At 45.1% G+C, this 286,615-nt stretch overlaps 9 protein-coding genes, 4 long non-coding RNA genes, 1 other non-coding gene and 2 pseudogenes across 28 annotated transcripts; 6 read left to right on the forward strand and 10 right to left on the reverse strand.

Annotated features, from left to right (window-relative positions):
• The first annotated feature begins 3,112 nt into the window (after positions 1-3,112).
• LOC100452609 (putative inactive cathepsin L-like protein CTSL3P) lies at positions 3,113-22,604 on the forward strand. 3 transcript variants are annotated; one of them, XM_024252575.3, is made up of 5 exons: positions 3,113-3,230; positions 3,331-3,477; positions 3,683-3,876; positions 14,980-15,072; positions 20,624-22,604. In XM_024252575.3, exons 1-5 carry the CDS (start codon positions 3,147-3,149, stop codon positions 20,763-20,765), a joined length of 660 nt encoding a protein of 219 aa, XP_024108343.3. In that variant the 5' UTR covers positions 3,113-3,146; the 3' UTR covers positions 20,766-22,604. The 3 variants fall into 3 exon arrangements, 1 of the variants encoding a protein (XP_024108343.3); XR_008510104.2 differs by lacking the exons at positions 3,113-3,230; positions 3,331-3,477; positions 3,683-3,876 and adding exons at positions 11,559-11,833; positions 15,928-17,011 and having other exon boundaries at positions 14,980-15,119; positions 19,810-22,604; XR_008510105.2 differs by lacking the exons at positions 3,113-3,230; positions 3,331-3,477; positions 3,683-3,876 and adding exons at positions 11,559-11,833; positions 15,928-17,011 and having other exon boundaries at positions 14,980-15,119; positions 19,813-22,604.
• LOC129048076 (uncharacterized) lies at positions 3,135-11,563 on the reverse strand. The gene is made up of 2 exons (XR_008510108.2): positions 11,200-11,563; positions 3,135-3,430 (listed from the first exon to the last, which is right to left on the reverse strand). It is a non-coding gene; the product is annotated as an uncharacterized LOC129048076 (long non-coding RNA).
• An 8,787-nt stretch (positions 22,605-31,391) lies between the features above and the next one.
• Positions 31,392-59,054, reverse strand: LOC129048077 (uncharacterized). Its single transcript, XR_010136473.1, has 4 exons — positions 58,962-59,054; positions 55,957-56,108; positions 44,883-44,975; positions 31,392-31,956 (listed from the first exon to the last, which is right to left on the reverse strand). It is a non-coding gene; the product is annotated as an uncharacterized LOC129048077 (long non-coding RNA).
• LOC100453352 (ETS-related transcription factor Elf-2-like) lies at positions 50,749-52,223 on the forward strand (annotated as a pseudogene).
• A 4-nt stretch (positions 59,055-59,058) lies between the features above and the next one.
• Positions 59,059-69,440, forward strand: LOC134759756 (nuclear pore-associated protein 1-like). Its single transcript, XM_063714122.1, has 3 exons — positions 59,059-59,713; positions 66,329-66,470; positions 68,816-69,440. Exons 1-3 carry the CDS (start codon positions 59,258-59,260, stop codon positions 68,899-68,901), a joined length of 684 nt encoding a protein of 227 aa, XP_063570192.1. The 5' UTR covers positions 59,059-59,257; the 3' UTR covers positions 68,902-69,440.
• Positions 69,441-78,234: 8,794 nt separating this feature from the next.
• Positions 78,235-81,379, forward strand: LOC100452982 (procathepsin L-like; annotated as a pseudogene).
• Positions 81,380-91,072: 9,693 nt separating this feature from the next.
• LOC112134996 (uncharacterized) lies at positions 91,073-94,250 on the reverse strand. The gene is made up of 4 exons (XM_054519634.2): positions 94,025-94,250; positions 93,393-93,572; positions 93,107-93,189; positions 91,073-92,654 (listed from the first exon to the last, which is right to left on the reverse strand). Exons 1-4 carry the CDS (start codon positions 94,248-94,250, stop codon positions 92,565-92,567), a joined length of 579 nt encoding a protein of 192 aa, XP_054375609.1. The 3' UTR covers positions 91,073-92,564.
• Positions 94,251-99,468: 5,218 nt separating this feature from the next.
• LOC134759783 (putative UPF0607 protein) lies at positions 99,469-100,517 on the reverse strand. The gene is made up of 2 exons (XM_063714273.1): positions 100,127-100,517; positions 99,469-99,674 (listed from the first exon to the last, which is right to left on the reverse strand). The coding sequence occupies exons 1-2, from the start codon at positions 100,283-100,285 to the stop codon at positions 99,585-99,587; spliced, it is 249 nt and encodes an 82-aa protein (XP_063570343.1). The 5' UTR covers positions 100,286-100,517; the 3' UTR covers positions 99,469-99,584.
• A 25,665-nt stretch (positions 100,518-126,182) lies between these two features.
• LOC100454453 (putative UPF0607 protein ENSP00000382826) lies at positions 126,183-155,601 on the reverse strand. 7 transcript variants are annotated; one of them, XM_054521060.2, is made up of 12 exons: positions 155,063-155,601; positions 154,713-154,859; positions 152,536-152,744; positions 150,085-150,174; positions 149,793-149,862; positions 149,289-149,380; positions 138,547-138,634; positions 137,253-137,375; positions 136,934-137,038; positions 135,527-135,775; positions 134,875-134,967; positions 126,183-128,682 (listed from the first exon to the last, which is right to left on the reverse strand). In XM_054521060.2, exons 11-12 carry the CDS (start codon positions 134,916-134,918, stop codon positions 127,476-127,478), a joined length of 1,251 nt encoding a protein of 416 aa, XP_054377035.2. In that variant the 5' UTR covers positions 134,919-134,967; positions 135,527-135,775; positions 136,934-137,038; positions 137,253-137,375; positions 138,547-138,634; positions 149,289-149,380; positions 149,793-149,862; positions 150,085-150,174; positions 152,536-152,744; positions 154,713-154,859; positions 155,063-155,601; the 3' UTR covers positions 126,183-127,475. The 7 variants fall into 7 exon arrangements, with proteins under 7 accessions (XP_054377035.2, XP_054377037.2, XP_054377034.2 ...); XM_054521062.2 differs by lacking the exon at positions 155,063-155,601 and having other exon boundaries at positions 135,527-135,745; positions 154,713-154,855; XM_054521059.2 differs by lacking the exons at positions 154,713-154,859; positions 155,063-155,601 and adding an exon at positions 153,809-154,493 and having other exon boundaries at positions 135,527-135,745.
• Positions 150,751-157,865, forward strand: LOC100454818 (spermatogenesis-associated protein 31E1). The gene is given in 7 exon segments (XM_024251941.3): positions 150,751-152,124; positions 152,923-152,977; positions 153,522-153,582; positions 153,844-155,522; positions 155,525-156,242; positions 156,244-157,691; positions 157,694-157,865. Coding segments are annotated over 7 exon segments (4,392 nt in total). The 5' UTR covers positions 150,751-151,815; the 3' UTR covers positions 157,816-157,865.
• A 25,178-nt stretch (positions 157,866-183,043) lies between these two features.
• LOC100435406 (putative spermatogenesis-associated protein 31C1) lies at positions 183,044-194,748 on the forward strand. 5 transcript variants are annotated; one of them, XR_010136437.1, is made up of 6 exons: positions 188,818-189,100; positions 190,205-190,316; positions 190,882-190,942; positions 191,199-191,260; positions 191,581-191,756; positions 191,954-192,378. XR_010136437.1 is itself a non-coding variant. In XM_054521058.2 (5 exons), the coding sequence occupies exons 1-5, from the start codon at positions 183,228-183,230 to the stop codon at positions 194,314-194,316; spliced, it is 2,442 nt and encodes an 813-aa protein (XP_054377033.2). In that variant the 5' UTR covers positions 183,044-183,227; the 3' UTR covers positions 194,317-194,748. The 5 variants fall into 5 exon arrangements, 4 of the variants coding, with proteins under 4 accessions (XP_054377033.2, XP_063570077.1, XP_063570076.1 ...); XM_054521058.2 differs by lacking the exon at positions 188,818-189,100 and adding exons at positions 183,044-183,458; positions 193,511-194,748 and having other exon boundaries at positions 191,199-192,430; XM_063714007.1 differs by lacking the exon at positions 188,818-189,100 and adding an exon at positions 183,044-183,458 and having other exon boundaries at positions 191,581-192,043.
• Positions 183,395-201,819, reverse strand: LOC134759736 (uncharacterized). Of its 2 annotated transcripts, none has more exons than XR_010136438.1 (4): positions 200,040-201,819; positions 199,004-199,127; positions 184,747-184,813; positions 183,395-183,668 (listed from the first exon to the last, which is right to left on the reverse strand). It is a non-coding gene; the product is annotated as an uncharacterized LOC134759736 (long non-coding RNA). The 2 variants fall into 2 exon arrangements; XR_010136439.1 differs by having other exon boundaries at positions 199,550-201,819.
• Positions 201,820-206,801: 4,982 nt separating this feature from the next.
• On the reverse strand, positions 206,802-228,006 carry LOC134759735 (ankyrin repeat domain-containing protein 18B-like). The gene is made up of 5 exons (XM_063714010.1): positions 227,275-228,006; positions 217,742-218,023; positions 217,020-217,148; positions 209,181-209,403; positions 206,802-206,835 (listed from the first exon to the last, which is right to left on the reverse strand). The coding sequence occupies exons 1-4, from the start codon at positions 228,004-228,006 to the stop codon at positions 209,395-209,397; spliced, it is 1,152 nt and encodes a 383-aa protein (XP_063570080.1). The 3' UTR covers positions 206,802-206,835; positions 209,181-209,394.
• On the reverse strand, positions 227,336-252,401 carry LOC100446971 (putative ankyrin repeat domain-containing protein 19). Of its 2 annotated transcripts, none has more exons than XM_054519638.2 (9): positions 251,735-252,401; positions 247,865-247,979; positions 247,528-247,701; positions 243,161-243,267; positions 242,228-242,365; positions 239,331-239,398; positions 235,029-235,082; positions 232,994-233,064; positions 227,336-228,204 (listed from the first exon to the last, which is right to left on the reverse strand). In XM_054519638.2, the coding sequence occupies exons 1-9, from the start codon at positions 251,938-251,940 to the stop codon at positions 228,076-228,078; spliced, it is 1,062 nt and encodes a 353-aa protein (XP_054375613.2). In that variant the 5' UTR covers positions 251,941-252,401; the 3' UTR covers positions 227,336-228,075. The 2 variants fall into 2 exon arrangements, with proteins under 2 accessions (XP_054375613.2, XP_063570081.1); XM_063714011.1 differs by having other exon boundaries at positions 232,994-233,067.
• Positions 240,529-240,631, reverse strand: LOC112135005 (U6 spliceosomal RNA). The gene has a single exon (XR_002916327.1). It is a non-coding gene; the product is annotated as a U6 spliceosomal RNA (small nuclear RNA).
• Positions 252,402-265,329: 12,928 nt separating the features above from the next.
• On the reverse strand, positions 265,330-269,974 carry LOC129048075 (uncharacterized). The gene is made up of 3 exons (XR_008510106.2): positions 269,861-269,974; positions 268,720-268,807; positions 265,330-268,555 (listed from the first exon to the last, which is right to left on the reverse strand). It is a non-coding gene; the product is annotated as an uncharacterized LOC129048075 (long non-coding RNA).
• Between the last annotated feature and the right edge of the window lie 16,641 nt (positions 269,975-286,615).

The raw sequence follows: 286,615 nt of genomic DNA on the forward strand, positions 1-286,615 counted from the left end.
CTCTGGAGGTTTATACTTGTTTTTCTTATGCCCTGTTTTTCTCCCCCCTCCCACGCCCAGCCTGCAGCAGCGGCTGCCTCTCTGTCTTGGTCTCTGTCTTGTCTCATTGTCTTCAAATCAGACCTGCAGCTATGGTCCCAAGCAATTCCAATTTCCCCCTCAAATCCACAGGATACCTCAAGGACCCAACTTCTACTGTTGAGAACTAACTCACCCTCTGAATAAGGGGTCTGATCTTTATTTGGGATCATTGCTAAGATAGAAAAAGAAAATAGCATGTAAGAATTCTGTGTAGAACTCAGTTCTGATTGGAGGAGGCAACAACTGCTTCTCTTAATCACTTCATTTTACGTTCACAGTATCCACAGATGTGGATACTCCTATTGTAGGAGGAGAAATCAGGCAGATGGCAGAAGGAACAGGTCAGATATTGAGAAGAGATCCTCTGGCCTTCAAAGAAAAGTTTGTGGATTACAGATTCAGGAGTGAAGATTAGGAATCTGGGGAGACATTCTACAAGATCAGCAGCCTCTGCCTCCCAGGTTTATGTGATTCTCTTGCCTCAGCCTCTCGAGTAGCTCGGATTACAGGCACCCGCCCCAAAGCCAGGCTAGTCTTTGTATTTTTAGTAGGGATGGGGTTTCACCATGTTGCTCAGGCTGGTCTCCAGCTCCTGGCCTCAAGTGATCTGCCCACCTCGGCTTCCCAAAGTGCTGGGATTACAGGCGTGAGCCACCGCGCCCGGCCAGCTACCTTCTTACCTAATGCATCAGGAGGCTTGGCCATAATTTTTAAAAAATATCTGTCAAACTCTGTGCCCATTTGCCATAAAAGCAAGATTACTGAGTTAATCTTAGATTTTAAAATGGAAAGGCTGGACCTCAGAAAAGCAGTTAGGAAGGCTACTTGGACATTTCTAAGTTTCTAAGGCAATGCTCCAACTGTCCCAAGCAAAGGACAATGAGCACAAAGTTAGAGGAGCTTCATTAATTATTGACGACTGATTCATTCACTTACTTAATGAAAGACTTGAAGGAAGGAAGAATCCCCGAATGGAGGAGACTGGAAAGGACGCATGACAAAACGCCCGCGGTCTCTGGAGACCCAGCCAGTCCCCTCCCTGGTCCCCAGGGTCTGGCCTTGACCATTGCATGGCTTTTTTGGGGGGTGGGGGGTGCCTTTCCCTACCAGATTCTTCTAAAGCTCAGCTGCACCCACCCTTAAATGGGAGAGAAGGCTTCTGCTCGCGGGCTCTGCATTCTTCCACCCGGACCCACCTTTCTGTGGACTAAACAGGAACCACTGGACTAGAGTAAATCTCAGCCCTGCAGGAGATTTTAGTCAAAAACTAGGACTAAAGAAAAGCAGGGTTGGGCTGGTAATTCACACAGGGCTAGCTTTAAACTTCTTTCCATGAATCACTCGCCCAGCGCATTAACTCGGGTACTTTGTTGATCCAGACCCTAGAGGGAGAATTCCCACCCTCCACTCGGCAGCCCCTGGATGGCGCAGCTCCACCTCCCCCGACCCGACTCCTGCCTCGGGTCCTCTAGGCAGGCGCGCCGCGTCCTGCGACAGGTTGGGACTGAGCTGCATCGTGCTGCGCTGCGTCCCAGTGCCCTGAGACTATGCCCAGAGGCGGCGCAGCCAATCGCAGTGCGGCAGGCGGTGGGGACAGAGCCGCCTGGGTGGCATTCTGGTGGGGGACTTCAGAGGTCAAACTGGCAACCTTGAGGCGACCGCAGAGGACTGAAGACCCCTGGACCCTGCACTTGCCAACTGTGCCTGTACAGATGGGACAGGGGCCACCCCGGTGCCCGGCGAGTACCTCCGCTCTGTGAGTGGGGGTATTTCTGTGGTGCTGAGCTATGGTATTCCTAGGGCTGGTAGGGCAGGACAGGGAAGCTCGACCCCTGCAAGTCAGGTGGAGATGCCCCTTGCTCCTTGCACCACCGCACAGGCCCCGTGGCCACAGTGAGCCTGAGCAGAGGGTGGGGGCAAGCAGCATGGGACCTGGCCTGGGACCCGAGCCAGGAGCCCTGGTTTTGGAGAGGCAAATGAGGTGTTGGCAGCACTGGCGACATGTAGGGCTGCGGGAGCAGTGTGTGCTCTCCTTCCCACTGTCTCCTGGGAAGGCATTCCAGAAAGGCTTCCTGCAAGAAGGGGAGATTGGAAAACATAGCTCACCTCCTGCTGTGTATTAGCCAAAAACAAGATGTGAAGTGACCCCCCAATTATTGGGGATCACTTTGTCCCTACTTGGGATTAGAAGTTTCCATTGGTGAGGTTTTGCCTGAATGGCCTCAGTACAATTGGTACAAAACCTAGATCAGTTGGTTTCCTAGCTGTTGCCTTAACCTTCTCACACACGAGGTACTTTCATATTTTTCTCATAACCTAAATTATCATCGCATAAACTGTTTCAGCTCCTACAGCTCTGGACAGGCCGCTTTTCATTTTGGTGAGTCCATCCAGTACCTCCACTTGCCCTGTTTTTCTCCAACCAGATCCTTGGCCTCTTCCACAGTCCTTGGGTAAAAGCTTGGGAGAATAATTTAAATATTTTTATTCTACCGTGGTGGCCAAAGTTTCTCAGGGAGCAGTAAGATGGCTTTTTAGGACTGGTCTAATCAGATCCTCATTTTTGTTCCCTTCCTAGGTTTTGAAACATGAATCCTTCACTCCTCCTTGCTGCCTTTTGCCTGAGATTAGCCTCAGCTAGTCTAACACTTGATCACAGTTTAGATGCACAGTGGAACCAGTGGAAGGCAAAGCACAAGAGATTATGTGGCATGGTTGGTAGCACCTGAAACCGTCCAGAGGGATTCCTGGGAGAATGGTCCTTGGTGTTTGGAGATTATAGCCAAAGAGTAGCTACTAGAGGCCAGCTCTTACCAATAACCTAATGCAATAACCTAATGGCACCGATTATGAGTACGATATGGGCATACGCTCCTGTTGTTTCTTGGCTTGGAGAACATCTCCCAGAGGTGTCAAGCCTTCTCTGGCCATGGTTTCTTTTTCACTTTTGTCTGCAGATTCACTCGGTGAGCATGGGTTGGGTTTTAGTTAGAAATAAAGAGCATCAATTACATATTTGCCTCTAGAATGAAGAAGGATGGAGGAGAGCAGTGTGGGAGAAGAACATGAAGATGATTGAACTGCACAATCAGGAATACAGGGAAGGGAAACACAGCTTCGCAATGGCCATGAACGCCTTTGGAGACATGGTGAGTGTGCTGTGGACTGCTGAACTCTGTGCTTCCTCTCCTCGGTTCTTTACTAAAGTAATCTCTTGCTTTTCAACATTTTATTTCCTTTTCCTTGAAGACCAGTGAAGAATTCAGGCAGGTGGTGAATGGCTTTCAATACCAGAATCACAGGAAGGGGAAAGTGTTCCAGGAACCTCTGCTTCATGACATCCCCAAATCTGTGGATTGGAGAGAGAAAGGCTACGTGACTCCTGTGAAGGATCAGGTAAGACAGTGTCAGATTCAGACCTCCCATCTCCCCAGGAAAGCCAAGAGGTGATCGACCTCTTTGCTTTAGTGGCGTGTAGAACAACTTGCAGTTCATAGTATTCAGATATATGAGCTGTTGTCAAAGTTTTGCTGTTTGCTTTGTGAATGACAGCTTTTTTATTCTTTTATCAGGGTAAGTGTGCATCTTCTTATGCTTTTAGTGCAGCTGGGGCTCTGGAAGGACAGATGGTAGGAAAACTGAGAAACTAGTTTCACTGACTGTGCAGACCTGGTGGACTGCTCTAGGCTTCAAGGCAATGTTGGCTGCATTTTTGGAGAACCGTTATTTTGCTTCCAGTATGTTGCCGACAATGGAGGCCTGGACTCTGAGGAATCCTTTCCATATGAAGAAAAGGTAAGTGGAGCTCTTTACCTTGCTGTCATTCCAGCTCTGCTTTTGGAAAGTGGAACGCTTTCAGAGGTAACACACAGTTTTTTCAGAACTCACATTTTAGATGGTAGAATCTATATCTGCAAACTGTCAGTGCTGTCATTATAAATTATTAGCCTTTGCACAGTTTTATAATTATGTGGTTAATATATAGCTGTTCTTGCTATATTGTAGCAAGAACATATAACATAGAGAATATCCAAACATAGTAACATTGAGAATATACAAACTATTTTACATATAATACACATTTCTCCACTGTGAAAAATTTCTTGTGGATAGTAAGCCTAAGGGTCTCATTCAAGAGACTTGAGCTAATGTTTAGTTTCAAGTCAACTAATAGCATTTCATTTCCTGGGAAATCCTAAGTTACAAACTGCTGAGCGTTGTGGTTCTAACTCATGTTTTCCAGGAGGAGGATGGTGGTAATCAAGTCTCTTCCCCCTTTACTTTTAAAAAGAAAAAGCCTGTAGGTACAATCCCAGGTGTTCTGCTACTAATGACACCGGGTAAATGCAAATACTCCCTGTGGAAGAGAAGGCCCTAATGAAGGCTGTGGCAACTGTGGGGCGCATCTCTGCTATTGTTTACGGACTTCTTGATTCCTTCTGGTCCTATAAAAAAAGAAGGTAGGAGTTTTTCTTTGTAGACATTGAGGAAGAAAAATTGAAAACGACCATGACACACAAGCCAAAAAATTCAATGTTAATATTTGGGTTCGTAGATTTCACATAGTTTATTTTATACATGTAATCTTTGTTTCTTCCTTCTTTCTTTTTTTCTTTCTTTCTTTTTCTTTCTTATTTGAGATGAAGTCTCGCTCTTGTCTCCCAGGCTGGAGTGCAATGGCACAATCTCAGCTCACTGCAACCTCCGCCTCCTGGGTTCAAGCAATTCTCCTGCCTCAGCCTCCTGAGTAGCTGGGATTACAGGCACCTGCCACCACGCCCGGCTAATTTTTGTGTTTTTAGTAGAGATGGGGTTTCACCATATTAGCCAGGCTGGTCTTGAACTCCTGACCTCAGGTGATCTGCCCGCCTCGACCTCCCAAAGTGCTGGGATTATATGCATAAGCCACCACACCTGGCCTACATGCAATATTTCTACCTGGTGTTTCCATACAGTATATAACAATTTATTTATTTATTTATTTATTTATTTATTATTTTTTGAGATGGAATCTTGCTCTGTCGCCCAGGCTGGAGTGCAGCGGCACGATCTCAGCTCACTGCAACCTCCACCTCCTGGGTTCAAGTGATTCTCCTCTCTCAGCCTCCCAAGTAGCTGAAATCACAGGTGCGCACCACCACACCTGGCTAATTTTTGTATTTTTAGTAGAGATGGGATTTTGCCATGTTGGCCAGGCTGGTCTCGAACTCCTGACCTCAGGTGATCCTCTTGCCTCGGCCTCCCAAAGTGCTTGGATTGCAGGTGTGAGCCACTGCGCCAAGCCATAAATAACAATTCATAAAGCGTTATGAAGTATTTACATTCATGGGCACATAACCCCATGAATGCAAGTAATTCATAACGCTTTATGAATTGTTATTTATTATATAGCTTAATTTACTTAAGTTCTCTCCAATTGTTGGATATTTCAAATTGTTCCAAAGATTTTTTTACCTCTGTTATTAAATCTGAAAAGAGCCCTTGATTCAAAGATTTCAGTGTTCTGTACCTTAGACATACTAGAGTGAAGTAACAAGCTTTCCAAGAGTGGTCTTTTATGCCTCTGGGCAAGTTTTTACAAAAGGATTTATGCTCATTTGTATTTCTACTAGCTTTAGATGGGAGCCTAAATCCCTAGCCTTGATAACAATAGGTCTTCTTGTTAGGCCTGATCTGGAATGTGTGTCACTTCATTGAATTTAGAGCTGCCTCCCTCCCTGTGGGTGACAGGGTGGGTTACTCTCGCGTGTCCCGTAGCGCTTCTCACCCCAGCATTCCTTTCACTCTCACAGGCATTTATTATGATCCAACCTGCAAAGGAGGATATGTGAGTCAGGGTGCTCTTGTGGTCAGCTATGGCTTTGAAGAAGAGGAATATTACAGCAAGAGATATTGGCTGGTGAAGAACAGGTATAAATTGTCAAAAAAAAAAAAAAAAACCACCTACATTTGAAACACAAAAGGGAATTCTTGTTTGCAGTCAGCATTTGGATACAGTTCCACAAACCCTTAAGCACATTTCTGAAATCCCAGAAGACTTTATCCTACTTAGGTTAAACACAGGATATGAATGTTTGAGTATAACATCAAGATGCTGTCACAAGTTGCGTTAGTGTAATATTTGTACCACCACATTTCTAAATTCTGAACATTTGCTTAATTCCGAAGCAAATCTAGCTGGAAAGACATCCTATCCTTTCCTGCTTCTGATTTTGCAGCTCTTTGAAAGGTCTGGGATGGAAGTTATGTGCAGTTTAGACTCAATAATTCATAAAGGATGAACAGAAACACCTGACTTTCTTGATTCTCTCCATTAAGCCTATGGCCTCCAGCACAGTGTTTAAGTTGAGTGATCCTGTTAATAAACCAATGTTGGCCCAGTGCGGTGGCTCATGCCTGTAATCCCAGCACTTCGGGACGCCGAGGCAGGCAGATCACCTGAGGTCAGGAGTTCGAGGCCAGCCTGGCCAACATGGCAAAACCCCGTCTCTACTAAAAATACAAAACTTAGCCAGGCATGGTGGCATGCACCTGTAATCCCAGCTACTCAGGAGTCTGAGACAGGAGAATCACTTGAACCTGGGAGGTGGAGGTTGCAGTGAGCCGAGATCACGCCACTGTACTCCAGCTTGGGTGACAGAGTGAGACTCCATCTCAAAACAAAAAAAATCATAATTAATATATTTAAAGACTTTTTTCATGTTTATCCTTAAGTCTTTATTGGGCATCTCCTATGAGATGGTGCTGTGCTGGCCTTGAGGACATACAAATGAAGCATATACTCACGGCTCCTTCCTCTGGCGCTCCTATTCCCACGTAAACAAGCAAATCAAAGCCTGGCACAAATTCACAGGCAAGTGCAGCACTGTGGAGGCTCTAAAGGGAGCCGGGGACAGTCAGGGCACACACTAGGAAGGTGCTTCCCTCTAGGGGCCAGGGCCGGCCTAAGCAAGTAGCATCTGATCTCGATTTCAATTGTTCATAGCTGTCATATCTTGGATAGGGCATGAGGGGGCAGTTTCTCTTTGCGCTGTATTATTTCAATTTTTAAGTAATGAGCGTTCATTATTTTCATGAGATAACAGATTCAGAAAGTATGCAGTTCAAGAAAAAAGTTAAAGAATTGATAAAGGAGAAGAAGCAGGAGGAAGAGAGGGAGAAACAGAGGGTCCTCAGATAACTTGATAAAGGCGAGTCTCCCATTTGGGGACTGATGTTCCTGAGATCTATGAGGACGCTGCTCAGCGTGTCCATCACATAGCACAGGCGTGATGGACACAGCACCACTGCCCGGTTGGACTCCAGCATGCTCCACGCTCGTCTCAGTCACACAGAACCTCTCTGAGGATGGTGGCTGTTGCCTCCAACTTACCGTTCCCAGCTAAGAAAAACAGGGAGGGGTCTTTGCTAAGGGCTAAAGGAGGGATGGACAATGAGGAGATAAACCAGGGACATTGTTCTAATGAGACTGCTTTAGTAAGGATGCAGAGTGACTCTGCTCAGAACTCCACTCTCTTCAGCTGCCCCACTCCCCACAACCACGCCCAATCCCCTCATCCCAACCCGGGGCAGTATGTTGAGCTCTTAACAGAAATGCGCTTTCCCTGGCGCTTTATAGTCTTTCCTCTTCAGTCACATTCAAGAACAGTACAAATTGCGAATCACCCAGCACTCGGGGGAGTCCAATATAGGTAAAAAATAAGAGCAAATTCTTGGCTTTGGGTCCATAATTCTGAAAAAAAATTCTAGCAGCGACTTCCTGTTTCCATTACAGCATGAAAGGAGTTTGGAAGTTGTAACCATCTACTAACAAATAAAAACCTGAATAAATTTTAAAATCAACAACTCTTCTTAGATCCCTAAGACAAGCGAAGTCATGAAGCAAACCACTGCCCTAATAACTGCAGAGAGAAAGGAATAACGAGAATCACAACTCACTGGAGCACAGACCATGGCCAGAGGCCTCTGCAGAGACAAGTGCCTAGTAAGGAAAACCAAGCTGTAACTGACAAATTGCCAGAGGCAGGGTGTGGACAAGTCTGAGCATTAAAACTCAGCCCTGGGTTCGGTCCTGGCTTCGGTCCTGGCTTTGGTCCTGGGGGTGCCCTCAGATTGCATAGCTTAAGTAGCTCCACAAGGCTCTCAAAGTGAAAATCTGAGAATTCCCTTATGATTCATGCAGGGGAAGGAAAAAGTAACAATTTTGGAACCCACCAGAGCATTCTGTTCTTCTTAACAAGGCCTACACTCAAGAGACACTGTTTTACCAAACTCTAACCTATTTGGGTTTTATCAAAGCTTAACCGACCTGAGGGATGGAAATACCCAACTCCAGCCTGCTTTAGCTTTCCAGGTGGAGAAGAGCAGGACCCAACATCAGCCCACTTTGGCCACCCTGTTCTATCAAAGCAGGGAAAAATGAGAGGCACTTGTGAATTCCATAGCGCAGGGAGACAGACTTGTTAGAAAACTGCAACTCACAGGACTAAGGAGTGCTTCTCCTCCCTCTAAACCACACCACCGCTTTCCTGAAGGGTCATTTATCAGAGCTTCTTTCACTGTACGTCAAGTTCCTCTTTCAAAAGAAAATTAGAAGGCATTCTAAAAGGCCAAAAGTGAGGCAGGAAAATAGGGTCTGGAGGCAGAAAACGTAAGGCCGATTCACACTTCAGCTATGACAGGAAATATCCTCTCCATAGGGTATAGGCCAAGTAAATGACTTTGTAACTTTACTTCATCCTCTCCATTTACATAGGGCATATGCCAAGTAACCAAAGGAATCCTCTAGAGGGTATTTAAACTCCCCAAAATCTGTAATGGGGCCTTTGAGCCCCTATGCCGAGGCCTGCTCCCACACTGTGGAGTGTACTATCATTTTCAATAAAACCCTTCATTCCTTCCTTGCTTCATTTGTGTGTTTTGTCCAATTCTTTGTTGAAGACACCAAGAACCTGGACACCCTCCACCATTAAAAAAAGGACAACTTGAAGAGACAGAACAAGCCTAAGAACAAGAATCAGATATGTCATGGGTGTCAGAACGATCAGACCAGGAACTTAAAATAGCTATGATTACTATGCTAAGGGTTAATGGAAAAAAATAACAACTTGAGAACACATGGAGAATGTAAAAAGAGAGATGAAAATTCTAAGAAAGAATGAAAAAGAAATGACCTCCCAAATTGTAGGGTAAAGTTGTTCTCTGAAGCTGCCTTATCTGCCTAAATTCCGGACCTCATTAACTGAGCTCACATAAGAGGAAAGAAACTGAAGTCTGTCGACAAACCTGGACGGAGTTTTGTCACAAATCACTGTCTGCCCTGCGGGCCCAATAGATTTTGTCCCAGACCACTGTATGTTCTTCAATCCCATTGAACTCTCCCTAGCCATCATTTATTGCCCCTCAGCCGAATTCCTCTTCTGCCGCCTCCCATAACCTGTTTTTCCAGGATCCAAGCCCTGACTTTGTCTGTAACCTGGAGAGAGTATATAAGCTTCTGCATCCCACTGGGGAGTTGGATCTTCATTCTGAAGTCTCCATGTGTACATGTTTAACAAATTTGAATGCCTTTTCTCTAATTAATCTGCCTTGTTTGAGTTGACTTTTTAGTGAAGCTTTGGAGGGTGAAGGAAAAGCCTTCCCTTTACTCCTACACTGGTATTATTCATCTTAAAGATGTTTTGGAAGATTAGTGTGCCCCGGTATCACTGAAACATCCTTGTTGGGATAATATTGTAAGATATGTCACTGAAGATTTTAGATAGAATGGTCAGAAAACACAAGAAAGTAACAGGGCATGTGACAAGTGGGGGTGGGGTGGGGCAGGGCTAGTCACCTGAAGTCTTAAAGCAGAGATGGACAGATTAGGGACACAGGGCCATAAACATGACCTGGAGCCATGTCAACACGCTGCCTGTGGTGATCACTCTTCTATGCTTTGATGTAGGATTAAGGAACTTCTATACTTCTATGCTCTTCTCAGCCAAACCAGTTCCCATGATCATTGCTTACTCCCTTGTTTCTGTGTGTTGAGCTCTATATATGTGGGGACACACTGAAATAGGTCAATGGTGGGCATAATTTCTGGTTAAAATGTAAGCTTGCCAACCAGTGACCTATCTGGGAAACTTTTGTTCTTCCCCTTCTTCTCTTGCATATTCTCAGAAACATAATAACATGTCAAAAATCACTTTCTTGGACTGACCATTGTTGTGATGTCCTGGTAAACTGTGCGTAGAACAGACATGAGTGAACATTTGCCCTCAAACTCCAGTCTGTATGTCCTCACCTGTTCATAATTTGATGAAAAAGCCATTGATTTGTTATACAAATGCAGACTCTGTAAATGTTTACCAGATAGAACAATTAACCCACCAGCTCTCTGGTTTATAACCAATAATGTCTCCCATTCCCTCCACCTTGTCCAAGAGCACTAAGCCTGCCATTGAGGTGGCTTGGTTTCCTCCATTAGTGCTTCCAATGAGTAACTTGCTCGTGGCCGTTTTCAAAGATTCTCAGAGGACCTTACCCTTCATCCTTCCAGCAGTTTTATCTGTTGCTTCTCAATAATTTTTTAGGTAAAAAAACAAATACAAGTAATCATTATTCAAAACAAAAATATAGATAAACAAGAAAAACGAGGAGAAAATCCCCAAAGACTCACCCAAAATCTCACTGTACCTGTTTTTGGCCTCCTGAAACCAGTGGTCAACTGGGAACACACTGCTCACTTACATGTCAAGCATCGCATTTGCCTTGTCGTGTGTTATGGCATTTGATCATCAGAATAACCCTCATCCCCATTTTACAGATAAGTACAGTGAGGTTAGAGAGGTTACGGAGTTTGCCCAAAGGCACAGGGCTAGTCAGTGAGGAAGCCAGGATTTGATCTCAGGAGGTGGAACTCCAACAAACGGGAATGCAGTGCTGCAGGGGTGTATGGGACCCTGGTACTGAGGGCTGACAGTCATTAGAAGAATTGCAGGAGGACCACAGGGAACAGTTTATGCTAAACCTGAACTTCTCCACAGTTCACAGGAGCAGCAACCAAGACACCACACCCCTCCCAAGGGCCCCAGTCAGGAGGTCATTCCCCAACACACAGTTCCCAGCTCTCACCTCCTGCTTCCATTCAAAACGTCCTCAAAAGCACTTTCTGTTTTCTGTGACTCTCCATTGAGTTTTACCCGATGAATGAGAGCCCCTTTAAATGATTAGGCCCGGAAAGGCATTTAAAATGTAATAGCAGTCATGTCCCACTCCCCTTGAGCCAAATAATTATCTCTGGAAGACACTTGCTCTGCAGGCTCTAGATTAACTGATGCCAAGTAGCCATAAAATGCCACACGCTCTATAGTTCCACAATGTGTAGCCAGTCACTAACCAACATTACTTCTGTAAACCAGTGAGAATTCCTGACGAACAACTTTTGTAATTGCTCCCTCTCCTGATTAAACCTTTTGTTTTTCTTTAAAAACTTAGACTTCTCTTTTGTTCCCTTGAGCACTCCCCAAAGAAGCTTGGAAGTGTGTCCCTGGCTGGAGTCCTCAACCTTTCTTTAACTAGATTCTGGCTTTTTGATTATTTCAGATTGGTAGGAGCCACCACCCGCCCCTTTCTCTAGCAGATTTCCCCACGTCTGAGTTATTTCACCTGGAGCAGGTGCTGGAGCAGGTGGGGTGGAAGGGAGAGGAGAGTATCAGATTCTGACCCCTGCCCTATGCCTGCAGACCTGTGGTGTATATAATGCAAGGTGAGTGATGTATTTTTTAAAATATTTTTTGTGTTCTCTTTACAGGGATGTTTCCCCTCTATAGCCAGGGGTATTGTTGTCTCACAGACTATGGATTTTAACAACAGGAATGCAAAGAAAAAAAAAGAATCAGTGTTCAGCTTTAGACCTCCCAAACAGAATTTCTGACTTAACAATGGTCCAGAAAGTGAAGATTGAAAAGAGAGGAAAAGGTTTTCTAAATTGCAGGACCCAATCTAAAAAGCTACTGTATGAACCTAGAGCAGTGGTCCCCAACCTTTTTGGCACCAGAGACTGGTTTTGTGGAAGATATTTTTTCCACAGACTGGGGGGATGGTTTCAGGATGAAACTGTTCCACCTGAGATCATCAGGCATTATTGAGATTCTCCTAAGGAGCACAAAACCTAGATCCCTCCAATGCGCAGTTCACAGTAGGGTTCATGCTCCTATGAGAATCTAATGCTGCAGCTGCTATGACAGGAGGCGGAGCTCAGGTGGTCATGCTCGCTTGCCTGCCACTCTCCTCCTGCTGCGTGGCCCAGTTCCTAACAGACCATGGACCAGTACGGGTCCATGGCCCAGGGGTTGGGGACCTTTGACCTAGAGGACAATGTCGTCAAGGAATTAATTGTCAATGGCTTGCTGGAGTTGGAGGAAGAAAGAAGTGTCTTCCACCATCACCTGTAAAATGGGACATGGAAGAGCCCTCATCTCCTAGGGCAGTGGTTCTCAAAGGTGGTTCTCTGACCAGTAGCACCTGCACTATTTGGGAATTTGTTAGAAAAGCAAATTATGGAACCCTGTCTCAGACCTACCGAGTGAAAAACTCACAGAATGGGCCCTGCAATCTGAGTCTTCAGGAGCCTCTGGGTGATTCTAATGCATCCTGAAGTTTGAGAACCACTGCCATAGGTTTGTTGTAAAGATGACATGAAGAGCACACGTGAAATGCTCAAAACAGTGCCTGTACCTAGGAGTTATTTAGCTATTCCTATCATTACCATCATCACCATCATGGCAGAGAACTTTTCTAGTAATGCTTTAATTTCCAGGAGTTGCAGGAACTCACAAAGGGAGACACCCTTCCTCTGCAGCAACCCCCAGAGCAGGTGCATCTGCAAGCTGAGCCTCTCACAGCACAAAAGCTTCTGTCTTCACCACTCACCAAACTGACACAGAGACTGATTTTCACCTAATGAGTATTTTTTTAAAAAATACAGTCATTTGTCACTTAACAACAGGGATATGTTCTGAGAAATGCATCATTAGGCCATCTCACTGTTGTGTGACTATCATAGAGTGAACTTACACAAATCTAGATGGTAGAGCCTTCTACACATCCACACTACTTGGTAGAGCCTTCTACACATTCAGGCTAGATGGTAGGCCATAAGCCTGTACAGCATGTGACTGTACTGAAAACTGTAGGCAATTGTAACACAATACTGTGTATTTATGTTTTTAGACATATGTAGACATAGAAAAAGTACAATAAAACACAGTCTAAAAGATAAACAATGATGTACCTGTAGTGGGCACTTGCCATGAATGGAACTTGCAGGACTGGAAGTTGCCTTGGGTGAGTCAGTGAGTGAGTGACTTTGAAGTAAACATGCAGGCCTAGGACATTACTGTACATTACTGTAGACTATATACTGTACACTTAGGTGCCATGACCAGCTCGGCTGGGGAGACCTTAACCCAGTGGCGCTAGAGGAATTAAAGACACACACACACAAATAGAGAGGTGTGAAGTGGGAAATCAGGGGTTTCACAGCCTTCAGAGCTGAGAGCCCCGAACAGAGATTGACCCACGTATTTATTAACAGTAAGCCAGTCATTAGCATTGTTTCTACAGATATTAAATTAACTAAAAGTATCCCTTATGGGAAACGAAGGGATGGGCCAAATTAAAGGAATAGATTGGGCTAGTTAACTGCCGCAGTTAATGCACAGATCGCTCATGCTATTGTTTGTGGCTTAAGAATGCCTTTAAGCATGCCTGTAATCCCAGCTACTCGGGAGGCTGAGGCAGGAGAATTGCTTGAACCCAGGAGGCAGAGGTTGCAGTGAGCTGAGATTGCACCACTGCACTTCAGCCTGGGTGACAGAGTGAGACCCCATCTCAAAAAAAAAAAATTTTTTTTTCTTTAATAATAAATTAATCTTAACTTTCTGTCACTTTTTTCTATTATCTACTTCTAAATTTTTAAGTTTTTGACTCTTGTAATAACATTTAACTTAATATGCAAAGACATTGCACAGATGTACAAAAATTGTTCTCTTTATATTCTTATTCTATTATAGTTTTTCTATTGTTACAATTTTTAATTTTTATTTCTACTTTTTAAATTTTTGTTAAAAGCTGAGACATAAATGCACATTAGCCTGGGCCTATACAGGGTTAGGGTCATCACTATTACCATCTTCTACCTGCACATCTTACTGAACTGGAAGGGCTTCAAGGGCAGTAACACGCAGGGAGCTGTCATCTCCTGTGATAATAATGCCTTCTTCTGGAATCCCTCCTGAAGGAACAGCCTCAGGTGGTTTTATATCTAAAATTTTCTTTTCACAGGCAGGAGTACACCCTAAAGTAAGAATAAAAAGTCTAGTATAGTAAATACATAAACCAACAGCATAGTTGTGCATTATCATTATCAAGTATTATATAGTGTACACAATTGTATGGGCTAGACTTTTATATGACTGGCAGCACAGTAGGTTTGTTACACCAGCATCACCACAAATACGTAAGCAGCACTAAACGTTTCCACAGGTATGATGCCAGTAGGTGATAGGCAGTTTTTAGCTTCATTATAATCTTATGTGACCACCATTGGCCATGACATATGTGGTCTGTCCTTGACTGACATGTAATTATGCAGTGCAGGCCTGTATATAGCATTATTTTGTTGAGATATACTTTGCGTGACATAAAACTCATCATCTTAAAGTATTTGGTGGTTTTTAATGTATTCATTATCTTATGCAACTATTACCACTGTCTAACACCAGAACATTTTCATCACCCCAAAAATAAGTCCTGTATTTATTAATCAGTGTCTTAGTCTGTTTTCTGTTGCTTACAGCAGAATGTCTAACACTGGGTCATTCCTAATGAAACAAAATTTATTTCTTACAGCTCTGGGGACTGGGAAGTCCAAGGTCACAGAGGTGCATCTGGTGAGAGCCTTCTTGCTGGTGGGGACTCTCTGCAGAGTCCTGAGGTGGCACAAGTCATCACATGGTGAAGGGGCTGAGTGTGCTAAGATGCTAGCTCAGGTCTGTCTTTCTCTTCTTATTAAAATACTAGTTTCATTCCCATGATAACCCATTAATTTATTAACCCAAGAATGAATTAATCCATTCTGGAGGACAGAGCCCTCATGATTCTATCATCCCTTATATGGCCCATCTCTCAATGCTGCCATATGGGGGATTACGTTTCAACATGAATTTAGGAGAAAAAATTCAAACTATAGCCCACAGTTAGTTCCAATTCCCTCTACCTTCATTTGCATAATCCACTCTGCTTCTATAGATTTCTCTATTCTGGGCCTTTCATGTGAATGGAATCATAAAATATGTGATCTTTTGTGTCTGGCTGCTTTTATTTAGCATAATGTTTTCAGGGCTTGTTCATATTATAGCATGCATCAGTACTTCATTCCTTTTTATGACTGAAAATACTGCACAGCATGAATACACTGTATATATTCCATTGCATGAATATTAATCCGTTCATCAACTGATGAACATTTGATTGCTTTCACTTTTCTGGCTATTATGAATAATGTGCTAGGAACACCTGTACACACATTTTTGCATTAACATATGCTTATCAATTTCTTGGGTATAATCGTAGGAGGGGAATTGGTATGTCTGAACATTCATTTCCATCTTACTTCTTTGGTTTTTCTTTTGGATTGTAGAAGAAGTGAAAATTATTTTTGCTTTGTTTCTAATTTGTTATTTTGATTGAGATGGATGAGATAGTGGAAAATAATATTTTACTGGAAATACTAAGCTTTGATAACCAAAATTACAGAATATTTGAAAGCTTCTATTTTAAAACCTTTCTACATTACAGTCCTGTCTGCATTAAAAGAGTCAGTGGAAAAATGAGAAACCAATAGAAGCAACATCAGTATACTTTGATCCAATATACTACCCAACTTATATTGACTTTGGAATGTAGGTAATTTCATCCTCATCTTGGTAAGCATAAAATTTGGCTAATGACATACCCTCTCCAAGCCTTGGTTTTATCTACTATAAAATGTAAATAATTCCAGTGGCCTCATAAGGTTGTGTTAAGAATTAATTGAGATAATGTGAGTATTAATATACCAGCCATATCCATAAATCCTCTCTCAGAAATGGACATATCCTTGAGAAATGATATTAAATCCAAAGGCACACAAATACTGCAACAAATGCTGTTGACGTTGAGATACTGTATATTGACCATGTTTATTGTTTGACCATTTCTTCTCATCTAGAATCCTACTTTAATGCACTAGAGAAGTGTTTAACTTGATTCAGAGAACCACCCTCAAACATCATAAACCAAAAGAGCTGATTCCTTCCCATCTGGGAAGGTCCATTTCTTAAACTCATTGTCCTCAAAATTTCTTCCATTTCTTAAATTCATTGTCCTTGAAAGCTTTCTCGTCTGGGAATTCCACATGGAACCATGAATGGATTTGAAGTCTTGCAAGAAGGGTAATAGAATTGTCAAATATTCTCCCAATTCCACTAGAGAAGGGAGGGTAGAGATGAGGCAGAGGGGATTGATCAGTTTAGGCCTGATTCATTTGACACTGGCCTAGGAGACCAGGCTTTGAATGATTAAGCCTTGCCCTAACCTCTAGCCCTCAGCCAGAGCTGTGGAACTGGGTATTGACCCCATTTCCTTCTTTGCAGTCTCCACTCTGTTCCACCCAGGAATGGGGGATGAAATCTTGGGATGAAAAGGGCAGGGAATTTGCGATCATGGTAGCACCATGGCTGGATTCAGGCAACAGTGTTTTTTCATTCATTCATTCTGAAACATTTTATTGAGTCTCTTTAAGTCAGGTCTTGTGCTGAGGAGTCAATGATGAACCAACACTGAGACATACCCTGTGCTGGAGAAGCCTGAATGTGTAGAAGGCTCTACCATCTAGATTTGTGTAAGTTCACTCTATGATAGTCACACAACAGTGAGATGGCCTAATGATGCATTTCTCAAATTGGGCAATAAGTGGGAATCAATTTCCCCTTTGAATGATGTATAAACTTTGCACCTCCTTTCCTCCACATTGAACTAATGTTCTGGGCAGCTTTTTCATTTGTGGGTCCCTGAGTGGTGAGGTTTCCCTGTAGCCATTCCATCCCCATAATAGATGGAATCTGAGAAAGTGTGGCTACCTCCTCTTCTCCAGATTTCATAAGAAAAAAGAAGTCTTGAAAGACTTTACATAAAAGTTCACACATTGTGTCAAAAGACATTTGACCAGGGCTACCTGGTTCCCTTTCATCATCGATGGAACGTGCCCCACTGACTCAGGGGTTTCTGTCCTAATCAGGAGGGCCCACCATCTGTCACCTGGCTCTGCTCTAGCTCATCCTGTGGTAACCTGGTATCTGGTCTCCATTTCCAAGGAGTCACATCACTGCACTGTGGAACTGCAGGCCCCAGCACAATGAGTCCTGATGGAGATCTCCAAATCAAGGGCTGATGTTCCCACTCAGGGAGAACAGGTCACCACAAGAATGGTGCAGCTCTTAGAAGTCTGTAGCTTTTGAAGTGTCAACTCAAACACTATCACAACTCTAGTGTTCTTTCTCAGGAAGCACAACATCCATGTTAACAGAATGAGTGAAGTCCATCTTCTGTCTGCCATCAAAAGTTATAGCAAAATGTCTAGGATCATAAGTGGCATCAAGGAATATAAACTCTTCTATTTTATTTATTTACTTGTATTTTTTGAGCTATGGTTTTGCTCTTTCATTCAAGCTGGAATGCAGTGGTGAAACCATGCCTCACCGCAGCCTCAAACTCCTGGCCTCATGTGATCTTCCCGCCTTGGCCTCCCAAAGTGCTAGGATTACAGGAGTGAGCTACCACAAAACTCTTCTATTTTAGATCTAATACTATACCATGGACTTCTTTCTTTGTCAATACATTTAGAATTTTCCATTGTTGACCCTATCATAATTCATTTAACAATCTCCTTTTCTCTTATTGATGAGTATTTCAACTTTTTTATGTTTCATTTACAAATAATACTGTACTTTATATCTTTGCATGTGTATCTTTATAGAGATGTGCAAATAGCACTATAAAACTAATTTTTTGAAATACATCTACTTGCTGAAAAAATGTGATTTCATTGTGTGCTCCTACCTGTAGTGAATTAGCATGTGCATTTCTTCACAACTTACTAATTAACTCATTTTATAGGCAAAATGTGATGTAATTTGTTGCTGTAATTTCCATGTCCTTTGCAGGGAGAGTTCTAATTTCAACTTTATTATTATCATTAATTCAAGATATTATTTATCAAAAATGTTAATCATCATCGTGGTCATTACCACAAATAATAGATGCTAACAATAATCAACCTGCATTAAGAACCCACATCCCATGCACTTTCCACACAGACTTTATTTGATTCCATTCACTCCTTACAACAACCACGTGAAGAAAGAATCACAAAGCAATTGTATAATTGAAACACAAAAGGAAAGTTACTTGTGTGCCCTTGGTCAAGTAATTTGAACAGTCTGTGCTTCTGATCTTCCCGTAGAAAAATATAAATAATAATATATTCATCATCTACTGCATGGGGGTGTGTCAGAAATTAAAGTACTGTATATCTGCAAGGCATTTTATGCCACGTATGCATTGTTCATTGATTATATAGTGTGTCTGATGTTTCAGCATGCTGGGAAGGATGGATTATAAGACAAAGACTGAGAAAATGCAGAATTTGGTGCAGGGTTTGATGGCAGCCAGCCCCTCCACACCTGTGGGTGTTTCTCGTCAGTGGGATGAGAGACTGAGAAAATAAATAAGACACAGAGACAAAGTATAGAGAAAGAAAATTGGGCCCAGGGGACCAGCGCTCAGCATATGGAGGACCCACGCCGGCACTGTTCTCTGAGTTCCCTCAGTATTTATTGATCACTGTCTCTACCATCTCGGAGAGGGGGATGTGGCAGGACTATAGGGTAATGGTGGGGACAGAGTCAGCAGGAAAACATGTGAGCAAAGATCTCTGTATCATAAACAAGTTTAAGAAAAGGTGCTATGCCTTGATGTGCACGTAGGCCAGATTTATGTTTGACTTTACACAAACATCTCGGTGCATTAAGGAGCAGTATTGCCGCCAGCATGTCTCACCTCCAGCCATAAGGCGGTTTTCTCCTATCTCAGTAAATAGAACGTATGATTGGGTTTTACACTGAGACATTCCATTCCCAGGGATGAGCAGGACAGAGATGCCTTCCTCTTATCTCAACCGCAAAGAGGCCTTCCTCTTTCACTAATCCTCCTCAGCACAGACCCTTTACGGGTGTCAGGCTGGGGGACGGTCAGGTCTTTCCCTTCCCACAAGGCCATATCTCAGGCTATCTTATGAGGAGAAACCTTGGACAATACCTGGCTTTCCTAGGCAGAGGTCCCTGTGGCCTTCCGCAGTGTATTGTGTCCCTGGGTACTCAAGATTAGAGAATGGCGATAACTTTTACCAAGCATACTGCCTTCAAACACATTTTTAACAAAGCACATCCTGCACAGCCCTAAATCCATTAAACCTTGAGTCAACACAGCACATGTCTCTGCAAGCACAGGGTTGGGGCTAGGGTTACAGATTAACAGCATCTCAAGGCAGAAGAATTTCTCTTAGCACAGAACGAAATGGAGTTTCTTATATCTACTTCTTTCTACATAGACACAGTAACAGTCTGATCTCTCTTTCCCCAGCAGGGTTTCCAGTGGAAAAGACATCTTGTTTCCTAAACAACAATTGGCCACACACTGAAGACACATAACCTGCCTATGAACTGGAGAACCCTATTGAAATCTTACAAGAAGCTTGAGATTTTCCTCAGACAGGTGTTTAATATTCAAGTTGGCACGAATGGGTTTTGTTAAAACCCATTTTCTTTCTATTCTGCCTCTATCTGGTACAATATAGAACTGAAGAGGATATAAAGCAGCAAGGTGCAATTTGAAATCAAATGGCAACAATGGAAGAAAATGGTCTTGGTTCAACCCAATGCCCACCTGAAATCACTTTTATTAAGGACAACCAACTGGAACAAAATTGTATATTAGTCTTCTCATGATAATTTCAAGTGTGCTTTGATTTGAGAATTTCTTTATGAAAGTCTTCAAAAATCCCACCTCTTAATCCATGGAATTTTCCCTGGAGTCTGAAAATTCCCCAAATCTCTGGAGACTTGACGGTTATTCACTGGTCAAGGGCTCTATAAAAGTGTTCTGGGGAGCTTGACTCAGTGGTCAACAGAGGCCCTTCCAAATCTTCAGTCTGATTCTGGGATCCCCAGGGAGACCTGGAGCCTTTCTCAACATCTTTTGATTGGAAAGAGCATGTGCTTCATCCTCTGTTGCAACAGAAATAGCCATTGTGAAGCTCTTTGGTGAGGTGCAATGAGTTTATTCAACCATGTGTGGGCTGGATAGGCTCAGATTTACAGGTATGTTTGAGCTCTGTTTCATACTCAAATGTACAGATCCAGCAGATGACTGGATCAGTTTACTCTTCATCTTCCTGGTATTCTGGGAAGCATCAAGGGCAGTGTCATCCTATCGAGGATGCTCTGCAGATGCTAAGTGGTGGGGATGAGGATCACAATGAAGACAAATGGCCCCATCATGACATGAGGAGTCATCTGGCTGGAAAGGCCCAGGTGTAGCAGTTATGGGATGTCACTTCACCAAACAGGTGATGTTTCACACCTCAGAGCAACACAGAACGTTTTGACTGTCAGTGCCTAGTCACTATTTACAATCAGAGCCAAAAGGCTTCTCTGAAGAGGAAGAAACTTTTGGAAAACATTGCCCCTGCAGTCAGACACTTCATGTAAGAAACACAGCTGCTTGCCTTGGTTGAGGCTGCTACCAAAACTGCTACCAAAACTCCCACCCAGTTGTTAATCAAAGCAACAGAGAGATGGAGCCAAAGCCTGAATCAGATCATAAAACAACCAAACTAATTCACAAGAGTCTTAGCACTTCAATGGTATTGTTCCCACCTCCTGCGGAAAGGTCTGGATATTTTAACATAAATTGGCTGTGGAGTAACAAGAATGCAGGTTAGCTTTTCCTTGATTAATATGACATTGCTGACATTTGACTACTTTTGACCTTCGAAATAGCCATTTCAAGTCATTCAATGTAATACTAGGTTTAAGTTTCATTTTACTCCAAGTGTGTCTATATGCACATAGATAAATACTAAAATAAAGATAAGCAAATTCCTAATATTTGCTTCCTGGAAAACTCATCATTACTCTTTTATTACCTTCATTTTCAGTCTAGGTGAGGAGAAAATAAGCACTTTATGAGCTTTCTAAAAATTAATATTTATTTTGAAATTTTAAAATTAACATAACAAGGAACAAGAAAAAATTTATTTAAAAATTAGAATTTTGTACATAAGGGATTTTCTTTCTATAGAAGCCAAAATCTGACACCTACATATATTTCTCTGGGCAACCAGACTCTACTGTTTCAGATCAGCGTGTAGCTGGTGGCCGAATCTGCTCCATGGATAGGTGTACCATTGTGACCACTTTTTGGAATGTGATTTTTTTTTTTTCAGTAAGGAGTGTACCTTTCAGTTAGCAAGGGTACACTCACTGCCTCTCCAGACTCCCGTCGGCATTCATAGGCACTTTCTTGCAGGACCCCCTGCCCCAGCATTTCCATTTTCCACCTCTGTCTTAGATGACACTGATGTCTCATGGCTCCTCCCGTGATGTGATGAAATCTTCTAAGTCAAGGACTGAGGAGGGGAAGCCACGCCCCCACCATGGAGTCCAGCTATGGCCCCTCTTTGTTCTCAGATGTGAGCATCAAGAGAGGCACACCAGGAGCAGAAGCTGAGCCCTCTTAGGGCCCATGAGATGCAAGGCAAATCAAAATCTCTTTCTATCTCAAATCATTGACTTTTTCAAAAGTGTCGAAGTTGCTGATATTTAGAGTTGGTGAGAGTGTGCAGGAATGGGTCCTCTTGTTTACTGTTACAAAGAGATGTGATATTCTTGTCTTTGGACTTGGAATTGTTCATTATTTTTAAGGGAAATGCTCCCAGACCCAGCAAATCCATTTCCATCTCATAAAAATAGTCATAGAAGTATAAATATTAAATGTCACATATTCACAGATTTTTAAATAAATCCAAGTGTTTATCAATAGGGAAAATTTAATTATGATCCATCGGTATAAACATGGAAATGTATCCTTCATATGCCACTGAGAGCAAAAAGCAAATTCCAGAACAGTGTGCATAGCATGATCCCATTAAAAGCCAAAATAGAATAAAATAACTATGTCTATGTATTTTAATAGGTGAACACAGGTTTATACACAGAAAAAGCCTAGAGGCATATGTATTAAAATAGTAACCATTATCTTTGCAATGGGAAGGAATGGGAACAGCATTGGAAACACTGATTTTTACTTTATGTTTTATTTTGTGAATCATTTTTTTTATTTGGGCAAAAATTTTTTATAATAGAAAATAAAGTCACATAATTTAAACCCCTATCTCCAAAATACAGGAAGGTGGACAGTAAAAACTTTTTATCCACTTCAGTCCCCAGCCCACCCATACAACATGTATTGTTAGTTTCTTTTTATTATTTGTGTGTGTGTGTGTGTGTGAGATGGAGTCTCGCTCTTGCTGCCCAGGTTGGAGTGCAATGGAGTGATCTCAGCTCACTGCAACCTCTGCCTTCAGGGCTCAAGTGATTCTCCTGCCTCAGCCTCTTGAGTAGCTGGGTTTATAGGTACCTGCCATCACGCCTGGCTAAGTTTTTGTATTTTTAGTACGGACGTGGTTTTACCATGTTGGCCAGGTTGGTCTCAAACTCCTGACCTCAGATGCTCCGCCTGCCTTGGCCTCCCAAATTGCTGGGATCTATTGTTAGCTTCTTAGTGTCCTTCTAGAATTTATTTATGCAACTGAGAACAAATACATATATGCCTTCTTATTCTCTCTTTTTCTTTTCCACAAAAAGTAAAACATTATTTGCCGGTTGACATTTTATTTTTTCCTTCATATATGTTACTTTTTTATTGTTTGGAAAATTTTTTTTACAATGCTCTATATTTCTTTAAAATTAAAATAAATGAGAAGTTTTGGATCTTAGGTGGGAAAGAGTTGCAACTATATAGGGAGAGGCTACTCCACTTTCACAAAGATGATGGGGCCACATCCAGCAGTTGGGAAGCTAAGCAATGTTTCAAAAGTTGAAACAAAAATAGTTATTCAAGCTGAGAAGGGCATATCAGTGGATAATGAATTTGCCCTCTGTGTATTGATTTTGCTTTACTTAGAAACATCATTCCCCACCTCTAGGCAGCTGGTCCTGCCTCCTCTTCCTGAAACACCTCTGTCAAAGCCCTCCTGTGCTCCCTCTTCACATCTGCCCTTAATCACTGCAGGCACCCAGAGCACAGGGACAGGGTAGGGGAGGATGTGGCAGAGGCAGCACTGGGAGGGACCAGCCATTCCATGGTTTCCAGCTTTGGGGTCTTGGGCAGGTTGCACACCTCCCCTTAGCCTGTTTCATTACTCAGGAAATGGGGATAACAATTCTGCTTTCCTCACAGGATCGTTGTGAAGATTAAATGAGATATGTAAACATTTGCATGTAGTAGGGCTAACCTATTTTTTTTGAGATGGAGTCTCGCTCTGTCACCCAGGCTGGAGTGCAGTGGTGCGATCTCGGCTCACTGCAACCTCCACTTCCCAGGTTCAAGTGATTCTCCTGCCTCAGCCTCCCGAGTAGCTGGGACAACAGGCACGCACCACCACACCCAGCTAATTTTTGTATTTTTAGTAGAGATGGGTTTCACCATGTTGCCCAGGATGGTCTTGATCTCCTGACCTCATGATCCACCTGCCTCGGTCTCCCAAAGTGCTGGGATTACAGTCGTGAGCCACCGTGCCCAGCCAGTAGGGCTAATCTTATACCCCTTTATTATGGGGTCAAAGACAGAATCTTTCCAGAGGTCTTGGTTATTTAAGAAAATATTTATTCAAGGATTTGATGCACAGGTAACCTCACTTATTTCTTTCTTCCCATGAGCCAGGTTACCAAATTGGTGAAATTAATTACAATGTTATTGTGGTGGGTAAGCATATATGTTAAAAGCAAAGATACAGTTCCTTATATTATTGAATTATGCTCCCAAACTTATCAAATTAGGTATACATGTCTTGAGACTGTTTCAATAGGACCTAAAATATAACCCATTGTATTTTGTGTTTGACCTATAATAATAGGGATATAGGGAATGCAAATTACTACACATATAATGGAAAAATAGTGTGGAGGTTCCTCAAAAAATAGAACTACTGAATAATGCAGAGGTCCCAGAACGGGGTCTATCTCCAAAGGAATGAAAACCAGTACGTGGAAGAGCTATCTTCACTCCCAGGTTCACTGCAGCCCTCTTCACAATAGCCAGGATACAGAGTCAACCTAAGTGTTCATGAACAGACGAACGGATTAAGAAAAGGTGACATGTATGCACCATGGAATACTATTAAGACTTAAAAAAGAAGAAAATCCTGTCATTTGTGTGAAATGGATGGACCTGGAGGAGATTGTGTTAAGTGAAACATGTCAGGCACAGAGAGACAAATAGTGCATGATCTACCTTATATGTGAAATCTAAAAAAGCTGAACTCATAGAAGTAGAGAGTAGGATGGTGTTTGCATGGGACTTGTGAGTGGGTCGTTAAGAAGGTATTGGTCAAAAGATGTGAAATTTAAGATAGACAGGAGGAATTTAAAAAACAAATAAGAGTGGCCACACAGTCATCATTCAGTAAAGAATGTTGAGGTCATTTTGTAAAAAGGTCACACCTCATTGGAGGTATTGATAGGACTCTGTCTGGGAAAAGCAGTCCTCCACAGGAACAGTAACATGGTATTTGTAAGGTTTGACCTTCTCATGCCAGTGGTGCTTTGGGAGCTGCAATACCCTCTCAGGATCCTGGGTGGTGGTTGGTGCCATTCAGTATCCTGAAGAAATGATTTTCTCAAAGGGAAATGAGCTCGTGTTTTCCAGAGTGAAATTTCCTCCCTGGACACTGGGATCTGCAGCAGCTTTGAATGACTAAATGTCTTTCTAGAAGCCTTTGACTCACGGGGTAACGTGAAGTAGGGAGTGCCTGCAGGAGGTAGGCCCTCTCCAACATCATCCCAGAATCAGCCTGTGTTTCCTGGGCTTATTCCCAAGTAGGTGAGGGAGGCCAGGTGGGGATGGGTGCAGGTTCTCTGGGCTTCCTTCCAGTGTGAGAATCAGGGCACAACTTCTTGAGCTCTCTAAGCTCCAGTTTTCTTATTCTGTGAAGAGGAATGAGAAGAAACTGGTTGGCTTATAAAACCTGCTGATGCTACACTCACAGGGTCTCAGCAAATAGACAAAGATGTAAAGATGTGTGGTGCCTGATGCTCCCTTGAGGTGGATAAAGAGCAGGGAACCACATGGTGCTGATGTCTGCCTATAACTGAGCCATGCTTCCCTCATGGATGCAAATCTCTGCGGGGCTGGGAGGACAAACAACATTTTCTTATGAGTGTTATTTTTAAGGCCCAAAGAGAAGGCTGATTCAGCCTCAAGAGTAAGGTTGGCTGCCCTCCTCCATCTGACCGGATACAAGTTGAGGGCAGTTGAAATGATTCTGAATAACAGTGGGGTGAGTCTCCTTCACTATTTGCTTCCCTCCTCTGAAAAATTTCTTCCTAACATGCTCAGTACTCACTTCCTGACAACTGGTACCTACATTTGCCTTGGTCCTAGCTTTTCAGATTGCAGAATCCAGATATGTTCCTTGGAACAGTTCGTATTTTCTACAGTTTTGAGGCCTCGTTGAGTCCTAGACAATTTCCTTAAAGGAAACTGTGAGAAAAACTACTGAGATGGCTCTTCCTTCCCAAACATAAAGACAGAGAGAGAGAGAGAGAGAGAGAAAGAGTTGCTGCTTTGCTCAACAGCATCTGCTTGGTGAAGAGCCTCAAGATCTGACTCGGGCCTCCCAGCTCTCAGGAACCCATTCTCCACTGGCAGGGGTGGCGTGTTTACCCTGTTTTTCATGGAGGAATTGGACCACAAACATTTGGGGATGTTAGGTTGAGAGCTGGAAAACCCCAAGCCTCTGGCTCGAAAACCCAGGGCTTGCTAGGAGCACTTGCAGGATACGCCCATGTCCTGTCATCTGCCTAAAGAAGCCTTTGGGGCCAGGCACAGTGGCTCACGCCTGTTATCTCAGCACTTTGGGAGGCTGAGGCAGGTGGATCACCTGAGGTCAGGAGTTTGAGACCAGCCTGGCCAACCTGGTGAAACCCCATCTCTGCTAAAAATACCAAAATTAGCTGGTATGGTGGTGGGCACCTCTAATACCAGCTACTTGGGAGGCTGAGGCAGGAGAATCGCTTGAACCCAGGAGGCAGAGGTTGCAGTGAGCCAAGATCACACCATTGCACTCCAGCCTGGGCAACAGAGTGAGACTGTGTCTCAAAAAAAAAAAAAAGAAGCCTTTGGGTGCTTGTCAGCTTCTTGGAAGTGAAGCCAGACCATTTCCTTGCTCAAGCCAAAGAGCTCATTGACTCAAGGAGCATCATAGCAACTGGGCTGCATCTAAAAGGGAAGAATCAAGGGCGTGATCCACAACCAAGACCTGAGGAAGCAGGGCCCATAGTTGACCTGCACAGTATGAGTCATGACCCATGTGCTGGGGCTCTAGCCATGGGCGGTGCCTCTTTCCATTTCCAGCTTCCTCCCGCAGAGAGTGGGTGTTAATGGTCTTCATTGCTCGTAACCTTCTCAAAGGCATGAGTTTCGGTTTTTGCCTTCCCTGAATCAAGTCTTCTACATTGCAGTTGCTGTAACAAAAACTATTAGCAACAACACAGCACTACAGAAGCAAGCTCCTTGCTAACAGTGATTGCTGATGACATTGTCTTCTAGAGACCACTATAGTGGCTCAGCAGCCTTGGTGTAGAGCTGATGATAAAACCTTTTCCTGCTTTTGCCAGTCATGAGGAGCATTTCTTTGTCTAGATAAGGGAACTGAAACCCACTGGCCAGCCAGAATATACTCAAAGCAGTCATTGGGATATGAATCCCACCATCATCTCCCATGTTATCCCTTTTGTTATCTTCAAATATGGTCCCATTTACTCAGGACCAATATTCCCTTATGTGGAGAGCAGGACTAGTGCCCTTGAGTTACTTATAGTGACTAATCTTTGAGTGGGGAATGTGTTAGTATTTTCAGCAAATGTTGAATGTGATGAAACATTTGCTGAACTGTCTCTCCGTTTCGAAATAAGCTAACAGCACTCAGGAGCTCTATTTACAGCAATTGGGTGGAGTCAGGAGTGGGAATGCTGTCAGGAGTGGGAATCACTGTCACCTTGATTAACAATAGCTCTGACCTGTGGAGGACGGTCAAGTCCTGTCTCCTATAACGTGGGGCAGTGATGGGTCAGGGTCATGGCTCTTGCATTTGGGTGAGGCCTTCTCGTCATTTTTAGACAAGCAAGTGCAGGGTGACCGCAGGCCTCCCCACTTCCATCAGTATCCTCCCAACTCCCCCTGACCTCTCTCAGGAAGCTCCCCACTGATTCAGAGATCCCGTCCTGAGGGGCTAAAAGAAACGTTCATTAACCTGTCTAGAAAGTCATGAATAATTCATGAATTACATTGAATTCATCCCTAGTATAACTATCTTCAGAAATTCAGACTTGGTAACCCGGTAACCTCCTTCCTCAATGTCTTTCCAAGGCCCCAGGTGATCTCTATGTTCCATACATAACGCTTTACACAGCAAAGTGCTTCTGGGGGTTGGAGCCCACTGACCTTCCCTGGAATCCTGACTGCAGGTTCTGTTTAGAACATGGGGTCTCATTTTGAGAAGCTCTTGGTATTTATCATTCACAGGAAGTTCAGAGGCTCCAGAAAACACAGGACAGCATTCAGGGAAAGAGAAGTGGCAGAGATGGAGACACCTGGTCAGTGTGGCCAGAGCATCCTGGGGGAAATGCACTGAGGGACAGCAGGGCAAATGCACGTGGGTGGTTGGGGAGAGGAGCAATGCAGATAGCAAAGACACTGTCCAGACAACCTCCCAACTCAAGAGAAGGGACTGAATCTAAGAGGAGAAGAGGAGGGATGAGACAAGATGCTGAGGGTGCCACAAAGTCAGAAATTATTTGAAGTCAATGAAAGTCAGACACCTATAGATGTGACTGTGGTTTGCTGATAGAAGAAACAATGCTGGCCATATTTATTAAATACATGGATATTATGGGAAAGAAAACATCTTTTGAGGCTAGACTTAATTTTCATTCTATCTGAACAAGGGTTTGCTTATGATTTATACTTTACTTACATTTTTCAGCTTTGTAATAAGTTGAGCTGGTTGATATAGTGTGCAAGATATTTACAAAAACAACAGAAAAAGAATAAAGTCCTTAAAAAGTCTCAACATGAATTGTTTCTGCAGGGCAACTAGGAATTTCCACTCCTGTGCCAGAGAGCCACAGATTTGTCTGGACTCCTTAGGGGCCACAAGGACACTGGCCCCGATAATTCAATGGACTACGAAACAAAACAGTGGCTTGCAGAGCCACCATTATGCTTCCAGTCCTTAGGTTTTCAGGAGAGATAGTAATCATTTATTCTACAAATATTTATTTAGGATGTACGTGATGTCAGGTAAGTTATAAGCACCATGGTTGACAGGCAGAGACAGACAATAATCAAATGAACAAATAAAGAGTAATTAAGACCGCTGATTTTGGAATTAAATAGTTCAGATTCTTCACAGGCATGTAACTTTGAGCAAGTCTCTAAAACTTATGGAGCCAACATTTCCTCACTTGTAAAAGGGGACTTAAACTGTCTACCTCTGTGGGTATTTTGAAGATTAAAGAGATAAGTGTGGTTACCAAAAAAAACCCCAGAATAGAGCTACTATTATTCTTCTTAAAGGTGTTTTGGAATCTAATAGGGCCCCTAGCTCATGGAAACACCACTGTTGGGTCTTACCTTAAGACATACCACTGAAGATTTTAGGCAGAATTTTCAGAAAACACAGGAAAGTAACAGGGCGTGTGATAAGCTCTTGAGACCTGGGAGGTCTTAGAACAGAGATGGACAGATAGGGACACGAGGCTGTAAACATGACCTGGAGCCATGTCAACAGGTTGCCTCTGCTGAGCTCTCTTCTGTGGTTCGATGTAGGGTTAAGAAGTTCCTGTGCCCTTGGGATTTCCTAGCCAAACCAGCTCCCATCCTCATTGCTTTCTCCCCTGTTGTTTCTGCTTTTTGTTTCCCCAAATATGTACGATGCACTGAAAGAGGTCAAAGGATTTTTTAAATCAACTGATTTTTAAAATGCTGACTTAAGACAAGGATTTTTAACAACAGACATGCAAATAAAAAAATCAATATTCAGCCATAGACTTCCCAAATAGACTTCTGTGTCCACAATAGTCCTGAAAGTCAAGCTCTGAGGACGGTAAAACATTCTCCAAAAGCAGGAGCCAATTTGAAAATCTCCCCTATAAGCTGAGAGGTCAACGTTATCAAGAAATTTATTGTTCCTGGCCTAGTGCAGTTGGAGGAAGAGAGGAGAACAGTTGTCCCCAAGGCTGGGAGAGGGGCAGGGGTTTCTGCAGGAGGCCGAGGACTGTAGCCTGCTTGCACTCATGCCTTGGTGGCTGGGCTTAGAGCACATAGGATCTGGATTATTTCCACAACCAGGCTTGGCATGGAGGGTGGGGAGGCAGGTCAGACATCTTGAAGTGACCAAAGGCAGCAAAACACAGACTGCTCAGAAGACCCCAGGACGCCTCACAACCATGGGGAGGAGGAGTGGCTCCTTGAAGAATAAAAGAGACTGGATTTTTTTGGGTGGCATTTAAGCCAAATTTGTTTTAAGAAGATAAAGGAATGTGGTAGTTCTGGGAAGTTGTGGTGGAGTAACTGAGCTCAAGGGCAGCATGGGTGAAACAGAAAGGAGCTAATTAGTTCCTTTCTAATGAAATGACCAGGAAATGAAAGGAAATGACAGATGATTGATGAGGCCTGGAGAATTTAAGTTTACAATTTCTCCTTAGGCTTGTGCTGTAATTCCCAATGGCCATACTTTAATGTCCAGTTCTATTCAGGCACTAGCAAGGATAAAGGTTAACAAACATAGAAAAGAAAGTGTCAGAGTGTCTTTGACGGGTTAGGGCATTTTCACTTATCGGCCACGAGCACTCAGTCATGGGGTGATGCTTCCTGGCTGGTGACCTTCTTTCCCACACCCCATCCTCCTCCCCCATGAGTTCTCTACATTGCTGTTACAGAGGGAGGTGTTCTTGGCTGATGCCTTACAATTTGCATGGTGGAATGGTCAATGAACTCAGAGGGATCTGCATAATCTAGGTACAAATCCCACCAAGGCTGAGACAGACAGTATTCCTAGAATAATCAGGACCTAGTGCCCAGGATCACCCATCCAGAGGCCTTGCATAGGGTGGACAGACCAGCCCTGAGGGCCCACAGCTTGAAGAGTTGAGTGCCGGCTAAAATTTGGGCCCTGCAGGATCTCCCTCCAGGCACCACTCTGCAGCCTACAAAGTTTGCAAGGACTGACAGATAATTGGCTGCAGCATGCAAGACCCAGAGCTCACCCCTGCTTTCTCAGAGCTCACCTTCTAGAACACTCTGGGAAGGCAGAAGTCAAGGCTGGCTTGCCACATTCACATGCTAGAACCAGGTACCTGGATGCACCCTTGTTATGCTCACCAGTCTCCCAGGCTATCACCACTGTTCTTGGGAAAGCTCACACTATTGGTGGGCCCAACTTTTGCTTGTACTCTGTTTGTTGTTGTTGTTGTTGTTGTTGTTTTGAGACGCAGTTTCGCTCTTGTTGCCCAGGCTGGAGTGCAATGGCATGGTCTTGGCTCACTGCAACCTCCACCTCCTGGGTTCAAGCGATTCTCCTACCTCAGCCTCTTGAGTAGCTGGGATTACAGGCACATGCCACCATGCCCAGCTAATTTTGAAATTTTTGTAGAGATGGGGTTTCTCCATGTTGGTCAGGTTGGTCTTGAACTCCCAACTTCAGGTGATCTGCCCTCCTTGGCCTCCCAAAGTGCTGGGATTACAGGCGTGAGCCACTGCACCAGCCTCTTGTACTCTCCCCAAGGGGGTGGCAAGAGTTTTTCTTACTCACCTGCTTATTGGGAACCAACTTAATATTTTTATTGTGGTAAAATAGACATAACATAAAGTTGACCATTTTAAACATTTTTGAGAGTACAATTCAGTGGCATGAAGCTCATTCCCATTGCTGTGCCACCATCACCACCATCCATCTCCAGAACTTTCCCTTCAACCAAAACTGAAACTCCTAACCCATTCAGCACTAACTCCCCACTCTCCTCTCCCTAGCCCCTTAATTGTAACTGGAATGAGGATAATAATAATGTTCATTTCTTGTTGACTTTCTTATTGGTAACCTGTCCTTGATTCAGCCAGAAGTAGCCTTCATCTTGGGAACTGTTAGGATTATTAAAGGATAGATGGAAAGTAAAAGAGTCAAACTTCAGAGTTTAACTTCCAAAACACAAGTTTTGAGCCCCTGGCTTTCAACCAAAAACCAGGCTCTATAAAGACAGGTGAAATGTCCTTCCAAATTCCAACAGGCTCCTGGGAAGCTGGGTGGACACTCAGGATGGCCTGGCTCCAGGTCACCTTGCCTTGCACCACTGTCTTTAGGAGTGAAAACAATCCGTGAGCAGCATCATAGCTGTGCTATCAAATAGTGGAGCGGGTATCGTGGAGGAGGATTCAAGGCTTCTTTATAACCTGGAAGACAGAACAAGGGACGAGAAATACAGGTAGCAAATGTCAGCTCATGTAGGAATTAAAATCTGCTTTTCCAATCCTCCACCCCTGGGACTGCTTGAGCAGACTGCCTGGCCCCTGTGTTTCATGGTGGGTGGTGCTCTGGATGAACTGAGAAACCTCCCATTTCCTCTTGACTCTTAGATCCTGTGCCCTTATTTTAAGAGCAACCAGAATGACTGTGCTTCCTAAAGTGTGGCCCTCCCACGAAGGCCTTAGGTAAGTTTTAGTGTTCAGGGGATGGAATAAACGTGGCCATGAAATATGTCATGAGATGGGCCTGAGGGCTTTCCCTGCACTTCTATGCATAGCAAAGAGCAAAGGCTCCTGAGCAAACAAGAACAAAAAACCAAACACCGCATATTCTCACTCATAGGTGGGAATTGAACAATGAGAACACATGGACACAGGAAGGGGAACATCACACTTCGGGGACTGTTGTGGGTTGGGGGGAGGGGGGAGGGATAGCATTGGGAGATATACCTAATGCTAGATGACGAGTTGGTGGGTGCAGCGCACCAGCATGGCACATGTATACATATGTAACTTACCTGCACATTGGGCACATGTACCATAAAACCTAAAGTATAATAATAATAATAATAATAATAATAATAAAAGAAAAAAAATGGAAAAAAAAAAAAACACAGCCGTAAACTTTTAGAGTCACGCAGCCCATGGTGAACTTATCACTAGTCCAGGGAAATGGAGGAAAAAGAGGAACACTGGGTGGTTATTTTTCCTAACATTAAATTATTCCATTGAAGGAAATTACCATTGTTCTACCACTATAACTTTCCTAGTTTTCTTAGTTCCCTTCCTCTCCCCTCCCCTCTAGTCCCCTCCCCTCCTCTCCCCTTCCCTTCCTTCTTTCTCTCCTCTCAGGGTACTATAATTGGTGACAGCATTGGATAGTTGTTGCTTTCAACTGTTCCGTTAGCCTTATGGAAGGGTAACTTAAAATGTCACTGGGAAAAGATAGATAAATCCACAAGTAGGAACATTCTACAAGATAACTAGTTTTGCATTTTTGCTCCATGGCTGGGTTCTTAAACCACACCCCAGTGCTGAATGTCACACAACCAGAGCAAAGCCTCCTATTTTGGGTCATTTCTTCCAGGAATCACTTGCTGGGGGGTTGAATATGTTCCTTGAATTATGATTACCCTCTGTGTCTGCACACACATTCTCTGCCTCAGGTCCCCCAAAAATTGTCTCCACGAGGACACCTCACTGCCTTTTCTCAATGGTTTTTGCACCCAGGAGGCCTGTTTGGAGCTGGTAACTCCACACCGCATGGAAAGCAGCCATCCTGAAGGCTGCCAGTAATAGCAGGTTAGTACCAGGTGCCCAGGGGGAGCAAAGAGAGACCCTGTCACCCAGGAGAGTGGGCACTGCACTCCAAAACTATCAGGCTCTGGAAACAAAAGCAACACACAAGACAAAATGACAGCTCGTAAGGTGAGCTGAGAACTGCAGTTCAGAGCGTCACTTGAGGCTGTACGTGATTGTCACACGTCTGGAAATATTATCAGTAGTTGGCCCATTTCCACACTGCCTCCCAAGGCTCATACCACCTCCAAGAACTGGAATTTGGGACAGGTGTGAGTTCCTGGTGCTCCTCACAGCCTCCTGCCTGGACTGCTAGGGGCTCACCTCGCCTGCACTGTGGAGCTGCTGAGCAATGCACCTGGGGTACCCCCGGATGACCAGAGGGTTCAGCTGGTCCTGCACTTCATACACAAACTGCTGCAGTGACATCAGCTGGTTGGGTCCATTGAGCTTCCACCAGGAAGGCAGCATGGAGATGATTTTCTCACACAGGTGAGTCATGGGAGGGCAGACCTAGAAGAGGCAGGGCTGGACGGGTTAACTCATCTGCAGCTGTGGGTGCTCTGAGCAGAGCTGCGGTGGAGAGGACATCTTTCATTCAGGTGCCTTGCAGGTGATTTGGTGAACAAATAAGCACGTTTATGCTTGAGTACTGGGACAGTTATTATTTTAGTTACCATCAAGTGGAATCAATTTATCAAATATAAAGTTTTATAGAGGCTCTTCAGTTCTACTGGAAATCTATTAAACAGATTTTGAGTCTTCCAAGAATGTTTTTGGAATTGTGGACTCAGTCACTCAATCAACTAATGTTCACCAACTCCTAATGTTTCACTCCCTCACTTCTTCCTCCCTCCCTCCTTTTTTCCCTCGCTGTCTCTCCCTATTGTGACTGTTTCACTCATGTAATGATCACTTTATGAACAAAAAGAGAGGAAAAGAGCATGAGTATCATCATCAATGTCAGAGTGGGTTTTGACCAGTAAGTCAGCATTCATGGGGACTGTTGTTGAAATATTGTTTCAAATTAGACCAATTCTTGGTAATTAGCTTGAAATGATTTTCTAACCTTTTAAGTTGGTTAAATAAATCAGCCTATGTTACAGATTCATATAATTGACACACCTCCTGATTAGAAACCATACATGCCATGCGCTGCACTGCACCGTTAATTCCGCACTCCCCTCTCAAATCCTTTTATATCAACTAAATTCCACTCCCTATTCCCAAAACAGAATTCTCAGGGGTGAGTGCAGTTGACGTGGTGGGCTCCACCTGCCTGAACTCAGGAGTTTAGGGGTTGGGTGGGGGGTATCTGAGAAGCAGCAGACCATGCCACAGCCCAGCTCAAAAATCTCCAGGGACACTCCCTCCTGCCTCGGGAATGCAGCCGCAATCCAGACCTGGTGGGGAAGCACTGGGGCCCTCACAGACCACTGTTAGTTCCTAGATCACCGCCCCTGGTTTCTGTGACAGATTCCTCCCAGGCCTCACCGGACTACTCCCTTTGTGTTTCCTGAGAATTCCAAAAGCATGCCTGGATCCAGCACCTGCTGTCGGGAGAGCGGGGTTTTGGAAGGGGGGCCCATAACAGGAGGTGGCCCCTGCTGGACAGGAGAGGGGCCCAGAGCTGACACTCAGGCTTGGGCAGTAGGAACCTTCTGAGAACACGTTACCACTTTCCACTGGGATGTCTGCCCTTTTCTTACTAATTTTGGAGAGTTTTTGAGTATTATGGGTGGTAGTAACCCTCTATCTGTGAAATGCATTGAGAATATTTTTTTCCAGGTCTATTTCACTTTGTAACTTTGTGGAATCTATTTGCCAGAAAGTCTTTTTTTAAAAGTGTGTCAAATATGTACATTTTCTTTAAACGTATCTAGGGTTTTAAAAGGTTTCTAAACTTCCAAGTTGTTTTAAAAACAAGTTTTCCCAAATTTCCATTCAAGAGATTGTTGTATCATTTCACGGTGAAAAGCTCTAATCCATTTATCTTTATGCTCTGTAGTGAGCGGGAGTTCAACGTTGTTTACCTTTAGGCAAACAGCCAGCTGTGTCAAGATCGCTTATTAAACAAACATTTTCCCCATTAAATTGAAATAACATCTTTTGCTTTCTATTAGATTTCTGTAGATATTGTGATTGACTTCTATACTCTCTAGGCTGTTCCTATAACTTATTTGATCGTATTGATTATAGAGCCTTTATAATGTTTTATTTATTCTTCTATTAAAGTTATAAGATAGGAAACTCAATCTCCTTAGTCCCATTCAGATGCTAACTGGAACTCTATTAAATTTATATAACTCAGAGAAATAGAAACATCCAGTCCTATCTTGCTATCAGGGATAGAAATCTCCTTCCATTTGTTCATCTACTATTTTATGTCCTTCAATAATTTTGTTAGTGACTGTTTTTCTACTTCTCTGAATTTTCTAAATATTCCACGATGTCACTTTGGAATTACTTTTGTAATTCGAGGGCAAGATCTGGGGGCCCAGGACAAGCTTCTCCTCTCTCTGTGCTGCCACAGCCAGTTCTGCTCCAGGGAGCTCAGGGGACACCAACTTTCCAGAGAACAAAATGCACATGGACTCTGATTCTATTCATTAGAGACAGAAAGTCATAGTTGATGCTGAGATACAGATGTAGGGAATGTTTTCTTTCAATGTTTCAGTGTGTTCTTTGCTCTCAAATATTTCTGAAGGGTGAAGCTTTACATCTTCCCAGGACTACTTCATCCAGCAACCATGGCATGCTCTGTGCAGGACCCCAGCTGGTCTCATGCCACTTGAACAGGAGTGCCCTGCCTGTGGGGTGTGGTCTGGTGCTGATGCACAGGCTCTAAGAGCATCAAGTGACTGTTGACCTGCCTGGCCCAGGGCTGGTGGCATCTTCTCTGGTGGCATCTTCCCATCCACCTCTGGGTCCAGCTGCTGAGCTATGCCTCCTACCCAGGGCTCCCTCGGACTCGAGGCTGCAGGTGCACACTCCAGGTCAAGCTTACCCCACACCAGGCAGGAGGAAAAAGTGCTATGGGGCCTGTGGGCACGGCCTCCTGCCTCTTTACAGCCTCAGGCAGATGCTGGTTTAACTGTAGGTGAAGCTCCTTACTTTCAGGTACTGGATAACACTCTGCCTACCCCTCTGGAGCCAATGGACCACCTGGGCATTAAGCAATGGGGGCCTCCATGGGGTTGCACACATCTCTTGTTCTTGCCAGGTCCTCCCAGAGGCTGCACGGCTTTGGCCAGAGAGCTCTGAGACTGAATGTTGCCTCTGACATTGACTAGGCATGACCTTACCAGGGCCCACACACTCCAGTGCATTCCTGTGTGGGGTACTGTCCTTCTCCCCTGGTTGGGAATGTCATCACAGAGCAGAATTTCCCACCAGGGGCAGGACCTGCTTCTGAGGTCTCTCTCCTGTTCTAAGGGACTCTTGACTCTTGGAGTTGGAGTGCAGGTGGAGAACATCATGAAATCAGAGCCTGTGTCCCTCTAAGTGGAGCAGCTGCCGCCTCCCCGCTACCCAGCACCACGCAGGAAGGTGCATCCAGTGTGAAACAGGCTTCCCACAAGAAGCCAAATATCCACATTTTTAGGTGTGATCTCCTGATTTTTAAAAGACGGTCAATGTCCCCCCTCCCCTCCTCATACTCAACAGAGCACTGCAGCTTGTAGGGGAGGCCCCCGTCTGCTGTATTCCCCTCGCCTGGGAAGACCCACCTCGAACTTCTGAGCCTCAGGTTACTTTCCTCTGAAATGGGCTCAAGAGAGGACTGCACAGATCCTGGCAGTCAAATGACAGGCTGTGTGGACAGCATCTGGAACCCGGGTGAGCACCAGCTACAGGACTCCCCAGGTCCTTCCCACTGGGCCTGGCTCCTATGGAGGGTCCCACATGTATTCTTGCCCAAGGCTCACTAAGTAATAGAGCCTGGACAGCCCCAGTCCAAGCACCATCACATCTCCCCTGGTTGCCAAGATCATCTCCTATCAGGTCCCTCTGCTCCCCCTTCTGACCCTGACGCTCCAGTCTGAGCAGCCAGGGGAATTCCTAAACCGAAGGCAAATCTCACACCAGCCAGCTTAACACACTTGGCCCAAACCCAGTATCCTCACCCCCTGGGTAAGGTCTATAAAGCCGTGCCACCTCTCGGGTCATGTCATTGGGGTCACATAGTCGGGGTCACATCGCTCGCGCATCATTCTCTGCCTGCACCCCCAGGCCCATCCTCTGGCCCTAGCCCAGTTACTCTCCTTCTTCATTGTTTTATGCTTGAGCTCACCCAACTCCACTGCCCGGCCCCTTGCACTCCCTATTCCTCTGCCTTCCTCCAGCCCTTCCTTGGGCTGCTTCCTTCTTCTTGCCCTTCAGGTCTTGGTTTCAGTGTCACATCAGAGAGGTCCTCATCAGCCAGGTGAAGGTAGACTCCACCATCCTCTCATCTCACTTCATCCTGTTTCAATTCCCTGCATGGCACCTACCCCAGGAGGCAGCAACCCTTTCTGTAGAGGGCCAGATGGTCTCTGTGGCAACTCAACTCTGCCATGTATGAACACCAGCCGTAGACAAGAGTGTGTGGCTGTGTCTCAATAAAACTTTATTTACAGAAGCAGGTGGTGAGTTGTAAGCTGTTATTTATCACCCATTGATTCAACTTATGCTATCTGGCATTTTTCTTATCTGTTTCCTGGCTGGGTTCTGCCGATTTTGTTCACCGTGGTCTCTGCAGTGCCCAGAACAGCTCTTGGCATACAGTAGACACTGGGAATATCTTTTCAGTGCATGAGTGAATCAATGTTATTTGGTAACAGCATTGCTCTTTGAAGCCCTGGTGGATCTCCTAGTTTCTAGTTTCCTTTATTCCAGCACCAACTATGGCAATTTATTTTCATTTTTCTCATCAGAAAAGAGGACTAAACATCTGCAAACTAATGAGGAGACCATCCACGGTCTGGGAAGGCCAGATAAGAGCACTGAGAGGCAATGTGGCCCCTCTCACGTGGCAGGGTGTAGTGAGAGCCCATGGATGGAGCAGCAACTCTTAATTATGCAAATGCAGCTTGCAGGTGGTGAATTTTTCATTCTGGGCAAACTCACCCTTTTTTTTTTTTCACTTTTCAAAATATTCCTGGGCACCTTTCTTCACTGTCTGATGAAGTAAAGGCACACTACTTTTAATATCAGCTCATGGAAAATCTGATTAGAAGGAGAATCAAACAGAATAAAAATACGCCAACTCCTGAAACTCTTATTTTAAAATCAGATAAGAATGAGACTTGCAGCGATTGTAGTAAAAATGGATGCTGATATAAAATCAAGATGCATCCCCCATCACTATCTGTCATAGAAGGAGTCCCTCTTTTCTTTTAGAAGGAGAATTGGGTTTGGCTAAGCAACACCAGCATCCTCAGGCAGATTTGGATGGCTGTGTTGATGGCCAATGTGACATCTCGGTTCTTGTCTTCTTGGTTTAAAAGAATTTAAACAAAAGGCACACAGCAAAGGAGATGCAGCATAGAGTGATTTTATTGCAAAGGAGAAAGAATATTTTGAAAGTTAGGTGCAGAAGAGACAGTACACCCTTAGAGAGAGGGAGTTCGGGGCGGCTGCTCCTTAGGGTGAGACGGTGAGACAGCATTGATTGTTGTTGGAGAAACCCCCTTTATGGGAGTCTTACATGATTATTAATAAGGAGGTGGGAAGAGGTTTTGCTAATAAGCATGTTCTGGGTGGTCTTCTGGGTGCACATGTGTAGTAACTGTACATGCTTGTTGCTTGTTCATATGTCTCATGTCTCATTAACATCTTAAATCTCTACCCAGTGGTGGGTTTTTTTTTCTTTTTTCTTTTTTTTGGAGATGGAGTCTTGCTCTGTCGCCCAGGCTGGAGTGCAGTGGCACAATCTAGGCTCACTGCAACCTCCACCTCTGAGGTTCAAGCAATTCCCCTGCCTCAACCTCCTGAGTAGGTGGGATTACAGGTGCATGCCACCACACTTGGCTAATTTTTTGTCGTTTTAGTAGAGACAGGGTTTCACCATGTTGCCCGGGCTGGTCTTGAACTTCTGAGCTCAGGCAATCCACTCGACTTGGCCTCACAAAGTGCTAGGATTTCAGGTGTAAGCCACCACACCTGGCCATGTTTTTTACAATTATGAGCAAAGGGTCATTTTGAGGAGAGGTAAAATCAAAATGTGCATGCTGTCTAGAAGGGAAAGTCCCTACTGAAGATCGCTTTGCTTGCGTGAGCTCAATTACAATGCAAATGCTAAGACTTACTGTGTTAGCTGTACGGTAACTGGTAACCATGGTTGCTGCATTCCGAAAACAGGGCCATTTCCTTGACTACCTATCCTGCCTCAGCTGCACTGGGCTTTGTTTTATTGGTAGCAGTGAGCACAGAGGAGTAGAAGGTGCAACCTCCTTCTGTAATAAGGTGGTACCTACAGCTAGGGTGGAGGTGTGGGGGCTATTACAGACCCCTAAAACAATGGTGAACTGGTCAGCTACCTCTGGTGGGCAGGCAGGCACCGATCTGTAGCATTTGCTGATTCTTGTGGTATAAATGCTCCCACCCTGGCTGATTTCAAGTCCCCCATGTGACGTCACTGAGCTGGGAAGACATGCACGGCTCTCAGGGACATCACTGGAGGCTCCCGCACACCACTGCCCTAGTTCACTTCCTGTGAACTTTCAGAGTAGATCCCACACAGATCAGCCCTGGCCCATGTTCTTTCTTTCCCCAGGAACTCCAACCTTGGTCTCAGTCACCTTCAATCCTGTCCTGCCCCACCCAGTTGAGGAGCTCACTTGGGCCCCTGGAATGCCCTGTCTGCAAGGTCCTATTTCCTGTGGGGCAGCCCCCTGCACTGTCTAATAATGAAAACAGCCAGTCCCTCTCCCCTGCGCATCCTCCATTGGTCCAGGGAAACAAGAGGACTTTGGTTTTCTCTCCAGATGCCCAGTCCCGTTGATTCTCTAGCAAATGTAGTTTAAAAACACATTCCTAGGCAATGTCAACTGATGAGAGCCGGGAACACAGAAAGTATTTCTTTTGCTCATTTGGCCCATTTGGAAACCAAATAACGTGGCCACCTCCCTCAGCTGTTCCAGATACAGACCTCTCCCCACCACTATGTGGCTCCACAGTGGCTCCACAGTGCCTTGCTCCACAGTGGCTCTTGCAGAGTATGGCAGCAACCCAGGGGGCATCAGACAATGTGTGTAGGTATTGTTTTGGTTTTCACAATATGGGGCTGTAGGGGATGCTAGCATGTTAGATGCTTGGCAGCCACAGACAAGAAATATCCTGCAAGGACAGGAGTTCCCACTCACCCAAATCCCCAAAGGCACCCAGTGAGAAACACTGGGAAATATCAAGAGAAAGGACATGGAAAGGAAGAAAATGGTCCTAAGATGCTCTGAAGGGTGAATGACCTCTTCTTCCCCTTCCCTCTCCCACATCACATGCCCCATTGTCTCCTGCTCAAGGTGACCCGAGTCAGAACTGCAGGTCAGCCCCTTCCTGGCTTCCTCCGCAGGCACTGCCTGCTCCTGAACTCCCACCACAATCCTCAGTGATGCATTCTCCAAAGAAGCCACTGTGACAGCTGTCATTTTCAAAAACCAAATTCCAGTACCTGGTGTGCCCAGGTGCCAAGCAGTTATTTGTGTGGGGATTTATGTTCACCCACAAGGAAGACAGACTGTGATTAGCAATGCTTGGCAAACAACTCATCCCATTCTGGCTAATCCAGAAGCTAAAGTCAAGAGCCCACTGAGGGATGACGAAGGTAAACAACCTCGAGGGGCTCCTTGAACATGGAGTCTAGAAGATTCTGCTGAAGGTAACGGGGATACCAAGTCCTCACAGCTCCACAGATGCTGGAAGCATTCATATGCACTTCACGTGTCCATCAGTGGATGAATGAGTTTTTATATGTGGCATATATTCACAGTGGAATACTGTTCAGCCTTAAAAAAGAAGGAAATGCTGTGATTTTCCACAAGACAGCTAAGCCTGGAGGGCAACGCATTGAGTGAAATAGGCCAGACACAGAAAGAGAAATATTAATACTAAATGTCTCCCTTCTACGTGGAATCTAGTAGAGTTGAACTCATAGAAGTAGAGAGTAGAATGGTGCTTACCCTGAGATTGGGGTATGGTTAGGGAGATGTTGATCACAAGATACAAAATTTGTTAGACACGAGGGAAAAAAAAAAGGAAGAAGGATGGCCAAAGACCCACCATTCTCCTCTACTAAAATAATCTCCAGAAATTCAGACTTAGTAACTCCCTTCCTGAATGTCTTTCCAATGCCACAAGTGACCTCGATGCTCCATAGACCTCGATGCTCCTTCAACAGCAAAGTGCTTCTAGGGGTGGGAGCCAGCTGACCTTTCCTAGAATCCTGACTATAGATTCTGTTTAGAATGTGGGGTCTCATTTTGAGAAGCTCTTAGTATTTAACATTCACAAGAAGTTCACAGGTTCAAGAAAACATAGAACAATATTCAGGGTAAAGAGAAGCAGCAGAGATTGGCTGGGTGTGATGGCTCACACCTGTAATCCCAGCACTTTGGGAAGCTGAGGCGGGCAGATCTCCTAAGGTCAGGAGTTCGAGAACAGCCTGGCCAACATGGTGAAACCCCGTCTCTACTAATAATATAAAAGATGGTGGCAGGTGCCTGTAATCCCAGTTACTTGGGAGGCTGAGGAAGGAGAATCTCTTGAACCTAGGAGGTGCAATTTGCAGTGAGCCAAGATTGTGCCACTGCACTCCAGCCTGGGGGACAAGAATGAGACTCCATCTCAAAACAAAACAAAACAAAACAAACAAACAAAACAAACAAATAAAACAAAAGAGAAGCAGCAGAAACCAGATGCTCTGGTCAGTGTGGCCAGAGCATCCTGGGAGAAAATGCACTGAGCGACAGAGGGGGCAAATGCAAGTGGGTGGTGAGGAAAGGATCAAGGCATACAGAAAGGACACTGCTCAGATAAGCCTGCTAACTTGGGAGAAAATAATAGAGACAGGAGACAGCAAAATGCCACCCACGTCATTGTGCACAGGGGGCTTGCCTAAACATGCCCACGATGAAAAATTCCTTCCTTAACACATGCGCAGTAAGGGAAATAAAGCAATGTGGAGTGGCTCAGACTAAGGGCCGGCCTCTGCACTGGGGGAATGGGGGGTGGAGATACCAGGAATTCACGCCTTATGCAGCGGGGAGAAGCCTGTACTCTTCATCTCGTGTGTGGTGGCCTGGTATTCAGTCTATGAGGTGGGAGCCTGTTGGCAGGATCCCTTTTTTTTTTTTCACTGAGGCTTTCTTTTAATAAATTCTGCTCTCCTTACCTTTCAATGTGTCCACGTGCCTAATTTTTCCTGGTCATGAGACAAGTACCTGGGTTTTAGCTGAACTAAGGAGCACAAAATTCTGCATCTGAAGGACTGAATCGAAGAGGAGAAGAGGAGAAAGAAAGCTGAACACTGAGGAATGCCACTACGTCCGAAATCATTCGAAGTCAATGAAAATCAGTCACCTGTAGATGTGATTTTGGTTGTTGATAGGAGGAACAGTATTTGCCATAGTGTTTAGAGTATTGATATTTTGAGGAAAATTTCTCATTTGTGGCTTGATTGGTTAGCTCCCTCTGAAAAACATTTTGTTCATGAATTCTATTTAAATTTATGAGCTTTGTAACAACTTGAGGAGGTTGATCTAGCATGTAGGATTTTTTTTTTTTTTTTAATGAGTTCTTGCTCTGTTGTCCAGGCTGGAGTGCAGTGGCATGATCACAGCTCACTGCAGTGTCAACCTCTCCAGATTCAGGCGATCTTCCCACCTTAGCCTCCCCAGTAGCTGGGACTACAGTTGCGGGCCACCACGCCCAGCTAGTTTTTGTATTTTTTGTAGACATGTGGTATTGTCACATTGCCCAGGCTGGTCTCAAACTCAAGAGATCTGCCCACCCTTCCAAAGTGCTGGGATTACAGGAGCAAGCCACTGCATCCATCCAGCTATTCTTATTCTTCTTTTTTTTTTTTTTTTTGAGACAGGTCTCCCTCTGTCACCCAGGCTGGAGTGCATTGGCATGATCTCAGCTCACTGCATCCTCCAACTCCCAGGTTCAAGTGATTCTCCTGCCTCAGCCTCCCAAGTAGCTGGGACCACAGGCATGCTGATTGGTTTCAGGAGGTGACTAATCAGAGGCTGAAGTGAAACCAATCAGATATTTGCATAGGATGTAACTTTGTAACTTCACTTCAGCCTCTGATTGGTTGCCTTCCACAACCAATCAGACTGGTTGCAGGCCACTCTTTCATTTACATAGGGTGTAAACCAAGTAACCAACAGGAAACCTCTATAGAGTACTTAAACCCCAGAAAATTCTGCAATCAGCGCTGTTGAGCTGCTTGCTCAAGCCCACTCCCACTCTGTGGAGCGTACTTTGGTTTCAATAAATTCGTGCTTTTGTTGCTTCATTCTTTCATTGCTTTGTTTGCCAGGGTTTCTGGGTAGGCAGAATGGCCCCAAAGATACCCCAATCCCCAAATTCTGTGAATACCAAGCATTAAATGGCAACGAGGAATTTTCAGATGTAATCAGGGTACGGATTTCAAATAGGAAGATCACCCTGGGTCATCCTGGTTAGATTAGTCCAATCTAATAAAATCAGCTTTTACAAGCAGAGAACTTCCTGTGGCTAGGGACAAGGGAGATGGGGCAAGATGGGGAGGTGGTGTCAGAGATTCAAAACTTTGACTAACTACTGCTGCTTTTGAAAATGAAGGGCTACCAAGCCAAAGAACACGGGCAGCATTCAGCAGCCAAGAAGGACCCTGGCCATCAGCTAGCAATGAAACGAGGACCTTGATCCCACCACAGAAAGGAACTGAATTCCGCCCAAACCTAAATGAGCCTGGAGACAAATTATCCCCTGGAGCCTCTTGATAAGGAGCCAGACTGGCTGTCATCTCAGTTTTGTACTCAGGAGACCCTAAGCAGAAAACCCAGCCAAGCCGACTGGACTTCTGACCTACAGAAGTGGGAGGAAATCAACAAGTGTTGTTTGCTGCCTCTAAGTGTGTGGTGATTTGTTCTGGCAGCAAAAGAAAATGAATACCGTTAAGAGGTGAGATGCAGAAAGAAGAAACAGAGTGGATCTTCGGATGCCCCCTGGAACCTAATAAGGCAGAAAGAAGAAACAGAGTGGGTCTTCGAATGCCGCCTGGAACCTAATACTATGTTTGACATTGGTGTTGCATCCAGATTTCAAAACAAGATCCCGGCTGTCCTTCTACATTACCGCCCCAGGAACAACAGAAAGTAGTCACAGGGAGAATCACCAATTCAGTTCTTCTAATGAGGAGCTTAGGAAGAGAGAAGTTTGTGGTTTGCCTGCAGTGGCTTTTCTAGTTAGCAGGGGGACAGAGATTAGGACTCCAAACTCGTGACTCTCAGCCTAGGAACCTTCCAGAGACCACTCCAGGAAGGACGCATGAAATGTCAGCCCTCCTCACATTTTGCCTGTCTACTCACCTTTCTGTAGATGGCAAAGATGGTTCCAATGGAGGCCAGGCAGTCGATGCTGGAAGATCCATCCAGTGGGTCAAAGCAGACCACGTATTTCCTCTAAATCAGAGAGGGAAGCACCACCCAGTCAACACATCTTCCCATTAGCACAATTGCGCTGTCAGGGCTGTGTGCAGCAGAGAATACCACATGGAAAAAAGATAAGAGAACCACGGCATATCCTTATCAAAAAACACCATGACTTACAGAGGGCAGGGTGTGTCAGCTTACATAAAAATATTCCTTTGGGTTTTGTATTGGACAACTCGCCTGTCCAATGTGAAGACGAGAAGATAAAGCGGGTGGGGTCTTGAAAGACCCATTTCCCTACACCCAGCCAGTCTGCCGTCACAGGCAGCTCCAGCCATGGAGGGAAGTCCCTGGGTCCTTTGTACAGCCGCCTGTGTGCAAGGTCCTAAGAGAGTCCTTAGTGATGGGGACTGGAGCCCCTGGCTCATTAGACACCGGTGACAAAACTTCAAGTGAGATGAGGGTCATTTCTCCCTCTACTCAAATTAGTTTTCCCTGACTTTCCAACAAGTATTAGCCTAGTTTCATTTGAGCTTTGTTTCTGTTTTTTTGTTTTACTTTGTTTTGTTTTTTCCATGCTCAGAGGCAGACAAAAAAAGTTTGATAATCTATAAACTTAGAAATTCTCCAACATCTCTACAGTAATCTAATGTATCCCATAGTGACCCGATTTAGCCCACTCATACATGCTTTCATTCAGCAGATACTTGTTGAGCTTCCAGCATATGCTGGGAACTGTTCAGGGCACTGGGATTTCAGGGAGGTGGCAATACTGGCAGCAAGGCTGATTTCTTGGAACTGAGATTCTAGTGTGAGAAAAGTCAGCACACACACAAATAGGTTGTGGTGTGTGCCCTAAAGAAAACCTACGCAGGCTGGAGGGGCTGGAGACCCATGAAGAGGGTCACATTTGATGACAGCCTTGACTAGCATTAAGGAATGAAGACACACAGAGAGACCCAGAGAACAGATTTTTTTTTTTTTGAAGACAGAGTCTCATTCTGTTGCCCAGGATGGAGTGCAGTGGTGTGGTTACAGCTCACTGCAGCCTAGAACTTCTGGGCTCAAGCAATCCTCCCACCTCAGCCTCCTGAATAGCTGGGACTATAGGAGCACACCACCATGACCACCTAATTTTTCAATTTTTTGTATTTTGATTTATGTTGCCCAGGTGGGTCTCAAATTCCTGAGCTCAAGTGATCCTCCTACTTCAGCTTCCCAAAGTGCTGGGATTGCAGGCGTTAGCCACCATGCTCATCTTAGAGAGGAGAGTTTTAGGCAGAGAGATTAGCAGGTGTAGAGTATTCAAGAGCTGGCATGAAAACCTGTGTAATTCAGACCAATGGTAGAAGACAATGGTAGATTAGACAGGAGAGAGAAACAAGGCTCATGTCAACTGAAGTTGAAAGTTTAAAATAATAGGGGTGATGTGGCTTAAATTATGTGAGACAAGTGTAAAAGTGCCTTGCACAGTACCTGGCATATAGCAGAGGTTAAATAAATTTGGCTTTACTTTACCTTTTCCATTCTTCCAGCTAATCACAAAGAAATAGCCTCTTGTCCCCAATTTCCAATGTGTAAAAGAAGGGCAAATAGCCCAATAGATGCTATTCTATTTGAGAGAGAGGCAGTTCAGTGCTTTGTTTCATAGTTCATTGAAATATCAGGGCCAGTGTGCTTGTGACTCCTAAGGAGTTCAGCCAACTTTTTGGGTCAAATAGAATAGCATCTATTCTGCGTTACTATATTGCTGCTGAACATTGGTTGAACCTTTTGACCGCCAGCAAACCTCTCTATAAAAAGCTATTCATGGACCCATAGTGAATACGGTCCCTCCCTAGCCATGCCCTGCACTAATCAACTTTACCATCGTGTTGAACAAGAGCACAGGATCCTCGTGATTTCCTTTCTAGAGTAGTCTAACAGCTCATCAGGCATGAAGAAATCTCTGCTGGAACCATAACCCCCTTGCAAAATGTGGGGTGAGGGTGGGGGTGGAAACAAGAAGAGGGGTGAGAGTACGAGGCTTTAATTTTCAGCTCTTCCCAGGAACTCTGGTTTTTACTGGACTCCACAAGTTCAAGCCCCAAAAGATGCGTCACTTGTCACTGACAGATAAAGTGAACAGCCGTGAACAGCCGTGAACAACCGCCCACTGAGGTGGTTCCATTCATCACTCTGAACTATTTCCTGAATGAATCACTGTCCTACTGTAGAGTCTTCTTTCACTAGACAGCTCAAGATTTCCAACTAGAAAAGTGGCAATCCATTGTTTCTAGAAAACAAATAAATGTTAAGAAATAGAGGAAAATCCCAGAAATTAAAGAAAAACAGATTGTTCCTGGCTCAGTAGCATCATCTAATGGCGAGCAGGGGCACTGCAGCCCCTGGACGCACCTTCCTGGCGATGATGATCATGTCCTTTTTCTTTTGTATGAGATGGGGATCATGGGCTGAGCAGATGCCCCAAAGATGTCTGCCATGCTGTATGCAGGAATGCTGAGGTTTCATGCAAAAGCGTATGTTGGGATCACTTGACAGGGTGCATGGAAAGTATCCTAGCAGAGTTTTGCTAACAGAGAATGTGCCCTCCTCTAGTACTCTAGAGTCACAGCCCAGATCCTAGCCTTCGGGTGGAGGTCCCGCCCTATGAACTGCCATCAGACTGTCCTATTGTTCAGAGACTCCTTTTGTCCTTACTACTTCGTCTCAGGCCTGCGAGGATCTCTACCAAGCAGAGCAAGCCCATAAATAAGTAGCTTTGTGCTCACCGATGCATCAGTGTCGCTGAAATAACTGTGAAGTGGACACCACTCTCCCTCCCTCTGGGCCTTTCAGCTGCTCTGTGTGTCCACGCTGTTGTGTGCCCTGAAAGAATTTTGAGATTTGCTGAAAGGTCTCCAGCTGCAATATCAGACCTTGTGGGTAACTCAAATGTCTAACATTTAAATATGGCTGAAAGGGGTCAACAGCTGGGCTGGATGGTGGCAGAAGTAGCAGGCCTTCCCTTGGATCTCTTTACAGGGAAGAGATGACTCCTTACAAATGGCACTAGTAATCCCTCTCCCTCCTGATACCCATCTAACAGGAAAGTGCATCCTGCTCATAAGAAAACCCCAGGCCACATTTGTCTTATGTGACCCTGGTCTCTGGCTACAGCTGACTTGACACAAACTAAGACAATCAGATTTTTCTCTTCTGGAACTTGCTGTGAGACACAGAGACACAGTGGATTGGATGACAATGCTGGGACGTGAAGGATGTGTCCTCGAGGCTAGGAACGCAGTAGGTGCTGGATTTCATGAGAGTCCCCTGAAATATTCCAACAAATTCCCTTTCTGCTTCAGCCAAAATGAATGGGTTTCTGTTACCTACAGCAAAATTGGCCTTGAGTACAACAACAGATATTACTATTAACATTTTGCAAATGAAGAAAGGGAGACTCAGAGAGGTTAAAAATGTTGCCAAGCTCAGTCTACCCTAGTCAGGATAGCATAGGTTATGCTGCAGCAATAAATAAGCCGGAAACCCCAGTGGCTTAGTACAGCAAAGGTTTATTTCTCCTTCTCATGCCAGGCTGATAGCAACAGGGTAAGTGGCTCAAGCCTCCAGGCTCCTGCTGAGCTGTGACCCTGTCTCTGAAATGCATGACTTCAGAGGTGGCTCAGAAGGGAAGAGAGAGGATAAGGGATTGAGCATTGGGTGTCAACCTAGATGTAATTCTACCTCCACCCCATTTGACAAAACCCCTGGCCCTCAACTAAAAGCAAGAGAGGCTAGGAAATGTATTCTTCCTATGGGCCCAGGAAGAGAAATGAGTGTGGGGAGACTGATCTCCACCAGCCTCTCACACAGCTGGGATGGGCAGAGGCAGAACCTGGCCTAAGGCCACCCTGACCCCAGCATAAGGCATCTCGCCAGCACTGGTGCCAGCGGCCTTCTCTGCAGCTCACCAGGACTCCACTCTCCATCACCAGCATCTCCATCCACCTCACTCCAGCTGTGGCTGCCATAAGGAGTCCTTGCACCTTATAGCAGCACCTCAGTGCTTCAGGGACCAAAGGATGCATCTCTTTTTATTTTTCTCTTATTTTTAGTTTTTTAATTTTTGTGGGTACATAATAGGTGTATATATTTATGGGGTACATGAGATGTTTTGATACAGGCATGCAATGCATAATAATCACATCAAGAGAAGAATGTGGTATCCATTCCCTCAAGCATTTATCCTTTCTGTTACAAAAATCCAATTATACTTCTTAAGTTATTTTTAAATGTACAATTACTTTATTTTCGACTATAGTCACTCTACTGTGCTATCAAATAGTAGATCTTATTAATTCTTTGTAACTATTTTTTTATACCCATTAACTATCCCCACCCACCCCTGCCAATGCCATCCCACTACTTTTCCCAGCCTCTGGCAACCATTCTTCTGCTCTCTATGCCCATCAGCTCAATTGTTTTGATTTTTGGATCCCATGAATAAGTGAGAAAATGCCACGTTTGTCTTTCTGTGCCTGGCTTGTTGCACTTAACATAATGACCTCCAGTTCCATCCATATTGTTGCAAATGACAGAATCTCATTCCTTTTTATGGCTGAATAGTACTCCATTGTGTATATGCACCACATTTTCTTTACCCTTTCATCTACTGATGGACACTTAGGTTTCCTCCAAATCTTAGTTATTGTGAACAGTGCTGCAGTAAACTGGGGAGTGCAGATTTCTCTTCAATATACTGATTTCCTTTCTTTTGTGTATATACCCAGCAGTGGGATCACTGATTTGTACAGTAGCTCTATTTGTAGTTTTATGGGGAACCTCCTAACTGTTCTCCATAGTGGCTTTATTAATTTATATTTCCACCAACGGTGTATAAGAGTTTACTTTTCTCTAGATTTATACTCGTATATACATAAAATGCCGAAGATTCCACCAAAAAAAACCTGTTAAGATAAATGAATTCAGTAAAGTTGCAGGATACAAAGACAAAATACAAAAATCGGCAGCACTTGTATACACTAATAATGGACTATCTGAAAAGAAAATGTAGAAAAAGATTCCATAGAAAATAGCCACAAAAAAAGAGACTCCTAAAAATAAATTTAACCAGGAGCTGAAAGACCTCTGATTTGAAAAGTATAAAATATTGATGAAAGAAATTAAGCGGATGCAAATAAATGGAAAGATATCCTGTGTTCTTGCATTAGAAAAACTAATATTTTTAAGATGCCAGTCCTAACCAAAGCTATCTATAGATAATGAAATCTCTATCAAAATACCAGTGACACTCTTCACAGAGATAGGAAAAGCAATCCTAAAACTCATATGGAACCAAAAAAGACCCCAAATAGACAAAGCAATCTGGAGAAGAAGAAAAAGAAAGTAAGCTCCAAACATCATACTGCCTGACTTCAAAATACACAATATACTACAAAGTTATAATAACCTAAACAGGATGACATTAGCATAAAGAAAGACAAATAGACCAAAGGGACAGAACAGAAAGCCCGGAAATAACTCCATGCATCTAAGCCAACTGATTTTTGACAAAGTGCCAAGAGCACACGTTGCAAACAGGACAGACTCTTCAACAAATGGTGCTTGGAAAACGGGATGTGCACACACCGAATGAAACTGTATCTCTATCCTTCACCAGATAGAAAAATAAACTCAAATGGATTAAAGACATAAATATAAGACCCCAAAATATGAAACTACTAGAGGAAAACAGCAGAAATGCTTTAAGACATTGGCCTGAGCAAGATTATTTTGAACATGACTCCAAAAGAGAATTGAAGCTGCTGAAGCCCTGCTTCCTATGAAATCTCCCACTTACTTGAGGGATTCAAGAAGTCCTGAATTTATCCATGTTGCTATGAGGCCAGATGTCATTACAGAAACTGTAGTGGAGGTGTCAACTGAGGGGTCTGAACCCATGAATACCTCTCCTATTCCTACATCATCAGATAGCCATGAACCAATGAAAAGGAAAAAAATTGGCTGTAAACCAAAGACCCAACAATCACCAATTTCCAGTGGGTCTCCTGAGTTAGGTATAAAAAAAAAAAAGAGAAAAGGAAAAGGAAACATAATATATTTGTGGGAGTTTCTTTTAGATCTACTTAAAGATAAAAATATTTGTCTCCAGTATATTAAATGGATTCAGAGAGAAAAAGGCATATTCAGGCTGGTGGATTCAAAGGCTGTCTCCAAGCTTTGGGGAAAGCATAAGAACAAACCAAACATGAACTATGAAACTATGGAATGAGCTTTGAGATTCTATTACCAAAGGGGAATTATTGCAAAGCTACCAAAAGGGAAGTCTCGCAAAGGTTGAAGGACAGAGGCATGTGTATCAGTTTAAGGATATGCCCAAAAACATAGTGGTCAGAGATGATGACAGAAGTGAACTCTGTAATGAAAATTTAGCAGGAGCTACTGATAAAAAATCATTGGAACGAGTGTCACTGTCGGCAGAAAGTCTCCTGAAAGCAGCATCCTCTGTTTGTGGTAGAAAAAATTCAACCCCCATAAACTTCTCCAGAGCAGAGAAGGGTGTAGCTAGAGTTGTGAATATCACTTCCCCCCGTCACGATGCTTCATGCAGGTTTCCAACCACCACTGCATCTGTATCAGCAACAGCAGCTCCAAGGACAGTTTGTGTGGCAATGCAAGTACCTGTTGTAATGACATCATTAGGTCAGAACATTTCAACTGTGGCAGTTCAGTCAGTTAATGCAGGTGCACCATTAATAACCAGCACTAATCCAACAACAGCGACCTCTCCAAAGGTAGTCATTCAGATAATCCCTACTATGATGACAGTTTCTACTGAAAACCAAGAAAAAATCACCATGCAGCCTGTCAAAATTATTACTCTCCCAGCTACACAGCTTGCACAGTGTCAACTGCAGACAAAGTCAAATTTAACTGGATCAGGAAGCATTAACATTGTTGGAACACCATTGGCTGTGAGAGCACTTACCCTTGTTTGTTTCAACAGCCCATGGTACACCTGTGATGAGACTCTCAGTACCTACTCAGCAGGCATCTGGCCAGACTCCTCCTCGAGTTATCAGTGTGGTCATAAAGGGGCCAGAGGTTAAATCAGAAGCAGTGGCAAGAATGCAAGAACATGATGTGAAAACTTTGCAGCTGAAAGAAGAAAAGCTGGCAGATGCAAATAAGACAGTTACCCACGTAGTGGTTGTCAGTGTAGCTTCAGCTATTGCCCCTTCCTGTAACTATGAAAATGATGGACTAGTGACGTGAGAAATAAAATAGCAGCTCCACCATGTGCTTCAGGCTGTTAGTGGTAGTAGTGACATAAACATTTGCAAGGGAAGTCATCAAGAAAAAGTCAAAGAAGACTTTAAGACATTTTTAATGCTTATAGGAAAACAATTGGCCAGGCGCGGTGGCTCACAATCCCAGCACTTTGGGAGGCTGAGGCAGGTGGTTCACCTGAGGTCAGGAGTTTGAGACCAGCTTGGCCAACATGGTGAAACCCTGTCTCTACTAAAAATACAAAAAATAGCCAGGCATGGTGGTGGGCGCCTGTAATTCCAGCTACTTGGGAGGCTAAGACATGAGAATCACTTGAACCCAGGAGGAGGAGGTTGCAGTGAGCCAAGATCGCGCCATCGCACTCCAGCCTGGGCAACCAGAGCGAAACTCCAACTCAAAAAAAAAGAAAAAGAAAAAAAGAGAACAGGAAAACAATCAAACTTACTGGAAATAAATTACCTATCTCATGTTTCAGTGGGAAATGAACTACATATTAAGATGCTGACAGAAAACTACCTCTTACAGAAACAACTGAACCCGTCAATCAAAAGAATTGAAAGGGACCAAGCAGCTCACTATGAGATCAAGTTACACTAAGACTTGGAACACTAACATTCTGTAAGAGGTTATGTAGTTTTCAGTGGGGAGGGGTTGGGATGACTGATCTCATTGTTACATATAGCAATTTTTGATGCATTTTATATGCATCCCAGCAATTATTACTGTGTTTGCACAATAATCACCTAACTGGTGCTAAGTGAAGACCCTGCTAATAGAGGTATTTTAGAATGTGAATTGAAGAATGGATCCAAAAACTTCAGAAAAAGGATAGCAAAAGAAGATCTAGTGATATATATATACATATATACATATATGTGTATATACATATATGTGTATATATGTATATATGTATATATACACATATATGCACATATGTGTATATACACATATATGTATATACATATAAGTGTATATGTGTGTATATATACATGTGTATATATACACATGTATATATACACATATATACATATATACATATATACATATATAGTGATATATATATCACTATATATACACACACATATACACATATATATACATATATATGTATATACATATATATCACTATATATATCACTATATATGTATCACTATATATACACACACACATATATATACATATATATATATCTTATAGCTTAAGCTAATTTAAAACAAAGCCCTCAGACTAACTTTTTTTTTCTTTCTTAAAATAAGCTAATGGCTTGTTTGTGTAAAGCTTTTTTATTAAAAGAAAAAATGTAAAAATCTTGTACCTAGCACAGTATTGTTATAGAATTTACGTGTAACATTTTATATGGTAGTTTAAGTCTGTCAGTTTCTTAACTGTGGACAAATTAACAAATGGCTTTGGCCTTTTGCTGTAACATGCCTGTGTCACTCATTCAGCCCTGGCATTTGTGCAGATATATCAGTTTCAGTTCTACTGTCTCTAGGAAGTTCAGGCTCAGCATGAATTTTTGTCAGGTAGCTCTAATACCTGGAGCTTTTTCTTTCTTTCTTTCTTTCTTACTTTCTTACTTTCTTTCTTTCTTTCCTTCCTTCCTTTCTTTTCCTTCTTTCTTTCTCTCTCTCCTTCCTTCCTCCCTTCCTTCCTTCCTTCCTTCTTTCCTTTCTTCTTACAAACAGAAATACTAGATATAGCAATCCCACTATTGGGTGTATATTCAGATAAAATTAAATCAGTATGCTGAAGAAATACTTGCACTCCCATGATTATTGTAGTACTATTCACAATAGCCAAGAAATGGAATCAACCTAAGTGTCTATCAATGCATACATAGATTGTTACAAATGCGGTACATACACAGAATGGAATCCTATTCAGCCACTAAAAAAACTGAAACCCTTTAATTTCCAACAACATGGGTGACCCTGGAAGACATTATATTAAATGAAATAAGCCGGACACAGAAAGACAAATATCACACGATCTTACTTATATGTGGAATCTAAAAGGTTGATCTCATAGAAGTAGAAAATAAAACAGTGGGTGCCAGAGACTGGGGAGGGAGTGGTTAACAGGTACAAAAGTATAATTAGATAGCAGGAATAAGCTCTGGTGGCTTATTGTACAGCAGAGTGGCTATAGTTTTCAATAATGTATATTTCAAAATAACTGAAAGAGAGGCGTTTACATGTTATCACTATAAAGAAATGATAAATGTTTCAGGTGATGGTATGCTAATTACCCTGAACTGATTATCACACTATGTATACATGTTTTGATATATCACTTCGTATCGCATAAATATCTATAAATATTATGTATCAATTAAAATTTTAAAAAGAGCTGGACATGACCTCCTAAATGAAATTAATGATCCAGTAGTGGGTTGCAACTTATATTTTGAGAAATACTGATTAGTGTTATCACAATAATCATGAAAAGCAGTGAAAGCTAAAAGAATTAAAGAAGTCACCACTAAGCCATGGTGCTGGGAGGTGAAAAAGAAGAGGGAGAACAGCTGCTTTTCATCACATGCTCTTCACTTATTTAACTTGTTCTTATGTGAATTCATTGATTTGATAAAAATGAAAAGTACAACAAAAAAGCTAAGCAAGCAAGAAAGGCCTTTAATTCTTTTCCTGGTTCAAGTTGTTCCTGTTGTGGTTTCCACAGCCCTGATTCAGTTCCCTGGGATAAGAGCCTGCCCCTGGGTTAGAGACCCAGCACCTGACCCTCACCTACTCCTGATCTCTTTCAGCAATGATGTATCTCTGTCATATCCAAACTCGCCTCCAGCTGGTTCAGGAACATTCATGATGTCAGCATGGAAGCCAGCAGGACAACTTGGAGTGGGTTCTTCAGATTGTCACCAAAGGCTGGGAGCAGAGAATGAATTATTTCAGGAGGCGGATCCTGCTACCTGGCTGACTTTACTATCCAGGTGAGGAGGGCATGCCGGCCTCATGCCCAGGCCATCTCTCCAGTTGGAGGACAGGGCCACAAACACCTCCAGCATGGCTTTGGGGAGGCCCAGCTCCAACATGATGCTGCAGTTCCTCACACTATGTTCTCACAGTCTGGGTATAGGTTTTTTATGCTTATGGAGGCTGCAGGCCAGAAAGAACTCAAGGGAGCCCTTGCACAGGGCATCGTGTACCTCCCAGCCTTGGCCTTCTGTCTCCAGCCTTTCCACTGCATTTTCCTTTTCTGCAACACCCTGCAGCACTCCAGGAAGAAGGTATAAGAGGTGAGGATTCCTCCTGATGCCAGCATTTGATCTGTGCTATGCTTGGACCTGTGTGAGTCCAAGCTTTGTTTTTAAGGGCAGAGCCTGAGTAGAACATGAGGCAATTCTGCAACAGGCACAGTGACGATGATGGACCATTGTGTCTATGGCTGTGATTTCAGTGGAGCCCTTCTTTTACTATTGCTGGGGCAGCTTGCCATTGCTGGAAAACAAGGGGTGCACACAGGGTCACCAGCCAGCCTAGACCACAGTTGAAAGCCACCAAAACCACTGTGTCAGCCATAGGCCAAGGACTAATGCAAAACCCTTCCTCTTCCTAGACCTTGATGGGAGAGAGCGTAGAAGCCAAGACATCCTGGAGAGACAGGGGCCAGCATCCGGGCTCCACCTGCAAGCTTAGAGCCAGGTACAAAGATGGGAATCTGCTGTAGTTGGGAGAGAGAGGAGAGTCAGGACCTCACCTTTTGAGAAAGATCCTCAGCAACCCACACTTGAGAGAGTCCATAAGGCTGCTTTTCTTGGAACCTGAGTGGCCAAAAAGCCTGAGCTTGATTCTTGGGTGCAGGTTCTGCGTGAGTCAGGGCTATTAGATGAAGAGTCCTCAATGCATATCCTGAGCATGGATGAGAAAAAGCCAGTTAGTGACAACAACAACAAAAACAAAAAGTTTCAAATGACTATTCCCATGGTCCGTAAGCCCTGGTCTGCAATTATTACTAATGTTGTAGATATGTTTATTTCTGTCTCTAATAAATTGTTTTAAAACTTCAGATAAAATTGACATAACAAGAAGTCCAAGCCAGAACAATCAGGCAAGAGAAAGAAATAATAGGCATCCAAGTAAGAAAAGAAGAAGTCAAACTATATGATTCTACACCTAGAAAATCCTAAGGACTCCACCAAAAGAATCCTGAACTAATAAATGCTTTTGATATAGTTTAAGGATATAATACAAATGTATAAAATAAGTAGCATTTCTATATAACAATAACAAGCTGAAAACCCAATAAAGCAAGCAATCCCATTTACAATAGTCAAAAACGAATAAATAAATATGTAAGAATACGTCTAACCATGGAGATAAAAGATCTCTACGAGAACTACAAAACACTGCTGAAAGAAATCAGAGATGACACAAACAAATAGAAAAACTTTCCATGCTCATTAATTTGAAGAATCAATATTGATAAAATGGCCATACTGCCCAAAGCAATCTATGGATTCAATACTATTCCTATCAAGCTATCAACATCATTTTTCACAGAACTAGGAAAAACTATTCTAAAATTTATATGGAACTAATAAAGGGCCCGAATAACTAAAGCAATCCTGAGCAAAGAGAACAAAGCCAGGGGCATCATGCTACCAGACTTCAAATTATACTATAAGGCTACAGTAACCAAAACAGCATGGTACTGGTACAAAAACAGACATGCAGACCAATGGAACAGAATAGAGAAACCAAGAATAAAGCCGAACACCTACAGCCTTATGATCTTCAACAAAGTTGAAGCAAAGAGGAAATAAGCAAAGAGGAAAGGACTCCCTAGTCAATAAATGTTCCTGAGATATCTGGCTAGCCATATACTGAAGACTGAAACTGGACCCCTACCTTTCACCATATACAAAAAGTAACCACTATGGATTAAAGATTCACATGTAAGACCTCAGAATATAAGAACCCTAGAAGAAAACCTAGAAAACAGCGTTCTGGACATCAGCATTGGCAAAGAATTTATGACTATATCCTCAAAAGCAATTGCAACAAATACAAAAATTGACAAGTGGGACCTAATTAAACAAAAGTGCTTATGGACAGTAAAAGAACTATCAACAGAGCAAACAGACAACCTACAGAATGGGAGAAAATATTTGCAAACTAAGCATCTGACAAAGCTCTAATATCCAGAATCTATAAGGAATGTAAACAATTGAACAAGACAAAATTAAAAACCAAATAGCCTCATCAAGAAATGGGCAAAAGACATTAACAGACACTTCTCAAAAGAAGACATACAAGTGGCCAGCAAAAATGAAAAAATTACTAACCACCAGAGTAATGCAACATTACTAATCATTAGAGAAATGCAATTTTTCACACCTTTTCACTTTCAGAACCCAGTAGAGCTATTGAAGCTTTACAGCTCATGGGGCCTCTCTATGACTGGGAACTCTTAAGAGTTTTAACTCTCAGCCTTGCTCACACTGGGCCTCCAGCAATTTGTCAGTTGCACTTTGCTTTCCCTACCCAGTTGCTTGTTCCTGTGGAGGTCTCTACCTGTGGGTTTCTGAGGCTGTAAGTTGTGATTTTTAGTATTACTCTGTCTCTCCAATTATGGGGTCATGGTTTGCTCCATGACTTCACGTGCCTGAGGGGTCTAAGAAGAATCGTTGATTTTTCACGCGTGTTTTCCTTGTCCAGACACCCAACAGTATGTCCTTCTCTTGGGCATAAGATCTGAAATTATAGTGTTAATGTGTGGTGAAGAGTGGATCCAGCTGGCATGCTCACAATGACCAAATTGTGTTGATCATATTTTAATCCAATACATTGCTCCACTATTAACTTGCAAATAAATGACACATTTGCTTTCTAGACATATTCCAGGAAGGCCAAAGAAACTGGTTCTTATCAATATGGAATAATTCCCCTGGTGAATTTCTTTTAGGATAGACCAAAGCTGATCTAGAACATAATCTTTAGATACTTGGATCCTTCCCACTAGACAAGAAAGAACATCTGAGCTGAAAGGCTCCATTAGAAGAGCAATGTGGGATGGTGTTGTGCTGACAACTGGTAGTCCCTGCCCTACATCTTTGTAGAGGACTGGAGCCCAGAGTGGGCCATGGTCAACTTACATGTTGAAGTGAAGACCTACTTCTAGGTGTGAATGTGCTTATTACAGATATGCCAGGTGCTAAGTACCCCAGGACTACAGTAAAAATAAGAATACATGCTGTATCCACGATCAGGAGGCACACAAGCCAGAGCGCCAGCTGTGGAATCGCACAGCCCGGGTTCAAAGCCTGGCTGGTCCATGACTACCTGAATGACCTGCAGAAAGGTCTTAGGTACATTTGTCAAAAGAAGTGGAGATCCCGCCTGCCAGGAAGGGATGTGGTAAGGGGCAGCATCCAGTCAGGTCAGGGCACCGCGTCCTCTCCTTGGAAACCTTCCTAGCGGGGCTGGTGGCCCTAGCAGCCAGGGTGGCCATGTAGAAGGTGGACCTGGCTCCAGGCGGCATAGAGGCACTGGAGCAGCCCTGGGGGAGCCTGGCAGGATCCGGGTGGCCCCGTGCTTGGCTTCCAGCAGGTTCTGGCCCTGTAACCCAGGGGACAGGCCGGCCAATACAGGGCCACTGGGTGCCAAGGCAGCGCCCAGGCCAGGCGCCAGGCGGGAAGGGCTCTGACATGTCAGCCCGCATACCCCACAGCCCCACAGAGGGACCCATCCGAGGCCACACACCTGCCCGCAGCAGCAGGATGTCCCCAGGTGTTAGAGAGTCCTGCTGGGCCCGGCGGAGGCGGGCGCGGTGGGGGTGGGGCTCTCTCTTTTGCCCTTTGACCTCTCTGGTAGGCGCCCTACGGCGGGGGTGCTGCCGCGCGCTTCGGCGCGTCCTGGTTCTGTCACTAGCCCCACTGGGACCTCACAAGCGCTCAGCTGCCCAGTGCGCGCCTGGCGAAAGAGAAGTGGGAGACTACGGAGCAGCGTCTCCATTACTGACCGTTCTCTCGCCATTGTACCCACACAACTTGCTCTAAATGGGCAATTTATTAAGTATATTTTGTCCCTGGTCCCGCCGCAGGCCCCTGCCGGGCCGTCGCCCACAAGCTCCCATAGCCCGTGAGTCCTCTCAGCCGGGCGCGGTTCACCCTGCGGCGCCCACGTCTACCCCGGGCCCTTTCCGATTCCTCTTTAACCCTCAGCAGAGTCGTGGGCCTTCTCCAGTCAGCTTCTACAGCGCGCCTAGGAGACTGTGTCGTCTCCCACCAGACACGGGCGCCTCCCTGAGGGTCCTGCCTGCTGTGGGCTGCGGGCTCCCCTCAAGGAAGAAACCCGTGCTGTCTGCTGGCAACTCCATGATGTTGGGACACCCCAGCTCGGTGAGGATCCCTCCTCCCAGCAGCAAGTTCACTCTCCAACTGCCTTCACCATGTGAGCTGGCTGGGGCTAGGAAGCTGCTTCCGATTCCAGCCAGGCCACCGAATAAGACCAAGGTGAGGACCCAAGAAAAGCCCAGAGCAGTGATAGAGGAGGAGAGTCAGGTAGAGACCCAGGAGCAGGAGGACAAGAAAAGCCCCCTCTCTCCGCAAGACATCTGCATCCAGGGCCCTGGAGACCCAGAGAGACCTCAGTTCCTTCAGGTGCAGTCCGGGGCCCCTAGAGGGAAATGTTTATCCCAATTGCTTGACAGAAAATAACTTGACTGACAAGGCCCAGGTGTCTCCAGTGAGTTCCTGCTGGGAGGACCATGTTGTCCTCAGCTCACACAGGCCAGCTGGAGGGGTCCTTCCCCTTAAGAAGCCTGACCCATCTCCAACAGTGCTCCTTGATCCCGCCCGGGGCTGTTTCCTGCTGCCAGAGAAGGTGGCCCAGGAAGTGCAGGATAAAGACCACCTGCTCAGCTCCCCAGGCTTGCTGATGTTGGGGAAGAGCCTTCAGCTCTTGCATCAAGGAAATCTTTTCCACCCAGAGCTGCCAGCCACAGGTCCCGCAAAAGAAAATTGTCAGTTACAACTTCTGCCGCTGGCCTCTGCCTTGCAATTAATTGGTATGGGATAGAGCTGAGTTGCAGTTAGACCTTCCAGGAACAACTTTTACAGTCATATTTGATGAGTTCTGAGCAGAAGTTCTTATTCTGGAGTTTGGGAATTCTCTGGGGGATTCTTGGGTAGACTTCAGGGCATCTGTAAACCCTCTAAACATGTAATGTGTATGTAACATGTATGTTTATCTGCATTTTTCTGGGAAATGTGTTGATAAATTTCATTAGATTCCTTATGGGGTCTATGATCCCTAATCAGATGCTGAAGCTAAAAGTCAGACGCAGCCTGTGGCAAATAAAATACACAGCTGGCTCATGGTGAATGATGGGTGTGAGGCCGGAGGGGAAGGACAGTAAGAAACACCAGTCACATAATTTCGGCCTTCTCCTTCAAATCTACCACAGCCTGGAGGCTCACTCAAGGGAAATAGAGCTGGTTTCTCTTCTCCTGCCTACCACACAGACTTGCCAAGGAGCGGCAGTGCAGTAGCCAAACAGCAGGCGTGAGAGGAGAGAGCTCCTCCTGCTCCGTGACTGGATGCACAGCCAGTGGACAAAGGAGAATTCCCTTGCCCTGAGGGCTCTTCTGGTTGCCTGGGTACATGAAGATTTCTCTGTAGACTAAGATGTGGTGCATATCCACCACCATAGAGCTCACATACCTGACCCCATAGGGAGCACTGCTGTCCTAGAAGGCAGAAGGAGAAGAGACAAAATTCAGTGGCCTTCATGATTAGTCAGTACCTGCTCTGGGGTCACACATCCAGTTGGGGTGACCTCTACATTCCAGACCCCCTATCCTCCACCCACTAGTGTAGAAATTGAAAAGATTATACAATTGTGCATTTCATTCATTATGAGCCCCTCAAATGTCAACATGTGATTGGACTTATTAAATGTAGGACTACTTAAAGTAAGAGACAATATCCTGTAGCAATCTTAAGAGAGCAGCTAAACAAATAAAGAGAAAGAAAGAAAGGGAAAGGAAGAAAGAAAGAGAAAGAGAAAGAAAGAAAAAGAAAAGAAAGAGAGAAAGAAAAGAAAGAAAGAGAAAGAAAGAAAGAAAGTCTATATGAACAACCATTGTTTGGTAGCTCCTTGAAGCTCCTGCTTGAATCACTATGGTTCACAATAGTTTTAGCTTTCTGAGAAGCAGACTTCCTTAAATAATGACTACTCTTCTCTTACTGCATGCGGTGTTTATACGTGGCAAAATCTTAAACACCTTTAGCAATTATTTAAAGAAATAAAACAATTCATTTGTAAACCTCGATTTCACTACTCACACATGTAATAAAAAGGATTTGACCAGAGAGAAATAAGTTAAAGGTCATGATGTTCCTTAGAGTAGGTACAAAAGGTAAGTCATGACAATATGATTACATTGCTCCCTGAGGCAGATTTGGTTTTCCCCATTCAGTGATCCATCTATGATTTCTTTCTCTAATCTGATAATTCTCTGACAGCGCACAGGGAGACGGCAAATTCCTTAGGACAGCCATCAAGTGTTTTGTGTTCCAAAAATATCTGGGGTTAACCCAGCATGGTATCAGTCATGAGTAATGACAAGCAAAGTAAGCTTCAAAACTAGTACTTTAGCAAAATAACCTTTCCAGGCTTTAAAGACCTGAACACAAGCTAGACTGAGTAATGGATCAAGAACTGAGTAAATGCCAGTAAGATCAAATGTGAACTGATGTCCTCTCAAGGTGTTTTGGTTAGAAACTGTGTGTGTGTGTGTGTGTGTGTGTGTGTGTGTTTGTTACCAACAAATCATTAAAATAAGTTAAGATGGAAACCAAGCCTGGGAAATCTCTGAACAAAGCCAATGAGGCCTCCTAAGGGACCTCAACCTTCCTTGATTTGCAGACATAAGTGAAACCTAACTTGAAGTATTTCTTGTAAATGCCTACACAATACTACAGCACTTGGTCCCTGTAGGCTTATCGCACACTGAGTTATTCTTTTTTTGTTGTAATGTCTTGCCACTTCAACCAGACTGCAGCTTCCTGGAGATGGGACCATGTTCCTTATTTGCCAGTCACAGGTGTTGAGTAAATATCCTGCCTTTCCTCCTGTTATGATGGAAGTGGTGTCCAACTCCTACCTAAAGCCCATCCTCTTCTTGTCTTCTGATTCCTCCCCCTTCTGCCTCTCACAGACTCAGTGACATCCATCATCCCCCATCTCTTCTTTTCATGTACTTCAACTGAAGGGGTGGCCTGCCCCTCCACAACTTGTGGGTGTTTCTCGTCAAGTGGGATGAGAAACTGAGAAAAGAAATAAGACACAGAGACAAGTATAGAGAAAGAAAAGTGGGCCCAGCGGACCGGTGCTCAGCATACAGAGGACCCGCACCAGCACTGTTCTCTGAGTTCCCTCAGTATTTATTGATCACAGTCTCTACCATCTTGGAGAGGGGGATGTGGCAGGACTATAGGGTAATGGTGGGGAGAGGGTCAGCAGGAAAACATGTGAGCAAAGATCTCTGTATCATAAATAAGTCTAAGGAAAGGTGCCGTGCCTTGATGTGCATGTAGGCCAGATTTATGTTTGACTTTACACAAACATCTCGGTGCGTTAAGGAGCAGTATTGCCACCAGCATGTCTCACCTCCAGCCATAAGGCGGTTTTCTCCTATCTCAGTAAATAAACGTATGATCGGGTTTTACACCGAGACATTCCATTCCCAGGGACGAGCAGGAGACAGATGCCTTCCTCTTATCTCAACTGCAAAGAAGCCTTCCTCTTTTACTAATCCTCCTCAGCACAGACCTTTTACGGGTGTCGGGCTGGGGGACGGTCAGGTCTTTCCCTTCCCACAAGGCCATATCTCAGGCTATCTTATGGGGAGAAACCTTGGACAATACCTGGCTTTCCTAGGCAGAGGTCCCTGTGGCCTTCCGCAGTGTATTGTGTCCCTGGGTACTCGAGATTAGAGAATGGTGATGACTTTTACCAAGCATACTGCCTTTAAGCACTGTTTTTTAACAAAGCACATCCTGCACAGCTCTAAATCCATTAAACCTTGAGTCAACATAGCACATGTCTCTGCAAGCACAGGGTTGGGGCTAGGGTTACAGATTAACAGCATCTCAAGGGAGAAGAATTTCTCTTAGTATAGAACAAAATGGAGTCTCTTATGTCTACTTCTTTCTACGTAGACACAGTAACAGTCTGATCTCTCTTTCTTTTCCCCACATCAACTTCTCTTTCAGCCTCAGCCCATCAGCTCAACGATCTCCCATTTGATTAGCAATTCATCCAAAGTCCCCATATCAGACTCTAGTTCCATCCTGGGATCCCCCACTGTCACATTTCATAGAGGCGTGGAGGTGTACACATTCACCACCTCCACATCACCACCTCCCCCCATTCTTCTGCCCACTGCTCCCTGACTACCATCCCATCACTCCAGTGGAACACACTTCCCCCAAGGTCACCAATGCCCCCAAGTCACCATAGCCTATGGATACTATACTTAACTTCTAAGCAGCACTATCTACTATTGACTATGAGCTCCTTCTTGAAACACCATCTCTGGTTCCTGGAGAAGGGGTGAGTTGAACTGGCAAGCAGCATCCCAATCTTGCTACGGACATCTGGAACCCTGGCAGAAGGAGGCCCCTCAACCACCGCGGACACTTGAGTTGGCAGGGAAAGCTGCTTAGAGAAGGGGTAGGGGCAGAACTCCAGCCAGTGTGGAGCTCAGAGAGTTTGTTGCAGGAGCTTCTCTAGTGGAGCATGGCCAGGGACACCCATCCCCTGAGGTTCAACTTGCTCCTATAAGAGACTTAAGCCCTAGGAGAACTGTGGGACTTGAACTCTGCAAGGTGGTCCATGAGACAGGGCCAGCCCGACCTGAGCACCCCTCAGTCTCCTGGTCTCTCCTGGGGCCCCAGCCTGGCCACGCCTGTTTGCAATGCAGCCTTGGGTGCCCACAGAGGGTACCTCCTAGGGCCCCACATCATAGCTCCTGTGCTGGCAGACCATACCTGACCAGCAGAGAGCTCCAGCAGAGTAGCCTCACAGACATACCCCAGCCTGCTAATGCCCTCCCCTCATTGCAGCCTCCCCTGTGCTGCTTTGCCTGCACACACTTGCCCACAGCCACCCCCCATATGGCCTTGCCAGAGCATGTGTGTATGGGTAGACCTTGCCCCCACTAATGCCCCACCCCTGTGCCAAGCTACCACCAGCCTGAAACTAGGCATGGAGAATAATGAACACACATCCACCCTGAGTGGTCACTGCCACCCAGAGGAACACACACAGAGGACACACACGCTTCTGTACCTACCAGCACCCCACCCACATGCTAACACCATCACCAGTGCAAACACAGGTAAGACGCCAGCTGGGGTGCCCTTCCTCCTGACACCATGCTGCCTCTGCCACTGCTGTGAACACCTGCACAGAGGCCGGCAACCTAGCACCCACTAGCACCCCACCACAGTGGACAAGCATGCACCCCGCCACAGACCCACTGCCACTGCTGCTGGCACATGCAAACGAGGACAGATTCCACTGCCACCACCCTATGAAGCGCTTTGGCTGGCACCACCCATACAAGTGTTGTGACCAGCTATCTGGGAGAACCACCGTACCCCCAGCACAGTGGATTCCTAACCTCAAGGAGACAGGGAACAAAGTCAGCCCAGTAGAGGTCCAGAATTAGAGCATGCAGTCCAGAAGTTGGGAGCTGAGCTTTGATCCCCTAAAATCTTCCAGAAACAAAGCCAGTCTACTGAACCCACCTTGTACCACAATCAAACCCCCAAGGTTATCAAATAGGATAAAAGAAAAAAAAAAACCCATCCAAAGGACAGAACTTCAAAGACTGAAGGAACATCAGCCCACACAGATGAGAATGAATGCAAGAAAGCTGACAACTCAGAAAGCCTGTGTGCCTTCTTTCCGCCAGACGACTGCATTACCTCTCCAGCAAGGGTTCTGAACTGGGCTGAGATGACTGAAATGACAGAAATAGAATTCAGAATACAAACAGGAGTGAAGATCATCGAGATTAAGGACAATGTTGAAACCTAATCCAAGGATGCTAAGAATCACAATAAAACAATACAGGAGCTGACAGACTAAATAGCCAGTATGAAAAAGAACGTAATCAACCTGATAGAGCTGAAAAACAACTACGGGAATTTCATAATGCAATCGCAAGTATTAATAGCACAATAGATGAAGCTGAGGAAAGAATCTTAGAGCTTGAAGACTGGCTTTCTGAAATAACAGAGTCAGACAAGAATAAAGAAAAAAAGAATAAAAAGGAATGAAAAAAAACCTCTGAGAAATATGAGATTATGTAAAAAGACCCAATCTATGACTCATTAGTGTCTCTGAAAGAGATGGAGAGAATGGAAACAACTTGGAAAACATATTTCGGGTTATCACCCATGAGAACTTCACTAACTCAGCTAGAGAGGCCAATAGAAAATTCAGGAAATGCAGGGAACCCTAGTAAGATACTTCACAGGAAGATCATCCACAAGACACATAATCATCAGATTCTCCAAGCTTGAAATGAAAGAAAAAATGTTAAAAGCAGCTAGAGAGAAGGGTCAAGTCACCTACAAAGGGAAGCCCATCAAACTAACAATGGACCTCTCAGCAGAGGTCCATTTCCCATGAGTCACAGGGAATGATCAACATTCTTAAAAGAAACTCCAACTTTCATATGTAGCCAAAGACTTTCATATGTAGCCAAACTAAGTTTCGTCGGCAAAGGAGAATAAGATCCTTTGCAGAAAAGCAAATACTGAGGGAATTCATTACCACTAGACCTGTCATCTCTAGGAACTCTGATTTTATAGATCACATCTGGCATTGCACCAGGTGGAATTTGTGAAAAATGTAAGGAACTATTACTGCTAATAAGGCAAGCCTAATGCTCTAACAATTGTCAAAAACAAAAATGAGAACACAAAAAACAAAAATGAGAACACAAAATACCAAACCCCTGAAGAAGTGTTTTCTCATTCATTTCCTCCCTCCATCCCCCTTCCAGCAGATTCCTGAAAACAGCCTGATACATATTCCTCTTCCCTTCCAGATACAGAATTGTGTGTTCTTCATCTGGGCTTTTGTCCTGCCCATACCCAGCAGGCACACAGCCCATAAAGCAGGAAAAGGAACCAAGGTGAAGGAGGCAGAAACTCCGCAGCCAGCAAGGAGGAGGCGCTATCTCCCTGCAGGTTAGGCAGCTCTGAGCCCTGCAACCCCAGTGTGTGGGAGGTGAGGGTTCTTCCCCATTTGATTGTTTCCAAGCAGGGTCATGTTGTAGTTAACGGTATGGGTTGGCATCCAGAATGCTTGGGTTTGAATCCTGGCTCAGCCACTTACCTTGGATAAGTAATTGAACCCCTCTGTGCCTTATCTTCCCCATCTGTACCTGCCTCCAAGAGTTGTTATGAGAATAAAGGAGTTAATACTTGTAAAACACTTAAAACAGGGCTTACCACATATTAATCACCCAGTAAATGTTAACTATTATTATTATTAAATCCAACTCATAGTTACAATGAAGATCATTATATTATACTGTCCTCTAGTTGCATCCCTTGAAACCACACTACAGGCAAGAAATTACCAAGTCTTCGGGTATTTTAGTTAATTAGCACTTTATTGGATCCAAGATGAAACACCTTGGCCTGACTTAACAGTGAAGACTAAGGTGAGGATCCACAATTCTATTTTACCAGAAATCCTACTTCTAGGAATACCTTCTAAGGGAATTTTCAGATCAGCAAAGACGAGGTACAAAGGGGCTCACTGCAATATTTTTTTATGGAGTGAAAAGCTGGACACAGACTAAGTGTAGAACAACCTGAGAATGATTAAATATGTTATGGTACAGCAATGTGCTTTTGAAGAATTTTTAATAACTAGGAAATACTCATGAAGTAGATGTAAGTAGAAATGCAGGTTAAAAACTGTATTTATAAGTGGATTACATTTGATAACTATGTAAGCACATTTGCAAGAAAACAAAACCAGAGAGATGTATGATGATGTTCACAGTGGGGTTACTGAGAGTGAAGAAACTTACACATGGTTTTTGTTTACATTTTATTTTTTGGTGCCTTCCACGTGTTACACATGAACAAACACAATTCTTATATTTGGAGAAAATGTTAAGTCATGAAACCAAAACATTTAAATACAGAAAGAATCTTTCAGAAGACACACAGTGAACTACCAGGAACTAGAGATAGAACTTATATCCCTAAATTCCTAGTTTTTAAGCCCAGAATGACTCCACATAACAGACGGAGGTGTTGCTACTCTTCAACTTACCTTTGCTCTGGAAGGGAAAGCTGTGAGAAATCTCTCAGTTAAGGATAGATAGATAGATAGATAGATAGATAGATAGATAGATAGATAGATAGATAGGAAGGAGGATGGATAGATAGATAGACAGGAGGGAGGGAGGGATGAAGGGATATAAGAATGGGTGGATGGATGGACAGATGGATAACTATAGATGGGCATAACTTGAGGGAGGAGAGCAAGAGCCTCTGAAGGTGCAAGATACAATTTGGCCTTGACTAATCACGGCCATTCATTTTCACAACACTGGGGAGATGTTGGCTCCTTGGCCCACATATGCTTATTAAGAGAGTGTTCTGAGAAAGCCACAGTTTTAGCAGACAAAGCCCAGGAAAGTTTCACCAGAGAGTTCTTCACCACAGCAATGCTCTGCTCATTCCTCTCATTAATTTAATAAACAAGGGAATTTTGCAAGAGTTTTAATGGAATATAATTACAGCCCTGATTTGGCTCCTTCTGGCTTCTTTTTGTTTTCTAATATTAAAAAACCTTTAAAGGGCATCCATTTTTCTTGAGCAAATAACATACAAAAGACTGCCTTGGCAGGGTTAAATTCCCAGGACCTTGGGTTTAGGGTTGGACTAAATGGCTGGTATAAACCCTTACAAAAGTGTCTTGAGCTCAATGGAGCTTATGTTGAGAAATAAATTTTGTATTTTTTATTTTTATCTTTTAATTTCATTTTTTTCCATGAACTTTTTGAAGTTCTCTTGTGTAATTATTCCTTCGAAAAGCAAATGCAACTGAGTGAGTGAATCTGTAGGTTGGAGCTTAGATTAAACAAATGACTTAAGAAAGGTTCTGGCCTGAGCTCTGAATTTTGCAAGTGTGATCCCTAACTTTTGTTACAAACAATTTCTCCTGGAACAACTTAAATGTAAAGGGAAGTATTATCTTTAGAACGTAAATTTTAGCTATAAAAGATACTGATTGCTTATGAAGAAAAGCAGAGTCTGCCATTCTCATACTGACCAGAGCTATGAACAGTGGCTCCAACCTCTTTCAGCAAGGCCTCCTGAAGCCACCACCCAAACAGGACCCCATGGAGACAACACTCTCCCTCCGACCCACCTGGGCTTTCTTCACTCACCTCAGGGAATTTCTTTTTCTGCATAAATTCGGTGGCGGCCCTGTCAAAATACTTATCATTGCCCTCATTCAGGCTGTAAATCTTTCCTTTCTTACTAATCTTGACATCTTTTTCCACCAGTACAAATTCACCAAGAGCCTAGAGAGATGAAGAGAGATGCCAGGAAGAAGAGAGACACCAGGAAACAGAAGCCCACAGAATCATGAGAAGATGGGGGCCTGCTGGCAGACCTGGGGCCTAGCTGTGGTCACTCTGGAGCCTGCCCCGTGGTGTTTTTATGAGTGGTGGAAAGAACAGTGACAATGTGGAGCCCACAAAGGAAGCTCAAGCAGTAACATAGCAAGAGGGAAGACAATTCAAAGGGAAGAGGCCCATGGTCTTCTTTCTTTTTCTTTGTGATTTCTACTGTCAGGGAGGCTCCTTATTTATAAAGAACATGACTGTGTTTATCTCCCAAGTTCTCAGCCCCAGATTAATGTTTTCAGAAAGACTTGGGCCATCAACAGTTAGAGGAGAAGTTGCACTGATGTGTGAGGGATGCATTTTGACAATTTGTGGTCCAGTTATTTTGTTTATGTTAATGATTCAATCTCAGAAACCATTAAAAGTTTCTGGTATCCCAACTACTCTTACCTGGGGAAAAGAGGAGGTTCTTTCAATTGGAAACTGTGTTCACCTAGCATAAAGAAAAAGTTGGCAAAATCTAAAGGAATTCTCAGACTTATTAATAAAATTGTGCCCAGTCCCTCTTATAGCCACCATGGTCAATACCTGCAGGGCATCCCTCAGACACCCCTTTATCTAGTTCTGGGGACATCAGTCACTAAAACTGTGATCAGCTCACACACAGACAACACCTTAAATGCTGATGTCTCTCTAAGTCACTAGGGGTAAAGTCAGGGCCTGAAACCAGATTCATTTTGATTAATGTTCAAGATTTTGAGAAAGTGAGAAACTCCAAAATGACAGCTTACAGCTAACAGCTAGCCCAGAGGTTCCCAAGGAACATCAGAGATATTCCCAGAATATAAAGAAGGAAGGCCATGCTGTCCATGTCTGAAATAAGATGGTGACTAGGAGACTCAACAACTACACATTCCTCTCTTCTGCTAACAAGACTGACAACTGCTTCTTTACCAACGACTTCACTTTAATCTCCCTGGCTCCTAACTAAAAATTATTAAGATAACTAATCATTAATTGCATCCACTTCCAGGCAATATCCAATCCAGACTGACCCTCTGTTCCTCAAACCCTCTTTAGAATCACCAAGCAAAACCCCATGGTTCCTCTGCAGTGCACTCCCCCGCCCAGTAAATCAAACTTCTTTTTATTACAGGCATGCATGTGATGGTTTTTGTCTCATGAGCTTTAACTCTCTGTGGGCATCTGTTGCTTTGGAGCAGACTAGCCTTCAGTTCCACTTCTGAAAAGTGCCCTGACATCCCTTAAAGAGTGGGATGTCAGTCTAGAAAGATCCGTATCTGGGCCTCTTCTAGACCAAGGCCAGGCACGTGCCTTAGCTTAAAAATTATATACCCCTCCATGGGATTTCAAACCTGAGAGAGAGGCACAGCACTGGAGTTGGTGTCCAGGACAGAGTGGCCGTGTTGTAGGACTACTGCCGTGCTTTCTGCTTCCTGGTCTTCTAGCCCTGCCCGTTCCTAGCCAAGGTCCTCTGCTTTCCCAATGAAAGGAGAAAAGTTCCCTTATCCCCATCACAGGGCATGTGATGGGGGTGTGGCTTGCTGTTTCCGAGCCTCGCCGCTCAAACCTCTAGGGGGAGCATGCAGACAGGCAGGCTGTGGGGCTCCGACCCCATGACAGCATCTAGGTGTGCATGTTTACAGCTGAAGCGCCAGCGGGCGCGTGTTACAGAGTGCTCTTTCAGTTTAGCCATCCGTCCATAGGCGGCTTGCATTAGTCAGCTCAATTATACGCCCTGCCTTATCTTCTGCTATCCACAGGTCAATGGCCTGATGGCAGATGCCAGTGTGTTCTTCCACCGGCGTGTTCCTCTTGAAGTCCAGCCGCTTGTGTGCGTGCCTGCCAGGGTCTCGGGGTTTTTATAGGCACAGGATGGGGGCAGGCCAGGGTGGTCTTGGGAAATACAACATTTGGGCACTGAAACAGAAATGCCTGTCCTAACCTAGGTCCGTGGGCACAGGCCTGGGGGTGGAGCCCTCACCAAGGACCCTGCCCTTTTCCTCCCAGCACTTCCCTGCCCCCTTCTCGTATCACCATCAATGCAGTAACTCCTTTCACTTAATTGAGCTGGGATCGATTTTGCTCTTGCTTTTCAGCAAAGAGCATGGAGATGCACAGCTGTCATTTAAACAGCGGCACTCACTCTTCACCTGAACAGAGGAGCTCATTCTGCATCAGGGTGGGTGAAAACGCCTTGGGTTGATCCACTCCTGGGTCTGGGGCAGGGACTCTCAGGCCCCTGGAATGTTGTTTCCACAATTTTATTAACCTGGAAAATATGCCCCTTTGTTCTGATTGTGTGGTCACCAACAACCGCTGATTTTTAATATGAGCTCTCATACACTCGGATAAGAGGGTCCCTGATGATCAGGCACCAGATCCTTGTCACTGAGAAACAAAGGATCTGTAAATGAATGCTTTGACATTGAGCTTTATCCCACAATGGGGAGTTGGTTAACAGGAGGTGGTCTCTCTGTGCCTGAACAATATGTGTGTTCTGACAAAATCAAATCATCAGGTCTGCAAACCCACAGACCTCACAGGCTGAGTTTGACCCACTGGGGAATGCTGCCTCCATCACTGCTGACTGCCCTCCACAGCATTTCTATCTGTGACAACTGCCACAAGCTATCTCCACTGGACATCAACATCCCAAACAGGCACTAAGCTTTGTGCACTGGGTCTTTGCTCAAATATCCTTTATAGTAGAGTGATGTGATCCAAAGGAGTTTCAGGATAATACACAGAAATCAGGAAGGATTATGCTATGGTTCATCTCTTCCTTCTGTCATGCTGACAAGCTCTCGTGCCCACCTGTGTCCAGACTGGGCCCTGCTGTCGTGACTGAGGGCAGAAAGCAGAGGCTCTGTCTGTGCCTCGGAATCCTTGAGTTGAGTACCTGAGTCAAAGCACCTCCTGTTGCCTTTAGAACTGCTCAGAATGTTCTTGGAGATATTTTACTTGTACTCAAGAGCAGTTGTTTTTGAAATTCGGTCTGGTTTAGTAGTTAAAGCACAGATTGCTGGAGTGTGACTCCTGACACTACCAGTCACTAGCTTGACCTCAGGCAAGTTACTCACCCTCTATGTGCCTCATTTTCCCCATCTGAAAATGGGAATAATAGTAGGACCTACCTCACAGGGCTGCTGTGATGTTTAAATGCATTAATAGATGTAAATTCCCTAGGACAGGTACCTACATTCCTACAACTTATTAACAATTATGTTAGCTGTTACTCTACAGCAACTGTAGAAAGGGCAATTTATTGTCTGAGAGTAACATGTGTAAGCCATAGAGTTTCTGAGGGTTTGCCAGCTTCTTTGAAAATAAAGGGAAACTGTGGCATTAGCAAACTGACACAGCAGTGGGCCTTGGTCTAATGGGTTTATAGGTGAAAAGATTCTATTTGAAAAGTTTCTGGATTTCCATACTGCAAACACTGTTTTGTTAACTCTGTTTCATTTTGAAATTTGCAATCCCCCTCTCTCCACATACAAACTGACATGTGAACTCCACAAGGGCTGGCATGTGTGTTTGATCAATGTTGTATCTCCACCGCCTGAAATGGTGCTTTGGGATATAGTAGATGCTCAATAACATCTGTAAATCTAAATGAAATTTAAATACTGACCTTTCATCTAAGTGAACACAAGGGGTTTTGAAGTCATCATTGGTCAACATTATCTGAGTTTTCACAAGACCTCAGTGTAGTTGGCAAAGCATTTCACAAGTGATAAACAAGGCATCCAGCATTTAAAAGCAAAACTCACAGAGCATTCTACAGGATGATGCTGCTCTAAAGAATTCATGCTTCTGTCTGGAAATTCGCAGCATTATGATTCTTAAATCATGGAGTTCTCATAAACCAAAGAGATCGAGTGCATTTTTGAAAAATGAACTCCTTAAGGACAGGCTTGAGTTGATGCAACTGATTCTGCAGGGCACGCCTACCCCAGGTTCCCTCACTGGGACAGAGGCCCTTCATGGTTTCTGATGATGGTGTTGGCTCCTGAAACTAGGTTTTCAGGCTCTCTGGCCCCAAAAACAAGTGTTAGGAATGACCAGGAAATTATCCCAGGGGACTAGCATTAAAGCACAGAGGCCCATCAAGTCCCCAAGCCCAGAAGCTGCCATATTCTGTACCTACCAAGTCAAGCATGAAGAGGTCCACCCCTTGCCCTGTGGAGAGAGCCACCAGGGTTGTGCTACTGTACAGTGTATAATCTATGGTCACAATGTTGCGGCGAGGCTGCAGGGCATCCCTTTCAGAAGGCTTGTCCTCCGAGGTCTGTGGAAGAAAGGAGAGAAACACGGTGTGCTATTGTCTCTGGAAAGAACCCTTTGTCAGAGGCCTGGGATTCAGATCTCCTTGAACCACTGAAGAAAGTGCAGTTCTTAGAATTTTAAGCTGCCACAAATCTATCCAGAGGAAATGAGTTGCCACATTACCGACAATTCTAGCTGAGCCATGGCAAAGGCCATTTTTGGATTTCTTCCTATTTTCCAAACGCATGTGTCTGCAGCCTGCCAAGAAAAGCACTCCCAGATGCTAAAACCATAAGCTGCGCTCCTGAGCCAGGATAGTCACAACTCAGATCACTGAGCGGAGTGTGCAGCGTCTCACTCTGCACACTCAACAGCCCTCTGAGGCACATAGCACTGTCACCTTCATGGCTCAGTTGGAGAACTCTGAGAAAAAAACAACCTGAGATGAACAATCTACTGCAGTTGGAGCAGCTGCACAACTCACTCAATAGCAGGAAGCCCTGACTCTGCTTTCTCTCTGACTCTGTGGATGCTCCTTCTCATTTGCTTCTCTTCCCCACAGCTCCTCTTCCTCTGGTTCTTTAAATCTTGGTCTTCTTTCTAGTTTTTCTCTAGCCTTTGGTGCATCCAGCCAGTGCAAATGGTTCTTCCTCACCCCCTTATCCAAAATTAGAACTCTTAGCTGCTACGTTTATATTGAGTCATGCCTCCCACCACACACACACACATACACACACACACACACACACACACACACACACACTCTTGATGGGGTAGGAGAGAGAGTCCTGACCTAGAATGGCCCAATCAGCCTCTCTCCTCCAGATATCTAGAATTAGAGGACATTCTGGTGATGTAGAGTTAGAAGCCTTGTAAATCTGAATGGTCTCACCCCTATGCTCTGACCTCATGATTTGGTCTTCCAGGTGCTTGATGCCATGAGCATTCAGGGCTAATTCTTTGAAGCTCCCAACACATTTTCATTCTTGAGTTTAGTGTCTGACTTTCAAGCTACATTGTAAGCAACCTGAAGGGAGGTACCCACTCCGTCTTGTTCATGTCTGTTTTCCCACCATGTAACACAATCTGGGCCATGATCGTTGCATTTAATTAATACAGACAAACACACAGATACATATATATGCAAGTTTATACACACACATAAATATATGCATGCATACATGTAGTGGTTTTCAGCATAAGAATCCTACACACGTTTTTTAGATTTATATAATACTATTTCATTTTTTAAGTGATTAAAGTACATATTTTAAATTTAATTATTATTATGAATTAGTTTATTGCTAATATATAGAAATCCAGTTGGTTTTGTATGTTGATCTTGTGTCCTGTGACTTTGCTGAACTCACTCATTCTAGGGAGTGTTTTGGTTTTTTGTAAGTTCCTTGGGATTTCCTACACAGGTCATCATGGCATCTTCAAAGAACGACAATGTTATTACCTGCTTTCCAATCTGTTTCCCTTTCATTATTTTCTTTGCCTTAGTGTGCTGACTACGACTTCCAGGGTTACATATGTTGAGTAACAGTAGTGAGGGAGGACATCCTTGCCTTGCTCCTGATCTTAGAGGATAAGCATTCACTCTTTCATCATTAAATAATAATGCTAGCTATAAATTTTTGTAGATGTACTTGATAGGGTTGAGGTAAGCTCCTCCTCTATTTCTTGTTTTCTAAGACTTTCTTTTTTTCAGAGACAGGGTCTTACTCTGTTGCTTTGCCTGGAGTGCAGGGGTGTGATCATGGCTCGCTGCAGCCTCCAACTCCCAGGCTCAAGCGATCCTCCCATCTCAGCCTCCCAAGTAGCTGGGACCATAGGCATGCACCACTACCCACCTCTCCAACTAATTTTTTTTGGGGGGGTGGGGATGGAGTCTTGCTCTGTCACCCAGGCTGGAGTGCAGTCACGCGATCTCGACTCACTGCAACCTCTGCCTCCTGGGTTCAAGTGATTCTCCTGCCTCAGCCTCCCAAGTAGCTGGGACGATAGGCGTGTGCCACCACACCCAGCTAATTTTTTGTATTTTTAGTACAGACGGGGTTTCCCTGTGTTAGCCAGGATAGTCTCAATCTTCTGATCTCGTGATCCACCCGCCTCAGTCTCCCAAAGTGCTGGGATTACAGGTGTGAGCCACTGCACCCAGCTAATTTTATTTTTTTTTTAGATAGGGTCTTTTTACGTTGCACAGGCTGGTCCCAAACTTCTGGCCTCGAGTGATCCTCCCACTTCAGTGAGTTTCTTTTTTAAGTCATGAATGAGTTTTGAATTTGTTCAAGTGGTTTTTCTCCATCAATTGATATAATTATATGATTTTTCTTCTTTAGCCTGTTGATATGGTGGATTACACTGACTGATTTTGAATACCGGACCAGCCTTCTATTACCAGAATAAATCCCACTCAGTCATGGTGTATAATTTGTTTTGTGTGTTGTTGAATTCTACTTGTCAATACTTTGTTAAGGGTTTTTTCATTTATTGATGAGGGATATTGGTCTCTGGTATTCTTTTTTTTTTTTTTTTTTTGAGATGGAGTCTTGCTCTGTTGTCGGGTTGGTGTGCAGTGGCACGGTCTCGACTCACTGCAACCTCCACCTCCTGGGTTCAAGCGATTTTCCTGCCTCAGCCTCCCAAGTAGCTAGGATTACAGGCACTCACCACCACGCCCAGCTAATTTTTGCATTGTTAGTAGAGATGGTTTCACCATATTGGCCAGGCTGGTCTTGAATTCCTGCTCTTGTGATCCACCCGCCTCGGCCTCCCAAGGTGCTGGGAATACAGGCGTGAGCCACCGCACCCGGCCGGTCTGTAGTATTCTTTTGTTTTTGTTTTTTTGGAACTATTGTTACCAAAACACCAGGGGTTTGGTCTAGGCCTTGCTGCTTACCACACAAAAAGCCAATCACTAAGACAATAAGTATTGCAAAGGAAGAAGGCTTTAATTGGGTGCTGCAGCCAAGAAGATGGGGGAGCTCAGTTTCAAATCCATCTCCCTGACAGACTAAAACTATAGGTTTATATAACAGAGAAGAAATGTGACAGTGTGCAAGAATACAGGAACTAGAGAGGGGAAAGGAAGCAATCATGAGGAATGAGGGCTCCAGGCTTCTCATTGTCAGGATGTGGTGATCTGGTGACTTTCAGTTCTCTAATACTTTTTGAGAGGTCTGAAGTTCCTTTCCTGAGGAAGGAATTCATATAAAACAAATGTAAGCTTCAAGCTTTAAGAACAGAAAGGTCAATTTCTATGTTTATCCAAAAGAACAGTCTATGAGATTATTAGGTCAGTTTTACTATCATTGTCTGGTTTTTGTATCAGAGTAATGCTGACTTTATAAAATGAATTGAAAAATATCCCTTCCTCTTCTCTTTTGTGGAAGAGATTGAATAACCTTTGAACATTTTGTATAATTTTCTAGTGAAACCATCCGGGCCTGGAGATTTCTTTTTTGAATTCTATTTTCTAATAGTTCAGCCCTGAAATTAGCCTTTCAAATTATCTATTTTATATTGGGTGAGTTAGAGTACTGTGCTTTTTGAGAAGTTAGTCCATTTCATCTAAGTTATCAAGTTTATGTGTGTAGAGTTGTTTATAATATTCCCTTACTATCCTTTTGATGGCTCCTAACTTTTTGAAAAACAAAACAACCTGAGATTAACAATCTAGGTCATAAATACATGATTCTCTGATTGTTTTCCCAACAGAAATTCCAAATAATTAAATTACTGGGTAAAAAAATCTTTTTATACATATTGAAGTTTTCTTCCAGAAAGGTTGCATAAATTTATACTTTTACCTTCAGTGATAAGAGGGTTCTTTTTAATTTATTCTGGCAAACACAAGACAGTATTGTCTTTTCAACTTCATCAATTTGGTGGGAAAAAAAGACCTCTTTTTTGTTTTAATTTCTATTTTTATAAGTGAGGTAAACTTTTTATGAGTTTATTGATGATTTTTATTTTGTAGGTTGTATATTTCATGTCTTTTATTTTTCTATCAACATATCCATCTTCTTGTTTACTTATTTATTTATTTTGTTTGTTTGTTTTGAGATGGAGTTTTGATCTTGTTGCCCAGGCTGGAGTGCAGTGGTGTGATCTTGGTTCACTGCAACTTCTGCCTCCCAGGTTTGAGCAGTTGTTCCTGCCTCAGCCTTCTGAGTAGCTGGGATTACAGGCGCCCATCACCATGCCTGGCTAATTTTTGTAATTTTTTTTTTCTTTTTGAGACAGAGTCTCACTCTGTTGCCCAGGCTGGAGTGCAATGCTGCCGTCTCACTCACTGCAACTTCCGCCTCCCAGGGTTCAAGCAATTCTCATACTTCAGCCTCCTGAGTAGCTGGGATTACAGGCGTCCTCCACCACACCTGGCTAATTTTTGTATTTTTAGTAGAGACAGGGTTTCGCCATGTTGGCCAGGCTGGTCTCGAACTCCTGAACTCAGGTGATCCGCCCACCTTGACCTCCCAAAGTGCTGAGATTACAGATATGAGCCACCACACCCGGCCTATATTCATATTTCTATTCACAATATCTCCTACACAGTGTTTTCCTATTCTAAGGGGAGAAATCAGGCAGATGGCAGAAGACACAGGTCAGATCTCGGGAAGAGTTTCTATGGCCTCCAAACAAGCATTTATTGATTATAGACTTAGGGGTGGATATTACGAATGTGGGGAGATGTCCCACAAGGTTAGCTCCTGTGCTATCTAATACACCAAGCAGCTTGTCCATAACTTAGTTTAAATATATCCGTCAGGCTCCATGCCCACTTGCTGTAAAAGCAAGATTACTGAGTTAATCTTAGATTTTAAAATGGAAAACTGGGCCTCACAAAAGCAGTTGGAAAAGTTACCTGGAGATTGTTTCTAAGGCAGTCCCCAACTGTACCAAGCAAAGGACAATATGTACAAAGTCAGAGCTTCATTAACTCTTGATGATTGATTCATTCACTTACTTAATGCAAGACTTCAGGGGGCAGTAAGATGACTTTTTTGGATTGGTCTAATCAGATCCTCATTTCTTTTCCCTTCCCAGATTTTTGAAACATGAACCCTTCACTCTTCCTGGCTGCCTATTGCCTCAGCTGCTGTAACACGTGACCACAGTTTAGATGAACAATGGACCAAGTGGAAGGCAAAGCACAAGAGATTATATGGCATGGTTGGTGGCATCTGAAACTGTCCAGGGGAACCCCAGAGAGATGGACCTTGCTATTGGGATCATACGGCCAGAAAGTAGCTTCTAGAGGCCAGCTCTTACCAATAACCTAATGCAATAACTTAATAGCACCGATTATGAGCATGATATGGGCATACACCCTTGTTGTGTCTCAGCTTGGAGAACATCTCCCAGAGGTGTCAAGCCTTCCCCTGCCATGGTTACTCTTACATCTCTGTCTGAAGATTCACTTGGTTAGCATAGGCTGGGTTTTAATTAGAAATAAAGAGCATCAGTTACATGTTTGCCTTTAGAATGGAGAAGGATGGAGGAGAGCAATGTGGGAGAAGAACATGAAGATGATTGAGCAGCACAATCAGGAATACAGCCAAGGGAAACACAGCTTCACAGCAGCCATGAATGCCTTTGGAGATATGGTGATGTGGACTACTGAACTCTGTGCTTCCTCTCCTCAGTTTTTACCAAATCAATCTCTTGCTTTTTAACATTTTATTTACTTTTCCTTGAAGACTAATTAAGAATTCAGGCAGGTGATGAATGGTTTTCAATACCAGAAGCACAGGAAGGGGAAAGAGTTCCAGGAACGTCTGCTTCTTGAGATCCCCACATCTGTGGAATGGAGAAAGAAAGGCTATGTGAGTCCTGTGAAGGATTAGGTGAGACTGTGTTAGGTTCAGACCTCCCATCACCCCAGGAAAGCCAAGAAGCAATTGACATTTCTGCTATGCTAGACTGTGCTGCAACATGCAGTTCACTTTTTAAAGGAGTATTTAGATATATGAGCTGTTGTTAAAAGTCTTGCTGTGTGTGTGTGTGTGTGTGTATCAGCTTTTTTATTCTCTTTTCAGGGTCAGTGTAGCTCCTGTTGGGCTTTTAGTACAACTGGTATGCTGGAAGGGCAGATGTTCTGGAAAACAGGAAAATTTATCTCACTGAGTGAGCAGAATCTGGTAGCTCTGGGCCTCAAGGCAATGAGGGCTGCAATGGTGGCTTCATGGATACTTCCTTCCGGTATGTTCAGGAGAACAGAGGCCTGGACTCTGAGGCCTCCTATCCATATGAAGGAAAGGTAAATGGAGCTCCTTTTCTTGCTGCCATTCCTGCTTTGTTTTACTAGGACACTTTCAGAGATAACAGACACTTTTCAGAATTCCCATTTTAGATGGTGAAATCTCTATCTGCAAACTGTCAGTATTGTCATTATAAATTATAGCCTTTGCACAGTTCTGTGATTACATGGTTAACATGCAACTATTCTTGTTTCTATGTAACATGGAGAATATACAAACCATCCTACATATAATACATGTCTCCATTGTGAAAAATGTCTTATGGAAAGTAAACCTAGGGGTCTCACTGAAGAGAACTGAGCTAATTTTCAGTTTCAAATTAACTATTAATAATTACATTTCACTTCCTTGGATGATTTGTAAGAGTGTTGACTTGGAAATTCTATGCGTCCAAACTGCTGAGTGTTGTGGTTCTGACTCATGTTCCCCAGGAGAAGGATGGTAGTAATCAAGTCTCCTCCCTCTTTACCTTTAAAAGGTTAAAACCTGTAGGTACAATCCCAAGTATTCTATTGCTAATGACACTGGCTTTGTGGACATCCCTTCATGGGAGAAGGACCTGGAGAAGGCAGTGGCAACTGTGGGGCCCATCTCTGTTGCTGTTGATGCAAGCCATGTCTCCTTCCAGTTCTATAAAAAAGGTAAGCATCTTTCTTCATAGAAATTATTGCAGAAAAAAAGTAAACCACCATGACATACCAGCATGATGGACTGTATACACACAATAATCATACCTAATGCTTCCATTTGATATTACATTGAACGTATCTCCATGAATACATGTACTTCATAACTTTTTATAAATAGCTATGTTATGTATAGTATAGTTTAATTTACTTAAATATTCTCTAATTGTTGTATTCTTAGAATTTTTCCAAAGTTTTTTTTGTGATTAAATCTGAAAAGAGCTTTTTGATTCAAGGATTTTGGTGTTCTGTGCTATTTTTAAGATTGGTATTCTAGAGTAGAATTACAAGCTTAAAATGAGTGGTCTTTTATGCCTGTAAGAAAGATTTTTTATGAACGACTTATGCTAATTTCTATTTCTGCTAGTTGTGGACGAGAGCCTAATTCCCTAGCCTTGATAACAATAGATCTTGTTAAGCCCGATCTGGACTGTGTGCCATTTCACTGATTTTAGAGTTGCCTCCCTCCCTGTGGGTGACAGGGTGGGTTACTGTCAGGTGTCCTCGGGAACTTCTCACCCAGCCTTCATTTTATTCTCTCAGGAATTTATTTTGAGCCACGCTGTGACTCTGAAGGCCTGGATCATGCTATGCTGGTGGTTGGCTACGGCTATGAAGGAGCAGACTCGGATAACAAATATTGGCTGGTGAAGAACAGGTATAAATTGCCAGAAAGACTTATAGTTGAAATTCAAAAGGGAATCCTTTTTTGCAATCAATGTTTACATACCACAAGCCCTTAATCACATTTCTGAAATCCCAGAAGTCTTCATCCCCCTTAGGCAGAACACAGAATATTAATGATTGATTGTAACATCTAGATACTGTCACAAGCATGCTGGGGATATTAATATAGTATTTGTCCCATTGCATGTCTAAATTCTGAACGTTTTCTTAATTCTGAAGCATATCTGGCTGGAAAGACATCCTATCCTTTTTCTGTTTCTGATTTTGCAGTTCTGTGAAAAGTCACAGTTTTGGGTCTGGGATCGAAGTGATATGCAGGTTTTGACTCAAGAATTTATAAGGGATGAACAGGAACATCAGCATCTCCTGTTTCTTTATGTTAAGCCTGTGGCTTCTGGCACACTGTTTAAGTTAATAACCCAACGTGCTTTATCCTGCCTCTGAAATGGAAAACCTGCTCTCCTTTCAGCTGGGGTAAAAACTGGGGCATGGATGGCTACGTAAAGATGGCCAAAGACCGGAGGAACAACTGTGGAATCACCACAGCAGCCAGCTACCCAACTGTGTGAGCTGTTGGATGGTGATGAGGAAGGACTCGACTGAGGATGGCACATCCAGAGGAAGACTTGATCTTCAATCTACCAGCCCCTGCTGTGTGAAATGCACACTTCAATCATTGAAGATCCAGGTGTGATTGGAATTCTGTGATATTTTCACACTAGTAAATATTACCTCTATTTTAATTACTGCTATAAACATGTTTGTATTATTGATTTACTTACTTTGTATTTTCATTTTAAAAGGATATATACATTTTTACCTGTTTAAATAAAATGTAATTTCAAATGCACTGGTGGGGCTTCTTTGTTTTGATGCACTGACTTTTTTGTGTAGTTGTATTAGTCTGTTTTCGCGCTGCTGATAAAGACATACTCAAGACTGGGCAATTTACAAAAGAAAGAGGTTTAATGGACTCACAGTTCCACACGGCAGGGGAGGCCTCACAATCATGGTGGAAGGTGAAAGGCACATCTCACATGGCAGCAGAAAAGAAAAGAAAATGAGAGTCAAGCGAAAGGGGTTTCCCCTTATAAAACCATCAGATCTCATGAGACTTATTCACTATCATGAGAACAGCATGGGAATGACCTGCCCCCATGATTCAATTACCTCCCATCAGGTCCCTCTCACAACATGTGGGAATTGTGGGAGCTAAAATTCAAGATGAGATTTGGCTGGAACACAGCCAAACCATATCAGTAGTCAAGCATGAAACTGGGCTCTAAGCCATACCGGCTCTGCCAGTGGTTCACCAGGAGGAACAGTGGGTGGCCTTCTGGCTCTTCTAGTAACAAATGTGCAGATCTCATGTCAGCTGCACAGTGGTTGTGTCTGACCCAACTCTTGATTGAAGCAAAACATGACAAATGATCTATAAGGACAAAGGAAAATTGTTTTAATAAAGAAAAAATTCACATTTTTCTTTAAAGTGATCAGACATACATGTAATTTCAATGCTGAAAAAGAGCCTTAGAGATCATGTTTATCTCACCCATGGTGGTTGCAACCCAGTCAAGTTACAGGGCAAAGCTATCAGGGCCAGTTTCTGGAGCATCTTCCCCAGCTGCTGGTGAAGACCCCATGGCCACTTTGCAGTTGAGGTGAGACAAAGCACTAGTGCGTTGACAAGGCTGTTTGTCTTCGGGTCCTCAAGGGATGAGGGATAAAGCCCATGGTGTGAAGCTGGGCTTCAGGAATGGTGTGCTGGCCTTGGAAGGTGGAGGACCAGATGAGAGGACTCAAACTGAGAGTCTGTGGCCACATTTACACCAAGCTACCCTGTAAGAACCTGAATTATTTTAACAAACAGAAAAACTTCCCACATTGTATTGGCTAAAAGAGCACATAGTTTCATCATCTGTGTTTTTTCAAAAGTCTCGTGTTCCCACTGAAAAAAATATAAAAGATAGTTAGAAGTGTTTAGTGAATAGACTGCATAATCTTGCAGGAAGAAAACTAGGTGGACAATGGGGTCTCATCCCACAAAGCCTCCAGCAGGCTCCATTTAAGTTCATCTGAATTGGATCATGTGCCATGCTGGACTCTTACGTACCCTTCCCTAGTCATTGCTAAAACCATCTTTTTGACATAAAATGACAGAAGTGGCAACTGTGAAATTCTTTGGATTTTATAATAAAAGTAGCCCATGTTAGCAAGAAGATTGGGAAGATTCCCAAGGTAAATCCCTTAACTGTGCAGGTTGGGTCCTAGATTTGATACAGTTAGAATTCATGCAGCACCCAACATATGCAGGTTATCACCATGGTGGAAGAGACAGGTCCTGACCTCAAAGAGCTGGAATTGTTAGGGAAAGGGAGGTAATGAGGGAGGGCTTCCAGGAGGAAAGGAAAGCCAACATCAACCAGAGCAGCCAGTCACTAAGGGAAAGTGAAGAGGTGAGCATCTTAGCAGAGACTAGCACGTCAGTAACCCTGAGAAATGACTCTGCAGTGAGAGACCCTGCGGAGAGATTAGGTCCAATTGTTGGGTGATGAAGCTTGCTAAGTGGAGTGTTTGAACATAGGAGGACCACTGGAGACTGCAGGAACAGACTGTTCTGGTTCTCTATTACTGTTCTGGTTTTCTATTACTCTATTACTGTAAAACAAACCACCCAGAAACTCAGTGGCTTGGTAGAAACATCTTTCACATTTTCCGCCTGGACTTGGCTGTGTGGTTTCATAGGGAGACATCTGTAGGCTCTATCTGTGCTGGAGACATCTGTAGGACTTGACGGGACTAGACATCTGCAAAGGCTCACTCACACGGCTGGCCACAGATGCCGGTGTTGGCTGGGCACTTAGCTTGGGCTGTTGACCAGAGCACCTGCCTAGGGCCTCTCCATGGCTTGGGCTTCTCACAGCATCAGTTCTGGGAAAAATACATACATATACCTTGGCAAACTTTAAACACTGAATTGCACAAATGCTTATGTTCATCTTTATCATTAAATAAAATGATAAAGAAAAGTATTATGAGGAGATTTGGTCTCTTTTCTCCAGTAATACAGTTAAAAATCTCATAACATAATTAAAGTTTTTTTATACTTATACTTTCAATAAGTATTAGGCATTTTTATTTATTTATTTACTTTTTTTGAGATGGAGTTTGGCTCTTGATGCCCAGGCTGGTGTGCAATGGCGTGATCTTGGCTCACTGCAACTTCTGCCTTCTGGGTTCAAACAATTCTCCTACCTCAGCCTCCCGAGTAGCTGGGATTACAGGTATGCACCACCATGCCTGGCTAATTCTGTATTTTTAGTAGAGATGGGGTTTCTCCACGTTGGTCAGGCTGGTCTCGAACTCCCAACCTCAGGTGATCCGCCTGCCTTGGTTATAATCTAACCTAATTAAAATCTTTTTAAAAGCAGGACAAAAAATTCAACATTTTGTATGATTACAGCTACATTAAAATATGTCTAGAAAATGCAGCCAGAGGAAATAAAAACTTTCATTGCCTCAAATTGCTGCAAAGCCAAGGGGCACTGCCCATGGCCAGGGAGGGTAAGCCCTGGAAGGACAGAGGTTGCTGACTCCCAGCCCAGCAGCAGCTGGACCCTCAGCCCCTCAGTGCCTGGTTTCTCCTTGCACATGAATCCAGGTCCCAGCATCTTGTCATTGACGGGAGCAGCCCTGGCTCACCCTCTTGGAAAACAGAAAGATGCAATGGATGCCAGCTGTGAGGCAACCTGAGGGCTCTGAAGACCTCCTGTGGGGCTCACACGGGGGCCAGAGCCTCAGCCTCTGACACCCGAGAATGGAATGGGCAGGATGGTTGGGGCAGAGAAGAAGAAAATTCTCCGGATGTCCTGGTTAGTCACCCTGATCCTTGGAAATACACACTCAAGGCTGAATCAGGGAGAATCAAGTCTCTTGGCCAGAAAAACAAGCCATTATGGCCAGCGAAGCGCTCACTAAGCACACACAAATACACATATATGTGCACCCACAAACACATAGAATTACACACATGCCCAATACACACACGTACATGCACACGAACTCATTACACAAATGAGCATGTATGAACAAGACACACCTATACACGTACACTTATGTACAGATACCCAAATGCACACATATTCACACCCTTACACAATACACATGTATATACATGTACTCCTGACACACATTCACACATGTGCTCACACATGCATACACACCACAGTATAATACACTTAGTAGAGTAGCATCAGGGGACCTCAGTTGTGGTCAGAGGGCCTTACACTTAGTCTGAATTGTTAATAATTGAACTGTGTAATTTTATCTAAATCTTTTCATTTCTGCTTCCAGCCCCCAAAAGAGTGCAGTTGACTCAAACCATCTGAAAGTTCTCTTTAGTTGTAAAATTCTGTGATTTCAATGGGAAAAGACAGTATCAGCCCCACCCAGAGCTCTCCTGAGCTCCTTCTCTGTACCCTGAGGAGGATCCTGGGGGCTGGAGTCACAGCATAGGGTGCTTGTGAGGCCATCCTCACCCAGTGCCCGCCCCAAGAGTGTTGCCACCAGGGATAACCCAGCGTCCCCGCAGACCTCTGCTGTGGGCATTCCTGTGACTTCCTCCCTGCCCCTCCTCCCCATGCCCATGCACTTCTTCCTTCCTTTCTGATCAAGAATATGCCTTGGGAGCAAGTAGGCAGGAACCAGCAACCTTCTGAGGCCCAGAGCTTCCAGAAAGAGGTCAGCAGCTGTCTGTCCTGGGGACGTTTCCTGGTGGAGGTGGAAGGGGGCTCACTGCTCCTTAACACCCTCTTTCAAGAGTGCCTCCCTGGTTTACTTTTTCTGGCCAGGGCATTCATTTGGAGCAGACAAGCCCATCCCCTGTCCCAACTCAACATCTGGAAGTTGCTGGGTCACGGGCTCCAGGTGTTGTTTGGAGCCTCTCATCATCATGTAACTTTTGGTTGTGATGATAAAGTCTGACTGCATCTCAGGTTGCCACCCAAACCTCAGCTACAATCTCTACAAATTGCCCCTGAAAGCAAATTTCTCAGGCAGCTGTGGAGCTGAGCCCATGGCCTGGTAGATGAGCCAGGATGTGTTCCTCACTAGGCATTTCATCCCTGTTGCCAGCACGGGGCTGGCACCATACTGGTACCCAACAGTCCCTTGTTGGAAGGATGAATTTGAGCACCCTACTACTCATGAACAGCTTGGCCTGATTAAGTTCTCAAGAATCCAAAGGCCTGCAAAGTCTATGACATCCTCCCACATATGAATTCAAACTGAACAAAAACCCTGCAAACAAACAAACAAAAAAAGCCAAGGAACAATCACTTCCACTAGGAAGACCACCTTATAGGTGGTTATTTTGGAAATAACCATCTTTCACTTTTCTTATCCCCTGTTTCTCTGGGGGTTCTGCTTTGCTGGGCTGCTCTAAATACAATAGTAACAATAGGTAGTCCTATACGTTACTCTGCCAGCTTTATTGTTACCTGGACATTTTTAGGTTCCAGCTTTATCTTTTTATTCTTATTTTCAAAATGTGGTAAAACATAAATAACATAAAATTGATAATTTTAACCATCTTGAACTGCACAGATTGGTGGCATTAAATACGTTCACATTTTTATGCAACCGACACCACTATCCATCCATGAATACTTTCATCCTGCAAAGCAGAAACCATCTTTTTACTCCCCTAGCAATCATGCCTTGCTCTCTCACTTATATTTATTTCATAGTACATAGAATATCCTAGAAGCAGAGAATCTGAGCAGTGGAGGGCACCTGGTAAGGCTATCTCTTCCAAACACTGGCCCTTCAGCAAAACCACATTTGGAGTAGACTGAGCCAGACAGAATCAACCTTGTTTTTAAACGTACAAAGCTATGCTTTCTTTGGAAGTCACATATTTGAAATATCAAGTCAGAAAATTCTTCTTCTAAAGTAAAAGTTTTCTTTGTCATTTCCTCAGTTACTATTTTTCTTTTCCAGATTGAAAATAACCAGTTACTATCCTCAGGGAACTCAACTATTTCATGAGCAATGACTTCCTGGGAGGCCATGGTTCTCAAACGTTAGCCCGCCTCAGTGTCAGCTGGAGGGGTTATGAAAGCCCAGAATGCTGCACCTACCTACAGAGTTTTAGATCCCAGAGGTCCAAGGAGGGTTCCAGAAGTTGCATTTCTAGCAAATTCCCGTGTGATGCTGATGCTGTTGGACTGGGGACCCCATTTTAAGAAATGCTGTTACAAGGCCCAGTGCTAGGAAATCTGAAGGACAGAAATATGCAGGTACCTAAGAGATGGGAGCAAATGGAATTAACAAGTTAAATGGGTCCACCTCCATGTGGAAAGTGCCAAACGCCCTTCACATAAGCCCTTTGCTGTCACAGAGCTCACAAGCTCAGGGTGCAGTGTGGGAGGCTGATGTGAACGGGATGTCAGCCATTCACACCGAGAACTGTGTGGGCACTGCAGGGGAGCACAGCACTCAGGCTGGGTGAGGAAGGGGCTGGGGATGGCTTTCTGCAGACCTGGAAGCATCCGGAGCCATTCCTGTGTGGATTCTTAAAGAAAAGAAGGTGTCCAGACAAAGAGGCTGGGCGAGGCACGTGCTCTTCCAGCAGAGGAACAACCTGGAACTGAAAAGGGTTCCAGCATTCACGGGAAAATGTCCCGTGAAAATGTCCCGAGCATTCACGGGGCAGCAAGCTGTGCAAGTGTCCCCAAGAGGAGCATGGAAGTGAGGCAATGAGGACAGAGTGCAGAGGCAGGCAGGGCAAGACTCAGAGGGCATGGCAACACAGGAGGAGGAGCCCAGGCAATATTCTGAAATCTCCTTTGACATCGACGACAGAGGAAGCTTTGCTAAGACTCCATATAAGGGAGCATTAGGGAGGAAAGGAGAAGCGGGAACACAGCTCTCCCCAGTCCTCTAGATCCTCCACTATAGGATAGCCTAGGTGCAGACAAAATTCCCTTTCCTTTTCGTTTTGTTGAAAGATTTTGGAATTGCAGGGAGGGAAACTTGTAAAGACACTGGGCAAGCCTAGAACCAAAATGAACACAAAGAGAATATGGAAGTTGGGTCTGGAGGTGAAGAGAGGAGGCTTCCAGCTCCCTTGTGCAGGCTGTGCAGCCTTGAGCATGTTACTTCTTGTGCCGCAGTCTCTGTACTTAATAGAGACCTAATCCCCTCACAAGACCCACAGGACTTCACCTAGCCTCCCTGCTGTTTTCAGCCTGAGCTCACAGGCACTGGCCCTCATTCTTCCTGCTCCCGCTCCATAAGCCTCTTTCAAGCTGGGTTTGCCAGGCTGTCTTCTGCCCCAACCATTTCCCCAGGTGGTTTCCTCCATCTGGAGTAGTCTTGCCCTCGCCTGACTAATTAACTACATTAAATCTAAGACTCACTCCCTCAGGGCAATCTGATCTCCCTGCATAGGTTAAATCTCTATTCTTAGAGAGTTTTAAGCATTGGGAACTTTTACTTGATAGCACTTACTGGTTGTTATTTCTGTAATTAGTTGTTCAATGTCTCTTGTACTAGAACACGGGTCAGAAAATCATAGCCAGCTTTGACCTGAAGCCTGATTTTGTAAATAAAATGTTAATGGAGGAGATGAGGTGCCTACAGGGTCATGTTGCTGGAGATGTGGAATAACCGATCAAGATCAACATATTTTGGCTCATTTGGATGATTGATGTAACAGAGAGCTTCCATATCCTCTCAAGGCCTGTATTTTTATCTATTTAACATTTTTTTTGGTGCCAGGGAATGGCATTTTCTTTGTTATAGAGAAATATTTTTTTAAAAAAACAATGCACGGGCAGTTAATATGGAATATTGTGTTCTCACCAAGTGAAGGCCAAAAGACTTCATTACAGGATGTACAAAGGAAGCCTCTGTGTAACTTACATAGGGACAAGGGGTGGAAGCATCCAGTTACTGCAAAGCACACCGCGAAAAGGCAGATCTCAGGAGAGTCTCCACGTGGGCAGGGAGCGCCACTTTCTCACGGCGGAGGGGAGTGACTGTTCTGCCTTTGTTCCATTACATTAAAATGGTCATTTGAATTTTATGAGGCCCTTACATTTGTTGATCTGCAAGTTTCTTTAGGTTTTATTGCTACAAGATATCTATATGCATACATTCTTTACATCTAGTTTTAAGGTTACATATAATTTATAAATAATATTTAATAAAAATTAAAATATATAAGATATCATAAAATATATACACACATGAGCAGAGGCAGAGCAACAAGAATAAGCTTTTAAGACACACAATCAGGAGAGAGAAGGGCCCATCAAAGTAAATGGACAAGGGGAAGGGGGCACCTGTAAATAGCGGGCATCCTGCCAGTTCAAAGAATAGAAACCTGCCTGGGGGCTTGGGTCAGCCAGATGAACAGTCAAGCCAGGGAGGGCACAGCTGATGATGACACATGCTGGCTGCTGCTTCTGTCCAGAGGGAAATGTCTCAAATACATTGTGGTTCTGATTGGGCTCATCACCCTCACACCCTCCAACACACACACACATACTTTGAGGTTTTGGGCCTCTGGCTTCCATAAGGAGAGAGCAGCTTAAATTTAACTTTGAGGGGCTGAGCCCTTTCCTCCAGGAGCAATGTCCATTCATGGGGACCACATGTAGAGGGAGACTTGCTGCTTATTTGTTGCCCATCGTACCACCTGTGTGTACCAGTGGGTCTCAGGTGCTCTTTCTGAATGGGGACCCTAACTGTGTTCAGTCGCAGCAGTTGTGGTGCCGTCCCCCATCGCACCATCTGTTCTGGAGGAGGATGTTGCAGAGGCGCTGCTCCCTAAACTGGAGGTGCCTTGAGAAGCCCTGATGGGAAGGCTCGGAAAAACAGGGCACTGGGCACAGAGGCTTTTCATTGCTGCCCATCAGGGGGCCCCAAGTGTGGGCTGAGGGGCGGGGCTGGACAATATGAATGTAGCCGGGCAGATGTAGGCCGACGTCTTTCCAGGGTGCCTCTACTGTGCACTGAATTTGGGAAATTAAGAGTGCTCACTCTGGAGCTTGGTGAAGATCTGAAAATCACAGCATTAGTAGCAGGAGTCATGTCTATAGCAAAGAGCTGAGGGCCTAAAGGAGGCTGCAAGGTCAGGTGGTCAGATGCCCTTGCTGTGATGGTGGAAATGGCTGCTGTGGAATTCATCTGCTGATGGGTGATAGCAGCGATCCGGGGGGAAGGGGCTGGGAGAGGAGTCAGGGAGGAAAGAGGAGGAGACAACGCACACATACGGGTGTAGGAGGCTCCCTTCTGAAGGGAGGCTGGAAGGAGAAAGATGTGGGGCTAGGAGGTGCGCGGCAGGGGTGAGAGGTCAGAGGTGCTAAAGCTGCAAACGAGTGAGGGCAGCCTCCTTTCTCATTAGGTGGAACCCCCAAAATGGGGGCAAGGTCAGTGGGAAGAGCCAGGGAAGAGTTTGGAATTATGGATATCAAATTTCACTCAATTCTTGGTGTGGGAGAAGGTGGAGGGACAGGCAGGGTGAGGGGCCCAGCAGCCACGTGGGCCAAGTCAGAGGGAGGAGGAGGAGCTGGGATCTATGAAGTGTAGGTGGCCGGGGGCAGGGAGTCTCAGCAGGTGTGGAGACAGCAGGGGCAGGCTGAGTGGCACTGCAGTTTGCCATGTCTTACTTTTTTTTTTTTTTTGAGACGGAGTCTCGCTCTGTGGCCAAGCTGGAGTGCACTGGCACGATCTTGGCTCATTGCAACGTCCACCTCCCAGGTTCAAGCCATTCTCCTGCCTCAGCCTCCTGAGTACCTGGGACTACAGGTGGGAGCCACCACGCCCAGCTAAGTTTTGTATTTTCAGTAGAGACGGTGTTTCACCATGTTGGCCAGGATGGTCTCCATCTCTCGTTTTTTTTTTTTTTTTTTTTTTTAAATTAAAAAGTAAACTTTAGCCGGGTATGGTGGCTCAAGCCTGTAATCCCAGCACTTTGGGAGGCCGAGGCGGGTGGATCACGAGATCAGGAGATTGAGACCAGCCTGACCAACATGGTGAAACCCCGTATCTACTGAAGGAACAACAAAAAAAATTATCCTGTCATGGTGGCGCGGGCCTGCAATCCCAGCTACTCAGGAGGCTGAGGCAGGAGAATCGCTTGAACCCCGAGGGCGGAGGTTGCAGTGAGCCCAGATCACGCCATTGCACTCCAGCCTGGGCGACAGAGCGAGACTCCGTCTAAAAATAAATGAATGAATGAATGAATGAATAAATAAATAAATAAATGTAAACTTTAATGTCGAAAATGCAAACTTGGGGAGGGCAGAAAGATCACACACAAGGCTGTCACGTCACACTTGGAGGGTTGCACAGCCGCCGGGCAGAGGCGCCCCTCACTTCTCAGATGGTGGGGCAGCCGGGCACAGGCGCTTCTGACCTCCCAGACATGGCTGCTGCTGGGCAGAGGCGCTCCTCACTTCCCAGACAAAGTGGCTGCTGGGCAGAGGTGCTCCTCACTTCCCAGTGGGGCGGTGGCAGGGCAGAGGCGCTCCTCACTTCGCAGACGGTGCGGGGGCAGCGCAGAGGCGCTCCTCACTTCCCATATGGTGGGATTGCCGGACAGAGGCGCTCCTCACTTCCCAGATGGTGGGATTGCGGGGCAGCGGCGCTCCTCACTTCCCAGACGGTAGGGGGGCAGGGCAGAGACGCTCCTCACTTACCAGACTGTGCGGGAGCAGGGCAGAGGCGCTCCTCACTTCCCAGATGGTCGGATTGGGCAAAGGCGCTCCTTGCTGCGCAGACGGTGCAGGGGCAGGGCAGAGGCGCTCCTCACTTCGCAGAGGGTGGGATTGGGCAGAGGCGCTCCTCACTTCACAGACCTTGCGGGGGCAGGGCAGAGGCGCTCCTCACTTCCCAGATGGTGCGCGAGCAAGGCAGAGGTGCTCCTCACTTCCCAGACGACGGTGGGACTGGGCAGAGGCGCTCCTCAATTCCCAGATGGCGGGATTGCCAGGCAGAGGTGTTCCTCACTTCCCAGATGATACGCGGGCAGGGCAGAGGCATTCCTCGTTTCCCAGATGGTGGGGTGGCCAGGCAGAGGCCCTTCTCACTTACCAGACAGTTGGGTTCCGGGCAGAGGCGCTCCTCGCTTCCCAGACGGTGGGCCTGCCCGACAGAGGCGCTCCTGACCTCACAGATGCTGCGGCTGCTGGGCTGGGGCCTCCTTACTTCCCAGACGGTGCAGTGGCTGGGCAGAGGTGCTCTTCACTTCCCAGACTGTGAGGCGGCCGGGTAGAGACGTTCCTCACTTCCCAGGCGAGGCCTAGCGAGGCAGAGGCGCTCCTCACTTCTCAGGCGGTGGGGTGGGAGTGCTGGGCAGAGGTGCTCCTCACCTCCCGGATGGGGCGGTGGCCAGGCAGAGGCGCTCCTCCCTTCCCAGACAGTGGGGTGGCTGGGCAGAGGCGCTCCTCACTTCCCAGATGGTGCAGGGACCAGGCAGAGATGCTCCTCAGGTCTCGATCTCTTGACCTCCTGATCCGCCCGCCTGGGCCTCCCAAAGTGCTGGATTACAGGCGTGAGCCACCACGCCTGCCCTGCCATGTCTTCTTTCTCCTCCCAAGCAGCTGTTTGCATCTCCTGGACATCCCCATGTTCTTATCCATGTTGCCCTGCTGGAGGCGTCCTTCCCCTTGAGAAGCCTGACCCAGCTCCAACAGTGCCTCAGGAGATAGGCAGGGAAGCTTAGCGGATGAGGGAAACTCGTCTCTATCCCACCTCAGTTGCAGGGGAGGGGTCGGTGGCAGCGGCAGCAGTGGTCCTGACAGCTTTCTTTCGCCGGACCCGTGGCCGGCAGCTCTGGGTGGAGAAGAGCTCCTTGATGCAAGAGCTGCGGGATACTTGGGCTGCATGTCCTCCCCCACCATCAGCAAGCCTGGAGAGCTGGGCAGGTGGTCTTTACCCAGCACCTTCAAGGCCGCCTTCTCTGGCCACAGGGAGCAGCCCAGAACTGGGGCAGGGAGCACTGTTGGAACTGGCTCAGGCTTCCCAAAGGGAAGGATGCCTCCAGCAGGGCTGTGTGAACTGGCGACTCCTTGTCCCTTGGAGTAGAAACTCACTGCATGCACCTGGGCCTTGTCAGTCTGGTTCTTTTCTGTCAAGCTCTTGAGGTGGACATTTCCCTCCAAGGGCCTGGGATTGTACCAGGAGGAAGTGAGGTTTCCCTGAGTCTCCAGGGGCCTAGAGGCGGAGGCTGCTTCCCCATTGCTACAGGGGCCCCTTTTCTTGTCCTCCTGCCCCTGGGTCTCTACCTGATCCACCTCCATTTGTTCTTCAGGCTCTTGTTCTGCCCTCACCTCCGTCTTTGGGAGCCTGGCTGGGATCACCCGCTCATCTAATGAAGGAAGCCGGAGGTTAAACTTGCCTCTCATACGAGGGATCCTCACGGGGCTGAGGTGTCCAAACATCATGGTGTTGCAAGCAGACAGCACGGGTTTCTTCCTTGAGGGGGGGCTCCAGCCCAAAGGAGGCAGGACCCTCAGTGGGGTGCCCGTGTTCCCAGGGAGAAAACACAGCCTCCTAGGGGCGACATCCCACCTGGCTGGAAAAGAAGGCCCAAGATGTCGCCGAGGGTTGAAGAGGAATCGGAAACAGCCCAAGATTCCCGGGGCAGGCACAGGTGCAGGAGGCACAGGTGCAGGAGCCACGGGGTGAGCCCGGCCAGCTGGGAGGGCCTCACGGACAAGACGAGCAGGTTGCCGATGGCATGGCGGGGACCTGTGGTGGAACCAGGAACAAAATACGCTTAGAAGAGCACGTTGCCAATCGCGTGGCCAGGACCTGCGGCGGAACCAGGAACAAAATATGCTTAGTGAGTTGCCCATTTTGAGCGAGTTGTGCACAGACGAAACTAAGGGTCAGAAGCGGAGAGGATACTCCTAAGTCACCCACTTCTCTGTGGCCGGGTGCGCACTGGGCACCTGGGAGTTTATGACATCACTATGGGGCTGGTGACAGAACCAGGGTGTGGAGGAGTGAGCAGGAGCCCAGCGAGGGTGCCTACAAGAGGAGTCAAAGGGCAAAAGGCAAGGCCCCTCCACCGGTCCAGCTGGACTCTCTAGCCTCAGGGACGTCCCACTCCTGGGGGCAGGTGTGTGGCCCTGGATGTCCCCCCCCCCTCCTGTGGTGCTGTGGAGGGTGCGGGGCTGATCCGCCAGAGCCCTTCCCACCTGGCATCTGGCCCAGGTGCTGGCTGACACCCAGTGGCCCTGTCTTGGCCGGCCCTGTCCCCCGGGTTACAGGGCCAGAACCTGGAAGCAGAGCGCAGGACCAGCCAGATCCCGCCAGGCTCCCCCGGGGCCTCTCCAGTGCCTCTATGCCGCCTGGAGCCAGGCCCGCCTTCTCCATGGCTGCCGTGGCCTCAAGGGCCACCAGGCTCGCTGCGCAGGCTTCCATGGAGAGGACGCGGTGCCCTGACCTGACTGGATGCTGCCCCTTACCACATCCCTTCCTGGCAGGCAGGGTCTCCACTTCTTTTTACAAATTTGCCTGAGACCCTTCCTTAGGTCATCCAGGTGGTCATGGTCCAGCCAGGCTTTGAACCCAGGTTGTGCGATTCCGCAGCTGGTGCTCTGGCCTGTGTACCTCCTGATCATGGATACAGCATGTATTCTTATTTTTTCCTGTAGTCCGGGGGTACTTAGCATGGCGGCATATCTGTAATAAGCACATGCACACCTAGAAGGAGGTCTTCACTTCAACATATAAGTTGACCATGGCCCACTCTGGGCTCCAGTCCTCTGCAAAGATGTAGGGCAGGGACTACCAGTTGCCAGCACAGCACCATTCCACATTGTTCTTCTGATGGAGGCTTTCAGCCCAGATATTCTTTCTCGTCTGGTGGGTTCTCTCTCGTCTCGTCCAAGTATGTAACGATTATGTTCTAGATCAGCTTTGGTCTATCCTAAAAGAAACTCGCCAGTGGATTATACCATATAGATAAAAGTCAGTTTCTCTTGTCTTCCTAGAATGTGTCTAGAAAGCAAGTACATTATTTACAAGTTAATAGTGGATCAATGTATTGGATTAAAATATGACCAATGTAATTTGGTCATTGTGAGCATGCCAGCTTGGTCCACTCTTCACCACAATTTATGGAACCCTAAATATAACTCTAGATTTTCTTATGCCCAAGAGAAGGACATACTCTTGGGTGTCTGGACTAGGGAACTCCTGACCTCTAGTGATCTGCCCACTTCGCCCTCCCAAAGTGCTAGGATTACAGGCGTGAGCCACTGTGCCCAGCCAAATCATGTGAACTTTCTACATCCCAAGGGCACACAGCCTTCTGGGCCAGCATATAGACATCTGGCAGGGATCCAGGGTCCAGGAGTTAGATGCAATCCTTGAGCTCTAGTACCTTTATATTACCTGATCACAGAAGCTCAGGCCATGTGTGGGCAGGTACTAGGACCAGCACTGTGATGGGTAGGGCCCAGGCCCAGCCTTTCTCCATCAAATGAGCACTCAAGGTGAGGGGAGCACCAGCCTTTCATCTGCTGTGGTCAGGGCTGAAGTTCATGCTTCTGGTTGTAGGGGCTGAGTCACCCAGCAGCACTCACTCAGCTTTGGCCTGAAGCCTGATTTTGTAAATAAAATGATAATGGAGGAGACCAGATGCCTACAGTGTCATATTGCTGGAGATGTAACCGATCAAGATCAACATGTTTTGGTTCATTTGGATGATCGACTTAACAGAGAGCTTCCATACCCTCTCAAGGCCTGCATTTTTAATCTATTTAACATTTTTTTTATGCCAGGGTGTGACGTTTTCTTTTTTATAGGGAAATTAAAAAAAAAAAAAGAATGCACAGGGAGTTAATATGAAATATCGTGTTCTCACCAAGTGAAGGCCAAAAGATTTCATTACAGGATATACAAAGGACGCCTCTGTATAACTTACATAGGGACAAGGGGTGGAAGCATCCAGTTACTGCAAAACACACAGCCAACAGGCGGATCTCAGGAGAGTCTGCACGTGGGCAGGGAGCGCCACTTTCTCACGGCGGAGGGGAGTGACTGTTCTGCCTTTGTTCCATTACATTAAAATGGTCATTTGAATTTTATGAGGCCCCTACATTTGTTGATCTGCAAGTTTCTTTAGGTTTTATTGCTACAAGATATCTATATGCATACATTCTTTACATCTAGTTTTAAGGTTACATATAATTTATATATAATATTTAATAAAAATTAAAATATATAAGATATAATAAAATACATACACACATGAGCAGAGGCAGAGCAACAAGAATAAGCTTTTAAGACACACAATCAGGAGAGAGAAGGGCCCATCAAAGTAAATGGACAAGGGGAAGGGGGCACCTGTAAATAGCGGGCATCCTGCCAGTTCAAAGAATAGAAACCTGCCTGGGGGCTTGGGTCAGCCAGATGAACAGTCAAGCCAGGGAGGGCACAGCTGATGATGACACATGCTGGCTGCTGCTTCTGTCCAGAGGGAAATGTCTCAAATACATTGTGGTTCTGATTGGGCTCATCACCCTCACACCCTCCAACACACACACACATACTTTGAGGTTTTGGGCCTCTGGCTTCCATAAGGAGAGAGCAGCTTAAATTTAACTTTGAGGGGCTGAGCCCTTTCCTCCAGGAGCAATGTCCATTCATGGGGACCACATGTAGAGGGAGACTTGCTGCTTATTTGTTGCCCATCGTACCACCTGTGTGTACCAGTGGGACTCAGGTGCTCTTTCTGAATGGGGACCCTAATTGTGTTCAGTCGCAGCAGTTGTGGTGCCGTCCCCCATCGCACCATCTGTTCTGGAGGAGGATGTTGCAGAGGCGCTGCTCCCTAAACTGGAGGTGCCTTGAGAAGCCCTGATGGGAAGGCTCGGAAAAACAGGGCACTGGGCACAGAGGCTTTTCATTGCTGCCCATCAGGGGGCCCCAAGTGTGGGCTGAGGGGCGGGGCTGGACAATATGAATGTAGCCGGGCAGATGTAGGCCGACGTCTTTCCAGGGTGCCTCTACTGTGCACTGAATTTGGGAAATTAAGAGTGCTCACTCTGGAGCTTGGTGAAGATCTGAAAATCACAGCATTAGTAGCAGGAGTCATGTCCATAGCAAAGAGCTGAGGGCCTAAAGGAGGCTGCAAGGTCAGGTGGTCAGATGCCCTTGCTGTGATGGTGGAAATGGCTGCTGTGGAATTCATCTGCTGATGGGTGATAGCAGCGATCCGGGGGGAAGGGGCTGGGAGAGGAGTCAGGGAGGAAAGAGGAGGAAACAACGCACACATACGGGTGTAGGAGGCTCCCTTCTGAAGGGAGGCTGGAAGGAGAAAGATGTGGGGCCAGGAGGTGTGCGGCAGGGGTGAGAGGTCAGAGGTGCTAAAGCTGCAAACGAGTGAGGGCAGCCTCCTTTCTCATTAGGTGGAACCCCCAAAATGGGGGCAAGGTCAGTGGGAAGAGCCAGGGAAGAGTTTGGAATTATGGATATCAAATTTCACTCAATTCTTGGTGTGGGAGAAGGTGGAGGGACAGGCAGGGTGAGGGGCCCAGCAGCCACGTGGGCCAAGTCAGAGGGAGGAGGAGGAGCTGGGATCTATGAAGTGTAGGTGGCCGGGGGCAGGGAGTCTCAGCAGGTGTGGAGACAGCAGGGGCAGGCTGAGTGGCACTGCAGTTTGCCATGTCTTACTTTTTTTTTTTTTTTGAGACGGAGTCTCGCTCTGTGGCCAAGCTGGAGTGCACTGGCACGATCTTGGCTCATTGCAACGTCCACCTCCCAGGTTCAAGCCATTATCCTGCCTCAGCCTCCTGAGTACCTGGGACTACAGGTGGGAGCCACCACGCCCAGCTAAGTTTTGTATTTTCAGTAGAGACGGTGTTTCACCATGTTGGCCAGGATGGTCTCTAACTCTCGTTTTTTTTTTTTTTTTTTTTTAAATTAAAAAGTAAACTTTAGCCGGGTATGGTGGCTCAAGCCTGTAATCCCAGCACTTTGGGAGGCCGAGGCGGGTGGATCACGAGATCAGGAGATTGAGACCAGCCTGACCAACATGGTGAAACCCCGTATCTACTGAAGGAACAACAAAAAAAAATTATCCTGTCATGGTGGCGCGGGCCTGCAATCCCAGCTACTCAGGAGGCTGAGGCAGGAGAATCGCTTGAACCCCGAGGGCGGAGGTTGCAGTGAGCCCAGATCACGCCATTGCACTCCAGCCTGGGCGACAGAGCGAGACTCCGTCTAAAAATAAATGAATGAATGAATGAATGAATAAATAAATAAATAAATGTAAACTTTAATGTCGAAAATGCAAACTTGGGGAGGGCAGAAAGATCACACACAAGGCTGTCACGTCACACTTGGAGGGTTGCACAGCCGCCGGGCAGAGGCGCCCCTCACTTCTCAGATGGTGGGGCAGCCGGGCACAGGCGCTTCTGACCTCCCAGACATGGCTGCTGCTGGGCAGAGGCGCTCCTCACTTCCCAGACAAAGTGGCTGCTGGGCAGAGGTGCTCCTCACTTCCCAGTGGGGCGGTGGCAGGGCAGAGGCGCTCCTCACTTCGCAGACGGTGCGGGGGCAGCGCAGAGGCGCTCCTCACTTCCCATATGGTGGGATTGCCGGACAGAGGCGCTCCTCACTTCCCAGATGGTGGGATTGCGGGGCAGCGGCGCTCCTCACTTCCCAGACGGTAGGGGGGCAGGGCAGAGACGCTCCTCACTTACCAGACTGTGCGGGAGCAGGGCAGAGGCGCTCCTCACTTCCCAGATGGTCGGATTGGGCAAAGGCGCTCCTTGCTGCGCAGACGGTGCAGGGGCAGGGCAGAGGCGCTCCTCACTTCGCAGAGGGTGGGATTGGGCAGAGGCGCTCCTCACTTCACAGACCTTGCGGGGGCAGGGCAGAGGCGCTCCTCACTTCCCAGATGGTGCGCGAGCAAGGCAGAGGTGCTCCTCACTTCCCAGACGACGGTGGGACTGGGCAGAGGCGCTCCTCAATTCCCAGATGGTGGGATTGCCAGGCAGAGGTGTTCCTCACTTCCCAGATGATACGCGGGCAGGGCAGAGGCATTCCTCGTTTCCCAGATGGTGGGGTGGCCAGGCAGAGGCCCTTCTCACTTACCAGACAGTTGGGTTCCGGGCAGAGGCGCTCCTCGCTTCCCAGACGGTGGGCCTGCCCGACAGAGGCGCTCCTGACCTCACAGATGCTGCGGCTGCTGGGCTGGGGCCTCCTTACTTCCCAGACGGTGCAGTGGCTGGGCAGAGGTGCTCTTCACTTCCCAGACTGTGAGGCGGCCGGGTAGAGACGTTCCTCACTTCCCAGGCGAGGCCTAGCGAGGCAGAGGCGCTCCTCACTTCTCAGGCGGTGGGGTGGGAGTGCTGGGCAGAGGTGCTCCTCACCTCCCGGATGGGGCGGTGGCCAGGCAGAGGCGCTCCTCCCTTCCCAGACAGTGGGGTGGCTGGGCAGAGGCGCTCCTCACTTCCCAGATGGTGCAGGGACCAGGCAGAGATGCTCCTCAGGTCTCGATCTCTTGACCTCCTGATCCGCCCGCCTGGGCCTCCCAAAGTGCTGGATTACAGGCGTGAGCCACCACGCCTGCCCTGCCATGTCTTCTTTCTCCTCCCAAGCAGCTGTTTGCATCTCCTGGACATCCCCATGTTCTTATCCATGTTGCCCTGCTGGAGGCGTCCTTCCCCTTGAGAAGCCTGACCCAGCTCCAACAGTGCCTCAGGAGATAGGCAGGGAAGCTTAGCGGATGAGGGAAACTCGTCTCTATCCCACCTCAGTTGCAGGGGAGGGGTCGGTGGCAGCGGCAGCAGTGGTCCTGACAGCTTTCTTTCGCCGGACCCGTGGCCGGCAGCTCTGGGTGGAGAAGAGCTCCTTGATGCAAGAGCTGCGGGATACTTGGGCTGCATGTCCTCCCCCACCATCAGCAAGCCTGGAGAGCTGGGCAGGTGGTCTTTACCCAGCACCTTCAAGGCCGCCTTCTCTGGCCACAGGGAGCAGCCCAGAACTGGGGCAGGGAGCACTGTTGGAACTGGCTCAGGCTTCCCAAAGGGAAGGATGCCTCCAGCAGGGCTGTGTGAACTGGCGACTCCTTGTCCCTTGGAGTAGAAACTCACTGCATGCACCTGGGCCTTGTCAGTCTGGTTCTTTTCTGTCAAGCTCTTGAGGTGGACATTTCCCTCCAAGGGCCTGGGATTGTACCAGGAGGAAGTGAGGTTTCCCTGAGTCTCCAGGGGCCTAGAGGCGGAGGCTGCTTCCCCATTGCTACAGGGGCCCCTTTTCTTGTCCTCCTGCCCCTGGGTCTCTACCTGATCCACCTCCATTTGTTCTTCAGGCTCTTGTTCTGCCCTCACCTCCGTCTTTGGGAGCCTGGCTGGGATCACCCGCTCATCTAATGAAGGAAGCCGGAGGTTAAACTTGCCTCTCATACGAGGGATCCTCACGGGGCTGAGGTGTCCAAACATCATGGTGTTGCAAGCAGACAGCACGGGTTTCTTCCTTGAGGGGGGGCTCCAGCCCAAAGGAGGCAGGACCCTCAGTGGGGTGCCCGTGTTCCCAGGGAGAAAACACAGCCTCCTAGGGGCGACATCCCACCTGGCTGGAAAAGAAGGCCCAAGATGTCGCCGAGGGTTGAAGAGGAATCGGAAACAGCCCAAGATTCCCGGGGCAGGCACAGGTGCAGGAGGCACAGGTGCAGGAGCCACGGGGTGAGCCCGGCCAGCTGGGAGGGCCTCACGGACAAGACGAGCAGGTTGCCGATGGCATGGCGGGGACCTGTGGTGGAACCAGGAACAAAATACGCTTAGAAGAGCACGTTGCCAATCGCGTGGCCAGGACCTGCGGCGGAACCAGGAACAAAATATGCTTAGTGAGTTGCCCATTTTGAGCGAGTTGTGCACAGACGAAACTAAGGGTCAGAAGCGGAGAGGATACTCCTAAGTCACCCACTTCTCTGTGGCCGGGTGCGCACTGGGCACCTGGGAGTTTATGACATCACTATGGGGCTGGTGACAGAACCAGGGTGTGGAGGAGTGAGCAGGAGCCCAGCGAGGGTGCCTACAAGAGGAGTCAAAGGGCAAAAGGCAAGGCCCCTCCACCGGTCCAGCTGGACTCTCTAGCCTCAGGGACGTCCCACTCCTGGGGGCAGGTGTGTGGCCCTGGATGTCCCCCCCCCCTCCTGTGGTGCTGTGGAGGGTGCGGGGCTGATCCGCCAGAGCCCTTCCCACCTGGCATCTGGCCCAGGTGCTGGCTGACACCCAGTGGCCCTGTCTTGGCCGGCCCTGTCCCCCGGGTTACAGGGCCAGAACCTGGAAGCAGAGCGCAGGACCAGCCAGATCCCGCCAGGCTCCCCCGGGGCCTCTCCAGTGCCTCTATGCCGCCTGGAGCCAGGCCCGCCTTCTCCATGGCTGCCGTGGCCTCAAGGGCCACCAGGCTCGCTGCGCAGGCTTCCATGGAGAGGACGCGGTGCCCTGACCTGACTGGATGCTGCCCCTTACCACATCCCTTCCTGGCAGGCAGGGTCTCCACTTCTTTTTACAAATTTGCCTGAGACCCTTCCTTAGGTCATCCAGGTGGTCATGGTCCAGCCAGGCTTTGAACCCAGGTTGTGCGATTCCGCAGCTGGTGCTCTGGCCTGTGTACCTCCTGATCATGGATACAGCATGTATTCTTATTTTTTCCTGTAGTCCGGGGGTACTTAGCATGGCGGCATATCTGTAATAAGCACATGCACACCTAGAAGGAGGTCTTCACTTCAACATATAAGTTGACCATGGCCCACTCTGGGCTCCAGTCCTCTGCAAAGATGTAGGGCAGGGACTACCAGTTGCCAGCACAGCACCATTCCACATTGTTCTTCTGATGGAGGCTTTCAGCCCAGATATTCTTTCTCGTCTGGTGGGTTCTCTCTCGTCTCGTCCAAGTATGTAACGATTATGTTCTAGATCAGCTTTGGTCTATCCTAAAAGAAACTCGCCAGTGGATTATACCATATAGATAAAAGTCAGTTTCTCTTGTCTTCCTAGAATGTGTCTAGAAAGCAAGTACATTATTTACAAGTTAATAGTGGATCAATGTATTGGATTAAAATATGACCAATGTAATTTGGTCATTGTGAGCATGCCAGCTTGGTCCACTCTTCACCACAATTTATGGAACCCTAAATATAACTCTAGATTTTCTTATGCCCAAGAGAAGGACATACTCTTGGGTGTCTGGACTAGGGAACTCCTGACCTCTAGTGATCTGCCCACTTCGCCCTCCCAAAGTGCTAGGATTACAGGCGTGAGCCACTGTGCCCAGCCAAATCATGTGAACTTTCTACATCCCAAGGGCACACAGCCTTCTGGGCCAGCATATAGACATCTGGCAGGGATCCAGGGTCCAGGAGTTAGATGCAATCCTTGAGCTCTAGTACCTTTATATTACCTGATCACAGAAGCTCAGGCCATGCGTGGGCAGGTACTAGGACCAGCACTGTGATGGGTAGGGCCCAGGCCCAGCCTTTCATCATCAAATGAGCACTCAAGGTGAGGGGAGCACCAGCCTTTCATCTGCTGTGGTCAGGGCTGAAGTTCATGCTTCTGGTTGTAGGGGCTGAGTCACCCAGCAGCACTCACTCAGCTTTGGCCTGAAGCCTGATTTTGTAAATAAAATGATAATGGAGGAGACCAGATGCCTACAGTGTCATATTGCTGGAGATGTAACCGATCAAGATCAACATGTTTTGGTTCATTTGGATGATCGACTTAACAGAGAGCTTCCATACCCTCTCAAGGCCTGCATTTTTAATCTATTTAACATTTTTTTTATGCCAGGGTGTGACGTTTTCTTTTTTATAGGGAAATTAAAAAAAAAAAAAAGAATGCACAGGGAGTTAATATGAAATATCGTGTTCTCACCAAGTGAAGGCCAAAAGATTTCATTACAGGATATACAAAGGACGCCTCTGTATAACTTACATAGGGACAAGGGGTGGAAGCATCCAGTTACTGCAAAACACACAGCCAACAGGCGGATCTCAGGAGAGTCTGCACGTGGGCAGGGAGCGCCACTTTCTCACGGCGGAGGGGAGTGACTGTTCTGCCTTTGTTCCATTACATTAAAATGGTCATTTGAATTTTATGAGGCCCCTACATTTGTTGATCTGCAAGTTTCTTTAGGTTTTATTGCTACAAGATATCTATATGCATACATTCTTTACATCTAGTTTTAAGGTTACATATAATTTATATATAATATTTAATAAAAATTAAAATATATAAGATATAATAAAATACATACACACATGAGCAGAGGCAGAGCAACAAGAATAAGCTTTTAAGACACACAATCAGGAGAGAGAAGGGCCCATCAAAGTAAATGGACAAGGGGAAGGGGGCACCTGTAAATAGCGGGCATCCTGCCAGTTCAAAGAATAGAAACCTGCCTGGGGGCTTGGGTCAGCCAGATGAACAGTCAAGCCAGGGAGGGCACAGCTGATGATGACACATGCTGGCTGCTGCTTCTGTCCAGAGGGAAATGTCTCAAATACATTGTGGTTCTGATTGGGCTCATCACCCTCACACCCTCCAACACACACACACATACTTTGAGGTTTTGGGCCTCTGGCTTCCATAAGGAGAGAGCAGCTTAAATTTAACTTTGAGGGGCTGAGCCCTTTCCTCCAGGAGCAATGTCCATTCATGGGGACCACATGTAGAGGGAGACTTGCTGCTTATTTGTTGCCCATCGTACCACCTGTGTGTACCAGTGGGTCTCAGGTGCTCTTTCTGAATGGGGACCCTAATTGTGTTCAGTCGCAGCAGTTGTGGTGCCGTCCCCCATCACACCATCTGTTCTGGAGGAGGATGTTGCAGAGGCGCTGCTCCCTAAACTGGAGGTGCCTTGAGAAGCCCTGATGGGAAGGCTCGGAAAAACAGGGCACTGGGCACAGAGGCTTTTCATTGCTGGCCATCGGGGGCCCCAAGTGTGGGCTGGGGGGGGGGGGGGCTGGAGAATATGAATGTAGCCGGGCAGATGTAGGCCGACGTCTTTCCAGGGTGCCTCTGCTGTGCACTGAATTCGGGAAATTAAGAGTGCTCACTCTGGAGCTTGGTGAAGATCTGAAAATCACAGCATTAGTAGCAGGAGTCATGTCCATAGCAAAGAGCTGAGGGCCTAAAGGAGGCTGCAAGGTCAGGTGGTCAGATGCCTTTGCTGTGATGGTGGAAATGGCTGCTGTGGAATTCATCTGCTGATGGGTGATAGCAGCGATCCGGGGGGAAGGGGCTGGGAGAGGAGTCAGGGAGGAAAGAGGAGGAGACAACGCACACATACGGGTGTAGGAGGCTCCCTTCTGAAGGGAGGCTGGAAGGAGAAAGATGTGGGGCTAGGAGGTGTGCGGCAGGGGTGAGAGGTCAGAGGTGCTAAAGCTGCAAACGAGTGAGGGCAGCCTCCTTTCTCATTAGGTGGAACCCCCAAAATGGGGGCAAGGTCAGTGGGAAGAGCCAGGGAAGAGTTTGGAATTATGGATATCAAATTTCACTCAATTCTTGGTGTGGGAGAAGGTGGAGGGACAGGCAGGGTGAGGGGCCCAGCAGCCACGTGGGCCAAGTCAGAGGGAGGAGGAGGAGCTGGGATCTATGAAGTGTAGGTGGCCGGGGGCAGGGAGTCTCAGCAGGTGTGGAGACAGCAGGGGCAGGCTGAGTGGCACTGCAGTTTGCCATGTCTTACTTTTTTTTTTTTTTTTTGAGACGGAGTCTCGCTCTGTGGCCAAGCTGGAGTGCACTGGCACGATCTTGGCTCATTGCAACGTCCACCTCCCAGGTTCAAGCCATTCTCCTGCCTCAGCCTCCTGAGTACCTGGGACTACAGGTGGGAGCCACCACGCCCAGCTAAGTTTTGTATTTTCAGTAGAGACGGTGTTTCACCATGTTGGCCAGGATGGTCTCCATCTCTCGTTTTTTTTTTTTTTTTTTTAAATTAAAAAGTAAACTTTAGCCGGGTATGGTGGCTCAAGCCTGTAATCCCAGCACTTTGGGAGGCCGAGGCGGGTGGATCACGAGATCAGGAGATTGAGACCAGCCTGACCAACATGGTGAAACCCCGTATCTACTGAAGGAACAACAAAAAAAAATTATCCTGTCATGGTGGCGCGGGCCTGCAATCCCAGCTACTCAGGAGGCTGAGGCAGGAGAATCGCTTGAACCCCGAGGGCGGAGGTTGCAGTGAGCCCAGATCACGCCATTGCACTCCAGCCTGGGCGACAGAGCGAGACTCCGTCTAAAAATAAATGAATGAATGAATGAATGAATAAATAAATAAATAAATGTAAACTTTAATGTCGAAAATGCAAACTTGGGGAGGGCAGAAAGATCACACACAAGGCTGTCACGTCACACTTGGAGGGTTGCACAGCCACCGGGCAGAGGCGCCCCTCACTTCTCAGATGGTGGGGCAGCCGGGCACAGGCGCTTCTGACCTCCCAGACATGGCTGCTGCTGGGCAGAGGCGCTCCTCACTTCCCAGACAAAGTGGCTGCTGGGCAGAGGTGCTCCTCACTTCCCAGTGGGGCGGTGGCAGGGCAGAGGCGCTCCTCACTTCGCAGACGGTGCGGGGGCAGCGCAGAGGCGCTCCTCACTTCCCATATGGTGGGATTGCCGGACAGAGGCGCTCCTCACTTCCCAGATGGTGGGATTGCGGGGCAGCGGCGCTCCTCACTTCCCAGACGGTAGGGGGGCAGGGCAGAGACGCTCCTCACTTACCAGACTGTGCGGGAGCAGGGCAGAGGCGCTCCTCACTTCCCAGATGGTCGGATTGGGCAAAGGCGCTCCTTGCTGCGCAGACGGTGCAGGGGCAGGGCAGAGGCGCTCCTCACTTCGCAGAGGGTGGGATTGGGCAGAGGCGCTCCTCACTTCACAGACCTTGCGGGGGCAGGGCAGAGGCGCTCCTCACTTCCCAGATGGTGCGCGAGCAAGGCAGAGGTGCTCCTCACTTCCCAGACGACGGTGGGACTGGGCAGAGGCGCTCCTCAATTCCCAGGTGGCGGGATTGCCAGGCAGAGGTGTTCCTCACTTCCCAGATGATACGCGGGCAGGGCAGAGGCATTCCTCGTTTCCCAGATGGTGGGGTGGCCAGGCAGAGGCCCTTCTCACTTACCAGACAGTTGGGTTCCGGGCAGAGGCGCTCCTCGCTTCCCAGACGGTGGGCCTGCCCGACAGAGGCGCTCCTGACCTCACAGATGCTGCGGCTGCTGGGCTGGGGCCTCCTTACTTCCCAGACGGTGCAGTGGCTGGGCAGAGGTGCTCTTCACTTCCCAGACTGTGAGGCGGCCGGGTAGAGACGTTCCTCACTTCCCAGGCGAGGCCTAGCGAGGCAGAGGCGCTCCTCACTTCTCAGGCGGTGGGGTGGGAGTGCTGGGCAGAGGTGCTCCTCACCTCCCGGATGGGGCGGTGGCCAGGCAGAGGCGCTCCTCCCTTCCCAGACAGTGGGGTGGCTGGGCAGAGGCGCTCCTCACTTCCCAGATGGTGCAGGGACCAGGCAGAGATGCTCCTCAGGTCTCGATCTCTTGACCTCCTGATCCGCCCGCCTGGGCCTCCCAAAGTGCTGGATTACAGGCGTGAGCCACCACGCCTGCCCTGCCATGTCTTCTTTCTCCTCCCAAGCAGCTGTTTGCATCTCCTGGACATCCCCATGTTCTTATCCATGTTGCCCTGCTGGAGGCGTCCTTCCCCTTGAGAAGCCTGACCCAGCTCCAACAGTGCCTCAGGAGATAGGCAGGGAAGCTTAGCGGATGAGGGAAACTCGTCTCTATCCCACCTCAGTTGCAGGGGAGGGGTCGGTGGCAGCGGCAGCAGTGGTCCTGACAGCTTTCTTTCGCCGGACCCGTGGCCGGCAGCTCTGGGTGGAGAAGAGCTCCTTGATGCAAGAGCTGCGGGATACTTGGGCTGCATGTCCTCCCCCACCATCAGCAAGCCTGGAGAGCTGGGCAGGTGGTCTTTACCCAGCACCTTCAAGGCCGCCTTCTCTGGCCACAGGGAGCAGCCCAGAACTGGGGCAGGGAGCACTGTTGGAACTGGCTCAGGCTTCCCAAAGGGAAGGATGCCTCCAGCAGGGCTGTGTGAACTGGCGACTCCTTGTCCCTTGGAGTAGAAACTCACTGCATGCACCTGGGCCTTGTCAGTCTGGTTCTTTTCTGTCAAGCTCTTGAGGTGGACATTTCCCTCCAAGGGCCTGGGATTGTACCAGGAGGAAGTGAGGTTTCCCTGAGTCTCCAGGGGCCTAGAGGTGGAGGCTGCTTCCCCATTGCTACAGGGGCCCCTTTTCTTGTCCTCCTGCCCCTGGGTCTCTACCTGATCCACCTCCATTTGTTCTTCAGGCTCTTGTTCTGCCCTCACCTCCGTCTTTGGGAGCCTGGCTGGGATCACCCGCTCATCTAATGAAGGAAGCCGGAGGTTAAACTTGCCTCTCATACGAGGGATCCTCACGGGGCTGAGGTGTCCAAACATCATGGTGTTGCAAGCAGACAGCATGGGTTTCTTCCTTGAGGGGGGGCTCCAGCCCAAAGGAGGCAGGACCCTCAGTGGGGTGCCCGTGTTCCCAGGGAGAAAACACAGCCTCCTAGGGGCGACATCCCACCTGGCTGGAAAAGAAGGCCCAAGATGTCGCCGAGGGTTGAAGAGGAATCGGAAACAGCCCAAGATTCCCGGGGCAGGCACAGGTGCAGGAGGCACAGGTGCAGGAGCCACGGGGTGAGCCCGGCCAGCTGGGAGGGCCTCACGGACAAGACGAGCAGGTTGCCGATGGCATGGCGGGGACCTGTGGTGGAACCAGGAACAAAATACGCTTAGAAGAGCACGTTGCCAATCGCGTGGCCAGGACCTGCGGCGGAACCAGGAACAAAATATGTTTAGTGAGTTGCCCATTTTGAGCGAGTTGTGCACAGACGAAACTAAGGGTCAGAAGCGGAGAGGATACTCCTAAGTCACCCACTTCTCTGTGGCCGGGTGCGCACTGGGCACCTGGGAGTTTATGACATCACTATGGGCCTGGTGACAGAACCAGGGTGTGGAGAAGTGAGCAGGAGCCCAGCGAGGGTGCCTACAAGAGGAGTCAAAGGGCAAAAGGCAAGGCCCCTCCACCGGTCCAGCTGGACTCTCTAGCCTCAGGGACGTCCCACTCCTGGGGGCAGGTGTGTGGCCCTGGATGTCCCCCCCCACCTCCTGTGGTGCTGTGGAGGGTGCGGGGCTGATCCGCCAGAGCCCTTCCCACCTGGCATCTGGCCCAGGTGCTGGCTGACACCTAGTGGCCCTGTCTTGGCCGGCCCTGTCCCCCGGGTTACAGGGCCAGAACCTGGAAGCAGAGCGCAGGACCAGCCAGATCCCGCCAGGCTCCCCCGGGGCCTCTCCAGTGCCTCTATGCCGCCTGGAGCCAGGCCCGCCTTCTCCATGGCTGCCGTGGCCTCAAGGGCCACCAGGCTCGCTGCGCAGGCTTCCATGGAAAGGACGCGGTGCCCTGACCTGACTGGATGCTGCCCCTTACCACATCCCTTCCTGGCAGGCAGGGTCTCCACTTCTTTTTACAAATTTGCCTGAGACCCTTCCTTAGGTCATCCAGGTGGTCATGGTCCAGCCAGGCTTTGAACCCAGGTTGTGCGATTCCGCAGCTGGTGCTCTGGCCTGTGTACCTCCTGATCATGGATACAGCATGTATTCTTATTTTTTCCTGTAGTCCGGGGGTACTTAGCATGGCGGCATATCTGTAATAAGCACATGCACACCTAGAAGGAGGTCTTCACTTCAACATATAAGTTGACCATGGCCCACTCTGGGCTCCAGTCCTCTGCAAAGATGTAGGGCAGGGACTACCAGTTGCCAGCACAGCACCATTCCACATTGTTCTTCTGATGGAGGCTTTCAGCCCAGATATTCTTTCTCGTCTGGTGGGTTCTCTCTCGTCTCGTCCAAGTATGTAACGATTATGTTCTAGATCAGCTTTGGTCTATCCTAAAAGAAACTCGCCAGTGGATTATACCATATAGATAAAAGTCAGTTTCTCTTGTCTTCCTAGAATGTGTCTAGAAAGCAAGTACATTATTTACAAGTTAATAGTGGATCAATGTATTGGATTAAAATATGACCAATGTAATTTGGTCATTGTGAGCATGCCAGCTTGGTCCACTCTTCACCACAATTTATGGAACCCTAAATATAACTCTAGATTTTCTTATGCCCAAGAGAAGGACATACTCTTGGGTGTCTGGACTAGGGAACTCCTGACCTCTAGTGATCTGCCCACTTCGCCCTCCCAAAGTGCTAGGATTACAGGCGTGAGCCACTGTGCCCAGCCAAATCATGTGAACTTTCTACATCCCAAGGGCACACAGCCTTCTGGGCCAGCATATAGACATCTGGCAGGGATCCAGGGTCCAGGAGTTAGATGCAATCCTTGAGCTCTAGTACCTTTATATTACCTGATCACAGAAGCTCAGGCCATGCGTGGGCAGGTACTAGGACCAGCACTGTGATGGGTAGGGCCCAGGCCCAGCCTTTCATCATCAAATGAGCACTCAAGGTGAGGGGAGCACCAGCCTTTCATCTGCTGTGGTCAGGGCTGAAGTTCATGCTTCTGGTTGTAGGGGCTGAGTCACCCAGCAGCACTCACTCAGCTTTGGCCTGAAGCCTGATTTTGTAAATAAAATGATAATGGAGGAGACCAGATGCCTACAGTGTCATATTGCTGGAGATGTAACCGATCAAGATCAACATGTTTTGGTTCATTTGGATGATCGACTTAACAGAGAGCTTCCATACCCTCTCAAGGCCTGCATTTTTAATCTATTTAACATTTTTTTTATGCCAGGGTGTGACGTTTTCTTTTTTATAGGGAAATTAAAAAAAAAAAAAAGAATGCACAGGGAGTTAATATGAAATATCGTGTTCTCACCAAGTGAAGGCCAAAAGATTTCATTACAGGATATACAAAGGACGCCTCTGTATAACTTACATAGGGACAAGGGGTGGAAGCATCCAGTTACTGCAAAACACACAGCCAACAGGCGGATCTCAGGAGAGTCTGCACGTGGGCAGGGAGCGCCACTTTCTCACGGCGGAGGGGAGTGACTGTTCTGCCTTTGTTCCATTACATTAAAATGGTCATTTGAATTTTATGAGGCCCCTACATTTGTTGATCTGCAAGTTTCTTTAGGTTTTATTGCTACAAGATATCTATATGCATACATTCTTTACATCTAGTTTTAAGGTTACATATAATTTATATATAATATTTAATAAAAATTAAAATATATAAGATATAATAAAATACATACACACATGAGCAGAGGCAGAGCAACAAGAATAAGCTTTTAAGACACACAATCAGGAGAGAGAAGGGCCCATCAAAGTAAATGGACAAGGGGAAGGGGGCACCTGTAAATAGCGGGCATCCTGCCAGTTCAAAGAATAGAAACCTGCCTGGGGGCTTGGGTCAGCCAGATGAACAGTCAAGCCAGGGAGGGCACAGCTGATGATGACACATGCTGGCTGCTGCTTCTGTCCAGAGGGAAATGTCTCAAATACATTGTGGTTCTGATTGGGCTCATCACCCTCACACCCTCCAACACACACACACATACTTTGAGGTTTTGGGCCTCTGGCTTCCATAAGGAGAGAGCAGCTTAAATTTAACTTTGAGGGGCTGAGCCCTTTCCTCCAGGAGCAATGTCCATTCATGGGGACCACATGTAGAGGGAGACTTGCTGCTTATTTGTTGCCCATCGTACCACCTGTGTGTACCAGTGGGTCTCAGGTGCTCTTTCTGAATGGGGACCCTAATTGTGTTCAGTCGCAGCAGTTGTGGTGCCGTCCCCCATCACACCATCTGTTCTGGAGGAGGATGTTGCAGAGGCGCTGCTCCCTAAACTGGAGGTGCCTTGAGAAGCCCTGATGGGAAGGCTCGGAAAAACAGGGCACTGGGCACAGAGGCTTTTCATTGCTGGCCATCGGGGGCCCCAAGTGTGGGCTGGGGGGGGGGGGGCTGGAGAATATGAATGTAGCCGGGCAGACGTAGGCCGACGTCTTTCCAGGGTGCCTCTGCTGTGCACTGAATTCGGGAAATTAAGAGTGCTCACTCTGGAGCTTGGTGAAGATCTGAAAATCACAGCATTAGTAGCAGGAGTCATGTCCATAGCAAAGAGCTGAGGGCCTAAAGGAGGCTGCAAGGTCAGGTGGTCAGATGCCTTTGCTGTGATGGTGGAAATGGCTGCTGTGGAATTCATCTGCTGATGGGTGATAGCAGCGATCCGGGGGGAAGGGGCTGGGAGAGGAGTCAGGGAGGAAAGAGGAGGAGACAACGCACACATACGGGTGTAGGAGGCTCCCTTCTGAAGGGAGGCTGGAAGGAGAAAGATGTGGGGCTAGGAGGTGTGCGGCAGGGGTGAGAGGTCAGAGGTGCTAAAGCTGCAAACGAGTGAGGGCAGCCTCCTTTCTCATTAGGTGGAACCCCCAAAATGGGGGCAAGGTCAGTGGGAAGAGCCAGGGAAGAGTTTGGAATTATGGATATCAAATTTCACTCAATTCTTGGTGTGGGAGAAGGTGGAGGGACAGGCAGGGTGAGGGGCCCAGCAGCCACGTGGGCCAAGTCAGAGGGAGGAGGAGGAGCTGGGATCTATGAAGTGTAGGTGGCCGGGGGCAGGGAGTCTCAGCAGGTGTGGAGACAGCAGGGGCAGGCTGAGTGGCACTGCAGTTTGCCATGTCTTACTTTTTTTTTTTTTTTTTGAGACGGAGTCTCGCTCTGTGGCCAAGCTGGAGTGCACTGGCACGATCTTGGCTCATTGCAACGTCCACCTCCCAGGTTCAAGCCATTCTCCTGCCTCAGCCTCCTGAGTACCTGGGACTACAGGTGGGAGCCACCACGCCCAGCTAAGTTTTGTATTTTCAGTAGAGACGGTGTTTCACCATGTTGGCCAGGATGGTCTCCATCTCTCGTTTTTTTTTTTTTTTTTTTAAATTAAAAAGTAAACTTTAGCCGGGTATGGTGGCTCAAGCCTGTAATCCCAGCACTTTGGGAGGCCGAGGCGGGTGGATCACGAGATCAGGAGATTGAGACCAGCCTGACCAACATGGTGAAACCCCGTATCTACTGAAGGAACAACAAAAAAAAATTATCCTGTCATGGTGGCGCGGGCCTGCAATCCCAGCTACTCAGGAGGCTGAGGCAGGAGAATCGCTTGAACCCCGAGGGCGGAGGTTGCAGTGAGCCCAGATCACGCCATTGCACTCCAGCCTGGGCGACAGAGCGAGACTCCGTCTAAAAATAAATGAATGAATGAATGAATGAATAAATAAATAAATAAATGTAAACTTTAATGTCGAAAATGCAAACTTGGGGAGGGCAGAAAGATCACACACAAGGCTGTCACGTCACACTTGGAGGGTTGCACAGCCACCGGGCAGAGGCGCCCCTCACTTCTCAGATGGTGGGGCAGCCGGGCACAGGCGCTTCTGACCTCCCAGACATGGCTGCTGCTGGGCAGAGGCGCTCCTCACTTCCCAGACAAAGTGGCTGCTGGGCAGAGGTGCTCCTCACTTCCCAGTGGGGCGGTGGCAGGGCAGAGGCGCTCCTCACTTCGCAGACGGTGCGGGGGCAGCGCAGAGGCGCTCCTCACTTCCCATATGGTGGGATTGCCGGACAGAGGCGCTCCTCACTTCCCAGATGGTGGGATTGCGGGGCAGCGGCGCTCCTCACTTCCCAGACGGTAGGGGGGCAGGGCAGAGACGCTCCTCACTTACCAGACTGTGCGGGAGCAGGGCAGAGGCGCTCCTCACTTCCCAGATGGTCGGATTGGGCAAAGGCGCTCCTTGCTGCGCAGACGGTGCAGGGGCAGGGCAGAGGCGCTCCTCACTTCGCAGAGGGTGGGATTGGGCAGAGGCGCTCCTCACTTCACAGACCTTGCGGGGGCAGGGCAGAGGCGCTCCTCACTTCCCAGATGGTGCGCGAGCAAGGCAGAGGTGCTCCTCACTTCCCAGACGACGGTGGGACTGGGCAGAGGCGCTCCTCAATTCCCAGATGGTGGGATTGCCAGGCAGAGGTGTTCCTCACTTCCCAGATGATACGCGGGCAGGGCAGAGGCATTCCTCGTTTCCCAGATGGTGGGGTGGCCAGGCAGAGGCCCTTCTCACTTACCAGACAGTTGGGTTCCGGGCAGAGGCGCTCCTCGCTTCCCAGACGGTGGGCCTGCCCGACAGAGGCGCTCCTGACCTCACAGATGCTGCGGCTGCTGGGCTGGGGCCTCCTTACTTCCCAGACGGTGCAGTGGCTGGGCAGAGGTGCTCTTCACTTCCCAGACTGTGAGGCGGCCGGGTAGAGACGTTCCTCACTTCCCAGGCGAGGCCTAGCGAGGCAGAGGCGCTCCTCACTTCTCAGGCGGTGGGGTGGGAGTGCTGGGCAGAGGTGCTCCTCACCTCCCGGATGGGGCGGTGGCCAGGCAGAGGCGCTCCTCCCTTCCCAGACAGTGGGGTGGCTGGGCAGAGGCGCTCCTCACTTCCCAGATGGTGCAGGGACCAGGCAGAGATGCTCCTCAGGTCTCGATCTCTTGACCTCCTGATCCGCCCGCCTGGGCCTCCCAAAGTGCTGGATTACAGGCGTGAGCCACCACGCCTGCCCTGCCATGTCTTCTTTCTCCTCCCAAGCAGCTGTTTGCATCTCCTGGACATCCCCATGTTCTTATCCATGTTGCCCTGCTGGAGGCGTCCTTCCCCTTGAGAAGCCTGACCCAGCTCCAACAGTGCCTCAGGAGATAGGCAGGGAAGCTTAGCGGATGAGGGAAACTCGTCTCTATCCCACCTCAGTTGCAGGGGAGGGGTCGGTGGCAGCGGCAGCAGTGGTCCTGACAGCTTTCTTTCGCCGGACCCGTGGCCGGCAGCTCTGGGTGGAGAAGAGCTCCTTGATGCAAGAGCTGCGGGATACTTGGGCTGCATGTCCTCCCCCACCATCAGCAAGCCTGGAGAGCTGGGCAGGTGGTCTTTACCCAGCACCTTCAAGGCCGCCTTCTCTGGCCACAGGGAGCAGCCCAGAACTGGGGCAGGGAGCACTGTTGGAACTGGCTCAGGCTTCCCAAAGGGAAGGATGCCTCCAGCAGGGCTGTGTGAACTGGCGACTCCTTGTCCCTTGGAGTAGAAACTCACTGCATGCACCTGGGCCTTGTCAGTCTGGTTCTTTTCTGTCAAGCTCTTGAGGTGGACATTTCCCTCCAAGGGCCTGGGATTGTACCAGGAGGAAGTGAGGTTTCCCTGAGTCTCCAGGGGCCTAGAGGCGGAGGCTGCTTCCCCATTGCTACAGGGGCCCCTTTTCTTGTCCTCCTGCCCCTGGGTCTCTACCTGATCCACCTCCATTTGTTCTTCAGGCTCTTGTTCTGCCCTCACCTCCGTCTTTGGGAGCCTGGCTGGGATCACCCGCTCATCTAATGAAGGAAGCCGGAGGTTAAACTTGCCTCTCATACGAGGGATCCTCACGGGGCTGAGGTGTCCAAACATCATGGTGTTGCAAGCAGACAGCATGGGTTTCTTCCTTGAGGGGGGGCTCCAGCCCAAAGGAGGCAGGACCCTCAGTGGGGTGCCCGTGTTCCCAGGGAGAAAACACAGCCTCCTAGGGGCGACATCCCACCTGGCTGGAAAAGAAGGCCCAAGATGTCGCCGAGGGTTGAAGAGGAATCGGAAACAGCCCAAGATTCCCGGGGCAGGCACAGGTGCAGGAGGCACAGGTGCAGGAGCCACGGGGTGAGCCCGGCCAGCTGGGAAGGCCTCACGGACAAGACGAGCAGGTTGCCGATGGCATGGCGGGGACCTGTGGTGGAACCAGGAACAAAATACGCTTAGAAGAGCACGTTGCCAATCGCGTGGCCAGGACCTGCGGCGGAACCAGGAACAAAATATGTTTAGTGAGTTGCCCATTTTGAGCGAGTTGTGCACAGACGAAACTAAGGGTCAGAAGCGGAGAGGATACTCCTAAGTCACCCACTTCTCTGTGGCCGGGTGCGCACTGGGCACCTGGGAGTTTATGACATCACTATGGGCCTGGTGACAGAACCAGGGTGTGGAGAAGTGAGCAGGAGCCCAGCGAGGGTGCCTACAAGAGGAGTCAAAGGGCAAAAGGCAAGGCCCCTCCACCGGTCCAGCTGGACTCTCTAGCCTCAGGGACGTCCCACTCCTGGGGGCAGGTGTGTGGCCCTGGATGTCCCCCCCCACCTCCTGTGGTGCTGTGGAGGGTGCGGGGCTGATCCGCCAGAGCCCTTCCCACCTGGCATCTGGCCCAGGTGCTGGCTGACACCTAGTGGCCCTGTCTTGGCCGGCCCTGTCCCCCGGGTTACAGGGCCAGAACCTGGAAGCAGAGCGCAGGACCAGCCAGATCCCGCCAGGCTCCCCCGGGGCCTCTCCAGTGCCTCTATGCCGCCTGGAGCCAGGCCCGCCTTCTCCATGGCTGCCGTGGCCTCAAGGGCCACCAGGCTCGCTGCGCAGGCTTCCATGGAGAGGACGCGGTGCCCTGACCTGACTGGATGCTGCCCCTTACCACATCCCTTCCTGGCAGGCAGGGTCTCCACTTCTTTTTACAAATTTGCCTGAGACCCTTCCTTAGGTCATCCAGGTGGTCATGGTCCAGCCAGGCTTTGAACCCAGGTTGTGCGATTCCGCAGCTGGTGCTCTGGCCTGTGTACCTCCTGATCATGGATACAGCATGTATTCTTATTTTTTCCTGTAGTCCGGGGGTACTTAGCATGGCGGCATATCTGTAATAAGCACATGCACACCTAGAAGGAGGTCTTCACTTCAACATATAAGTTGACCATGGCCCACTCTGGGCTCCAGTCCTCTGCAAAGATGTAGGGCAGGGACTACCAGTTGCCAGCACAGCACCATTCCACATTGTTCTTCTGATGGAGGCTTTCAGCCCAGATATTCTTTCTCGTCTGGTGGGTTCTCTCTCGTCTCGTCCAAGTATGTAACGATTATGTTCTAGATCAGCTTTGGTCTATCCTAAAAGAAACTCGCCAGTGGATTATACCATATAGATAAAAGTCAGTTTCTCTTGTCTTCCTAGAATGTGTCTAGAAAGCAAGTACATTATTTACAAGTTAATAGTGGATCAATGTATTGGATTAAAATATGACCAATGTAATTTGGTCATTGTGAGCATGCCAGCTTGGTCCACTCTTCACCACAATTTATGGAACCCTAAATATAACTCTAGATTTTCTTATGCCCAAGAGAAGGACATACTCTTGGGTGTCTGGACTAGGGAACTCCTGACCTCTAGTGATCTGCCCACTTCGCCCTCCCAAAGTGCTAGGATTACAGGCGTGAGCCACTGTGCCCAGCCAAATCATGTGAACTTTCTACATCCCAAGGGCACACAGCCTTCTGGGCCAGCATATAGACATCTGGCAGGGATCCAGGGTCCAGGAGTTAGATGCAATCCTTGAGCTCTAGTACCTTTATATTACCTGATCACAGAAGCTCAGGCCATGCGTGGGCAGGTACTAGGACCAGCACTGTGATGGGTAGGGCCCAGGCCCAGCCTTTCTCCATCAAATGAGCACTCAAGGTGAGGGGAGCACCAGCCTTTCATCTGCTGTGGTCAGGGCTGAAGTTCATGCTTCTGGTTGTAGGGGCTGAGTCACCCAGCAGCACTCACTCAGCTTTGGCCTGAAGCCTGATTTTGTAAATAAAATGATAATGGAGGAGACCAGATGCCTACAGTGTCATATTGCTGGAGATGTAACCGATCAAGATCAACATGTTTTGGTTCATTTGGATGATCGACTTAACAGAGAGCTTCCATACCCTCTCAAGGCCTGCATTTTTAATCTATTTAACATTTTTTTTATGCCAGGGTGTGACGTTTTCTTTTTTATAGGGAAATTAAAAAAAAAAAAAAGAATGCACAGGGAGTTAATATGAAATATCGTGTTCTCACCAAGTGAAGGCCAAAAGATTTCATTACAGGATATACAAAGGACGCCTCTGTATAACTTACATAGGGACAAGGGGTGGAAGCATCCAGTTACTGCAAAACACACAGCCAACAGGCGGATCTCAGGAGAGTCTGCGCGTGGGCAGGGAGCGCCACTTTCTCACGGCGGAGGGGAGTGACTGTTCTGCCTTTGTTCCATTACATTAAAATGGTCATTTGAATTTTATGAGGCCCCTACATTTGTTGATCTGCAAGTTTCTTTAGGTTTTATTGCTACAAGATATCTATATGCATACATTCTTTACATCTAGTTTTAAGGTTACATATAATTTATATATAATATTTAATAAAAATTAAAATATATAAGATATAATAAAATACATACACACATGAGCAGAGGCAGAGCAACAAGAATAAGCTTTTAAGACACACAATCAGGAGAGAGAAGGGCCCATCAAAGTAAATGGACAAGGGGAAGGGGGCACCTGTAAATAGCGGGCATCCTGCCAGTTCAAAGAATAGAAACCTGCCTGGGGGCTTGGGTCAGCCAGATGAACAGTCAAGCCAGGGAGGGCACAGCTGATGATGACACATGCTGGCTGCTGCTTCTGTCCAGAGGGAAATGTCTCAAATACATTGTGGTTCTGATTGGGCTCATCACCCTCACACCCTCCAACACACACACACATACTTTGAGGTTTTGGGCCTCTGGCTTCCATAAGGAGAGAGCAGCTTAAATTTAACTTTGAGGGGCTGAGCCCTTTCCTCCAGGAGCAATGTCCATTCATGGGGACCACATGTAGAGGGAGACTTGCTGCTTATTTGTTGCCCATCGTACCACCTGTGTGTACCAGTGGGTCTCAGGTGCTCTTTCTGAATGGGGACCCTAATTGTGTTCAGTCGCAGCAGTTGTGGTGCCGTCCCCCATCACACCATCTGTTCTGGAGGAGGATGTTGCAGAGGCGCTGCTCCCTAAACTGGAGGTGCCTTGAGAAGCCCTGATGGGAAGGCTCGGAAAAACAGGGCACTGGGCACAGAGGCTTTTCATTGCTGCCCATCAGGGGGCCCCAAGTGTGGGCTGAGGGGCGGGGCTGGACAATATGAATGTAGCCGGGCAGATGTAGGCCGACGTCTTTCCAGGGTGCCTCTGCTGTGCACTGAATTTGGGAAATTAAGAGTGCTCACTCTGGAGCTTGGTGAAGATCTGAAAATCACAGCATTAGTAGCAGGAGTCATGTCCATAGCAAAGAGCTGAGGGCCTAAAGGAGGCTGCAAGGTCAGGTGGTCAGATGCCCTTGCTGTGATGGTGGAAATGGCTGCTGTGGAATTCATCTGCTGATGGGTGATAGCAGCGATCCGGGGGGAAGGGGCTGGGAGAGGAGTCAGGGAGGAAAGAGGAGGAGACAACGCACACATACGGGTGTAGGAGGCTCCCTTCTGAAGGGAGGCTGGAAGGAGAAAGATGTGGGGCTAGGAGGTGTGCGGCAGGGGTGAGAGGTCAGAGGTGCTAAAGCTGCAAACGAGTGAGGGCAGCCTCCTTTCTCATTAGGTGGAACCCCCAAAATGGGGGCAAGGTCAGTGGGAAGAGCCAGGGAAGAGTTTGGAATTATGGATATCAAATTTCACTCAATTCTTGGTGTGGGAGAAGGTGGAGGGACAGGCAGGGTGAGGGGCCCAGCAGCCACGTGGGCCAAGTCAGAGGGAGGAGGAGGAGCTGGGATCTATGAAGTGTAGGTGGCCGGGGGCAGGGAGTCTCAGCAGGTGTGGAGACAGCAGGGGCAGGCTGAGTGGCACTGCAGTTTGCCATGTCTTACTTTTTTTTTTTTTTTTTGAGACGGAGTCTCGCTCTGTGGCCAAGCTGGAGTGCACTGGCACGATCTTGGCTCATTGCAACGTCCACCTCCCAGGTTCAAGCCATTCTCCTGCCTCAGCCTCCTGAGTACCTGGGACTACAGGTGGGAGCCACCACGCCCAGCTAAGTTTTGTATTTTCAGTAGAGACGGTGTTTCACCATGTTGGCCAGGATGGTCTCCATCTCTCGTTTTTTTTTTTTTTTTTTTAAATTAAAAAGTAAACTTTAGCCGGGTATGGTGGCTCAAGCCTGTAATCCCAGCACTTTGGGAGGCCGAGGCGGGTGGATCACGAGATCAGGAGATTGAGACCAGCCTGACCAACATGGTGAAACCCCGTATCTACTAAAGGAACAACAAAAAAAAATTATCCTGTCATGGTGGCGCGGGCCTGCAATCCCAGCTACTCAGGAGGCTGAGGCAGGAGAATCGCTTGAACCCCGAGGGCGGAGGTTGCAGTGAGCCCAGATCACGCCATTGCACTCCAGCCTGGGCGACAGAGCGAGACTCCGTCTAAAAATAAATGAATGAATGAATGAATGAATAAATAAATAAATAAATGTAAACTTTAATGTCGAAAATGCAAACTTGGGGAGGGCAGAAAGATCACACACAAGGCTGTCACGTCACACTTGGAGGGTTGCACAGCCGCCGGGCAGAGGCGCCCCTCACTTCTCAGATGGTGGGGCAGCCGGGCACAGGCGCTTCTGACCTCCCAGACATGGCTGCTGCTGGGCAGAGGCGCTCCTCACTTCCCAGACAAAGTGGCTGCTGGGCAGAGGTGCTCCTCACTTCCCAGTGGGGCGGTGGCAGGGCAGAGGCGCTCCTCACTTCGCAGACGGTGCGGGGGCAGCGCAGAGGCGCTCCTCACTTCCCATATGGTGGGATTGCCGGACAGAGGCGCTCCTCACTTCCCAGATGGTGGGATTGTGGGGCAGCGGCGCTCCTCACTTCCCAGACGGTAGGGGGGCAGGGCAGAGACGCTCCTCACTTACCAGACTGTGCGGGAGCAGGGCAGAGGCGCTCCTCACTTCCCAGATGGTCGGATTGGGCAAAGGCGCTCCTTGCTGCGCAGACGGTGCAGGGGCAGGGCAGAGGCGCTCCTCACTTCGCAGAGGGTGGGATTGGGCAGAGGCGCTCCTCACTTCACAGACCTTGCGGGGGCAGGGCAGAGGCGCTCCTCACTTCCCAGATGGTGCGCGAGCAAGGCAGAGGTGCTCCTCACTTCCCAGACGACGGTGGGACTGGGCAGAGGCGCTCCTCAATTCCCAGGTGGCGGGATTGCCAGGCAGAGGTGTTCCTCACTTCCCAGATGATACGCGGGCAGGGCAGAGGCATTCCTCGTTTCCCAGATGGTGGGGTGGCCAGGCAGAGGCCCTTCTCACTTACCAGACAGTTGGGTTCCGGGCAGAGGCGCTCCTCGCTTCCCAGACGGTGGGCCTGCCCGACAGAGGCGCTCCTGACCTCACAGATGCTGCGGCTGCTGGGCTGGGGCCTCCTTACTTCCCAGACGGTGCAGTGGCTGGGCAGAGGTGCTCTTCACTTCCCAGACTGTGAGGCGGCCGGGTAGAGACGTTCCTCACTTCCCAGGCGAGGCCTAGCGAGGCAGAGGCGCTCCTCACTTCTCAGGCGGTGGGGTGGGAGTGCTGGGCAGAGGTGCTCCTCACCTCCCGGATGGGGCGGTGGCCAGGCAGAGGCGCTCCTCCCTTCCCAGACAGTGGGGTGGCTGGGCAGAGGCGCTCCTCACTTCCCAGATGGTGCAGGGACCAGGCAGAGATGCTCCTCAGGTCTCGATCTCTTGACCTCCTGATCCGCCCGCCTGGGCCTCCCAAAGTGCTGGATTACAGGCGTGAGCCACCACGCCTGCCCTGCCATGTCTTCTTTCTCCTCCCAAGCAGCTGTTTGCATCTCCTGGACATCCCCATGTTCTTATCCATGTTGCCCTGCTGGAGGCGTCCTTCCCCTTGAGAAGCCTGACCCAGCTCCAACAGTGCCTCAGGAGATAGGCAGGGAAGCTTAGCGGATGAGGGAAACTCGTCTCTATCCCACCTCAGTTGCAGGGGAGGGGTCGGTGGCAGCGGCAGCAGTGGTCCTGACAGCTTTCTTTCGCCGGACCCGTGGCCGGCAGCTCTGGGTGGAGAAGAGCTCCTTGATGCAAGAGCTGCGGGATACTTGGGCTGCATGTCCTCCCCCACCATCAGCAAGCCTGGAGAGCTGGGCAGGTGGTCTTTACCCAGCACCTTCAAGGCCGCCTTCTCTGGCCACAGGGAGCAGCCCAGAACTGGGGCAGGGAGCACTGTTGGAACTGGCTCAGGCTTCCCAAAGGGAAGGATGCCTCCAGCAGGGCTGTGTGAACTGGCGACTCCTTGTCCCTTGGAGTAGAAACTCACTGCATGCACCTGGGCCTTGTCAGTCTGGTTCTTTTCTGTCAAGCTCTTGAGGTGGACATTTCCCTCCAAGGGCCTGGGATTGTACCAGGAGGAAGTGAGGTTTCCCTGAGTCTCCAGGGGCCTAGAGGCGGAGGCTGCTTCCCCATTGCTACAGGGGCCCCTTTTCTTGTCCTCCTGCCCCTGGGTCTCTACCTGATCCACCTCCATTTGTTCTTCAGGCTCTTGTTCTGCCCTCACCTCCGTCTTTGGGAGCCTGGCTGGGATCACCCGCTCATCTAATGAAGGAAGCCGGAGGTTAAACTTGCCTCTCATACGAGGGATCCTCACGGGGCTGAGGTGTCCAAACATCATGGTGTTGCAAGCAGACAGCACGGGTTTCTTCCTTGAGGGGGGGCTCCAGCCCAAAGGAGGCAGGACCCTCAGTGGGGTGCCCGTGTTCCCAGGGAGAAAACACAGCCTCCTAGGGGCGACATCCCACCTGGCTGGAAAAGAAGGCCCAAGATGTCGCCGAGGGTTGAAGAGGAATCGGAAACAGCCCAAGATTCCCGGGGCAGGCACAGGTGCAGGAGGCACAGGTGCAGGAGCCACGGGGTGAGCCCGGCCAGCTGGGAGGGCCTCACGGACAAGACGAGCAGGTTGCCGATGGCATGGCGGGGACCTGTGGTGGAACCAGGAACAAAATACGCTTAGAAGAGCACGTTGCCAATCGCGTGGCCAGGACCTGCGGCGGAACCAGGAACAAAATATGTTTAGTGAGTTGCCCATTTTGAGCGAGTTGTGCACAGACGAAACTAAGGGTCAGAAGCGGAGAGGATACTCCTAAGTCACCCACTTCTCTGTGGCCGGGTGCGCACTGGGCACCTGGGAGTTTATGACATCACTATGGGCCTGGTGACAGAACCAGGGTGTGGAGAAGTGAGCAGGAGCCCAGCGAGGGTGCCTACAAGAGGAGTCAAAGGGCAAAAGGCAAGGCCCCTCCACCGGTCCAGCTGGACTCTCTAGCCTCAGGGACGTCCCACTCCTGGGGGCAGGTGTGTGGCCCTGGATGTCCCCCCCCACCTCCTGTGGTGCTGTGGAGGGTGCGGGGCTGATCCGCCAGAGCCCTTCCCACCTGGCATCTGGCCCAGGTGCTGGCTGACACCTAGTGGCCCTGTCTTGGCCGGCCCTGTCCCCCGGGTTACAGGGCCAGAACCTGGAAGCAGAGCGCAGGACCAGCCAGATCCCGCCAGGCTCCCCCGGGGCCTCTCCAGTGCCTCTATGCCGCCTGGAGCCAGGCCCGCCTTCTCCATGGCTGCCGTGGCCTCAAGGGCCACCAGGCTCGCTGCGCAGGCTTCCATGGAGAGGACACGGTGCCCTGACCTGACTGGATGCTGCCCCTTACCACATCCCTTCCTGGCAGGCAGGGTCTCCACTTCTTTTTACAAATTTGCCTGAGACCCTTCCTTAGGTCATCCAGGTGGTCATGGTCCAGCCAGGCTTTGAACCCAGGTTGTGCGATTCCGCAGCTGGTGCTCTGGCCTGTGTACCTCCTGATCATGGATACAGCATGTATTCTTATTTTTTCCTGTAGTCCGGGGGTACTTAGCATGGCGGCATATCTGTAATAAGCACATGCACACCTAGAAGGGGGTCTTCACTTCAACATATAAGTTGACCATGGCCCACTCTGGGCTCCAGTCCTCTGCAAAGATGTAGGGCAGGGACTACCAGTTGCCAGCACAGCACCATTCCACATTGTTCTTCTGATGGAGGCTTTCAGCCCAGATATTCTTTCTCGTCTGGTGGGTTCTCTCTCGTCTCGTCCAAGTATGTAACGATTATGTTCTAGATCAGCTTTGGTCTATCCTAAAAGAAACTCGCCAGTGGATTATACCATATAGATAAAAGTCAGTTTCTCTTGTCTTCCTAGAATGTGTCTAGAAAGCAAGTACATTATTTACAAGTTAATAGTGGATCAATGTATTGGATTAAAATATGACCAATGTAATTTGGTCATTGTGAGCATGCCAGCTTGGTCCACTCTTCACCACAATTTATGGAACCCTAAATATAACTCTAGATTTTCTTATGCCCAAGAGAAGGACATACTCTTGGGTGTCTGGACTAGGGAACTCCTGACCTCTAGTGATCTGCCCACTTCGCCCTCCCAAAGTGCTAGGATTACAGGCGTGAGCCACTGTGCCCAGCCAAATCATGTGAACTTTCTACATCCCAAGGGCACACAGCCTTCTGGGCCAGCATATAGACATCTGGCAGGGATCCAGGGTCCAGGAGTTAGATGCAATCCTTGAGCTCTAGTACCTTTATATTACCTGATCACAGAAGCTCAGGCCATGCGTGGGCAGGTACTAGGACCAGCACTGTGATGGGTAGGGCCCAGGCCCAGCCTTTCTCCATCAAATGAGCACTCAAGGTGAGGGGAGCACCAGCCTTTCATCTGCTGTGGTCAGGGCTGAAGTTCATGCTTCTGGTTGTAGGGGCTGAGTCACCCAGCAGCACTCACTCAGCTTTGGCCTGAAGCCTGATTTTGTAAATAAAATGATAATGGAGGAGACCAGATGCCTACAGTGTCATATTGCTGGAGATGTAACCGATCAAGATCAACATGTTTTGGTTCATTTGGATGATCGACTTAACAGAGAGCTTCCATACCCTCTCAAGGCCTGCATTTTTAATCTATTTAACATTTTTTTTATGCCAGGGTGTGACGTTTTCTTTTTTATAGGGAAATTAAAAAAAAAAAAAAGAATGCACAGGGAGTTAATATGAAATATCGTGTTCTCACCAAGTGAAGGCCAAAAGATTTCATTACAGGATATACAAAGGACGCCTCTGTATAACTTACATAGGGACAAGGGGTGGAAGCATCCAGTTACTGCAAAACACACAGCCAACAGGCGGATCTCAGGAGAGTCTGCACGTGGGCAGGGAGCGCCACTTTCTCACGGCGGAGGGGAGTGACTGTTCTGCCTTTGTTCCATTACATTAAAATGGTCATTTGAATTTTATGAGGCCCCTACATTTGTTGATCTGCAAGTTTCTTTAGGTTTTATTGCTACAAGATATCTATATGCATACATTCTTTACATCTAGTTTTAAGGTTACATATAATTTATATATAATATTTAATAAAAATTAAAATATATAAGATATAATAAAATACATACACACATGAGCAGAGGCAGAGCAACAAGAATAAGCTTTTAAGACACACAATCAGGAGAGAGAAGGGCCCATCAAAGTAAATGGACAAGGGGAAGGGGGCACCTGTAAATAGCGGGCATCCTGCCAGTTCAAAGAATAGAAACCTGCCTGGGGGCTTGGGTCAGCCAGATGAACAGTCAAGCCAGGGAGGGCACAGCTGATGATGACACATGCTGGCTGCTGCTTCTGTCCAGAGGGAAATGTCTCAAATACATTGTGGTTCTGATTGGGCTCATCACCCTCACACCCTCCAACACACACACACATACTTTGAGGTTTTGGGCCTCTGGCTTCCATAAGGAGAGAGCAGCTTAAATTTAACTTTGAGGGGCTGAGCCCTTTCCTCCAGGAGCAATGTCCATTCATGGGGACCACATGTAGAGGGAGACTTGCTGCTTATTTGTTGCCCATCGTACCACCTGTGTGTACCAGTGGGTCTCAGGTGCTCTTTCTGAATGGGGACCCTAATTGTGTTCAGTCGCAGCAGTTGTGGTGCCGTCCCCCATCACACCATCTGTTCTGGAGGAGGATGTTGCAGAGGCGCTGCTCCCTAAACTGGAGGTGCCTTGAGAAGCCCTGATGGGAAGGCTCGGAAAAACAGGGCACTGGGCACAGAGGCTTTTCATTGCTGCCCATCAGGGGGCCCCAAGTGTGGGCTGAGGGGCGGGGCTGGACAATATGAATGTAGCCGGGCAGATGTAGGCCGACGTCTTTCCAGGGTGCCTCTACTGTGCACTGAATTTGGGAAATTAAGAGTGCTCACTCTGGAGCTTGGTGAAGATCTGAAAATCACAGCATTAGTAGCAGGAGTCATGTCCATAGCAAAGAGCTGAGGGCCTAAAGGAGGCTGCAAGGTCAGGTGGTCAGATGCCCTTGCTGTGATGGTGGAAATGGCTGCTGTGGAATTCATCTGCTGATGGGTGATAGCAGCGATCCGGGGGGAAGGGGCTGGGAGAGGAGTCAGGGAGGAAAGAGGAGGAGACAACGCACACATACGGGTGTAGGAGGCTCCCTTCTGAAGGGAGGCTGGAAGGAGAAAGATGTGGGGCTAGGAGGTGTGCGGCAGGGGTGAGAGGTCAGAGGTGCTAAAGCTGCAAACGAGTGAGGGCAGCCTCCTTTCTCATTAGGTGGAACCCCCAAAATGGGGGCAAGGTCAGTGGGAAGAGCCAGGGAAGAGTTTGGAATTATGGATATCAAATTTCACTCAATTCTTGGTGTGGGAGAAGGTGGAGGGACAGGCAGGGTGAGGGGCCCAGCAGCCACGTGGGCCAAGTCAGAGGGAGGAGGAGGAGCTGGGATCTATGAAGTGTAGGTGGCCGGGGGCAGGGAGTCTCAGCAGGTGTGGAGACAGCAGGGGCAGGCTGAGTGGCACTGCAGTTTGCCATGTCTTACTTTTTTTTTTTTTTTTTGAGACGGAGTCTCGCTCTGTGGCCAAGCTGGAGTGCACTGGCACGATCTTGGCTCATTGCAACGTCCACCTCCCAGGTTCAAGCCATTCTCCTGCCTCAGCCTCCTGAGTACCTGGGACTACAGGTGGGAGCCACCACGCCCAGCTAAGTTTTGTATTTTCAGTAGAGACGGTGTTTCACCATGTTGGCCAGGATGGTCTCCATCTCTCGTTTTTTTTTTTTTTTTTTTAAATTAAAAAGTAAACTTTAGCCGGGTATGGTGGCTCAAGCCTGTAATCCCAGCACTTTGGGAGGCCGAGGCGGGTGGATCACGAGATCAGGAGATTGAGACCAGCCTGACCAACATGGTGAAACCCCGTATCTACTGAAGGAACAACAAAAAAAAATTATCCTGTCATGGTGGCGCGGGCCTGCAATCCCAGCTACTCAGGAGGCTGAGGCAGGAGAATCGCTTGAACCCCGAGGGCGGAGGTTGCAGTGAGCCCAGATCACGCCATTGCACTCCAGCCTGGGCGACAGAGCGAGACTCCGTCTAAAAATAAATGAATGAATGAATGAATGAATAAATAAATAAATAAATGTAAACTTTAATGTCGAAAATGCAAACTTGGGGAGGGCAGAAAGATCACACACAAGGCTGTCACGTCACACTTGGAGGGTTGCACAGCCGCCGGGCAGAGGCGCCCCTCACTTCTCAGATGGTGGGGCAGCCGGGCACAGGCGCTTCTGACCTCCCAGACATGGCTGCTGCTGGGCAGAGGCGCTCCTCACTTCCCAGACAAAGTGGCTGCTGGGCAGAGGTGCTCCTCACTTCCCAGTGGGGCGGTGGCAGGGCAGAGGCGCTCCTCACTTCGCAGACGGTGCGGGGGCAGCGCAGAGGCGCTCCTCACTTCCCATATGGTGGGATTGCCGGACAGAGGCGCTCCTCACTTCCCAGATGGTGGGATTGCGGGGCAGCGGCGCTCCTCACTTCCCAGACGGTAGGGGGGCAGGGCAGAGACGCTCCTCACTTACCAGACTGTGCGGGAGCAGGGCAGAGGCGCTCCTCACTTCCCAGATGGTCGGATTGGGCAAAGGCGCTCCTTGCTGCGCAGACGGTGCAGGGGCAGGGCAGAGGCGCTCCTCACTTCGCAGAGGGTGGGATTGGGCAGAGGCGCTCCTCACTTCACAGACCTTGCGGGGGCAGGGCAGAGGCGCTCCTCACTTCCCAGATGGTGCGCGAGCAAGGCAGAGGTGCTCCTCACTTCCCAGACGACGGTGGGACTGGGCAGAGGCGCTCCTCAATTCCCAGATGGCGGGATTGCCAGGCAGAGGTGTTCCTCACTTCCCAGATGATACGCGGGCAGGGCAGAGGCATTCCTCGTTTCCCAGATGGTGGGGTGGCCAGGCAGAGGCCCTTCTCACTTACCAGACAGTTGGGTTCCGGGCAGAGGCGCTCCTCGCTTCCCAGACGGTGGGCCTGCCCGACAGAGGCGCTCCTGACCTCACAGATGCTGCGGCTGCTGGGCTGGGGCCTCCTTACTTCCCAGACGGTGCAGTGGCTGGGCAGAGGTGCTCTTCACTTCCCAGACTGTGAGGCGGCCGGGTAGAGACGTTCCTCACTTCCCAGGCGAGGCCTAGCGAGGCAGAGGCGCTCCTCACTTCTCAGGCGGTGGGGTGGGAGTGCTGGGCAGAGGTGCTCCTCACCTCCCGGATGGGGCGGTGGCCAGGCAGAGGCGCTCCTCCCTTCCCAGACAGTGGGGTGGCTGGGCAGAGGCGCTCCTCACTTCCCAGATGGTGCAGGGACCAGGCAGAGATGCTCCTCAGGTCTCGATCTCTTGACCTCCTGATCCGCCCGCCTGGGCCTCCCAAAGTGCTGGATTACAGGCGTGAGCCACCACGCCTGCCCTGCCATGTCTTCTTTCTCCTCCCAAGCAGCTGTTTGCATCTCCTGGACATCCCCATGTTCTTATCCATGTTGCCCTGCTGGAGGCGTCCTTCCCCTTGAGAAGCCTGACCCAGCTCCAACAGTGCCTCAGGAGATAGGCAGGGAAGCTTAGCGGATGAGGGAAACTCGTCTCTATCCCACCTCAGTTGCAGGGGAGGGGTCGGTAGCAGCGGCAGCAGTGGTCCTGACAGCTTTCTTTCGCCGGACCCGTGGCCGGCAGCTCTGGGTGGAGAAGAGCTCCTTGATGCAAGAGCTGCGGGATACTTGGGCTGCATGTCCTCCCCCACCATCAGCAAGCCTGGAGAGCTGGGCAGGTGGTCTTTACCCAGCACCTTCAAGGCCGCCTTCTCTGGCCACAGGGAGCAGCCCAGAACTGGGGCAGGGAGCACTGTTGGAACTGGCTCAGGCTTCCCAAAGGGAAGGATGCCTCCAGCAGGGCTGTGTGAACTGGCGACTCCTTGTCCCTTGGAGTAGAAACTCACTGCATGCACCTGGGCCTTGTCAGTCTGGTTCTTTTCTGTCAAGCTCTTGAGGTGGACATTTCCCTCCAAGGGCCTGGGATTGTACCAGGAGGAAGTGAGGTTTCCCTGAGTCTCCAGGGGCCTAGAGGCGGAGGCTGCTTCCCCATTGCTACAGGGGCCCCTTTTCTTGTCCTCCTGCCCCTGGGTCTCTACCTGATCCACCTCCATTTGTTCTTCAGGCTCTTGTTCTGCCCTCACCTCCGTCTTTGGGAGCCTGGCTGGGATCACCCGCTCATCTAATGAAGGAAGCCGGAGGTTAAACTTGCCTCTCATACGAGGGATCCTCACGGGGCTGAGGTGTCCAAACATCATGGTGTTGCAAGCAGACAGCACGGGTTTCTTCCTTGAGGGGGGGCTCCAGCCCAAAGGAGGCAGGACCCTCAGTGGGGTGCCCGTGTTCCCAGGGAGAAAACACAGCCTCCTAGGGGCGACATCCCACCTGGCTGGAAAAGAAGGCCCAAGATGTCGCCGAGGGTTGAAGAGGAATCGGAAACAGCCCAAGATTCCCGGGGCAGGCACAGGTGCAGGAGGCACAGGTGCAGGAGCCACGGGGTGAGCCCGGCCAGCTGGGAAGGCCTCACGGACAAGACGAGCAGGTTGCCGATGGCATGGCGGGGACCTGTGGTGGAACCAGGAACAAAATACGCTTAGAAGAGCACGTTGCCAATCGCGTGGCCAGGACCTGCGGCGGAACCAGGAACAAAATATGCTTAGTGAGTTGCCCATTTTGAGCGAGTTGTGCACAGACGAAACTAAGGGTCAGAAGCGGAGAGGATACTCCTAAGTCACCCACTTCTCTGTGGCCGGGTGCGCACTGGGCACCTGGGAGTTTATGACATCACTATGGGGCTGGTGACAGAACCAGGGTGTGGAGGAGTGAGCAGGAGCCCAGCGAGGGTGCCTACAAGAGGAGTCAAAGGGCAAAAGGCAAGGCCCCTCCACCGGTCCAGCTGGACTCTCTAGCCTCAGGGACGTCCCACTCCTGGGGGCAGGTGTGTGGCCCTGGATGTCCCCCCCCCCCTCCTGTGGTGCTGTGGAGGGTGCGGGGCTGATCCGCCAGAGCCCTTCCCACCTGGCATCTGGCCCAGGTGCTGGCTGACACCCAGTGGCCCTGTCTTGGCCGGCCCTGTCCCCCGGGTTACAGGGCCAGAACCTGGAAGCAGAGCGCAGGACCAGCCAGATCCCGCCAGGCTCCCCCGGGGCCTCTCCAGTGCCTCTATGCCGCCTGGAGCCAGGCCCGCCTTCTCCATGGCTGCCGTGGCCTCAAGGGCCACCAGGCTCGCTGCGCAGGCTTCCATGGAGAGGACGCGGTGCCCTGACCTGACTGGATGCTGCCCCTTACCACATCCCTTCCTGGCAGGCAGGGTCTCCACTTCTTTTTACAAATTTGCCTGAGACCCTTCCTTAGGTCATCCAGGTGGTCATGGTCCAGCCAGGCTTTGAACCCAGGTTGTGCGATTCCGCAGCTGGTGCTCTGGCCTGTGTACCTCCTGATCATGGATACAGCATGTATTCTTATTTTTTCCTGTAGTCCGGGGATACTTAGCGTGGCGGCATATCTGTAATAAGCACATGCACACCTAGAAGGAGGTCTTCACTTCAACATATAAGTTGACCATGGCCCACTCTGGGCTCCAGTCCTCTGCAAAGATGTAGGGCAGGGACTACCAGTTGCCAGCACAGCACCATTCCACATTGTTCTTCTGATGGAGGCTTTCAGCCCAGATGTTCTTTCTCGTCTGGTGGGTTCTCTCTCGTCTCATCCAAGTATGTAACGATTATGTTCTAGATCAGCTTTGGTCTATCCTAAAAGAAACTCGCCAGTGGATTATACCATATAGATAAAAGTCAGTTTCTCTTGTCTTCCTAGAATGTGTCTAGAAAGCAAGTACATTATTTACAAGTTAATAGTGGATCAATGTATTGGATTAAAATATGACCAATGTAATTTGGTCATTGTGAGCATGCCAGCTTGGTCCACTCTTCACAATTTATGGTACCCTAAATATAACTCTAGATTTTCTTATGCCCAAGAGAAGGACATACTCTTGGGTGTCTGGACTAGGGAAACAGGTATGAAAAACCATTCGGCCACTCTACATCTTTTTTTTGGAGAACTGAAACCATCTATATGCAAATATATTATTAAAAGGCAAGAAAGTTACTTCTGTCATTTTGTTAATTGTTTTCTGGTTGTTTTGTAGATCTTTTGTTTCTTCTTTTATTGTTTCCTTTATGGTTTGGTGAGTTTCTGTACTGATAAGCTTTGATTCCTTTATTTCATTGACATATCTGGTGTAATTTTTGTCTCTTGGGTTACTCTGTAGCTTACATTTAAAAACTTATAGTTATGATAGAGTATTTAAAGCTGATAAAAAGTTTTGATCACACACAAACATGCTGTACTCCCCCCATATCCCCTGTCAATGCACAAAATTTGCACTTTTTTGCCTTAATTTATATTGTTCTGTAGTGGGTATTTATTAAGAACTCATGTAGGTATAAATATTTTTGACTATTTTGATGTTCAACTTTCTCAAGGGTGATTTGAAAGATTCTAAAGCCTCATTTCAGTAACGTAGAATTCTCAATTTGAATGTGAATTTACTTTTAACAAGTTGATAGTGTCCTGTGTTTTTGCATTAGTAGTTATTGTTCTTTCACTTGTGATTGAAGCATTCCCTTAAGCATTTCTTGTCAGGCTGGTCTTATGGTGACAAATTCCATAAGCATTTGCTTGTCTGGGAAAGACTTTATTTCTTTAATTTGTGATAGGTATCTGTGCTAAGTACAGTACTCTTTGCTAACTGATTTCTCATTATCACCTAGAATATATCATCCTAATCTCTCCTAGCCTTCAAGGTTTCTGCTATGAAAACTCCTGATAGTCTAAAGGAGACTTACTTATTTGTGATTTGATGCTTCTCTCTTGCTAATTTTAGAATGTTTTTCTTTGTGTTTGACTTTTGACAAATTGATTATAATGTGCCTTATAAAAGGCCTTTTTGGGTTGAATATGTATGGGACCCTTTAAGCTTCATGGAACTGGATGTCCATATCTCTCCCAAGAGTTGGGAGATTTTCAGCTATTATTTTGTTAAATAAGTTTTCTGTGTCTATCTGTCTCTTCTCTCTGTTTCTCTTCTATATTGCAAAAATTCATTATCTTAATGTCATGGCAGAAGTCTCATAGGCTTTCCTTGCTTCCTTTTATTCTTTTCTTTCTCCTTCTTTCCCTCAGGCTGGGTTATTTCAAAAGTCCTGTCTGCAAGTTCAGAAATTCTTTCTTTTGTTTGATCTAATGTGCCATTGAAGCTCTCCGTTGTACTTTTTATTTCATTCATTCAGTACTTCATTCCTAAGGTTTCTGTTGGTTTGCTTGTTTTCTTTAAAGATATCTATGTCTTTGTTGAATTTCTCATTCAGGTTATGGCTTGTTTTTTATTATTATTTGATTAAGATTTCTATCTGTATTCTCTTGTATCACATTGAATTTTCTTAAGATCTATACTTCAAATTCCTTTTAAGGCAATTTGAAAATTTCCATTTATTTAGGGTAACTTTGTGAAGAATTATTGTGCACCTTTAGTGGTGTCAAGTTTCATTGCATTTTCATGTTTCTTATCTCCTATGTTTATATTTATGAGACTGTTGACATGGTCACCTGTTCTAATTGTGTAGAGTGGCTTATGTAGAGAAAGATTTTCATCTGGAGATGTATCTTAGGGTGTCAGTTGGATGAGCTGCACCTGCTTTAGTTCCAGGAGGATACAGTAGTGTAGTATCTGTGCTTTTCTTTTGCCTTTTTTTTTTCTCTTGCTAGTATCCATTTTGGTGATACCTGTGCATGCCTCGGTGACCTAGGCTGCAGGAGCATGTGCAGTTTGTTTTTCTACTCAGGATCGGGGGTTGTGGGGGAAGGCGGCGGTCTCAGGAAGCTGCATGCCTAGCTAGTGAGTGTGTTACTGAGTCACAGGGGTTGGTTCACCAGTTTGAGATGGGACTCCCCTGGAAACACTCGCCTGGCTGTGGATTACTGGCTTGAGATGGGGATCTTCTGGAAGCAACAGGCCCAGTTGGTGAGCACACCGATGGCACAAGAAATCAGTCCACAGTTAAGAGTGCTGCAGTCACTGGGATGTGGAAGGCAAACCTCTTTGAGAGTTTGTTTCTAGGACATAGAGAGCAATAGCTGCTTTCCTGGAGAATCCTGTTGTAATGACAGGGTAGCCTCTGGGGTGGAAGGAGGGAGTGACCACTAGTTCGTGGAGCAGAATATACTCAGCTATGGCTTGGCTTTCTAGATGGTGCTGTATGTGGGCTCCTCTTCTGGGGCAGTATAGCCCTGTGGACACCAAGCAGCTCCCTAAACTGAGCTGAGAATCTGTGGGCATTTACAGGAGTTCCCAGCAACAAAGAATGCAGGTGTCCACAATGTTAATGGGACTGCTGGAGTTTGTTTGCTTACCTTTTTCCCACTGAGGAAATGGTCTTCTTGTTCCCAGCTGATCCTGACTAGGAAGACTGTGTGGCAGAAGCAGGGTATTTTGCTTTCCTCTTTATTTGGCCACCCCTAACGGTTTCCTTGACCCTCAGGTTTTCTGTCTCTTCTCTGCTGTCCAGGGTTCTCTCTCAAACACTCCAGTCCAAATGAACTTGTTTAGTCACTGTTTTTGTCCTTTTTTCTGGAGGGCACAGGCATTAACCTCCTCTCATGTGCCATCTTGCTAGGCCTTCCATGACCTTCTTTTTCAAAAGTGGGATGGAATGAAATGGAAGGGAATGAAATTGAATATGTGAGAGTGCATCAAGCACTATTTCATAAAACTTTTGTTTTCACTTATAAATATGGGGGGTACTCAGAGTCACAATGTAAATTTTCTATTTTTACTTAGAGTCAAAAAGTTTGAATTTGCAGGCATATATAATATGTTAGTAGCAGCTGACGTATATACCTGTTGAATATACCTGTTGAAGTACCAATGTGAGGGAGTTATCTGTTGCCTTTTTGATATAAAAATGGGGCTTCTATTAATATATTTAGATCAATGGTGTAACTTTTATATTCATATCTCTATTCTTAGTCTCCCCACTTTCCACAGTATCTCTTGTCCTCACGTGTGGGTTCAGAGCTTTAGGCCTCACCTTTCCTGCATCAGGAGAAGCTACATCTTTCCATGCTGTGCTCATGCCGGTTTTTGCAAACCTGAAGCTCCAGTTCTTGTAATTCGATCATGTGCTAATTTCCTCAAACCTTTGTACCCAGTTTGGTAAAGCAAAGTCCACCAAACAGCAGGGATGAAGGGACCTTTGCAAGATCACTAGAACTTTCCTTGCCTCCAGGGCCAGGAAGAGCCTGGGCCTTCCATGGAAAGACCTGGAGAGACTGGCTCACTGCTGAGGAGGCTGCTGCTCTTCCCTTAGGTCAGGGAACAATTTTCGCTTTCAAATAAGCTGTTTATTCCAGATGTTGGGGCTTCTGGGTTTAGGGATTTGTAGCTGCTTTGAAATCATTTGCAAGACATATGGAGCCAGATTGCTTCAGTAAGTACACCCTGGACAGGGCCTGGACCCAGACTTTGCCAACACCACCCAGTGAACCTGTTTGTGTTGCCTGTGGCATTTGGCTTGAGTTTCAGGGGACTACTTTCTGGTGGGACCCAATATAAGGTGGCTGCATGGACATGTTTTGACCCTAGTGCTCTAGGACAAGGAAGGAAGAGTAGAGAAACAAGGAGAAGGCAGCAGATGAAGGGTTGTTATGAGCAAAGGTGGACCACCTTGATTTCATGAAATTCTTACTATTTCAATGATTTGCTTAAAATAAAATTTTGTTGTACACATTGCAAAAGCAATTCAAAGGTGACTTATAGAATATTTACAAACTTCAGAAAACTGAAAAATCAGACACTAATAAAACTTATTGCAATATATAAAATAATAGATGATCTTATGGAATGAGACTGTTCTCAGATGGCAGAATATGACTAAAGATTTCATGTTTCTCAAGTTATACAAATTTAGTATCATTACTGTAAGCAACTGAATGAGATGAAGCAGAATAAAATTTTTATTTTAAAATTTTGATGGAAGGCTAAATCAAACATTATTAAGGCTAATCAATACAATCAAATAAGAGGTACAGGTTAGAGGGTATCAAAGTAAATCACAATATTTATCGCAATCTGATAGTAAATAAAGATATTACTGATTTTACTTTAAGTGGGGGAAAGTTTATTTAGTAAATGAGCCTGGTAGAACTGGTTATTTTTCTGGAAATAAATAATACTGGCCTCCTATCTCCTTTTGTCGGCCGACAAAAGGATTTATGCAAATTTGTATTTCTGTTAGCTTTAGATGAGAGCCTTGATAACAGTAGATCCTCTTGTTAAGTTCTATCTGGAATGCGTGTCATTTCACTGAATTTAGAGATGCCTTTATACCTTTGGATGACAGGGTGGGTTACTGTCAGGTGTCTCCTAGAGCTTCTCACCCCAGCTTTCATTTTACTCACCCAGGCGTTTATTTTGAGCCAAAGTGCAGCAGTATAAAAATGGATTTTGCTCTTTTGGTGGCTGGCTATGGCTATGAAGGAGCAGAATTGAATAAAAATAAATACTGGCTGGTGAAGAACAGGTATAAACTGCCAAAAATACTTCTATTTGAAATTCAAAAGGGAATTCTTGTTTAGAATCAGTATTTTGCATACAGGTCTTAGATTCTTTATCCTATTTAGGTTAAACACAGAATATTAACGTTTGATTATACCATTAGGATATTGTCACAAGTGGTATCAGTGTAATATTTTTACCTTTGCATTGCTACATTCTGAAATTTTTCTAAATCTTGAAACATATCTGGCTGAAAAACATCCAATTATTTTTCTTCCTCTGATTTTGCAGTTCTGCAAAAGGTCACAGATAGGATAGAAGTTATGTGTAGGTTATGACTTAAGAATGTATAAACGATGAACAAAAACATTGGCCTCTCCTGATTCTTTCTGTTAATCCTATGGCCTCTCGCACTGTTTAAGTTGGGTCTTCCTGTTAACAGCCCAATGGATTTTATTCTTTCACTGCAACAGAAAACCTGCTTTTCTTTCAGCTAGAGTGAAGACTAGGACATGCGTGGCTACATAAAGATGGCCAAAGACTGGAATAACAACTGCAGAATCGCCATGCTGGCCAGCCTTCCTACTGTGTGAGCTGATGGATGGTGAAGAGGAAGGACTTGACTGGGGATGGCACATACACGGGAGGAATTCATCTGAAATCTACCAGCCCCTGCCGTGTGGGATGCACACTGGAATCACTGAAGATTCAAGTGTGATTTGAATTCTGTGACGCTTTCATACTGGTAAATGTTACCACTATTTTGATTACTGCTATAACCAGCTTTGCATTATTGATTCACTGAATGACTTTAGATTTTTTTTTGCTTTAAAAGGATGGAAAAAATTTTACCTGTTTAAATAAAACTTGATTTCACTTGGAGTGGAGGGGCTTCTTTCTGTTTTTGATGTTTTGATGTTTGGTAGTGTAGTCAAGCATGTAATTGAGCTCTAAAGATGGAACTGCTGTGCCACAGGTTCACTAGGAGGAAGAGTGGGTGGCCTTCTCGCTCTTCTACTTACAGATATGCAGATCTCATGTCAGTTGCCCAGCGGCTATGTCTGACCCAATCTTTGATTGGAGAAAAAATTGAGAAATGACCTATGAGGACAAAGGAAACCCATAGTCTTTGCAGTGGAGGCAGGACAGGGCACTAGGGCACTGCCAAGGCTGTTTGTCTTTGGGTCCTCAAGGGACAAGGGATAAACTCCAGGGTTTGAGGCTGAGCTTCAAAGGTGGTGTGCTGGCTTTGGAAGGTGGAGGACCAGATGAGAGAACCAGAAATGAGGATCTATGGCTGCATTTAAACCAAGCTGCCCTATCCCTGAATAATTTCTTAATAAATAGGAAAAACTTCCTGCTTTGTACTGGCTTAAAAAGCACATAGTTTAATCATCTGTGTGTTTTCAACAATCTCGTGTTCCCCCTCAAGAAATATAAACAATAAGTGGAAGTGTTTAGTGAATAGACTATATCCCAGAGGAGGGTAACCAGGTACACAGTGGGGTCTCAGCTCACAAAGCCTCCAGCAGGCTCTGCCCAAGTCCATTTGGATTGGACCACGTGCCATGCTGGACTCTCCTGGGTCCCTCCTGAGTAGTTGCCAAAATTTCACACTTTTTGACCTAAAATGACAAGTGTGGCATCTGAAGTGAAATTCTTCGGATTTCGTAATGAAAATAGCCAGTGTGGGAGCAGGAAGATTTGGGAGACTCCAAAGCTAAATCTATTGTACTGATTGGGACCCAGGTTTGATATAACTTGAATTTATACAGCATCCGCTATGTGCAGGTCATCACCACAGTGGAACAGACAGGCCCTGACCTCAAGGAGCTGCAGCTGTTAGAGAGAGGGAGGTCATCAGGGAGGGCCTCCAGGAGGAAGGGAATGCAGGCATCAGCCAGAGCAGCAGTCAGTATGAGAAGGTGAAGTGAGCATCTTAGCAGAGACTAGCATGTCAGCAACCCTGAGTCAAGACCCTGTGGTTAGAGACCCTGAGGAAGCGACTGCATCCAGGGTTTGGGTGATGAAGCTTGCCCAGTGGAGTGTTTGGACACAGGGGAACCACTGAGGGGGGCAGATGCAGTGAACAGACTGTTCCAGTTCTTTTTGTCAAACCACCCGAAACCCAGCTGCTTTGAAGAAACATCTTGCACATCTGCCTGGACTCGGCTGCGTGATTTTTACATAGAGGTCTCTATCTGTGCTGGAGACATCTGTACACTTGACTGGACTGGACATCAGTGAGAACTCACTCACATGGCTGGCCACAGATGCTGGTGTCAGGTGGACATTCATCTTGAGCTGTTGACCAGAGCACCTGCCTGGGGTCCCTCCGTGGCTTGGGCTTCCCATGCATCAACACTGAGAAATACATGTATATATGCATTTGAGGTTGATAAACTTAAAACACTGAATTTCAGCCAGGCGTGGTGGCTCACGCCTGTAATCCCAGCACTTTTGGAGGCTGGGGTGGGCAGATCACCTGAGGTCAGGAGTTCAAGACCAGCCTCGCCAACATGGTGAAACCCCGTCTCTACTTAAAATACAAGAATTAGCCAGGTGTAGTGGCGTGCACCTGTAATCTCAGCTACTTGGGAGGCTGAGACAGGAGAATTGCTTGAACCCGGGAGGTGAAGGCTGCAGTGAGCCGAGGTTGCGCCATTGCACTCCAGCCTGGGGGACAAGAGTGAGGCTTCGTCTGAAAAAAAAAGAGAGAGAAAAAATTCTTTTGTCAAAAACTTGTATAAAACCCACAGGGTTTAGAAAACAAGCCAAGCTTTGGTCCGTAGAGCAATTATCCCAGGCACAATAACCTTTCCAGAACCCAGGACTCAGTGCTTACAAAGTCATCACAGACTTGGGGGATCTGAGAGATGGAAGGTTGATGGGGAAACTCTTCTGGGCTTTGCTTTCAGGCACTGCCAGCCAGTCAATGCCTGTGGCTCACCTCCATGACCTGAGATCACAGTCAGGGGAAGAGCTCCCTGAGCAAGACATCCATTCTGAGAGTGTGCCCTCTACAACTCCAGAGCACATGCCAACCTCCAGAGCCCCTAAGTGCGACGTCCTCTCAGAGCTTTCTGGATCGAGCAGGGTCTCTGTGTAGAACATGGTCCCCACATGCTTGTGAGCAGCCGTTTCCCGCCCATCTCCCTCGCTGTTTCCATTGCCCCTTATTGTGGAATTTCTCAGACCTAAGACTTGCCTTCCAGGGAAGCCTTCTCCTGCCTCTATATTAAGCCAACTGGAGACCATGCCGAGGGCTTGGCTGTGGAGCCTGTGGGAACCCCCCGAATCCAGGGCAAGGGTCCACATGCCCCCTAGGCCCTGCGTGTAAAATGGAGCCTGGAGGAGCTGACCTGGCCCTGCCCATCAGGACTGCCCCAATTACACACCTGGATCCTCGGCAGGCCCCTATGCCCCCTGGGTGGAACGATACTGAAAACGCTCTTTGTCTACAATTGGATCCTTACCCCACCTGCCCACCAAGGCCTCTGAAGCCCACCAGCACATGGCTAGGACCCTTCTCTGACCCCACTGGGCACCTGAGGGATGGCACTGCTTGTGAGGGCTCTCCCTCCCCAAGGCCAGGCCCAAGGCACTCTGCCAGGACCCTGCCTCTCTAGAAGTGAAACCTTGCGTGGTACAGGCAGCTGTCCACTTATGGAGCAGGCCAGCTCCGTGGCTGTGACCTGATAAGATAAAAAGTCCACATGCCCAGTTCTGGCCCACCAGACTCACGAAGCCCCTGCCTCCTACCTTGCCAGTGCCAGAAACCACAGTAGTCAGTGCTGTGTTATTTTTCTAGATATCATTCTTTAGGAACCAAGGCCCAAGGCACCAGATGATTTTGGGGTATCTTTACTCACATCTGCAAATTTGCAGGCCTCCTTTCCCTTCATTAGCCCATGGTGGGGCAGGTCAAGAAGACAGTGCTTTACAGACCAGTCAGTGCATCTGTAGGAGAAGAGAGAAGATGGCTGAGGGACAGGGAGTGCCTTCCTCACTCAGAGGCTGGATGGAGCAGATGAGCCTCCATGGGGCGAGACTCTGCAGCAAGACACAGGCAGAGCTGCTGGAGAGGAGCAGTGCCAGGCAGGGCCCTAACCTCAGCTTACCTCGGGAGGAGGGGAAGAGGGAGAGGGCCAGGTGCCCTCCTTCCCAGTTCAGTCTCCCAGCGCCTGCATGCCCCCCAGGGAGAGCCATGGAGGGCTGAGGCCCGGCTGCCCCACACCAAAGAGGACTGGGACCCTGATGCAGCGCTTCCGGATCACAGCACGGTGGGTCAGGAGGACGCAAACCCTACCATCACCACATAGCCAGAGCCATCCCATCCAGGGACACGCTACCGCTTATGACATGAGTCCCTGAGCCTCAAATCTAACCTCCCTTCTCTCTCTGTCTCTCTCTCTGTCTCTCTCGCTCACACACACACACATATACACATACACACAACCTGCACACACACATCACACTGCACACACACACCACACCACAAACACACACCACACACAACACACCACATATACACCACCCATCACACACACAACACACATCCCACACACACATCCTACACCACACACACACCACACACACAACATACAACACACACCACAAACACAATACATACCACACACACAATACACACCACACACATCACATAGGGACACCACACACACACAACACACAAACCATACACAACACACCACGCACACCTCACATAAACCACACACACAACACACGCACACCATACACACCACACACTCAGCACACACTGTACACACAAAACAGTACACACCACAACCACACACACCACACACACAGCACACATACACAACCATAACATACACCACAAACACACACCACACAAGCACATGACATACACACATCACACACAATATAAACCACACCACACACAACCCACACCAACCACACCAAACCACACAAACTGCACCACACACACACAACACACACACATAACACACAGGCACACGACATGACACACAACACACAAACCACACCCCACACACACAACACAACACACACCCCACACACACTGGCACAACACAACACACACCCCACACACACTGGCATACCACATGCACACCACACATACCACAAGCACACAACACACACCACACCACACACACACCACAAACACACACCACATACATACACCACACATATCACATACCACACACCGCCCACCACACACACACCACACACACACCTTACCACACACAGAGCACACACACCACACACAACACCCACCACACACACTCTACCACACATACTCTACACACACCATACACACCACACACCACACACACACGACACTCATGCAACACACATTCACCTCACACATCACACACACACCACATATACACATTCATACCACATACACACCACCCACACCACACACCACATACCACATACACCACACTCCACACACTCTCCACACATACACAACTTTTTGGGAGACGTTAAAGTGAGCCCAGCCTTTCCCACGGAGGCAGCACATTCTCTTTTTTTGAGGAGTCTGGCCGTGTCACCCAGGCTGGAGTGCAATGGCACGATCTCGGCTCACTGCAACCTCTACTTCCTGGGCTTAAGTGATTCTCCTGCCTCAGCCTCCCAAGTAGCTGGGATTACAGGTGTGTACCACACCCGGCTAATTTTTGTATTTTTAGTAGAGACAGAGTTTTGCCATGTTGCCCATTCTGGTCTCCAACTCTTGGGCTCAAGTGATCCACCCACCTCAGCCTCCCAAAGTGCTGGGATTACAGGCATGAGTCACCGTGCCTGGCCTAGGAAGCACATTTCTGCTCCTAGACAACCACTGGTTCTGCAAGCCTCTTCCCAGCTCTGAGGTGCACAAAACTAAGCTGGGGGACAGAGCCTCTTCCTGGCTGCCGCTCCAGTGGGAGAAGCGGACCCTGAGCCTGCAGCCCTCGCAGGCACCTGGAGCTGGGGAGAGAAACCCAGGGCTAGGGCGGCAGCCGAGGGAGAACTGGGAGGCCCGGGGGTCCACTGTTCTAGACGGGGCGGGCAGGGTGAGGCCACCAGGTCTGCGCAGAGGCTGGGGATGTGTCCTTGTCTCAGTACTGAGGAGGGTGTGGGGAGGGTCCGCGTGACCCCAGAGCAGGGTATGGTCAGGCCCTTCCCTGTCACCCATGCCCCTAACCAGAGTCCAGGTTCCCAGGGAGAGCAGAGCAGCCGCAGGCCCACGGCTGAGTGGGGCTGGGATGGAATCTGAGGTCCCGACCTTTGCTTGGTTCCTCGGGGCACGCAGGATGCTATCTTCCTCCAGGGGCCTGACATCAGGCTGTTCTCTCCCAAGAAACCCTCACCAAAGATGTCCCCCAAATATCGTGATTGCCTTTGGTAACCAATCACGCATCGGTCATCCATTCATTTGTTTAACCCTTTGCTGAAGGTGGCTGGATTTCCAGCCAGTTCTGCCTTCTGGGGCCTCGAGTCCCATCAGTTTGCTTGTTATGGGTGTTAAATCAGGTTTAGCCTGAAGCTGCCTCCTTACATATTTAAGTTCGGCCTAAGGGTTTCTCTGTACATTGTGAACTACAACAAGCGGAGGTGTAAACAGATCATAGCCTACACTTGTGCCAGTCACCGAGTTTTGGTCAATCGAATGCAGCCAACTATTCGAACCATGTTCAAATAAGGCAGATCATTCATTGCTCAATTAAACTCCTATAAATTTAATTTGGCTGAAGTTTTTCTTTTGTTGTGAGAAACGGAAGCTCCCCTTAGCCCTCACTGGGGGATGTAGGAGCTTGGGAGAGTGGCTCCTACCTCAGCCAATCTGGCTACATATCTTTACAACCACAACCTGCCACCCAATTCCATTTGAAACCTCAACATATCACAGAAGGAGGGTCTACTGGAAATTTCCTGACAACCGTTGTTACAAAATGACAGGCTGATGCAGAGATTTCCAATCTTAAATCTCAGATGGTATCTCAGAAAGCTTTGCCATGTATCAAATTTCTCAAAACAGGTCAACTGCTTTATCTTAAATGGAGGCTTTATTGGATAATGGTGCCAGCCCTGCAGGGCACAACATAGAACACTTGGATTTGGCAGTCAGATCGGCGAAGGCTGCTTTGCTTTGCCTCTTTCCTTTCCACAGGTCATACTGGGCCTACCAGAGGGATCTTCCGACCCCCCTCACTGGCTCTACCACCTGCCATCCCTCAAGTCCATCCCAGGCCCCAGCCTCATCCCACTTCAACATAGGGCACCAACTTCCCATCCACTGGCTTCCTCAAATAATCATTGGAAGTTGGCAGAGCCGCTCAAATGCAAAGCCATGCTGTTGGATCAGTTTTCTGAGCACTTTTCTCCCCCACAAAAGAAGTAGGCAGAGCTGTTCTCGCTTATTTTTTGATGCCGAGATAATGAAATGCAGGGGCCTGCAGCCCCCAAGAAGGTAGAGAAGGATGTACCAGCCAGGCTTGCTGGGACTGCCTTTTATGGTCTCATGTGAGCCTGGACAAATCCATCAGGGTGGCTGAGCCGGGAGTGCTTACTGGCTGCCGTCCATCCTGGCATCTGATACTTAGGCCTGGGGGCGGGGGTGGCCATGGGAACAGAAACAGAGCCCGCCTGGCTCAGCGGCTCAGATCCCACAGGGCCTTCGTTCCCAGATGGAGGCTCCTGCCTCTCTGTCCCCATGGGGCTAGGCAGGATCGATCCCTCCAGGCGCTGCCTTGACCAGCCTGGCACACAGGCAGCCCCTATGAGGCCCTGGCTGGGCACCGGCCTGAGGCTTGGCTTACCACAGGAGGTGAAGAGAAGAGTCCTGTGCCCTCTGCATGTGGGCCCTGTCCTCACCAGAACAACCTCAGGCCTGCAATGATGTCTGTCGGAGCAAAGTGGAGCCTCCTTCCTCCCAGGCTCCAGCGGTCAGTGGCTGAGCTGGGCCATCATGGGAGGGATGGTGAGGCTCACCTGCCAGGATGCAGCTGGCCACGTCATCCCATCCACCCACAAACATCTCTAGAGCCCCTGGTGATGGCTGTGCTGGGCACAGCCCCAACTCACATAGACCACTCTCCTGACATAGCTTCCTCCTGATGCTGCCTCCTGAGCAGCAAAGGAGGCCAAGCCCTGGCCCTGAGCCTGGCCTTTTCAAGCCTCTGCAGGAGCCACTTCCTTTTAGAGCAGCTACAAGCCTGTCCCCAATAAATTCTAAAGCACTCTTATGTTTACTGGTTTATTACTGAGGTGGGATATTAAAGAAAGAAAAGAGAAATAAAAATTAAAAGAGCAAAAACAAGCTGCCTGTGTTAGGCTGGCTCATCTCAAAGGCAATAACAGGCAAAGTTTTGATTACATTATCTAAGGGCCAGAGCTCAAAGGAATGTGCTCTGAAGACTCTCCCAGCACTCCCTCAACATAAGGATATGAGGAGATTACATTCTCCTATCTCTCCTTTGAGTATAAGTAAACCTCCCCTTAAATCCCATCCCCTCTGCTATGTAACTATACCTTGCTCCTTGCTCTGTAAGTTTTATGAGTTCCTGTTTTTCCTATATTTAATGATTGTAGGTTCCTGCTTTTTCATCTAAGCAGTATAGCAAAGGTCGCCAGACATGCCTGAGCAGGTCTAGCTTGCAGCCAGCTGGATGCCATGGTGGGGGTCGCAAGATGAGTCTTTGAGAAACTCCTTTGAACCAGTCTAGATAACGACCATCTGGACTGCATAGCAAGGAGTATACATAGACCTCAGTTATGAACCTGTATTAGTTTGATTAACTGCCTTTGTCTTGCTTCTGTACATTTATGTTCGTGCCACTTATGAGTAGGTATATAAGCAAAACCCTGTCATTGTTCAGGGCCCAGTCTTTGGACGTTGAGTCCGCTGGGTCTGAGTGCACTCAATAAAGATTCTCCTGCTTTACCTGGAGGTCTCTCTTGCCCTCCTGATTTTCTGCAACATTATAAATAATATTACAAAGGATACAGAGAAGAGACATGTAGAGTGAAGTATGGGAAGGGGCGTGGAACTTCCATGCCCTCACTGGGTGCACCACCCTTTAGGAACCTCCAAGGGTTTAGCTGTTTGGAAGCTCTCCCAACCCTGACCTTTTGGGCTTTTACAGAGGCTTCATGATGTGGGCATGAATGACTAAACCACTGGACATTGGTGATCACCTCATCTTCAGCTCCTCTCCCCTCACAGGAGGCTGAGGCTGAAAGTCTTAACCCTCTAATCCAGCCCTGGTCTTTCCAGGACCTGTCCCATCCTGAAGTTACCTAGGGGCCTTCAGCCACCAGTCAACTCATTAACATACAAAAAGACATCACTGTGGAGATGCTAAGGATTTTAAGAGTTGTATGCCAGAAAACGGGGTCAAAGACCAAATACATATTTTACAATATCACATTCTGTGTGTCCAGCAGCACCTGACACCATCCTCACTATTTTAATGCTTTCCATGAAAGAGTGAATAGCTCTATCCATATGAAAATTGAACACTAAGGCACATGCAGATGGGCAAAGACTACAGTGAATCAAATGAGAGTCATGTGCATAATTTAAGAGGAGTAAAAAAATTGCTAGTCAAGATAAATAATTTTTAATGCAATATTTCCAAAAATACAAATGTAGGCAAAAACTCCATGATGAACTTCAAAATATCAAAATTTTAAACAAAGACAGATTAGCATGGATGTTGTTCAAAACTTCTAACCACCAGAATGGCACAGTCTATAGCCTCTAAGAATGGACGCTGTCTGCAGTGCTGGAGTTGGCCCAGAGGGCTTTAGCTGTCTGGCGAATAGGGAGGTATAGATGGTCCTAGAGAGGAGGCAGGGGCAGCCCAGGCAGAGAGGGGCATGCAGGGACTCTTTACCACAGCACATTGAACTATGTTCACAGCTAATTCTAAACATATCTTCTAATTTTTGTGAAGAGGAAAGGGAGAGAAATTGGCAAATATCTATATAAGTAAGTACCAATATTACATAAAAAGCAACAATAGCTAGCCTAAGTCTTTACATTTCCAAATTTATATAAAATTTGAAAAACTTATAGCTGAATTCTGTTTTCCTGAGACCACAAATGCTCTTTTAAATAAATTGGTATAAGTAGGCAACAAAGTTAATTGAAAATGGAAAGAAAACTTTTATGAATTTAGATTGCTTTATAGCAGCTGGAAGGCTTAACACAACAGGAGGCCTTGGACCACCCAGGCAGGACCTGGACTGGAGGCGAGTGCATGGAGCATTCACAGCAACTTGGGGAATGATGAGGGAGGGGAGCCTGGGTTTTTAGTGTTCTTGGTGTTCTGTATATCTCTGTGCCTGTCTCCACAAGGGGCATCCAGGGGCCAACTTTGAGAACCTGCCCTTGTTCCCCTGGCTTTTGGGGAAACATCCTCCAGCCATCCCAGAAGATAGGGCAGGATGAAATGCCAGCAGCAGCAGAGAAGAGACTGCATTAGGAGTAACTGCTCCCCCACCACCAGGTTAGAGCAAAAGCGGGCCCAGCTTTAAAGCCAGGATCTCAGGCGAGGAGGATGGCTACAGATAGGGTACTGCCTGATGATGAGGGGGTTGATAGGGTAACTATGGGGACCAGCCAGAGGAAGTGCTTTCCCTGACAAGAAAGGTCAGGTGCAAGTCCCCTGGCAGTGGCACAGAATGCTCTTATGAAGTCCTGGCTGAGCCCGTACCATCAGGGGCTCCTGGCAGCCCAGTACCCAACACAGGTGTTTTTCTTGCCCTTCTACTCCATCCCCCCCACCCTCCTACTGCTGGACTTGTAGGGATCAGAAGCCAAGGTTGGTGGGTGTGGCTGGTTAGAAGAGATCCAGGCCCCAGGTGTTAATCGGGGAGGCTTCAGTGACAGGTCTCTGGGAGAGATCCCATGTGAGGCCTCTGTGTGTTCTGAGGTGAGTTCTGTGGGGAACTCTCTGGAAGTCTGTAGAACTCTGGGCCAGGCTTCTGTGAGGAGGTCTATGGGTCTGTGCTCAGGAGGTGGTGTGGGAGGTCACTGTGTGAGCACCTGGTGACCATGTGTGGTCCCTGTGGGAGGTCCAGGCTGCCTGGTGTCTCTGTGCAAGGTGTCTGGGGAGGTCTCTGTGCAAGTTCTGTGAGGGAGGTCTCTGTGTGTCTCTCGTGTGAGGACTCCCTGTGAGGTCTCTGAGGGAGTCTGTGAGGTTTCTGGAAGGTCCAGGAGGCTGCGTGATGTCTTCCTAAGAGAGCTCTGGGAGATGCCTGGGTGGTGCAGAGAGACGCACTCTCCGTGGGAGGTCTCTGCATGAAAGACCTTGTGCTCATCTCCAGGTCTCCTGGAAGGAAGTCCTTGGGGAGCTCTCAGTGCTAAGTCTCTGAGTTCCTCTTGGTTTGAGTCTCAGTCAGAGGTCTCTCAATGTGAGTTTCTGTGGAGGCCTCTCTCACAGGTCTCTGTGTAGGTCTCTCAGGGTCTCTGTGGGGTTCTCTGTGGAGGTGGCTGCATGGGTCTCTGGGAGATCTCTGTGGGGGTCTCTGCGTAAGCCCCTAGGGGTCTCTCTCAAGTCTCTGTGTGAGTGTCTGTAGCACCTCTCTCAAAAGTCTCTACAGGTCTCTGGGAGTCTGTGTGGATTTCTGTGGGGAAATCTCTGTATGGGTCTCTGGGGGGTCTCTATGTGGATCTCTGTGGAGATCTGTGTGTGGGTCACTAGTGGATCCGTGTGTGAGTTTCTGGGCCTCTCTGTGTGGGTCTCTCCTGAAGGTCTCTGTGTGAATTTCTGTGGGGTCTCTGTGGAGGTTTTTGTGTGCGTATCCATGGGGATCTCTGTGGAGGTCTCTGTGGGTCTCTGGGGCTCTCTGTGTGGGTCTCTGGGTATCTCTTTGGGGTCTCTGTGTAGGTCTTTGGAGGGATTGCTGCGGGGGTCTCTGTTGGGGGTCTCTCTCAAAGGTCTCCAACCCTAATAGGGCCTTGCCTGGAAAAAAAAATGCCTAGGTTCACAGAAACTCAAGGTTCCTCTATGCTGCTTGAACCTGAACAGACGTTTTATCCAAAATAGCTCCTGCTCTCCAGAGATCTGCCATATCATAAAAGAGTTAGACATAACAGTAGATGACCCTGCCACCAAGCCCATGCCACTAAGTGATTTAACAGAAGTTACAAGGGGGAATGGAATGATGCACTTGTGGAAATTTACTCTAGGGTTCTCTGAAATTCTCCACAAGGACGCTTTTAGGGAACTAAACTTTGAATCAAGGTGCTGAATGTATGTGTTCCTCCTAAATTGTTGTATTGAAATCCTAACCCCCAAGGTGATTGTATTAGAAGATGCAGCCTTTGGGAAGTGATTAGGGCATGAGGGTGGAGTCCACACGAACGGGATTAGTGCCCTTCTGAAAGAAGCCCAAGGGAGCTCAGTTGTTTCTTCTTCAACACGAGGACACAGTGAAAAGTCAGTCATGTATGAACCAGAAAGCAGGCCCCCACCAGACACCAAATTTGCTGGTGTCTCTATCCTGGACCTCTCGGTCTCCACATGTGAGAAATACATTTCTGTTGTTTATAAGTCACCTTGTTGAATCCATCCCCATAAACTTTATAAAATTAATTAGAGAGGAGGGGAGAGGGAGAAATGAAAATAAGCTAAGCTTGCAGCACGTTCAGCATAAACCATGAGGGCAGCTGCTCTGACCCCTTTCCTCATAGTTGTTTCATGCCAATTGCCTCCGAGTCACAGAGACCTCGTCAAAAGATTACAGTCCCCATCACTACTCTATAGGCAGCAACTTGAATATTATAAAATGTTATGTTTTCCAGGTGAGGGACTCTGTTGGGTCCTGCATACGAATGGAACTACTGATGCCAGCTGGTCTGAAGGACCCCACAGGAGCTGACTCACCAAAGAACACAGCTTGTACACCCTGATGGTTTCATCCTCCTTATCCTGACCAATCAACAACCTCAATCTTCTATCCCTCACTCTCCACAATCTCCTTAAAAACACCAGCTCAGAACTCCTCCAGAAGATGGGTTTGAGGGTCTCTACTCATCCCTTGCTCTATCCCTGTGATCATTAAACTCTTTCTCTGCTACAAATCTTGCTGTCTCGGTGTAATTGGTCTGTTACTGTACAGCGGGCATATGCACCCATTGGTCCTATAACACCATTTATGGTGCTTTGTTATAGCAGTCTGTATGGACTAAGACACATAGCTGAGAGGCTCTGTAGAACTATGGGGAAGAGGCAGAAGGAAAAATTTGATCGAAACTGCGAAGAGTTGACATGCATGGCCTCTTCAGAAATGGTAAGTGCACAATGTGTTTTGGTGAAAAGTAATGCAGTAGGAACTTGCCAGTAAGAATGATTCATCAAAATGCAGAGCTACAGTTTGACTCATGCCTAACAGCAATTCTATTTTCCATACATGCTAGTGATGCCCGTTTGTGCTTCAGACCCTACAGTTATACATTTATGCCACACTTCAGTTTTTATAAGTATTTGAAGATTTGCATTTTAAAGGTACTTAGCACTGTACTTGATCCTTCATAAGTGCTGCATAAGTAAATATAAAGTGAATAAATAACTTCCCACTGTAACCACCAGTTTCCTTGCTATGCTCCTGTTTCTTAGTTCCACCTAAGCCACTTGCTATTTGGCAATACAGTAGCCTTGAGTTTGAGTTATAGCTCCAATAAAAGATCTTTGTTCAACTAATTAAGGATGTATTTGTTTGATTTTGGTGATTACTGAGTTAACCATGCAGGAAATTCTTCTGTGATAGAAAATATGTACAAATTGGAAATAAATTTACTCTGTCCCCCAGACTGGAGTGAGGTGGCACAATCTCGGCTCACTGCAACCTCTGCCTCCCAGGCTTAAGCAATTCTCCTGCCTCAGCCTCCAGAGTAGCTGGGATTATAGGCGCCTACCACCACGCCTGGCTAATTTTTGTATTTTTAGTAGAGACAGGGTTTCACCATGTTGGCCAGGCTGGTCTCGAACTCCTGACCTCAGGTGATCCACCCGCCTCAGCCTCCGAGAGTGCTAGAATTACAGGCATGAGCCACTGCGCCCAGTCAATAAGAACAATTTATCCAAAAACTCTGTTGGTATAACCAAGATTATCTTTTTTATATTATAAAAAATTGTCTTTGTATAATCCGTGTGTATGTATAATTGCATAATAACCATAAAATTTGGATGCCTAAGCATTTATGTGTACCAAAGCGTTTATAGAATCAATAATCTGTACTGTTTCCACTGTTCTTCAAGTAGATTTCTAGATTAACTATGAAGTCCAAAGGAAGATTGTCAGCAGGATGATCATTCTTTCTTGTCCACCAGATGCACACTCGCAGCAGTCCCCTGCCAGCCCGTATTCCCCCATCCGTTTTCCTCATGCAGAAATTAGGGAAGCATGAGTGCACAAGGGTCCACAAAGGCTGACAATCAAAACACACTATGAAATGTACCTCGAGGTCTCTACTGAGATAGACAGACATTGACTATGATAAGGCTGTGCAGCTGAGGTGCATGAATTTCATGTGTATGCAACATGACAGATATTTGCAGGAAGTTAAGCTTCACGATGGGAAATGCCTGTGTGGGTGTATTTGTTTGTTTTAAATACTTACGGATGATCAGAGACTATGGGGGGAAAAGCTGTTCTTCCAAAGAGAAATTCACTCTCATTTTCTTAGGAATTCTTCCCCTTTCCTCTGCTTCCCTGCAGTGGAAACGTGGAGTGAGACCAAAACTGCGACTCCAGTCCACACCAGAGCCCAGGAAGACTCCCAGGACCCTGGAGATGCCTGAGGACCAGGGGCTTGTGGTATGCAGGAAGGAGGGTCCTACAGGCACCATGAGGAACAGCAATTGGCTGTAGTAAAATACGGACTGACAAAGGCAGGAAGGCAAAAGAAGGCACCCAGGTTCGCCCAGGTGAGATGAGAGGCCCAGTTCTTCCGAAGTAGGTGTGGTGTCCCTCAAAAGCCCCCAGGGGTCTGTTGTGGGCACCACAGTGTCTGGAAGTGTGTGTGTGGTTGGCGGGGCAGGATGGGGGGTTTGTCAAGGAAGGGCCTTAAGGCTCTTTTCCCCTGCAGCAGCAGGAGCAAGGGGCTGGCACTGGGAAGCCTCACCCTCGTTGCAGCAGGCAGGTGGGTGGATGGTTGGATGAACAGCAGTTGAGAGTTGAGCCTGCAGTGAAGTCTGTGGAGGGAACAGAGGTGCATGGATGGAGACATGCACACAGCCCACCAGAGACTGGGAACCCCCACACCCACATGGTCCTCTCATTTATCCAGAAAGGCGAACATCAGGTTTGAGGAGGAATGGAACCTAAAACAAATCTTTTCCCTAAATGTGGAGCCAATGTGACCAGTTGTCTCTGCTCTCCAGTTCCTGTTCCTCACACAGAGCGCACCTACTGACCTGGCAGTGGCTTGTTGGGAGGCAATTCCTTGCATGCCTAAGCCCAGTTGTGTAGGTCAAGATGAGACCCACTTCTCAGGCTTAAGTTCCCTGCAAATGAAGTAGAACTTAGGACCCCCATACTTCCCAGTGATCCTAGCAGTCGTCACTGGGGTCTCCACTCTTGCCAATTAACCCAGTTGACCACATTAGGGACTGTCATGGCTCCCCAGTGACAATCTCATAAAGGAGGAAGAGACTGTAGACAGATAAAAGCAGCAGTAGATGAAGCAGATATGCTCTTGAAGGTGCATGTTCATGAGAACAGACCCAAATAGACTCAGATGGTCTCACTCCCATTGAGGCTATATAGAACGCATGACAAAGATATACATGATTTTCAAGGCCACTTTTCAAGCATTAAATAAATGTATCACATAGTGATTAAAAAGTGCAATCTCTAATCCTGAGTTTCTGCTGCCCAAAAGATGTCTGATAGTATAATGAGAACATTTTCTCCAGGGCTCAAAGTACACTCCCTATCAGCTACAGGCCAGACATGAGGCCCCAGTGGTCTAGAGCAGGCAGGAGGTGAAAAACAGGACACATTGTGGAGCAGAGAATACAAATGGGAGGCTAAGGCGGGCAGATCACAAGGTCAGGAGTTCAGGACCAGCCTGGCCAATATGGTGAAACCTGGTCTCTACTAAAGATACAAAAATCAGCTGGGCATGGTGGCACACTTCTGTAGTCCCAGCTACTTGGGAGGCTGAGGCAGGAGAATCGCTTGAACCCAGGAGGCAGAGATTGCAGTGAGCCGAGATCATGCCACTGCACTCCAGCCTCGACAACAGAGTGAGCCTCTATTTGAAAAAAAAAAAAAGAATATGTACAGAGGACACGAGTGATATCAGAAGAGGCTGCTGAACACTGGACTTGAGCCTGGCACGGAATGCCCAGTCCCGCTCTCCACCCAAAGGAGCTGGACCTCAGATTACCCCAAACCACTCTTGGCTCATGGTGGAGCACACATGTTCCAAAACTTAGGAGAGTGAGGACTGTATTTGGGGCAGAGAAAGAAAAAATGGATCAGGACAACATATGAAAGATCTAAAGAAAATAAGTAAAGGCTTAATTATTGTTTTGAAAATAATTTGTCAAAGTGTTTGAGGTTTTTTTACAGCAAGCTCCATAATTCGGTAACTCAAAATTATGTTCCTAATATAAAAATGTCATTTGGAGGTTTAATTATTTGTATTTTTATTCACTTTTTAGTTTTGTAAATTTAATAGTTCTATTCTGGGTTGATGAAAGTAGAAAATGTAGGGTGTGGGAAAATTACGAAAACAGAGGAGATTCTGAAATAATCCTTAAGAAACCACCTAAATTCCTAGGAGAATTTCAGAGTTTCAAAGGCTATGAAATGGGTGGGCTCAGGCCTAGATCTCCAAGGTACAAGGAGAGCCAGGTGACACCTGTGTTCCAGGGGAAGAGAATAGAAAATGGACCGAGGACTGTCTCTGACAGGGTGAGCAGCTGGAGTGGGAAGGAGCGATCCGGGGGACCCAGGAGGGTGGAGGGACTGGGGGCTGGGAGCTGAGGGCGGGGCTGTGCTTCAGCCTCCTGCTCCCACTGCCCCTCCCCCGCCCCCAGGAGCCCTTTGTGAAGAGGAGGCCCCAGCTGTGTGATGCAAGCCTGGGCCCCAGTCCCTAGTCCCAAAGGGGATGCCCAGAGCTCAGTTGCTTGAAGGCGATGGGAAATCTCGTCATCCCTCTAGGGAAGGGAAGGGCAGGCAGGGGTGAGAGTGGACAGAGGATTCCATCCCCAGCTCCCAGACCATCTGTGGGGTGCACAGGAGACGACATTGCACTTCAGATGGAGAAAATGCTCTTTCCTCTGAAGAGCGCTAGTGCCACATGGCTGAGCCCCAGCTCCACTCCCTGGATGATGGATTTCATCCTCACCAGTGTGTGTGGCCTGGTGCTCCTCTTCCTATTGCTCCTGTACATCCACAGTGACCCACCCTCACCCCCACCCGGGAGGAACAGGAGCAGCAGGGAGGTAAGGAGTCCTCAGCCCAGCCCCACAGAGAAAGATTCTCTCTTCTTTTACTCCCCTCATTTCCACTTTTCCTAAGCAATGCGAGACCCTTCTGCGATGGGAAATCTCGTCATCCCTCTAGGGAAGGGCAGGGCAGGCAGGGGTGAGAGTGGGCAGAGGATTCCATCCCGAGCTCCCAGATCATCTGTGGGGTGCACAGGAGGCATCAGGGCAAAAACCAACATCGGACTCAGTGGCGAGGACCGGGTCAGGAGAGGGGTGAGGTCTCTGTGGGAGGAGAGGCCCCAGCCCTGGCTCATCACCCCCTTCCTTGGGCAGGTGCCTGGGGGCCCAGCCTCCTCTGTGTGATCTGGGTGTGATCTGAGAGCTGTGCTGAGCTCCTGAGAGCCTCCCACTAGAGCCTGGATTCACCTGTGGCTGCATCCCGGCCACGTGTGCTTTTTCCTCCTTCACCACAGCCCCATGGTACCCTAGCCTCCTCTCCATTCTCATCCAAAGCGGAATCCTACTGGCAGCTCAGAGGCGCCTGTGGGCCTTAGCCTGGGTGTTCCTTGAGCGGAGGAGCAGGGACTGGGGACAGCCAGGTTGGAGTCACACAGACAACCCCTCCTTGCATTTCCCTAAGAAGGAAAACAGAAAACATTTCATTCACGGTAAACATGAGTAAAAAGCACACATAGAGCTCCCTGAGCTAGAGGCTGAGAGCCGGGTCCCTCATGAGCACTGCATGTGTGCAGCTGGTCTGGGGAGAGGAGACTGAGAACTGGTCCCAGCCCGTCATCCTTTCTTGCCTCTCAGCCTCAAACGGAGAGAAGCGGGAGGTCCAGGAGCAGGAAGATCTCAGCTCTGAAAGGTGAGGCTCTGCTGCCCCCCGGGACTCTCCAGAGGTGACTAAGCATTGCCTGTCCCCGAGGAAGTCATTTGCAGAGGGCTGAGAGGGAAGCTCCTGGGAGAGAAATCAGAACCTGCAGCCTCCTCAGATTCCCTGCGGGAATGAAGCCATGGGCCTGGGACCGGTATTGCCCATAAGGGGGTGGTGTGGGGAAGGGACCAAGGCCTGCCTGAATACAGGGGGAGGTCAGGGAGGCTCCAGGTCCATGTGGACAGCTGTTCACCTCAGCAATGGCTGACTCCTCTTTGAGACCACCCATTTGCTCTCCCAACAAGATGGTTGTGACACCCATGAGGGGGTGGACATGGAAGCACTTTTTGCAAATGACAAAGTGCTGCACAGTGGAAACCTTCCTGTCACCATCGGGGCCATGTGGCCTTGGACACAGATGCGAGGGCTTCAGGGTCTAGTCCCCCATGGTGTCCCCTAAAGAGACATCCACTCAGCCTCTGTGAGGTTCCCAGGCACTGCCCTCTCCACCATAACCCTGTCTCCTGATTTCCAGCTTGCAGAATCCTCCTGAGGGAGCTGGAGGAGACTCGGGACCTGAACTACCTTCTGGAAAGGTGAGGAGCTTCCCCCTTCTGTCCCTGTCCTCCTTCCTACCAGGGCCTCTGATGCAACCCTAAGGCCTGGTGGTGATCTGGGAGGGGGAGGTCCCGGGAAGGGGACAGGAGGGGACTGAAGCCCTGGGGCAGGCTTAGGCAGAGCTTTGTGAAGTCAGCAGTCGGGGAGGTGGAGGAGCTGGGGTCCCCAGGTGTCCACCCCTCCCAGCTTCCCGGCCCCACATACCCCTGGCTGCAGCTTGTGCCTCTTGTCTCCTGCAGCCACCTGAGGAAGCTCGCTGGTGAAGGCAGCTCCCACTTGCCCTTAGGTGGAGACCCCCTGGGTGACGTGTGTAAACCAGTGCCTGCTAAGGCCCACCAGCCACATGGGAAATGCATGCAAGATCCGTCTCCTGCCAGCTTGTCCCCACCAGCTCCCCCAGCTCCTCTGGCCTCCACCCTGTCACCAGGCCCGATGACCTTCTCAGAGCCTTTTGGACCACACTCCACCCTGAGTGCCTCTGGGCCACCAGAGCCCTTGCTTCCCCTAAAATGCCCTGCATCCCAGCCACATGTGGTTTTTCCTCCTTCACCACAGCCGCATGGTCCCCTGGCCTCTCCACCTCCACCCGACTCCAGCCTGGATGGACTTCAGTGTGGCTCCACAACATGCCCTGTCCCCCAGAGGTCCCCTCTACACAACCAGGTGCTGCCTCCTCCAACCAGGGTGATCTCTGGCCTGGGATGCTCCAGCGATCCCATTCGGGACCTCTATTGCTGGAGGGAGGCTGCCACCACCTGGGGCCTCTCCAGCTACTCACATGGCCAATCCCAGCCACAGCATCTTCCCGACCACCCCTCAGAGGCTTCCTTCTGGGGAGACCCCACACTCAGGCACATGGAGGTAGGTGGCTGCACATTCATCCACCCTGACGTGCAGAAGCTGCTGGAGACTCTCATCGCCAAGAGAGCACTGATGAAGATGTGGCAGGAGAAAGAAAGGAAACGGGCCGACCACCTGCACATGACATCACTGGGGAAGGAGTGGGACATCACGACCCTAAATCTCTTCTGGAACGTGTCAACCCAACCACAGCAGCTGCCCCATCCTCAGCAAGTCTCTGATGCCACAGCTGTGGGGGACCACTTACAGCAGAAACGCAGCCAGCTTTTCTGGGACCTCCCCTCTCTCAATAGCGAGTCCCTGGCGGCCACAGTCTGGGTTTCTAGGAACACTTCCTCACAGAATGCACACTCTGTACCACTGGATAAAGCCTCCACTTCTCTTCCAGGTGAACCTGAGGTTGAGGCATCCTCACAGCTTTCCCAGACACCGCCCCAGCCCCACCACATGGCCCAGCCCCAACATTTCACTCCAGCCTGGCCCCAGTCCCAGCCCCCGCCTTTGGCTGGGATCCAGACCCAGGCCCACCTCTCACCCCCTGTCCCAAGCCTGGGGTGCTCTTCTCCACCCCAGATTAGGGGCTGTAGGGCATCTTACCCTACATCCCAGGAGAGGACACAGTCTGTCATCCCCACTGGAAAGGAGTATCTTGAATGGCCCTTGAAGAAGCGACCAAAGTGGAAGAGGGCTTTGCCCTCTCTCCTCAAAAAGTCTCAGGCTGTCCTAAGCCAGCCCACTACCCACCTTCCCCAAGAGAGGCCAGCCTCCTGGAGCCCCAAGTCAGCCCCCATCCTTCCCGGGGTTGCCACCAGCCCTGAGCTCCCAGAGCACTGGTGGCAAGGAAGGAGTGCCATCCACCAGGAGCAGTCCTGTGGCCCTCCCAGCAGATTGCAGGCATCTGGGGACCTGCTACAGCCTGATGGAGAATTCCCAGGGAGGCCCCAGCATCAGGCAGAAGACACGCAGCAGGCCATCTTGCCCTCCCAGCCTTCTGAATTTGCAGGGAAGGGCAGGAAGGATGTGCAGAAGACCGGGTTCAGGAGCTCCGGAAGGTTCTCTGGAAGGGGTGCTTAGGGTCCAAACTAGGGCCGGACCCAAGCCAGGATCGAGGCTCAGGAAGGACCTCAGTGAAGGCTCTGGACGAAGACAAGGAGGAGGCAGAAGGTGACTTATGGAGGTCCTGGAAGTACCAATCAGTAAGTTCCACACCCAGGGACCCAGACAAAGAGCATCTGGAAAACAAGCTGCAAATCCATCTGGCCAGGAACGTAGGGGAGATCAAAGAGGGCTGGATCCCCATGCCTGTGCATCACTCCTGGCTCGTGGCCAAATGTGCTGTTCCCAAGTCTGACACCCACAGGAAACCTGGGAAGCTGGCATCCTGGAGGGGTGGGAAAGCCCACGTGAACACCTCCCAGAAGCTTTCCTTCCTCCATCCCTGCACCCAGCACATACTGGAAGTACATCTTTTACGATTCCGTGTGAGGCACAGGTGGGGTACAGACCTCCAGTCCCTGGAGCCCATAAATGTCTGGTCAGGTGAGGCTCAGGCCCCGCCCTTCCCACAATCCACCTTTACCCCCTGGGCCTCCTGGGTATCTCGGGTTGAATCTGTACCCAAGGTTCCCATTTTCCTGGGAAAACGTCCTCAGAATGGTCCAGGAGACAACAGAACAACAAGCAAGTCAGTCCCGACCGTGAGTGGCCCTCTCGCTGCCCTACCACCTGAGCAGGAGGGAGTCCAGAGGCCCCCGAGAGGGTCCCAGTCAGCTGACACCCTTTCCGACTGGACACAAGGACAGGGGGTGTTCTCAGCCCCCAACATGCAGCCTTGTGGGCAGAACCTGGCAGAGCAGGACTGTCCTGGAATCCGGGAAACCCCAACCCAGACTAGAGGGGAGTATGGGTTCAGAAATGGCTGGGACTGAGGCATGGCTTGAGAGTGAGAGCATGTCCTCAGGAGACTCCTGTAGTAGCAGAGCCCTGCAAGAGCTCAGCATAGGGTCCCAGCGGGCAAGGGCTGAAGACGCCCTGCAGGCATTGAAGGTGGGGGAGGAGAAGCCCCCCACTTGGGAAGTCACCCTGGGAGCCAGTGTGAGGGCAAGTTCGGGAAGTGTTCAGGAGGATCTGAGGAGCACAGGGGCTCTGGGGACCACCAGTAACCCCTCAGCGTCTACAGTCTGTGTTGCTCAGGATCCAGAGCAGCTGCACCTGAAAGCGCAGGTGGTCAGTGAGATTGCGCTCATAGTGCAGGTGGACCCAGAGGAGCAGCTGCCAGGCCGTGCCTCGGGCATCCTCCTCCAGGACAGCGCCACAAGCCCATGCCTTCCAGGCCGCCACATGGACATGCTCACCGCCGCAGACAGGCCGCCCACTCAGGCCCCTCTGTCCACCTCCCAGAGTGTGTCTGGTAAGAACACGACAGCTTCCCAGGGGCCATGTGCCCTCCTATGAAAGGGAGGGGACAGTCCAGGGCAGCAGGAGCCTGGGAGACCAAAAGCAAAGGCCCCACAGAAGAGTCAGAAGACGCTGGGCTCTGCGGACAAGGGCGAGGCCCGCAGGAGGCCCAGAACAGGGGAGCAGGGACACAGGTCCAAGGGATCCAGGACCTCTGAAGCCAGTGGGAGGAGCCACCCTGCCCAAGCCAGGGAAATAGGAGACAAACAAAAAAGGAAATAAAACCAGCCTCAGCTGGAGAAGGGACAGACACCACCAGAAAGCCACTTCCAGAGAAAGATCAGTCACCATCAACAAGGTCTACACTCCAGGAAAGGAGGTACAGGGTGGGAAGATGTCCTGCAGAAAGGCAAGCCTGGGGCAGATGCTTTCCAGAGCTGGGGGTCTGGCCCACCAAGGCAGTTTATGGACTGCATGGCTGATGAAGCCTGGACCATCAGCAGAGTTGTGGGACAAATCCTGGTGAACAAACTGGGGCTTCAGGGGGGACGTGGTCCCTCAGAGGTCAATCGCCACAAAGGTGACTTCCACGCCCAGGAGAATGTGCCTTCCTGCTGCCACAGGGGTCACTGCCACCAAGAACGTAGCAGAGAGATGAGAGCTCTGGCCTGCAGCCCTAAAGCCACTCCCAAGGGCCACCAATGTCCTGTCAAAAACAGGGGCATCAGAGACAGAGACAGCAGTTGGGCTCCACCTCCCAGGGAGCCTGTATCCCCAGCTGGTCCCCACCACCACAGGCCACGAATGGCAAGCACCTCGGGCGGCCCCCACCACAGCCGCAGGAACTGAGGTCTACACAGAGGTGTCTTGCCTCCCAAACCAGACCAGGCTTCTTGCATGACTCCTGGGGTAGACGGGGTTCTACTCAAATAAAACTGATGCCTACACAATAAACCTGTCCTGCGTGGGTGATTACAGCCGCCATGTGTTCATGACGTTCACGGAGAAGTTCCCAATATACCTGCTTTCCCTGCAGAGGGGGTGGCTTCTGTCTGTGCCATGCTAGGGGGCAGGAAAGGGCACAGCATCCGCTCCTTCTGAGTGCGGCTTCCAGAATGGCTGGGCCTGGAGGAGGCTGGCAAGGACGTGGAGGACCCCCTCTTCTCCCTGTCCAGGGAGAAACCGTGTCTGGTTTCCAAACTGTGTCATGACCCAGAGCCTTCAGGACGTGTAAGGACAGCAAACCCTATGGAGACTCCACCCGGGATCTGGCTCACTGCATCTTCATTCTCACTAAGGTAACTTCTGTGCTGCTGTAGGAGCTGGGTCTGCAGGGGCCTCATGGACTGAGAGGGTGGTAGGCTCCCCTCAGGCTGGAGGAGTGATGGATCCCAGCAGCCTCCCTGCCCCATGGTAGCCTGGGAATGTGGGGGTGTCCTGTACTGGCCCTGGGTCAGAGGAGGGACAGCTCCTTCTCTGATGTCCTGGTGGGGAAGAGATGACACCCTCCCCAGACCCCTCCCTACCTGCTGAGTTCTGGGATGGACCTGGGCCCCGCCAGCACTTGGCTCAGCCTTGATAACACCCCTGGGTTTGCATCTGGTGTCCCCTGCCTCACTCTCCAGAGCAGTCCCCCAGCCCACTAGTGTGGGGTGTCTGTTTCAGGAGGCACCCAGGGCTGCTGCCTGCCCCTCTGGTGGGACTCTGTGGTTAGGAACCACAGGAGGGGACCTTAGGCCCAGGGTGAGAGGTGGGGAGAAGAATCAGGGAAGACGAACATAAGTTCGCAAGTGCAGGACCCACAAGCTGCCCACAGCTGTAACCAGGGTCCTCACAGTCTGGTGACCATTACAAGCAAAAGTGGTCAGTGCCACTCCCAGGGGAGAGGGACCCAGAAGGCAAGGTCTGGCCTGGGTTACACAGCACATCTATGGATCCAAGCCCAGGTGCCAGCAGGGGACACACTGGGGCTCAGACGATCTGGTCACATAGTTGGCAGGGACAGTCCCCGCAGGGCACAGTCCTGGGCTCCTCCGTCCTAGTGCTGGGTCCCTCCTGTCCATCCCCAGGGAAGGCAGGAGCAAATGCAGGAGCTGGTTCCCCAGAGGGCTCTGCCCAGGGGCCTTCTGCCCAGGGAGAGCTCTGCACCCACAGGGGCTGTGGAGGCTGAGGACAAGGGGACAGGCCTGTACCCAGGCATGGTGGGACCCATGCTGGGGACCTGTTTGGAAAAGGCCCTGGTGTCACTTTGGGTGCCCAGGCTACTGCTGGAGCCAAGTCCTGTCTGGGGTGGTGACCTGGGCAGCTCCAGTGTGGGCCCAACATCTATGGGACCCAGGATCCTGGAACCTGCAGCAGAGGAGCCCCACAGAGACCCCCATGTATACCCCCAACTCAAAGATTCCCACAGAGACCCAACATTCATAGAGATTTCAGAGATTCCCCACAGTGACCCCCAGAGACCCCAACAGAGAATCTGACCAAGATCCCCCCATGAAGACCCCCCAGAAGGACTCCCCACAGAAACCCCTGACACAGACTCACACAGAGACCCTTCAAAACCAACACGGAGATCCCCACGGAGATTTTATAGGTGACTCTAACAGAGACCTGCACAGAGAAAATATATCAAGGTCACTTTGCCACCCCCTAAAATCCCTAGCACTGCACTTGGTGAAAATGAGCGGCACCTACCTCATTCCCAGCAGTGCTTTCTCCTGGCGGCCCTCTGCCCTCTTCTAGATAAGATTCCTTGAGAAACCGAGCAATAGAAAAGTCTCCTCTATCAGTCGGCATCCAGCCTAGAGCGACCCCCCGACCCGCTGGCAGACCCTTCCCCAGATCACCCAATTACAACCCCCATGCTGATATCAAACTGCAATCATTCATGATAGAAACGGTGAGAGTTCCTCTGACGCTGTGCTTCTGACACCGCCCTTAGCCCCTCAGGCCATGCTCCCCCTCACTGCCATGGGAATAAACCCGGCTGGTCTAGATTGGTCTTGCTCACAGGGATCCTCCTGTGGGCCTTGTGCTGGAGCACATGGAACAGGAAGGATCTTGGCTTGGACACTGCTTCCTCAGAAAACCCTCTCCGACTCCCCTGTGAGGCCAGGTCCCCTGTGCTGGGTTCCCCCAACCTGGCCCTTCTTCCCTTGTGACAGCCTCTCCACACCTGGGCATGTTTCTCCCAGAACCCTGAAAGCTTCTGGTGGGCCCGGTGAGGACGGAGGCGTGCCTGACCACACTCCCGGTACTGACTGTGGCCCCTGTTATAAATTGTTTCATAAAATCTTCTTAGTTAATGGGCACAGGAATCAATGCTTATCTACCTCATATATAAGTTGCATCACTAAAATCATATTTTCATAAAGGGTCTTAACTCTTTCCAGTAGCCAATATAATGTGTCAAGGAAAATCTGTAAAAATAAAATGGCACTGATACTTCAAATTTAGTGGTATAAAGAAATTTCCAAATTCAAATTATTCCAAGTTACTTATTTTATAGGTCAAATATGAATATTCTTGTAAGTTTTTTAATTCTTCAAAGCAAATTTCTGATGTTTAGAGAATACAAACTAAAAACAAATTTTGCTTCAAAACATTCTTTCTAATGTGCCACAAGTTCATTTTACAAAACTATTAGCAAAGAGGATATATTTTTAAGTAATTTAAATATACAATTTCCAACAGACACACATATTGTAAATCCACTCTTCTAAAAATGAGGAGCAGCTATATTTTTACCTTAACATCCAAAATGCTGAATCTATAAAACGGGTTGCTTATTTACAACCACATGTAAAATAGGGTATTGATAAATAATTCAGCATGCATATTTGTTTTGTTGGAAATTTTTTTTAATTATTGAAAATAATTGAAAATCTTACAAAACATCATCTGTTTGAAAGATGTTAGAAAAGAGAGGGTAGAAAAATTGGACTGCATTCTTATTGTGTAACGGTTCAACCTCAGTTATAAATACACACATATACACACATATCTTGAAGCCCGAGTAACTGTTCTCTCTCCAGCAGTTTCTGCCGGGCCTGCCAGTTCTCGGGTTTGGAAATTTCCTCCCTGCTCACCTCCACTGGCAGCATGTCCACCTCACCTAAGGCCCCTGGTTCCACTCCTAATGCTCCAAAAATGTGATGAGCGTAAAGAGAGTTTTCCTCTCAGGAAAACAATAATGGCTCGATCACTGATACACTATGGGTTCATAAAGAAAGATGAATCTATTTCATTTGTCTATTAACCTGGAAAAGCATATTGAATATTTTTCTTTTTTAGAGTAAGTACAGGTACACATTGATCTTTTACTGAAAATAAAAAAATCATTAAAAGGTACATGTAAGAAGAAAGTACTTTTTATTTAGCTAGATCCCAATGATTTTTTAATCTCTTTTCCTAAAAGGTTTATGGTAAAACCCTTTATATTTAAGTTTGCAAACCATTTCAAGTTAATTAGTATATAAGGTGTGAGGTTTACACTGAGATTTTGAGCCTATAAATGTTTATTTTCTCCGGTGGCATTTGATTAAAAGACTATCCTTCCTCCTTCAATTGCTTTTGTACCTTTGTCAAAAATGAGTTGGGCATATTTGCTTGGGTCCATTTCTGAGTTCTGTATTCTGTTCTGCTGACCTATGTGTCCATCTCTCCACCAATATCATGTGCCTTTTCATATAAACTTAAAATAAGTTTATCTATGTGTATAAAAAATCTAGCTGGAGTTTTGATATGAATGTCATTAAGTCTACACATCAATTTAAAGAGAATTGACATCTTTGCTATCTTGAGTCTTCCAAACCATTAATAAGGTATGTTTGAATTTATTTAGTTTTTCTCTCAATTCTTTCATGCACATTTTGTAATTTTTGTCATCTTGATCCTGCATATCTTGTCAGATTTATGCCTAAGTATTTTCTTTAGAGCAATTGTAAAGGTATTTTCAGTTTCCACACATTCATGGTTAGTTTATAGAAATATGATGAATTTTGTAGGATGGATCATTTATCCTGTGAACCTGCTAAGTAACTTATTATTTCTACAAGACTTTTTTAGATTCCCGGAGACATTACAAAGACGATCGTGTAATCTGCAACAGAAGCCGTTTTCCTTCTTTTTTTTTTTTTTCAATCAGTATGCCTTACTTGTTTCTTGCCCAATTGTGCTGACTAGAACTTTCGGTGCTCTGTCAAATAGCAGAGGTGAGAGCAGATGTCTCTGCCTTGTTTCCACCCTGAGGGGAAAACCATTCAGTCTTTCACCATTATGTATGACATAGCTGTTGGTTTTTGATAAATACTCTTGATAAAGTTCAGGAAGTTTCCTTCTATTTGTAGGTTTCTGAAAGTTTTTATCATAAAACTGTGCTATACTTTGGCAAATGCTTTTTCTACATCAATTGACATAAGTAGCATACATATTTTTGAATCATGTTTCTTTGTCCAGGTTGATATTCCTTGTCTTTTAATCGACACATGTTCACAATTTATATTTAAGATAACTGTAATATATATGTTAAGGCCTAGATATTCTACTTTATAATTTATTTTCTGCTTGTTCATTCTCTTTTTCTTTGCTCTTTTTTCTTACCTTCCTGTGAGTTACTGAAATAGTTTTAGGATTACATAATTATTTCTTTATACAGTTTTCTAGTACATCTCTATATTATTTTCTTACTATCTTTACCTTATGATCAGTATTCATTTGGAACTGACCACAGTCAACTGATATTGATGTTTTACCACTTTAACTCTAGTGTAGAAACCTTATTTTCATGTAACTCCCTTTACACCCGCCTTGTTTTTAAAAATAGAATTGCACTGAGTAACACATCTAATACACAGGATGCTGCAACAAGCAGTGTTATAATTTTTGTGAAAACACCAAATATCATTTTGAAAACTTCTGAGATGATGTATAACTTTTATTATATCTTTTTACATTTTCCCATTCTCTTATTCTTTTCTTTCTGAAGTTCCAATCATTCTTCTGATATCATTTGGTTTCTGTTTAGAAGACTTACTTTTCACATTTTTAAGAGGAGTTTTGGTAAAAAACAAATTGTGTCAGTTTTCCTTCACATAAGGATGCCTTTATTTCTCCTTCCTTTTTGAATGCTATTTTTGCTGGACATAGAATTTGCTGCTAACAGTTCTTTTCTTTCAGGACATAAAAAATGTTGGGACACTTCCTTGTGTCCTACACCATTTCAGATTGGGGGCAGGCTTTCAAGAATTTTTGTCTTCTGTTTTCAGAAGTTTTTATACGATATGTTTCAATATGAATTTATTTCGGTTTATCTTATTTAGGATTTACTCAGCTACTTGATTCTGTAGATTTCTGTCTCTGTCGAAATTAAGATGTTTTCAGATATCAATTTATTGACTTTTTCCAGTCCCACTATTTCTTTCTACTTTCTTTCTGGGTCTCTGATGATACATATACTCAGTATTGTGATGCTGTCTGACAGGTCCCTGAGGCTGTTCTCTGTTGTTTTGTTTTGTTTTGTATCTATTTTTTCTCTTTTGTTCAGATTAGAATCAGTAAATCCTACTGATATGTCCTGAAGTTTACTGATTCTATCTTCTGTCTTCTCCCCTTTACTATTAAGCTTACCCAGTAAAGTTTTATTTCAGTTGTATTTTTTAATTCTATAATTTCCAATTGGTTCATTCTTATAACTGCTATTTTTTTGTTTTCTGAGATTTTCAAGATTTGCATTTGGTTCAAAGGAATTCCTGTTAATAACTGCCTGCCGGTACCACCTCACTCAGTCTCATTTCAGCTGGGTCAGTATGGAGGTTTAATTCACCACTGGGCCCTACTGACGCCGAGAGTGGGGGGAAATTGGAGTACTAACTGGCCTAGATGCTACACCTTGTCAGTGTGGTTGATTTGGGTGGCAGCAGAGGTTCAGCTTCCTGCTGGTCTCCAGTGACAGCAGGGTAGGGAGGATGACACTAGCCTACCTCACCCTGCCTCAGTCAATGTCATTGTTGCTGCATGAGTTTGAAGAGTTTGAGGCTAAGCTTGCCTCTGGTACCACCAGACACCATCTTGGCAAAGGAATTGTAGAACAGTCTGCTTTTGTCAGACAGGAAATGGAAGAACAGCTTCCTACTTGGTCTGTTGACATCACCTGAAAGAAATATCAGAATGCTACCTTCTTTTGCCAGGTGAAGAGAGAAGATTTACCTCCCTGCTTGGCCCCACGGACACCATCAGGCAAGGGAATCAGAGCGCTGCTGCTTCCTTCCACTAGGTGGAAGTGAAGTGGATCATCAGCTCCACACTTGACTCCAATGAACTATGGTGTTTGGGGTTTTTTTCCATTGGTGTTTGGCTGGAGTCAGGTGGGTATTTCTTGCCAGGCCATTATTTTCCAGGTTCTTTGGCTGAGACAGCTGGGTTTGTGTCGGGTTTGGCTTTGCTGGATATGGTTTCTGGTTGGAGGCTTCTGCAGCACTCTCTCCAGGGCAGATGAGAAGAATAAGAAACCCAAGGAATGTACCACTGTGTCATTCCCCAGGGAGTCTGTCGTCCTTATTATACTTTTCCAACATTTCCCATGCTCGTTTGTTGTTTTATGTGCAGGGTTTCAGTTAGAACACAAAAGATGTGATAGTAATGAGGCTTCTCCAACTGGGCTGAAAACAGATGCATTTTTGTCTTAAAATCATAAGAGCAAGTATTTTTTAAAATACTTGAATAGGTTGGTGAGAATTCTGGGGAGAACTAACACACTACTGGGAAAGAAACATTTCTCAATGCTGCAAGAAAAAGTCATTCCACAACGGTGACAACTCCAGCTCACATAATCTACAACTGACTTACTCATTTGTTCTCACCTAGTGTCAGAATTATCATTTGCCCCTGTGATAAACAAAATTACCAACTAGAGTGTTTCTATAAAGTTTGTTTTGTCTTAGTCTTAGAGTATCCAATCAAAATTTTCTAAAGTGTCTTTAATCAGTTTCTTTTTCCTCCTGAAATATTCTGACATTCTGGTTGATTTTTTTTTTATTTGCAAAAAATAAAGGTGAGTTTGTGAGGTGTAGCATGTGGTAGGTTTTGAGAAACCCATAGAGACGTGTGTCCACCACCCAACACTACACAGAACAGCTGCATCAGCCTAAAATTCTCTGTGTGATGCCTTTGTGATCACTATACTCCAGCCTGGTGACAGGGTGAGACCCTGTCTCAAAAAAAGCAAAAACTACAAAAGGTAAATCTATGACTTTTCACACTGAAATCTATATTTATCCACTTATTTTCTTTACCATGGAGTTATTGCCTAAGAATTTGAAGCCGTTTGAGCTGACTGTCCCCAGAAAACAGTTGTTGCTCTAATAGTAAATGAGAATGGCAAGAGCATAGGTTCTCTCCCCAGAGACCTTCATACATATATAGTTATTTCACACTTTAAAGGCAGTAATGGCAAAGCTAGTGATTACGGTCACCCCACAAAGTAGGACCAAATGCCACATAAATACTTGACTGACTAGGATGTTAGTGTAATGTAATTTTCTGATTAATCAAAATGAAAATTTTTGTCTAGGTTAGAAAGATTTATTTCCGGATGCCAATAAAAAGAGACATAGAAAACCTAAATTTAATAAAAGAGGAGTAAATAGGGTCCTCCAATACAGAGAAAGCAATATGTTGCAAAGATTAATTATGGGCTAGGCCCTGTGGCTCGTGCTTGTAATCCCAGGACTTTGGGATGCGGAGACAGGAGGATAACTTGAGTCCAGGAATTCTAGACCAGCCTGGGCAACATAGGGAGACCCCATTTGTACAAATAATTTAAAAACCAGCCACATATGGTGGTGCACACTTGTAGTCTTAGCTACCCTGGTGGCTGAGGCAGGAGAGTCACCTGAGTCTCAAAAAAAAGAATAATTATGCTTTTCTATTAAAATTGATCCTTAGGGGAGTGAAGTCAAGAAAAATGGTGGAATAGGACACACCCACCAGGAATCCAACTCTCCTCCTAGACAACAATTATACTGAAAGGGGCTCTCTGAAGTGAATATTTTGGGACTCTGTAGTTGATGTGAACACTTGCAACTCCCAGGGAACAGACTGGCTGCTAAATTATGATAATGTTGACTCTACTTCAGCCTTCAGCACAGTGGCAGCTGTCTATCCCCAACCACAGTCCCATGTCAGGCAGCTGTAGGGGTCATAACTGACATTTTGGGGCAAGGGAGCTTGCTGGAGCCAGGGTGGGCAATCAAATCCTGTCCCTGCAAATATCAGGGCTCTGTGTTGAGATTGTGGAATGTTTCTCTGATCACTGAGGTGTGGACATGGAGGTTAGCCACCACTGTTCCAATTTGCATTCACCTGAAATGTCTCCTAGAAGATTTAAAGCAGCTACACCTGTTTTTTTGAACTTTCAGAAACAACTGCATATGTGGGAAATTGAGGAAGCTACCATGAATGCTAAAGGAAAGAAATAGGCCCAGAAAAGAACTGATGAAGACCTTAAGCTCTCAACTCAGATTTAGTCCCAACACAGAGACATCATATAACATTTTTTAAGCCCAGCAAGCCACAGAAAAAGGGGGAAAATTTGATTTCCAGAGTTCCTACATTATAAGTTTTAATGTCCAGTTTTCAACAACTACAACAAAAAGCAATGCATACAACAAAACAGGAAATTACAACCCATGAATGGTACCAAATAAATCAGCACAAAACCTAAGGAAGCCCAGATGTCACACACACACTATACAAATACTTTAAAACAGTTGTCTTAAAGATGCTCAAAGAGTTAAGGAAGACATGAACAACAAAAAAAGTTATGCCTGAAAAAAATAAGCGTATTAATAAAGATATAAAATTATAAGGGGGAACCAAAAAATTCTTCCTATATCTAAAAAGTATACTACCTGTAGTATATCTAAAGTATATCTAAAAAGCATACTACCTGTAATGATAATATACTAGAAGGATTCAAAAGCAGATTTGAGCAAGCAGAAGAAAGAAGTAAACTTGAGCAAACCACAACCGAAATTATTGAGTTGGAGGAACAGAAAGGAAAGAAGAGTAATGAAAAGTGGATAGTGCCTAAGAAGACTAGGAGACACCAGCAAGCAGACCAACATATGCGTTGTGGGAATCCCCAAAGGATAAGAGAGTTAGAAAGGAGCAGAAAAGATATTTAAAGAAACAAAGCCTGAAAAATTCCCAAATTTTATGCAAGAAACAAATACACAAACTATCTCAGTAAACGCCAAGTAGGATAAACTCAGGAACATGTCTACTGTGACACATTATACTCAAAATATTGAAAGACAAAGACAAAGAAAGAATCCTGAAAGCAGCAAGAGGGAAGTGACTCACCCCATACAAGGAATTCTCATTAAGATTGCCAGCCAATTTCTATTAAATCCTTAGAAACCAGAAGTCAGTAGGTTGACATATTCAACATGCTTAAAGAGAGTCACTCAACAGTGTTGTTTCTAGAAAAACTGTCTTACTTTAAAAATGAGACAGAAACAAAGATATTCCCAGATTTTTTTTAAAAGTTGAGGGAGCTTATTACCCCTAGACTTCCCCTGCAAGAAATGCTAATGAGAGTCCTTTGGGCTGAAATGAAAGGAAGACAGACCATATGCTGAATCAATGTAAAGAAATTAAGGTGAAGTTAAATATATGGCCAGTTATAACAGGTGATTTTGTTTTTCTGATTTTAGTTTATAGCTCACCTTTTCTATTTTCTATAGAATTCAAAAGACAAAATACATGACTTGATAAATTTAATCTTTATTATTGGGCATACAATATGTAAAGATGTAATCTATGCCATCAAAACAGAACATGAGGATAGAGGTGTATAGAAGCAGAATTTTTGTATGTGATTCAAGTTAAGTTGCCATCAATTTAAATTATATTGTTACAACTTTGGGATGCTAAATTGAACCCCTATGGTAACCACCAAGAAAACACCTATAGAATATACATATAAGGAAATGAAAGAATCCAGACTTTCACCAGGGAAAAAAACTCAAGTAAAACGAACTCAGTAATAAAGGAAAGGAGTAGTAAAAATTATAAGGCATATAAAAATCAAATAACAAAGTACCAGAAGTAATCCCTTTCTTAGCAGAAATTACTTTCAATGCAAATGGATTAACTCTGCAATTAAGAAATATTCATAGGCAGAATGACTAACAAAACCATCATAATTCAACTATACACTGTCTATAAGAGACTCACTGTATATCTAAAGACACAAATAGGTGGAAAGTAAAATGATGGGAAAAGATATTACATGCAAAAAGTGAGCAGCTATAGTAGTATTACATAAAACAGACTTTAAGAAGTTTACAAGAGACAAGAAGGAATTGAATATTAATAAAAGGTTCAGTAGAGCAGTATCATAACAATTACAAATATATATGCACTTAATAAACCCTCAAAATACATGAAGAAAAAATTGACAAAATAGAAGGGAGAAATAGGTTATTATACAATACTAGTTGTCAACTTCAATGTATACTTTCAATAATAGATGGATCAATCAGACAGAAAAAAAGTAAGAAAAGAGAGGACTTCAACAACACAATAAACCAACTAAAGATGCTTCTTGACTTACCACAGAGCTACTTCCCAATAAGCCCATTGTAAGTTAAAAATATGGTGAGTTGAGAAAAACATTTAATAAACTCACCCTACCAAATATAATTGCTTAGCCTAACCTACCTTAATCCCTCTCAGAATACTTATACTAGCCTACAATTGGGCAAAATTATCTATTACAAAATATATTTTATAATAAAGTATTGAATATCTCATGTAATTTTTTGAACACTTATACTGCAAGTCAAAAACAGAATGAAACAGAATGGTTGTATGGATACTCAAAGTATGGTTTCTGCTAAATGTATATTGCTTTTGAAACATTGTAAAGTCAAAAAGTTGTTAATTCAGGGACCATCGGTATACATATAGGAAAGTTAAACAGAACACTCTAACCAAAAACAGCAGAATATATATTGAAGTGCACATAAGACATTCTCCAGGACAGATCATGTCAGGCTACAAAGTGAGTCTCAATCCATTAAAAAGATAAATATATGCAATGTATCTTCTCCAAACACAACAGGAGGAGGTTAAAAATCAGTAACAGAAGAAAAACAAAAATATTCACAAATATATGAAAAGTAAACAACACACACACACAAAAGCAAATCACAAGGAAATTAGAGAACACTTAAAAGACAAATGAAAATGAAAACACAACATATTTTAACTTATTATAAGCAGTGATCAGAAGAAAATTTGTAGATGTAAATATCTACATTAAATAACTTTATGCTGTAAGAAATGTACACAAGAAGAGCAAAATAAACCCAAAGCTAGCAAATAAAAGGCAGTGATAAAGATTGGACTGGAAATAAGCAAAATAGAGCAATGAAAAAATAAAGAAAATAAAGAAATAATTGATCTTTGAAAAGATCAAAAAATTGACAAAACCTTTGGTAATTGTCAGTGAAGACACAATTGAAATCAGAAATGACAGTGGAGACATTGCTACTAACTTAGAGATAAAAAGAATTATATGAAAATACGATAAACTATTGCATGCCAAAAAAATTAGATAACCTAGTGAAAGAGACAAACTTCTTGAAACATACAAATTACCAAATTGACTCAAATAAATAGAACATCTCAACAGGCCTGTAACAAGTAAAGAGATTAAATCAGTAATAAAAATCTCAAAACAAAGAAAAGTTCTGGGTCACGTGGCTTCATCAGAGCATTCTACCATTTAAACAAGAATTAACACTAATCTTTCTCAAACTCTTCTAAACAATTGAAGAGTACAGAATACCTCTTAACTCATTCTATGAGTCTAGCATTAATGTGATACCAAAGCCAAATAAAAATATCATTAAAAAAAGACAGATCCATAATCCTTATGACTTTAGATGCAAAACTCCCCAACAAATATTAGTAAGTTGACTCCAACAGTCTACTAAAGGATAGATGCCAACACAATAATACTGGGGGACTTCAGTACCCCACTGACAGCATTAGACAGGTCATCAAAACAGAAAGTCAACAAAGAAACAATGGATTTAATCTATACCCCAGAATAAATGTATTTAACAGATATTTATAGAACATTCTACCCAACAACTGCAGAATATACATTCTACTCATCAGCACATAGAATATTATCCAAGATAGACCATATGATAGGCCACAAAACAAGTCTCAATAAATTTAAGAAAATCAAAATTATATCAAGTACTCTCTCAGACCACAGTGAAATAAAATTGGAAATCAACTCCAAAAGGAACCCTCAAAACCAAGCAAATACATGGGAATTAAATAACCTGCTCCTGAATGATCTCTGGTCAACAATGAAGTCAAGGTGGGAATTTAAAAATTCTTTGAACTGAATGATAATAGTGACAGAACCTATCAAAATCTCTGGGATACAGCAAAAGTGGTGCTAAGAGAAAGTTCATAGCATTGAATGTCTACATCAAAAAGTCTGAAAGAGTACAAATAGATAATCTAAGATCATACCTCAAGGAACTAGAGAAACAAAAACAAACCAAACCCAAGCCCAGCAGCAGAAAAAAAAAATGAAGATGAGAGTAGAACTAAATGAAATTTAAAAAAAAAAATTAAAAAAATACAAAAGATAAATGAAACAAAAACCTGGTTCTTTGAAAAGATAAACAACAGGGACACACCATTAGTGAAATTAACCAAGAAAAGAAGAGAGAGGATACAAATAAGCTCAATTAGGAATGAGACAGGAGATATTACAACTCATACCACAGAAATACAAAAGATAATTTAAGGCTACTGTGAACATCTTTATGCATACAAACTAGAAAACCTAGAGGAGATGAATAAATTCCTGTAAATATACAACCCTCCTAGATTAAGCCAGGAAGAAATAGAAACTCTGAACAGAACAATAACAGAGAGATTGAAACAGTAATTTTTAAAATGCCACCGAAAAATAAAGTCCAGGACCAGATGAATTTACAGCTGAATTCTGTCAGGCATTCAAAAAAAATTGATACAATTCTATTGACACTATTCCAAAAAAAAGTCCAGCACTGGGGAGATCCCACATTGCTTTATGTTTAAAACCCTCAGCAAAATTGGCATAGAAAGGACATACCTTGTTGGGAGCCAAGATGGCTGAAAAGGAACAGCTCCAGTCTACAGCTACCAGCATGACCGATGTGGAAGACGAATGATTTCTGCATTTCCACCTGAGGTACCACGTTCATTTCACTGGGGATTGTCAGACAGTGGGTGCAGGACAGTGGGTGCAGTGCACAAAGCGTGAGCCGAAGCTGGGTGAGGCATTGCCTCACCCAGGAAGTGCAACGGGTCAGGGAATTCCCTTTCCTAGCCAAGGAAAGGGGTGACAGACAGCACCTGGAAAATTGGGTCACTCCCACCCTAATACTGCACTTTTCCAACAGTCTTAGCAAATGGCACACCAGGAGATTATATCCCGTGCCTGGCTCGGAGGGTCCTACGCTCACAGAGCCTTGCTCATTGCTAGCATAGCTGTCTGATATCAAATGCAAGGCGGCAGCGAGGCTGGGGGAGGGGCGCCCACCATTGCCGAGGCTTGAGTAGGTAAACAAAGCGGCTGGGAAGCTCGAACTGGGTGGAGCCCACCGCAGCTCAAGGAGGCCTGCCTGCCTCAGTGGACTCCACCTTTGGGGGCAGGGCATAGCCAAACAAAGGCAGCAGAAACCTCTGCAGACTTAAATGTCCCTGTCTGACAGCTTTAACAACAGCAGCGGTTCTCCCAGCACGCAGCTTGAGATCTGAGAACAGACAGGCTGCCTCCTCAAGTGGGTCCCTGACCCCCGAGTAGCCTAACTGGGAGGCACCCCCAAGTAGGGGCAGACTGACACCTCACACGGCCAGGTACTCCTCTGAGACAAAACTTCCAGAGGAACGATCAGACAGCAACATTTGCTGTTCACCAATATCCGCTGTTCTGCAGCCTCCGCTGCTGATACCCAGGCAAACAGGGTCTCGAGTGGACCTCCAGCAAACTCCAACAGGCGTGCAGCTGAGGGTCCTGACTGTTAGAAGGAAAACTAACAAACAGAAAGGACATCCACACCAAAACCCCATCTGTACATCATCATCATCAAAGTCCAAAGGTAGATAAAACCACAAAGATGGAGAAAAAACAGCAGAAAAACTGAAAATTCTAAAAATCAGAGCGCCTCTCCTCCTCCAAAGAAACACAGCTCCTCACCAGCAATGGAACAAAGCTGGATGGAGAATGACATTGACGAGTTGAGAGAAGAAGGCTTCAGACGATCAAACTACTCCGAGCTAAAGAAGGAAGTTCGAACCCACTGCAAAGAAGTTAAAAACCTTGAAAAAAGATTAGACAAATGGCTAACTAGAATAACCAATGCAGAGAAGTCCTTAAAGGACCTGATGGAGCTGAAAACCACAGCACGAGAACTACGTGACAAATGCACAAGCCTCAATAGCCAATTCGATCAACTGGAAGAAAGGGTATAAGTGATGGAAGATCAAATGAATGAAATGAAGCAAGAAGAGAAATTTAGAGAAAAAAGAATAAAAAGAAACGAACAAAGCCTCCAAGAAATATGGGACTATGTGAAAAGACCAAATCTATGTCTGATTGGTGTACCTGAAAGTGATGGGGAGAAAGGAACCAAGTTGGAAAACACTCTGCAGGATATTATCCAGGAGAACTTCCCCAATCTAGCAAGGCAGGCCAACATTCAAATTCAGGAAATACAGAGAATGCCACAAAGATACTCCTCGAGAAGAGCAACTCCAAGACACGTAATTGTTAGATTCACCAAAGTTGAAATGAAGGAAAAAATGTTAAGGGCAGCCAGAGAGAAAGGTAGGGTTACCCACAAAGGGAAGCCCATCAGACTAACAGCAGATCTCTCGGCAGAAATTCTACAAGCCAGAAGAGAGTGGGGCCCAATATTCAACATTCTTATAGAAAAGAATTTTCAACCCAGAATTTCATATCCAGCCAAACTAAGCTTCATAAGTGAAGGAGAAATAAAATCCTTTACAGACAAGGAAATGCTGAGAGATTTTGTCACCACCAGGCCTGCCCTGAAAGAGCTCCTGAAGGAAGCACTAAACATGGAAAGGAACAACCGGTACCAGCCACTGCAAAAACATGCCCAATTGTAAAGACCATCTAGGCTAGGAAGAAACTGCATCAACAAATGAGCAAAATAACTAGCTAACATCATAACGACAGGATCACATTCACACATAACAATATTAACCTTAAATGTAAATGGTCTAAATGCTCCAATTAAAAGACACAGACTGGCAAATTGGATAAGGAGTCAAGACCCATCAGTGTGCTGTATTCAGGAAACCTATCTCACATGCAGAGACACACATAGGCTCAAAATAAAGGGATGGAGGAAGATCTACCAAGCAAATGGAAGACAAAAAAAAAGAGGGGTTGCAATCCTAGTCTGTAATGAAACAGACTTTAAACCAACAAAGATCAAAAGAGACAAAGAAGGCCATTACATAATGGTAAAGGGACCAATTCAACAAGAAGAACTAACTATTCTAACTACATATGCACCCAATATAGGTGCACCCAGATTCATAAAGCAAGTACTTAGAGACCTACAAAGAGACTTAGACTCCCACACAATAATAATGGGAGACTTTAACACCCCACTGTCAACATTAGACAGATCAACGAGACTGAAAGTTAACAAAGATATCCAGGAACTGAACTCAGTTCTGCACCAAGTGGACCTAACAGACATCTACAGAACTCTCCACCCCAAATCAACAGAATATACATTCTTTTCAGCACCACACCAGACCTATTCCAAAATTGACCACATAGTTGGAAGTAAAGCACTCCTCAGCAAATGTAAAAGAACAGAAATTATAACAAACTGTCTCTCAGACCACAGTGCAATCAAATTAGAACTCAGGATTAAGAAACTCACTCAAAACCTCTCAACTACATGGACACTGAACAACCTGCTCCTGAATGACTATTGGGTACATAACGAAATGAAGGCAGAAATAAAGATGTTCTTTGAAACCAGCAAGAACAAAGACACAACATACCAGAATCTCTGGGACACATTCAAAGCAGTATGTAGAGGGAAACTTATAGCACTAAATGCCCACAAGAGAAAGCAGGAAAGATCTAAAATTGACACCCTAACATCATGATTAAAAGAACTAGAGAAGCAAGAGAAAACACATTCAAAAGCTAGCAGAAGGCAAGAAATAACTAAGATCAGAGCAGAACTGAAGGAAATAGAGACACAAAAAACTCTTCAAAAAAATCAATGAATCCAGGAGCTGGTTTTTTGAAATGATCAATAAAATTGATAGACTGCTAGCAAGACTAATAAGAAAAGACAGAAGAATCAAATAGATGCAATAAAAAATGACAAAGGGGATATCACCACCGATCCCACAGAAATACAAACTACCATCAGAGAATACTATAAACATCTCTATGCAAATAAACTAGAAAATCTAGAAGAAATGGATAAATTCCTCAACACATACACCCTCCCAAGACTAAACCAGGAAGAAGTTGAATCTCTGAATAGACCAATAACAGGAGCTGAAATTGAGGTAATAATTAATAGCTTACCAACCAAAAAAAGTCCAGGACCAGATGGATTCACAGCCGAATTCTACCAGAGGTACAAGGAAGAGCTGGTACCATTCCTTCTGAAACTATTCCAATCAATAGAAAAAGAGGGAATCCTCCCTAACTCATTTTATGAGGCCAGCATCATCCCGATACCAAAGCCTGGCAGAGACACAACAAAAAAAGAGAATTTTAGACCAATATCCTTGATGAACATTGATGCAAAAATCCTCAATAAAATATTGGCAAACCAAATCCAGCAGCACATCAAAAAGCTTATCCACCATGCTCAAGTGGGCTTCATCCCTGGGATGCAAGGCTGGTTCAACATATGAAAATCAATAAACATAATCCAGCATATAAACAGAACCCAAGACAAAAACCACATGATTATCTCAATAGATGCAGAAAAGGCCTTTGACAAAATTCAACAACCCTTCATGCTAAAAACTCTCAATAAATTAGGTATTGATGGGACATACCTCAAAATAATAAGAGCTGTCTATGACAAACCCACAGCCAATATCATACTGAATGGACAAAAACTGGAAGCATTCCCTTTGAAAACGGACACAAGACAGGGATGCCCTCTCTCACCACTCCTATTCAACATAGTGTTGGAAATTCTGGCCAGGGCAATCAGGCAGGAGAAGGAAATAAAGGGCATTCAATTAGGAAAAGAGGAAGTCAAATCGTCCCTCTTTGCAGATGACATGATTGTATATCTAGAAAACCCCATCGTTTCAGCCCAAAATCTCCTTAAGCTGATAAGCAACTTCAGCAAAGTCTCAGGATACAAATCAATGTGCAAAAATCACAAGCATTCTTATACACCAATAACAGACAAACAGAGAGCCAAATCATGGTGAACTCCCATTCACAATTGCTTCAAAGAGAATAAAATACCTAGGAATCCAACTTACAAGGGATGTGAAGGACCTCTTCAAGGAGAACTACAAACCACTGCTCAATGAAATAAAAGAGGATACAAATGGAAGAACATTCCATGCTCATGGGAAGGAAGAATCAAGATCGTGAAAATGGCCATACTGCCCAAGGTAATTTATAGATTCAATGCCATCCCCATCAAGCTACCAATGACTTTCTTCACAGAATTGGAAAAAACTACTTTAAAGTTCATATGGAACCAAAAAAGAGCCCGCATCACCAAGTCAATCCTAAGCCAAAAGAACAAAGTTGGAAGCATCACGCTACCTGACTTCAAACTATACTACAAGGCTACAGTAACCAAAACAGCATGGTACTGGTATCAAAACAGAGATATAGACCAATGGAACAGAACAGAGCCCTCAGAAATAATGCCGCATATCTACAACTATCTGATCTTTGACAAACCTGACAAAAACAAGCAATGGGGAAAGGATTCCCTATTTAATAAATGGTGCTAGGAAAACTGGCTAGCCATATGTAGAAAGCTGAAACTGGATCCCTTCCTTACACCTTATACAAAAATTAATTCAAGATGGATTAAAGACTTAAACGTTAGACCTAAAACCATAAAAACCCTAGAAGAAAACCTAGGCATTACCATTCAGGACATAGGCACGGGCAAGGACTTCATGTCTAAAACACCAAAAGCAATGGCAACAAAAGCCAAAATTTGACAAATGTGATCTAATTAAACTAAAGAGCTTCTGCACAGCAAAAGAAACTACCATCAGAGTGAACAGGCAACCTACAAAATGGGAGAAAATTTTTGCAACCTACTCATCTGACAAAGGGCTAATATCCAGAATCTACAATGAACTCAAACAAATTTACAAGAAAAAAACAAACAACCTCATCAAAAAGTGGGCGAAGGACATGAACAGACACTTCTCAAAAGAAGACATTTATGCACCCAAAAAACACATGAAAAAATACTCATCATCACTGACCATCAGAGAAATGCAAATCAAAACCACAATGAGATACCATCTCACACCAGTTAGAATGGCGATCATTAAAAAGTCAGGAAACAACAGGTGCTGGAGGGGATGTGGAGAAATAGGAACACTTTTACACTGTTGGTGGGACTGTAAACTAGTTCAACCACTGTGGAAGTCAGTGTGGCGATTCCTCAGGGATCTAGAACTAGAAATACCATTTGACCCAGCCATCCCATTACTGGGTATATACCCGAAGGATTATAAATCATGCTGCTATAAAGACACATGCACACCTATGTTTATTGCGGCACTATTCACAATAGCAAAGACTTGGAACCAACCCAAATGTCCAACAATGATAGACTGGATTAAGAAAATGTGGCACATATACACCATGGAATACTATGCAGCCACAAAAAAAGATGAGTTCATGTCCTTTGTAGGGAGATGGATGAAGCTGGAAACCATCATTCTCAGCAAACTATCACAAGGACAAAAAACCAAACACCGCATGTTCTCACTTATAGGTGGGAATTAAACAATGAGAACACAGGGACACAGGAAGGGGAACATCACACACCGGGGACTGCTGTGGGGTGGGGGGAGTGGGGAGGGACAGCATTAGGAGATATACCTAATGCTAAATGACGAGTCAATGGGTGCAGCACACCAACATGGCACATGTATACATATGTAACAAACCTGCATGTTGTGTACATGTACCCTAAAACTTAAAGTATAATAATAATAAAATTTTTAAAAAAAGAAAAAAACAAAAGTATCTATTATAAACAAATAGGTAATCTGACACAGACAAATATGGATATAAAATAAAGCTCTGGGCAAAGACACATCATCCAAATGCAATAAAAGTAAAAACAAGGATGGCAATGTGAGTATCAAAGTGGAATTCGATGTTAAAAAGTGTTTTTCTTTTTTCTTTTTTTGTTGAAAAAAGGGATCCTATAATAATACCACTTAATACATGAAAAAGGATAAAAAATGTACTAACCATTAAGTGTATGTATGCCCGTCCGTCAGACGCACAAATAAGATTAGCAGAAAAGCACATATAACTGCAAAGTGAACTATTAAAAGTGATTTTTATTGTATCTCTTCCAGAATATGAAACAAGTAGATCAAAATTAGGAAAGATAAAGATTTGAAAAATAGCAACAAGCAAGACTTAATTAAAGAGAATTTTGGCCCATACAACAAAATATAATTTTTCTCTTATATCTGTTGAACAAAGTTCATTGAGTAACTTGGCTTCAAGGAAAATCTTGATAAATTGTTAAAAGTTGAGACTTGATAGTCTGCATTTTCTGACAATACAATAAAATAAAAAACAGCTAAAACATACTTTAATAATTTGGGAATGAAGAAACTCTCCTAAATAACTAAGAATCAAAGGGAAACATCAAGATGAACTTATGCATTTCATAGATAAAGATGTACTTAAAGAAACTTTACAACCCTAAATGTACCCAGCATAAAACTTAAGAAAATAAGGGAAAGAACAACAAATTACATCAAAAAGTGGGAAAAAGAGAAAGTACCTAAAAAGAAAAAGAGAAAAAAATTAATATTAAAAGATTAGGGAGTATTTTATCGGACATTTCAAAACGTCCGATAAAATAGATAAACCTTTCAGACGCTAGATTCTTTTTAAACAGAGAGAGAAAAATTAATGATATATAAATATAATAACCGTAATGATAAAGGAGCTACTAGTCTGGATATGAAAGAGAACAAAATGGAAATGCAAACATGCAATTCTATGTAATATATTCTTTAAATCTTTAGCAAAATATATCATGATAATGAAACAGAAACGAAAATATAAACAGATCGGTACGTATAAAAAAGAGGAAACTAAGATGTGCATCATTCACTCCTCAGATCCCTCCTTAGTACCCACAGTCATCCTCTCCCACAACCCCACAGTCCGCCTTCACTCCGCCCTCAGATCCACCACCAGACAGAGACCCCCAGTCTGTCCTCACTCCGCCTGCAGATCCACCACCAGAGACCCCTCAGTGCCCCCTCACTCCTCCCTCAGATCCACCATCAGAGATCGCTCCGACTTCCACTATTCCATCCACTGACCGTCCCCATCACTGACGGGAGAGCTCAGGACAGACATCAGAGATTCTTCTTGCTCAGTCCACAGATGCTGCCATCCCTCTACTCACCTGCCCTCATCCACGTCCTCTCAGGAGAGTGGTCATTTGCTTCGGGCGGTAACTACAGTCGCAAGAACCAGAACAGGACCCACTTCCTTTTCCTCAATGCCTCCCAGGCCCAGAGGTACTTCTTACAGTGCTGCCTGGGTGTGTGCATGCTCAGCAGTCTTCGTGGCCGAAGGTTGCCAGTAGTCAACATGGCGCTTTGCCAAACACGCTCCCGTTTCAGCGGCTTAGGCTGAGCACCAGTATGGCGGCGCCCATGTAGACACTCTGGCCTGTGGGCGGCCATGTTGAGGCGATGTGGAGACTGAGGGGCAGAGGGTTGTCCAAAGAAAAGTAAGCAAGCAGAGGTGTGTCCCATCATACTAAGCCGGGACACAATCAAACCTATCACCTCAGGTTACAGTCTTTCTCCAATGCTTCTGTGGACACAACAACACTGTTAACCAACAGGAACTAATCAGCATTTATATAACACCGCAAACGCAGCCGAATACACATTTTATTCGTGTCGATAGGACACTTAGCAAGCTATGAACTAACCTGGGCCATAAAACAAATCTCAGCAAATTTAAAACAATTGAAATCATACAGTTTGTTCTCTGAACACAATAAAATTAAACTAGAAATCAGTAACAGGAAGATAAAAGGAAAATATCCAAACACGTGAAAACACATGCTAAATAATCCGTTGTTCAAAGAGAAAGTCTCAAATTTTTAAAATACATTGAAACGAATGAAAGTGAAACACAACATATCAAAATTTGTGGAATGTGGCTAAATCAGTGGTGAGAGAAAAATGTATACCACTAAGGGCTTACATTAGAAAAGAAAAAAATTTCAAAGCAATAACCAAGCTCCCTCACATACTAGAAAAAGAAGAGCAAAATAAACCGAAAGCAAGTGAAAGAAAGGAAATAATAAGAAGATAAGTCAATAAAATGTAAAAAGAAAAATAGAGACAAACCGATTAAACAAAAGCTGTTTCTATAAATGTTAATAAAATTGACAAGGCTGTAGAGGAGACACAAAATATCAGTATCAAGAATGAAACAGGAGATACCACTGTTGACCATGACGAACTCAAAAGAATAAAGAGAATACTACAAACATAAATTTCACAACATGGATGAAATGCATTAATTCTTGAAAAAGCACAAATTCTCTCTTACAACATGAAATAGTTATGTTGAATAGCCCTAGAACTGAAGTCATAATTTGAAACATCTGAAAAGGAAATCTTCAGGCCTGGATAGCTAGATCAGAGAATTCTAACAAATATTTAAAGGTTAACACGAATTATATCCAGTCTCTCCCAGAATAAAGGATAGAAAGAAGACAATAAAAAGATATTCCAACTCATGAGGCCAGTGTTACTCTGATATCAGAGCTAAAGACAGAAGAAGAAGAAAAGAAATCAGTATTCTTCATGAATATAGATTGAAAAAATTCTCAACCACATAATAGCAAAAATAATTCAACAATATATAAAAATAATTACAAACCATGAACAAGTGATATTTATTCCAGGAATAAAAAGCTGTTTTGGTATTCAAAAATCAACTTGTGTAACCTGCCACATTAGCAAGCTAAAGATAAGCATATTACATGATTATATCAATGCCGGAAAAGCATCTGAAAAAAATTCAACACCCATTTATAATGAAAAAAAAAACTTTCAGGAATTAGGAACAGAGGTAAACTTTCTAATTTTTAAGTTAGAAAAAAATCTACAGCTAACATCAAACTAAAAGATGAAAGAGACTGAATGCTTTCCCGTTCAGTTTGGGAAGAAGGAAAATATGTCTGTGCTCGTCATTTTTATTCTACATAGCTCTGGAAGACCCAGCCAGCTGACAAAAATTCTCTCCATAACCAGAATCTAGCCATGCTCCTTTGAACTCTCTTGTGAACTAAACCCTGGCTTTTGGGCTTTTGTGTTGTCTATGAATTGCCCAATATTAGTAAGAATCCTAGCAAGGCAATTTAGTCAGAATCCTCCATCTTCATATCTGATCACCATTGATATCTAATTGGTTTTCTTATTGTCTACCATCCCCAGGTGATATCCGATCACTCTGGCATGGCTTCAGCAAGAATTCTGTGAGGTCAGTTTAGCCAGATTCCCTCCTATTAGTAATTTTCCGTACACTACCAACCCTCCACCCTGCTCTGTGGCTATAAAATTTCTATTCAGAGGGAAACCTGAATATATGGAAACTGGAGATTACTGCAAGACCCTATTGCAGTAATCTCTGTATCTATTGCAATAATCCCTCTGAATAAAGTTTGACTTCCTATTTTTTAACGGGTGTCACGAATAGTTTTTTCTATAATACAGCTCAACAAAACAAGTCTGAAATAGAAGAATGAAGTGGGAGGAATTATTCTACCCAATTTTTTAACTTTTTACATAGCTACAGAAATCAAGACAGTGTGGTATTGGCAGGGGGATAGACAGTTCAGTAAAACACAATTGAGAACTCAGAAATAGTTCCATACAAGTACAACCAACTGACTTTTGAAAAAGGTGCAATATCAATTCAATAGTTGAGTGGTTCTGGAGCAGTTAGATACCATAGACAGAACAATGAACCTCAATCTAACCTCATGTCTTTATTAAAAAAAAAAAAAGGATCGGCTGGGCACGGTGGCTCACGCCTGTAATCCCAGCACTTTGGGAGGCTGAGGCGGGCAGATCACGAAGTCAGGAGATCGAGATCATCCTGGCTAACAAGGTGAAACCCCGTCTCTACTAAAAATACAAAAAAATTAACCGGGCGCGGTGGCAGGTGCCTGTAGTCCCAGCTACTCGGGAGGCTGAGGCAGGAGAATGGTGTGAACCTGGGAGGCGGAGCTTGCAGTGAGCCCAGATCATGCCACTGCACTCCAGCCTGGGCAACAGAGCAAGACTTCGACTCAAAAAAAAAAAAAAAGATCATAGATCTCAAAGTAAAAAATATGAAATTTAATGAGAAATTCTTCAGGTCCTAGGTACTTGATGAATAATTATTAGACATGACACCAGAAAAGCACAATCAATTATAAGAATTTATTAATTGGCTGTAATCAAAATGTAAAACTTTTGCCCTGCATAAGAGCCTGTTAATAAAAAGACAAGGTAAAAACTGGAAGAAAACTGCAAACCACACCTGATAAACCATATCTGACAAGGAGCTCATATCTAGAATATTGTTTAAAGTTTTCAAAAGTCAACAACGACAACAAGAAAAAACAATCCAATTAGAAAATGGGCTAAAGGCATGAACAGATATTTCACTGAACAGGATATATTGATGGAAAAATGAGAAAATAAAATAACTTTTATCAGAGGAATGCCAGTCCTTTTAAATTATCAAGCCCAGAGAGACATTAAAATAAGACAGTAGGCCCAGCACCGTGGCTCACGCCTGTAATCCCAGCACTTTGGGAGGCCAAGGCAGGTGGATCACGAGGTCAGGAGATCCAGACCATCCTGGCTAACATGGTGAAACCCAGTCTCTACTAAAAATACAAAAAATTAGCCGGGCGTGGTAGCACATGCCTGTAGTCCCAGCTACTCGGGAGGCTGAGGCAGGAGAATGGCGTGAACCCAGCAGGCAGAGGTTGCAGTGAGCCAAGAGCGTGCCACTGCACTCCAGCCTGGGCAACAGAGTGAGACTCCATCTCAAAAAAAAAAAAAAAAAAAAAAAGGAAAACTGCACGTCCTGCACATGTACCCTGGAACTTAAAATAAATACATAAGTACGTAAATAGAAGTTTTTTAAAAAATCCTAATTGTATGTGGGTAGGTCCCTTTGATTGAAAGTGAGATAGAAGGCCGGGCGTAGTGGCTCACGCCTGTAATCCCAGCACTTTGGGAGGCAGAGGCGGGTGGATCACGAGGTCAGGAGATCAAGACCATCCTGGCTAACACAGTGAAACCCTGTCTCTACTAAAAATACAAAAAGAAATTAGCCGGGCGTGGTGGCGATGAACACCTGTAGTCCCAGCTACTCGGGAGGCTGAGACAGGAGAATGGCTGGAACCCGGGAGGCAGAGCTTGCAGTGAGCCAAGATCATGCCACTGCACTCCAGCCTGGGCGACAGAGAGAGACTCCGTCTCAAAAAACAAAAAGGAAAGTGAGATAGAAATAATTTTTTAAAGCTTACTATTCAAAATTTGCAAAACTAAGAGTAAAAGAAATTTACATTTTGTCCCTGGATTGATATAAGACAAAAACATTGTGTGGGAAAGCTCGAGTTGTGGACGAACGAGATTCTGAAAATAAAAATCCCTGGTACATAGCCAAAATTTCAGAGTCAACTTCAGATTTTCAAAGGCCATAAAATAGGTAACCTGAAACCACCGATTCCAACAGATAAAAGGAACCAGGTAATATCTGTGTTCCAGGGAGAAAGAATCGAAAATTGGCTGAGTTCTATCACTGACAAAACTTAGGGGGAAGGAGGGATCTGGAAGGTGGGAGAGTGGAGGGATCCCCGGCTTGGGGGGTAGGGAGGGGCTGTGCTTCGGCCTCCCCCTCTTACTGCCCCTCCCCAACAAAGGGGCCCTTTGTGATGTGAAGGCCCCAGCTCTGTGATGCAGGCCTGGGCCCCAGTCCCTAGTCTCCACGGGGATGCCCAGAGCTCAGTTGCTTGAAAGCAATGTGCCTATTCACATGGAGAATCTTCCCTTTCCTCTAAAATTACTTAGTGCCTCATCGCTAAACGCCCCCAGCTCCACACCATGGGTGTTGGATATCTTCCTCACCTTGGTGTTCGCCCTGGGGTTCTTCTTCCTATTACTCCCCTACTTGTCTTACCTCCGTTGTGACGACCCACCCTCACCATTGCCTGGGAAGAGAAAGGTAAGGAGCCCTCAGTCCGGACCCACAGAGCTTGATTCTCTCCTTTTGTTTTATTATTAGTTTCACCTTTCCAAATCCAGTGGAGAGACTTCCGCGATGGGAAGTCTCAGGAGAGACCAGAACATCATCCTTCCAGGGAGAGGCAGGGCAGCCAGGGGTTGGTAGGGATAGATCGTGTACCGGGATTTCCATCCCAAGCTCTCAGTCCATCTGTTGGGGAGCGCAGGAGGCGTCAAGGCAAAACCAAACCAAAAAGAGATAGCAGTCATTTTGAGCTATGTATTCATCTCTTGGAACTGCTTGCTATTGCCACAAGTAGCTATAAATTAGCCTAATAATGCCATACTGGACATGGTAACCCACATTCTAGAGCTTAACAATGTATAGCCAATCACTAATTAATGTTATTTCTTTTTTCTTTTTTCTTTTTTGAGACAAGAGTCTCACTCTGTCTCCCAGGCTGGAGTGCAGTGGCGCGATCTTGGCTCACTGCAAACTCCACTTCCCGGGTTCATGCCATTCTCCTGCCTCAGCCTCCCGAGTAGCTGGAACTACAGGCTCCCGCCACCACGCCCGGCTAATTTTTTGTATTTTTAGTAGAGACGGGGTTTCACCATGTTAGCTAGGATGGTCTCGATCTCCTGACCTCGTGATCTGCCCACCTCAGCCTCCCAAAGTGCTGGGATTACAGGCGTGAGCCACCACGCCCCCCCGCCAATGTTATTTCTATAACCAATGAGAATTCCTGACAAATCGCTTTGTATCAGCCCACTCGTCTCCCTTTTTTGTTTTTAATAAAGGCCATATAGAGTTCCTATCCAGGGTTTCTTGGGTCTGAGTCTTTTGGGCAGCTGTCCTCACTTTCCTTTGTTGTTGTTGTTGTTGTTGTTGTTGTTGTTTTTGAAGAGACAGGATCTTGCTCTGTGGCTCAGACTGGAAGACTAGAGTGCAGTGGTACAATCAAAGTTCACTGTAACCTTAAACTCCTGGGATCAAGTGATCCTCTCACCTCAGTTTCCCAATTAGCTAGGACTACAGCATGCACTACCATGCCCGGCTAATTAATTTTGGTTTTTGTAGTGATGGAGGTCTCACTATGTTGCCCAGGCTGGTCTTGAATTCCTGGCCTCAAGCAATCCTCCTGCCTTGGCCTCCCAAAGTGCTGGGATTACAGGTGTGAGCCACAGTGCCCAGCCCAGCCTCTTTCTTTTAGGTCAACAGAAATAAGCACATTAAAAGATCTGGTTCCGCTCCCATATGTAAACAGCCTGAATTCTCCCACACTTACATGAGTGTTACCTCCAGGAGCCCCACCAGGTGCTCATTGTGAACAGAAAATAAATTCCTTCGTGAACCTGGCAGGGAGAGAGGGGAAAGTTACCATTTGACATACAACTAGAACATAGGGCTCTGTTTAAGAAAGACCTGTCCTCAAAAGGAAATACTTAACAGACCCAGGGGAAGGGCAATTACACAACTCAGCCCACACTAGACTTCCTGTCTCACATAAAGGGTTAAAAAAAATGGCCAAGAAATTCTTCTGAAGGTCAGAGCCCAGGGACTCAGGCCCACTAGAAAATGGATATGTAAACATAAAATTACACACTGCTTTCCTTCTACAATGCCTTACCACCACATCAGCAGCGTTCCAGTGTAATAACTGTGAATTATAGCTAAGAGAGCAGCGATTGTCCATTTAAGAGGCACCTTAAAACAACAATATCAAAATATTCCTACCATTGAGTAGTCTATTTAATGGGTATGAGGAGACCTCAAGCACAATTTGGACTCAAATATTGCATCCTTAAAATATTATTTAGCTAAAGCTAATGTAAAATATGAGAAACGACCTCCCTAAACAACACCTTTAGACAATATTCGAAATTAGCTCCCAATGTTGACAGTTTCAGTGCCCCTTGGACATTTTTCTTGATGGCCTAAAGCAAGAAGTTGCAAACATGGTATGCAAACAAAAAATTGACTGAAAAAATTATCCCATTGTATGAACTTCAACATTTTGTAAACATTTTAAAGAGGTTCGACATAACAAAAACAAACAAACAAATAAAAAACCCTCATAAGAAAATGTTTATCCTCTTTGTCTAAAAGAGAGATCATTTTGGTTTAAAAGAGAGATCATTTTGGTTAACATGCGAGGCACCCTCTACTTCATCTCCCTATTTGGGGCATTAATAATTCTGGCTTTCTTACTGAAGTAAAATATACATAAGAAAACTTACTATTCCGGCCATTTTAAAGTGTGCAGTTCAGTGGTGTTAAGTCTAATACGTTAACATTGTTGTAAAACCATCACCACCATCTGCATCCCAGACATTTTTTTCTTCATCTTCCCAACGGAATTTTTTCATGTTCCCAACTGAATCTATACCTATTAAGCAGTAATTCCCCATTCCTTGTACACCCAAACCTGGCAACCAACATTATGCTTTGTCTCTGCATTTTGACTACCCTAGGTACCTCATATAAGTAGAATTACACAGTATTTCTCTTTCTGTATCTGGCTTATTTCATTCGCCACAACTTCTTCAAGATTTGTTGATATCGTAGCATGTATCAGAACTTTATTCCTCTCTAAGGCTGAGTAATGTTCCCTAGTATTTATATACCTCCTTTTGTTAATCCACGCACCGTGGATGGACATTTGGGTTATTTCTACCTTCTGGTTATTGTGAAATGCTGCTATAAACATTGATGTGCTAGTAATAGTTTGAGTTCCTGCTTTCAATTCTTTGGCGGTATATACCTATCTAGAAGTGGAATTGCTGGATCATATGGTAATTTGATTTTTAAATTTTTGGGGAACTACCAAATAGTTTTTCACACCAGCTTCACTATTTTACATTCCCACCAGAATGCACAAGTGTTCCAATTTCTCCACATCCTCATTAACACTTGTTGCTTATTTTTTTTTGGATAATATACATTATAATGGATGTGAAATGATATCTTATTGTGGTTTTGAATTAAATTTCCCTAAAGATTAGTAATGTGGAGCATCTTGTGCATTTGTGTATGTTCTTTGAAGAAATATCTGTTCAAATCTTTTGCCCATTTTTGAATCATCTTGTTTGTATCTTTTGTTGTCAAGTTTTGGCAGTTCTTTATATATTCTCGATATTAATCTTGTATCAGTGTGTATGATCTGCAAACATTTTGTTGCAATCCATGAGTTGCCTTTCACTCTATTGATAGTGTCCTTTGATGCACAAAGTATTTTTATTTTGATGAAATCTATATATTCTTTTATTGCCTGTGCTTTTGGTGCCTTTGATCCAATAATCATTGCCAAACCGAAGTCAAAAAACTTTTCTTTTATGCTTTTTCAAGACCTTTATAGTTTAAAGTCTTATGTTTAGGCCTTTGATCCAGTTTGAGTTAGTTTATGTATATAGTATACGTAAGGGCCCAACGTCACTCTTTACATACAGATACAATGTACCCAGCTTTCTCAACACCATTTGTGGAAAAGATTGTCCTTCCACATGGACTTGGCACCCTGGTTGAAAATCATTTGAACATATGTACAAGGGTTTATTTCTGGGCCCTCTATTCTGTTCTTTTGATTTATATGTCTGATATCTGTCTTCCTTTTTTTTTTTTTTTTTTGAGACAGAGTCTCACTCTGTCACCCAGGCTGGAATGCAGTGGCATGATCTTGGCTCACTGCAACCTCCACTTCCTGGGTTCAAGCGATTCTTCTGCCTCAGCCGCCTGAGTAGCTGAGACTAGAGAGGCACGTGTCACCATGCCCAGCTAATTTTTGTATTTTTAGTAGAGACGGAGTTTCACCATGTTGGCCAGGCTGGTCTCAAACTCCTGACCTCAAGTGATCTGCCCACCTTGGCCTCCCAAAGTGCTGGGATTACATATATATCTGTCTTTATGCCACACTGTGTACCATGCTGTTTTGATTGCTATAGCCTTAAAGTAAGTTTTGAAATCAGGAAGCATGAGTCCAACTTTATTCTTCTTATTCCAGATTGTTCAGGCTATTTGGACTTCCTTAACACTCCTTATAAATGTTAGGATACATTTTTCAATTTCTGCAAAAAAAAAATAGAATTTAAATAGGGATTGCATTGAACCTGCAAATTGCTGTGGAAAGTATTGCCATCTTAACAATATTAAATGTTGTAATCCAGCCAGGCGCCGTGGCTCACGTCTGTAATCCCAGCACTTTGGGAGGCCAAGGCTGGTGGATCATGAGGTCAAGAGATCGAGATCATCCTGACCAACATGGTGAAACCCTGTCTCAACTAAAAATACAAAAAGTAGCTGGGCGTGGTGGTGCATGCCTGCAGTCCCAGCTACTTGGGAGGCTGAAGGAGGAGAATTGCTTGAACCCAGGAGGCAGAGGTTGCAGTGAGCCAAGATCGCACCACTGTACTCCAGCCTGGCAACAGAGTAAGACTCCATTTCAAAAAAAAAAAAGGAAAACTGCATGTCCTGCACATGTACTCTGGAACTTAAAATAAATACCTAAGTACATAAATAAAATTTAAAAAAATAAAAAAAATCTCAATTGTATGTGGGTAGGTCTCTTTGATTGAAAGTGAGATAGAAGGCTGGGTGCAGTGGCTCACGCCTGTAATCCCAGCACTTTGGGAGGCCAAGGCCGGTGGATCATGAGGTCAGGAGATCAAGACCATCCTGGTAAACACGGTGAAACCCCGTCTCTACTAAAAATACAAAAAGAAATTAGTCAGGCGTGGTGGCGGCGGATGCCTGTAGTCCCAGCTACTCGGGAGGCTGAGGCAGGAGAATGGCTTGAACCCGGGAGGTGGAGCTTGCAGTGAGCCAAGATCAGGCTATTGCACTCCAGCCTGGGCAACAGAGAGAGCCTCCATCTCAAAAAAATAAATTAATTAATTAAAAAAAAAAAAAGGAAAGTGAGATAGAAATAATTTTTTAAAACTTACTATTCAAAATTTGCAAAACTAAATAAGAGTAAAACAACTTTACATTTTGTCCCTGGATTGATATAAGACAAAAACATTGTGTGGGAAAGCTGGAGTTGAGGACAAATGAGATTCTGAGAATAAAAATCCCTGGTACATAGCCAAAATTTCAGAGTCAACTTCAGATTTTCAAAGGCCATAAAATAGGTAACCTCAAGCCACCGACTCCAACAGATAAAAGGAACCAGGTAATATCTGTGTTCCAGGGAGAAAGAATCGAAAATTGGCTGAGTTCTATCACTGACAAAACTTAGGGGGAAGGAGGGATCTGGAAGGTGGGCGGGTGGAGGGATCCCCGGCTTGGGGGGTAGGGAGGGGCTGTGCTTCGGCCTCCCCCTCTTACTGCCCCTCCCCAACAAAGGGGCCCTTTGTGATGTGAAGGCCCCAGCTCTGTGATGCAGGCCTGGGCCCCAGTCCCTAGTCTCCACGGGGATGCCCAGAGCTCAGTTGCTTGAAAGCAATGTGCCTATTCACATGGAGAATCTTCCCTTTCCTCTAAAATTACTTAGTGCCTCATCGCTAAACGCCCCCAGCTCCACACCATGGGTGTTGGATATCTTCCTCACCTTGGTGTTCGCCCTGGGGTTCTTCTTCCTATTACTCCCCTACTTATCTTACCTCCGTTGTGAGGACCCACCCTCACCCTTGCCTAGGAAGAGAAAGGTAAGGAGCCCTCAGTCCAGACCCACAGAGCTTGATTCTCTCCTTTCTTTTTATTATTAGTTCACTTTTCCAAATCCAGTGGAGAGACTTCCGCGATGGGAAGTCTCAGGAGAGACCAGAACATCATGCTTCCAGGGAGAGGCAGGGCAGCCAGGGGTTGGTAGGGGTAGATTGTGTACAGGGATTTCTATCCCAAGCCCTCAGTCCATCTGTTGGGGAGCGCAGGAGGCGTGAAGACAAAATCAAACAAACCCGTGGGCTCAGCGGCCAGGAACAGTCATGAGACCGGGGAGGTCTCTGGTCATGAGACAGGGGAGGTCTCTGTCCGAGGCCAGGCCCTGAGCCCTGGCTCATCAGCCCCTTCCTGGGGCAGGTGGCTCGGGGCCCAGCCTCCTCTGTGTGGGGTGATATGGGACCTGTGCTGGGCCCCCGAGGGCCTCCTCCCACCGGGCCCGGCGTCTCCTCTTGTCTCCTGAGAAGCAGAATCCTACCTGACAGCTTAGTGGTGCCTGCGGGCCTGAGCCTGGGTGTTCCAAGAACAGAGGAACAGGGACTGATGGCGTCCATGGTGGACCTCATATTGAAAATCCCTCTGTGTGTGTGTGTGTTATTTTTATTTATTTTATTTTATTTTTTGAGACGGAGTCTGTCTCTGTTGCGCAGGCTGCAGTGAAATGGAGCGATATCGGCTCACTGCAACCTTTGCTTCCAGAGTTCAAGCTATTCTCCTGTCTTAACGTCCTGAGTAGCTGGGGATTACAGGCGCCCGCCACCACACCTGGCTAATTTTTGTATTTTTAGTAGAGACAGGGTTCCACCATGGCCAGGCTGGTCTCAAACTCCTGACCTCAGGTGATCCACCCGCCTCGGCCTCACAAAGTGCTCGGATTATAGGCGTGAGCCACCGCGCCCGGCCCCCTCTTCCTGTTTTTCTAAGAAGAAAAGCAGTTTATCATCCATTTAAACGTGAATGGGAGGAAGCACACAGAGCTCCCTGAGCAAGACAGAGAGAACCATGCGGTTCATGAGTGCAGAGTGCTGCGGCTGGGCTGGGGGCGGAGAGAGAGAGCCGGTCCTAGCTCCTCGCCATTTCTTGTCTCCCAGCGTCATCTTGTCTCCCCGCGTCATCGTGTCTCCCCGCGTCATCGTGTCTCCCAGTGTCCAGTATGGCGGAGGGGGAGGCCCAGAGGCAGGATGAAAAACCACAGTCTGAGAGGTAAGGCTCTACCAGGGCACACTAGAGTTAATTTCATCTCGTCTGTCCCGGAGGGAACTGACTCTGAAGAAGTCAGTTGAAGAAGCCTGAGGTGGGTGCTCCCAGGAAGGAAATCAGAACCCCGGGTCCTTCTCAGATTCCATGACGGAATGAAGCCATGGTGGGCCAAGGACTGAGCGTTACCCAGCAGGGATTAGTGTGTGTGTCCTGGGGAGACCAATGCCTGCCTGGATGCGGAGGGGGGTGAGGGGGCCTCCCGCTCCCTGGGAACAGCTGTTCAACTCTGCTAAGGCTGATTCCTCTTTGAGACCACCCCAGTCCTTTCTCCCCACAGGGCAGTTGTGAGGACTATGGGGGTGGGGGGCCTGTGTGTAGAAGCCCTTTGTGAATGACAAAGCCCTTTCCTCCATGCCTTGCTATTACCATCGGGGCCATGTGGTTTTGGACACAGATGGGTGGGTTCCAGGGTCTAATTCCTCATGGTCTTCCCTAAAGAAACATACACTCATCCTCCTGTGAGATCCCAGGCCCCTTCCTCACTGCCCTAACCTGGTCTGATTTCCAGCTTGTAGAGAGTGCCCGAGAGGCCCGGAGGAGACTTGGGACCTGCTTTCACAACTGCAGAGGTGAGGCACTTCCCCTTCCCTGCATCCTTCCTACCAGGGCTGGGATGCGACCCCAGGGCCATAGGCAGCCTGGAGCTGACCTGGGATGGGGAGACCAGGGGGACAGAGGGTTGGAAGTAAAGCCCTGGGGCGAGGGGTAGCAGGAGAATTGGGCGGTCAGGGTGTGGGGTGGTGGAGGGGCTGTGGCCCGAGCGCCCACTCTGCCCTCCGAACCCACCTGCTCCTGGCTGCAGCTTGTGCCTCCTGTCTCCTGCAGCCTCCTGGGGCCACACCTTGACAAAGGTGACTTTGGTCAGCTCTCCGGTCCAGACCCCCCAGGTGAGGTGGGCAAAAGAGCACCTGATGGAGCCTCCCGGTCCTCTCATGAGCCTATGGAAGATGCGGCTCCCATTCTCTCCCCGTTAGCTTCCCTGGATCCTCAAACCAAGCATCCTGAAGATCTGGCCTCCACCCCATCACCAGGCCCAATGACCACCTCAGTCTCCTCTCTAAGTGCCTCCCAGCCACCAGAACCTTCCCTTCTCCTAGAACACACCTCACCCGAGCCACCTGCACTTTTCCCTCACCCACCACACACCCCTGATCCTCTGGCCTGCTCTCCGCCTCCTCCAAAAGGCTTCACTGCTCCTCCCCTGCAGGACTCCACTCTGATAACTCCATCTCACTGTGACTCAGTGGCACTTCCACTAGGCGCTGTCCCTCAAAGCTTGTCTCCACGTGAGGATCTGGCGGCTTCTGTCCCAGCCATCTCAGGCCTTGGCGGCTCAAACAGTCAAGTTTCTGCCTTCTGGTGTCAGGAGACTACCAGAACCTGGTGCGTCTTCAACTCAGTCCAGCAAGATCATCTTTCCCACCAAAGGGAGACTACAATGTCCCCACTGCTTTTCCTGGCCCAGCCCCTGTCCCATCTGGGGCCTGAGTCCCAACCCTTTATTTCATCCACACCCCAATTCCGGCCCACACCTATGGCTCAGGCCGAGGCTCAGGCCCATCTTCAATCCTCTTTCCCAGTCCTATCTCCTGCTTTTCCATCCCCGATCAAGAACACTGGAGTAGCTTGCCCTGCATCGCAGAATAAAGTGCAAGCTCTCTCCCTACCGGAAACTCAGCACCCTGAATGGCCTTTGTTGAGGAAACAACTAGAAGGTGGGTTGGCTTTACCCTGTAGTGTCCAAAAATCTCAGGACGTCTTTAGTGTCTCCACTCCTAACCTTCCCCAGGAAACATTGACATCCATTCTGCCTGAGAACTTTCCAGTCAGTCCTGAACTCCGGAGACAACTGGAGCAACACGTGGGGCAACGTGGAAGGATCCAGGAGTCTCTGGATCTGATGCAGCTTCAGGACAAATCACCAGGGACAAGTCAGACCAAGGGCAAACCCAGACCCTGGCAGTCCTCCATGTCCACAGGCGAAAGCAGCAAGGAGGAACAGAAGGTGAAGTTCCAGCTAGAGAGGGACCCGTGCCCACATCTGGGGCAAATTCTGGGTGAGACCCTGCAAAATCTATCTAGGGGCATGGAAAGCTTCCCAGGGAAGGTTCTGGGGGTGACCTCTGAGGAGTCAGAAAGGAACTTGAGGAAGCCCTTGAGGAGTGACTCGGGAAGTGATTTATTAAGATGCACAGAGAGGAATCATACAGAAAACATCCTGAAAGCCCACATGGGCAGGAAGTTGGGCCAGACCAATGAGGGCTTGATCCCTGTGAGTGTGCATCAATCCTGGCTTGCTGTCAACCAGGCTTTTCCCGTGTCTGACACCCACGTGAAAACCAGCAATCTAGCAGCCCTGAAAAGTGGGAAAGCCTGTGTGAACACAGCCCAGGTGCTTTCCTTCCTTGAGCCATGTACTCAGCAGATGCTGGGAGCCCATATTGTGAGGTTTTGGGCCAAACACAGGTGGAGTCTACCCCTCAGGGTCCTCAAGCCCATTCAGTGCTTTAAACTGGAAAAGGTTTCATCCTTGTCCCTGATACAGCTTGCCGGTCCCTCCTCAGCCACCTGTGAATCTGGGGCTGGCTCAAAAGTTGAGGTGGCCACGTTCCTTAGAGAGCCACCAATGGCAAGTCTGAGAAAGCAGGTGCTGACCAAAGCATCTGTTCACATGCCAGAGAGGCTTCAGGCCTCCTCACCTGCATGTAAGCAGTTCCAGAGGGCCCCGCGAGGGATCCCATCTTGGAATGATCATGGGTCCTTGAAGGCTCCTACAGCTGGACAGGAGGGCAGTTGGCCATCTAAGCCCCTCACATACAGTCTCACAGGCAGCACCCAGCAGAGCAGGAGCTTAGGAGCCCAATCTTCAAGGGCTGGAGAGACCAGGGAGGCAGTGCCACAACCCAGAGTCCCCTTGGCAACCTGTATGATGGCAAACCTCCAAGCCACAAGTGAGGATGTGCGTGGTTTTGAGGCTCCAGGGGCCAGCAAAATCTCTGTACTCCCTAGAATGTCTGTCTCCCAAGATCCAAGAAAGCTGTGTCTTATGGAGGAGGTTGTTAGTGAATTTGAGCCTGGAATGGCCACGAAGTCAGAGACCCAGCCTCAAGTTTCCACCGCTGTTGTGCTCCTTCCAGATAGGCAAGCATCTGTTCTGCCCCATGCTTCAGAGAATTTGGCTTCTCAAGTGCCCCAGGGCCATCTCCAGAGCATGCCTACTGGGAACATGCGGGCTTCCCAGGAGCTACGTGACCTCATGGCAGCCAGAAGGAGCAACCTGGGGCACAAGGAGCCCAGGAATCCAAACTGTCAAAGCTCATGCAAGAGCCAAAGCCTGATGTTTCCCCCTACTCACAAGAGGGAGAACCCTAGGAAGCCCAACTTTGAAAAACATGAAGAAATGTTTCAACGATTGAGGACTCCTCAACTTACCCCGGGCAGGAAGACAGAAGACACCCATCAGAATGAAGGCGTCCAGCTACTGCCATCAAAGAAACAGCCTCCTTCAATAAGCCACTTTGGAGAAAACATCAAGCAATTTTTTCAGAGCATTTTTTCAAAGAAAAAAAGGAAGCCAGCACCAGTCACTGCCGAGAGCCAAAAAACAGTAAAAAACCGATCATGCAAGTACAGCAGCAGTGCTGAAGCTCAGCGGCTCATGACAGCAGTTGGACAGATACTGGAGGAGAAAATGTCACTTTGCCATGCGCGCCATGCCTCGAAGGTAAATCAGCACCAACAGCAGTTTCAAGCCCCAGTCTGTGGATTTCCCTGCAACCACAGGCAGCCCTTCTACTCAAAACACAGCAGAATGCTGAGCTATGCAGCCAGCAGTCAACAAGCCACTCTCAAGAGCCAGAGTTGTTCCAACAGAGACAGGCAAATCAGAGGTCAGCAGCCATTGAAAAGTGTCCGGTGCAACAATGAGCAATGGGGCCTGTGACATCCCCAACTCTTGGTCCCTAAGAAAGCTGTATCCCCAGTCAGTCCCCCTCAGCACTGGCCGAAGATACCCAGTGCCTCCAGCCACCATCACCACTGTCCAAGGCACTGTCTTCTTCGGGGAGGTTTCTAATTTGCTCAGTCACAAATTCTTTTTTAGCCTTCCCTAGAGAAAAACAAGTCCCCAAGAAAAAATTCACTCTATGTAGAGAAAAAGTATTTTCTCTCATGTTAGTACACGCAGAACATTTAATATTCCACAATATATATGGTTTTTTATTCATAAAAGGGTGATGTTTTTTATTTGTGCCGTGCTTGGTGTGGGCTTGGTTTCTAGAAGTGACAGGACATAGAGGGATGCTGACAGTGGTGCTGTAAGCCCATCTTCATCCTGAGTTCCTTCACTGAACCTTACATTTCCATAATACCGTCTTTACACAAACAAGAAAAAATTCTAAAAACAAGATGAGAAAAACCTATGAAGATCCCACTCTGAAATAAGGTTCAAGCCATCTTTCCACTACTACTGTCCACCTCAAACTTTATGCAGCTGTAGGGAGGTTTGCAGAGATGTCACAGGGCTGAACATCTCCATGCAGGCTCCAGGAAGTGCCACAGCCGAGTATCTTCATGTGTCACAAAATAGTGGAAGTTTGGGTGGGGCAGTGCTGGACCCTGAGTTCAGAAATGGGAGAAGTCTTCACCCTGGGTATCCTGGTGGAGAATAGATAATGTCTGCCCCTGGGAAGCCCCTCCTCTCCCTGACAAAGGCTGGGATGGAGATGGGCCCTCTTAGCTCAGCCAACATGCGAAGCACAGAGTCCCCATCCCACTGCCTCTCCCTTCCTTGCACTCTGGAGTGGCGGTGGGGACAGAACTTCCAGCTCTGTGCATGTGTAGGTGGGGGGCGGCCTTCATGGAGGCTGCTGAGGGCGGTGAACTCCCCTGACCCAGATGAGTGAATGATCCTGCTGGGAGGTCAGACCCTGCAAGGGCTGTGGGGGTATCAGGTGAAGTGGGCTCCAGGTATACCCTCAATGCACTGGGCAGGTCTCAGGCCAGGCTCCCTGGACCCCACCTGGGTGATGTGGTCACTCCCTGGGGGACTGCTGTCAGGCTCCAGCCACCCTGGGCAACACCGTCCCATCTCAGGACTGGACTTTCTAAGTCCTGAGACAGGACAGTGCTGTCTAGGCCTGACAGACTGGGAGGACCTGTTAAGTCCTCCATCCCTAGACCAGCCTCCCACACAGCAAGGACAGTCTCTTACATTTACCTTCAGGGCACTGACTGAACCATCTCACTCTCAGGCAACCAAGGCAGAGCTGAGGACCTGTGCCAGGCTGGGAGCCAGTCCCCTCCCTAAATGGGCCTGAGGGAAGCACCATCCCTGTCCCAATGCGCCGCAAATTTCAGCCCAGGTACACATAGAGAAGGGAGGACGGGGCCTCCCTGCTGGCTGACACTGGAAAAGCGGGACATGGGAGAAGAGGGAGCACAGGGCTGGCAGGGGATGTTCCAGGCCCATGGAGAGCTCAGGCTGCACCAAGGGGCTGCCCCTCCTGCACTGGAGGCTGTGCCCTCTGCAGGATCTGAGAAAGTCCAGTCCTGAGATGAGACAGCGCTGCCCAGGGTGGGTGGCCAGGGCCCGACAGCAGTCCCCCAGGGAGTGACCACATCACTCGGCCAGGGTCCAAGGAGCCTGGGCCAAGACCTGCGCAGTGCACTGAGGGCGCACCTGGAGCCCACCCCACCTGATGCCCCCACAGCACTGAGAAGGTCTGACCTCCCAGCATGCACCTGCCTCTCCCTGCACCCCAGCTGCCCACCCTGCCTGTTCCCTGGCTTCCTCCATCCTGTGCAGCCCATAGACTGTGACCATCTCACCGGCCACTCTGGCCCTTCCTTTGCGTCCATTCTGTAAAAATCTCTGAGCAAGATCTCCCAGGTCCATCCAAACACCCACTTTTGACTGGGCCTTTGGGCACCACTGGCCCATCTGAGCTGTCCACAGGGCCTTTGATAACGTGCATTGCACCTGACATCTCCCAGCAGTGCTCAGCAGTCCCCGCACCAGGTCCCTGCTGACCAGATCCCGCACATCAGGTCCTCCCTGACCACACCCTCACTGATTAGAACCCCATGACCATGCCCCACTAACCAGGCCCTGCTGCCAGGCCCACAGTGACCAGGACCCTACTGACCAGGACCTTACTGACCAGGACCTCACTGACCAGGACCTCACTGACCATCCATGATTAAATCACCTCCTGCCAGGCTTCACCACCAAAATTTGGGATTACAATTCCACATGAGTTTTTCTAGCGAAACACAGCCAAACCATATTATTCTGACCTTGACCCTTCCGAATCTCATGTCCTTCTCACAGGGTAAAATACAATCATGACTTTTCAAAAGTTTCCAAAAGCCTTAACTCATTCCAGCATTAACTCAACTATACAAAGTTCAAAGTCTCATCCGAGACAAGGCTACGGTATCTTCTGCCTATGAGTCCCTGAAGTTAACACGGAGTTCTTTTCTTTCAAGGTACAACGATGGTACAGGCATTGGGTAAGCTTTCTTAATCCAAAGGGAAGAAATTTCCCAGAAAAATAACACAAATGGGACCACAGGCCCAATGCACATCCAAAACCCAGCAGACCAGTATTCAATCTCACAGCTACAAAATTATGAAGAGAACTATCAGAAGGACAGCATTAAGGAGATGGTGTTTAACCATTTGTGAAGGATCTGCCCCCACCCCTGTCTTTCACCCCCAATGCCACCATAATTCCCCCCAATTCTCCCTGCCACCCCCACCTTCCAACCTCCACTCTCCACCATGATTAAATCACCTTCCACCAGCCCCCACCTTTAACATTTCCCATTACAATTCCACATCAGTGGGACACAGAGCCAAGTCATATTATTCTGTCCCTGCCCACTCAAATCTCATGTCTTTCTCACATTGCAAAATAGAGTGATGCCTTCCCTACAGTCCCCCAAATCTTAACTCATTCCAGCAAATGTCCAAAGCCCAAAGTTTTATCTGAGACAAGGATACAGTCCCTTCTGCCCATGAGCCTCTGAATTATAAAGCAAGTTAACTACTTCCAAGGTACAATGATTGTACAGGCAATGGGTAAGCATTGCCAGCCAATAGAAGAAAAATTGCCAAAAGAAAAACAAACACTGATGGGACTCATAGGATACATGAACGTCCAAAATGCAGCAGGCCAGTCATTCAATCCTACAGCTCCAAAATCATCCTTTTGGAATCCTTGTCCCACATCCATGGCACAGGGGTGTGAGGGCTGGGTTCCCAAGGCTTTGGGCAGATATGAACCTGTGGGTTTGCAGTGATCAGTCCCCACTGCTGACCTCATGGACAGGGCTGCTGTTGAGTGCCTGTAGCTTTTCCACACAGAGGGGGTAAGCTGTTGGTGGGTCTATGAATCTGGGGCTTGGAGAACGGTGCCTACCTGTGTGAGGGCTTCAATCCAATATGTCCATTCTTTGCTGCCTTAGTAAAGGTTTCCATGAGGCTCTGCCTCTTGGAAAGGCTTCTGCCTGGACACCCAGGCTTCTCTGTACATCTTCTGGAGTCTAGACGCAGGCTCCCAAGCCTCTAGTCTCTTGCTCTGTGCACTTGCTGGCTTAACACTATGTGGAAGGCATCAAGGCTTGGAGCCGCCTCTGAAGCAGTGACCCAAGCTGTACCTGTGCATCTTTCAGCCATGGCTGGAGCTGGAGCTGCACAGATGCAGGCAGCAGTGTCCTGAGGATGCACACAGCAGGGAGGCCATGGAGCTGGCCCAGGAAACCATTTTTCTCTTCTAGGCCTCAGGGCCTGTGACAGCAAGGGTTGCTGCAAAGGTCTCTGAAATGCCTTCAAGGCCTTTTCCCCATTGACTTGGCTATTTGCACTGGGCTCTTTTTTATGCAAATACTCTAAATATTCCCTAATTTTCCTCCTGAAAATCAGCTTTTCTTTTTGACCATTTGGCTAGGCTGCAAATTTTTCAAACTTTTGAGCTGTGCTTCTCATTTAAATAGAAGTTGCAACTTGAGGTCATTTCTTAGGTCGCACATAAGAACACAGGCTGTTTGACGCGGACAGGACACCTCTGGAGCTATGCTGCCTACATGTTCATTCCATCAGATACATCCTAAATTATCACCCCCAAGTTCATAGTTTCACAGATCTCCAGGGCAGGGTCACCATGCAGCCATGTTATTTGTTAAGGCCAATCAAATGTAACTGTGGCTCCTGTTCACAGGAAATTCCTCATTTTCATCTGAGACCTTTTAAGTCTGGCCTTCACTGTCCATCTTTCTGTCAGCCTTCTGATCACAAGTATTTAACAATTCTTTTCAGTGGTCCAAACTTTTCCTCATCTTGCTGTCTTCTAAGCGTTCTCAACTCTCCCAACCTCTGTCTTTTACCCACTTCTGAACCTGCTTCTACATTCTCAGGATATCTTTGTCACAGCCTGGTAATGTGGTAAAAGAAGAAAAGTCCATTTTCAGGGGGAAAATTCACAAAGGCTTCAGATATTTGCAGGAAAAGAAGCTGAGTGTTGGTTGCCAAGACGATGGGGGAAAAGGCCTTGAAGGCATTTCATAGCTCCACTTCACAGCACTAATTTTGTGTATAATCATAAAGAAAAGAGGCGTAATTGACTCACGGTTCTGCAGGCTGTAAAGGAAGCATACTGGCTTCTGCTTCTAGGAGGACTCAGGAAGCCTCCCAATCATACCAGAAGTCCAACGGGCAAGGAGATGCTTCATATGGCAGGAGTAGAAGCAAGACTGAGAAAGGAAAGAGGTCCCACACCCTGTTATACAACCAGATCTCATCAGAACTCCGTATCACAAGGTCAGCATCAAGAAGATGGTGCTTAACCACTGGTGAAGGATCCGCCCCCCCACACCCACCTCCACCTCCCACCGTTTCCAGGCAGACGCCTGCTGCAGAGGCAGAGCCGGATTCATAGACCCACCAACAGCTTGCACCCTCAGTGTGGAAAAGCTACAGGCACTCAACAGTAGCCAAGTCCATGAGAGCAGCCGTGGGGGTAAAACTTGCAAAGCCACAGGTGCACTGCCCTAGTAGAGTTTGTCTATGAGGCTGTGCCTCTCAGCAGGCGACTCCCCACTCCCAGTGCTTTATCATTTGTGAAGGATCTTCCCACACCATTTTATGACTAAATTTTTTTCCACCTGGGCCCCACCTCTAATGTTAGGGAGTGTAGTTCCACATGAGTTTTGATAGGGACATAGAGACAAACCCTATTATTCTGTCCCTGACCCCACGAACGTCATGTCCTTCTCACATTGCAAAATACAATCATGCCTTGCCAGCATGAGTCTTAACTCATTTCAGCACTAACTCAAAGTTACAAAGTCCAAAGTCTCATCTGAGTCAAGGCTACAGTCTCTTTTTCCTATGAGCCTCTGAAATAAAAAGCAAGTTCACTGCTTCTAAGGTACAATGATGGTACAGGCATTGTGTAAGCTGTAAGCTTTCCATATCCAAAAGGAAGACATTTCCCAGAAAGCTTCTTATTTCTATCTGAGACCTCCTCAGCCTGGCCTTCAATTTCCATGTTTCTGTCAGGATTTTTGTCACAACCATTTAACCAGTCTAAGATGGTGCAAACATTTTCTCATCTATCTGTCTTCTTTTGAGCCCTCCAAACTCTTCCAACCTCTGTCCATTACCTAGTTCCAAAGCTGCTTCCACATTTTCAGGTATCTTTATAGCAACGCTCCAGTCCTCATTTGCCATTTTCTGTATGATTCATTTTGAAAAAGAGGTTTAATTGGCTCATGGTTCTGCAGGGTAGACAGTGTAGACAGAAGCATTGGCTTCTGCTTCTGGGAGGCCTCAGAAATCTTTCAATCTTTGTGCAAGGTGAAGAGAGAGAGAGTTGTCTCACATGGCAAGAGGAAAACACGCAGAGTAGGGAGGTGACATAGAGTTTTCAATGACTAGGTCTCATGAGAAGTCACTCATGATTGTGAGGACAGTAGCAAGAGGATTGTACTAAACCATTCATGAGAAATTTGCCTTCAGGATTCAATCACCTTAGACCAGGATCCACCTTCAACATTAGGAAATATAATTCAACATGAGATTTGGTAGGGACACATATTCAAACTGCATCACCGACCTTGGAATATAAAGACATCCACAGCAGGCTTTATCCAGCCAGCTTCTTTGAGACTCTTCACAGGGTTTGAGGTCTACAGCATATATACTAAAATATTCATCCTTCAAAAAGCGATAAAATAAGTGGTATCATTCTTCCAAAAGTTACAATGGTAGTGTAGGCATTCATAGCATGATTTAGTTCATGTTTGCTACTCTTTCTGTTCTATCACCATATTAACTGTTTCCTACACAATTCTACATTCAGCTGAGTTTCAGTTGAGAACAAAACCATCCTTGTCCTACCACCAATAGCTGGCGCTAGCTCTTTGCTAGTGTTATTATTCTGCTGTAGAAAGTATCCTTGAACTGGGAACAGTCCACAGTGGAGTATCTAGTCATTCAACACTATCAATTCCTGGGTGACTTTCTGAAAAAACAGTATCTCTTGTTGCAAGAAATCCTGCATCTGTGAGTCCATGTCTCTCACTCGAATTGGATGGAAGTGGTGAATTTCAGCAAAAGTGTCCCAAAAAATCCTGTTCCTGTGATTCTGATGTTATCAGCCTCTGCACCTCTGTCTTCCCTTTTGCCACATGTTGCCTACTCTCCATGACTTTGGTAAGAGCTTCCTTGTGTATGTGGATGATGTCCAGGATGTTGGTCTGGTGTCCCTGAGACAGCACTAACAGGTCCATGACTGAGTCCAGTTCCTGGCTGGGCTCGTTGGCAAAGAGCTCACAGACAGTGTTGAAGGCATCTCTGGTGAAGTGATGGCCTGTTCCAGATCCAAGGCCTGGCTGAGGCGGAAGAAGAACTGGCTGCCTTCTGATGCTCTTTCTTAAAGCCTGTGACCATCATCAGCTTGCATGTCAACTCATTGGCTGTGAAGTTGAGCTGAGTGCCCTGTTGTCCATCTTCTTGATGAAGCACTCGAAGCCTTCAATTTTGCTCTCCCACTTCTAAAGGTTGAGGGCCACCCTGGGGGTGGGCTTAGAGTCAGGAAGAAGCTGGAACTCACCACCTCATCCTTCTCAGCCTTCCTCTTGCCCTGTCTCCAGGCTGTCTTTTCAGCGCTGGTGGGGCACATCAGGAATTGACGGAAGATGTGGCACTGTGCCTGCACCTAGAAGCTGGCTGTGTGGTTCATCCACCAGATTGGGCCCTTTCTGCACTTGAACATAGAGTCCTCCTCAAGATGGCCTGTGGTCTGCCTCTTGGCACCCAAGAAGCCCACAGTGCTGTAGGAGCCCTGATGAACAGACTGGAGCCCCAAAGGCAGTGCACACCCTGCTCCTGAGCCTGCTGCTCATTTCCTCTATGTGGCTCCATTTGTAGCACAGTTGTTGCACGGAGGCCTGTGCATGCCAGGCAAGGCCAAGCTGGTTCAAAGAGCAACCAGCCACCTCTGCAAGGGTGTGCCAGGAGCAGGTGGACCAGCCACCAACCTCACTCGCTGCCAGTCAGGATAAATCAGTTATTCTGCCCTGGAGGTAGGGCCCCAGTGCCATCTGCTTTTCCTTAGGCCTCCACTCCATCAGCCATCAGGTGGCAGCCACTCAGGCTGTGGGAACCTAGCCACCCCTGTTTCCTTGAGTGGGTGAGGCTGGTGGCTGGTCCACCTGCTCCAGGCACACCCTTGCAGAGGTGGCTGGTTGCTCTTTGAGCCAGCGTGGCCTTGCCTGGCATGCACAGGCTCTGGGTACTGACACGCTGCTCTGAGTGAGCTTGTCCTGTCTTGGGCCAAATTCTAAGTCTGGCCAGGGCCACAGAAGGCTGAGTCCCCTGGGTGGTAATCCTGACTGCTGCTGGAGGGCCCATGGTGCCCCTCCCCTCCTAGGGCCCAGGATGAGGCCCAACTGGGCCAGGACGCTTTAGGTATGGATCTTGTTTCCCAGGAGGGGGCCTCTGTCCCACAGGTTGGGTGAGAAGATGTATGCCATGCTGCTGGCTGCCAGGGTTGTCAGGATGCCACGTTCACCCTCCCCTCCAGGGACATCAAAGTTTCCAGCTTCCCCTTTGAGAATGACTTCCCAAGGCCCAGAAGCCATCTGGGGCTGCAGGGCAGCTGGCCGCGTGCTGCCCTGGCTTCTTCCATGTTGTGCTCATCACTACCCACCAAGGAGGGTCAGATGCAGGCACCAAGTAGGGTGGTTGTCTCTGAACCTGCATCTTGGTTATCATGAAGCCAGACTGGGCCTGGTGACAGGGCCATGATGGGGTTGTCCTGGTGGTCCTGTGGGTGTCCAGAGGAGATGCAGAATGGAATTGCTGCCAGGATGAATGAGATGACTGTCAGCACAGAACAGGCACCTGGTGAGTGCTCAGGGTTTACCCTCAGTAGCTGCCCAGAGGCCAAAACCACCCACCTGATAGTGACTGTCCCTAAGCCAGGAGGAAGAGAAGAGAGCAGGTTCCACTCACTTGAGTCTGATCAGTGAGCTGTGCTGAGATGTGCCTCTCACCTAGAAAATGGTCCTTCATGCAGAGCCACTCACAGAAACTGCTGTGTGTCTCTAACTGCTCCACAACACAAAGGTGATGGGGGCTCAGCAACAGTGACATCGTGGGGTGACACAACGCACCACAACAGGAACCTGCTTGGGTCAAGAGGGCCCAGAATCAGTATCCTCTATCCCCTGAACTCACATGGGTGCATGCAATGTGTTTATGCATGCATGTGTGTATGTGTGTGTGTATGTGCATATGGGTGTGTTTGTCTTGCTTCTCTGGCCTGACCTAGCTGCTCCACTCACAGGTGTACCCAGGTCCTCATCACTATCACCACCAGGGCCCAGGGCCAGGATTAGAGCCTCCACAGGTGCTCCCCAATCTCTGCCCTCCCCACTGAGGGTGGTCCTGGGGATGCAGACAGAGGAGGGGCACTGAGCAGAGCAGAGAGGGCTGGCACCCTCTCTAGGTGGAACCCAGGTCATGTGTAAAGTTGGAGGTCTGCCAAGCAGTGCTCGATTCAACACATCTTCTCACGTTCCCTTTCCAGCAACACTCCAGGGTGCCCTGACTCACCTTCCCTACAGATGGAGGCAAGGAGGCTCCACAGACAAACCCCCTGTGTAAGGTCACACAGCAGCCATCTGGCCAGTTTCCTACTGACCAGGCATCCCCCAACAAGGTCCCCACTGACAAGGCCCCTAATGACCACTCCTCCATTGACCAGGTCCCACTGACCAAGTCCCCACTGATCATATCTCCATAACCAGGCCCCTATTAATAGGCCTCATGGACCAGACCCCACTGACTGGGTTCCCGCTGACAAGAACACAATTTACCAGGTTGCCGCTTACCTCACCCCCACTGAACAATTCTCCATGGATCAGTCCCCAGCTGACTGAGCCCCCTCTGACCAGGCCATCACTGACCAGGCTCCAAGCCACTAAGGACCCACACTGACCAGACCCCTAATATACTGAATAGACCCCACCGACCAGTTTTTTACTTTTTATGTTCCAACCAATCAGGCCCCACTAATAAGGCCACCACTGACCAGGTCCCCACTGACTAGGCTTCCAATGACTAGATCACAAGGTCCCCACTGGTGAGACCTTCACTGAGGAGGCCACACCCTAGCCAAGTCCCTGCTGATCGGGTCCCAACTGACCAGGTCCTTCTGACTAGGTCATCTCTGACCATGGTCCACTGATGAGGCCCCTGTGCGGTGGTGCCCAACGTCTCATTACAATGCCCCAATCAGCCATTGTAACGGCTGAGGGTCACCCATAGACCCTCCCTCCCTGCATGTGTGCCCAGAGATCAGGCCCTGGGGGTTTTCTTGGGCCCCAAGGCCTCTCCTCCAAGACACAAGAAGGGACAGTCAGCCTCAGGCTCCAGGTACCCAGCTTCACACTTGCCCCCCAAGGCCCTCTGGGCCCATCTCAAAGGAAACAATGAGGTGGCCTGGCACTGCCTGAACATGCCATCTACCCTGTTCCTGAGTGTCAGAGTGGGAGGAAGGAAGGGACATTTGGTAGACGAGACACCCTGTGCTGCTGGGTCTCCCAGGGCCCTTCCCGCAGAGCCCCGATCCAGAGACACAGCACAGAGGCTGCAGGGAAACTAATCCAGAACCCTTGAGGCTGAGCCAAGGACCAGATGAGGATGGTCCCCAGACAGCTAGAAGGCCCTTTGCTAGTTTCTTCGTACCTCAGTGGATGCAGCAACAGGTCTTCTGTTGGGGACTAGTGAGTGTGTGCTGGGGAGGGCTCACCTCTGCTTTATTGGTGGTTCCAACTCTGCTTCTAAGAAAAATTACTCATTCTAGGCCTGGGACAGAGAAAATACAAGATTAGTTTAGAACATCTTGTGCCAGAAAGTTAAAAAGTGCTGACAAGAGTAACAGAGACAAATCAAAAAGACATAAAGTCAGACACAAAGAAATGTCTACTACTGGCCTAATCTTGGGGAATTGGAGCACCAGAATCATGAGCTTTCCCTTCTCCTTTATTTATTGGTTTTATTTCTCCATGTAGAACAAAGAAGAGAATATGAAAATAATCATCCGGCAACCATCACAGTAATACTTGTTCAAAGACAAGACATCAATGAAATGCTAAATCTAGTGGGTTTTTAGGAGTAACCAGATATTTACAGAGCCTCAAAGTATCTCCACACAAAATACGGTTGACCTACAAAAAGAAATTCATAACATTAGTATGGACAAACCTGGCAGGTACTCCTTAAGTTTCCTACTATATATAGTAATAAAACCTGCAAAATGCAAAGAAGCCTTCGACGACCTTTACTAAAGTATCAAGGATGACTTGGTTGTTTGGCTGTTTAAACAGCTGACAATCGGGCAATTTGAGTATGTCAAACTCCATAATACTGGTGTTCATTTGCAAGATCCACTTAAAACTTAAGGAGGCTAAAAAACATCATTTAAAATACCATATAAATTTTCATCATACATATGATATGAAAATATTCTACTTTAGTAAAGATTGTGATGTTATATATTTTATAAGAAACAATTAAAATTTCATGTAAATAGCCCAGTAATAAAGTTTTATGATCTTTTAAGTGACACAACTTTTCCTTAAGATTTTATGGTTAAATATTCTCTTTATTAGATGTGGCTTACCAGTGGATTCTAGAGAAGAAAGTAGACGGGAGCAAGTGCCCAACACAGCAAAAGCTGGAAAGAAAAAGAAAGGATTATGTTCTTTACCCAAAACATTTCAGTTAACTAAGTGTGAGTTTAAAATCTAAAGAGTTGAGAACGTTATCCGAGTTAATAAGAATGAGAAATATGTACGTACAATTACAATGCAAAATTACTATTAAATAATTAACACATGGCATTAATTCTAATTGTGGTTAAATATCACAGCTTTTTCATTCTTCATTCATGTACTCAGCACCCACGTGCTAAGGCACTAGAATCAGTACTGGAATTACAAGATGAAGATGGCATGGTCCACCTCTCAACAGTCATAGGCTATAATCTAAAACAACAGACAGGCAGGCAATGTCCATATAGAGTCATAGACACTATGACAGGTATAAAGCAGGGCACTACTGGAACCCACAGAGGGGACATCTATCCTACTTTTGTGTCAATATCATGGGCTTTGTGGTGGAGGAGATACATAGGTAGATACCTGAAGGACAAGGAAAAGCTTGCCAGATAGAGAGATGAGGCGAAGGCAAAGAACCTGAGGTAAGGAAGAGCCCTACAGAGTTCTACTCCGTCCACTTTGGTGCTAGAGCAAAGGGCAGAGTGCGGTAAGTGGCAAGAGATAAGGCTGAGTAACTTGACAAGAATTACATTGACATGGGTGTTTTTATTTCATGGTGAAAATTTTGGAACTTTTCCTGAGAACAGATGTAAGCCAATGACACAGTAAATGACAGGAGATTTAAAATGTCACCTGTCAAGTGACTGCTTATGAAGGGTTATTCCTCAACTAAGTATTTCTAAATGAGTCTGAGGTCTGTCGGCCTTCAGTCTCTACCAAAACCCAGAGAACCTGATGATGCCTTTGTTTTCAGAGAATCCTTTCAACATGCTGGCTGACAGTTCCATGAGGATGGCAAAAGTGAAGAAATTGTAGAGCCAGTAAAAAAGAGATGGATACACTTCTTGGGAATTTTTTAAGCTATGGGACATGATGAATTAATGGTGCATGAGTATACTCTTCACTGTGAAAGTTTTTGTTTTCACATCTTTCATTAGATGTGTGTAAGAAAAAGATACTGAACGTAGTATCTACTAACCCAATAATGAAAAGGAATGCCATTTGCTATTTATACTTTATTACTAAAATAAACCTAAATTTAATTAATAAATTTTGGAAACATACTTTTCTTTGTTTCTGTAATAATTTGTTCTACACAGTCTGGCTCCATCTAAAATACATAAAAAAAAATGTTTAAGTTAAACAAGAGACATTATCATGAGAACAATATATCACTTACAAAATGTGGCCTTTAGTATTTTTAGGGACTAGACATAACATGAAGTTTGCTTAAAAAGAAAAATAATCACATAAATAAAGTAAAATTCCTACTTATTTTAAGTTTAGATAATAGAGGATGTATCTGTGCAATGCTGTTTAGAGTAATCTGATAAAAATAGATAATATTGGTCTATTGAATATACATAATTTTAGAAAGGTGGTGTTTTATTAGTACAAAGGTTAAGCAATGGCCAGGCACAGTGGCTCATGCCTGTAATCCTAGCACTTTGGGAGGCCAAAGCGGGCAGATCATGAGGTCAAGAGATCAAGACCATCCTGGCCAAGATGGCGAAACCTCGACTCTACTAAAAATACAAAAATTAGCTGGGTGTGGTGGTGCATGTCTGTAGTCCCAGCTACTCAGGAGGCTGAGGCAGGAAAATTGCTTGAACCCAGGAGGCGGAGGTTGCAGTGAGCTGAGATCGTGTCACTGAACTCCAGCCTAGTGACAGAGCGAGACTCCATCTCAAAAAAAAGAAAAAAAAGTTAAACAATTAAAGTCATATTTTGCAATGAATGCATTGCTTTGAAATTCCTAGCAAAACTCTGTCCTTTGTAAAAGTTTAATCCATTTTTTTACTTCAATAATTTTTTTTAAAAAGAAATTTATATTCTTTACTTACAGAAAATTTTTTATAGTAAATTTTTCTTCTTTTTTTTTTCTAGTTTGTATTCTAAATTAAAGTGGTACCTGTGTAAGTTTCTTCCAAAGGTATATTGAGGGATGCTGAGGTTTGGAGTACAATTGAACCCATCACACAGGTAGTGAGCATAGGACCCAAGAAGTAGTTTTTCAACCCTGGTCCACTCTGTCCCTCCCCGTTCTTTTTTCCTGGTGTCTATTGTTCCCATGTTTATGCCAATGTGCACCTAATGTGTAGCTCCCACATATGAGTGAAAATGAGATATTTGGTTTCTCTTTCTGCGTTAGTTTGCTTAGGATAGTGAATTCCAGTTGTATCCATGTTGCTGCAAAGGAAATGATTTTGTTCTTTTCATGGCTGCACAGTATTCCATGGTATATATATGGAATTTTCCAATCTACCTTGGATTTTCAATCTATCTTTGGTGCACCGGGATTGACTCCATGTCTTTGCTATTGTGAATAGTGCTGCAATGAACATACATGTGCATGCACCTTTTTGTTACAATGATTTATTTTCCTTTAGGTATACCCCTAGTATAGTAACGGGGTTGCTGCGTGTGAGATTACCTGTGCCTGCCACCACTCCTGGCTAATTTCTGTAGTTTTAGTAGAGACAGGGTTTCATCATGTGGGCCAGGCTGGTCTCAAACTCCTGACCTCAGGTGCTCCGCCTGCCTTGGCCTCCCAAAATGCTGGGATTACAGGCATGAGCAACCACACCTGGCCAAGCACAAAGCTTTTAACAGAAAAATGGAAATGAACCTTTCAGTGTTTTGTTTATTTAACTCATAAAATGCACTTATTTTGGATTCTGTTAAATAATAAATATCTATATGTTGCTAAGTGTTTGGTTGCCTGTCATTCACTTGTGATTATGGGTGGAAAGAGTTAAGATGGTGCAAGGAAACTTTAAAAGTGGTATGGGCTGGGCACAGAGGCTCACCCCTGCAATCACAGCACTTTAGGAGGCTGAGGTGGATGGATAACAAGGTCAGGAGTTCGAGACCTGCCTGGCCAATATGGTGATATCCCATCTCTACTAAAAATATAAAAATTAGCCAGGTGTGGTGGCAGGCACCTGTAGTCCCAGCTGCTTGGGAGGCTGAGGCAGGAGAATCACTTGAACCCAGGAGGTGGAGGTTGCAATGAGCTGAGATCATGCCACTGCACTCTAGCCTAGGAAACAGAGCAAGACTCTGTCTCAAAAAAATAAAAAAAAGTGATATGAACCACAGACAAAGTACAATCAAGTAGAGTAAGACAAAATATCTCAAAGTATACCGTCAGTTATTAGGCAATAACATGCAGTTTCTAAAACCTAACTTAAATGCAGCTTTTAAAGAAATTTTAAATGTGTCAGTCTAGTCACATTTATTGAATAAAGTTAGCAAATGGGTATCTCTTGAAAATGAGAGCTCCAGGGAATTAAAAAATGTAACATTCCCATTTCCTTTCTGTGTTACCACAGCTAATTATAATCTTCACTTAACATGCATGAGTCAACAGAACCACTCAGTATTTCACCAAATTATAAACAAGAATTATATTAGAGAAACAAAACCCAAAAGAGAAACGGTCATATAACTAACCTCAGTCAAGGAGTTCTTGCAGTTATTTGAAGTCTGTGGGTTTGAAGTAGGAATTCTTATGGGCATTTTGGGAATATATTTTCTGCTGAGTCCTATACTATTAAGATTTTCAACACAAGGTAACTCTAGGTCTGGCCTCGTTGGAAGAGTGCTGAGAAAATATTTCATCCGCTCTTTCTCCATGAGGAGCTTGGTACTGATCACTGCTATTTTCTTATTTGATCTGTAAAGATAGCAAAGAAAACTGCTTAGTATTTCATTTTTCCTTGAATGATTCTTAATGACTTGCATTTTTTTTTAAAGTTGCCCTGAGAGTAAACCACATTACCCACTAAACAGTGTTTTCACATGAATATGTGTGAGAGCATACCTCTTGTAAGTAATTCTAATTTAAAAATCATTCTAAATAAGTATATGTGTTTCTAAGGTGATTTCTACTGAACAAGCATTTCAAAGCGGACGGGGAAGAGAAATGGCTATCAGTGATGTACAGCTCAACAGGTAACCTAGCTGCCTTCTAAAATAGCTCTACTTATAAGATTCTAAAGATTCCTTTAGAAATACTTGTATTTAAAGTGTAACTATGTGGGAAATGAATATGTTAATTTGCTTGACTATAAGAACCACTTCACTATAAATAATTACACCAAAACATAATGTTGTACTCCTTAAATAACACAGATTAAGAAAACTAAAATGAACAAAAATAATCTAGAAATACTTGCGTTTAGTAAACCAGTTTCAGGTTTCACCCTTGTACATTTAACCCATTATCTAAGAACAATTAAGTATTTGGCACTGAGGAATAACTGAGAGCAAAAACTCCTGGGGGAGAACTAGATGGTTTGGTTGGTGATCAAAAAGAACTAAAGCATCTCTGAAGGCAATTATCCCTCAACATTGTGACCAAGGCACTGGAAGTGGGGTGTTCTTTCTGTCTTCCACACACCCTTCAGGCTGAACACGGCGTTATTTTTTAGCCACCTTGTGGATTACACTTCTTTTCCTTTCTGTGATAATTATTCCCTATTTCACAAGGATGCCTTTCTGTAACACCTCGAAAATGTTACACAAATAGTCTTTCTTGAGGCACCCTCTAGTGATAACACTAAAGATCACAATCAAATACAGTCCCTGCCTCAGTGCCAGGATGTGCCCAGAGTAGCCCTACCACTCGACACTTTGGGTTTAGGTTGTGATCTACCAATAAATAAATTAAACTCATTAATATTTCTATTTAGGGAAATTCTGACATGCAATTTTATAACAAGATCACTTTACTAATTATAAACCTTCAAAAATACTTAGTGAAAAAACTAACAGGTCAGGTTAACTGCATGAGACTTCAGGGGAAAAAAGCCCTACAGAAGCAAAAAAAAGAGAGAGAAGAGAGACAGAAACTATCCTTGACAAATATTTTAAAGGTAAGATTATTTATTAACATTATTTTCCAAAATTACAGTATCAGATTAGCATTCACTTCCTACTGATCTCCTGAAGCCATCTCCCTAAAAATTATGCTTTCAAAACAAATTAATGAGCTTAATTCATTTTCTATGAGTGTATGTTTTGACTTACTTCATTTTTTTTTTTGACATGGAATTGTTTTTTTTTTTTAATTTAATTTTATTATTATTATACTTTAAGTTTTAGGGTACATGTGCACAATGTGCAGGTTAGTTACATATGTATACATGTGCCATGCTGGTGTGCTGCACCCATTAACTCATCATTTAGCATTAGGTATATCTCCTAAAGCTATCCCTCCCCACTCCCCCCACCCCACAACACTCCCCAGAGTGTGATGTTCCCCTTCTTGTGTCCATGTGTTCTCATTGTTCAATTCCCATCTATGAGTGAGAAGATGCGGTGTTTGGTTTTTTGTTCTTGCGATAGTTTACTGAGAATGATGACTTTCAATTTCATCTGTGTCCCTACAAAGGACATGAACTCATCATTTTTTATGGCTGCATAGTATTCCATGATGTATATGTGCCACATTTTCTTAATCCAGTCTATCATTGTTGGACATTTGGGTTGGTTCCAAGTCTTCACTATTCTGAATAGCGCCGCAATAAACACACGTGTGCATGTCTTTATAGCAGCATGATTTATAGTCCTTTGGGTATATACCCAGTAATGGGATGGCTGGGTCAAATGGTATTTCTAGTTCTAGATCCCTGAGGAATCGCCACACTGACTTCCACAAGGGTTGAACTAGTTTACAGTCCCACCAACAGTGTAAAAGTGTTCCTATTTCTCCACATCCTCTCCAGCACCTGTTGTTTCCTGACTTTTTAATGATTGCCATTCTTACTGGTGTGAGATGGTATCTCATTGTGGTTTTGATTTGCATTTCTCTGATGGCCAGTGATGGTGAGCATTTTTTCATGGGTTTTTTGGCTGCATCAATGTCTTCTTTTGAGAAGTGTCTGTTCATGTCCTTCGCCCACTTTTTGATGGGGTTGTTTTTTTCTTGTAAATTTGTTTGAGTTCATTGTAGATTCTGGATATTAGCCCTTTGTCAGATGAGTAGCTTGTGAAAATTTTCGCCCATTTTGTAGGTTGCCTGTTCACTCTGATGGTAGTTTCTTTTGCTGTGCAGAAGCTCTTTAGTTTAATTAGATCCCATTTGTCAATTTTGGCTTTTGTTGCCATTGCTTTTGGTGTTTTAGACATGAAGTCCTTGCCCGTGCCTATGTCCTGAATGGTAATGCCTAGGTTTTCTTCTAGGGTTTTTATGGTTTTAGGTCTAACGTTTAAGTCTTTATCCATCTTGAATTAATTTTTGTATAAGGTGTAAGGAAGGGATCCAGTTTCAGCTTTCTCCATATGGCTAGCCAGTTTTCCCAGCACCATTTATTAAATAGGGAATCCTTTCCCCATTGCTTGTTTTTCTCAGGTTTGTCAAAGATCAGATAGTTGTAGATATGCGGCATTATTTCTGAGGGCTCTGTTCTGTTCCATTGATCTATATCTCTGTTTTGATACCAGTACCATGCTGTTTTGGTTACTGTAGCCGCGTAGTATAGTTTGAAGTCAGGTAGCGTGATGCCTCCAGCTTTGCTCTTTTGGCTTAGGATTGACTTGGTGATGCGGGCTCTTTTTTGGTTCCATATGAACTTTAAAGTAGTTTTTTCCAATTCTGTGAAGAAAGTCATTGGTAGCTTGATGGGGATGGCATTGAATCTATAAATTACCTTGGGCAGTATGGCCATTTTCATGATCTTGATTTTTCCTACCCATGAGCATGGAATGTTCTTCCATTTGTTTGTATCCTCTTTTATTTCATTGAGCAGTGGTTTGTAGTTCTCCTTGAAGAGGTCCTTCACATCCCTTGTAAGTTGGATTCCTAGGTATTTAATTTTCTTTGAAGCAATTGTGAATGGGAGTTTACTCGTGATTTGGCTCTCTGTTTGTCTGTTATTGGTGTATAAGAATGCTTGTGATTTTTGTACATTTATTTTATATCCTGAGACTTTGCTGAAGTTGCTTATCAGCTTAAGGAGATTTTGGGCTGAAACGATGGGGTTTTCTAGATATACAATCATGTCATCTGCAAAGAGGGACAATTTGACTTCCTCTTTTCCTAATTGAATACCCTTTATTTCCTTCTCCTGCCTGATTGCCCTGGCCAGAACTTCCAACACTATGTTGAATAGGAGTGGTGAGAGAGGGCATCCCTGTCTTGTGTCCGTTTTCAAAGAGAATGCTTCCAGTTTTTGCCCATTCAGTATGATATTGGCTGTGGGTTTGTCATAGATAGCTCTTACTATTTTGAGATACATCTCATCAATGCCTAATTTATTGAGAGTTTTTAACATGAAGGGTTGTTGAATTTTGTCAAAGGCCTTTTCTGCATCTATTGAGATAATCATGTGGTTTTTGTCTTTGGTTCTGTTTATATGCTGGATTACATTTATTGATTTGCATATATTGAACCAGCCTTGCATCCCAGGTATGAAGCCCACTTGATCATGGTGGATAAGCTTTTTGATGTACTGCTGGATTCTGTTTGCCAGTATTTTATTGAGGATTTTTGCATCAATGATCATCAAGGATATTGGTCTAAAATTCTCTTTTTTGGTTGTGTCTCTGCCCAGCTTTGGTATCAGGATGATGCTGGCTTCATAAAATGAGTTAGGGAGGATTCCCTCTTTTTCTGTTGATTGGAATAGTTTCAGAAGGAATGGTACCAGTTCCTCCTTGTACCTCTGGTAGAATTTGGCTGTGAATCCATCTGGTCCTGGACTCTTTTTGGTTGGTAAGCTATTGATTATTGCCACAATTTCAGAGCCTGTTATTCGTCTATTCAGAGAGTCAACTTCTTCCTGGTTTAGTCTTGGGAGGGTGTATATGGCGAGGAATTTATCCATTTCTCTAGATTTTCTAGTTTATTTGCATAGAGGTGTTTATAGTATTCTCTGATGGTAGTTTGTATTTCTGTGGGATCAGTGGTGATATCCCCTTTATCATTTTTTATTGCGTCTATTTGATTCTTCTCTCTTTTCTTCTTTATTAGTCTTGCTAGCAGTCTATCAATTTTGTTGATCCTTTCAAAAAACCAGCTCCTGGATTCATTAATTTTTTGAAGGGTTGTTGTGTCTCTATTCCCTTCAGTTCTGCTCTGATTTTAGTTATTTCTTGCCTTCTGCTAGCTTTTGAATGTGTTTGCTCTTGCTTTTCTAGTTCTTTTAATTGTGATGTTAGGGTGTCAATTTTGGATCTTTCCTGCTTTCTCTTGTGGGCATTTAGTGCTATAAATTTCCCTCTACACACTGCTTTGAATGTGTCCCAGAGATTCTGGTATGTTGTGTCTTTGTTCTCATTGGTTTCAAAGAACATCTTTATTTCTGCCTTCATTTCGTTATGTACCCAGTAGTCTTTCAGGAGCAGGTTGTTCAGTTTCCATGTAGTCAAGTGGTTTTGAGTGAGTTTCTTAATCCTGAGTTCTAGTTTGATTGCACTGTGGTCTGAGAGACAGTTTGTTATAATTTCTGATCTTCTACATTTGCTGAGGAGAGCTTTACTTCCAACTATGTGGTCAATTTTGGAATAGGTGTGGTGTGGTGCTGAAAAGAATGTATATTCTGTTGATTTGGGGTGGAGAGTTCTGTAGATGTCTGTTAGGTCCACTTGGTGCAGAGCTGAGTTCAAGTCCTGGGTATCCTTGTTAACTTTCGGTCTCGTTGATCTGTCTAATGTTGACAGTGGGGTGTTAAAATCTCCCATTATTATTGTGTGGGAGTCTAAGTCTCTTTGTAGGTCACTTAGGACTTGCTTTATGAATCTGGGTGCTCCTGTATTGGGTGCATATATATTTAGGATAGTTAGCTCTTCTTGTTGAATTGATCCCTTTACCATTATGTAATGGCCTTCTTTGTCTCTTTTGATCTTTGTTGGTTTAAAGTCTGTTTTATCACAGACTAGGATTGCAACCCCTACCTTTTTTTGCTTTCCATTTGCTTGGTAGATCTTCCTCCATCCTTTTATTTTGAGCCTATGTATATTTCTGCACATGAGATAGGTTTCCTGAATACAGCACACTGATGGGTCTTGACTCTTTATCCAATTTGCCAGTCTGTGTCTTTTAATTGGAGAATTTAGTCCATTTACATTTAAAGTTAATATTGTTATGTGTGAATTTGATCCTGTCATTATGATGTTAGCTGGTTATTTTGCTCATTAGTTGATGCGGTTTCTTCCTAGCCCCGATGATTTATACAATTTGGCATGATTTTGCGGTGGTTGGTACCAGTTATTCCTTTCCATATTTAGTGCTTCCTTCAGGAGCTCTTTTAGGGCAGGCCTGGTGGTGACAAAATCTCTCAGCATTTGCTTGTCTGTAAAGTATTTTATTTCTCCTTCACTTATGAAGCTTAGTTTGGCTGGATATGAAATTCTGGGTTGAAAATTCTTTTCTTTAAGAATGTTGAATATTGGCCCCCACTCTCTTCTGGTTTGTAGAGTTTCTGCCACGAGATCCACTGTTAGTCTGATGGGCTTCCCTTTGTGGGTAACCTGACCTTTCTCTCTGGCTGCCCTTAACATTTTTTCCTTCATTTCAACTTTGGTGAATCTGACAATTATGTGTCTTGGAATTGATCTTCTCGAGGAGTATCTTTGTGGTGTTCTCTGTATTTCCTGAATCTGAATGTTGGCCTGCCTTGCTAGATTGGGGAAGTTCTCCTGGATAATATCCTGCAGAGTGTTTTCCAACTTGGTTCCATTCTCCCCGTCACTTTCAGGTACACCAATCAGATGTAGATTTGGTCTTTTCACATAGTCCCATATTTCTTGGAGGCTTTGTTCATTTCTTTTTGTTCTTTTTTCTCTAAACTTCCCTTCTCACTTCATTTCCTTCATTTCATCTTCCATCACTGATACCCTTTCTTCCAGTTGGTTGCATCGGCTCCTGAGGCTTCTGCATTCTTCACGTAGTTCTCAAGCCTTGGCTTTCAGCTCCATCTGCTCCTTTAAGCACTTCTCTGTATTGGTTCTTCCAGTTATACATTCATCTAAAGTTTTTTCAAAGTTTTCAACTTCTTTGCCTTTGGTTTGAATTTCCTCCTGTAGCTCGGAGTAGTTTGATCGTCTGAAGCCTTCTTCTCTCAACTCGTCAAAGTCATTCTCCGTCCAGCTTTGTTCCATTGCTGGTGAGGAGCTGCATTCCTTTGGAGGAGGAGAGGCACTCTGCTTTTTAGAGTTTCCAGTTTTTCTGCTCTGTTTTTTCCCCATCTTTGTGGTTTTATCTACTTTTGGTCTTTGATGATGGTGATGTACAGATGGGTTTTTGGTGTGGATGTCCTTTCTGTTTGTTAGTTTTCCTTCTAACAGACAGGACCCTCAGCTGCAGGTCTGTTGGAGTTTGCTAGCAGTCCACTCCAGACCGTTTGCCTGGGTACCAGCAGTGGTGGCTGCAGAACAGTGGATTTTCATGAACCGCGAATGCTGCTGTCTGATCGTTCCTCTGGAAGTTTTGTCTCAGAGGAGTATCCAGCTGTGTGAGGTGTCAGTCTGCCCCTACTGGGGGGTGCCTCCCAGTTAGGCTGCTCAGGGGTCAGGGGTCAGGGACCCACTTTAGGAGGCAGTCTGCCCATTCTCAGATCTCCAGCTGCATGCTGGGAGAACCACTGCTCTCTTCAAAGCTGTCAGACAGGGACATTTAAGTCTGCAGAGGTTACTGCTGTCTTTTTGTTTGTCTGTGCCCTGCCCCCAGAGGTGGAGCCTACAAAGGCAGGCAGGCCTCCTTGAGCTGTGGTGGGCTCCACCCAGTTCGAGCTTCTGGGCTGCTTTGTTTACCTAAGCAAGCCTGGGCAATGGTGGGCGCCCGTCCCCCAGCCTCGCTGCCACCTTGCAGTTTCATCTCAGACTGCTGTGCTAGCAATCAGCAAGACTCTGTGGGCATAGGACCCTCCAAGCCAGGTGCAGGATATAATCTCCTGGTGTGCTGTTTTTTAAGCTCATCGGAAAAGCACAGTATTGGGGTGGGAGTGACCCGATTTTCCAGGTGCCATCTGTCACCTCTTTCTTTGACTAGGAAAGGGAACTCCCTGACCCCTTGTGCTTCCCGAGTGAGGCAATGCCCCATCCTGCTTCAGCTGGTGCACGGTGCACTGCACCCACTGTCCTGCACCCACTGTCTGGCACTCCCTAGTGAGATGAACCCGGTACCTCAGATGGAAATGCAGAAATCACCCGTCTTCTGCGTCGCTCACGCTAGGAGCTGTAGACTAGAGCTAGTCCTATTCGGCCATCTTGGATCCCCCTCAACATGGAATTGTTAGTTTTCAATACTACTGCAAAGGCTTCCTTATAGTCTTCTAATTCGGTTCTAACCTCTTCATAAGCTGTTTTCATTTTGAAGAATTTACGTTCCACGTCTTTGAGTGCGAGTTCCTTCTTATTTAGGGAAGCTGTATTATCCTTGTTTAACTGCTCTAATTTTTTTTCATATTCTGCTTGTTCCTAAAACAAATGAAAAGAATACACTTTTAAAACAATTATAACCTAATTACCATATGTTTGTTGCCTTTCATTTTGAGTCCGATTCAAAGAGCAATTTTGAATATGTTAAAAAGAGGCTGAAACTTAAAATATTTATCAGCAATATCAACAAAACTAATAACTGAATTCAGAATTAAGTCTGATTTATAAATTTTGAAATCATAATTATGTTAGTATTAATGTAATCTGGTCATATAAGAAATAATAGAATCCATTTATAATTTTAAAAATTGAACAATGAACAACGTAGCTTAAGACCAATTCAAAAGTATCATATAATTTCTAAATCACAGTTTTCTGTTATGCCAACTGGTCTTAATCATCAAATGACTCTATAGTGAGAATCATTACTTGGAAAGATTGATTTTGGTATAATAATAATGGAAATTTAAATATTTAAAAGAAAAAAATGCCACTTTTTTCCTAGAACTCTACAAAGCAAATTGCTGTAAGAGAGGCAGAGGAAACACAATATATACATATCCAAAATATAATTTGCAGTGAAATAAATGAAAGCACATTACATATTTACTTACCTGATTTTAAAAACTAACCTGTAAATGGATTTCTTTAAATTTTTCTATTGCCTGCATTGCCCTTTCATCTAGCTCCGATTTATATTCTTGTGCTCTACCAAGTTCTACCATATCTTTTTCCATATGTGTCTTAAGATTTAATACTTCTTCTTCCAACATCTTTTTATCCTCCTCAAGTTTTTCACATTTCTCTTGTACTTTTCTCATAGATAATAACTCCTGTTGAAGATCTTCACTGTCTTTGGCCAAATTGACACATTTTGAAGATACAGCTTCCTTCTCAGCCATAAGATCATCAAACTGCATGAATAAAATAATAGAGCTTGATAATGAAGTAGGCTGAGAATAATCTAACACAAAACCAATAGCACATTTTGAAATGCATTTAGTTGCAATAAACTGTTATCTATAATGTAGTAGATGCTTCAAATGTGAACCCTTAAATTACTCAGAATTTTAAGAACAAAGTTAAAGCTACCATGAGTCACAAAAATATGCTTTACTATCATCATCTTTGCTACAGAACTTTTGCACTTGATCTTACTTTTATTTTTTTGATAATTCATTTTTGTTCCTCCTTAAATGGCACTAAGTTATCTCTTAGTAAAAAGTGTCTAACCCTCTTCCCTCATCATCATTTCCCAAAATTTGTCAAAAAAAGTTTCAGAGATATCATATTGAGTTATTTAGGCCAAAGTCAATAAATGGCTCTCAGAATAACACTTTGAAAATAATATAATACTCTATGCTAGGCATGGTGGTTCATGCCTGTAATCCCAGCACTTTAGGAGGCTGGGGCAGAAAGATCACTGGAGGCCAGGAATTTGAGACCAGCCAGAGCAACACAGTGAGACCCCCATCTCTACAAAAGAAAGATTTTAAAAATTAGCCAGGCATGGTAGCTCAGGCCTGTAGACCTAGCTAGTTGGGAGACTGAGGCAAAACGATGGCTTGTACCCAGAGTTCAGGGCTGCAGTGAATTATGACATCACTGTACTTCTGCCTGGATGACTGACAAAGACCATATCTCAGAAAAACACAAAATAATGAATCCTGTAAAGAAGGATTCTGACGCCATAAGCCTTTCCCTAAACTGCAAGTGTTTCATGCTAATTTGAATTACACTTTAAGAAGTAATGATTCTTGGGGTAAAGGCCATAGAATAAGCACCCATAAATAAATCCACATATTTACAGCCAACTGATTTTGGACGAAGGTGCCAAGAACATACATTGGAGAAAGGACACCCTCTTCAAATGAATGGCACTGGGAAAACTATCCATATGGAGAATGACACTAGCTTCCTATCTAACACCATATAACAAAATAAACTCAGAATCGATTGAAGACTGAAATGTAAGACCCAAAATTATCAAACTACTATAAGTAAACATAGGAAAAATGCTTCAGGACATTAGTCTGCACAAAGATTTGTATGGGTAAGACATCAGAAGCATAGGCAAAAAACAAATGGTAGACAAATGGTACTACAACTGAGTGAAGAGAAAATGTGTAGAATGGAAGAAAATGTTTTCAAGCTATTCACCTAATAAAAGACAAATATCCAAAATATGCAAGGAACTCAAACACCCTCACAGTAAAAAAATAATAATCTGAGTTCAAAACTGGGCAAAAGATGTGATTAGATATTTCCTTTTTTTTAAGAAAAAAAGAAATACAAATTACCAATAAATACATTTAAAAATGTTCAGTATCACTAATCATCAGGGAAATACAAATCAAACCTACAATGTGATATAATCTTGCTCCATTTCAATAAATGGCTATCGTAGAAAAGACAAAAAAATGCTGGTGAGGTTTCAGAAAACAGTAAACTCTTACATGCTGTTGGTGGGAAGGTAAATTAGTGCAGCCACTATAGAAAACAACATGAGGTTTTCTCAAAAAACTAACAATGGAACTGCTGAGGGATCCAGCAACCCCACTACTGGGTATTCAGTCAATAGAAAAGAAAACAATAGATCATAAGGATACCTGTCCTCATGTTTATTGTAGCACTATTCACAACAGCTAATGTATAAAATCAACCTACATGTCCATCAACAAATGGACAAAAAAAACTGTAGTATACATACACAATGGACTACTATTCACCACATAAAAAAATGAAACCCTCTTACTTGTGGGCCACGTGGATCTATCTGGAGGATGTTATGTTAGGTGCAGACACAGAAAGATAAATACTGTACATTCACACTCATGTGTGTGAGCCAAAGAAAAATTGAGGGCTGGGCAACATGACTGATGCCTGTAATTTCCTAGCACTTTGAAAGACCGAGGCAGGAGAATTACTTGAAGCCGAAAGCTCCAGAGCAGCCTGAGCAACATAGAGAGACATCTCTACAAAGTGAAAAATCAGACAGGTGCAAAGGTACATGCCCATAATCCTAGCTGCTCAGGAGGCTGAGGTGGGAGGATCACATGAGCCCAAGATTTTGAGGCTGCAGTGAGCTATGATCAAATCACTGTCTCTAGTCTAGATGACTACAGTTGCCCAGAGCCCAGACTACATTAGCAAGACCCTGTCTCTTAACAACAAAAAAGCTCACAGAAGTAGGGGAGGGGAGTCTGATTAATGGATACAAAATTACAGTTAGATAAGAGGAATGAGTTCTGGTGTTCTATGGCAATGTAGGGTGAATATGGTTTACTATGATTTATTGCATATTTTTAAAAAGCTAGAAGAGTTTGAATGTTCACAATTCAAAGAAATGAAAAATGGTGGAAGTGGTAAATATGCTAGTTAGCTTGATCATTACACACTATATACATGTATCAAAATGTGACTCTATAGCCCATAATTATGTATATACATGTCAATTAAAACAAAAGAGAAGCTATATTCATCCCATTAAAAAAACAGAATGTGGGCCATCCTTACTGACTTCCTCCTAATGAATAGAATGCAGTAAAAGGGATACCACGTGGCTTCCCTATCTCAGACTGCTTTCCCTTCAAACTCAGCCCCCAGATTGTGAGAGAGATCAGGCCACAAAGACAGCCTGGGAGTGCCAGTGTCAGTGGTCATGCTGCCTGCCCCAACCAAGCTTCCAGCCAATGGCCAGCGTCAACCATCAAACACATGGGTGAGCAAAGCTTTAGATGATTCCATTTCCCCAAGTGATCAGCTGTTCCTAGGGAAGCTGAGGGGAGCAGAGGCAAGCTGTCCTGGCCAAGCTTTTTCCAAACCACAGGTTCATAAACAAAATAAATGTTTTTCTTTTAAGCCACAAAACTCTGGGTAATTATTTAAAAAATAAGTTTTAAAACGAGACAACAGGAAACATAACTTATGCAGCAGAAAAGAGTCTCCTTTAAAGTAGGATGTAATAAATGTTGAGATTAATTTATTGATGACAAACATTATTGAGAAGCAGCAGATAACCAGGAGAGAGACATAAGCTGCTGAGGAGGAACTTTTCCTAAAACCCCCTTCAATTATGAACTCTGATAACAAGGCAAGGGTGTCTCCTTACAATTTCCCATCAAGTTAGGAAATAAGACTGCGAAGCAAGAAGACATATGATTAGAAAACCAACTAGAAATACTTGGTTACATAACCAAAATCAGACATTTACCTGATTTCAATTAACGAAAATTCTAAAAGAAGAAGCTTTGAGTATTTTTCATCAATCTAATATTTGATTTTCATTTTCCTTTTTCTCAATGAGGAAATGAGAAAATTATGGAATGACTTTTACCCTTCACAGAAGTAAAATAAACATAGTGTGCTTTGAGTGTTAAGACATCAAATGCAATTTCTCCTTTACCTTACTTCGGGTTTGTTTGTGTGGAGAAGTTAAGACCATCCCATGTCTATGTTATGCCACAATGCTTCCCTATAGCACATAACCTGGCTCTGAAATTTTGAAATTCAAAATACTAATCTACTATTTGTCTCTGATAAATTGCCTGAATATTACCTGATTTTTAAGTGCTGCACTCCTAAAACTTTTTCTTGCAGTGAGTTAAACTTTTTTATTCCAAGAATCCTCTACTAAGCTAGAAAGCAGAGCTGTGCATCTCTGTTTCAGTAAAAGGAGGTCAATACAGAAATTGTGGTTTCTGAGAATGCAAGATGTGCACCAAGAAAAGGATTAGCCACAGTGCAAAACAAGAGAACCAGCTGCCAGGTGGAAAGAGGATGTGTGAACTGAAAGATGATAACTTCACTTGATTTCCACTGAGGAAAGCTGGCAGCTTGGACTTAAACTTTTCTTCCTGGATGTTAAACATCTATGGATGGTTCTGTGAATTATAAAGAGTTAGTGAAACATAAGGCACTAAATAGTAGACTATGTCAGCAGATCCTGTTACCAAAATTTACTGAAAATCAAACTATAGAGGGAGGCACTGGAAAAGAGACTAAAGGTTTAAATGGAGAAAAAAAGAAATAAAGTGTGTCTTGTAAGCCTGACTTGCCATCATGTCTTAGAGTAAGTAAGGTATAAGCTAGCCACAGACTCCTTTGAGACACAAAAGGTGAAGTTGAAGATATTCCACTACATTTAATTTTTATTATGACATAAGACAACTGGTAATATGCAACATGACTGAAAAAAAAGTCTCATTAAATTCGATTTGGTCCTGATATAAGAATAGACATAAACAATCTAAGAATTGATAATCTAAAAATAAACCTGCACATTTACAGTCAATTGATTTTATACAAGATTTCCTTTTAAAGAATTTCCTTTTCCATAGAGATATGGCATGATGAATATCTTGTTCTACAGTTTTTTTGGGGGGACACAACTATATCATTGGGAGGCTCCAGTCAAGTAGAGATCTCCCTTCTTCCTAATCGAGATTCTTCATCTCAAAATGGTGTCCACCAAATATCTTAATCCAGGTAGTCTCTTGCTTAGGAATTCACGAAATAAGAACCTTCTGGAGAAGTTAGAGGCTATTGATTGAGATGGTTAAAAGCTGTCCCTTATTATATGTTTTACTCCCAAGGCAGACATCAAAGTGGCTAATAATTCTATGCCTGATGTCTAACTCAATTCTATGGGAATCTACACAAAACGTTTTATTTATGAGACAGAGTCTCGCTCTGTTACCCAGGCTGGAGTGTAGTGGCTTGATCACTGCTCACTGCAGCCTTGATATTCCAAGCTCAAGTGACCCTCCTACCACAGCCTCCAATGTAGCTGGGATTACAGGCATGCACCACCATGCCTCAGCTGTTAAACAAAAATTTTTTTTGGTAGAGTCAGGGTCTCACTTATATTGCTCTGGCTGGTCTCAAATACCGGGGCTCAAGCACTGTTCTTGCCTCAGCCTCCCAAAGTGCTAGGATTACTGGCATGAGCCACCTCACCCTACCAGGTGTTCCATGGAATGGTTTGAGAGGCAGTTCTATACAGAAGCCAGAAGGCCTGGGTCTGAATCCCAGCTCTACCAGATACTAGCTGTGTGAGCAAATTAATTTTCTGTGTCTCTGGTTCTTTATCTATGAAATGGAGAGAATAATACCATCTACTTCACTGGGATGCTGGGAAGATTAAACCGGGGACTGACATGAAGCACTTAGGAGAGTACATGGTGCATGGTGAGCTACATATAAGATTTGCTTAGAAGCACTTAGAAGAGCACATGTACATAGTGAGCTACAGATAATATTCGCTATTAGCATGATAATTTTTACTCTTTCTATATCTTGACAATTGTATGTTTAGGCAGGTGGCATTCCAATGGAAGTGGTCTCCTATAGCTGCACTGAATCATTCTTCACACCACTGAAAGTGGCAGCAAATAGGGAGCATATAATTTACAGCTTACTTTTCTCTCTGTATGACTCAGTGGGCAACAGTCATGTATGTACTACAATGTAAACAGCACCTCCTGGATTGAGTAGTTCATAACTGACATGACCAGCAGAGACAGGTTGAGCCACGGAGCTGAAAACCCTGGACTCTATTGCTAAATCAAGGCTTCCGAATCAATTTCCTCCCAGCAGCTGTTGCTGTGGCACTGCTTTCACAAGTACTCTGCTGAGCGCTCGGATTAAGAGGCTGTGCTATCCTTCATCAGACAAGCTGCAGCCAGAACTGTTCAGCTGACAAACTGGCAACCACCCAGAAATACAGTTTTGGCTACATAGTGAAGGAAGGCAAATTTAGATTCTTTTTTCATACTGAGAAAAACATGAGCATTTGATTGAACAATTCTCCTCTATTAGACTAATTGGTTTTAATTTCATATTTAATTCTAAAAATACACTTAGAATAAAAGATTTACTGTGTTAATGTCTCAAAGAAGAAATAATTTGTATGGTATATTTTGTTCTATGCTGAAAGCTGCCAAGCTAAAATATTTCCAATTTATACAAGGATAGGTGACATGCATGTCAGATATTATTTTCCCTTTAAGCAAATTTATGATGAGACAAAATTATCTTCCATTAAAAATAGAAGCCATGTCAAATTAAGGGCTGCAGACTGGGCAACAAGTGCTGAGACGTAAGGTCAGTGAGAGTCAGGTCAGAGAAAGCTTCGTGAAGAGGAAATTGCCAGCCAGGTCTGAATGAATGAGGCTAGATGAGCAGGAACTGAGAAGGCAGGAAGGACAGCATGGGTAAAACTGGTGCTGACATCTGCCCAGTTAACTCTGAGGATAAAGTCTAATGGCAGGGAAATAAAAACATATGTCCATACAATAACCTGTAAATGAATGTTCACAACAGCTGTTTTCATAATAGCCAAAAAGTGGAAACAACCTAAAGGTCCATCAGCTGATGAATGAATGGAAAACTGGTGCAGCCATGAAATAGACTATTACTTGACAATAAGAAGGAATAAACTACATAGGTGCTACAACATGGATAAAATTCTGAAAACATTCTGCTAAGTGAAAGAGCCAGTCAGAAAGGACTTCATATTGTATGACTCTGTGTATATAAAACATGCAGACCATACAAATCTACAGAGACAAAAGTGGATGGTGGTTGCCTACAACTGGGGTAGGTGGAGAGACATCGAGTGGGGTTGCAGTCATGGCTTAGAGATGTGGGGTTGCTTTTGAGAGTGGTGAAAATATTCTAGCATTGATTGTGCTGATGATTACCCAACGCTGTGAATATACTAACAGACACTGAGTTGTACATTTTAAATGGTTGAACTGTCTGACATGTGAATTATCTCTCAGTGAAACTGTTTTTAAAATCTCATAGTAAGATCAAGATCATTTTCTCAGCTCTCTGCTTGAATGTACATACTCGATCAGATCTGAATATTTCTATGCCATTACAGTATATTTTAAATGAAAGGAAGATGAAGGCAATGCCTAACTTTTCAAGTAGTTTGTAAATTAAAACGTGTGCATTTCAAAGAACAGTATGATGGCCTTTTGTACAAGTTAACCTAGAATCCATGAAATGAATAGGCACAGCTTCTGTGTCCATTCAAAAAAGTGAAGAAATAAGACAACTTTCTGGAATATTCCATTAAACATTCTCCTCTGACTTAATCTGGCTTGTCTTACCCAGGCAATAAGGAAATTATCTAAAAATACTGTTTAACAGGAAAAAGTCAATTTTCTGTGAAGAATGATGTATCATTCTCAACTTTCCCAAGAGTAAATATTGTAAGAGAAAACATAGGCAACTATTTTTCAAAATGGCAGAACAAGAGCCAGAGTTGAAGAAATAAGTACATTATAAAGATAATAAAATTGTAATAATTAATTATAATGAAAATACAAAATCAAGCTGTCCACTGAAATTAGTATCCTAAAACACTTTATATTATTCAACCAGCTACAGATTAACTGTCTACCTGTTAAATTCCATACATACTTGACTTCCTACTTGAAATAATTTCTTCTTTGAAGCCCATGTCTCATCCAAATTAATATGACAATATGATGTACCTTCCAGTGGAGACTGACACAGAAAATTTTTTAAGGTGATCGGCCAGTTCTTCTTGAAGTTGTCTCACAATCACCTTTTAAAATATTTTTGTTACCAATTTTATAAAGTGCCTTATTATTAAATTATGTTAATAATATTTAACTCTAGCATACATACTTTGAAAATTATTACTGCATACACAGATTCACTTTCTTTTCCTCATATGTACACATTCTTCTTTATTACTGAATTCAGTGAGGGACATAGGAAGTGTTATCTTCCTGCAAAATCGGTATTCTTTTACATGACAGATTGATTCAGCCCGCTATTCATTCATCTTAGACCCTGAACTCAACCTGAGTTCCTCACATATTCAGTCACCTGTTGAAATCCTTCCAACAGATTCCTATCACAGAATAAAAGTAAAATTCCAACGGCCTTCAAGGCCCTAGGTAACACGGATTCTACCTCCCTCCCTGACCTCAGCTCCTACAACTCTGTCCCGTACTCACTTCAATCCCACTCTCTGTGAACTCTGCCACCCCTCACTAGTCTGAAAATGGGGATTCAATGTCAAACTCATAAATCACAGACAGCTACAAGTATCTTTGCACTGGAAAGAGTTATATCCAAATGATAGTCATTGAGACTTAAAATGTAAATTATGAGCTAATTATTCATAAAAAATATTCACAGTAAATTATAAATACCTAGCAGTGGGATCATTACATCAAATATTTTTTGCTAAAATTTACCACATTTATTCCAAATTGTGATTTTATAACAAGTAGATACCTTTAAAATACTAAGTGGTCAGAAAAATACATAATGTGAGACTGACATATTTTCACACATTGGTATGAAAAAAACAAAGTTATACCAACTAAAATACATAAAAGAGAGAGCCACTGAAGGAAAAGCATCACAAGACACAGCAACACACTTCAGTTCATCTGGGAAATCTAGAATTAAGTGTCAAAGCGGCTCACTTAATTGTATCTTAATTTCAAAATACAAATTTCAGGTACAAGCATTTCCACTTACCCGCTTCATTATGGTCTTAAAATGTGGCAACATAAAGACATTAAATTTGTTATTTCAGTAGTATAAGACTACATACCTTATCAACATTGCTCTGTATCTACTAAAATTTCATAGGTGACATAACGTCTTTACTCAAAGGAAAGCACCTGTCAGCTCTACCTTTTATTTCCTGGAAACAAAGTACGTTTCCAAGCTGATACAGTAAACACACTTTTTTTGGTTTTTTATTAAAACAGCTTCATTGAAATATGATTTTTATTAAAACAGCTTTGCTGAAATATGATTTATAGAATTTATCTGTTTTAACAAACAGTTCAAAGATTTTTAGTAAATTTACTGTGTCGTGCAACCATCTCTACAATCCAACTTTAGAACATTTTCATCACTCCAGGACAATCCCTCATGCCTATTAGCAGTCACGACCCATTTCCAGCCCCAGGCCTACACAAACATTAATCTTCTTTCTGTCCCTATACATGTATTTCCTGGATGATTCATGTAAATGGAATTAGACAGTATGGTAAACACATTTTCATCTATTTATTTTCACATTGAACTAGGTTCAACATATAGCCAGAATGAAATGTTTAAATTTTCTTTCTAGAAGGTTAAAAATAGTTTGCTTCATACTTACTTTTCCCTGTGCTTCTTCTTTTTCATACTGAAACAGTTTTTCTTTTAAATAATTGTATTCATTTATTAATTCCTTATTTTTTTCTTCTAAAGAAAAAATTCTTCTAAAGATCTTTCCTTTCTCAAGACAGTCTCCTTTGATATTAATGACTATCTCTTTATTATTGCCTTCCTTATGAGCATCCTTTAGTTGTTGTTCATGCAAGAGATTTTTGAGTTCTTGTTGACGTATTCTCTCCTCTAAAGAGTTCTGCTTTCCAATGGATTGACTCTCTTTAGCTTCCGCATTTGGATGCATCTGCTCCATTTCCTTTATTTGATGCTGCGCTTGCTTTAGGTCCATCTGTACACTTTCTAAAGCCAATGTCTTTTCCCTGAGAGCATCTCTTGTCTCATGGAGCTTATCTTTTAAGGTATTGAACTTCAACAGAGCTTTAGAAAGTTGTTTAGTAAGCAACTCATTCTTATCTGTTAGTTGAGAAATATTAGAACCCATTTTTTCATGTCCAGAAACATTTTCTGCTCTCCGTAAAACTAGTTCCAGGTCTTTTGTTTCCAAAATTTCGTTGTGCTCATTTATAGCAGTGGCCAGGCTAGAATGCAGGGATTCAGCTTCAGCTTCTAGTCTTTCTTTGATGTGTTTTTCCTTCTCCAATTTTGAATTCAGCCTTGTATTCTCAGCTTTCAGATCATTGAGCTCTTGTGAATACTGGGCCATTGTTTTTGTTATCATTTCTTCATTGAGTCTTATACTCTTTTCAAAGTTAGCATTTCCTTCTGTAATACTTTTAATTTCCTGAATCTATTCTTTTTCCTTTCTGAGATTGTCATTTTTTATTGCGTATAAGTCCTGTTTGAGCATGGCAATGTCTCTCTTCAACATATAATTTCCATACTTCACATCCTTCTTTTTTCCATAACTTTGAGACTCCTAAATAAAACAAAACAAATTTTTAGCTAGCACTCAATAAAATAACATATCACGGTTATTTCTGAAGTGAAAGAACAACCTGTACATTCATGCAATTAAAAGTTGCTGTAAGTGGATATCCAACTGGAGAAAAAGGTGAAGCAAAACCTGGAACCTTAGAGAGCATACATTTCAAAAAGTTCAAAAATTTATTTGAAGTCAATGAATCCATAAAAGTACACACACACACACTCTCTCTCTCTCTCTCTCGAGAACTTTTAAGAATATCAGAATTGGAAAAGTCTTTCTCTGAATTACAACAAACTCAAAGTGTAAAGTTAAATGTTAAAAAATCTGGCTAAATTAAAATCTTGGAAAAAGAAAATTGTGTTTATACTCTGATATCTAACCCAGACACCACCCTACAGCAAGAGCTTTACCTCCATCTCCATGTCTATTTGGACAGATAAAATCTCTCAAAGTTTTCAAAGCTCTGTTTCCCTGATCATATTCTATTGTGAGTTTACTCAATATTTTTTAGTCAGTTGTAAGAATTACATTTACTAAATCATAAATCTAGATATAATACTAAGCACTTCTACATACATACATTGATGAACTTGTTTAGTTATCACAATCCTTAAAAAAGCAAGGTTAAAAATATAAGCAAGCTGCAGGATTTTCCTCAGGGCTTCTGACTCTACTTCTAGTTCTCCATCAGATCACAGTTACTTCTGTGGTGTAAATATATCAACACAAAAACAGAGAAACAAAAAGACACAGGCATAAAATGTGTCTTCTGCCTTTATCACCTGGATTCTCCATGAAATAGCCAGATTGAGAGGATGTGACCTTGTGGGGCTTCAGAAACAGAAAAGAAGCTTTCCCTTTTCTGCACTAAGCTATTCTTTTCTCCTCATTTTTTCATTTGGTTCCTGGGATATCACAAAAGTGAAGGTGCTCACTGAAATAGAGGAACCAAAGTTAGCCACAACACAAGGAGCCGAGTGAAACTGCTGAGTTGCTAGTGCAGAATCCTGGAAAATGAGATGTTCCTCAAGTTTACATTCAATTACCACAAAAGTTTATAGCTGGAAGATATACAGTATAGTTGCCCACTCTAGCCCCATTATCTACTTGATAATGGAAGTAAAACCAAGAAATATTGAGTAACTCACCCAAAGCTCCTAAGGTGGCATTACCTAGCATTTCATGGCACCAAAAGGGAAGATACAATTACATATCGCTGAATTGCATAAATTACCAGATAAATACATCAAATTCATCAAATAAATTAAAAGTGTGTTTTGGCAAAGCTATTTAATGGCTCAGAGGGTGGTGGGGGGCCTCATCTGCTTTTACTTTGAAAGAGGAAAATCTCTAGATTTTTGTGTATCTTTACAACACAATGTACAGGACTCTGCCTTCTACTATAGAGCCAAATGCTAAATTTCTGGCTGAAGAGTTATGCTACTTATATGATAAAATCATACATGTCAACACCTACCATATTTTATTAAACAACATCATGTAAAAGTCGGATTCAACAGAAACATTGGAGAGTGGTGATTTTTTTAAATATGTGAAAGTATGTGTATTTTTTTCCAAAAATATTTAAAGTGGCCATGATGGAAGTATAAGTTTAAACAGTTTGAGTCAAACAGACAAATTTGCATGCATGAAAGCACATTAAACGGACTTCTTTGGCTGGGAATATTTGTTGCAACTCTCAAGGTCAGCTACATTTTCATGTCTTTTCTCAGTCATTGCTTCCCTCCCATTGTTTTACCATTTTATCATTTAAATAAATGTAATTCATCTTTAAATGAATATAGAAAAAAGAATCTAGACGTTATTTCTTTAGCAATTTCCCTTATGCTTATCTGGTTCAGAAGGTCACATGGTATACGGCTAAATAATTTTCCCAGCCCATATGCCACTTGGAAGACTCATAGTGAGACTTAGGTTGATGAATGAGGAAAGATTATGAGAATGTTTTCTAGAACTGTCATTTAAATAGCAGCACTAATCTACTTTGACACATAATTACACATTTAGATAACTCCACTGTAACTATACACATGAGATTTTCTTGAGTAGAAAACCAGAATGAATCAGATAACCTATAACACGAGAAGCAGCAAGGGAACCTCTTTCTTTTTATAGTTGAACTTTTTTTCTTCAAAGCCAGGAACTCTACTTTTAACAAGCCCATCTCATTCTTAAGCCTTTGCATATCTTGCTGTAAGTCTTCTTCTAGATATGCTTTTGATGTTCTGTCACTATGTGGTGGAGAATAACTCACATTTTCTAATTCAGGTTTCATGCTTTTATAGATATTAGCAGTGGAACTGTCATATGTGGGTCCCTGAAACACACTTGCCAGTCATCTTCTAAGCTTTAGAAGAGCTTCTAAGTTCCATACAGCTTGTGGAACAAGCGCTGTATTGGTTAGTGTCTGTAACAGCAGAAATACTGTGGCTTTCTATCCGTATCACATGCTTCCATTCTTTGGAGTGAGCAAACCACAAATCAAAAAGACTTTTTGGATGTCTAGACTGAGTCCAGTGTCTAAGGTCTAATTTCCAATCTGTGGTATTTTAGGTGATATTTTCTTGTCATTGGCATATCAAACTCTTGGTCTTCTTTCATTTCAACCATAACTACTAGGTTCCTTAATTTTTCGATTTCTGTGTCATTACAACAATTCTCTTTCTTCTTCATCTCTGTGAGAAACAGTCTACATGTCTGGTTTGTTATAATTTTTACAGTCTGATTTATTTTCATTTGAATAAAGCTTAGAAGATGACTGGCAAGTGTGTTGGAGGGACCCAGAGTATAAATGCAACGACAAGACCTGAGTGAGATGGGCTCCTTCTGTTCAGGCAATGCCTGGAATACTACAGAGTTAGACACTCCAGGTGCATCTGCTTCCTCACCATCAGGGATAGGATTCATCAGATTATGGGACACTCCCTTTAAGTGTGTCCCTCTTTAGAGTTACAATGTAAGAGCTCTTCCTCAGGACAAACAGTAATTTTGAATTTTTCCAAACTTTCGCCAATCTTCAGTTGAACTTTTTTGCAATTAATTTTTTTTTTTTTGAGATGGACTTTCACTTTTATTGCCCAGACTGGAGTGCAATGGCATGATCTTGACTCACCGCAATCTTTGCCTTTCGGGTTCAAGCGGTTCTCCTGCCTCAGCGCCCCGAGTAGCTGGGATTACAGGCATGCGCCACCACGTCCAGCTAATTTTGTATTTTTAGTAGAGACGGGGTTTCTCCATGCTGGTCAGGCTGGTCTCGAACTCCCGATCTCAGGTGATCCGCCTACCTCAGCCTCCCAAAGTGCTGGGATTACAGGTGTGAGCCACTGTGCCCGGCATTGTAATGAATTTTAAAAGAAGTCCTGAATATACAGATATTTCCTCTTTATTACAATTCTTACTCAGTTCTGGTTCTTGAGACATTTTTTTGCAGGTGCAAAAGTGGAAAATTAATTTGCTCCTTTTGTTTCTCAGATGTCTTTTCTGACAGGGTTCATGTTTTATTTTTCATTTTTTTATTTTTTTTAATTTTATTATTATTATACTTTAAGTTTTAGGGTATATGTTGTTACATATGTATACATGTGCCATGTTGGTGTGCTGCACAGGGTTCATGTTTTAAAATTAACTTTATTCTCAGTTAAGTATGAACAAAGAAAAAATAGAAAATAATTAAAATTGAACTGTGAAACTTAATCTATGTTTTACTACCCCTAAGTAACTGGATTATAACTAAGAAGTAAAAAATAATTTGCCTTGGCTTAATATAGGAGAAAAACATGAACCAGGAAGTTTAACTCTCACTGTTTGTTTGGAGTAAACTTAATTCATTATCAATTAAATCTCACAGAAATGGGTTCATAGATGATATGTAGTATTCTAAAGGCTTCTCTCTTGAAAGGATTTTTACCTCAGCATACCCTAAATAGTGAACCCGTACAGTGAAATCATATTTCTGAGGATTAACTAAAGAGTAGGCAAATGCTAAATTATTAGAAGCCAAAATGAATACCAATCAGAAAGAGAAGAAAATTTTTAGATTCTACTTCAAATGCTATACTGTAATATGATAGTGTTATCTAGATAGGTTATCTGCTTATATCCAGGTCTAATATATTCTAAGCTCCACTAGCAGCAGTGGGTTAAAAAATTTTAATAGCATTTTCTATTTATGTTAAAACAAGAAAGTTATGTTTGCACCTTGACACCAAAGTCCATTCTGGAAGGCATAATTCTCTCAATAGGCAGTTGTGTTGATTTTATGATCCCATCCTCTCCCTGAACATAGACATCGAAGACAACCAGCAACCAAAAAACAGACGAAGGCTTTAACCTCAGCACTGGTGACCAGCAACATAAAACTGCAAAGTTTGAACCACTGGGAATGATGACTCCTTTAACATGAGGTGAACTCAGTGGCCATCACTGTTCAATTGTTCATAATTTCTCTTGCTTAGTAATACAACTCAATTTTTGATGTTACCTTCTTTATCATGAAGAAGATTATAAAAATAAAAGAGCAAAGAGAGTTCTGGAAATTTCTGGCCTCAATTCCAAGAGTACAGATAGCTATGAGTTACTACAGACTGTAAGAATATTTTAAATTTTATAACTGGCTAAATTGTTTAAAATTCAATATGAAATTACACTCTGTTGGATTCTAAAAGAATAGTCTAAAAGGTCACTTCATTTGGACTATGCTATGTTATTAAATAAAAACAAACAAACCAATATTAAACCAGAAATTTAAATTGTTATATACCTGTGGCTGCTTATTCTCACTTCTTTCAAGCCTTTCTTGCTTTTCTTCTGAAGCGAATTTTAAGTAGTGTTCTGCTGACAAATCCATATGTTTAGTTAAAATGAATGACTTAGAATAAAGAGCATAATCTTTATAAAAATGGATACAAAATAACATATACTTTTCTTTTATAAATTGAGAGTTTAAATGAAGCTTAATGTTTACTGGAATATTTACATTTTTAAGAAACACTTCTACTTATCTAAAACTTTAACAAATCACTTGGGGAGACACTAGATATCAGCAGGTTCAAGCCATGCAAAAGTCTCAGGGTCACCCACAAATTATTCCACCCAACATAAATAAACAAAGCGGCTGGAAACAAAACACAATTTCAAAATACAGTAAAAACACATAAAGTAACACTTTACTATTGTCTACTTCATAATAGTATCTTTTTAACAACATGCTAAGTGAGTTGTTATTTACTAATAATTTGCAAAATTTTTGTTACCATTATACCTTTATAGTGTACACCCTGTTTTTTACATCTGAAATGTTTTCCTCTACTATTCTGACAAATTTATTTTTGTGTTTTAAGACTCAGAATGTAGGCTGGGCACAGTAGCTCACACCTATAATCCCAGCACTTTGGAAGGCCCAGGTGGGATAACTGCTTGAAGCCAGGAGTTTAAGACCAGCCTGGAGACCATAGTGAAACCCTGACTCTATAGAAAATTTGCCAGGCATGGTGGTGTGTGCCTGTAGTCCCAGCTACACAAGAGGTTGAGGCAAGAGGATCCCTTAAGCCCAGGAGTTACAGTTTGCAGTGAGTCTCAATCATGCCATTGCACTCCACCCTGGGTGACAGAGTAAGAACTTGTTTCCAAAAACAGAAAAAAAAAAAAAGGAAAAAAGGCTCAAAATGCTATGTGAAGTCCTCCCTGAATCTGGCTATCTTTCTCCACATACACAGGTGTCTCCTTCCTTGGGGCTCCCTTAGTACTTTGTCCATTTTTCTAGTGTCACTTCACCATCTGAGCTGCACATCATGTCTTTGCATGTCTATCCCCTTTGTTGCTAGACTGTAGCAATCATCTTTGTATAAAGTCTTTATTTTACTAAATATTTATTGAGTTCCTGCTAAGTGGTAGGCACTGGGGTTTAAAGAATGAGAATAAAAGCTGTCAGGGATGGCTTTTCTAGAGATCATGCCTGGGCTGAGACTTAGACAGTGAGGTTCACCAGATTAAAAGAGGCAGAGGGCAGGAAAACAGTGCATGCCAGGCAGTGGCAAGAGAGGGAGAGAAGCCTCCCAGAGCGTATGTATTTGTCTACTTGAGAGGGATGGTGACGGGGCATCACCAGCAGCTCAGTAATGCCAGAAAAAGGAGCAGACAGAGAAAGGGCTGCAGATGGAGATTTGGGCAGAAGCCAGTTTCTGAAAGCCTTATATAAACCAACTATTATTGTCATTTCTTAAGTTTATTTAAAAAGCAAAACAAATTAGAAAAGCATAACTCCAAGACAAAAACCAACATTTTATTTTATTGTATCTTATCTTATTTGACTTGATTTTTCTTAAAGATGGGGTCTCACTCTGCCACCCAGGCCACAGTGTAATGTTGCTATCATAGCTAACTGCAGGCTCAAACTTCTAGGCTCAAGTAATTCTCCTGCTTCAGCCTCCCAAGTAGCTGGGATCACAGGTGCAGAACACCACACCCAGCTACAGTGTTTGAAAAAATAGACATGGGGTCTGGCGATGTTGCCCAGGCTGCTGGACCTCCTAGCCTCAAGGGATGCTTCTATCTCAGCCTCCAACACTGACGAGATTACAGGCAGGAACCACCATCCCCGACAATACCAATATTTTCAAATGAATAAACTGGAGCTCCATCATTTTATTTTATCATGGATGGGTGAAAACCTTGTAATAGTCTCATGTACTCCATGGATTTGTGACAAGGAAACTATAGCATTAACTATGGCTGAAGCTTCCCTTGTCTCCCAGCCTCTTTACGTGGTTAAGAGTAGAGACACTCAAATGTCTTACCTTTTGCACCTTCTTTTCTTTTTTTCAAACTTCCAGGTTTCATAGCTGCTGTTTCTGTCAAACATGCAAGCTTGTTAGATATTCCTTCTGGAAAACATCATACCTCTGCCTCCTTACCTGGCAAAGTTTCACTTACTCTGCATGCTTCCCCTAAATCCTACCCATTTTTTTAGAAGCTTGCAGTCATCACCACAAATTTAAAAGTGCATGGCATCTAATGAACATAATAAACACCTAGTGAATAATAACTACATGCTCCCAGGTGACATCTATCCTCCATCTACCCTCTACATAATGGGTCATCACACTGCAGACCACAGGCCAAATCCTGCCTACCATGTTTTTTCTCAATGAAGTTTTATGAGAGTACAGTCATGCCTATTCACTGACTTGCCACCTATGACTGCTTTCACACTACAATGGCAGGGTTGAGTAACTACAACAGAGCTACTTAAGGCCATTTAAGCATGGCCTTCAGCTGCTTAAATCATTTTTGAAAGAGAGAGAGAGACCACATGGCCTAAAATATTTCCTATTTGGCCCTTTACAGAAAAAGCTTGCCAATCCCTGCTTTATACCTTGAACAGAATGCCCTAATTCTCAAATCGAATCTAATGCCTCCCCTGCTCATAATTTTCCAATGAATTTCTAGAGCAAATACAGCTGGCTCTCTACCCAAGAGCAGTTCCTTGTTGTTTCTTGCTGGAGAATCACAAATTTATTTGGGTATTTATTATCCCAATACCCCTCCCCAGCTTCAAAGGATAAGTGATTATTCTAAGCTAATCAGATAACTACATTTGCTTTCCCAGTGCCTGGTTTAGGAAGGAGCATGTGGTGTGACCCAGCTAATAAAATATTACAAAAAGGGCTGAGCACGGTGGCTCATGCCTGTAATCCCAGCACTTTGGGAGGCCGAGGCAGACAGATCACGAGGTCAAGAGACCGAGACCATCCTGGCCAACATGGTGAAACCCCGTCCCTACTAAAAATACAAAAATGACCTGGGCGTGGTCGCACATGCCTGTTGTCCCAGCTCCTTGGGAGGCTGAGGCAGGAAAATTGCTTGAACTTGGGAGGTGGAGTCTGCAGTGAGCCAAGATTGTGCCACTGGACTCCAGACTGGCGATAGAGCGAGACTACATCCCCGAAAAAAAAAATTACAAAAAGTCCCCTGCATGCTTCCGAGTTTTCTCCCAATTTAAAAGACACATGTGAAGAAAAGCAGCCCTTCCAGCCTTTAGATACTGTCTTGTGATAACATGATGTTTGGAGCTGTTGCTAAGTAGCCAACCACGAAGGGAGACATGAACAAGACACTGCCAACAGCATAGCTGACAGAGGAAAAAGTGGGATCCAATAATATCGCTGCACAACCAAAACAAGTCTGGTTCTTATAGTTTTGGCCACTGTTAGGTCTTCTAGAATTTGCAGCCAAAAGCATTCTACCTCAGAAGTTTCCCCTGGCCTACAGGATAAGATCTACTTATTTCCATACTATTAAAGGTCTTTCATTGAACTTGTTTCTAGAAACAGGTAAAACAACAACAAAGTCTTTCCTAAGCTTGCCTTCACTGACACATACTAAACATAATAAATACATAATAAATAACAACTATAAGCTATTTTCACCTCATTACCAAGAACTCCATATATATTTTTTTGCACTAGTAAATTTGAACTGCTCATAAACTCTACAAAGTTCACTCAGATGTCCTATCTTTTGAACTTGCTCCTTGTGTTTTAAAATTTTCATTCTTCGTGGCTGCTGCTTCTGTCAAACATGCAAGCTTGTTAGATACTCCTTCTGCCAAGCATCATACCTCTGCCTCCTTACCTGGCAAAGTTCCACTCACTCTGCAAGCTTACCCTAAATCCTACCCACATTTTAGAAGCTTGCATTCATTACCACAAATGTAAATGTGCCTGACACATACTGAACATGATACATACATAATAAATAATAACTATAAGCTCCCAGATGACATTGGACACACAGTAAGCACTACTTAAGGTAGTAAATAAAATAAATAACAGTGGTAATAACAATCTCCTAACTGTATTTTTTAAATGTATTTTGTAACATTGGAAAAATGCTTAGTCTATAAAAGATACATGATGGTTATTTTTTAAGTGGACAAGTATATGAGTGAATTAAAATATTCTTCTTAAAAATTCTGTTGAAAAAACACAAAAATTAAATAGTTATCTATAGTCTATTATGAGCATCTTAAAGACAAAAACTATGTCAATTCCATCTTTGTCTCCTACAATTTGCCAAACCTAACTTATAGAAGTGGTTTGATAATTATGTACTAAATTAACGGTGTCTTTATACGGTTCAGACTGTACAATGCATTAGGTGTCATGTTTTTGTTATTGTAAACCATTTTTATAATTTTATTATAATTTTTTTCATTTTTTGAGCCTAGAGTTTGGCTATTAGAATATTTATTATGATCATCTCTTTCCTAATGGTAACAGAGTATCTTTTTTTTTTTTTTTGAGATGGAATCTTGCTCTGTCACCCAGGCTGGAGTGCAGTGGCACATTCTCGGCTCGCTGCAATCTCCACCTCCTGGGTTCAAGCAATTCCCCTGCCTCAGTCTTCCAAGCAGTTGGGAATACAGGTGCCCACCCCCATGCCTGGCTAATTTTTGTACTTTTAGTAGAGATAGGGTTTCACCATGTTGGCCAGGCTGGTCTCAAACACCTGACCTCAAGTGATCTGCCTTCGTTGGCCTCTCATGTGCTGGGATTACATGCATGAGCCACCACACCCAGCCTGGTGACAGATCATCTTGTTCCAGCAAAATTACTATTATTATGATAATTATCCAGCACATAAAAACACACAGCTTGTTCTAAGAAGTGAATATATCTCATGAGCTTCCAACTTATGGTGAATAAATTACAAATAGACCTTGTTTGTATAGGAATATGTAACATAACTTCTGCTTCTTGGGAAGGAATTACTTTTCTGTCTTCTGCATTCAGTAGGTATCTTCAAAAATAATCTCTTATTTGTATGGGTGCACACTGGCTCAGTTTTATGGTTCTTATTGCCGTTTGTTTATGGTATCAGACAGGGATTGTTGAATTCCTAGTTCTAAAGACAGTTACTTTCTTAGTGACACAGATTCCTGTGTAATACAGTTGACCCTTGAACAAGAGTTTGAACTGCAGGGGTCCACTTATATGCAGATTTTTCTTCTGCTTCTGCAACGCAGAGACAGCAAAACCAACCATTTTCTTCCTCCTCAGCCTAATCAACCTGAAGATGATAAAGATGAAGACCTTTGGGAGGATTCACTTATGTTTATGAATAGTTAAGTATATTTTTTCTTTTCCATGATTTTCTTTATAACAGTTCATTTCTCTAGCTTACTTTATCTTAAAAGCATAGTATATAATAATGCAACACATACCAACTATGTGTTCATCGACTGTTTATATTATCAGTAAAGTTTCCAGTCAATGGTAGGCTATTAGCAGTTACGTTTGGAAGGAGTCAAAGTTATACTCAGATTTTCAACTGCACAGGGATCAGAGTCCCTAACCCCCACGATATTCAAGAATCAACTGTAATTAACATTTATTTACTAAATATAAACCATTTACTATAAAAATTAAATAGAAGATCCATTTGCATAACAAGTCCAATTTGTAACAATGTAATTATAGAAGAAAATGCAACATATTAACTTAAAAATCTAATTTCTTATTTATATTAATACAAAAATATCATGTAGAATTTCAGGGATCATAAGTAGGTAAATGAATTTTTTTCAGACAATACTGTTTGAGATTGAGAATTAGCTACAACTAACTTCTTAAATAACTCTGAATTCTAAAGAAATTAAATTTTAAAAATTAATTTATATATAAATATATATATTTTAAACTGCTCTTTTATGATTAAAAATATGTAATCTTACTTTTTTTTGTTTTTTTTTGGAGATAGAGTCTTGCTCTTTCATCCAAGTTGGAGTGCAGTGGTGCCATCTCAGGTCACTGCAATCACCTGGGTTCAAGTGATTCTCCTGCCTCAGCCTCCCGAGTAGCTGGGATTACAGGTGTCTGCCACCATGCCCAGCTAATTTTTGTATTTTTAGTAGAGATGGGGTTTCACCATGTTAGCCAGGCTGGTCTCAAAATCCTGACCTCAGATGATCCACCCTCCTCAGCTTCCCAAAGTGCTGGGATTACAGGTGTGAGCCACCATGCCTGGCCTGTAATTTTGCTTTTTAAAATCAGTAAGATCACCAAGAGAAATGAGAAATTTACTATCAGAAGTCTTACCTTGATTATCATTTCGAAGATGATTTTTAAGTATCTTATTTTTATGTTCCAAAATTTGTTGTTGAATGCTATGCATAATAAATGTAATAAATAAAATTAGTATTTTAACAGTGATATGAAAAATATTTACCAAACATATTAAATTCTTAAAGCATTTCAGACAATATCAGAGCTAATATCAGAACTCTAATGTCCCATACACTTTAAAATTTTAAGCTCTATAAATTTATTAAGCTTCTAATTAAAGAAGAAAAACAGGAAGTACTCATAAACCGAGAAAAGCATAGCTCAGTAAATTAATTCTAGTTAGCTAGCTTAACAGCCTGGAAACTGTCCTGCACTCAGAGTAAGTCCTCGCTCTGTAACTAATAGGTATTTTGTTTTCAGACGAGTTGCTTCTCTTAGGCTCTGTGGCTTCTTCTAAAAAGTAGAGATTTTACTATTTGACTTCACTAGGTTGTTAGGAGGATGTAATGAGATAACATGTTCAAATGTTCAGAGAAATCGTAAAGCAATGGAAAAATTTATTCTTGAACTGTATTGCTGAAACCATTTTGGAATCTCAAACAAAACCTGATGGGTGTTTTTTCATAGATTCTAATATTTGAATGTCACAGTTTTCAGAGAATGTTACTAAGTGCTAATTTTGGTTATTAGTTCTATTCATTGTGGCTTGTAGTTCACAGCATTTTAGCTAGTTCATAACTTGTAACTAAATTTATATATAAATATATTATTATCTCATTAAAACATATAACCTAATTGTCCCCTATTACTGAGCTCATCAATCACACCAAAGGCAGAAAACTAATAGGTGTCAAAACCTGGCTGGGACAACTACCATTCCTTCTCTACCTCCTCAAACTCGGAGCCAGCAGATCTGTGTTAGAGGCTGCATCTTCTGGGTCCTCTCCGACTGACATACAAGACAAAGCCCTGCTTGTATTGTTTTTTGGTTCCATGAAAGAGATGCAAGTTGATGTTTCCTCATTTCCAAGTCATGTACTAACAACATATTTGCATGTAACATCCCATATGCTACTCAGCTCTGTTCTCATTTCACAGATCACCTTACATGAATACTTTCATAATGATCATAATAATAATTTCCATCTCGGGTGTCTCCTGTTTTGGTTTGACTCACATTGTTTCCTTGAAGCTAGTTGACAAATAGTCAAATGACCTTCTGGGGACTGTGCAACATGTGGAATGCTTTCTGAATTTGCGTGCCATCCTTAGGCAGCAGGCATGCTTATCTGTTCTGTATTGATCCAATTTTAGAATATGTGCTGCTAGGGCAAGTATAAAGCCCTGTTTTATACATGGATACTCATAAGTCATGGATGAGGCTTAGCTCTGTGAAATCCAAATTACCTACTTTAGATACAGAGAATTCTATCGAATGACTTCCTGTGAGGTAGAATTTTAAAATGTTCACACTCACAGGTGGGAATTGAACAATGAGAACACATGGACACAGGAAGGGGAACATCATACACCGCGGCCTGTTTTGGGGTGGGGGGGACGGGGGAGGGATAGCATTAGGAGATACACCTAATGTTAAATGATGAGTTAATGGGTGCAGCACACCAACATGGCACATGTATACATATGTAACTAACCTGCATGTTGTGCACATGTACCCTAAAACTTAAAGTATAATTAAAAAAAAAAAAAACTTGAGGTAGAGATGCAAGTAGCCTCAGAGATTTTCATTACTGTGGAAACACATTACTTGAGGGGCCAATGGCAAGTTGGTGCCCACTACTCTATTGAAGGATAATGTGGAACATTTTGCTAACAAAAGCTGCTACACAGGACAGAAAAAAGCCTCAAGGTACAGATGTGATAACAAAAGGCAAAGGGACTTCTGCTCTCTTCCTGCAACATTATTTGAACATCCCTGACTGTTGAGTACAATCCCACCTAATATTTGCTAGAGAAAAGATGGACACTGGCCTCAAAGGATTACTTACCATGAAGGTCTAGGGTAAGCCTAGCTAAGATGTGGGCTACAAATAAGGTTTTTAGTGTTGGGGGAAGGTCGATTTTCTCACTATGTGTGTGGGTAAAGCCAGGAGGCCTCGCTGCCAGAGCGGGGTGCTGGGAACAATGGCTGAGCCTATGTACATGAACTAAAAAACACTGTAGCTGTGGACTCTGTGTATGAGTCACCATGAAGAGTGAGGGATCTGAATCAGTAAGGGCATCCTGGTGGCAAAAGTTAATCATTACCAGATTGCAGGACCAGTTACAATGGCAGCAATACAGCAAGTGAATCAATGGAAACAACAGAATGACTAGAATGGCCTTTTCCCCCCTTCTTCTGACTTGTAAAGCAAGATTGTCTTCCTTGGACTTAGGGAACCCCTTAGCTTTTTGAAAAATTCAAAGGAGGAAGGCATAGGAGATAGCCCCAGGGGACAATACAAGATTTTCTGCTAAACTGGATATTTCAAGACCCAATAACTAATTAGAAAAGTCAGGCCAGGCATGGTGGCTAGCAGTTTGTGAGGCCGAGGCAGGAGAATCACTTGAGCTCAGGAACATGGGCAACATAGTGAGACCTTGTTTCAAAAAAAAAAGAAAGAAAAAAAGTAAAAGATGTGACATTATTTATATCTCACATATGAGGGTTATACTTGGAATAAAATGAACAACACTGAGATCCCTAGGGATAAAGGTCTTTAAAAGTCCTGAAAGAATCTTGCACTCATTGCTACTTCTAACTAGTCTAGCTTTCTGTTTGATTTCTGGCTAAAAAGTGGACTAACTTGTTGCCATTCCAAACTACCTCAAACAAACTACGAACTGTCACCTAATGTATAAGATGCAATATTTGTAATTATTTTAAACCTTAATTTAGTATTAACTGGCCTTTTAATATAAGCACATACCTTCTGAAATTACAACAAACAGCATAATCCTCGGCAGTTTGGCCAAACAGGTCTTGAGAAAAGATATTTATATTTTGTTGAAGGAGAAGGTTGACGATACTTGATGAGTTATGCTGTACTGCAAGCATGAGGGCTGTTCTAAAATAATAAAGAAATAACAGCACTCAAGAACTTTAATAAAGATATTTAATTAGCAAATTGGATACACTTTACCAATTTCATATCTTGCCTGTCAGTACAGACATAATAACCATATACATGTACTAGCTTATGTGTATAAGCATCTTGGGTGCTCAAGTGTTCATCTGGGTAAATTACCACCAAGGCTAAAAGGTAGGGACAACAAGGAAGCTTCTTGTCCCATTGGGGTATGACATAATACAAGTTGCTAATTTATAGTCCTTTGATGGCCAAGAAACTATACTGAGGTCACTTATCTAAAGTAGGCAAAGATTTAGAGGAAGATTTCCCCATTGCTTTCCTATTCTGATATAGTGTAATTCAAAATCAGCTAGGGATCAAATAAGTAAGAGCTATCTGCAGGCTTAAAACAACAGCAATAATAATAATAATAATAATAATAATAATAATAATGGTAATAGTAGTAGTTGTAAACTGAAAGTTAAAGTCTACACTTTATAAAATTAATAAAATACAAAACCCCTTTAGCTAATATAAGATTACAGGACCAAAAATATCAGATTACAATTAACAGTCTATAAGAGAAGATGAATCCTACTATATACTGTTTTTTATGTTTCTCAGTCCAAATAACTGCTTTTCTACCTAACATGTTATTTTTTGCTATATGCCAATAGTTATAAGTTAATCTTATTAACATTTCTGACTTGAGTGACTGTTACCACTCTAGAACATTCAGGTTTTTAGGAAAAAAAAAAAACAAACAAACAAAAAAACAAAAAACTATTGTACCTTCTGAAATTGTCAACAGCATGTACATTTGCCTGGTTATTCAACAAAAATTCCACCATTTGCTGTCTCCTAGAATTTATAGCAAACAAAAGTGGAGTGTTTCCCTCCTGTAAAAAGCAAAAACAATTTATAATTCACAAAATTACGTATTTCCCAACTGAACTAAAAATCTTCTATAAGAGGCTATGAACTTAAACATGCAATATAGAGAGAAAGTAAATGCAAAGCAGTCCCGTCCTTTTCACTCCTCTGTGCTTTCCCACTCACTGCCTTGAAACACCCCTCCCCTGCCTCCCCACGTTAACTTCGGTCATCTCCAAAACTCACTTTATTTACCAGTCCCCAAAATCCTTGCTTCTACCTCAGCATTTAGCTTAGTACATTGTAATTATTTCATTGCTTCCCACTGAAACCAAGAGCTTCTCAAGGGCAAGGGCTGTATCTTTTTTCTCTATAACCCTAAAACCTAAGACATAGTAGCAAATGCTTTACGTTTTTAAAATAAATTAATGATCTAAATTATTATTCCAGAGCAGTGTTTCTTAAACTATATTTCAAAGAATATTTGTTTTACCAGAAGAACTGTACCCCAACAAAAAGATTCCATGATCATCTGCATTTGAGAAGTATTACAAAACTGTATTACATGGCCAACAATCTAGAAATCCTGTGAACTTTGCCTAATCTCAATTTGACAATACTTTTTGTGGCAAACATTAACATTTTAGGAACTGGAGTTTCAGGGATCCTGTTGTCAGAGCTTCCCAATACAAGTGGAGGTTTCCTCTGGGTGGTACAAATTTGCTTGATTCACTTCTATCAATGGTATCAGGATGCCAATGTCAGGCACTCCTGATCCAAAGGGGCCACTAAGGAAATGAGCTCTGAATTAAGAGAGATTGGCTTCAAATGCACTTATTTTCCTTATTATTAAATAGTCCATGGGATTTTTCCTAATACAAGAGGATAGATTTTTATCTTAACTATTAGAAAGCTCAGTATGTTCTGTGTAAGAGAGACCAGTTAAAAATTTTTGAAAATAAATATTAAAAAGCAAAGTTTGGTAAGAAATTTTATTCTCAATTATAATGATAATCCTGGGATGCTAATGCAACTTTACTTTTTAAATCCATTTGTACTGGTTTCCATTTAAATTGCTATTTAACTTTTTTTTACTTTAGGCAAAATATAAATCAGAAATAAAAATACAATGGCTTATCAATAAAAGTTCTAATACTGATGTATAGGGCTTATTTCTAGCATAATAAAAGCCAATAAGTCACTTGCATTTTTTTTTTTGAGATGGAGTCTCACACCGTCTCCCAGGCTGGAGTGCAGTGGCATGATCTCCGCTCACTGCAAGCTCCGCCTTCCGGGTTCACGCCATTGTCCTGCCTCAGCCTCCCAAGTATCTGGGACTACAGGTGCCTGCCACCATGCCCGGCTAAATTTTTGTATTTTTAGTAGAGACGGGGTTTCACCATCTTAGCCAGGATGGTCTCGATCTCCTGACCTCGTGATCTGCCCACCTCGGCCTCCCAAAGTGCTGGGATTACAGGTGTGAGCTACCGTGCCCAGCCATCACTTGCATTTTTAAGGGAAATTGCTGAGAAGAAAGATATAATGTTTGCAATATTCATAATCTATCCACTTCCCAGCAGGAATAACCTAAAAAGGCTTCTAGGCATTCCTATAAGCAGATGACTGTTTGTGGTATAGATATAAAAAAACAGTTAAAAAAAAAACTTCTGAATTCTAAAATTCAACTCTATAATTCAGGGATTTATATAAACTATAGACTATATATTATGAACCAATATATGCTGTCTTGAAAACCTTGAAATCTTTATGAAAATATACTATAAAAAAGGAGTTGTAAGCTCAAATACTTATAAAGATGAAGGAGGTTACCTAAGTAAGTGAAGTACTCAGGTGGGCAAAGTAGCAAACTGGAGAATATGTGCCTCCTACACAGGGCAACCTCTGCACAGCAGACCAAGAAGTGATGCGGTCCAGGGGACACTAGATTTGATTCTTAAGACAAGCCTGAAGTCCAGATTTCTGCATGAGTCTACCAAATTTTACATGTTGACTCAATTTAAAGAAGCAAAGAACAAATCTATATGCCACACTTAGACTATAGCCCTTGTGTTTTTATATTTGCTATGAATGTGTTGCTAAATGATTGTGTATAAACCAAGTATTTGCATGTGGAACTTTTTCTTTCTCTAGTACCATATGTTTAATAAAAAAACTCAGGCCCTGATATATACATAATAAAAATTGCTGTTAAGACTCATAGCACCCACCTCAAGAATTTTCCCAACATTTATTCATTTGCAACCTATGTGTATATAGTTTTCCCAGATTGTTAACCAAATAGATAATTAGTTCATAGGAATGCTGAAACTAAATTATTAAAAGAATTCCTATTGTATTCTCACTGACTTCAAGGATTTCAGTGTTTAAAACTGACATCCTGATTATGCCAAAGCTCTATAAACTTAACAGACATACTGAGATAGTCCCTAATACAACTTCAACTGAAAAAAAAAAAAAGTTCAGGATTTGCTGCTAATCTAATTGAGAAAATCTCACTTGTAATGAACATTTGTTGACACGTAATCACTTGAATGGTGACAAAGGAACCTGAAATTGTGAAAGGGTCAGCCTCTACTTATTGAAAGATTACCCACAAGTAAATTGCTAAAGACTTTCTGAATGGCAGTGAATGATTCCTGGTGGGAAGCAAAAGGTGTTATTCTGTAAGCTGAGAGATATTGCCAATGATATTTCCTTTCACTTCCCAGTCACAAATATAGAGAAAGATAGATAAGTCAGGCTAATATTATTGGAAAGGAGAACTTTGAAGAAAGTAGCACCTATCAAATGCCAACTCTTTTAGAGATTTCTTATGTCTTTGAGATATGGGAATTTATATACTGCACTTATCTATTCTGTGCTTCTTAATCAGGAGTGTATTCGAACGCTGAGGTATTATTATTATTATTATTATTTTTGCTCTTGTTGTTGTAAGAGACAAGAATCTTACTATGTTTCTCAGGCTGGACTCAAACTCCTAGGCTCAAGCAATCCTCCCACCTCAGCCTCCTGAGTAGCTGGGACTACAGGAACATGCCACTGTGCATGGCTTCAAGAAAATATTTTTAACCATACATGTTCAGAACTTATGATCTATTACATCAAAATCCTCAGGGGAAAGCCTACACTTGTAGACTTTTAACAAAATTTCCCCAGGTCACTCTAATGCACAATTCTAGCTGAGAATTACTGCAGCAGACAATCACTTCAGTTTCATCTCTCACCCACATGGCCAATATCCTTTATCAGCTTGAGATGTGGCCAGAAAGAGAAAAGAGTATGAGATAGAGTTATTTATTAAAACTCCAGTGAATTTTCCTGGGTGTGGGTATAACAGGGATAAGTAAACTCAAAATCCCAGTTGATTTTGCTATTTATAAGCTCCTTATCTCCCACCTTCCCACCAAGACATTCTAGATTTGAAAGGAGAGTTTAGACTCTTATCTAAGTGGTTATTTTTGCCAGGATGGGTAATAAGTCAGTTACTAATTTGTTCCACCCTTTGCTGAAGTGTTTCTCACTTCATCACCGTATATTCACTGCCAATCTGGTTTCCTCAGAGTCCTCTAAAAATTAATCTTTAGGCAAGTTTCAATCCCTCTTTTACCAAACCAAAAATGATTACCCCAAAGCTGAAGAGTACTTTGTCTCAATACATAAACTGGAAAAACAACAAACTAAAAAACAAAACCTCTTCCTGGTATTTTCCCTCATTACCTAATTTTCAACTGACCTGCATGTTTTTGATTGCTCCCCTTTTCCCTTCCCATTTTCCCTCTTAAACCTTGCCAATGAAAGATACATCCATTTTGTTAGAAAACCATCAGCAGCAGCAAGACTTCCATTTATTTTAAGTTGCTGTTTTGGACAGAATGAGCTTGGTGTTTGGATTCAGTTAAACTAGGGCTTGAGTTCTACTTTGAATTCGGTCACGTACCAGCTATTGCTGGTTTTAAGATAAAGCCTATTTCCAGGGTAACCTTTTTCCTGTGATTTTTTTAATACTAACTAGAAAAATAAATACACCTGGGGTAGGAAACAAATACTTGAAGAAGTTTTAGCTTAACAAATTCACAAATATTTCCCATAAGTGCACTAAAAAAGCTTCTTTAAAAGTATCAATATTTAAGGTAAAATTTTAGACAATTAATTTATTTCAAAATATTTTTATTTGGGAACACTTGAGTTCCAAATATGAAAAACTGACTCTTACCTATGTCAATGTTAAAACAAGTATTTTGAAAAGAAAGTTGATTGATCTATACCTCATTTAGTGCTTCAATATTTGCATGGCAGGAAAGCAGTTTTTCTGCCAGTGAAGTCCCCTCATTATACACAGCATAATGGAGAGCAGTGTTGCCGTAGATATCCTTAATGTTTGGATTGGCTCCATGTTCCAGGAGAATAATGGCACAAGCCTCTTCCTGGCAGTGTACAGCCTATTAGTGTCAGATAAAAAAACTAGACTATAAATTCTAAGAATTCAAAATACATATTCCACAGGTTTCACCAACTAGTTATATTTAAATGAGATAAATTCATTTTAATTCTATGTATTTAAATCAAATCCATTTCATGCTGAAAGAGTTGGCTACTATATACCTTCATTAAAGGTGTCCTGTTTAGTTTGTCACAGATGTTGATCTGGCATCTTCTGCTCAGCAAGAGGGTGACCACTTCCACATGGCCATGGGCACAGGCCAAATGTAGAACAGTCCTAGGAGAGCAAGAGGAGTTTTCAGGAAATGGTAGTGCAGTATCTCAAAAACCTACAATGGTTCATGTAATTGTAAACATCGAATAGCAAGTTATTCCTCTGCCTTCAAAACAAATAATCTTCTTTTGAAGAAAGTACAATATTTATTAGCTCTTATTGCTCCCTACCTTAATGAAACAGCAGCCTATTTGGACAGAATGAGCTTGGTGTTTAGATTCAGTTCAACTAGAGTTTGAGTTCTACTTTGAACTCAGTGAGGTACCAGCTATTGCTTAGCCTTTCTGTGCCTCAATTTCCTCATTAATAAAATAAAGATGACAACAGCAGCTAGCTCACGGGACACCACTGTGATACTTAAATGAAAATCTATGTAAATCATTTAGAACCATTTCCAGAACAAGCAACAACTCAATAACTGTTAGATTTTTGTTTGTTGAGACAGGGTCTTGCTCTGTTGCCCAGGCTGGAGTACAATGGTGTATTTATGCCTCACTGCAGCCTGGAACTCATAGGCTCAAGCAGTCCTCCTGCCCCAGCCTCCTGAGTAGCTGGGACCACTGGAGTGCACCAGCATGATCAGCTAATTTTTAAAAATTTTTTGTAGAGTAGGAATGTCACTTTGTTGCCCAGGCTGGTTTCAAACACCTAGCATCATGGGAACTTCCCACCTCAGCCTTCCAAAGTTCTGGAATGACAGGCGTGAGCCACGCACCCAGCCAGATGTTACAATTATTACTATTACTACTACTTAACAAAAACATTTTAATTAAGTAAAATGATACAATTATTGCTATTTTGCAGGATGATTTAAAGATTAGGTCACATTTTAGCACATCTGATATTGGAACGGCATTTATAATTCATAATTTTTTATAACAACAATTGGTAGCATTTAAAAAATCATCTTATTAATATAGAAAACAGTAGGGTATCACACAATCCATGAGGCCTTACATTAAGCAGAATACGGTATAGACAGCCGGTCTAAGGCAGTTCTAGGCATCTAATTGACACTTAAATACATTTTAATTCCGAAAAGTACCATGGGAAAGAGCCATGAAATAACGACATATTTTTTAAACAAATTACTTCTTTGATTTTTAAAAATGTGAAGCTAAAGGAAACTAATGATTGAGATGAACAATTATGGCTCATTTTAGTCAACACTTAGATTTACAGAATATATGCAAATCAGACTTTCCAATTATTCATATTAGTATTTAAGACTGATAAATTTTCAAAAGGGGAGTTAAAGGTTATCTCTTACTGTTTTCTACCTTCAGAAATGCTTTTGCTTGAAAGGTGGGAGGAAAAGCTTCAATGAGATTAAGTCCTACTATTCCCATTTTAAATCTCTCATCTTGCTCAGGCAGAACAGGTAAACAAAGTTTTTAAGTATGGAAGGGTCCTGAGAGATAGTGCAAAATGTTTGCTACGTAACAGGTAAAATGTTTGCTACATAACAGGTATTCAGGTTATGTTTGATGAATAAATGGATTGATAGAATACGGTTGGGGAGCTCAATATTTTTAAATACAACTTTTATAAAATATATTTTTGTGATAGTAATACTATTTGCTATTTGTTATTTTTATAAGACTACAACTATAATGAAATGATTAATCTATCATTGTTTGCATACATGTAATGGATCTATACATAAGAAAAACATATATACATAATATTTACATAATAAAATCTGCAAACACAGGTAAAAAGATACCCTTTTTTACTTCTGAAGAAGCTAAAAGTTCAAACAAGATAACAACCCTCAATAATAATAATAATAAATAGTAAGAAATTATTTTTATCTGTACAAGATTCGTATTTCTTTCTTCCCAAAAATTATTCCATTAATAATAAATTTTTACTAGAAGTTTTAGAAATGCTCACTTCAGAAATCAAAGGTAAGAAAAAAGAACAAAAGACTTGAAAATACAAATGCTCAGAAGTTACTAATTTTATCCTATTTTGTACATAGTTTTGGCTAACACAAGACCACAGTATGTTTGTGTGTATGTGCAAGCAAATTGATTTTTTTTTCCTCACTGGCTATAACAAAATACATCTTCACACATCAACATACTTCTCCACCTATTGCCACCTTCAATGGCTACATATCCATTCTATGGGTTCTTGTTAACATAAATGCTGAGAAAAACAAAGTGCATGTATCTCTATTTTCCGAAGGTATTTTAATACAATGGAATTGATGAGTAAAGGGCATATACATTTTTAAAATGTGGTAATTATCTCCAAATTATCTATTTGAAAAGTCATCAGCAATTTAAACTTCAAGTAGCAGTGTAAGTACCACTGCTCTTCATTCTCACAAACACTGTGGATAGAACACAGTCTCATTCCTCTTTTAACTTAAATTCTCTTATGAGAAACACTAAGGTTTTTTTCCTATGTACCTAAGTAACTTGTGGATCTGCAAAAAAGTACTTTGCTCACTTTTAGAGTTCTTTTCTTGTGGATTTGATTGGAAAGAATTCCCTGTAAAATAAAGATGTGCTTTTTACCTGTATATATATAACTGATATATATATAACATATTATATTAGTAATATATACAATTTGTTATATATATAATCAGTAACATATATCATGTTATATATGATAAAGAATAACTTCCCTGTAGGATGAAGATACACTTTTCATCTGAATATATATTTTTATATATTAGTAAAAATATATGTAGTAAATATTTTTCAAGTGTGTTACCTTTTGTTAATTTTTTTCAGATACACAGGGGATTTTAATTTTTAGTTTGCTAAATCAACTTTCAGAATGCCTGCTTTCGAGGTCATTCTTAGGAAGGCTTTTATTAACATAAAATGTACCTGTATAAATAAGTCTTTGTATCTTCTTCTGGTACTTTTCTCATTTTGCATATGTAAAACTTTCAGTCTAAATTCCATCAGGAACTCATTTTTGTGACATAAAATTGCATTAGTTTTCTTCACACAGCAGGCATGTTATTAATAACTCATCCTTTCCTACTCATTTGAAATGTTACATTATCAATCCATATGTATATATCTTACATATATTTCAGTGTTTTTGGATTTCCTATTCTGTTGCATTTATTTATCTGTGTTTTCAGCTGTTAGTAAATAATTAATTGTGGGAATTAATAGCACATTTTGATATCTAGAGCAGCAAGTCTTTTTTCACTCCATTATGAACATTTTTAAATGTCATCACAATAGTAAGATAGTGTCATGCAAAAATGATAAAACCTTGATATTTTTATTCGGTTTACGTAAAACTGATAAACATAGAAAGAGCTCACATTTTGAGAAAAATGAGTCTTCTCATTCAAGGAACCCACGTCCCATTTCCAAGCGTCCCATTAAGAAGCCCCAGTAAAGAACCTATCTACCTAGGTGGATTCAGATAGACACAGGGTTTAATAAACTGACACAGGGTTTAATCTGAGAACTCTTCGCCTACTGAAAACGGCTCATGGTATTTTTGACATGGGAATGAGTTCTCATTAGGCACCTCCCTATCATGTATATGGCCCCATGTTTTAAACGTGTATATGCTTAACTTTGTGAGTTAAATCAAATTCTCCATCAAGTGCTACAGACGGGGAATTGCCAGCGATGGAAAGCAGCTGAGGCTCCACTTGGCCCTGAGGCTCCGAAGGTGCCCGGCGCCCTCCAAGGTCTCCGCCCCAGGGGCTGCGGGGCTGCAGGGAAGCCAGGCCTGGGGCCCCCTCCCACCACAGGCTGAGCCCCCGCTACCTGTCCTTTCTGTCGCGGGCGTCTAAGTCCCGGAACCTGCGCGTCAGGCAGCGCTCCACCTCCGCGGCGTCGCCCTTGATGGCCGCCCTGTGGATCTTCCGCAGTTCCCAGTCCCGGATGTGGTACCCCCGACCCGCGTACTCTTGGTCCATGGAGTCCAGGAGCGCCTGGCCCAGGCGTCTCCCGAAGCTGAAGAGCTTCCTCATGGTGGCGACTTTTCAGACGCCCACCACCCGCTCCTGAGCCGCCGCAGCTCCTCGTGGCCTTTCCACCCCCACCCAGCCCCAAATCCGCGATCCCCCCCCAACCCGCGATCCACCCCCAAATCCAAGATCCACCCCCAAACCCGCGATCCACCCCCAAACCCGCGATCCACCCCCAAATCCAAGATCCACCCGCAAACCCGCGATCCACCCCCAAATCCAAGATCCACCACCAAACTCGCGATGTAGCTCAGAATCCGCGATCCAGCCAGGTACACCACAGCCTTCAGCAGCGAAACTCGCAGCCTCCGACCTCTCAGACCGAGTGAGCTCCACGAAGCCGTTAGGCGCGTGCCTGTAGCTCAACGCTCCGATCTCTCAGACCGCGTGAGCCCCGGCTAAGCCTTTAGGCGCGCGCCTGCAGCTCAGCGCCAGCTCGCACTCCGGAAGCCGCTCCCGAGCCCGCGTGGCCTGCAGGGGGCTGCTGCAGCTCGGGCGCAGGCGCTGCTGGCTTGCGGGTTCTCCTGGGCTCGCGCGGGACGTCTCGGAATCGCAGGCGTGCATCCCTTCCGGCCTGAGGGCCCTCCTGGCCGTGACTCCCGCCCCGCTCCTCCTCCAAAGAGAGATCGGGGCCGTTGACAGGGGCCCTCCGCAGCCACGGGGGATGGGATTGGGGGGTCGGTTCCCGCCCCGGTGCAGCCGCCGCCGGGCAGACCGCCTGGCTTGGCCGCAGCCACGGCGACATCTAGCCCCGGTTCTGCGAGGCTGGGAGCGCCAGCCAGGTTGGGAGTAGCCAGGCAGCTGTTGCCAGCAGGTAGAGGGCGCCTGCAGCTTGGGCGCCCAGGTGGTGGAGAATGGCCTGGGCCGCCTCTGGATCGCAAGTGCACCTGGCCTGAGAGCCCGCCAGGCCCTGCCCCCGCCCGGCTCCTCCTCTGCTGGAGCTGGGGACCTCTAGCCAGTGGCCCTCTGCAGCCACCGGGGATCCGGCTGGGGGCCTGTTCCCGCCCCTGTGCAGCCGCCGCAGGGCAGACCGCCTGGCTTGGCCGCAGCCACAGGGACCTCTAGCCCCGGTTCTGAGATGTGGGGAGTGCGGGCGGGCTCGGGGGTTGCCTGGAGGCTGCTGTCTGCACACAGAAGGCGGCTGCAGCTTGGGTGCCCGGGCGGACTGGAGGTGCATGACCTGGTCGGCCTCGGGATCGCCAGCGCGCCCAGCCTGAGGCCCCCAGGCCGTGTCTCCCGCCCCACTCCTCCACCGGAGGGAGATCGGGTCCGCTGGCATGGGCATTTGGCAGTCACCCCGGATGGGGTTGAGCAGGGGTTCTCAGTTCTCGTCCCTGTGCAGCCGCCGCCGGGCAGAATGCCTGGCGTGGCCGCAGCCACTGGGACACCACGCGGGCCGGGCAGGCCAGGGGGTGAAAGCGCTGGGAGGCGGGTGCCTTCTCGCCCTGAGGCGCCTCTGGGCCCCACCGCTTGTCGGCCTCCGGCGCGCAGGGCTACCCAGCATCCTGGGCGCCGGCCCGCTGCTCGCACGAAGTCAACTCAGAAAGGATGAACTTCAGTTGCCTTGTCTGGCTGGGCTGCCAGGCGGGGCAGCTGACCTGTTGATCGGGTGGCTTTTTTCATCTTCTTGCTCACAGGACAGCGGGCTGGGAAGCCAGGGGCCGCGGGGACCTGGGGCTGGAAACCATATCTGCCCACAGCCGCAGTCTCCTGCACCTGTCTTCCTGGCGGCGCCATGGCGTCGCAGAAGCAGCAGACGCGGAGCTCCTGCAGCTGGCACCGCTGCAGCAACCGGTCCCGGTGCAGGCGTCAGTGGAAGGCGGCCTCCTCGCGCGGCTCCCGCGGCCCCAGGACCAGGGGTGCTGCCAGCACCGCCCTCAAGCCCCGCACCTCGTCTACATTGTCCTCCCTGGAGGCGGCTGGACCTGAGTGAGGCTCGCAGCGATCGGCCCCCGCGAGGACTGGCATGCAGGGCTCAGGATCCCGCACTCTGGCCCTGCGGCACCGCACCTTTCAGCAGCAGCTGGAACTCCTGCAGCAGCGCCTTGGGTGGGATGCTGGGGCCCGGGTGTCCTGGCAGGCCGAACTTCAGCTTCTTGTCTTGGCCCCTGATCCTCTTCTTGTTGTTAAACCTTTGTCACTCTGCCACGAAAAGCATCCAGGCGTCCTTGATTTCTACACTGCGTGCACGCTCAGCCGAGCTCATCGGACGGGCGGTTCTCCCCAGGGCCCGCTGGCAGCTTGTTCCCGGGGGGCGGCTCCTTCTGGACGCAGCTCTTTGCAGGCCCACCAGGCTCAGGGGAGCCAAGGCCCGCCGCGGCCAACAGGCCTGTGGAGAGTAAGAGTAAGGTGGGCTCTGCAGGGCAGCGGCCCGGGACCATGAGAGAGGCGCGTCAGTCTGGGCTCCAAGAGCAGCCTCTCGGGATTCTCCGGGACCCACTTATAATGCGCTTATAATGCGCTTAAATCCCACGCCTCGCACTAGAGACAGCAAGTCACCGTCACCGCCTACCGCCCCTGACCCGTTCTCACTCTCGCTGCAGCGGAGGGTGTGTGGGGGAGAGAGGGACGCAGGGAGGGAAAAGCGCGGGGAGGGCGAACATCTTTTCATAAGCTTTCCCTCTTCTACATGCCATTTCTGATGGGAGCCTCTTTAGATCTTTTGTCCATTTACTAATTGAGTTGCTTGAATTCTTATTGTTGAGTTGTAAGTGGTTTTTAATGGTCTGGATGCAAGACAGGTGTTTTACAAATATTTTCTTCCTGTCTGTGGCTTGTTTCTCCATTCTCTTAATATTTCCTTTCCCAAAGCAAAAGTTTTTAATTGTAACGAAGTCATACCAATATCTTCTTTCATGGTAGAAATTTGTCTTTTATGTACTTTAGTGTTGTATCTACAAAGTAATTGCCAAACCCAAAGTTACCTAAATATCCCTTTTGTTATTTTACAGAAGTTTTACAACTTTTGGATTTAAATTTAGGTCTAAAACTGAACTCATAAAAGTAGAGAGTAGAATGATGATTACCGGAGGCAGTGTTGCTGGAGAGAAAAATGGGAAGTTGTTCACAGGTGCAAAGATTCAGTTTAACAGGAGAAATGCGTTTTGAAATCTATTGCACAGCAGGATGACTATAGTCAATAATAATGTACTGTATATTTCAAAATAATAAAAAGTAAATTTCAAATATCTAACCACAAAAAATAAAATTGAGGTGATGGATATGTTATCCTTGAAGTAGTCATTCCTCATTTTATACACATATCCTAACATCACATTGTACCCCATAAATGTATGCAATTATGATTTGACAATTTAAAATATTATTAACTTAAAAATGTGTTCTTTGAGTTAATTTTTGAGGAGGAAGGTCTGTGTCTCAATTCTTTTCTTTTGCATATATGTATATATACATACATGCAATGGATTCATCACTGTTTTTGAAAAACTACCCTTTCTCCATTGAACTGCCTTTACCTTTTTGTAAAAGATCAGTTGACTGTGTTTGTGGGCTCTTATTTCTGAGTTCTCTATTCTGTTCCATTGCTCACTTTGCAAGTCCTTGAACTTTGTTCCTCCTCTACAATATTGTTGGCTATTCTGGTTAGTTTGTCTTTCTATATAAACCTCAGAATTAGTTTGTCAATTTTCACACAATAATTTGTTCATGTTTTCACCAGAGTTGTATTGAATTTATAAATCACGCTGAAGAGAATTGACATCTTAACAACACTGAGTCTTATTTTGTGAACACGGATGTCTTCACTTATTTATTTAGATCTTTAATTCCTGTCAACAGATTTTATAGTATTTCTCACATAGACCCTGCCCATATTTTGCTAGATTGTGTCTATTTCATTTTTTTGATGCTAATGAAAATGGTATTGAGCTTTTAATTTCAAATTCTCGTTGTTCATTGATGGATGTAGGACAGCAATTGATTTTGTATGTTAACCTTATACCATGCAACCTTGTTATAATCCAGAAGGGTTTTTGGCTGATGCTTTGAGATTTTCTGTGTAGAAAATCAAGTTATCAGTGAGCGAAGGGCATATTAATGCTCCCTTTCCAATCTGTATACCTTTTATTTTCTTGTCTTATTGCATTAGCTGGGATTTTAGTGTGATGTTGAATAGGAGCAGTGAGAGGCGATAACCTTTCCTTGCTTCTTATCTTTTGTGTAAAACATCCCATTTTTCACATTATGTATGATATTGTCTGCAGGGTGTTCTTTTGGTATATGTTCTTTATCAGTTGAGGAATTTCCCTTCTATTTCTAATTTGCTGAGAGTTTTAACCATGAATGGGCTTTGGATTCTATAAAATGCTTTCTTGATCTATTAATATGATCAAATAACTTTTCTTCTTTAGCTAGTTATGTGATGGATTACCTTAACTATTTTGTGTTAAGCCAGGCTTGCATACCTGGAATAAATCTCACTTGGCCTTGGTCTGTAATTCAACAATGTATTGCTAGATTCAGCATGCTAATATTTTGTTGAGAATTTTTGATGAGAGATATTTGTCTGAACATTTGTTTTTCTTTAAATGTCTTTTTCTGCTTTTGGTATTAGAACTTCATAGAATGAGTTGGGATATGTTCCTTTTGCTTCTGTTTTCTGGTAGCAATTGTAAACAATTGATATCTTTTCTTCCTTAAATGTTTTGTGCAATTCGCTAGTGAAATGATCTAGGCCTGTCGCTTTCTTTCTTGGAAAGTTGTTAATTATTCATATATTTCTATACTAGATAAAGAGTTATTCGAATTATCTATTTCTCCTTTTGTAAGTTCTATGGACTAAATTTTTGTGTCTCCCCAAAATTCATGTGCCAAAACCAATCCTCAATGTGATGGTATTTGCGGTCCTTTGAGAAGTGATTAGGTCGTGAGAATGGAGCCCTTGTAGGTGGGATTAGTGGGGTTTTTTTGTTTGTTTGTTTTGTTTTGTCTTGTTTTTGTTTTTGTTTTTTGAGACAGAGTCTCGCATTGTCGCCCAGGCTGGAGTGCAGTGGTGTGATCTCGGCAAGCTCCGCCTCCCAGGTTCGCACCATTCTCCTGCCTCAGCCTCCCGAGTAGCTAGGACTACAGGCACCCGCCACCATGCCCGGTTCATTTTTTGTATTTTTAGTAGAGGCGGGGTTTCACCATGTTAGCCAGGATGGTCTCGATCTCCTGACCTCATGATCCGCCCGCCTCTGGCCTCCCAAAGTGCAGGGATTACAGGCGTGAGCCACGGCGCCAGGCCAGTGGTTTTTTTTTTTTTTTTAGAAAGGTTCCTCACCCTTTCGGTTATGTGAGAACATATTGAAAAGATGGCTTCCATGGGCCAGAAAGTGAGTCCTTAGCAGACATGAAATCTGCTGCTGCCTAGAATTGATCTTGGATTCCCCAGCTTCCAGAACTATGAGAAATGTTTCTGCGTTTATAAGTCACCCAGTTTATGGCATTTTGGTATAGCATCCTGAACAAACTAAGGGAGTTTTGGTAGTTTATGTCTTTCAAGATATGGATCCATTTTGACCAAGTAATCAAATTTGTGAGCACATAGTGTTTATACTGTTCATTTATTATCCTTTTAATGCCCGTGGCATCAATACTGATAACCTTTCATTTCTGATATTAGTAATTTTTGTCTTCTGTCTCTGTTTCTCATTTGTCTCCTCTCCTTCATTTCCCATCCTCTTTCCACCTCTTCTTCATCCCCTTCTCGTCCTTCTATTCCTCCTTCTCCTCCTCCTTCTTCATTGTCTTCTTCTTATCCATTAGATTATATAAAAGGAAGCAAAATAGAGATTTTATTTTATCTTCATATATTCCTTCTCTAAGGTCTCCCTTCTTTATGTAGATCCAAATTTCTTATAATTTTTCTTTTTCCTGAAACTCTTCTTTGAAATTTTTTAAAAAGTAGGACTATTCATGACACATTTCCTCAGTTTTTGTTTGTATGAGAAAGTATTTTTTCTCCTTCACTTTTGAAGGATAATTTTACTACATACAAAAAATATCAGTTGATTATATTGTTCTTTCAACACTCTAAATATTTCACCTTACTCTCTTTTGATTGGATGGTTTCTGAGAAGAAGTTCTCTGTAAATCCTATTCTTGCTTCTTTATAAACCAAGTATTTTATTCCATTCACTTTCAACAATTTGTCTCTTTGATTTTCTGAAGTTGAAATATAATTTGCATATGTGTATATATTTTTGGTATTTTTCTGGACTTCTTGTATTTGTGATTTCAACACTTAATGTTGGAAAATTCTCAGTCAATATTACTTCAAATACTTATCTGCATTTTTTCCTCTTTCTTCTCTTTCTAGCATTCCCATTGTGCATGTGCTACGTGCTACAAAAATTATTGAATACTCTGTTTTTTCTTCCTATTTTTTTCTCTTTGCATGTCAGTTTGGGAAGTCTCTATTGACGTATCTTCAAGATGACTGATGTTGTTCTTGACCGTGTTCAGTTCACTGATAAATCTATTGAAGACATTCTTCATTTCTGTTGCAGTGTTTTGATTTCTAGCATTTCCTTTTTTTAAAAGAAAGGGTTTAATTTATGTCACTGAGGCTGGAGTGCAGTGGTATGAACATAGCTCACTGTAGCTTCAACCTCCTAGGATTTAGGAATTCTTCCACCTCACTGAGAACACAGGCATGTGCCACTATGCCTGGCTAGTTATTTGGTTTTTTAATTTTTTTTTTTTTTAAGAGAAGGGTCTTACTTTGTTGCCTATGCTGGTCTTAAACTCCTGGACTCAAGTGATCTTCCTGCCTCAGCCTGGGATTATAGATGCGAGCTGGGATTACAGAAGTGAACCACTGCACCCAGCCAAAATTGATACATTTAAAATATACTTTTTTTAATATAAATGGAAGATGGAGAATCACTATGAGTATTTCATTAATATTTTGTGGAAAGCCTAATAAAAATAAAATTTCCTGTGAGTATACCTCACCCCTCCAAATGTTGAGGCACTTCTCCAAGGAACAGTTCTTTGGCTGAATTTTGGTGTTTTATCTTCCGCCAGTAGTAAAATGAATGACATGACTTATGGCCCAAGGCTTTACTCAGAAGCTTGGTGCCTGTTACCAGCGCTGCTGGGAGCTCCTGGGGTAGACACAAAGGCCAGGTGTCAGGGAGACTACCCAAGAGCAAAGAGCCAGAGAGGGAAGGCAGGTGCTGTTGGACAAAATTGCCATCACTAGGCAGGTGCTGTGAATACAACATAGATCTGAGTCAGGTTCCATATGCAGGGTCCGGGGTGAGTGCCTCGGGTCACTGTGTGGCTGGAATTCTCCAGAAACCTGGTTTATACAGTGTAATTGAAACTTGAAGCAGCATCTGATGCACCTGGGGCAAGGCCGATTAGAACTAGGTGATTGGAACACGGTCTGACTAGGAAGGAAGGGACCATGCGCATCAGGGCAGAGACCGCAGGCGGGCAGACGGCCATAACAGCCGAGCGGGCTGCCCATTACTCTCCTCCAGGCCCAGGAGACTAAACACACTTGAGTCGCAACTGCCTCTGGGCGTGGGAACCATGGTCTTGTTTCCAGTCACCTGTCTCGGCAAGAAGGAGCTTCCGTTGTGCTTGCGGACTTGACCCTACTAGTCTGGGCTGGGGAGTTCTGTGTCTGCCCATGGCTGGTCATTATTGTCTACAAAACCTGCTGTGTGATCTGTAAGAATTTTTATGACTAGCTAGCTCAAGGGCATGATGACATGCCTATGCTATTGCTGAGGGAATATCTCTATTTTCAGGTGAAGGTTGTTTCTAATTTTATGTTCAGAATTACATACAAGAGGCACAGTGGAGGTATATAAATGAAGATGAATCCACCAGCATTCTTTCAAAATACTGAACCACACTTTCTGGTAGACATTGGGGTGGGGTGGCTGCAAGCAGAATGTCTGGGTTGGAATTCTCATTCCACAGCTTCATGCTGTGTGATAGTGAGTAACTTACTTTTCCTCTCTGTGTCACAGTTTCCTAGTGTCTAAAAACAGATAATAATAGTGACCTACCTTATAGACTGTTATGAAGATTAAATTAATTTATATATGTAAATAAGACTTGGAACATAGATTTTCTGTAACTGTTAGCCATTGATATTGCTCCTATTGACCTGAAGTATAAAAACAGAAATGTGACCCTGGTCCTTGACCTTGGGTGGCATCACCAGATAAGCAATAGTTTAGGGAAAAATGTTTGTACTGGGAATTTTCATTATTCAAAATATTATTAATAATGTGCTATTAAGATAATGTTACAAAATAAAAATATTAAAAAGAAGCCTATGGTACAGAATCAGAAAGTCTTACTGTGCATGTGTGTATTTTGACTTTCTGTAATTCCTCTGTCAATCATAAGCTTTGCAGATTTCAGTTACTTGGGTCAACTTGCCAGTAATAACTGCTTTGGTCTCCCTGTAAATGCACCTCATGATCTATTTGCTGTCCTGCTGCTACGGTAACCTTGCTACAGTTCTCTTACCTGATGATCTTCCTTTCCCAGCAAAACATTTCACACTTTCCCTCACAACACATCACAGACACACACACACACACACCATAAACAGCCCCCACACACTCACACACCACACACCAAAAACTCATACATTCCACACACATCACACACATGAACACCCCAGTACACACATATTCATACCACAAATACCACACCCACACCACACACGCATCACACCCACAACCTACACTAACATACTTACCACACACACCAAACACACATTCCACACACACACTATGAACACCCCAATACATGCACACTCATACCACATGCACACCACACACATCACACAAACTCACACACCCTAAACACTCACTTTCTACGTCCACACACACCACATGCAACACACACACACCACAAACACTCTCGCATACACTCACACTCACGTATCACACAATACCATACACTGACACATTCCACACACACACCATAGACACCCCAATAGACACATACTCATACCACACATACCACACATACCACACATACCACCCACACACACACCACATGCACATCACGCATACTCTCACAAATACAACACTCACCACCTCCACTCACACACATACCACATACACACAAACCATACACACCACATGCATAAAACACACACCAAAAACACTCCCCATACACTCACACTCACATACCACACATAGAACACACACACACCGTGAACACACACTCATCACACACACCACACACATCACACAAACTCTCAAACACATACCACTCACACACACACCAAACACACACCACTCACACACACACACCACATACACAGACACCACACATACCACCGCCATGCCTCATACACTCACACTCACATACCACAGACACACCACACATAACTTACACACACACACACCACACATCCTCATACCACACTCATCTCATGTACCACTCACATACACAACACACATATCACACACTTACACTACACATCACACTCACCATCTACTCACATACATTTCACACACACACACCACAAACATCCCCCATACACCCACATACCACACACACATCACATACTCCACACACACACACCATGGATACCCCATATATACACTCATACCACACTCACACACCAAGCCCACTACACTCCATATATACTCACATATGCCACATAAACACAAACCACCCATATCCACACTCACACACATCACACACCACAGTCTCTCACACACTCTCACACACACACATAAACTCACACTCACACACACCCACACCCACACTCACATTACACACACCACAGTCTCTCACACACTCTCACACACACACAAACTCACACTGTCACAAACACACACCCACATCCACACTCACACACACACTCACTCCTTGAAACGCTTCTCTTCACTCGCTGATCCCCTCCTGACCCTAATCCACAACCACCGGGCTCCCAGGGCTTTCTTCCACCAGGACCTCCACAGCCCCTCCCTCCAGGAGCTTCTCTCCACTCTGGGCTCCCTATATGGAGCCTCTGTTCCTTCTGCAGCCCTCGCTCTCCACCTCCCCATGCATTTACCTCACTGATTGCGCTGGACCATCTTCGTGGTTTTTCCAGTGTGTCCCCCATGATAGGTCTCCTCACATACACCGAAGTCACCTTTTGACAAGCCCAGATCCCGGCACCGGCAGTTCCTTGGGCATTGTACATCCCTGCACGTAGGACCGCATCTGGCACACAGTTGCGCTCAGCTATAATTTCAGAGCATGAATGCTCACAGGTATTAGGATCAACGTTCAGAAGGTGCTTTCCTTTTTACTGAACCTGTGGCCTACTTGATTTACCTGATAGCTTGTAATTCAGTTCATTAAATTTCTGTTAAAATATTAATACACCAGGTGAATCTCAATATTATTGCTGCAAATTATGTTTTCATTAAGATGGACAAAGACGGCCGGGCGCGGTGGCTCACGACTGTAATCCCAGCACTTTGGGAGGCTGAAGCGGGCGGATCACGAGGTCCGGAGATCGAGACAATCCTGGCGAAGACGGTTGAACCCCGTCTCTACTAAAAATACAAAAAATTAGCCGGGCGTGGTGGCGGGCGCCTGTAGTCCCAGCTACTCGGGCGGCTGAGGCAGGAGAATGGCGTGAACCCGGGAGGCGGAGTTTGCAGTGAGCCGAGATCGCGCCACTGCACTCCAGCCTGGGCGACAGAGCGAGACTCCGTCTCAAAACAAAAAAATAATAAATAAAAATAAAATAAATCCTTAACTGCACCGAGTCAAGGTATGTGAACAGATGGATGCCAGATCCTTGCTATTGATTATTCTCAAAAATAAAAATAAAACAAATCATTAACTGCACCGAATCAAGGTATGTAAACAGATGGATGCCAGATCCTTGGTATTGATTAATCAGAGAATTCACTCCTATCCGAGGAAAAGGGATGGCCAGGATTACACTAGGGAAGCGTCCACATGGAAAACAGGAGGACAGGGAAAGAAAGTTTGCCCTAACATCTTCTGAGTTCTTCAAAGTGCTTTTCATCTGTGATTTTGTTTACTCCTCTTACTAAGAGGAGTAAATATTTAACATGAGCAGGAAGTCTGAGACCCAAGGCTGGGAGGATTATTTAGCATCACATACAGAATAGGGCTCAATAGATTCATGTGTATGTAAGAACAACAATGATATCTCATGGGGAACCAATGGAAAAGGTAAAGTAACTTGCACCTATTTATGGAAAGCTCACATTAACACTCAAATGCTAATTAGAGAAAAATGTGACCAAAATGTTAACCCAAATCTGTTGAAATGAAAAATAATATGTGTTACTACCTTTCATTCTATATTATTTAGTAAATCCATGTGATTTATTTTTGGTAGGAAAGTATTTTAAATGTCATTTTATATATAAGATCATTTCCAGACTCCAAATACTTACTAAATTCCATGCTCACTAATACATTTTCTGATAAGCATTCTTAAATCATTAGGATGGAATAACTGCTTTTTCTTAGATTTTAACTGACATAGAGGACAGAAACCACTGGAACAAAACTAATGGAATTTTTTTCTCCAGATCCAGGTTACCACATCCGTACCTCTGTCTTGGACTTGGAGAAATAATCAGAACAGGCTGTTTTCCTATCTCATGGAAACTCCTTTAAGCTGCAGGCTTGGCTGTGGGTAGGCAAAGACATAAAGTGTTATGATGGACATTGGAGACTTAGAAGCAGAAACGCTGGGAGAGGGATGTGGGATTAAAAAACTACATATTGGGTACAACTAACACTACTCAGGTGACTCATGCACTAAAATCTTAGACTTCACCACTATACCATTCATCCATGTAACCAAAACCCACTTGTACCCCGTAAAGCTACTGAAATAATAATAATTTTAAAAAGATGCAAGCTTGGGAACAGGATAATGATGAAATTCCCCCTCTACCCCTATAACACCACGACATACATTTTGATCATTTCTTTAAAAAGCATTTTAAACAATAATTAAGTTCTGCTGGGTTGATCTACTAAATAAGGCATCAGTAACAAAAAAAATTCACATATAGCTGGAAAGTTTGCTCTGAATCCAATCACTCCAAATTCACAAAATGTTGGCTTTTGGCAGTAAAGCATTGGAGGAGTGTGAAGGCACTTATACAGGCAAGATTTTGTGGATCTTTATCAGGCAATTAGCCTGTATGGGCCTAACTGGGTTCTTAATGGGTTCTTATTTCCAAATAAAAGTTTAATTTCCAGGTGCATTTCTTGACCTATAACTACCTTTTTATAAATAAAATTATCTCACTACTATGGGATGAATTGTATCCTACCCCAAAATTCATTTGTTGAAACACTTACCTGCAGTACCCTAGACTATGACTGTATTTGATGATAAGGTCTTTCAAGGGGTAATTAAGTTAAAATGAGGTCATGTGGTGAGCTTTAATCCAATTGGACTGGTGTCCTACTAAGAAAAGATTAGGATACAGACATGCTGAGAAGGAAGCTGGTGTGAAGACACAGTGGGAAGATGGCACCTGCCAGCCAAGGAGAGGCCTCAGGAGAAACCATCCTTGCTGACATCACGGTCTCAGACTTCCGGCCTCCAGAATCACGTGAGAATAAACTCCTGATGTCTAGGTCACTCTCTGGTACTTTGTTAAGGTGGCCCAACAGACAAACACAGCTACTTTAATAAAGAAGATTTTCCACTGTGCCTTTGTCACTGGAGTGTGAATAAACAAGAGGACCCACAAATCACTTTCGAACAACTTCTCCAGCCTAGTGTCCTGGGCCTGTGCATGAAGTAGCACCTAAGCAGCCTCAGAAAGTTTCTCAGTCGGGCGCGGTGGCTCAACGCCTGTAATCCTAGCACTTTGGGAAGCCGAGGTTGGGGGATCACCAGGTCAGGAGATCGAAACCATCCTGGCCAATATGGTGAAACCCTGTCTCTACTAAAATACAAAAAATTAGCCAGGCGTGGTGGCGTTCACCTGTAATCCCAGCCACTTGGGTGGGAGGCTGAGGCAGGAGAATCACTTGAACCCGGGAGGTGGAGTTTGCAGTGAGCCAAGATCACGCCACTGTACTCCAGCCTGGGCGATAGAGTGAGACTCTGTCACAAAAAAAAAAAAAAAAGAAAGAAAAAAAAGAAAGTGCTTTTCTCTTTCAGGTGTATCACACGTGGATTCAGGTCCTCAACACTTGCTAAGCTGCCACAGGGCTTTGCCTGGGCATGTCCCTGCCTGTTCCTGTCTTCTGCCCTTCTGGGCCCCGCTGCTCTCCTTTGGTTATGCAGCTTTGAAATTACTCCAAACATTTACATAGTTTGCTACCTGAATGATACATTTGTGAAGGTTGATCATACAAATTGGGTTATTCTTTTTTTGTTTGTTTGTTTGTTTGTTTCTAGATGCCCTGAGACCAGTTACTAGCTTTTTCTTTTTTTAATTTTACTTTAAGTTCCAGGATAAATGTGCAGAACATGCAGGTTTGTTACATGTGCCATGGTGGTTTGCTGCACCTATCAACCCATCATCTAGGTTTTAAGCCCCACATACATTAAGTATTTGTCCTAATGCTCCCCCTTCCCTTGCCCCCACCACCTGACAGTCCCCAGTGTGTGACGTTCCTCTCCCTGTGTCCACGTGTTCTCATTGTTCAACTCCCACTTATGGTGAGAACATGCGGTGTTTGGTTTTCTGTTCCTGTGTTAGTTTGCTGAGAATGATGGTTTCCAGCTACATCCATGTCCCTGCAAAGGACATGAACCCATTTTTTATGGCTGCATAGTATTCCATGGTGTATATGTGCCATATTTTCTTTATCCAGTCTATCATTGGTGGGCATTTGGGTTGGTCCCAAGTCTTTGCTATTGAACATAGTGCTGCAAAAATGTACATGTTCATGTGATTCTTATCACATCCAACTAAACCAGAGTTGAGAAGCCAGGGGATAAAGCACTCATGGTATAAAACATTGCTCTAAAAATGTAATTCTCTGCAAGCCTGACTGCTGGAACTGATTGTTGCCACCTGAGACCAGTTTTATCCGTAGCTTCTGAGATAACTTGCTACAACTCTGTGACTAATTTTTCCCACCACCTTTGCTCATCATTCAGAGCTTGCCAGCTCCCCAAACCCTTCCTAGTGCCAATGAACTTACTCAAAGAGGAATACATAACATTTCTCTTTGTTATAAAACCTCTAATCTTCTTTGTTCTTCAAAGAGAGCACTTTCGGTTTTCACCAGAGATGATCTCTCCTTGGGTTGCAAACTGATATTGCCAATAAAACTCTGTTTTCTACTCTCTAGCCATTCCAGTGGTCCTTTGGAGAACATATGCCTTGCTGCAGTAAGGACTGGAAGTGTATTTCCCCCTCCCATGGAGAACAAGACCCCATACATGAGAACTTGGAGCTACTCCTCCTCCCATCGGGAATGTGACATCACAGCTTATCAGACCCCGTATGGGTTACTGAGCTCGACTACTGGACTCCCAAGTCCAATAAACCTAAGAGTTTGACAGACGCTTTAAGAGCTTAGGTCATGGCAGAGTTTACTCTGTCAGCCATTCTCCGATGACCAGGAGCTTGTGCTGTGAGAGGGCTGCACTGTCCACCACTTCTCCCCAACTTCCCTCTAGTATCCAGGGACCACCCCAGCCTTCTCCAGTCTCCACTGTGATGGCCAAGCCAGTTTCCCTCAAGAACTGCTAGTATAAAGGAACACCTCAAGCTTTAATCAGAAGTTACTTCCCACAGAGCCTTTCATCCTAATGGAGCAACTAGACTTTAATAATTGAGGACCTCACTCATCTGTGGTCAGTGTGCCTCATCTCTCAAGTGGATTCCCTGGGAGATTTGTTCACCATGCTATCTTCTTTAAGAGTTCTGAACCTGAGAAAAAAATTCTCTTTTCATGGGGATAAACCACAGATCCATGAAATCATATTTCGATCATCTCTTTGTTTTAACCATGCAAAAACACCTTTGCGGTTCCTTCCCCTACTGGCTTGAGCCTTGGCTTTTTTCTATTTTTCAACAAGTGGAGGCTCAGAAGCCCCCGAGCAGGAAGGTGCCCATAGCCCGCCGCATGCCCAGCCTCACTGTGCCCTGCCCCAGGGCTGCACCTCCTCTGCTTCGCCCAGCACCTGGAATGTCCCTCCTTCTGAACGGCGCCAAGTCTGCGTCTGTGCAGCTGCCCCACTCACTGCCCCTAAGGGCTCCTATAAGGCCTGTGCATCCCTCTGCCCTGGCGCTGGGGCACTGCCTTGCATCAAACCCCATATTGTCTTCTCTCCCTCTAGAGAGTTAGCTTTCAGGGAGGACAGAAGGATGGAAAGGTAGAAATATTGCTGTTTGCTATAAATAGTACATTGTGAAGGAACAAAAACATGCCTTACAAAAAGAGAGACTAATTGTACCAAAACAGAGACTAAAGGTGGGCTGGATTATTTTCCAAGGATCCTTTCATTTTTAATGTTCATTGTTTCACTCTTAGATGCACCGCTAGTTATATCACAGTTTAACATACACTTTATAAAGCTGGTTGTTTTTTGTCATTGAACATGTTTTGAAAAATATACAATGATCACAGACATCCTTTTGCTGGAGGCTCTCTGTAGGGTCTTATTCCATGTTTCTTTGTAGATAATGATAGTACAGTATGTTTATTTCTCATGGGTTGTGAGGAGACTAAATTATTAAATATATGTAAGTGCCTGGGGCACCTTCATGCCCTAAATAAAAGCTTATTAACTAAATAGATGGATTTGGAATTATTGGCTCCATTCTATGTAATTATTCCTGATCCAGAATGTCTTAAGAAATACAGTCCCTGGACCTACCTCTGGCAACCACTGCTGCTTGTCACTCATCCCGTTTGCCTGCCTCCTTTTAGTTACTAACGGGTGCAGCTGGGTTTGGGGATCAGGGAAGACAGTGGACATGGACTTGTACCAATACCTGGACTCTTCACACACCAAATCCTGGGGGCCAGGCACTTTTCTAGGTGCCAGATATTTAATTCACATCACAGATGTGCCATGTAAGTACAACTATTTTCCCTATTTTATGACAAGGAAATTCAGACCCAGGCAGCTTAAATAAGTTTCCCAAGTTATTCCCCTACCACTGCCACCCACCCCCAACGAACCCCAGCTCAAGCCTAGGCTGTCAGGGTTTGTATTATTAACTGTGTGCTTGAATCCAAGAAGCCCAGGGGTCCTGCCTGTTCAACAGCCTGGGAGCACAGAGACATGAGCTCAGAACCGGGAATCATCATCAAGTCTGTGTTCCATTTTTCCAGGCATCTGACACGTGGTCAGTTGGGCAGAGACAGGAGAGGAACTTCTAGAGTTACTTAGCAGAACGGAGGCTGGAGACAGGTTGGCCCTGACATCACAGGGGCTGTTCTCTTTCCTACTGGTGTCTCCCTCCTGCGAAAATTGTGGGTGACAGTCATGGTGACAGTACCTGGGACCTTAGTCAAGCGTCCTATGTGGAGTTCTGAGTTTCCTTTGACAGAGTGTCCCAGCATCCTTCATCTGTGATCATGGTGACAGAGTCCTACTCTTTTGTCCCACAGATACTGCTCCTGTGCAGAGGGCGTCACAAAGCTCACTCTGTTGTACATACAGCTGGATGATAGAGAATTTCATTAGTTTGTTTCTAAAGAAATACTAGAAAACAGATTGAATTAGAAAAAATTGGAAGTGGAAAGAGGATTTTTCTAGAGTTGACATTTTTATGAGAATCTAAGCATTGGTATCTAGGGGGAAGAAAGCCCAGAGTAATAACTTACTTAACTGTTGCAAATTGGAATGATGCTAATTAGATTTCATGTGTTGCTCGTGATGTTTATTGCTGAAACGTCCATTACCCTGCTGATTCTGGCAGTGAAATAAACATTAGAATTTTTCAACAGCTGTGGTGTAAAATTTTAGAAATTGGACTATGAGTACCATAATTGGGGTTTACTGTTTTGGATTACCAAAGTGTTTAGCCTTTGCCATTCAGGGTGATTTTGTGGAAGCAGATGCTGTGTGGGTGGAAGTCACAGCAGACGCTTCCCTGTGGGGCTGGAACCTGGAGGCTGCTCTGCAGGAGGCTGTGAGCATCCGTCCTCATGAAGCCATGGGTGGCTATTAGATAACGCAGCAGTTGCAAATAAGAGCCAGGGTGTCCTGGTGACTGCTGCACCTTGCCCCTAGTAGGAAATGCTGCTGCCTCTGAGCAGGGCTCAGGGGCTGTGAGCAGTGATTGGCAGCAGCAGGGCTGTGCAGCCTGAGCTCCTGATTCCTCGGACCCACGTGCACACCTGGAGAATGGCGTGCGCTTCACCTCCTGAGCACCAAGGCCCCTCCTTCGTAAGGATTTACCCCATTCATGTGAGCCCCGGGAAGAGTGATGCATTTTCAGATGTTTTTAGAGAGAGGGCTCATGGAGCACTAATCAGAGCTGTCTATGTTTGAGGATATTGTTATGGATACACTCATTTTTCAGGATGAAAGTCCACGCTTTCCTCACACAGCAGTCCCTGACGGTTCTCCCTCTGTTTAGGGCCTTCGTTACCATGTCTGGCACGACCCTGATGCAAATGAAACATTTCCAAGAACAAGGAGCTATAACAGGAACTCAAATGTTGCATTTATAATGATTCCCACTTCGGCTTTTTGACTTTAGAGTGCAAAGAAAAATGTGCAATTTCTTATTTGGGCAAAAACAAAATAAAATAAACAATGAATGCAAATTCCAAATCAGAGTCTGTTACTGTGAGGTAGAGGGCTCTTAAAGGAAACAATCTAACTCTAAAAATGGAACAAACCAGAGCAGCTGCCCTGAAGAATCAAGGTGGTTTCCACCCAAGCTCCACCTGACGCTTGTGAATGGAGAAAACAACGACACCCGTTGAGCACAGACCTGCTCTCAGGGAGGGATTTTACCTTCATCTGCACAAAGCACCCTGCGTAGATCCATGGGGGCTCATTGGCACTAAACAGAAAAATAGATCCCTTCTGCCTCTTTCCAGTTCACACCCATGTAGCCACAGAGCTGGCAAGAAGAATAAAAGAAAGTTTTAATCTATCCCATTCTCAGTCTCACTGCATTGACATTTATTAACCAACTCCATTACTAAGTATACACTCCAACATTTGCAAAATGCTGACTACATTATGTACTCTACAGTGTCAGAAGTTAGTTCATTAAAATCTGAATTTAAATTCTATGTCCATTAAAAACTATTTGTATTATATTCTTCTGTAATTGGTTAAGCCTCATGAGTCTAAACGCAGGAATATGGATTTTTCAATGAACTTTAAATAATCTTATGATTAAAGTCAAAGTAATGTTTGCTTAGAAATTACAGGATTATATTTCATTATTATTTAATTTACTTATTTTTAACTCCTGGCTTGTCAGGAAGATGGCAAAAGTTGACGTGTTCCCTTTTTCCTATACTATGCTATGAAACATGGAATGTGTCATTCTTATCTTACTAACAATGCCAGTGTTGCATCACACTGCAGTATGGTCATGACACAACTTAGCTTCATCACAGAATAAATCAGTCATAATTTAAGTGCCATTTGCTATGCCTTTCCAATAGAATCTGCCCGTGTTCACATGCCAGATATTATTATGACCAGGCATCATTACAACTGGCCATGACAGACCAGGCGCGGTGGCTCACGCCTGTAATCCCAGCACTTTGGGAGGCTAAGGCGGGCGGATCATGAGGTCAGGAGTTCAAGACCGGCCTGGCCAATATGGTGAAACCCCATCTGTACTAAAAAATACAAAAAATAGCCAGGCATGGTGGTGAGCACCTGTAGTCCCAGCTACTCGGGAGGCTGAGGCAGAAGAATCTCTTGGACCTGGGAGGTGGAGGCTGCAGTGAGCGGAGACCATGCCACTACACTCCAGCCTGGGAGACAGGGCAAGACTGCATCTCAAAAAAAAAAAAAAAAACGATTGACCATGACTTGGTAATTCCTGGGTTTCAAAGTCAGTCGCCTTGTCTTAGTTCACAGGCTTGTACTGCAAGACTGGCTTCTGTTATATAGCAGGGCTCACATACTCTCTCCTATAGGGATGTGGGTGGTATTCAGACTAGTTCCTTTTCCTGCTGATTATACTACAGGGTGTGGGTTATCCAGAGCAGAGTGCATTGGTCCAAGTTGCAAGAGCTCTCAGAGAGCTTCCATAGGTTTGGAGACCCATACGATTCCCACAGGTGGGCCCCTTGAGCCTCAGCAACCAGGACAGCGGGCCACTGCCCCACGGCCACTTTGGCCTCCATCTGTAACAAAATAGTCAAGTAACCCTATTGGATCTAGGGAGAAGCCCTTTCCCAACACTGGGTGCTAGCTTTACCCAACGTTACCCAACCCACTTGACCGAAGCCTCATTGTCTTCCCAGGCGGACTCCCACCCCTTGCTCCCTTTAATCTGCTTATTTTTTTCAATAAATTTTTCCCCACTGAGTGCTGCTCTTCATCAAAAGCAAATTCAGGCCAGGCGCGGTGGCTCATACCTGGAATCCCAGCACTTTGGGAGGCCTAGGCAGGCAGATCATTTGAGGTCAGGAGTTTGAGACCAGCCTGACCAACATGGTAAAACCCCATTGCTACTAAATACAAAAATTAGCTGGGCGTGGTGGCGGGTGCCTGTAATCACAGCTACTGGGGAGGCTGAGGCAGGAGAATCGCTTGAACCCAGGAGGCAGAGGTTGCAGACAGCCAAGATCGCGCCACTGCGCTCCAGCCTGGGCAACAAGAGTGAGACTCCCCCCCAAAAAAAAAAAAAAAAAAAAAGCAAATTCAGCTCATCCCATGAAGCTGAGGCAGGCACCCGTCTCCCCTAAGGCCCTTTTCTGTCTGGTGGGCCAGTGTTCAGGCCACCATGCATGCTGTTGCCACTGTGTCCTCGTGGCTGAGTGCAGTTAGGATACATGTTTCATTACCCAAAAGTATTGGGTTTCCCCATACTTGCATTTTGTAAGTGGTGGTCACCGTCATTGTCATTTAGTCTGAATATGTCATAGAGGTTTCCATTGTCTTCCTTGTGCATGGAGGTGCTGCTCCCCTGGGGAATTTGGACCCACCGGGTGATGCCTACTGCTTTAGTTCCATCACCATCCCAGTGGTTTTTCCTGGTTTGTGTAAGAGCTTTCCATTCACAGAACAGGGTGGTTTGTGTCTGTGCACAGCACACTGTGGCATGTTGGACAGGCCACCATTCTATGTCGTCCAAGATAACCAGGGAGAACTTTGTAAGCCTCTGATCACCAGGGTTTATAGTTACACAGGAGTCAGTCAACCAGCACTCATACACCACACAGTCTGTTGCCCCAATAGGGAGTAGTTCCCAAAAAACCCTTCCCAAAAGATATCATTTGTTGTAGATGTACCCTGAAAAGTCAGAGTTGAAAGATGCTAGAGTTCCACTTGGTCATCGTCGTGTGACCACAGTGTCTCTGACAGTGATGTCACTAGGTTTGCAGGTTGCTATTCGACCTTGTCAGATTCCTAAAACAGGGATGTTTTGACAAACACACAAGTTTACCCTTTCAGGCATCTGGTGTAACTGTGCTAAGAGACAATATAATTCCCTTGCTCTGAGCTTACCTCGAGGCACCAATATATTGTTGGGTTTCTCTCATTGCATAACCCATTTATTCATTCCTTTGCCCTCAGCTACTATTTCTCCTCTCCATTTGTCATTGATTTTCACCCAAACTTTGACACCTTTAGAAAGGATGAAGGGATGTTAGGTTCATCCACTGTGTAGGCCCAGATGGCCAGCAGAAATACCACTCCAGCAAGTGCCTCCCGCGGGGCCATTTCCAGTCATGTAAGGTAGGGCTGCAAAGAGACGAACTGGGAGGCTACCCTGACCACCAGGAGATGCAGCTGCACTCACTGTCCACCTCTGATTTGCCAGATGCAGTGGAGGCACAGCTATCCCATCAGACCTTTGGGATTTCTGACACAAATGTTAAAAGATATAACAACTGTTTCTCGCTTAAGGATCATTCCTGCTTCTGGTCGGGCACAGTGGCTCACTCCTGTAATCCCAGCACTTTGGGAGGCCAAGGCCGGCGGATCACAAGGTCAGGAGTTCGAGACCAGTCTGACAAAAATGGTGAAATCCCGTCTCTACTAAAAATACAAAAATTAGCTAGGTGTGGTAGTGTGAGCTTTACCTACCCAGTGGCAGATGCTTCCAACACTTGTAGCTGTGGGCCTGATCTCAGGCTCTTTTCAGCAGGTAGGAGACAAGAAAGTTGAGGTGCTATTGTGAAGAATTGCATAGTCGTAGCAGCATCCTTCCCGGCCATCTTCCCCAGATCACCCCAAAAGTGGAGGGATCTATCTAGTGGGGATCCTCCTTGACCACCACCACATGTTAAGTGTGAGCACACATGCATGGAGGTGTGTAAGCCTTCACGCTTTTATCTCTCCCCATGTAAGATAACAAATATTTCCATTGCCCATTTCAATTCTCTCACAAACTACTCTGAGGATAATGTGCAGCATGATATACCCATTTGATGGGATGTCTCCTTGCCCTGTGTAGGTTGTAAAGTGTGTTCCTTGGTCCGAAGGTATGTAACTTAGTGACACACATTGATACAGCGTCTTCTGCTCAGTACTTTTATAGTATCTTGAGCATTTGCATCTGCCACTGGGTAGGTAAAGCTCAGTCCAGAGTAAGTGTCTATTCCTGCCAGAACCCATTTATAAACTCCCTCCAGGGCTATCAGCAGGGGTACCATACAGTCCACCTGCCAGCTGCATGTGGGGTCTTCTCCCTCTGGGGAATCTGCCCCTTAGCCACCTGCGGTCTCCATCTTCTTGTTGTCAAGACAGTTCTTGTTGGCATTTGTGTCTCTGAGGGTGCAGGAAGGACATGTTTCTGAGCAGCCCATCCCTGCACTGTCACCCACTCCTTTGTTGAACCTAGGTGGCCACCTCAAGTTTGTTCACCAGGATATCCACCTACCGGATCTGATCACAGATCCTGGGAGGGATTCTTAGGGTGGGCACTGACATGACCTACTTTAATGTGCCCCTTAAATTCCTGCAGTGCTGTGCTCCATGTTGGCATCCCTTTCACAGCCCAGTTTGCCATTGCCCCTCTGCCTGGTCACATGGCCAGGCCATTGGCCACGGCCCACGAGTCAGTAAAAACCCAAACACGAGCACTTATGATTGTTCCATTCTTTCATCGCAGCAAGAAACGCAGCATGCAGTTCATCTAGCTGGGCTGATTTGTTCTTGCCTTTTTCAATATGAGTTTTCCCATTATTGCTCATGATGTGGTGGCCTTCAGATCTGGATGTTGTCCATCCACCTTGAAACTGCCAACCACAAACCAAATAGCTCTTTGTTGTCCATTGAGAACTGTTCATGGGGCCCCATCCATGATGCCATAGACCTGGCAGATCCTCAGCTGGTTCCGAAACCGGCCGCAAGGGAAAAGCCCTCCTTGCATTCCTCTGTATCATGCTCCTGTAGAAACCATTTCCGTTTTATTATGGAACTCTTCTGAGCAGTGCCTTCCTTATTGAAGTGTATCTCTGCCATCCCCCAAGACAACATGTGTATTTCAGGCTTTAAGATTAGAGTATGTCCTTCAGTCTTAGGGGCAGTTTCAATTAATGCCCAATCGCAAGCTACTACCTACCAGGTCTGGGGATTTCCTGGGCCAAAATCCCAGTGGTCACCACTGGGTGGCACTCATGCATAATGCTATTGCACAGAGACCATAGTACCAGGATTCCAGCCTCCAACAGATTATTAAAGTGAAAGTCTCTTTGCCCACCAAGTATTTTATACTTTTTCAAATTAACAACCTGTCTGGGCTCAGGCCCATGGGTTCCCATTTAGCGTGTCCAATTAACATTGGCCAAAGGGCAAACGTCCGTGCCTTCTGCTTCACAATACTAGATACAGAAGTGTTCCCTAGTCGGACATAATACCCATCCTGTTAACACATTCAGGTAAAGGAGGTGCAACCAGTTCGCATAAAGTCCATTCAAATATTCCTATTTTCTTCCATATTTTCACCTTAATTCCATCAACCCATCAACCATTGAGATCATGAGAGTAGGGCCTTAATGATGATGTGGAGGCTCACACCTGTAATCCCAGCACTTTGGGAGACAGAGGTGGGCGGGTCACTTGAGGCCAGGAGTTTGAGACCAGCCTGGTCAACATGGCAAAATCCCGTCTTTACTAAAAATACAGGCCGGGCACGGTGGCTCAAGCCTGTAATCCCAGCACTTTGGGAGGCCGAGGCGGGCAGACCACGAGGTCAGGAGATCAAGACCATCCTGGCTAACACAGTGAAACCCCATCTCTACTAAAAATACAAAAAAATTAACCGGGCATTGTGGCGGACACCTGTAGTCCCAGCTACTCGGGAGGCTGAGGCAGGAGAGTGGCGTAAACCCAGGAGGCGGAGCTTGCAGTGAGCCTAGATCGTGCCACTGCACTCCAGCCTGGGCAACAGAGCGAGACTCTATCAAAAAAACAAAAACAAAAATTAGCCAGGTGTGGTGGTGCACACCTGTAATTCCAGCTACTTGGGAGGCTGAGGCACAAGAATTGCTTGAACCCAGGAGGTGTAGGTTGCGGTGAGCTGAGATCACGCCACTGCACTCCAGCAGGACAGAGTGAGACTCTGTCTCACTAAATAAATAAATAATGATTTTTTTTAAACGATGGGATTAGTGTCCTTATAAGAAGAGCGACACACCTGAGAGCTAGCATGCTGGTGCCCGAGCTCTCTCTCAACCCATTGTGAGGACACAGTGAGAAAACTGCCACTACAAGCCAAGCAGAGAGCCCTCCCCAGAACCCGACCTTGCTGGCACCTTGATCTTGAATTTCCATCCTCCAGAACTGCAAGGGAGTAAATTTCTTTTGCTTAAGCGCAGCATGTGGTATTTTGTTATAGCAGCTTCAACTGATGACACATGTTTACACCATCTCACCTAGGTTTGGGTTGACCCCAGAAGACCAAATTCAACTGGCTGGGACTGAGAAGGGAAGAGAGCACAGTCCAGTATGAAACCTAAATTCTAAGATGACTTTAACTCTTAACAGTTTACTTCATTACTTAATAGGAAAAACATAAACTCCTAAAGTTGTCTTACATCTGAATTTTGGGAGATGGAATGACAGGTAGTGAAGGTGAGGGATCCTCCTGTTTCTACTTAAAACATTAAGGCCATTCAGTGGTGCTGAAAAGACAAGGCAAGCTCTCAACTTTAGACACTGTCTTTCTCACAAGTTCTGTTAAAATTTCCTATTAATATATTCAGTGTCTGAATTGAATTCTGTGTTAGCCCACGTGGTACCTTTTCATTGTTTTCAGTATTCAGCAAGTGGCCCACTTGACAGCTTCTTTCCATCTAGAAGCTTCATTTTCTCTCTGCTTTCCAAAATCTAGACAGGAAAGTTAACTCATAAAATCTAAAAATGATTTTAAAATCCTGTCACTGGAAGAGAGAGAGAGAGAGCACTACCTACCATCCTGAAATGGTACAAAGACTGCTCCTTTTAGTTTTTCTTTGTAAATGTCTGTGGTCTTCAAAAATAGATCATATTTCAGCTACACATATTAAAACACACACAAAAACATTACATTTTATTTTAGCTTAAAAGCGAGCATACTGTATGGACTTTTAAAATAATACAGCATGAAGTCTTACTTTTCCCCACCGTGATCCACTTCAAAGCCATCTGTAATGTGTCAGCCACTTCTGTGAGGTCAGCCATATGTGCATTACATGAAACATGTTTATGGAAATATTAAAAATTAGAAATCATTTAAAAGTGCATCTCAGGAAGCAGGTGCACACTCTTACAGAATGTATTTGTAATTCTTTTTTATTTTATTTTATTTTATTTTTCTTGAGACAGAGTCTTGCTCTGTCTCCAGGCTGGAGTGCAGTGGCACGATTTTGGCTCACTGCAACCTCCGCCTCCTGGGTTCAAGCGATTCTCCTGCCTCAGCCTCCCCACTAGCTGGGATTACAGGCACGCGACACCATGCTGGCTAATTTTTGTATGTTTAGTACAGACGGGGTTTCACCATGTTGGCCAGGACGGTCTTGATCTCTTGACCTCATGATCCACCCGTCTTGGCCTCCCAAAATGCTGGGATTACAGGCGTGAGCCACCACGCCTGGCCTATAATTCTTTTATAAACATTATGTGTTGAAAATGGGACATATTAGGCTGGGCGCGGTGGCTCACGCCTGTAATCCCAGCATTTTGGGAGGCAGAGGCGGGCGGATCATGAGGTCAGGAGATCGAGACCACGGTGAAACCCCGTCTCTACTAAAAATATAAAAAATTAGCTGGGCGCAGTGGCGGGCGCCTGTAGTCCCAGCTACTTGGGAGGCTGAGGCAGGAGAATGGCGTGAACCTGGAAGGCGGAGCTTGCAGTGAGCCGAGATCATGCAACTGCACTCCAGCCTGGGCGACAGAGCGAGACTCCGTCTCAAAAAAAAAAAAAAAGAAAGAAAATGGGACATACTAATCTGTAGAAAGATAACTGTACAACCTAAAAATACTCACAATTTATTTCCTGTACTAAGGTACATCAAATCCTAATTAGATACTCCCTTCTTGCTGTTTTTAAGCATTTAAACAAAAATGTTAAAGCTGCCAGATTTTTTAAACTGTAAATAATTTTTAAACTGTGCTCAGAGTTAGATCTCAATAGACTTTTTTTTTTCAGATGGAGTCTCACCCTGTTGCCCAGGCTGGAGTGCAGTGGCGCGATCTCAGCTCACTGCAAGCTCTGCCTCCTGGGTTCATGCCATTCTCCTTCCTCAGCCTCCCGAGTAGCTGGGACTAGGCACCCACCACCATGCCCGGCTAATTTTTTTTTTTTTTTTTTTTTTTGTATTTTTAGTAGAGACGGGGTTTCACCATGTTAGACAGGATGGTCTCGATCTCCTGACCTCATGATACACCCGCCTCGGCCTCCCGCAGTGCTGAGATTACAGGCGTGAGCCACCGTGCCCGGCCCTCTATAGACATTTTAAAAATAGAAACAGAAAACTCTTTTTAAAAAAGATATAAAAATTAAAGTTAACATGAAAATTAAGCATTTAAAGAATGATTTATGCTTTCAATATGGAATAACAGGGATCAGATTTGCCTTCCAGACTGTAACAAATAAACAGAAACAGATGAAGCCTATGAAACAATTCTTTTCCGACACTGGCCCTTGGAGGGTGGTGAACAGTGTCCTGGGAGGGGAGACCTGCAACTGCCCCCAGCTCATGGCCTGGAGACAGCATCCAGGGTGCAGGTCCAGGAAGAGACTCTAGGGGGAGCTGCTGGTCCGCTGGCATTGAGAACAGGGAGTTGGGAGCCTGGGGAGGCCAAGGAGAGAGTTCCCAGGGCAGGGTACCTAAGAGGAGAAAGCTGTGCAGATGAAGAGAAAGCTCTGAACGAGTTCAGAGGGTCCCTTTTGAGTCCTCAGCTGAGTGCTAAGCAGTGTACTTAGCATGAGGGAAACCACCTGAGGCTGGGGAAAGAACCACCAGAAAGAAGCAGAGAGGCCGCGCTCAGTGGCTCACGCCAGTAATTCCAGCACTTTGGGAGGCCAAGGTGGGCGGATCACCTGAGGTCAGGAGTTCGAGACCAACCTGGCCAACATCGCGAAACCCAGTCTCTGCTAAAAATACAAAAAAAAGTAGCCGGGTGTGGTGGTGGGCGCATGTAATCCCAGCTACCCGGGAGGCTGAGGTGGGAAGATGGCTTGAGCCTGGGAGGTGCAGGTTGCAGTGAACCAAGATCGCAGCACTGCACTCCAGCCTGGGTGACAGAGAGAGACTCTGTCTCAAAAAAAAAAAAAAAAAAAAAAAGGAGCAGAGAGAACAAACGTCAGAAATCCACAGGACAGGAATAGTTCCTGCTGCTCCCACCAGCCAGAGAAGAAAACCTCTTACTTCATCAGATAGGGCATCAGATAGGGTACTCAGAAGTGGTGAAATTAGTCCCTGAATAAAGATTGCTCTGGTCTCACATTACATAGCTTAAGAGCATAACAGTTGGGAAGATCAAGCTGTTTCCAAGTAACTTAACTGCATCCTTGAACATTGTTCAATAATATTCATAGGAATTCAAAAGGAGCCAGCACCAGCAAGGCAAAATCCATGATATTTGGCATGCAAAGGAATAGGAAACTAAGACTCATAATGAGAAGAAACATCTATTAATATAAATAGACCCAGAAATGACCCAGATATTGGAATTAGCAGATAAAGACACTGAAATAATTATCATAACTGTATTCCATATGTTCAGCAAAAATCAAACATGTTAGCAGGAATATAGGAAATTTTAAAAAGATCCACATCAAACTATTTGAGGTGAAAACACAATGTCTGAGTTGAAAAATACACTAGATAGGATTAACAGAAGATTAGACAATGCAGAAGAAAAGACTGGTGAATTTGAAGAAATAGTAATAGAAACTGTCTAAAATGAAACACTAAAAAGACTTAAGAAAATTAATGGAGCATCAGTGAGTCATTAGACAAATTCAATCAGACTAATGCACATGTAGTTGGAGCTCCTGCAAGAGAGAATAGAGAAAGGGAACGTTATTGAAGAAATAGCCCCAAATTTTCCAAACCTGATCTAAAAAACCAGTAGTTCTCAACTGGGGGTTATTTTCCCCATGTGAACATTTGGCAATGTCCAGAGTCATTTTTGGTTGTCACAACTACCCGCCTTTTGTAGATAGAGACCAGGAATGCAACTAAATTTCCTATAGTGCACAGGACAGTCTCCCCCAGGCCACATAGGGCTGAGGTTGAGAAACCCTGCTCAACCAAGAAGCTCAATCAACCAAGAAGCTCAATCCAAGAAGCTCAATCAACTTCAAGTGCAACATAAAATAGAGGAAAACAGCACCAAACACATCATAATCAAATTGCTGCTTAAAACCAGTGATAAAGAGAAAAATCTTAAGAGCAGCCAGAGGAGGCCAGGCATGGTGGCTCATGCCTGTAATCCCAGCACTTTGGGAAGCCAAGGCAGGTGGATCACCTGAGGTCAGGAGTTCGAGACCAGCCTGGCCAACATGGCGAAACCCAGTCTCTACTAAAAATACAAAAAATTAGCTGGGCGTGGTGGCAAGTGCCTGTAATCTCAGCTACTCAGGAGGCTGAGGCAGGAGAATCACTTGAACCTGGGAGATGGAGGTTGTAGTGAGCTGAGATCACACCACTGCACTCCAGCCTGGGCAACAGAACAAGACTCTGTCTCAAAAAAAAAAAAAAAAAAAAGAGCAGCCAGAGGAAAAAGATATAGTATTACAGAACAACAAAAATAAGAAAAACAGCAAATTTTTCCTCAGAAACAATGCAAGACAGAAGACAGTGCAGCAACATCTTTGATGTACTGGGGGCTAAGGGTGTGGTTATCAACCTTCAATCAACCTTCAATAAGCAACTAAAATATTATTTAAAATAAGGCAAAATGGTCTGGGCGCAGTGGCTCAGGTCTGTAATCCCAGCACTTTGGGAGGCCAAGGCAGGCAGATCACTTGAGCCCGGAAGTTCGAGACCAGCGTGGGAAACATGGCAAAACCCTGTTTCTACAAAAAAATACAAAGTTTGTCTGGCATGGTGCCACACACTTGTGGTCCTGGCTACTTGGGAGACTGAGGTAGGAGGATCACCTGAACCTGGGGAGGTTGAAGCTGCAGTGAGCCAAAATGGAGCCACTACACTCTAGCCTGGGCTACAGAGGGAGACCCTAAAAAGAAAAAGAAAAAGCAAAATAAAGACTTTTTCAGACATGGTGAAAGTCAAGAAATTCATCACACCAGCAAATTTGTAGTATAGGAAAATTTTTTTTGTTGTTGAGACAGAGTCTCGCTCTGTCGCGCAGGCTGGAGTGCAGCGGTGCGATCCCCTCTCGCTGCAAGCTCCGCCTCCCGGGTTCACCCCCATTCTCCTGCCTCAGCCTCCCGAGTAGCTGGGACTACAGGCACCCGCCACCACGCCCGGCTAATTTTTTGTATTTTTAGTAGAGATGGGGTTTCACCATGTTACCGTGTTAGCCAGGATGGTCTTGATCTCCTGACCTCGTGATCCACCCACCTCGGCCTCCCAAAGTGCTGGGATTACAAGTGTGAGCCACTGCACCCGACCAGAAATTTTTTTAAAAAGTCCTTCAGGCAGATGAAAATGATATCATTTGAAATCTGCAAGGAGAAATAGAAAAATCCACAATAATAATCAGAGATTCCAACATCCCTCTCTCAACAATTAAAAGAATGAATAGATTAAAAAAAAATCAGCAAGGACATAGAAGACTTGAATGATATTATCAATCAACTTGATCTAATTAACATTAATGAAATACTCCACCCAACAGCAGTAGGAATGCTTTTTTTTTTTTTTTTTTTTTTTGAGATGGAGTCTCGCTCTGTCGCCCAGGCTGGAGTGTGCAGTGGCGCGATCTCGGCTCACTACAAGCTCCGCCTCCCAGGTTCCGCCATTCTCCTGCCTCAGCCTCCCGAGTAGCTGAGACTACAGGCGCCCACCACCACGCCCGGCTAATTTTTTGTATTTTTAGTAGAGATGGGGTTTCACCGTGTTAGCCAGGATGGTCTCGATCTGACCTCGTGATCCACCCGCCTTGGCCTTCCAAAGTGCTGGGATTACAGGCGTGAGCCACCATGCCCGGCCCTTTTTTTTTTTTTTTTTTTTGAGACGGAGTTATGCTGTTGTCGCCCAGACTGGACTGGAGTGCAATGGTGCTATCTCGGCTTACTGCAACCTCTGCTTCCCGAGTTCAAGCAATTCTCCTGCCTCAGCCTCTCAAGTAGCTGGGACTACAAGTGTGCACCACCATGCCAGGCTAATTTTTGTACTTTTTAGTAGATACAGGGTTTCATCATGTTAGCCAGGCTGGTCTTGAACTCCTGACCTCAAATGATCTTCCAGCCTCGGCCTCCCAAAGTGCTGGGATTACAGACGTGAGCCACCACACCAGGTCAGAATGCATTATTTTTAAGTGACCATGGAACGTTTACCAAAATAGACCATATTCTGAGCCATAAAACAAGTTTTAATAAATTTAAAATAATTTAAATCATACAAAATGTATTCTCTAATCACCATGGAATTACATAAAAGTAAATTAGAAAGCCCCTGCCATTCCATCCCAGGCTTTCTGTTATAGTTTGCGCTTGTTAAATGATCATAGGCCAGGCACTGTGGCTCACGCCTGTAATCCCAACACTTTAAGAGGCTGAGGCAGGAGGATCACTTGAGGTTAGGAGTTCAAAACCAGCCTGACCAACATGGTGAAATCCTGTCTCTACTAAAAATAAAAAAAATTAAAAAAAATAGCCAGGTATGGTTGCGTGCACCCATAGCCCCAGCTACTCAGGAGCTGAGGCAGGACAATTGCTTGAGCCTGGGAGGTAGAGTTCGCAGTGAGCCGGGGTCGTACCACTGTACTCCAGCCTGGGAGTGTGAGGGACACCAGATAAGGGAGGTCTCATTCACCATGATCACTTCCTGGCCCTTCCCAAGTTTCTGTTTTCTTACACATTGTTACATTTCTTGCCTTCTGTATAAACCCCTGGTTTTAGTCAGTCAGGAAGATGGATTTGAGACTGAGCGCCCATCTACTCGGCTGCAGCACCCAATTAAAGCCTTCTTCCTTGGCAATACTTGTCTCAGTGGTTGGCTTCCTGTGTGGTGAGCAACAGGACCTAGACTGAACCCCTGGTGTTTCTGTAACAATAGCAATTGTCCTAAGTCATAAGTACCATTTGGTTATCAAAACATTACTGTCAGCAGAGCCCTGCCTACAATGTACCAAGATCCTTTGGGGTGGAAGACAAGGCCACATGATGGAGAGGAGAGAATGGAAAAGCTGTCCCAGTGATGACCATTAGAGACTTTCTGCACGAGACCCCTTAGACCTAGGCAGGCGTCACCAGAAGCAGAGAGGGACATAGAGCTGGAGAGGTAATATGCCCTGAGGTAGCACAGTGAAGGTGTATTTCTGGCCTTGCCAGCTGAAAACAAACTGCTTCTGGTGGTCTTTGTGAGCAGCTATTGAGGGAAAAAACACACATTTGACAGATCAATAGCTGCCTACCAAGTACGAGGGGTTGTGTTAATTTGCTCAAACAACAAAAACACATTGGAACAACAGCTGCAATTAGAGTTAATAACCAGTTAAACTTAAGATAATCCACTGTCATTCTTCAAGCCCCATCTGTCTTCTACACTGGCCAAAGAAGTGATTTGAATGGGGGATGATAGGGGAATCACTGACCCTGCATCTTTCAAGTCCTTAGTGGTGGCATTAATCTCTGCAATCCCTCCAGGGATACAGTACACTTTTGGCTTACTATTTTCCTAGTTAGAGATAATTCTAGTGGCTTCCACCTGGCCTTTCCCACCATAGCGGCCCTCACTCCACAGGTGAGAGAATCAATATGGGAAATCTGCCAGTTGCTGTGCATGTCTATTCCAATGTTATGCGTTCTAGAACTGGAGAAATAACCACAGAATGAGTTCAATGGCCCGCTGGACCCACTATGAGAAGGACCTGAGCCAAAACTCCATCGATCACCTAACCTCCATAAAACTCTGCTCAGACTAATGGGTGACAGTGACATTTTAGTTCTCCTGGAATTCATGTCACTTCAGAGCTAGTGCCCAGCAATCCCCAAAAAGTCTGATTATTTCCCTTCCCGTAATGCAGTCACCCTGATGAAAAGCTGTGGGTCCCTTCAGGGAAGGTTGGAAGAAAGATAAACCATTTTAAATTTTTGACAATGTAGCAGAGTACTTCTTCAAGGTGACCTGGATTCTCCATTCAAAGGGTTCAGAGTCTGGGCATTAGTTGAGGGACCATGACTCTCTGCTCTGGTAATTCAAGTTAGACTTCTGTTTACCTGACCTAGAACTCTTTTGCTTACGCAGATAAAATAAGAATGTAGTAGGCTTCCTGTCTGTTTCACCTCTAGCAACACCATCATCAACTAGTCAACATCATAGGTCTGAGTGAGTCAGACTATTCTGATTGCTGCTTTGATTCTGCTGTTCATTATAGCAACCCCACCCACATTGCCTTTGGCAATTAAGTGCCTCCCCTTGGCTCCTGCTACCTTGGGATCCAATTACCTAAGTGGATTTAGGTTTCCCAGCTCAGTGGCAGCAGTTCTCACTGTAATTTTTACCTACAGATAAAAGCAACCACATAGGTTTTCAAAGATGCTGGGACTCCCTCACAAATTTATTTCTCACAATCATGGTGAAAGGTATGTTCTCTGAACCCACCAGGGGCAGAGAAGCCAGTCTTGCATAACAAATCCACTCTACCATTCCGGTCTCCCTAAGCCTCTGGATACCTTCTACTAGAATACACCAAGGCAGTTCTGACACTTCAACTTCATTTAGTGCAGGCCACCTTTTGGTTCATGTTTCAGCCAACTAACCAACCAAACAGTTAGAGTTCTTTCCATCCATCTGAGCCACAACACTGAGTCTAGAATCTCTGTTTTGTGACAATACATATTCTCTATATTTCTGTCTGTATAAACTGGAAAAATCATGCAGTTCATTTGAAGTGTAACGCATCTCCCTGTGGGTCACACTTTGTGCCTCATCTTTCAAGGCCTGCTTAGAGTAATTCTAGTTGTAGGTATAGATGCAAAGACAGGTGGTGATGGGTGGATGAGTGGGTCCTGAGGAAAATTAGCAATGTTTTGTAAGGCAATTTTCTCAGGGAGCCATTACAGTTTCCTCAAACAAAGCAGGATTAATCTCCTCAGATGTGGGTGGAACAGCTTCTACTGGCAAAGAAAACACATCTGAATTTAGAAATTTAATGTCCCCAGCTTCATCCAGATCTCCCCATATGTCTCCATCTGTCTTAGAACATTTAGTGTTGCTATAAAGGAATACCTGAAGCTAGGAAATTTATAAAGAAAAAAGGTTTATTTGGCTCATAGTTCTGATGGTTGGAAAGTTCAAGATTTGGCATCATCTTCTGCCGATGGGTCTCAGGCTGCTCAGGCTGCTTCCACTCATAGCAGAAGGCAAAGGGAAGCCCATGAGTGCAGAGACCACATGGCAAAAGAAGAGGAAAGAGAGGAGAAAGAGGTTTCAGTCTCTTTTTAACAACCAGCTCTTTCAGGAACTAATAGAGAGAGAACTCACTCACCCACAAGGGAGGGCATTACTCTATTCATGAGGCATTCACCCCCATGACCCAAACACCTCCCATTAGGCCCCACTTCCAACATTTTGGTCAAATTTTATCATGAGGTTTGGAAGGGACAAACATCCAAACCATAGCACCATCTCAATTTTCAGGATCCCATTCCTTCCCAATCAATGTTTTCACTTTAGCATCAGACACCATGGAGGATTGGAAAATCAGTTTGCTTTGTAACTCAGCTGATTATAGGATGAGACTCTGGGTTTGACTCTTAGCAATTTCATCTCTGTGGCTACCGAAGATAAGGGTTTTTGCCAGAGCAGACATTGAAGCTTTCAGGTCATTTATACAGAGCTTGAGTTGGGAATTCAGATCCCTAGGGTCCTTTTTCTCTTTCCCCACTTTTCCCATGCAATTAGGAGCAACCAGCCAATGTCATTATATTTGCTAGTGTTTTTATCCATTTTGTGCTGCTATAACGTAATACCTGAGACTGAGTAATTTATAATAACAGAAATGTATTGGCTCATGGTTCTGAGCTGGGAAGTTCCAGATCTAGTGGTTGGCATCTGACAAGGACCTTCTTGCTGCATCATCTTCTCATGGCAGAAAGCAGAAGAGGAAGAGAGAGAATAAATGGCAGCTGAACTCCCTCTTTTATAACAAATCCTCCCCTGGGATAATAGCATTAATTCATTCACTTTGCCCTCATGGCCTAATCACCTCTCATTAGACCCTACCTCCTGACACTGCCAGATTGGGGATCAAGTTTCCAATCATGAACAATAGGGGACACATCAAATCACAGCAGTTAGTTTGACTAAAATGTTCCAAGGTATCAAATACATGGTCACCCAGAACCTTACCTCCAATAAATATTTGATTAAGAGTATCAAAGGGTGATATTTGTTATATACGTATTGCCAGATCATGCCATGGATTATCAGTGTTGTCTTTACTGCCAGAAATAGAGTCATCAGTGTCTTCAAATATAATCAAATTGAGAACCAATTCCAGAAACCCTAGAGCTAATTAAGAAAGCTCATCCTTAAGGCCAGGCACAGTGGCTCATGCCTGTAATCCCAGCACTTTGGGAGGCCAAGGCAGGTGGATCACTGAACGTCAGGAGTTTGAGACCAGCCTGGCCAACATGATGAAACCCCTGTCTCTGCTAAAAATACAAAAATTAGCTAGGCATGGTAGCATGCACCTATATAGTCCCAGCTACTCGGGAGCCTGAGACAGGAGAATCACTTGAACCTGGGAGGTGGAGGTTGCAGTGAGCCAAGATTGTGCCACTGCAGTCCAGCCTGGGTGACAGAGTGAGACTCTATCTAAAAAAAGAAAAAAAAAAGGAAAGAAAGAAAGAAAGCTCATCCTTAATATTCTGTTCCTCTAGATACCTCTAGATACACTCTTGGTACCAAAATCTGTATCAGTCAGAATTCTCCAGAGAAAGAGAACCAG

The sequence above is a fragment of the Pongo abelii genome, chromosome 13, assembly GCF_028885655.2.
Source record: "Pongo abelii isolate AG06213 chromosome 13, NHGRI_mPonAbe1-v2.0_pri, whole genome shotgun sequence".
NCBI lineage: Eukaryota > Metazoa > Chordata > Mammalia > Primates > Hominidae > Pongo > Pongo abelii.

What these genes read in the sequence shown, in the direction of transcription:
- LOC134759783 (XM_063714273.1), bottom strand. Translation starts at nt 100,285, where the DNA reads ATGATGTTTGGACACCTCAGCCCCGTGAGGATCCCTCGTATGAGAGGC. An exon ending in AACAAATGGAGGTGGATCAG is followed by an intron (nt 99,675 to 100,126) that starts GTAGAGACCCAG and finishes TTCTCCACCCAG; the next exon opens with AGCTGCCGGCCACGGGTCCG.
- LOC100454453 (XM_054521060.2), bottom strand. Translation starts at nt 134,918, where the DNA reads ATGTTTCAAGATTTAGAAAAATTTCAGAATGTAGCAATGCAAAG. An exon ending in CAGAATGTAGCAATGCAAAG is followed by an intron (nt 128,683 to 134,874) that starts GTAAAAATATTA and finishes GTTCCACCACAG; the next exon opens with GTCCCCGCCATGCCATCGGC.
- LOC134759756 (XM_063714122.1), top strand. Translation starts at nt 59,258, where the DNA reads ATGGGCAATTTATTAAGTATATTTTGTCCCTGGTCCCGCCGCAGGCCC. An exon ending in GGCCACCGAATAAGACCAAG is followed by an intron (nt 59,714 to 66,328) that starts GTGAGGACCCAA and finishes CTTCCCTTCCAG; the next exon opens with ATACAGAATTGTGTGTTCTT. An exon ending in GAGGCGCTATCTCCCTGCAG is followed by an intron (nt 66,471 to 68,815) that starts GTTAGGCAGCTC and finishes TTTTTCCACCAG; the next exon opens with TACAAATTCACCAAGAGCCT.
- LOC100435406 (XM_054521058.2), top strand. Translation starts at nt 183,228, where the DNA reads ATGCCCAGAGCTCAGTTGCTTGAAAGCAATGTGCCTATTCACATGGAG. An exon ending in CATTGCCTGGGAAGAGAAAG is followed by an intron (nt 183,459 to 190,204) that starts GTAAGGAGCCCT and finishes CTTGTCTCCCAG; the next exon opens with CGTCATCTTGTCTCCCCGCG. An exon ending in GAAAAACCACAGTCTGAGAG is followed by an intron (nt 190,317 to 190,881) that starts GTAAGGCTCTAC and finishes TCTGATTTCCAG; the next exon opens with CTTGTAGAGAGTGCCCGAGA.
- LOC112134996 (XM_054519634.2), bottom strand. Translation starts at nt 94,250, where the DNA reads ATGGAAGCCTGCGCAGCGAGCCTGGTGGCCCTTGAGGCCACGGCAGCC. An exon ending in GGGCCTTCTTTTCCAGCCAG is followed by an intron (nt 93,190 to 93,392) that starts GTGGGATGTCGC and finishes TTCCTTCATTAG; the next exon opens with ATGAGCGGGTGATCCCAGCC. An exon ending in AACAAATGGAGGTGGATCAG is followed by an intron (nt 92,655 to 93,106) that starts GTAGAGACCCAG and finishes TTCTCCACCCAG; the next exon opens with AGCTGCCGGCCACGGGTCCG.
- LOC100446971 (XM_063714011.1), bottom strand. Translation starts at nt 251,940, where the DNA reads ATGAGGAAGCTCTTCAGCTTCGGGAGACGCCTGGGCCAGGCGCTCCTG. An exon ending in GCCCGCGACAGAAAGGACAG is followed by an intron (nt 247,980 to 251,734) that starts GTAGCGGGGGCT and finishes TTGCTCTCCTAG; the next exon opens with GACTGTTCTACATTTGGCCT. An exon ending in GCTGTTGACAATTTCAGAAG is followed by an intron (nt 242,366 to 243,160) that starts GTACAATAGTTT and finishes TTATTATTTTAG; the next exon opens with AACAGCCCTCATGCTTGCAG.
- LOC100452609 (XM_024252575.3), top strand. Translation starts at nt 3,147, where the DNA reads ATGAAGATGATTGAACTGCACAATCAGGAATACAGGGAAGGGAAACAC. An exon ending in TGAACGCCTTTGGAGACATG is followed by an intron (nt 3,231 to 3,330) that starts GTGAGTGTGCTG and finishes TTTTCCTTGAAG; the next exon opens with ACCAGTGAAGAATTCAGGCA. An exon ending in CCTTTCCATATGAAGAAAAG is followed by an intron (nt 3,877 to 14,979) that starts GTAAGTGGAGCT and finishes TATTTCTTACAG; the next exon opens with CTCTGGGGACTGGGAAGTCC.
- LOC134759735 (XM_063714010.1), bottom strand. Translation starts at nt 228,006, where the DNA reads ATGATAACAAAAACAATGGCCCAGTATTCACAAGAGCTCAATGATCTG. An exon ending in AAGAAGAAGCACAGGGAAAA is followed by an intron (nt 218,024 to 227,274) that starts GTAAGTATGAAG and finishes TTATTCATGCAG; the next exon opens with TTTGATGATCTTATGGCTGA. An exon ending in TTAAAGAAATCCATTTACAG is followed by an intron (nt 217,149 to 217,741) that starts GTTAGTTTTTAA and finishes CATTTGTTTTAG; the next exon opens with GAACAAGCAGAATATGAAAA.